Source organism: Schistocerca piceifrons, chromosome X, assembly GCF_021461385.2.
Source record: "Schistocerca piceifrons isolate TAMUIC-IGC-003096 chromosome X, iqSchPice1.1, whole genome shotgun sequence".
In the NCBI taxonomy this organism is placed as follows: Eukaryota; Metazoa; Arthropoda; class Insecta; order Orthoptera; family Acrididae; genus Schistocerca; species Schistocerca piceifrons.
Genome location: NC_060149.1, coordinates 419,720,948 through 419,964,740, shown reverse-complemented (window position 1 = coordinate 419,964,740; position 243,793 = coordinate 419,720,948). Strand labels below are relative to the sequence as shown.

The 243,793-nt window shown below is 43.6% G+C and overlaps 1 protein-coding gene across 1 annotated transcript; it reads right to left on the bottom strand.

Moving 5' to 3' along the window:
- Positions 1-1,284: 1,284 nt before the first annotated feature.
- On the bottom strand, positions 1,285-217,563 carry LOC124721360. Its single transcript, XM_047246294.1, has 5 exons — positions 217,427-217,563; positions 118,250-118,300; positions 23,216-23,446; positions 11,831-13,183; positions 1,285-3,841 (listed from the first exon to the last, which is right to left on the bottom strand). Exons 1-5 carry the CDS (start codon positions 217,493-217,495, stop codon positions 3,497-3,499), a joined length of 2,049 nt encoding a protein of 682 aa, XP_047102250.1. The 5' UTR covers positions 217,496-217,563; the 3' UTR covers positions 1,285-3,496.
- Between the last annotated feature and the right edge of the window lie 26,230 nt (positions 217,564-243,793).

Here is a 243,793-nt window from a genome sequence, read left to right as displayed (position 1 = left end):
AACTGATGATGGTCGAAGTAGAGAGGATATAAAATGTAGACTGGCAATGGCAAGGAAAGCGTTTCTGAAGAAGAGAAATTTGTTAACATCGAGTATAGATTTAAGTGCCAGGAAGTCATTTCTGAAAGTATTTGTATGGAGTGTAGCCACGTATGGAAGTGAAACATGGACGATAAGTAGTTTGTACAAGAAGAGAATAGAAGCTTTCGAAATGTGGTGCTACAGAAGAATGCTGAAGATTAGATGGGTAGATCACATAACTAATGAGGAAGTATTGAATAGGATTGGGGAGAAGAGAAGTTTCTGGCACAACTTGACTAGAAGAAGGGATCGGTTGGTAGGACATGTTCTGAGGCATCAAGGGATCACCAATTTAGTATTGGAGGGTAGCGTGGAGGGTAAAAATCGTAGAGGCAGATCAAGAGATGAATACACTAAACAAATTCAGAAGGATGTAGGTTGCAGTAGGTACTGGGAGATAGAAGAAGCTTGCACAGGATAGAGTAGCATGGAGAGCTGCATCAAACCAGTCTCAGGACTGAAGACAACAACAACAACAACAACAACAACAACAACAACATCATATGCCGTGTAGTTATTTCATTCTTATCGAAATACAGAAAATGTATCTCCACATACCTTTCTAATTTCTCAGATTTTTACTTTAATGATTTGCAACTGATGTTCGTATCAAGGTGTATAACTCAGCTGTCTGACTTCTCGGAATACGACGACTCTCTAAGAGCGTTAAATTTGCGTGTGATGAGCAACTTGTGTTCATGAAAAACTTGTGATGAACCATTCGTTTAGACTTCAATGTGCTTTGAAGGAAGAGCTATGCAGTATACTGTTCAACTTCCTTCGGCTTAAATTTCCGAAATATTTTATAATCAATCCTAATACACAATTTGCTTGAGGTTATCTTCTGAGTACAAATGATTACCGACTATATTTTACACAGATGACTGATATAATCGACGAATTTATGACAGTTATTTCCTTACCATTATTAAGAAATCTCCAAACCTCTTTACTGACTGGTCAGGAGCAGAGTACACTGAAGCTGTCAGACTTGAACATGTATCCGTGCTATTCACTGCAGAAGTGTCACGTTTGTTAGTCAAACTATGTAGATTGAAAATTTCTAATTTTTTTAATTCATAGATTGACAGTCTCTTAGACAACTAGACTTTCTTATCCATAGTTACACGTGGTACACAAATCATTCGTGTAAATTAGACGAGGCAGTAGGAATAACTTTGGGAAGGCAACTAAAATCAAATATATTTTGGACGTAGTCTTTATTTATATATTTTCATCAATGTGACAGGTCAATTACTATCTGTCGTGAAAAAACAACTGTGATGGCATATTGCCTCTGAAGGTGCGACCACTAACTCACTTCTTTGTGTAACAGTGATTCAGGTAGATATTCTCTTTGGATAACAGTTTTCACACTAAATTCTTTTTAACAGAACACACAAAAATAATTCTCTTACATACAAGGTATCAACGAACTGATTATCATACATATTTACAAAACGATATTGACTGACTAATTATTAGTTACATGTTCATACAATGTAGCATTAATAAATTCCGAAGAACGTGCATTATCTAAAACTCTACTTATAGAGCAGGCAAAATAGTAATTTTCGTTGCACATCATTTCTAAGATTATCACCTACGGGTGATCAACAGATTTACCCGACAGAACTTTCAGTCCCAAGAGTAGTTTTACTGATGCTAGAGTCAACAGAAATGTTTAGATTTAAGTTTAGAATGATGTCAATAAGCGTGTTTTTCACGCACACTATATAGTTTGTTCACATTCATTAAATAGCACACGGTAGTGGTTCGTTACATAGCAGTAGTAAATTATCTTGCCCGTAATTATGCTTTCAAAACTTTCAGCACCTATTGTGTCACTTTCCTCAGCTTGAAAATCAGGAAATATACTTCCATTCGAGTACGAGTGACCGTATTGGTCTAGCGGGTAGCGTGTTGCACTGCAGTCCTGGAGGTCCCAGCTTCTATCCCGGGTAGAAGCGGGGAGTTTCCAGTCTCTCCAGGGTGGTCCCAGATCCACTCAGACTGTTACCAAATTGATTACGGGGAAGCTTTCTCGGGTGGGTAAAACGCGTCCGGGGCGACGGGCTCGTCACCCTCCACCTTATAGTTCCGCAGCGAACGAAACGGTGCAGTAAGATCAGGAACACGTTCACGGGTTTAGCCCCACAGATTTTACCGTTACTTGACTAGACAGACAGTATGGTGACGATTAGATTAGTTTCTGAAGATAGTTACTCAAATCTGCAGCCAAGCTGAGTCGTCCAATGCATGAGATGTTTTAGAAACTGTTGCATTCCAGCCGATTTAAAACTTAGTAGCTGGTCTAATAACAGAAGATAAACAGTGTGTGTATCTGGATGCTATAATAGTCAACATAGGAGCCAGGTTTTTTTTTTCAGGTGGCGATAAATGACAGCAACCAGCCTGTCTGGAATTTCGTTTTAAATATCAAATCAAAGTCAAAAAAGTACCTTCTTTTGAAAAAACACTTTTCTACGATATATTTGCAAATATGCTTCTCACCAATTCTGTTTGGTATTAAATACCATTAATCAGGTATCTACACAAAGGAACAGTGACGTTTTTGCAAAGCATACGAGAGAAGATTACTGTAAAGTGAACCTCGTTAACTTCAGCAGTGGCAAGTGAGAAGTCTGAGCTCCCTAAGAGGGACAAGCGACCATAACCAAGGGAGAGCACTTGCTACAACCACATTTGTCATAAATAATGTTTGCTATTATAGTAGCTAATGTCTCAAACTCTTTTTCCCAGAAAACTGAAGAGGGTTCAGAGTCATTTTAATTTTATTACAAAACGTGCAATAACTGCGTAACAGATATAAGATATTGAAATATTGTTATGTAACCAACAGAGGCAAGTGCTAATATATTACGATGAGAATGTTTGTGAAAAAGCAGCGACAGTAGCAAGGACACGCTTCAGAATGATGTGAGGGGATGTCTCTAGTCAGTCTTAATAACCTCTACTGTCCGTAAGCTTCATAGCAGCAACACCGCAAGAAAATTCGCAACATTGTTTAGGATGTGGAACGACCGGCTTGTAGTGTATTCACAGACATACTTGCTCATCAGTACGTAAACATTTCTTTGAGTAGTAAAATGTTCAGAAACGGTAGGGAGGAGGGCGGAAAAAGTAGTCACTGAAACTTCAGCTTATGACTGTTTTGATTCATTCTGTGACCTAATGCATTTCCATTAAAGAACGTGCAAGTTGTAAGCTTCCATTCGTTTAGCTGAAGGAGGGTGGAGAGTGATACAGAATGGTGCTACAGAATCAGTGGCAGTGCCTACCTATCTGCAGATGGAGCTACCGGTAGCAGTTTTGGTCTAGCTGAAACAGCACAGAACTCGGGAACACCGTTGACTCAGCTGAAAGCACTTGTCCGCGGAGGCCAGGCGGGAGTTCAGAGGAAGGGCTCGACCCAGTAGCGCACGAGCGGCGCCGAGTTGCGGTCGCCGCGCAGCACGCGGCTGCGGTGCTTCACGTCCTTGGGCTTGAGCACGCTGCGGTGGTTGGAGAGCAGCCGGCTGGGAGTGAGGATGGCCTTCTGGCTGAGCCCGGTCGCCTCCAGGAAGCTCTCGTAGGAGTCGCGCTGCTGCTGCAGCTGCGCCGGCGACGGCGACGGCGGCGCGCGGGCCTCCTCGGCGCCGTCGCCGTCTGCGCGGCCCACGTCGACGTCCACCTCCTCCAGCCGGAACTCCTCGAAGTTGCTCCGCAGCAGCGAGTCGTCACCCACCATCGCCTGCTCCTGCCGGCACACACACACCAATCACATACTTGGCAGACAGTGTAAGCTTTCTCCCGAGAAAATTTGCACGTAGGCTGGATAAAAAGTAGTGACAACACGGCCGTCACGTGATGGATGGGAGTCACACGGCATGCCCGCTCGCTGTAATTGATAGCAGAAAGTCAGCTGAAGTAGTGCAGTGGGCGGCGACGGCTGTGCGAGTCAGCTGCTGCGTCTGAAAGTGCGGGAGGGCAGTTCAAGCGTCCTGACAGCATGTTTAGGAAACACGAATAACGTGCGTGATCGAGATTGAACTGGCACGTGGTCACAGCGCACAACAAGGTTTCCTTCTGGCACTGCATCCCATCACGCAGCGTGACAATGGACTTTTGCACACGACGAACCCCGTGCAGAAGCTCCTGCGTGTGTGGGGGTGAGAGATACTGAAACATCCACCCTATTTACCCGATATGAGTCTGTGCTATTACGACCTGTTCGCCAAAATGAAGAAACCGCCACAACAAAAGAGAAGACGACATCCGTGCCATGTTATGGTTTTAGGGGGCAAAACTGCTACGGTCATTAGCGCCCGGTCTGTGTCTTAGGAAAAGGTAAAAAAACCAAACTGGAAACCAGCTGCAATGGGAGCGAAACTCAAAAAATGGGGAAACTAAAAAAGGAAGGAAAGCTTAAAAAAACACTACAGAAGGGTTTGTCCCCAAAAAGAGCTTCAAATGACTGACGTCATGTCATACACTAAAACTCGAGAACGCGATCGGCTGAGCGCGTGTCATCTGCTAAAATGGAAGATATATCATGCGACAGCTGTAGACGGGCGCGTAACGGAGTAAAATAGGGGCACTCAAGTAAAAGGTGTCTCACCGTCCACAGTTGAGAGCAATGGGGACAAAGCGGGGGAGGATCGCCACTTAAAAGATGTCGATGGCTAAAAAGACAGTGCCCTATCCAGAGTCCAGTTAAAATTACCTCCTCCCGACGACGAGTTCGGGAGGAAGAGGTCCAAGCACAGGGAAGAGTTTTCATGTCCCGCAATTTATTATTGGGAAGTGTCGACCAATGTGCATGCCATAAAAGAGCAACACGACGACATAAAACACTCTGTAGATCGGCGAAGGGAACCATGGGAACAGCAGGCTGAAGAAGAGAGACTGCAGCCTTGGTCGCTATATCGGCCGCCTCGTTTCCACAGATCCCACCATGTCCTGGGATCCAGAGGAACGCCACAGAGACGCACCCCAAGTGGAGCAAGTGGAGGCAGTCCTGAATCCGGTGGACCAGAGGGTGGACAGGGTAGAGAGCTGAGAGAATCTGAACAGATAACATACTGTATCCGCTGATGGCGACGGATGTATTGGACAGCCTGGAGAACAGCGTAAAACTCCGCAGTAAAACCGAACACCGGTCGGGAAGCCGAAATCGATTAGGGGTGTCGCCAACAATATAGGCGCTCCCAACACCAAATGGTGTTTTTGAGCCATCAGTGTAAATGTGTCATCCTTCATTTGTGCGCATAGAGCAGCAAATTCCCGACGATAAACAAGAGAAGGGGGTACCATCCTTGGGAAACTGACAAAGGTCACGGAGCAGGCAGGTCCGGGGCAGGAGCCAAGGCGGTGCTGTATCCCAAGTTGTCAAGAAAGTTTTAGGAAAGTGGCAGGAAAGAGAACGTAGCAGTTGACGGAAGCGGACTCCCGGTGGTAGCAGAGAGGAAGGGCGGCCTGCATACCCTAAATCCAAGGAGGCGTCGAAAAAAAATGTCATGGGCCGGATTAGCAGGTATGGAAGACAGATGGCTAGCATAACGGCTCAGAAGGACAGCTCGCCGACTGACAGCATAAAGGCTTTCCACAGGGCTGGTGTAAAAAGCTCCAGACGCTAAACATAATCCACGGTGGTGGACAGAGTCGAGACGCCGAAGAATAGACGGCCGAGCAGAGGAGAAGAGTAAACTATGCTTCCATAGTCCAATTTCGAGGGCACTAAGGTGCGATAGAGGCGGAGAAGGACCACTCGGTCCGCTGCCCAGGAGGTACCATTCAGGACACGGAGGGTGTTGAGGGAGCGCATACAGCGAGCCGAAAGATAGGAAACGTGGGAGGACCAGCACAATTTTCTGTCAAACATAAGACCCAAGAATTTAGCGACGTCCGCGAACGAAAGTTTGACAGGGCCTAGATGTAAGGAAGGTGGAAGAAACTCCGTACGATTGTTTACTTCTGTCTTTGAAAGTGTGAACGTGGCAATGATAATATTGGGGAGTGAAAGGTTATCTATATTCTTGGAGATGAGCTCTGTCTATGCAACTAAATGAGAAGTTTTTTTATGCCATACCCATGTCACGTTTTTTTTTTATTTGTGAGACATCTTCAGTGGCCTGAGCACGTGTTTATGTATATAAAAACTACTTTATCTATTGATTACACATGTTACAGTGTCACAGTTCTTTTTCTTACTGTTATCTCAGAATCAATCTTATAGAACTTGTGCTCTAGATGTTATTTGGTTCTACTAATGATTTTTGTGTTATTTCCATATGTGTCGTTCGTTCTACAATGTACTCTGTTGGCCTATGTACACCAAGTTTAGATTATAGGCGTTTTCGTACACATTTCTTGTTTTTTCCATTCGCCTTTCGTTTATGTTTGTATGTAGTGTGATATTGGAAGAATTTTTTTGAAAATTTACGTGCCTGTGATGGTGAGGTGTTACTTATCCTCCCACCACAAACACTTAAATCTTTCATTGGTATTCCCTCCACTCAAAATTCTCCCCTTTTCGCGGAGAAGGCCTCACTCCACACTAACACACGCACATACAAATAATATCGAACTACATAAAAAACACAAAAAAGGCGAACGAAAAAACACTAACAATTTTCTACATTATATACAGCGTATTCGCATAATCATCACACGTTGAAAGTGTTGTTTTCAACTGAAATGTGTACGAAAACGGCAAAAAATCTGACATCTTGGCGTATACAGGCCAACTTAATACAACTTCAGGGCGATACACATGAAATATCACAAAACCGTAAGTAGAACGAAATATTAGCTCAGACTTACGAAACTTGAGCTCCAAAATTCCTTTCTTACCCAACAGTAAGAGTAACAAAACACTAATATATTAATATACACGGAATCATTGTATAATTCAGTTATACACCAAAAAAAGACCTATGTATTATAGGTCACTGCACACGCCTTACAAACAGAAAGAAGCGAAACACGTATAATACAAGACAGACTTATTTAATTGCATACACGGACCACATTTCCAAGAACATAGAAGAAACTAAGGATTAAGGAGCGACGGGGAACATGAAGAAAGCTGTTTATCTGCAGTTTGTACAAAAAACCTACTGCATTTGGAAGAGATGAAGGACACGAAAGGGAATCGGTAGTTTAGAAGGGATTGAGACTTGAATGTAGCCTATCTCCAGTGCTATTCGATCTGCACATTAAGCAAACGACATTTAGGAAGAAAGTAGTGTGAGAAGAAATTAAAAGTTTCAAGTTTACTGATGACATTGTCATTATGCGTGGGACAGCGAAGAACAGTTGAGCATAGTGAGTACGGTCTTCAAAGGAGGTTATAAGATAGACATTATCAAAAGTAAAACAAGGGCCATGGAATGTAATCTAATTAAACCATGCGATACTGAGGTAATTAGATTAGGATATGAGAAACGAGAAGTAGACGACTTTTGCTCATCGGAAATAAAAATAACTGAAGACGCCCGAAGTAGAGAAGATATAAAATGCAGACAGGTAATAGCAATAAAAAGTTCCTGAAAGAGAGAAATATATTAACATTGAATATATGTATTTAAATGTCCGGAAGTCTGAATGTATTTGCCTGGATTTTAGCCTTGTACGGTGATTCTGAATCGAAACGGGGAGAAAAATTTATGACAACTTTACTAAAGTAAGGAATCTGTTGACGGACACATTCTGAGGCGTTAAGGAAAAACAGCTTTGTTAATGGAAGTGAGAATAGTGGCTAAAATTTTAGCAAGAGAGCAAGGCTGTAATACAGTAAGCAGATTTAAGTGTGTGTGTGTGTGTGTATGTGTGTGTTGTAGCAAGTTATGGACAGGTGAGGTTTGCATAAGCTAGACAAGTGTGGAGGGCTGCATCGAGTTAGTCTTCCGACTGCAAAGGTGTTGATGACCGAAGTTTTTGATAAGCCTTCGGCAGTGTAGCTAATAATTTAAACCAAGTACTGCACCAATTGTCTTTTTTCATGCGTAGTACGACGTGTTTCAGGAATTTATTACCATTTATAAGTGTGCTGAGAATTTACGCTACTATTGGATGTGACATCTCCATATGTATCCTTGTGGCTGTTTGCCGAAGTTTGGATATGGTCAAGTATGTTCCATTTTAGTCAATTATATCTGTAAATAGGGTGATTCATTATATTTGTAAACAGGATGATTCATAAGGGTTAAGGGATTGGCAGACGAGTCGAAAGTCAAAAACTTCCGAATAGGAACATTTAGTCTTTGAAGTAATCCTGAGCCAATGACAGTTTTGGAACTTCCCGAACAACAAGTACAATTTACGCACACGCACCTCCATGTCAGTGGAGATCATGTACTATTTACTCAACAATGTTGTGCATTATAGGTGTTCAAAATAACCGGCACACAATTCCGGCATTGAAAATTCTGGTGCGACCTACTGATCCATCACGCATCGCACGAACGTCTTCAGACCCTGAAAATGTCCTAGCGAGAAGAGTTAGTTTCTGTTTAACTGGTGTCACGGATACCAGGGGTTAACGACTAAGTAGTTTTGGGTGCACAGAAGCTGTAAATCATGTTTTCTCAACTAAAGGGTGTATGCATTAATTGTCTTTTTTGTTCCGGACATTCCAAAGCTTTCAGTGGCTCAAAATTACTTTTAACACCAGAAGTTCCCATTACAAAGTAACAGCATTTCGACTCCATCAGCTCCAATTTGCGCACAACCTTCGGCATCGGCATTAAGCTGCCCCTTCATTTGGTTACCAGTATGGATCTCCATGGTGCAGGTGACTCGTTCGTTCCTTCTTTCCTTATTAGTTGTTTAGAGCTCACGGGAAATCTTACATAAACAAACAGTGTCTTTAAACCGATTGCGGCATCGTGCAGTGCTTTGAGCAGTAGAAGGTGCAGAGATCAACTTTAAAAATCAGACCGCATAGTTACCACTAAATCGCGCCTGCCGAAACGGAACGGAGAACGCCTTTCGTTGGTGTGTCATACGGAACAAGCTAGTTAGGTAGCTACCAGGGATACCCCCACTGGAAACCACACCAACCAAAAACCACCCACACTTCCTCCAACCCCACCCGAACACCCAACTTCTCTCATTCTCTACAGCTGCTGTGATCTCTCAGTACTGAATCATGTGACCAACAAAATGTTCAGTTTACTGTAGTATAAGCTATGTGCAGAGATGTTTTTGAGTGTGGTATCAGTTGGAAGAAACTTGTACTGTGTGCATTTGGTACAGAAATATCCCATGGCTGCAAAAAATGCAAATAAAATTAATCTAATTGTAAAAAACATCATAATGTAGCTCTAAATACAACATATTTAAATGAGCTGCCAAGAGTCACTAGTGAGCTATCAAAATATGTGGAGTGCACTTTATTGTTATCGTAGACAGCTGTAAACACCTCGGAGGAATAGGTGAAACGTGTTCGGTACACAAATAAAATAAAAACAATAACTGGGGTGAAATGAATGGAAAGGAAACGGGATGGGAAAGAGTTAGGAAGGAAATAATGATTTCCAGCCCCACAGGTCATTGCGGCAATGCAACGGCGGGAGCTCAAAATTTGTGCCGGACCGGGCCTCGAAACCGGATGCTCCGCTTCTCTAGATCGGCTGGCTGCCTTGACCGCCTCGGCCATCTGGACAAGCTTTCTGTCAGACCCAAATTCCCAATTTCTCGCTCGTCGCACTTCAACGGCCTCGGCCCATAAACCCTCTGTTCTTAGATTTCTGATTCCTGTAGGAGTACGGACGTTGCTTGTGCATCCGCACTGAAAATTTTTCATCTAACAGCGTCGCGCACATAGAATCACTATAGATATGAGTGGTGTCTTTTCTGTCTGATACGTGCGTCCGAACTCCTAGCGGCATCGAAAATCTGCGGGCAGGGCGTTAATAGGCGGGAGTCGTTGCGGTGTGGCAAGCAGGAAGTTAGGAATTTGGGTCTGACGGAAAACGTGTCCAGATGGCGGAGACGGTTAAGGCAGCCGTTCTAGAGAAGCGGAACATTCGGGTTGGAGTCCCGATCAGACAAATTTTGAACGCTCGCCGTTGCATTGCCGCAATGCCCTGTCTTTCCCATCCCGTTTCCTTTCCATTCCTTTCGTCCAAATCATTTATGTATATGTAGTAGCTGCTTCACCGCAAGTGTTGGCTGTTCTGTCGGACACGCTCGGCACCGCTCATATGTATAATTCTCTTGCAACTTTCAGTTGCAAGAGAATTTTTTTTTTTAATCCACATGATAAAGCATATCAATCAGCAACTGTGGGGGAAAATGCCTGCATGTCTTAATATGTTTATTTAAAAGTTTAAACTTTTGAAATAGGACTTATCTTTTTGGAACACTGATTTTTAATATCCACAGAACAGTACAGCAGAACTACGTCGAATGATAAAGGGAGTAAAAGAAGACGTTAATTACGATGTATTAAAAAGCTAAAAACCCGCCTCGATTGCGAAAAAAAGTACCTAGTGTTTACCCAGGTTTCGGCGTAGATAACTACACCTTCCTCAGAAGAACAATAAAACCCACAAGTGCCTAAGAAGACCTTTGTCAATGACTAAAAGAACACCATAGCTATACAGTTATAAACGAAAAAGAAAAGGAAAACACAAACAGTACATATGTACAAAGTCAAAACCACTACTTAACTTAATAGTGTACGCTCCAACTCACACCGGCCTATGTTCGATGGGCCATGATCCGCCATAAACCGCAGCTACAAATGGTCGCTCACTTACAAGCACGACCCGCTACCTATGCACATGCGCAAGACAAGTGGAGTTACTTGAATGCACATGCGCATACGAATACGAGAAAGTTTATACATGGGTCAGGGGTAAATAGCCCATATATTCCCAACCGTGGATAAACGTATATAAAAAAAATGGAATTGATAGAATAAGTGACGAGCTAAGTTGGAGGTGAAACCTAAAAATAACCGCACCCGGTTGCTTATGCTAGGAAAGAAACATATATGAAGCTACCTATGACAACAGGAAGAACTCTTAAAAACTATACCTAAAGCCAGTAGTTAGCCTGGGGGAGGGGGGGGGGGGGGGGGACTGAGGGGACGTAATCTAAAGACGTCGTGGTAATAAAGATATAGGAATAAAACTTGAGGTGTTCAACGGGCTAAAATCACTTTCATCGTAAAAGGAAAATGAGGATAAAAAGAAAGATGAACAGCTTGACCAACCGCGCCCTGACCCATGTATAATCTTTCTCGTGTTCGTATGCGCATGCGCTTTCAAGTAACTTCACTTGTCTTGCGCATGTGCATAGGTAGCGGGTCGTGCTTGTAAGTGAGCGACCATTTGTTGCTGCGGTTTATGGCGAGTCATGGCCCATCGAACATAGGCCGGTGTGAGGTGGAGCGTACACTATTAAGTTAAGTAGTGGTTTTGACTTTGTACATATGTACTGTTTGTGTTTTCTTTTCTTTTTCGTTTATAACTGTATAGCTACGGTGTTCTTGTAATCAGTGACAAAGGTCTTCTTAGGCACTTGTAGGTTTTATTGTTCTTCTGAGGAAGGTGTAGTTATCTACGCCGAAACCTGGGTAAACACTAGGTGCTTTTTTCGCAATCGAGGCGGGTTTTTAGTTTTTTAATATATTAACCAACGATTGCCGACGCGCTGCGATGTTGAAGGTTCTATAATTACGATGGGCTGAGTGATTTACGTATTGGTCATATGGCCCAAAATGAGCAGCAGTTACCTGGGCTTGTCCGCGAGTGAGCTCGGTGACGATGCTGCCGCCGGCAGAGCCTGTGATGAGCGAGGAGACAGAGCAGCCGACTCTGATGGCCGAGACGTCGTCCGGCGCCAGCTGGCGCGCAGGCCGCGCCGCGCCAGCCGCTGCCGCTGCGTCGTCGTGCGCGCGCGCCACGGCCAGGCTGCCGTTGCTCAGGATCTGGCGCTGAAGTTGCAGCTGGCGAGGCGCGTAGTAGTCCTGGCCGTATCCCTGCGACATCCCGACGCGCGCTGGCCCCAGCTTGCCCTGGCGCCGCATCAGCAAGAGACTGCCCAGCTGTGGCGGTTTCGGAGGCAGCGCCGGGGGAATAGGTCTCTTGGGCAGCGCCGAGGTCGCCTTGCTGTCCTTCAGACTGCTCGAGCCCGTTTTCTGATCGACACAGCTTAGCTTGTCAACCTCTTTCCGTCCACTGTCTGCCGCCGGGCAATCGTTTGCTACTTTTGTATTTTCTTCCTTCAGAACAGACTTACCCACTTCCTTTTTAAGCGTTTCGACGGACTTCTCATCAATGTGGCGAGCTTCGTTTTTGTCCACCTCTTCCAGTTCCACATTCCTGACCAAAGTGAGACCTTGACTCGACATCATTAAACAGGCTTTTTCTTCCAGATGCTGAGCTTTTGTAGGGGGCGACGGTGTCTTCTCCTTTATTGCCCACCTCATCTGTTCGAGCTTCAGTTCGGTAGCCTTCTTGTGCAATGCTGCTACTTTTTCCACCTCCTTCACAATATCGAATTCCTCCTCATTTTTCTTCTCTGTCAGATTTTCCAGCGTTGCAGCTCCTACAGGTGCCTGAGACTTTTCATTCGCGTTTTCCATAACGCCATCGTGTTCTTCCTGGTCCTCTTGTTCTTCTTCGATGCTGGAGCACGTGTACGTGAATTTCACCCTCCTTTCCTTTTCATTCAGCTTATCCCTGTTAGAGAATTTGTATTCGTGAGCGTCTCCTTCGTCCTGGTCACGAAGTAGTATTTGATTGACACATTCCAGGACAGGATTGTGATTGTACACTTTGTACAGATCTCTGTCCGCAAAATCCCCGTGCCGCCCGAGATAGCTGTGATCGTGCTCCTCCGTCTGGCAACTCTCGTCGCGTTCTTCTTTCAGAATGCTGTTAGTAGGCTCAGCCGGTTTAAGGGCAACAGCAGTGCCACTTTCCGACGTTTTTGAAGAAAGGGACTCCAGTGAATCGTGGTGTCCATTCCATTTCGGAGATTCTTCAGTGGCTAAGGCGGAGCCAGGCGAGTTGGAATTTTCGATGGGTAAAGATAACGTCTTTGTTCTTCTCGCTGCTCTACGTAGCCTTGCAATCTCTAGCGCCTGTAAGAAAGAAAATACAGTTATTCTCATAACTTATAGAATTACTGTATCAATAGCCATATGTAGTACTGGCAAATGACGGTGAATTACACAAAACCTCCCGCTGTTCGAACCATTACTTTTGAGTAAACAATCAACTGGACAATACTAAACTGCTTCTTACTCTGCCCAGATGTGTCATGAATCCGTACTTTTACTACTGACAAGTGTGAAGTACCATCTCAAGTAGTTCTTCCTTGCCACACTGTATGAAAGGAAGTATACATATCCTCTATGGTACGGTGCTGTCATAGCCAAACACGTGGAAGTGACCCTTTACTGAAATTGTACGTTTCATTATACTCGCAACCGAGTCTTAAAGGAAAATATTTATGTAGCACTGGAATTTCTCTGTCTCTGACTTAAAATCTTGCAATGGAGACTGTTGAAACTTATTTCTTTCTGCACATTGTTATCTATCGTCCGGATTTAACACATGAGCTGCTAAAACGTCTTAGTAATAAGTTACCAACTTACTACCGTAGAAGATAAGCTGTAAAGTACCGTGATTTAGAGTCAAGGATGCTGATCAGAAGGATGCAGTCTGATCGATCATTCAGAAAGGATGGAAAGATTGTCTTCATGTGGGATGGATGTATTCTGGACATAGAGAATGATGTTCAAATGTTCAAATGTGTGTGAAATCTTATGGGACTTAACTGCTAAAGTCATCTGTCCCTAAGCTTACACACTACTTAACCTAAATTATCCTAAGGACAAACACACACACCCATGCCCGTGGGAGGACTCGAACCTCCGCCGGGACCATCCGCACAGTCCATGACTGCAGCGCCTGAGACCGCTGGGCTAATCCCGCGTGGCATAGAGAATGATAAGGCTGTTCAGAGGTTCATGTATTTCTGCTAACACGTTCCTAGTCGAAGATAGATTACACTGTTACTTCAGTAATTCTTCCCATAGTTTCACATTTTCAATTCGTGATGCGTGCAAACAGATTAACCCGACGAGATCCTAATCTTTGACATTTTATCCGCATAGTATTTCCAATAAATTATTCATCAAATAATTACTTATTCAGATGAATTGTCTGTTTACTCTCAGATTGCAGAGAGAATGTTACAGAGTATCTATTTCTAGTAACTGCGTCTGTTCTGTTAGAAATGCTGGAAGACAAATGAACGCAAATCAAAAGTCAAGGACCTAGTCTTGTAATAAAAATATTGCAAGGGATACATTTCCCTGGATTCGAAAATTTGCGAAAATAGCTTCTGTAATTACGGACAATGGACAGGGCTGACTCGTAGCGAATCAACAAATTCTGTAGTTTTCTTTAGCGAACTATAGAATAAATCACATTACAAAATGATAAACGCAAATTGCTCGCTAATTTATCGCCATTGTCTGTCTTTACAAATGTATATGGAGAATGTATTAAAAGTTGTGATTGCAGTGCAGATAGGGTTAAAGTGCCCAAATTATGACGTCATCAGTCTCTCCTGCCCATAAGCGTCAAGCTGGGGAACGTCCCCGACAGTAAGGACACAGTCAAAGCCTGAAGAACCCAATAGTAACAGAGTATCAATAAATCCGCTAGACAGAAGCAAGAAGTAGTGAGAAAGCGGTGAGTGTGTAGGTGGGTGAGTTTCTCCGCGCAGAAAGCAGTTGGAGGCCCCTGGGACATGTCATGTGATGTGAGACGCATCCTCTGTATTCGACCAGTGTTTCCTCACTCTCCATTATCACAAGAAAAACTAGAATGCAAAAAGTTAATGTAATCTCAAGAGAGATGACAGTAACAAACTACAGCCGTAAAAAAATAAGAAGAATTAAAGAGGTGGGAAGAGCAGGATCAGGCCGGGCCACTGGGCAACGGCAACCATGGGCCCCCTGGGTTGGAGCAGGTGACGGGGAACCTCAAAAGGATGACGAGGGCAATGTGCCCTACCTCACAGAGAGGAATTTAAACATGGGAAAAACGTAAAACTCTAACAGCTGGTGTGGCATCGTCCGCTAGCACTAGAGGCAGTGTGTCAGCAAGTTGAAGGTTTCGCTGTAAGGTTATCAAATTGGGGCAGTCCAGTACCACGTGGGCCACCATCAGACAGACGCCAAACCGACAGTGAGGTGGTGCCTCATGTCGCATGACTTGACTGTAGGCGAGCTTTTTGTGGCCAATGCGAAGTCAATGAAACTGTAGATTTTCTGTGAAAAATCACGAAGGGAATACTACCAGTGGTCGTGGTCCACCTTCCTGCTAGTAGTACAGAGAAACCAGGTCACAGCTATTCGTGTTCCGAGCCTCAAACTGACGAAAGGTCTGGTACCAGAACCCCAACCTCCTAAATTGACATTCTGGTAGCTTACGTGGCTAAATGGTCAGGTCGTTCGTTCCCTACGACCCTAATGTGACCTGTGGTCCAGACAAAGACGACCGACCATCCAGCTTGATGAGAATCAGACAGGAGATACGGGATGGTGACAACCATTGGATGTCGAGTGTAGCAACAGTCGATAGCGAGAAGACTACTTTGGGTGGGACGGCCGATTAAGAACGTACCGCCAGTGCAAGAATCAAGAACAAAAGTGACAGAGGACTCACATGATGTCCAACAATTCTGCAGTGAAAGCACTGCATCCGCTCGACAGGGAAATTAGTTCACTGTACCTTGCACGTGTCGGCAAAACCAGTTCGTCTGTCGACCATAGAGCCGTCAGTGTATACCACTTTGTAACCCAGAAATGAAGGACAGCCAGGAACAAATGGCGAGAAACCATGGGGTCAAATCAGCCTTTTGGTTCAAAGAATAGGTCGAGACAGATCCGATGCCGCGGTACACATCCTGAGGGTGCACGCGATTGTTCAAATATGGTTCAAATGTCTCTGAGTACTATGGGACTTAACTGCTGAGGTCATCAGTCCCCTAGAACTTAGAACTACTTAAACCTAACTAACCTAAGGACATCACACACATCCATGCCCGAGGCAGGATTCAAACCTATGACCGTTTCGGTAGCGCGGTTCCAGACTGTCGCGCCTAGAACCGCTCGGCCACTCCGGCCGGTGCACGCGATTGTTCCCTGACAAGAGGCGACAGGTGGGACAGGATCAGAGCTATGTGAAGTCGCAAAGAGGTAGAGTGGTCTGCACCCCTGCTTATGTTATTGACGCAGCGAAGTGTACTAAGGTGTGACCAGCACGATCACTTAAGTTGGCGAAGTGACATCTGTCGGACATCGAATACCAGTCCCAAAAAGGCTGAAGATTCCACCACACTGAGCAGTTGATCATCGAGGTAGAGTTCTGGTTGTGGATGGACAGAACAATGGCGACAGAAGTTTATGATGGATGCCTTGGTGCCTGGAAGCCAGAAGCCATGGGTGAGGGCGCAGGACAGCGCCTTTCACATGGCACAGACAAAAATCAGGAGTGGACCATGTGGTGTCTTAAGCGTTTTGTAAGCTGAAGACGGTGATGTGTGTTGGCATTGGGCAAAAACTGACCTAACAGCTGATTCCAGGCAGACGAAATTGTCAGAAGTAGAACAGCCTTAATGAAAACCACCCATGGACGGAGACTAAAGACCCCAAAACTTTAGGTACCAACACAGATGTTGGCTCACCATGCATTCGACCAACTTGCAGAGAACATTAGTAAAAGACTTACTGGGCGATATCTGTCCATCTCAAGGGGATGTTCACCCAGTTTCAGTACCAGGACGACCACGCTCTTTCACCACTGACATGAAAACTCACCCTTGCTCCACATACATTTGAAAATGGCAAGGACGTGAAGTTGGCTATCCACCAATTGGTAGAATTGAGATAACTATTAAAGATCGTCTTATTAACACCATGAGCTACGCTTTAAATGTTTATTTGTCGAACTGGTAGTCGCGTAAATAACTCGTCTACTGCATGTGACAGACAAAAACGACAGAACATACATCAATTTCAACAGTATATACAATAGCAGAAGTATGAGTCTACTTACATTACGTATCTCTACAGAAATGAAACATATGTCAATGAATATGATAGGATAGAATATGATATCCTTCCTAACTGACATGCATGTCACTGCTGTAGAGTTACAAGATGTACGTGGGCTTTTATTTCCGCTATTATGTATACAGTTCTTCTGTTGTAAAACTTATTTACATATAGTTGTTTGTTCCTCTGTATCAAATGCCACTGACTGTGGTCTACACACCTAAATACAAGTTGGAAAGTAAATATTTCAAGTGCAGCCCATAGTGTTTAGAAGGTATCCTTTATTAAACACTGTCATGTTTTGCTGTGGGTGCAGTCTGACCCTTGAGCCGCGTAAGGGCGAAGGGATAAAGGGAAAAGGCTCTAAGGCATTCCACTCACTGACCGGAGTGTTATATGGCGCTAGGTGACATGTAGTGAAACTAAGTGGGTTCACTCCATCTGCAGTTTGAGGACACGAAATGTAAGCTGATAATTATCAGATGCAGAGGCTTGAGCATAATGCAGAACAAAATGTTCAGTATACAGCATCTGTGTCGGTGTAGACAATGACATTAAGGGAGACACTGGGTGCACTTGCGGGGGACTGGTGTCCACAGAATAATCGGCCTAGTAACAAACCGTTCCCAGCATTCTTGTTTCTGTCGTTTTATTCAGTGATGAACCCAGGGACAGATCTGTTTAAAGGCACTGGGGTGCTACATTGATGAATGTTTGCTTAGGCTGTAGGATAGCCCATCTGTGATCTCTAATAGGTATAGCGATTTCTGAAGTTCATCAAGGTACAAGGTACTGTTTTCCAACTGGAGGTTGGCGGTGGGAGAATCCAAAGAGAGAGGGGACTACTAACTCCGCTGCCGATGGAATGGCTGCAGTTGTGCTCTTGGCAGCCACATCAATACCTCCACTTGGTGGGGTGCAAAGAGCTACAGCTGAGGCAAAGGCATTCCATTCAGTGTTGTTGAGAGACCATCTCAGGTAGGTGATGCTGAGGAAGGGACAGGTTGATCGTAAATTATCACAGTCACACAGGTCACCGTGGACTCCAAGATGAATGGAGGGAAGAAGACCGGGGTTGAAAATGCAAAGATCAGTTTCGATAGATTTACAACCATCACAGGTTTCAGTTCCAACCCACAAAGGGTTGTGGCCGTTGAAGTTACCCAAAATGAGGGAGGGGGGGGGGGAGGAGGAGGAGGAGGAGGAGGAGGAGGAGGAGGAGACGAAAAAGCAGTGCAGATAACATTCTGTGACATTTCACTGTCTGTGAGAGAGATACACATTATTAACAGTAAAATCCAGACATTTCTTCACATGAACAGCCACATCCTCCAAAGTTGTGTGAAGTGACTTGTTGACAGTAGACCATACATGCAAACACCCGATGTTCTTTCATAGTCAGCCTTATCATTATTATAGGGTTCACACAATGCTGGGAACTAAGGGCAGTGCATAAAGCTAGGGAAATGCGTAAGAGATGTTGCAGCTCAGTTGGGTAGTGGAAGGAACTGCTATAAGTTCACTGGAGTATCATGCTGTCGGTATCTCTTGGGGGTGTGAAGGGTAACAAGCAACAACAACCTGGTTGATTAACCATCGCTTTGCGTCCCCGTGCCCTAGCCACGAAGGGCACAGACGCCTTCGTATATGCGTGGAGTTTTACAGGTTACGCACCCTTGTGTGGGCAGGAGGGGGGGGGGGCACCGCCGTGCAGATACTTTACGACTCCTCTCCTCCCCCCTCATAAATTAAGGATGTGAAGATAGAAAAACACAAAAAGAGGGATGTACACCACGTTGGGCGACCTCTCCTGCACGATCCACACTTCCTTAAGATTTGGAAGAGGAATCATATATCCAACCCAACAATGGAGACTGTATAGCGAGAAGTGAGAAGTTGTAGAAAGTGTCTGAGGACAGAACAACTTAGTGCCGATCATGTTTTGATTTTGTTAATGATTTTGGATACGAAGACCATCCAATTACAATGCAGAGGGGGAAAAAAAACAGGATAGACTTGCTAACACAGAAAGGGAAGTAGCACTGCAAGGGCCGGGACACCCTGGGTGAGCGAAGTACGCTTAAACCACGATGATAGACGTGTGATGATCTTCCGCATGTATCACCTGCGATGCCAATAATCACAGAATTTTATGCACGATCCAGTCGGCTGCAGCATTTAAATGGTTATGTTTTAAGAGAAGATGGAATCTTCTGAAAACTTTTTTCTCCTCTTCGATTGGTGGCGTATTTTACGATGTATCCGAAATCTGTCGCAACATACCAGAGGATACTGTTTTGCCTGCGACGTCCCTTCCAAATAATGATTTGATTCTCGTGAATGTACACGGAGTAATGCTGAAGCATGTATCAATTAGTTATCAAGAGCTCCTGTCCTTTCCCTTATATTTCACTCTTTCTTCGAATTCCCTTCTGCCTACAATTTTGCCATTTATCATCCATCTGTTTTCCTCTGTTTCCTGGCCTTATCCTGCGTCTTCACGGGATGGGTATGTTAATCTGGATTTGGCAATTTTAGTGGAGGAGGATGGCTAGATGCTATTCCTGTCGCCATCTCGCGATGGCGGAGGCCGGCATTATTGTCTTCAGTATTTCATATTAATTTTCTTTGTTTTTGAAGAGTTACATTACAATACGATTCTATGTTGGTTTGAATCTGAACAAACGTTTAGCATTGTGATATCGACTTCCCTTTGTGAACCCTACTTCCTACAACTTCTCCTATGATCAGGTGACTCTTAGTTAACAAATGTCTTCACGAATATATTAACGCGGTGTTTCTATGTCATGGTGTTCCCGTTGCGCGCAGTGACCAAGTTGTTAATGGAATGTTGCACAACAAGCAATGGTTTGTATTCTGGTGACGAGTGGGTAGCGCTCGCAGATTTTTATTTCTGAGCTCTAACCATTAGTAACTGCAGTTCAGTTTCATACTGTTAACTCCACGATAACGCCCGTCGCCAAAATGTGAAGTACTGCCGCAGTATTTCGGGTGAGGATATTTAGCGCATTCATCTTACTATCTCAAATCGATGGACTTTCTTATAGTTACGGAGTTTAAGTAATGTAAGAGTGGATATATGTTCCCAGACATCACTGAAATTTAAGTGCTGAAGGAAGAATGGTGGAACATTAGCACAGCGTTTGAATGAAGAATTTTGTTGCCTGTTTCACGTTAGTAGTAATTGTGTTAGAAATGGACTGCACGAAACCAAGGTAATACAATACAAACCTTCAGAAAAATTCCAATATTTTCATCTCCACTTCCTGAAACACGTTATACATGAAGCAGCGGCTTAACTAGGTAAGTGGCGCCCAGGGCAAACTTCGACTTAGCACCCCCTCCACTCCTTGCCCATCACACGATTTTACAGTTAAGTAAAAGGTATGCCGTTCTTTTCTGTGCGCTACACACCAAAACATGGCACAACACGCTGTTCAAAGTAGCGTTGCTTGGAACAAAAACGCGATTCCTTCCATTGTCTGTCAATGCAAAACTGTAACCAAAGAAAACCACACTTTATGCTTTCGTCGCTTTGGCTCACTTGGCATAACGAAAGTGGTCCATCTATTAGCTGAAAACAACAAAACAGCATATCCGTACTAGCGACACTTATGTCCTACGAAGCAGTTGCTCAACACCGTCCACTAAGACACTCTTCATTGGTTCCCGCAATCTCAGTCCCCTTTTCCATTCTAGTGCTCTTATCCTTCATTTTCGTCCACTAATTCTACTTCTGTCTTTCTTCACCCTCTTTATTCCATTTTTGCATTGCTCGTTTGTTCCGCCCGTCACAAAACCGTTGCCCCTTAGGGTAGTAGCGATGAGGGCACGCAATGGGCCGCAAGACCCTGGAATGCTTCCATTATAATTTCCATCTTCCGTATATTCTGTTTTTACGTGGCTTCGTCTCACAAGCAAACTTTACTCATATCTGTGGCACACTGATGGACTTTCGCATATTGACAGCTGCTTCTGCTGCACGAATGTATGTGGCTGAGCTCTTAGAAGCGAGAGTTGGTTCGGCCAATGTGTAGTTATGGTGTGGTCACCGCACGTGGCTTGCCAGTTTGGCAGGAGAACAAGGCGTTCCGCTTCAGCTGTTCCGTTTAGGCTGCTTTGGAGTGAAGTTGTGCTTTGATCGTTTATGATATGGTGTGCCTTTGAGGCCGTATTGCATTTCCACTGAGAAAGATGGAATGCGATAAATAGAAGCAGTTTATAGTTTGTAGTCACGAAGTGGTACTGAGACTCTACGATAATATTTTCTGTACGGCGACTCCTGAACACCAAGTAATTTGTCTGATTATTTTACGACTTTGCGAGCTGTATCTGAACTGTGCAGTAGCTTACGCAATATTAACGGATGAATAGCAGAGTGGCAGAGTGGCAGTTGCTATGATAAATATTGGACAGATTTCTGTCATTTTACTGTTGTATCTTCTATGTGACCGGTTTTAGCGAGCTGGTATTTCAGTTGCCAAATAGGTTGTGTGTTTTACATGATTTTCAAATGTATTTTGAAAAACTACTCTTTTCTGGGTGTACTGAGGACAGCATGTGTTTCACGTAACTTGTTTGCTTGAAGCACAATCATAGTCCAAATCTGATACCTTTACTTCGGTTCCATATTCTTCGTGTATTCAGTTAAAGTGCAAATTCGTGAGGTAACAGAAGTGAGCTAATTCACGGCCTTGCATGTATGCCTGTTCGTAAGTAACTGAGCGAAATACTTCCGTGACTAATTCAATTAGTGTTTTACTCTGCATCGGTTTTGCTCGTAACGACTATTCAAAAACAAGCACTCGCTGCAGTAGTAAATTATAAGTTGCGTTCAGTAACTAACGCAACACTATTTTCCTGAAAGCAGATTGGTTTTATTCAGGATTCCAATACGTCGAATTATTCCCCCTTCCTCTGGCAACAAAACCATATTTTTTCAACATAAACTCCATTCGATGCGACTGCCTTACGCCACCTTACTAGGAAGGCCTATATTGTACCATTCTACAGGTCGACGTCGAAGTCTTTATGCATCAAAAAACCTCCCCATCATCCACGTACTGCTTCCCACGGAGTGCATCTTCCATTGGGCCAAACTCTTTGCTCATTATGGTTTTCTGTTAGGCTCCGAGGAACCCGGCAGGTACGCACCTTCGAGTACACCAGTGTCAGCACTACTAACAGACGTCCATTTGAGCAGCGAGGCGTTTGTCATCCGTCTATCACCTTGAGTGTGCGTGTTCGCACGTTCCAACACTGTACGAGTCACCGCCGTGTGTGGCCGTCCAGCACGCGGGATATAGGACAGGTTTGTGCGACCTTTTTGCGATGACAGACTCCTCGCCTAAAGACTCACGGTGCTTTTGTTCACTGTCTGGTCTCCACAGGCATCCTTCTAGCGCCTATGAATATCTGCATTCTTTTGTTTTTCGCCAAAAGAAACTCAGTGACAGCTCTCTGCTTGGAACGCACCTTCTTTATAGACGCCATTTTGAAGTCATGTGTAGCGCTTCCACTTATCGAAACTTCATGAAACTGTAGGGGCTGACGCGGGAATATTCCACGATGTCCCAGAATAGATCCTACATTTTTTTATCAGACATTGATCGAGAAAAAGATGTGTTGCATTACTTATTGATAGCGCGTCGTATTTTCAGATCTCGAAAGGTAAGCTCGCCTCGAGAGCTCCAGGGCAGCAGCTGTTTCGTCATCGCAATTATGTTCTATGACGTTACATAACTTGGTCGCAATCAACAGATGATTTTAGATGTCAAGAGAATTTCCGTTGCGTTACTTATGCGTGTCTAACCATGCCGGAGGGCAGTTAGATCGCGGGATAATACTTTCTTGGGGCTTTAATCACTTTTCAGAGATATCTTAGATCAGAGCTATTTAAAGTGGAAATTTGTGTCCACTGCTACTAGCGAAGTCACATCTAATTCAGGCAGACACCATACAACCCTAGCTACGCCACCGGCATTAAGTGGCAACATTGAAGAGCTAATGAGCAGTACGTGCCTGTTGTCGGATGAGGTTGTCCCTGGCGGCGAGCTGCGCGCGGATGCTGGCCTGCTCTGAGCGCAGCCGCCGCTCCAGCCCCAGCAGGGCGGTGAGCACGGAGTTGAGCTGTCTCCGGCGCAGCCTCGCCTCGGCGCTGAGCAGCTGGCGCCAGCGGGACTCTTGCGTGCTCAGCGCCAGCCGCGCCAGCGACAGTTCGCGACGCGTCTCCGCGCAGCACGCCGCATCTCCCTGAAACACGTCGACCTTACGTCAAAACACGAAGCTTTAGTACAGTAAACAACTAACACTTTATAGTCAACACTCCACCAGCAAATACACCATCTACTCACATTAACACGACCAACGCCTATGTTCGACGTGAACGTGCAATAACCACTCACGGACGGCAGTTGGCAGCACTAGCAGTATAGGGTATCTAATGTGTGTCTGGGGGATGTGGAAAACAGTGCAGCCGTTGTAATGCTGAAACAGAGCGATTTATCTGACGTCCAAAAGGGCATGATCACAGGCTTTCGGTCAAAGGTGGAAACGGTTAAGTTTCGAAACTATTAGCGTGCAGCCGTGGTTAGAGTATACCGTGCATGGCAAAATGGCGCTTTCCTAAACCGGCACAGAGGGAACTGTAGTTCACCAAGGTCCATAGAAGACAGGGGTGAACGACGGCTGCGATGTGAACGAGCGAAAAGACGTGCAGCTTTCGAGCAACTGTGGGCGCAGATGAACCAAGGGGGGCACCGATATTGTCTCCTCAACGAGCGCAGCAAGCACCTGGTTCATACACCAATGCCGATTGTTGTCCATCGGTGACGAAGGCTGGAATTTGCATGCCAGTACTGCAACTGGAAGCCACTGAGTGACTACAGATGGTCTTTCCTGGTGAATCACGTTTAATGGACAGATGGCCGTTGCCGTGTACGGCGTGAAACGTCCTAAAGCAAATACCCGGAAACAATCGTCGAAAGGGTCAGGGCTATAGGGAATTCTCAGGCTGATGTCATTCTGGAAGATACAATAGATCAACACAAGTATGCCTCTATCCTTGGGGAGCATGTTCACCCCAACATGCAGTTTGGTTTTCCTCTTGGCACGACAGAATCTACCAGCAGGACAATGCAACGTCTCGCACAGCTCGCGGTGTACATGCGTGGCTCTAAGAGCACCAGGGTGAGTGCATCGTACTCCCTTGGCCACCAGGCTACCCGCATTTAAACTAATCGAAAATCTGTGGGACTACGTCAATCGAGATGTTCGTGCCACGGATTCTTAACCGAGAAACCTAGTGCAGGTGGCCACGAAACTGAAGCGGCATGATAACTACATCCCTGTCGCTACTCACAGACACTCCCTGAACGCCTCGCAGCAGTCCGCGCTGATAGAGGTAGTTATGCAGGCTTTTGACAGATGATCACATGTTCCTGGAGAGTGCATTATTGTATGAAAGATGCTTGCGCGCTAACAAGGTTACGTGTCGAGAGCAGCACTCGCTGCCATTACAGAGAACTTCTCAGGAAGCTAATTTGTACCGCATTAACTTACTATCTGTTGTGGAGCAGCATTTTTTTCGCAACAAATTTCGTCAGTGTGTTTTGAGATAGACGTCTCAAAAACCAGTGTTAACGGTTAGAATATTTTAAATCGAGCTGTTATAACACCTGACACAGAACAGCTGCAATCGCTTCTGATGGCGAAGCGCTGCATGGACCTAGTGCTCCACAACCGCTGCTAACTGACCCAAGTATGGTATAAACCTGAGAGTTTCTCACGATGTAAACACACACACACAACACACACACACACACACACACACACACACACACACACACACACACACACACACACACACAACACATACAATATACGAGTGAGAGAGAGAGAGAGAGAGAGAGAGAGAGAGAGAGAGAGAAATGGTTCAAATGGCTCTGAGCACTATGGGACTCAACTGCTGTGGTCATCAGTCCCCTAGAACTTAGAACTACTTAAACCTAACTAACCTAAGGACATCACACACATCCATGCCCGAGGCAGGATTCGAACCTGCGACCGTAGCAGAGAGAGAGAGAGAGAGAGAGAGAGAGAGAGAGAGGAAGGGGGGGGGGGGGGAGACCTCATGAGGTGTTCAATTCAACTAACACAGGAAGGGTATTAATTAGAATTGTTAAGTACATTATGCTGCGATTCCAACGGATGAACACAGGCAAATTGCCTAATTAATTAAGTCACTTAACTTAATCTGCAAATTTACACATTGTCATCAATTTTCATAAGCCATTTGGAGCCATCTGTGTGTTGCCTGGGTACCGAGTCATGAAGGCATTGTAATTTTTGCAACCGCCAGTAAGTTGAATTAAGAAAGCCACAAGCTGGCGTAAATCAATAAGATTCGAAACAGTTGCCTTCGAACCTGAACCGCAGACACGTAGTTGCGGAAGGAGATGGTTTTCCCGTTTCTCGGGCGGGTCATTGTTCTGCTTCCACATCAGGTTACTCAACCCAAGCGCGAGGTGTTTATCTCGACCCTCCGGAAAATTAGCCGCAGGAATCGTCACAACTGCTGCCACCGCCGCTCCTCTTGAGGTTAGCTGCAGGAACAACATTTCTCTCCGAGTAGACACACCACCGAGGTGTCCCCGCAGCCATAAAAACCACGGCCATACGCTCTCCAAGACCGTTCATTTTGTTGCTAGCCTTAGACGATGCTTGTTCGCGACAGTATTGCTTAATAAATAGTTCGGAAGTTGGTACCATCATTATTAGACATGAACTGGCTCCCATTGCTTTAGAACCAGTCTTGTATAAAATCCGAGGAGTAACAGATTGCGCCACGGGAGACTCCACGTGCCTACTGCATCAGCCATAATCGCGTTGCAAGTTGCTTGTACCGTTCACTGGTCGATGCTGATTTAATAATTTTCTTGCGTCCTGGCCTTTCTGTCCATATCACGTATTTCCCATGGCCAGCAACGCTATCCCTTACGAGTTAGTAGTTACTTTGATTCTTCAACAAGTTTCACTGGATGGGATTCCATACTTATTGTGAAATGAGATAGGAGTCTGAGGTCTCCGCGGTCAACGGACAGAAGATTATCTTTAGCTGCTAAGAGGGAAATTTTATCAGACACACAGTCAATACACATACATATCTTCGTAATACAAACGCCAGATGACATTTATGCATGCAGTTCTTAGTGCTGTAGATACTCGGAGGAGGAGGATTCAAGCAACTAACAAGATTAAAGTTTTTCTAAGCCCCGTCGAAAATAAATTTAACTTTTTAACGGCAAGTTAATATCATAATGTCTTGTCTCTTTCTTTAAATCCCAACTTCAACTAGCTAATTGCTTCATGCTCTGTAAGAGGCCTCCTACTACTACCTAGCACATGCACTCTAACAGCACTTTTCTAAAGATATGAAACACGACCTGTTTGGAATTTCACGCTCGTGTACGAGAATGCCTTTTTGTCGGATTTTCATATTGAAAAACTAACTTCCTGGCTCTCTAAGGATCGTTAACTCCTGGCTTCATAAATATTTAACACTTTTGGGAACATCCCCCACTGAGATGACCCACAACGTGCCTCCTATACCAAAGAGGTTTGCAGTCGACTTCGCGTAATTCAAGAAACTCGTGGAATTTTATTAACATTCAAGCCTTTCAGCAGGTCATCATCATGAGCAGAAGCTGAATGCACGCAGTTACATTGGTCACTTTCTGGTTGCACTAGCAGACAGAACAACCCATGTGGAAGGTGCCCTTCCCTGTCAGTGCCCTTTGGGAATGCATAAAAGCACCTGTTCTCATGGGTAAAACTCCAGCCCTTAAGCCAGTATAGCAGGCACGGCAAAGAAAGCAACCACATAACACGGCCAAGAATGATGCTGCAACAGTTTTCTTGAAGTATTTGTCAATTCAGGTTTCACATGTTAGACTCTTTTCGTGATGTGTAAGAACTTACCATCCGTGCAGCTCCTTTATACAGAATCAAAGTTCGGAACCACATTGGAAATCGTATTCTATTGAGACGAACCCTTACTCTACTACAAAAGCAGTGAGCTGTACAAACACGGACTCTTGTCAATTGTCAGTTAAAGTCTTAAAATAGCATGCAATGAAATAAGGTAATCGTATTCAAGCAGTAAACCTGTAAGTACAATGCTGCATTTCATCGTCTGTCGGAGAAATTAACGGTAAACTCTTGGCAAAAGTAACAAGGAAGATACCCATTCTACAACTGCGCTGACCCGAAAAACCACACGACCGAAATGACCAAGAAATTTGTACCTCTTGTCTCATACGAATCGTGGACGTGTAAATGAGAAGATCCATCAAACTCCCTCGCTAAATAACTGGCTGGCGAATTTGTCCGGCATTTTGTGTTGTCTAACTTGTTCTTGTTCCTGTGGAATTTTGTATGCGAGCCTACTCGGCTGCTACCGAAAGAAGTCATTCGCAACGAAATTTCCTAAGTTGAGAGAGTAACATTCGGTAAAAAAAAGAGAAAAAACTAATTCTTATGGCATTCTTGGCTGGGAGACTCCGGAGCGCAGATTCAGTAGCCTAATTGGAAATTTTTTTCTGTCCTTCGCGCACAATGGCATCTTTCCTTCGTAAAGGTCAAAGTTACTTTTTTGTGTATGGTAATTGTATGTGACTAATGTGCGTATATAGTGTGGTGTGGTTCCATGCTTTTGTTGGATTATGGTGAGGGAGGGGGGGGGGGGGAGGGAGAACGGGGGCGGTGTCTACACACAGCCTACTCTCTAATAACACCTGAGTGTAGCAGACCTCTAGTGCCACATACCTCCGGAAACCAACAAAGGATTTTTCGCTTCAATACCACGCAAGATCACTGCTGTATTGCGTTCCGCTGAAGGTGGACCAGCACAGTATTAAGCAAGAGGCCACAAGATTTTGGCTCGTCAGTATAACTAATTTCATGCCATGATTTTTTTTCTTCTATTCGTAAGTACGAGTACGTTATCGTCACCATTTTTCTCTGTAGGATTGCTATCTCCATGATTTAGAAGAACTTTCATTTGCAATCCGACCGCACGTAAACTATGATTTCTTAGCACACATTACAGCAACATATTAATTGGTAATTTTCTATGTGCACTAAACGCGGAGCCTCAGGTTTTTCTATGGTCTGTAATGTCCAGGTGGTATCAGACTGCGAATAGTCAAAAAGAGTAGGCACATAGCTTAAGTATTCTAATGAAACAGAGACCAAATATCTGTTATAAACATGTGAAGTTTTTGTTAAAGGTAAGTCACAAAGGTTCACCTGGAGTCCAGTCTGGTAACCACGTTCGCGATCTGGACCATAGTAACATATTTACATACACAGACAGTTAAAGAACGGAAATTCTCACGCCGAAACCACAGAACGTCTGCTAGCTTATGACTTGCGGCTGACAATATGAACTTGTTCAGAATGAACAGAAGCATCCATTCCGCCAACACAAGGGAGACGAGCTGTGTTTTGAGCACATCTTTAGCCACTATCTGGGGAAGTGCGCAAATTCATGGAGCGTTCATTTTCAGCTGACAATCACAGACGTTGGAGGCTTCCCTTCAATGGCAAGTTATCACATTTGCCACAGGAATATTTTAGGTCAATTTAACTTCGATGTGGAGACATAATTCGCTGCAAAGGGTAGACCGTAGTCAAACTCTACTCTTAAAAATTAGTACCATAGGTTACTTGTGGTATAGTATCTACGTCACTGAAATGCGTTGGCAAGTACGGAAGCTGTTTTTGCGTAAATCGGATACAAACGTGCTTGTTTGATTCAGTTATTCAAATTTTTATTTTTCACTACGATTTTCATACAAAATCATTGCAGACAAATTCTAGAATTATATGTATCGATAGCTTTTAGTCGATACATTCCAGTTACACTTACTATTTGAGAGTCTAAGAAGTAAGTCAAATTTTACAGGGTGTTTTCTTCTACGTAGTGTTGATTCTGGAATTTCACAGTTATATTTTATCACCGTTTTGTTTTAATGCGGCCTCCGTACGTTTTAACTTATTCTGAGACTCTATCGTCGGTACAGAAGTCCAAACGAGTAGAAAAGAAGCAGTGAGTAGCAGTAGCAGGAAGCAGATCAGAGTCCGCCTTAGTATGGTACGCGCGCAAACGCCGGTGAAGGCCGGCGCAACCGCTGCATGCAAATGTCGTAGGTTGCTCGCTCCTCAATCACGGGCCCCCGCTACAATGTTCAAAACTTTACTAATTCAGGAACCCCTGCGTAAATCAGTTCCACGCAGCGTTTTTTTACAGTTGAATTAAACTTAATACCGTTTAAAAGTATTTTCGGACTGCACCTGTCCATTCGTTCCTGTGGATCGTTTACACTACTGAAAGGAGTTTGCTCCGCCCTGGAGGTAATGGACCGGTATTTTCCTAATCCTCCTAAACGGGTAGTGGTCCGGATGCACCAGGACGGATCAAGATCGAGTGTTTCCAACACTCATTGCAGAGGAACTTGTTAAAATCCTGTCAGGAAGCAGCAAGTTACGGAAGCGCTAGCAGCGAGAACAGAAAATGGCCAATGAAAATACCTGCATTCTGCTCCCGGTTAGGTTCCGCTGGAAAGCCTAAATGTTGAAGCATTTCGTTAAGCGGTATGGAGCCAGCCGACAGCCCTCAGACGCTGGTGTGGTGTGCCCTTAGAAGCGGAGGGACTGTAGCGAAACTTCTTTCTGGACTCAATTGTTGTTGATTCTGAGTAGCCAACGAAGTTCTTTCAGCACTTCAATTCTACAACAACCTCCAATGCGTTTCCGTGAGCTGGTGTGCATTCCTGCTTAGGCACTTCGAGGTTTTCTAGGCGACTTTTGCCTCTGAGTGAACATGCATGCGTCCGATAGGCACACCCCTTGCATAAGATAGCGGAGCCACAAGCTACCTCGACGGTTGGTGGTTCACTAAACAGAACAGACTTGGTGACGTTTGATTGAAGCAAAGAGATTCGACCGTTTCCGTGGAAATTTGACAGTGGCTTTTGTGACACTTTTTCCTTTATTGACACTAACTTTTATTTCAGTTTTGTTGTGTGGGTATTATTGGCGGAAGTTGCTACGTGTCAGTTCGAGTCCGTGTAGGCACTGCAAACGGCGTACATATTACATTCCAGTGGTCGGACCTGAGAATATCTCTGAAAGTAGCTAGATCGCTAAAAGCCTCTCGTGATTGACACTGGAGTAATGGAAAGTTTAATCCTGTCTCGTGGATCAAAGCGAGACTGGCTTATTTAGAATGATTTTCTTTTGTGTAGCAGGCATCAAAATTAATACGGTTCCGACAATGAACGTCCCCAATTAAATCCCCGGAGTAATACGTCGCTTTGTCTCATGCGGTAGCATCACCGAGAGCACTTCGATTCAGGCTGCAGCTGCGAGTGTGAAGCAGCGTTACAATACAGAAGCTCTGAGGAAAGGAACGTCTAGCTGTAACACTATTTGAATGCTCTCGCCTTGAAAGAGATTAACGTACTTGGTTTCTATGAATCATCTAAAAAGATAATAAATAAAAAGCTAGGTATGGTTCCGAACGTGTGTTATTGTCTGCCAGTGTGTATAAGGGGCAGTCAAATAAAAATAAGACAGATGGAAAAGTGAACCGTTTATTATTTCGAAAGTAATAGTCATAACTTAATACATTTATCTCACTGTGAGACAAGACAGTCAGTGACATCGAAAAATGATTGCTGTTGTCTACGGAACTAAGAGTGTACCCAGGCTTGCACGTATTCGTCCGAAGGTAACCGACGACCACAAATTTATTTTTTCAAGGCTCCACAGTCATGGAGTCGGGGCTGTATCGAGACTGTGTAAGGGCTTTCCAGTGAAACTTCTACAGGGTATTCTAAACAGTCTAGAGAAGATGTGGAACCGGTGTAGAAGTTTCAATGGGAAAGTTTCATATCGTACACAGTGTCCCGATCTCTTCCCCATGCGGTTTCCACATTTATGGAGCCCTGAAGAAAGACATTCGTGGCAAATTTGCTTCCGACGAAGAGGTACATGCCTGGGTACACTCATGGTTCAGCAAGCAATCGCAAACATTTTCCCATGATTCCAGAATGAGATTTTCACTCTGCAGCGGAGTGTGCTCTGATATGAAACTTCCTGGCAGATTAAAACTGTGTGCCGGACTGAGACTCGAACTCGGGACCATTGCCTTTCGCGGGCAAGTGCTCTGCCATCTGAGCCACCCAAGCACGACTCACGACCCGTCCTCACAGCTTCAATTCTGCCAGTACCTCGTCTCCTGCAAGGTTCGCAGGAGAGCTTCTGTAAAGTTTGGAAAGTAGGAGTTGAGGTACTGTCAGAATTGAAGCTGTGAGGACGGGTCGTGAGTCGTGCTTGGGTAGCTCAGATGGTAGAGCACTTGCCCGTGAAAGGCAAAGGTCCCGAGTTCGAGTCTCGGTCCGGCACACAGTTTTAATCTGCCAGGAAGTTTCATTTTCCCATGATGTTATGGACCGTCTTCTGTCACAGTGGAGTGATTGTATTAACAGTTTTGAAATAATAAACAATTTACTTTTCCCATCTGTCTCGTTTAATTTAACTGCATCTTATATATGCTTGTGACATTGCTTTGCACATTCTTATTGGATGTATAATAAGCTACGCCTAAATTAGTTCATATTGGTTTCTATTATTTTGTTCTTGTTATACACCTTAATGCTTGTTATTTGCCTCTCAGCTTACTCGGCAGCTTCCTTTGAGTGTCAACTAAGACTGGAACGTGTCAACTGTAGAAAGGAAGGAAGGAAGGAAGGAAGGACCGTTAGGGTTTAACGAGCTATCTACGTCAAGATCATAAGAGATGTAGCACATGCTCGGATACAGGGAAAGTGAGGAAAGAAACAAAGCGTGTTCTTTTGAAAGAAATCATTGCAGCATTTGGTTTGAGGGAGTTAGGGAAACCACGGTAAGCTTGAATTTCTCTGGCCGGACGGCGATTTCAAAGGCTATCCTCCTGCGTGTTTCCGTCTCGCTCGGTCGTGTCGACTCTAAACTACAAAACTTTAGTTCTTTTTGTTCTCGAAAAGCATTTTTACTAAATGTTTTGGGAGTATATTTTAGGATTATATCGGTAGTTATGTCTTTTGGCCCTCTCACATAAATACTAATTTTAAGTAAACTGAACTGGTGAACTACAACTCACAAAGGACTTAATATGTGTGTGCCCCATTCCTGGAAAGGAATTTAGGATACCACGTGAAAATGAAAAATGCTAACAGACAAGGAGAGCACATGGTTGATGTGATTATACTATCACATCAGGTATGTTCTCTGGGTGACTGGTTTCAGTGTGTTCTTCCGTCTAACCGCCGTACTCTCGCACCGATTACAGCACCATTTACCACGAATATAAAAGAACTAAAGAACTGGTTCGGATAAACTAGATATTTTTTTGGCATACAATCCGAATCCGCAACAAAAAGTGGGTTTCCACCTGAAAATACAGACTACTTCTCCCCTGGGGTGGGGTGGGGGGGGGGGGGGGGGGGACGGGACGGTGTGGGTTAGGGGGTGACCAGTATTAGCATAGACATATCTCCTCAGTAAACATCTTTTCATCTGAAGCTTTTTTCATACGATGCGTATTTTTTGAGATATTTAGTTGTTCCAACACACACGCTTAGTGAAGACCTAGAAGATTTGGGAAATTTTCTGAGAGATGCAAATGTTTCTCATTGCTTCGAAATGGGGTCCACAGCGTGAACCAAGTGATCAAGTAAAATCGTTTTCCTTTATTTAGCTGGAATCATTTCAGAATATGCAACTGATAGCTCCATGTAAATATGTACATGTAATCTGGACTTTAAATGTTCCTATTCTGAGTTATTCGTACATACTGATCACTTGAAATTTACCACAGTTGTCGAAATATGCTGACTGTGTGACATATATTTCTTTATTTAGTAATTATAGCTAAATAGATAAGGTCACGTTAACAATTTCTTATTTACCAATTGCTACTTCTTCCCTCATAGACCTCCTGATGAATCACCATTTGCTATCCACTGTACGTCTGTACTCGCAACAGAAGAGAACACGATGCACTCCCATCAACTATTAGCGAATCCGTCGTGAAATAGAAACGATAGAGCGCCCACAACTCAAAAGTGATCATCGGCACAAAAACCCAGTTTAGAGATTCGTACTGCGCTGAAAACGGAATGAGAAAATGTCTTTACCCCACTCCAAACCAAGGAAACTCTGTATGAACGCCTATGCCTTGTACCATGTTTCGGCAGGTAGGGAGTAAACTTTTCTCGCCAGAACACCTGCACGCAAGGCATACATCATAGTGATAAATGCTGGGCGTTGTCCAACGTGGTCGAAAGAGAAACACCACGGGGCCACGGAACCGTGGAGATGCTAGTGGACTGGAAAAGTTTTTTGTATCATGTAATGTGTCCGATGAAGTGTGTCGGTTGGGAAAGTCTGATGAACGGTGTGTACTGGCGCATTTGAGTAAATAATGTGGCACAACTACTATCATCGAACAATTCTCAGACACCACGTCGGCGGCTTATCTCCACAATTTGTGTGAATACAGCTGCGGGTTTCCCACCTCAAAGAAACCAGAGATCGATGCTGGGATCCGAATCCAGGACCTCCATTCAAGAGAGAATGACTAGTTATTAGACTACCGCTCGACTAGGTCTACTGTTACAGAAGCAGATATAATTATAGACTGTTGGTTTCTCAGGGAGAGGGTTTCGCGCTTCTTGCTGCGCAACGTGGCATTGTTTAGGATGAGTGTTACAACGGAATTTTTATAATTTCTTTGATGTGTACAAGCAAACAATGTTCTGGAAGCTACGATTGTAAACTCAGAAGACTGCACAAGCACCGGCGGGGGGCTTGGGAGGAGGAGGAGGAGGAGGAGGAGGAGGAGGAGGCGGAGGCGGCGGCGGCGGCGGCGCGGTTTCTGGCCCCCAGCTTATTGGTTATAAACTGTCATAAGCAGAATTCCGATTTGTATCTAACTTAAATTTTATACAAAGAGCAGCAGCGCTTACTTTATACTCAATAAAAGATGGATACCGTTAAATATCTTAGTTCATTTTCGAAAATGAACTACCTTAGTTCGTACCTGGCGAATTAGTACACCCGCGTGGATCGTGGTTGTTAAAATTAAAGATCCGATCTTCTCCGTTGTAGCAAGGGCTGTTTGACGAACAAGAAATCACCAACCGTAGTTTAACGTTAGTGCTTTGGTGCAGTTGTTATACCAATTCTTCATAGGAAGATTTCCAAGGGAGAGTAAAAGAATTTCAGCTGTGAATGTAACTATGAATAATTTATTTTTCAGTAATTGTGAAAACAATTACCTCTCACTGCAATGAAACGCTTACTTAATTATACCATGATCGATTTACAGACTTCTAACCTTATCACATCTACCTGTTCACAGTGAGATACAATAAAATGGTGCAATAATTCCTTTACATATTATGTGTGTGCTAACAAATTTGTTAACGTCTCCCGGTCGTGAGATTAACGAGTCTTACATTAATATTAAGAATGTGTATAACCTACGAATGTTTTTAATGTCTGACAAGCGACGTGTATACCGTGATGTCTAACTTACGTACTGAAGGATAACCTGATTGTGTAGGCAGTTTGTTTATACCATAAATTAGCAGAACAAAGTGGGAACACCACAGGTTTTCTTAAATACGTAATTTAGACAACATCATTATACCGATCTGATGCTGATTTGAGGGTCGTTAATCAACCACCGGAGGTGGTAAAATTTGTTAGCACATACAGAATATGTAATGTTATGTAGTGCACTGGTTTGCTGCATACCACTTAACAGGTACATCTGATGAAACCAGTAAGCATCGAAACAGATTATGCTACAATAGCATTTAATTGCAGTTTGAGACGATCTCTCTTTTCCTAACTGATCATACCTGCAGCCCCGATCAACGACACGAAGTTTAATCACATGTATTTCACCTTCACACTTTCATCGTTCTCAGTATTTGCAGTCAATTTCTTCCGACTTGCGTCAGCATGCGTGTCATTTCAGCAACGCCTTACTCACGCGAGGAACCACGAATTTCTTAAAGCGGTTTGATTTGCCTGAAATTGGCTGCAGCACGCGATCGCGCCACACGACTTGCCGACGACCTTGTCCTGCCTTTGGGAGTGCAGCCTGCAGCGTGTATCTGATGAAGTAAGCGACTGCCAGGAAGGCCGTCCACAGCAGCTGTTAGCCGCGTGGGGGCGACCTGGGTCCTACCGGATACTGGCTGTTGCTGCTGCTGCTGCAACTTATCTGATCTCAACTGCCGCCAGCCGGAAACACAAATGGTCCGCCTGCATCACGCACACTGCCAACGCGTACTCTAACTTCCGCCGAGACAAAGCGAATTGTCTCAATAAGGCTAGCGGGGAAAATCCATTGCAGAAGATACTGAAGATAATGGCTGTTTATCTAAGAGTCATTTTGAAGGCGGTTTCCCCAAGTCCATCTAGGCAAATGATGAGCTGGTTCCATAATCACGCCTCAGAAAACTCCAATAGGCAACTGATGGACTGCCGAAGTTCTTCCTAGGTGACGCCAATGCAACAATGCAGCTTTCCTGTTCCAAGTTTTACACTTATGCAAGCCCATTGCCACTTTTTGTTAATGCACATTTCTCCGCCACAAAAAGGTAAAACGGATTGAACCATTAGCATGTGACTAGAAACCGAACGTCTGTCTATAGTGGATTGCGGATCGTAATTGTTACCAAACAAATTATTTTTCCCGATGTGCTGTGGAACTGTTTCGACGCGGAAGAAGTGTGCGCGCATGTGTGTGCGTATTCCAGTGCCTTGCAGCGCTTCCATAGGTTTCTTCTCTCATGGCTGGTATCCATGGATGATATAAATAAAGCTAGTAGGATTTTTTTTTCGTTTGAAGTTTACTGCTGAAGAACCGTTTAACAATTTTTCATCATGACTGTTTTGCTGCACAATACGATTTCTAGCATAACAGTATAGCTTAATCATTTACGAACACTACGCCGAGCATTCAAAACCAAAGTCACGTGTTTTAATGTGTTACAGAAAAAGAACACTGGGAAGTTAGAGATATTATTAGCTTTCTCACATATTAGTTTACTGAAATTCATGACCGATTACGGGGCTGCAGTCATTAGATCCAATGAGTACAGCAGCGACACGTAGACAAGTAGTAAATACATTGGCTACGATTTAATGCACCGACTATGCAGCTGTGTGTCCCTGCTGCACTTTGATCGTGAAATGGCTGCAAAGGAGAAACCAACCATTAACTTTCCGTAATCAATATGTTACCAAGGCACTGAATTCTATAGGGTAATCCGTTACAAACGTTATGTTTTCCCACCGCCCTCATTTCGCGACAATGTCAGTAAAACGTGTGTAGCTTAGTCTAAGGAAGCTAGCTAGAATTATTCCTTCAAAGAGACATTAATGTATGTATAGTTTGAACATCGCACTATTGTCTGTTCTATCAATAACATTAATGGAAACATGGGTTTATTATTTTTCCATCCTGGACTCCGCTGATTTATTGAGTGTGCATCTGTTCTACACATAAGGTGTTCTATGTAGGATTACAAACACGGAGTTATCAGTCTGATCAATATTTTTTTCGATTCCAAGGCTGAAAGTACGATTTCTCAACGTACTCTCATCGGGAACACATCAGTAGTAACCTTTTTCAAGTATGGTTGCATAATAGGATTACGATTGGAGAGCTAGCTATCAGATGCTGTAATTGTCCGTTCTGCGCCACGTGAGAAGAAAGCTGCTACACAGACTTCATTGGTGACGCCTACAATCAGATTGCTGCTTCAAATCACTTTTGTCACGTTTTAGTTCCTTGTTATTTATGTTCCACACTTATCTATTACGATTCTGTTAGTTTTGAGACATCACTAACGTTATCTATATAAATCACACACACAGTATTACCACAGGTCTAATAAGCCACGTTCGCCACTTGTGTGGTATACTATCGGCGTAACACTCTTGCCCTCTCGCCTTTAGACTTTGTTGCACCTGAAGCACTTCCGACAAACAGCATGTCAGCAGGCTCCCTGGCGGCGTGGCGATTGTAACAGTTCGGCGTGTCACGTGACGTAGTCAAACCTTGTCCCGACCAACGGCAAGCCGATTGTGCTCAAGATGAGCAAAATGTGCGTCATCAGTGCATTTGATCGCGGGTGCCCGACACAGGGGAAGCTTTCACCGAGGTCATGCACGCACTGGACCTTCCGCTAGTGAAGAGTATACCGTGATTACCTCGATTCGGAAATTAAAAAAAAAAAATTGCAGCAATTACAGTCATCTGCTGTGGGTAACTACAAGTTGGCGACAAGGGCCACTGCCGACTACCGCGGACTATAGCGGTGGAAAGATGGAACACAGTGCGATTTATCACAGTGCAACAAACAACTCGCTGGCTCCATGCTGGACGACGACGACGACGACGACGACGACGGGTCATACCATGACTCGTAATGGGGTACAGACTCCACTGGTCCAAACTTGTACCTCTACTCACCGGACGCCACGGGTCAGAGATATTAGCGTGTAGTCAGAATATCGACGAATAGCTTGAGAAACTGAGGACACAACTAACGAGTCTTAAGCGTTTGTATTCCCCCAGGTTAGGAAGTAGATTTACTTTAAAGGAGACTTTTGGAGGCGATGAAATGAGACACTTGTTGAGTCTATGATTGTCTAGCCAACGAACGGCGTAGTAACCTACTCTCTATTTGTATGCGTCCGTTGGTTCGCCTTCGACACTTCTCAAGGAACCTATAACTTCACCAGGACATTATCCCTTCGTCCCCAGTTGTTAGAAACGTTTTAGCAACACATCGGGTCACGCAAGCGAAGTGTCCCTGGTCACCAGATTACAATCCTATACTGCGCATTTGGGAGGCTGCAGGGCGAGAGGTGCACACCCCGTTCTGACCGGTCGGTGAAATATGGGCGGATGTGACAGGTCGTAGACAGGCATATCTACCACAAGCTTTCGGCGCCTCGAGGAGTGCATTCCACGGTGCGTCGATGCAGTCATGATTAACGCAAAATACAGAAAGTAGCATCCTGTGATTACAACATCAATGAGTCACAATTGGAATCAGTACACTTTTACAAACACCAGGGTCTTGCAACTCTTAGTGATATTAAATGGAATGATCACAAGGTTCAGTCGTACGTAAGGCAGGAGGCAGACTACAGTTCATTGGTGGAATGTGGGGAAAATGCAGTCAATCTACATTCACGAGTCACTTGTGCGTTCTTTCTTAGGAGATTGCTCTCATGTGTGGGACCCATATCAGATTGGTTGACTGGCGACTCCATGGAGTGCTGTGTGCACAACGACCATATATGTTAAATTAAAAGAAAGGTCAGCGTTGGCCGTAATATTGATGGTTTATTGATAGCAGAATCGATTTTCGATCACATAGTGATCATCTTCAGTGCTGTACAAATTAAACTCAGACACTGGTGTCAAGTTATCAGTAACCAAAACTGTGACCGCTTCTCAGTTTTGGTTATTGATAACTTGATACCAGTGTCTGAGTTTAATTTGTACAGCACTGAAGATGATCACTATGTGATCGAAAATCGATTCTGCTATCAATAAAACATCAATATTACGGCCAACGCTGACCTTCCTTTTAATATCAGATTGAACTAACAGGGTGTAGTAAATGTACACAAAGGGTGGCACGAATGGTCAGTTGCTTTTACTCGCAGGAGAGCGTTGATGAAATGTTGAAAAACCTGCTTTGGAAGAGACTTTGAGACATATGCGAACTATCCCACAAAAGCCTACTTACAAAATTTAAAAAACTGTATTAAGTAAATTATCTACTCTTCAGCTTCCTACGTGTGAAGACTAAGTTTGATAACAGCAAGCACAGTAGCTTTTAAGCATTCATTCTTCCCACGCTTCATGCACGATTGAAACGGGAAGATAACATGTGGCACCATTTATGTATCCTCTCTCGTGCGTTTCATAGTGGTTTGCAAAGGATGGGTTCAGACGTACTTGTAGAGTGGAAAGAGAGGCTAAACGCTATTTGGTAGGTGCCTCTTATTTCGGCTGCACGTAAGATTTTACCATACCGTGATTTGACTATACAGAAGCGCCGCAGCAGCTGTTATGGTTATGTTTAACGCTTCCTCTTACAGGCATTATGTAATGAAATCCAAATTGCTGGTACAGGTTTAGTGTTTCTACTGCGAATGAGCCATTATGTTCGATTGCCAGCTTCATATCATCTGCGAAAGTTACATAATATTTTTATTTTGTTTTATTATAATGTAATCGTATTTTTAGATACACATACAAATTTTGTACTTACGTCCACGTATCATCAGTGGTCGCTGTCACTATATTCTGTAATCGCGTGGTGTAGATTTAGGACTTATGTCATAAGAAGTTTTGTGGTTTGCTGCTGTTAATAGCCCTTTCCCGTAATTTTTATAATTTGACGTTTAACAGTCAGATTTGACAGATTAAAAGGATCAACAGTTGGTCAAAGATGCTATGCGTTATAGTTGCTATGGTAAGTTTATATCATTTTGGGCTGCATGTATGATCTTTTTAATCAGTGTGTATGTAGGTTGTCGTCTGTCTCTATCCGTTGTCTTTGGTTAGGTATTCAATAAAATTTTGTGTGAAATTTTTATGTTTTAAATCTGTTTGTTAATTTAAAATATCGTCAGGAAATTTAATTATTAGACCTTTAGATAACATATATGAAACTTTCATTGCTAACTTCATTTGTTCTGCTTTGCGGTTATTGTTCTTTAAGTAGTTTAAGAATGTAGACGGGTTATTTTCAGATACGTGGATGACACTTGCCCTTATAGACTGACATCCAACATATCCATCAAGCACTAAATAAACCACTTCCTAAAATGCACTTCACCATGGAAACAGGAAAAAGAAAATCAATTTCCAAGACCTCAAATCATTATCAATAATTCACACATTTTCGAAATTTACAGAAAGCACACAACAACTGACAGCATTATAAATGCTAATTCATGCCACCCAAAGGCACCCAAGCTCTCATACTTCCAAGCTGCCATACAGAAAGAAGTCTGTATATTACGTTGTATAGCACAACAAAATGGTTTCACCCCGGACGTAGTAATGCAGACATACAGAAGAAAAACTATACATGCACAACCAAAAATTCGTCAGGACATAAAATTATCTAGTTAAACACGAAAAAAGGCTACACCAACATACATACATGTAAAATATTTAGGCACGATATCAAACAAAGTAGAACCCAAGTATCCAGATCGCATATAGAACCAACAACAGTATCCACTATGAACTTCACTCAGGAAAACACACATTACAAATATACACAAAACCAGGCATATACAGAATCTAATGTTAGGATTGCACTGCATTTTACGTAGGGCAGACAGGGCGCAACTTCAGTTTAAGATGTCGACAGCATAGGATAACCAAAACGCAGAACGAATGGAGTTATCAATGAACATTTTGTACACGTTACCTAAAGATCTAATAATGAAAGTACTGTAAGAGCTAGAAATTTGCATACTCTTAATTCAACGCCCTGACGGTGTTTAAATTAACAAATATAAAACGTAAAAATTTCACACAAAATTTTATTCAATAACTAACCATAAATAACGCATTGACGCAAACCTACAGCCACACCGGTTATAATGATCAAACATGCAGCCTAAAATGACAACATCGACACACCATAGCAACTGTCACCTTATAGCCTCTTTGTCCAACTGTCGAAGCTGTCATTCCGTCAGAACTGACGGTAAAACGTCAGATTATAAAAATTACCAGAAAGGGCGATTAACAGCAGCAAACCACAAAACCGCTTATAACGTAAGGGTCATAAATCTACACGACGCTGCAATAGAATACAGAGTGACAGTGACCACTGATGATATATGGCCCTAAATACAAAATCTGTATATATGAAAATACCATAACCAACATTATTATATAACATAAAAATATCATGTAACCTTCGCAGATGGACTGAAGATGACAATCTAGCCGACGTAGATCCATCACAATGAAACACTAAATTCCTATAGCAGCAATTTGGATTTCTTTACATAATGTCTCTAAGAGAGATCTTCATCGCTGCAGGTCCATTGGCTCGTAAATTTAATGCATTCGTTTGCATCACTGCCGCATGTTCAACACACATTATACAAAATTTTAGAGATTCCTACTGCTACTACAATAAAATTGTCCCAGTCGAGTTGAACGTCAGCGAACGCCGGCGTGAAGATGAGCAACACTAGGTACAGCAAGCGGAGCAAAAACGCCGCTTTCGTCGTCCGCTCTCATACGGAGGGTCTATTTTCATCCTTTTGTTTGGAAGACAAAAAAAATTTTTTTCAAATGGCTCTGAGCACTATGGGACTTAACAGCTGAGGTCATCAGTCCCCTAAAACTTAGAACTACTTAAACCTAACTAACCTAAGGACATCACAAACATTCATTCCCGAGGCAGGATTCGAACCTGCGACCGTAGCGGTCGCGCGGTTCCAGACTGAAGCGCCTAGAACCGCTCGGCCACAAAGGCCGGCTTGGAAGAGCATGGAAATAGTCTTCGTAGTTATACTTCAGAATTAATCTGTTTAAAGATATGTCACAAGACAAAATTCGTAAGAAGTTTGACAATTTGTGGCAGCACTTTGTTGCCTGCTATCCTTGTTTTGCGTACAAAGTGTGGAACTTGATCGGCTCATTCGGAATTCCTTAGGATTGCTTGATCCAAACATAGGGGCCTAATCATTTTGTTTTAAATTCGAGTACGTTCGAGAATACTATTGTAGATCGAGTGGTATATGAAAGCAGCTCTGCAGCCCATTTCTGTTGTATTTTATAAACTGGTGCAGCGTGTACTCTTTTCTGCCGGCCGGAGTGGCCGAGCGGTTCTAGCGCTACAGTCTGGAACCGCGCGACGGCTACGGTCGCAGGTTTGAATCCTGCGTCGGGCATGGATGTGTGTGTTGTCCTTAGGTTAGTTAGGTTTAAGTAGTTCTAAGTTCTAGGGGACTGATGACCACAGAAGTTAAGTCCCATAGTGCTCAGAGCCATTTTTTGTACTCTTTTCTCGCTTTAGGAAAAATCCCTTATTTGAGACGTACGCGTAAAACTGCTCTAGAAGTGGTTAGCCTGTGAGGCTTAAGACCATGGAATAAAGAATTTTCGACACACACACACACACACACACACACACACACACACACACACACACACATATATATATTACACACGTCGTTCTACGTAACTGATTTCATATTACTTTTGTGCGAGCTGTATTAAATACGACACACTTCTAGAAAATCAGCAGTAGGTCTTTAGGAAAAGATTGAAGTATCATAAGTTGTGGACAACAGCGTCTTCTTGTGTATAGCACAGTTATGGATGCGCATCACATCCGACCAGATTCTTAAATGCAGAAAAGTGCCAAAAGAATCATCATACTGCCTGAACAGTAAACTCTCTCACACTTTGGTAGAACCTATCAACTAGGACCTTCATGGTAGCGATACAGTTATTTGAACGTTATGAGAGTGGAAAATAAGTTTAATGCACAGGAGAAACCGAAAGATTCGAGTTTATCATCCTGTAGACAATATCATGAAAAGGAGGAAGCTCCGATGAGACAAAGAAGATAGGAGTTTAATTTTCAAAGGAAACGTAATTCACTGTGACTGATATAGGGAGATGATGGTAGGATGCGGGTTTCTGCTGTTCCAGTTCAATTCGAATCCAATGTCTAAGCACTGCGTCACCTCGTATGCTTTGAACCCACACGTTTTGGGAGATTACAAACTCGACACTAGAGCGATGAGTCATTCCATTTAGAGTTCAGTGACTTACTGCAGGGCAGTAATCCAACGGCGGAAGGAGGCACCGACCTTTCAGCCAAAGACCTACCATTAACTGTCGCACACCTGTGTTCGTTGACCGCGTTCACTAAATGGCCTACCGACGATACTTAAAGCTTTCCCGCGTGGGTCGTTAACGACCTATGGAGGACTCGAAGAAAGAAGAGGCTTTCGAGGCTTCGAAAGTTCATTTAGTGTTAATGTGTGAACTGTAACTATTTGAAGGGACAATATTGCCAAATTCAGAACTACAATTCGAAAGTCAGTCTTAATTTTCGAAATTTTACTGTTGTAATACCTGTATGTTTCCCTATTACTGTACGGAATACCGTTACAGAGTGTGGTGGGTCCTATTCAGGTCGGCCATTCGGAAACTGATCCTATAGTGTGATCTATCATTTTCAGTGCGATTGATGCATTTCATAATTCTGTTATGTCTATATATAGAATATGAAGTGTAACATGTGTTCAGGGAACTTGTGGAAATCTCTAAGACGATACAGTTCTTGGGAAAATCTTTGGGTTGAGTTTAAAGACTACGGCTGTGACAGCGACACCAGAGTCGAAGGCACATGCCGTCGCCTCCGTATCCCTCGCTTCATATGCGAACGGTATGCTGCACAGAGTTGCTTGGATAACTTGGTTGCAAAGTATGTTGGCCACCGTTGTACAGTGCCTGGCTGTATGTTACACACAGCTGCTGAACGACATACCGACAACGTGTTATTTGGGCACGGGAGAATAAGTCAATGGCTTAAGACCACATTTACATGCAAGGTTAGGAACGATACAATATTTAAATGACAGTAGACCAGAACTGATTGTGGGCTCCTCCAGAATTAGGGCCTACCGTTCCTGTGCATCACTTTGCTTAATAGCAGATACTGCACTAAAGAAAAGACAATTTACAGGGACAAGCATCGAACCAACTGTGGAATCTTTTAGAAAATTTAAGAAGCTTCTCGACCATCAAAATTAAATAAGTTTATATTTTTTATGACTACGGTTTCCTCGGGAACACAGTTTATTCACAATCAAACACGGCTTAGTCCACTAGATCGACGAACTTTGTCTTGCTACCCATTAGCTCTGCAACGTAGTAACCCCTGGGTGTAAACATACGTCACACTTTACATAACACTAGCCTTCGCGAACAGAAATCACGTTAATATCAGGTAACCATAGAACGAAACAAATTTTTCATTAACGATACACGCTTTAAACGCAACTTCTCCAATGTTTGTCTGAAGACTTGTTACTCCAACCCGCCCGAACTCCTACGCGAATATTACGTATTTAAACGTCGACGAGGCGTACTGTACTTTCACGTTTCCATTTAGTATGACGGCTCTTCATTGATTAACCTCTGTCTAACGAGATCTTTCCGGTATTTTAATATAGACCACTGTTGGACCTTGGCGAACGCTGTCTCTCTACAGTCTGAATCACTTATCGCTGGTACATTGTTCTACACAAATTTAGATTTGGGTTCATTCGGAACTTCGACTGCATGTTATGATTTTAGCCAACTTCGGAGTACTACTTTGTAAGACAATAAAAGTTTCATATCAGATACAGACTACGTTTTCAATGCTACTGAAATCCCTGTTCTTATAACGATCATATCAGCTGCAATAGTTGCAACGGACTTTTGATGTGCCAATACAAGTTATGTACAAAGCTTCCGTGTAATTTTCATCACATTGGTTGTTACAAACATTGTAATCTCAACTTAGAAGTGATACGCCAACGATGCACTAACTGTAAATCTTCATGACGAGTTCTGCGGATCGATAGCTACGAGTCAAATATCGTAGGATGGAGAGAGTTCAACCGTGTACCTTTTTATTTGTAGTGTTGTTACCTCATGCTGTTGTGGTGGCAAGCTATTTCAAGTATCGGAAGAAGGCAACTGCATGCTCTTCCTTCTAGCAGAACAATGGCTGGTGAAGCATTGTGGTTTTCAAACAAATCTTCTGAATTGATATTTTTTCGTTCTTGGGGCCCACAGTGCAAAATATGTCTTGTATCGACATGATTACGATAATGATACACGAGTTACACGTCTTTATATGAGTTTTATTGCGTAAATGACAGTGAGCTCATTTCGGCATGTCTCCATCAACAGGTGTTCCGTAAATACGTTAATAAGTGATAGTCTTAATATTGAAAACCGTAAGTATGATCATAAAAGTATTTTACATTCCATTGGCGTTTTTACCTTACGTGCAATATCTATGTTGCCACATAGATTCCTTATTGGAATTTGTATTTAGAGGTTAGTTTGGACGTTCGTTATAGATGTTCTGTTATGTGATTTTTAGATATAGATTAGTCAGTTTTGCGTGTTTTTGTCTCTTAACAGCTTGGATGACAGTGAATGAGCGATATCAATTGTTTACATAGTCACCACTAGAAGTAATGCGTGTAAATTCGGGTATGTTTTGATTGTTTTCTTAAGTTTGGTTCTGTTTACGTTTTTTACCTGAAATTTCTTCTGATTTGTGTTGAGATTATTATGTTTTATTTTTATCTTTATGTGTTAATTTCTAGTAGTTTATAATTTGTGATTTTTTTATAGGTTAGTTTTACTGTATTTATTCAGTTAGTATGAATGTGTTACTTAGTATCTCTGGTTTGTTTATTTTACGCTTTTTCCTGCTTTGCCGAAATGAGCTCATTGCGATTTACCCAATAAAACTCAAAGAGCAATGTAACTGGTATATGATTACAGTAAACTCTGCGTTGCCGTCGTCTTTATCGTATGCATACGCTACTACTGATCTCTAGTCGTTGCGTATTCATAAACGATAGCGCGGTGTGTTGACTTATTACAGAAGAGTTAAAATGTTGCTGAAACTCATTTTTGACACATAGAAACAAACTGTCAGACATGACGAAAACATTTTACATAGTTTATTTGTTTTCTATTGATTCATTAGTCATTTTTGTCACGAGTGTCAAACCTTTATATCGATACAGGAATATCTAATGTTTTATTTATTAGTTTATTTAACCTGGCAAGACGTGTACGGATGACGATTTTAGTTCAACAATTTTGTTTTCTAATGTGACGTTTTCAAAAATGGCTCTGAGCACTATGGGACTTATCTGCTGTGGTCACCAGCCCCCTAGAACTTAGAACTACTTAAACCTAACTGACCTAAGGACATAACACACATCCATGCCCGAGGCAGAATTCGAACCTGCGACCGCAGCAGTCGCGCGGTTCCAGACTGCAGCGCCTTTAACCGCTCGGCCACTCCGGCCGGCAATGTGACGTTTTGCTTCTTGGCGAGTACAAACTTTCTGACAGTACCTAATTCCGTCAGTCCCAAGATTTTTTTCTGTTATTTAATGTGGCTGAACCGTTGCAGTACTTCAAGTTAGAGAGAAACTCCGATTCACGCTCGAAAGTAAAGTGCCAGTCCCTTCCCCCACATAAATGGTTCGATGAGCTTGTTCTCTGAACGGAGTTAAGCAAGAATATATCATTTCCAACTGGACCAAGCGCGGGAAAGCAATTTGCTGTTCAAACAGGCTGGAGCATACTTTCGATGTAGATGTTAAAGCTATTTGAAGAGATCACGGCTTATTAGCATTCGTAACCGCAACGTGTTTTTTTAAGTCCGTTGTCAGCGAGACGGCGAGGACTGACAGTGACCTCGGGCCCTTCCCGCTTTGATAATCCACAAGATGGCGGAGAGTTTCGCCGGACAATGCCTCAGCAGACCGGTTCCCAGCCGGCGCCGACGCCACCGCGGCCGTAATTTATAGATAATTCGGCCGGCTGCAGTCCCACTGTACGCCGGTTCCCATGGCGCGCTCCTCGTTACTGACTGCGCTGCCGGTCTCCGGCCGCAAATAACCTGCCGAGATGCTCCTACTGACCAATACAGTGAGACAGCGGTAATAAGCTTTTGCTGCTCCACGTTGGCCCCGTGTTCCTCCTTGTCTCTGATGTGGAAGAAATGGCATACTTTATCGTATCTTCTCCTGCCATCCCTCTATCATACACGGCAACACAAACCTTTTTCTTAATTTTAACAACGCGAGTCAGTGTGTTCACCATTTTATTGCCTAATCGTGTAGGTTTTATGTGATGTGAAGTTCGGGAATGGGTAAGCTCAACCTCTCAACGTTAATTGAAGCTGCGAAAATAAATAACCAATGACACTGGCAAGCCTGAGTAGTGGCATCAGTTTTACACCTTTGGACAGTATGATGAGACAGTTAAAGACTTTTTCATTTACACCGAAATGAGGCGTTACGAGATGAATACCAAAAGTAAAACGAACGTAATGGCATGTAATATAAACACGTCGAACTATGTTGAGGGAAATAGAGTAAGAAATATGACAGTAAGAATACTAGATGAGTTATTATTTGGGCTGCGAAGTAACTGATAAGGGCGGAAGCTGGGACTATATAAAATGCAGGCTGGCAACAACATGAAGGGCGTTTCTGAGAAAAAGAGAAATTTATTGACATTTAACACAAATTTATGAATAAAGAAGTCTTTTCTCTCGGTATTTGTCTTTAGTGTAGCCTTGTCTGGATTGTTAATCATCGGCGTTTCAAGTTCATGGAAGTAGAGAATAGAAACATTTGAAATGCTGAAGGATATCGGATAACAAACCAGGGAGTACTGAATCGAACTAAGGAGAAAATAAATGTACGACGCAGTTTACTTGAAAGAAGGGATCTGTTGGTAAAACACATTTTGAGATACCAAGGAATTAATTTGGTTATTGATTAAATTGTGGGGGTTAGGGGGGGTGGTAAACATTTTAGAGGACGAGGGGGAGCAAGGTTTAAGTACAGTGGACAGGTTTCAATGGCTGTAGGTTGCAGCAGTGATAGAGAGGTTTGGAGAGAATGTACTAGCGCAAGGAGCTACATACGGAAATTTGGCAGAAAGGATATGGTGCTGAACGGATTAAAATACTATAAAAACTAAGTAGGTAGAGCCAAAATAGCACCAAATGTACTTTTGCAGTAAGTGGACATATTACAAGGGTTTTCGAGTTTTCTTGATGCATGAAACGAATGTCAGTGTCAAATGTTTGCTTGTGCTTTTGGGTGTTGGTGAGTGTAACTGTAGCCGATTAGAAAAGAATCGCCGACTGACTTTTTTCCCTAGCAGATCACTCACCTGCAGGGCTTCTGTCCCAGGTGCCCGACTTCGTTCCTTACGGCAGGCGTTTCATCTCCTAGTAATGACTATTTACAAAAGGGGCAATAGGGAAGCTACAGACAACGAAAGTCGAGATTACGTGGGAAACATATATTCAAAAATGGGCACATAAATGAGAGGTAGCACTGTCACAATTTTCCAAAAATTTTCACTATCAGAATGTAGAGGCCGGGCGAGTAATGGACTTTATCTAGGACAAGTTGAAAGTATACCGGCTGTCACAACAAAACCGTCTTCTTTCTGAAGACCAGTCCCCAGAGAGAGGGCACAGAAATGAAATAATGGATATCACTGTAACAGAAGAAACTAACCATCGGTCTCTCTCACTGTAACAGTAACAGGGGGCCGGCCAAAACAGCCCACCACGCCACATATCGACCTGCAGCGCCAGTATCTTGCGGCGCAGACGTAGCGGTAGTACAATCGCAACCATTGTAACTGCTAACTGCAATTTTCTTAGTAACTCTAAACAACGTAAGTGGTTCGCTGATGACTATCCTAGGCTGTTCCCAACGTAACAAGAAGCAGTAGCCACTAAATGGCGGTAACTGCCGCACACCGAACCTCGCGATGTTGACATCTCTATCAAGTGGAACGGAATGGGCTGGAGAGCAGTTCCCCAGGTTATTTATAGGCTCGGTCGATGAACTACGGTAGAACTCCGCGGTACACGAAAAGGTCCTTGTATCCGAAGTAGCAGGGGGGAGGAGGGGGGGAGGTGGAATCGTTCTTGCTGTCTCGGCCGCCTGGAGTGACCGAGTTTCGGCCGTCAAGTTGGGTGACCTGAACTGGCGCGAATTCTCAGAACGTGGGAAAACTGTGTGCCTCCGCCAGCGCGTGGCTTCATCGAAGATTCGAAATAACACCCAGAAAACCAAGCTAGATTTCGCCCTCTTTGGCGTTTCTGTGTTAACTAAACGGGGAATGTTAAATTTGCCCCGCCCCTCAAACCGATGGTCTTATATGTAGACAATACCTCGATTGCTTCTGTGGAATTGGGAAAATTAATTTAGTGTATAAATCATTAAGTTTGGTGAACTGTTAATTAATCGACTGGTCTCAGTTAGGAGTCATCTTAATCGGAATTTTATTTGGAGTTCGAATGTGATCAAGATTAAAGGATTAATTTTATTGCTCTCTCTTCCTTTGTGGTGAGGTCTGGTCTGGACAGATGTGGCCTTACCAGGTGTGTTTTATCCTCTAAGTCACTGCCTTGATGCAGTCAGTTATTTCATCAACACCCTGAAAGTGGGATTTCCAGCTTTTTTCAAAACTCACTTTAATAGTTTGACCTCTTCGAAATATAGCGTTTCTCGCAACTTCATCCTGTGCCACTGTTTTAGTTTCCGAGTAACCCTGTTGTGGTCTAGTTACACGTGTCTTTTTTATTGCCATTCAAGTATTAATTTCAGATATAAGTGAGAAGAATTATTTTGCCCCACTTTTTCTGAGTGACGGGAGAAGGGCAGTAAGTGAGGAAGAATCATTTTATTAGATTTTTTCAATAAATCTGTTTCAGGTTTTGAACCAAATTTCCGAAACGTCACCGAACTTCGAGTTCCAGGGAATGTAGTACTCGAAAGAACATGTGAATACGTCGAGCGACTAGTCAGACAGCTGTTGCAATGCCGAAACAAAAAAAATCATAAAATGTCTACTTCGGTCTTCGTTTTGTATCCATTTTGGCTGACATATTTATGGTTGCGTCAAGCTAAGGCGACTTAAGTTCACCAAGCAGTTGTTTAACAGCAAAGTTTAATATTACGATGCGCAATACCTGTAATTTTTTTAGAAGACTTATTTAATTTTTTCTCAGTACTTCGCTTTCATTTACTAACTAAATGAAGTGAAAGTGAGATCATTTTCTTTTTAATTAATTGCAGAGTGTGCAGTTTCTTTATATTAGTGACTACTGCGTGAAGCTGGAAACATTCATTACTCTTAGTTTTATTAGTTACCATTCTCTGGAGTGACGCCGGAGTCTTGGAACATTGTTGCTTGAGTCAGATGGGTAGTCTACAGCCCCAGTCACCTTTATGCTGATAAATTAATATTCCCATGAGATTCTGACTAAGCTCCTAATGGCGGCTGCTTACCCGAGTCAAATTATACAAAAACTTTAATTTTCAAATTTTACCTCCTTCACATTATTGAGTCCTGAGCCACTGCAACCGTTTCCAATCTCCGTACTAGATTCTAGTTCAAAACATTTCCGTGTAGTTGGTTAGTGTGAATTGCATCGGCACCAGCACCAAACAAAGACGTTACTAAACGCACAACCTTATTTGGCATGATCACATTACACGTCAATTGGAAAGCAGGCCTTTTTCACACATGACTGATGCTGACTTGCACCGTGGAAAACCGCAACGCATCCTGCCTCCGCATCTACGGGGATGTGTGTCACTACCTTCCTCCTACCTAGTTAGTATGCTGGTCTCTCCCTGTCAGTTCGATGGACATCCAGTCTCATGAAAGACTTCGGGTACAGGTTACACTAGACTTATCTAGAATTGTAATAGGCGCAAAAACTGGGCTCACTAATAGGGAAGCGTTAACCGAACACCGCATTCGCCATACTACTTAACTCTGTTTTATTCTTCGTAGTCATTTATGCAGAAAATACTGACATGCTTCCTCAGATGGACACTGCCAATTCCTCCGCCGTATGGGTAGTACTACTGAGACCACCTTCCAATACCACGCGTCCTACATCCTCCCCGCTCCTTCGATCGACCAGCACAGCTCTTGTATGCAGTGACACTAACCGGCAATATTCGTAGGATCAATGGGCGTATCAGGAATATTGCCGTTCAGCTTCCAAATTCTCCACACATTATTAAATTAAACGTCGTATGGTATTGTTGGCCGGGATTTCCCTCGGGGTGGGCTCAGCCGCCTGGCAGGAGGGGTCCTCCCTCCCTCCCTCTCTGTCTCTCTCTCTCTCTCTCTCTCTCTCTCTCTCTCTCTCTCTCTCTCTCTCTGCGTACAATGGTCCTTACTGTTATGTGATAGTTGGGTGTGGGTGTGAGCGTGCAGTTTAGTGCCACCTCATAGGCGACCACGACTACGGAGATGAGTTGTCCACTTGACAGATTTTAGTGAACAATCATAAGAAACCAAGAACTAAACGGATGGCGCAGTGTATATCTGAAAGTCAGAGGAAATGTACGTATAAGTCATTTTTTAGGACAAAAATAGACGCATGGTGCGACTGGGGAACATCAGATCATCTGAGTATCAAGTAAATTTTGTATTACGGTAGGACAGCACCAAGCAAAGACGTTACTAAACCCACAACCGTATGTTGGCTGGCCACACCAAAGCGCACAATTAGATTGATTTTTTTACGGCCTCAGATTTTGTTTTTGCGTCAACAGAATTCCGAGGGTTACCCTAAATAAGTCTAGATTAATGCGAGTTCGGTTTCTCAGCAGGTGTTCGAGTAAATTCTTTGCTTAGAATCTCTCTCTTCAACTACAGTTTAAAAACTGTACTTAATGAGACGTAGCGCTGAACAGACTGAACTGCTCCCAGACGCTTTTGGTCTGTTTCGTGCACTCTAAACTTAAGGAAAGCAATGTTCAGATTCTGATCTCTTTCAACGGTAATATTCACAGAATTTTGCGCCTCTGAAACCCACTTATTCAACGATGCAAAGAAATTTGTGGGTAGCAGTCGTTTCGGGTCCAGTGAATAGGGTGAATAGATGACTTCTCAGAATCTGCAGTTCAGGAATTGAATGTATTCAGTGTAGAAACATTAACGAAAGAAGAACTACAGGGACTGCTTTAAGATACTTTGTTGAAGGAAGTGATTTTCCTGAGTGGCTGTTTCCTGTTTGGAACTAACGTTCTTGCCGATTAGCCGTTTTCAATCTCTTGGGCATTACTTATCAAGCAACATCAATCAAAAATTACATTGTCAGCTGTATCCATCTACATAAAATCACAGAATTTAAACTGAGTGTTCTTGCTTGACTTCAGCAAGGCGTTTGATACAATTAAGCACTGCTGCCAAATGAACAAAATACGGGCGTGCGGAGTAGCAGACCAACTGTGTGACTGGACTGACGAGTTTCTAGCAAATGGAACACACCACATAGTTTTCAACGAAGAAAAATCTTCGGACGCACCCCAGGTCCATTACTTTTAACTAATCTACACACACACACACACACACACACACACACACGTGTGTGTACGTGTGTGTGTGTGTGTGTGTGTGTGTGTGTGTGTGTGTGTGTGTGTGTGTGTGTGTGTGTGTGTATCACATAGTAGACAACATCGGAAGTTCCACGAGGCTTTTCGTGAATGATGCTATTGTAAACAGAGAAGCCGCGATGCTAGAAAATTGTAGCGAAATGCAGAAAACTTTTAAAGAATCGACGCCTGGTGCAGGAAGTGGCAATTGACCCTCAACATAAACAAATGTATAGCTTACACATAGACAAAGACCTATCATTGTATTATTACTCGATTGCAAAAGTATCATTGGAAGCATACACTTTCATAAAATATCTAGATAAATGCATACAGAACGATTCAAAGTGGATCGACCACATGAAACTAATCGCACGAAAAGCAAATGACAGACAGATTCATTGTAAAAATAGTCAGGACAAAAGAGGCAGCTTATAAAACCCTTGTTCAACAAATACTTAAATATTGCCCGTCAGTATGGGATCCATACCAGATACGGTTGGTAGAGGAAATAGGTAAGATCCAAAAAAAGTGGCGCGTTTTATTTCAGTTTCATTTATTAACCACAAAAGCATCACGGAGATGATCAACCAACTACAGTGGCAGACGCTGCGAGAGGCGTTTTGCATCACGATGTGTTGTGCTGTTAAAATTCTGAGAGTATACTTCCCTAGAAGAAACAAAAAATGTATCGCTTCCTCCTACGTGTATCTCGTGTAAAGTCCACGAAGAAAAAAATTAGAGAGAATCGAGCCCACACCGTGTCTTCCCGGCAATCTGTTTCCTTTCCAAGAACCGTTCGCAACTGGAGCAGGAAAGGGGGAAGTGACGGTGGTACACACAGTAAAATGGTTCAAATGGCTCTGAACACTATGGGACTCAACATCTTAGGTCATAAGACCCCTAGAACTTACAACTACTTAAACCTATCTAACCTAAGGACATCACACACACCCATGCCCGAGGCAGGATTCGAACCTGCGACCGTAGCAGTCCCGCGGTTCCGGACTGCAGCGCCAGAACCGCTAGACCACCGCGGCCGGCAGGTACACACAATACTTTCCGCCACACACCGCAAGGTAGCTTGCGGAGTACAGATGTATATAATGCCCAGAGGGCTGAAACTGGCTAATCCCTAACCAAACAATGAGATTTTTAAAAATAAAAACAGCTGAACACAAAAAATTAGTTATTTAAAGAAATTTAATGCAGCCTCTAACATTCTGCCCGAAAAGTTTTCCTCCTACCCTTGTATGCTGCAAAAAATAAGAGGTTGTGTTTTCTCTGGGTATTCTTGCTTCTCGGGAAAGCAACTCCAACACTAGCCCGACTGTTGAGTCGACAGCAACCTGTAAGATGTGGGCTGCTATGACCCCTTCATAGCTTTAAAGTTTGGGCGCCAAGTTCAATGGACCTTCCGTTCAGGTGAAGCAGCTGCTTATCTGACTCCAGCGTTATATCAGTGCAGTCATAGGACATGTTGTTCTAGACACCACATGCAATTACAATTATTCAGCTGCATTGTAACACGTCACCACCGAACGAGGTACCTCAGTGGTTAGCACACTGGACTCTCATTCAGGAGGACGATTCAAACCGCGTCCCGCCATCCTCATTCAGATTTTCAGTGATTTCCCTGAATCGCTTCAGGCAAGTGCTGGAATGATTCCTTTGAAAGAGCACGGCCGGCTTCCTTCCCCATCCTTCCGTGACCCGACGGGTCCGATGATTTCGCTATTTGGTCCCCTTCCCCGAATCAACCCCAACGAATCATAACACGTCATGAAATTTTGCGCTCAGAAAAGAAGCCTGAAAACTGAGGACACGACTTAAAAAAGCAGCATTTTACAGCTCCAAAAATTTGGGTGTAAGTTGCTGCAAATAACAAAGCAGAACTTGAGAATACGTCCAGACTTCTCATCAGAATTCATTATCAATGGACAGCTGCCATCCGTTACAGTTCATAACTTAAGAGTCACAGATTTACGTACCTGTTATAGAGAAATAATGAACTGTATGACATCTGTTGAAGAAATCCGCCAGAAAAATTAGAGTTTGCTAGCAAGAAGTCCGTATCTGAAGTTCAGCATATCGTGATCAAATCTTCATTAATTGTCACGAAGTGTATCAGGGTGCCAAAACAAATTATTTAAGAACAATAATCTAAAGCGTACTACTCTCATTAAATTTATGTTTTACGCACCTTTCTTAAAAAGGTGTACTGTACGTACAAGTACATCGTAACTGGTGGCGAATACGAAAGACACTGGAGAACTAAATACATCGATTTAATAATCTCATTTATCATCACACTTGTTAGGCAGCTACGTGATTGTCACCATGCTCCTGTGGAGTTTCATGTTTGTGTGATCTCCTATTTGTTTTCGAGAACTATTTTATCGTAGCTCGCGTGTCAATTGCTATGGTAAACTGCAGAGGACCTGCTTTTATTAAGGAAATGACCCTTAATAGAAACGAAAATTCACTCTTCGTGCGTAAGAGACTACCAGAAACGAATATACACTCCTGGAAATGGAAAAAAGAACACATTGACACCGGTGTGTCAGACCCACCATACTTGCTCCGGACACTGCGAGAGGGCTGTACAAGCAATGATCACACGCACGGCACAGCGGACACACCAGGAACCGCGGTGTTGGCCGTCGAATGGCGCTAGCTGCGCAGCATTTGTGCACCGCCGCCGTCAGTGTCAGCCAGTTTGCCGTGGCATACGGAGCTCCATCGCAGTCTTTAACACTGGTAGCATGCCGCGACAGCGTGGACGTGAACGGTTTGCAGTTGACGGACTTTGAGCGAGGGCGTATAGTGGGCATGCGGGAGGCCGGGTGGACGTACCGCCGAATTGCTCAACACGTGGGGCGTGAGGTCTCCACAGTACATCGATGTTGTCGCCAGTGGTCGGCGGAAGGTGCACGTGCCCGTCGACCTGGGACCGGACCGCAGCGACGCACGGATGCACGCCAAGACCGTAGGATCCTACGCAGTGCCTTAGGGGACCGCACCGCCACTTCCCAGCAAATTAGGGACACTGTTGCTCCTGGGGTATCGGCGAGGACAATTCGCAACCGTCTCCATGAAGCTGGGCTACGGTCCCGCACACCGTTAGGCCGTCTTCCGCTCACGCCCCAACATCGTGCAGCCCGCCTCCAGTGGTGTCGCGACAGGCGTGAATGGAGGGACGAATGGAGACGTGTCGCCTTCAGCGATGAGAGTCGCTTCTGCCTTGGTGCAAATGATGGTCGTATGCGTGTTTGGCGCCGTGCAGGTGAGCGCCACAGTCAGGACTGCATACGACCGAGGCACACAGGGCCAACACCCGGCATCATGGTGTGGGGAGCGATCTCCTACACTGGCCGTACACCACTGGTGATCGTCGAGGGGACACTGAATAGTGCACGGTACATCCAAACCGTCATCGAACCCATCGTTCTACCATTCCTAGACCGGCAAGGGAACTTGGTGTTCCAAAAGGACAATGCACGTCCGCATGTATCCCGTGCCACCCAACGTGCTCTAGAAGGTGTAAGTCAACTACCCTGGCCAGCAAGATCTCCGGATCTGTCCCCCATTGAGCATGTTTGGGACTGGATGAAGCGTCGTCTCACGCGGTCTGCACGTCCAGCACGAACGCTGGTCCAACTGAGGCGCCAGGTGGAAATGGCATGGCAAGCCGTTCCACAGGACTACATCCAGCATCTCTACGATCGTCTCCATGGGAGAATAGCAGCCTGCATTGCTGCGAAAGGTGGATATACACTGTACTAGTGCCGACATTGTGCATGCTCTGTTGCCTGTGTCTATGTGCCTGTGGTTCTGTCAGTGCGATCATGTGATGTATCTGACCCCAGGAATGTGTCAATAAAGTTTCCCCTTCCTGGGACAATGAATTCACGGTGTTCTTATTTCAATTTCCAGGAGTGTACTTTTCGAACTTCCTAAAAAAATCTTGGAGAAGTACTACATCTTCTATATGAATGATAATGTTTCGCGTCGCGTTTCTGTGTCTGTACGTGAAGGCTAACCTCAGGAGCTACTGAGAGGGGTTTCGTCACAGGATTCATTGAGACAGACCGATTCACAATGAAGCTTTTTATACATAATATATTACCGCTACGCCAGACAAGTCGCCAAACTAAAGATACTTAGTGTTATCCCTGCGAAGTCAGAGCAGCTCTAGTGTTAATGTGTTTGTTTTGTGTGAAACCGATCATCCACCTTCGATTAATGTTATGTTCTTTGTCGAGGAAATTAACTGTAATAAACGATGACAGTTATACAGTAAATAATCGTAAAGAATCCAGTAACAGTGAAATGATTCGAAAGTTAGTCAAGTACGATGTGGCTCTTGGAACAGGGCTAGTTGTAAATTTAAAGTAACTACCATTTTCCAGCACGGCTCTATCAGCATCTCATCCTCGAACTACACCTGATCAAAGATTTTTCGTTTTAGATTTTAATGTAACCCTGGTCTTTGAGCCAGTAGCTCAAGCTGGCCTAGTATAGCTAAGAAACGGAGTTAAATACCTGTCACCTGAAACAGATTCAATGGAGTAAGGAAAAAATCTACATGGCCACCGCCGATTCCAACTATCTTCCTCTCTCAGCTGACCAAGTACATCTAATGACTTCAGTATCGACGAGCCGGTAAATTTGAACGATCCTTTCTGCTTTTAATCACTATCCAAATTTATTTAATTTATCGAAAATTTAGAGACACAGTGACAGTGTGATTCACTTTTAATTCATACCTAAATTATTTTTGTTGGTGGAAGTGTACACCTCTTCCGTGCTGCAATCTGTTTTGTGAATGCCAACATGTAGATTTACTTCGCCCGCTCTCGACAGACTCTATGCAAAGACTTCTTTGATATTAGGATGCAGGTTTGGCTCTGCGATGCTGTGTGTCCAACGGTACGAGATAAACTTAACCTTAGTCTTTGACGACGTTTTCTGCCAGTGTCACAGCCCAATATAAGAAATAACGAACTACATCATTAACCTAGAAACCATTCGCTTTTAAGTCTAGTAGTAAGGCAGTTTTGACGATGCGGCAGTTCAAACGTGTGCTTGAATGTCGAGAATTCCACCTAGCGATGTGTTTTTGTTGAACCGATCAAGTAATTAGGAGCAAATTAGATTTTAATGTTCCCAGAGAAAGTGGTTCTATGAGTCACGTAAGAGGTCGCCGACTGCATTCTGTTGCGGTCGACAACGACTAACATCAGAGGCGTTGACACTTTAACGAATTTATTATCTGCACCAGATTTCTTTCAACCCAGGTCGCTCACCGCTACTCTTGAGAACATATAATTTCAGTGATCGTCTTTACCACTGGAAGAATGCAGTTCAGCTGGAAACGAGAGGAAAGCACATTAGGTGGAAGATACAATGTAGATAACGTCCTTGAGAAGGATATCCCGCAGCAAATTAGTTGTGGAAGTGGTAAACGTGTGTGACTTGCTCGATAACATACGAAGAAACACCACGGTTTCCAATGAAAAACTATCACAAACCTATTATTGAATCTTGTTTCTCCCTTTGTGTGTTCATTCGCAAATTAGCATCTAAATTTCGTAGTATTTATTGTCCAAAGACAGCTATGCTTCTAGATAATTACGTCAGATTATTTCGAAAAACAACCATCTCTTGAATTATTTGCGTTTAGCGCATTCTGAAGAGGGAAAGAATACAGGTTACGACCTCAAGAATGTTGCCAAGTTTCTGCAGTTGGTCACATCGCTTTGATATCTTACTATAATACCACAGCCATTTAAAACGGATGGAAAGCGTGTAATCAGCAGTAGGGGTGACGGATGGAAGACATTGATTAAGGAAACTACATACAAGGGTTGGTTGGGTTGTTTTGGGGAAGGAGACCAGACAGCGAGGTCATCGGTCTCATCGAATTAGAGACGGATGGGGAAGGAAGTCGGCCGTGACCTTTCAAAGGAACCATCCCGGAATTTGGCTGGATCGATTTAGGGAAATCACGGAAAACCTAAATCAGGATGGCCGGACGCGGGATTGAACCGTCGATCTCCCGAATGCGAGCCCAATATGCTAGCCACTGCGCCACCTCGCTCGGTAAACTACATATAAGACTATATGAAAAATGTAAGGCGCTACTCCTGTATTTAGAGTGCTTATGAAGTAGTTAAAAGAGCAAGGACCGATCGGATTCATTGATGCTCTCTTACTTGGTTGCAACAGGTAGGTACACCCAAAACGAGATGCTCGGGGAACTGAAACGGAGAATATTTTGGAGAGAAGCGACGTTCTCGCTTAACACTGTTGCGGTATATGATGAATACCGTGCAACAATTCAACTGCCTCCACATTCATTTCATGTACGAACAGTGAGATTAAGACGAGAGATTAAGGTAAATACGGTGGCATAACGAATTTTATTTTCCTTGCTTCACTGACGAAACAAGGACAGAATGACTAACAATGGTACGACATACCCTCCACGAAAAACTGTTTGTGGGCTTTGCGCGTACAGCCCTAAGCAATGGAGACTAAGTAGTATGCTGTACTGACGGCTGCAAAGGTGCATGAATTTCACAGAACGAAAACGTCTGGATGACAATTTAGAGCTACCCAGAATTCGGCTCAGCTCACGGAGATTGGCCGCAGCTGAGTACAATTTGCGCTCCGTAGTAGCTTTTCTGTTGAAATTCCAGAGCGATTAGGTGGTGCATTGTCTTTCTGAAAGTGTGGGTGATATTTAGAGCGCTCCGACAGCACATATATCGGCGATTCATTCCTCTCATGCGAATATCCCCCCACACGATAACACCAATGCCATCTGCCTGAACAGTGCCCTACTGAAGGGGAAACTTTCGAGCAGGTGTGTGTGTGTGTGTGGGGTGGGGGGGGGGGAGGATAACTTCTACATCGCATAGTGAGGTGGTGGTTCTGGATGGTACGACTGATTATTGTTTACCAAAGACGAAATGGGGAGCTACTTACTGCACTGTGGTCCTACCATTCGCTGTTCGGCCGGCCGGTATGGCCGTGCGGTTAAAGGCGCTTCAGTCTGGAACCGCGTGACCGCTACGGTCGCATGTTCGAATCCTGCCTCGGGCATGGATGTGTGTGATGTCCTTAGGTTAGTTAGGTTTAAATAGTTCTAAGTTCTAGGGGACTGATGACCACAGATGTTAAGTCCCATAGTGCTCAGAGCCATTTGAACCATTTTGAACCATTCGCCGTTACTATTTGTTATAGTCTGTTGCACATGTCAACGGCACGATAACGTCCACTGCAGTTTACTCTGGTAACTGCTGTTTTCCTCAAACTGAGGTACTCGTAGCGCACCCTTGACACGACGACACGTGCAAAGTCCTAAGGCAAATGACTGCACGGTTATGGAGATGGAGTGATCCTGCACCTGAAATGCTTGCTCTACAGTAGCGCTCTCGTTCCGACACAACAGAAATAGATCTAAGTCAGTTCCTCACCTGCGAATATCTATAGATTTAGGAAAATAGTTTCAACAATACAGTTAGTGTCAGATATTCAACAGCTATAACCACTTCAGCTTACCAAAAGAAAAAAAGGAAAAATCTGCAAGTGACGTTTGAGGTTTGGTTGTTTACACACGATAAATTTTTTTCCGACAGATTTGACAAGATGCTGAACAGCGATACAGACCGTGTTTTAAAATACTCATAATGTGGTTTGAATTAGTTGGCACCAGACGAATACGGGCCAAAGTTGCGACGTTATCGCAAACAAGGAAGCCACAACAGCGCTCCCCTCTGCGGCGATGGATAATCGCTTGAAAGTCCATACTTTACAGAAATCAAATAAAGCCGAAATTCGTGTGTCTATGCATTCCAGAAATCTGCTCTTAATTTTAATGGTGGCAGAAATTGTTTTACTTGAAACACAAAACTGTCACATTAGGAAAAGATTCCCCCACCTGAGAGCTAATATCCAAATGCTTTTCGCGGCGGAGGTGGTAATATAGTGGTAGGCGACGATGCCCGACTGTCATTGGTGTAGCAGCGAAGCCAACTCACTGTCAAATGTCAACTAATTTAAATCAGCCAGTGATCAACGAACTGTCTGCAGCGACAGCGCGGAAGCTAGAACGCACTGGATGGTAGCGTTGGACATTTTATAAAGGCTGTCTCTCCTAAGAGTCATCAGGCACCTTTCCTCTGGTCTTTCGGCAGATATATCCAATTTCGTTTTTTTCAGCGTGTAGTTTGAGTCAGACCAAACAAGTATTACTCACCACGTCTTTCTTGCAGCACCTCGTATCGTAGTGAAGCATCAGTTTGTCTCGCTTTACGAACAAAAGGATTTTTTAAAGCGGAATTTTGGGTGCTCATTCGATAGCGCGGTCCCAGATTAGTCTAACGCGATATTCTTTTTATCGATATGTATTAACAGGGGCAGTACAACACGAATAACAGCCAGTACTCCAACAGTGACATCTGTCTCTGCCACCGGCATGCAGCAGTACTGCCGGTCAGCCGCTCCTTAAGTTAGAATGTAGTAGAAAGTAAATAGCCTAATTTCTCCTTCGCTTCATTCTAGACTGAAGGTCTCCGAGTCAATTCCACCAGTTTAAAAGTGACCAGATAAGTGAATGAGTTTACTATGACTTACAATAGCCGGCCGAAGTGGCCGTGCGGTTAAAGGCGCTGCAGTCTGGAACCGCAAGACCGCTACGGTCACAGGTTCGAATCCTGCCTCGGGCATGGACGTTTGTGATGTCCTTAGGTTAGTTAGGTTTAACTAGTTCTAAGTTCTAGGGGACTAATGACCTCAGCAGTTGAGTCCCATAGTGCTCAGAGCCATTTTTGAACTTACAATATCTTAGCAGACTACATTCTCTTAATACGAATAAAATTGAACTGAGTTGGAAATGAACGGAAGTTCTCGGCACAATAAACTGATCTTAGCAATGACAAGCGTAAACAAGAATGTGTTAAGTAGGAGAGAAAGTATGTTTTCCGAGGAAAGAAAAACAGTTTATGGTTCAAATGGCTCTAAGCACTATGGGACTTAACTTCTGAGGTCGTCAGTCCCCTAGACTTAGAACTACTTAAACCTAACTAGCCTATGGACATCACACACATCCATGCCCGAGGCAGGATTCGAACCTGCGACCGTAGCGGTCGCGCGGTTCCAGACTGCAGCGCCTAGAACCGCTCGGCCACTCCGGCCGGCTCGGATATTGGGGAAATGCAGCGAGTCTACTAAGGTGCTTGCTTACAAATCGCTCATGCGACCCATCCTGAAATACTGTGCAGTTGTGTGAGACCAGTACCAAATAGACACATATTAAACTTATACTGAGTAGGTCCTTGGGCTTCGGGACGCGCACAGCTTCTGAAAAACTTGATTTAGCAGACGCTTGAAAATATACGCCAACTATATCATGAAAGCTTATTTACAAAATTTGAGGAACCAGTATTAAACTAGAAATTTTGAATACGTAGTACAAGTCCCGCCGTACCACTCCAGCAGGGACCAAAGAGACGCGACTAGAATGGATAATAACGCGCACATCCGCATTGAAGCCGTCATTATTGGCTCTGAGCACTATGGGACTCAACTGCTGAGGTCATTAGTCCCCTAGAACTTCGAACTAGTTAAACCTAACTAACCTAAGGACATCACAAACATCCATGCCCGAGGCAGGATTCGAACCTGCGACCGTAGCGGTCTCGCGGTTCCAGACTGCAGCGCCTTTAACCGCACGGCTACTTCGGCCGGCCCGTCATTATTCCTGCGCTCCTTACGGGGGTGCAATTGGAAGTACCGTTTGTCCCACACTTCACACTGGTTTGCAGAGTATGAGTATAAACAAATGCAGATAAAGTAGTGAAAAATATTTACAGCGATCAGAAAGTTTGCATTTGAGGGCCATTGTTGCAGCGTATATGCAACGTAGTGCGATTCCGAAGTGGTTCTATCAGCGCCGACATGTAGACAAGGGATTTGTGTGACATCCGTCTCTTTCGGCGAATGCGCCGTAAATGGGAAACGTCGACTACGGCGACATCATTACAATGTGGGTCCAAACAGGACCAACGTGCTGCTGTTCTTTTCTTGGCTGCTGAAGGACAAACACTGGTAAACATCCATCAGCTAATGAAGATATAAAGCTTGCATTTGGTTAAAAAAATGGTTCAAATGGCTCTGAGCGCTATGGGACTTACCATCTGAGGTCATCAGTCCCCTAGAACTCCGAACTACCTAAACTTAACTAACCTAAGGACATCACACACATCCATGCCCGAGGCAGGATTCGAACCTGCGACCGTAGAGGTCTCGCGGTTCCAGGCTGAAGCACTAGAACCGCTCGGCCACTCCGGCCGGCCATATGGTTAGCCATGCATATCATTTAAGAAGTGTGTTAATGTTGTGCTTAGTGTTGTAGCTGTCTGGGGCACTCTGGGATGCTCTCTGGATCACTCTGGCCATCTGTTTGACATACAGCAAAAAAGAACCCCCTTGGGTCGTGGCAAAGGACCCAACCCAAGCATTCCAGTTACTGGCACAGACAAAACACTAGCACTTAGTGCAACTGGGGGGGGGGGGGGGGGAGCCCGCTCCAGGAGGGAGGGGAGATGGCTGCCCCCCCACCCCCTTTTCTGCCTGCTATGTAAATGTTGACTTACATTTGAAAATTTATCAACGTATCTTGACATATGGGGCAGCATGTCTGTCGAAAACCACCACTGTATAATAGTGCGTCTGGTTCCGCGCCTGGTGCGATTCGACAGAAGACGGCGGTCCATCCATTACGCCAACTAAAGTGGGAGATACTCCAGCACACGTGCTATAGTCTTGATCTCTCCCAATGCGATCATCACGCCTTCGGTCCCTTAAAGGCCCTGAAGAGTCGATGATTCTCATCAGACAAAGATTGACAGCAGACAGTTACGGACTACTTCACGCAGCAGGACTTTGTATTTTAACAAACATATCTTCAGCCAGATGCATCGGTGGAATGATTGCCTCAATGTTCACGGCGATTTTGCCGGATTGGCATACCGATTCTGGAGCGAACGGAAACTTTTTGATCAGCCCTTATACTTCATTTATATAAAATGGTTCAAATGGCTCCGAGCACTATGGGACTTAACATCTGTGGCCATCAGTCCCCTAGAACTTAGAACTACTTAAACCTAACTAACCTAATGACATCACACACATCCATGCCCGAGGCAGGATTCGAACCTGCGACCGCAGCGGTTACGCGTTTCCAGACTGAAGCGCCTAGAACCGCACGGCCACACCGGCCGGCCATTTATATCAGTACGGTCTATCACTTTTAATGATTTCATCACAGCATTGCACGTTTCACCGTCAGTGAAGTGTATGCAAACCGGCTCGAGCTTGGGAGCAGCTGAGAGTGGCGTTGCGCGGGAGGAGCAGCTGGCCGAGGGGCGGGTATGACGCAGCCGCAGCGGCGGCGGCGTTGGCGAGGAAGCGGGCGAGGCGAGGCGTCTGGCAGGTTAGCAATGCGCCCGTGTCAGTGGGTCAGAGTGCGTGACGCGGGTACAGTTAGCCGCAACCCGCCTCTCTCCAGCCCAGTCTGGCCACCGTAACCCTCTTTCCCAATATCAGGTCGCTGCACATCACATTTCCGCTTTCGGGATGCACTAACCGGGGAACCACGTGGCAGGGACAGCGCGTGGACCGAAATCATCCACGAAAATCTTTGTTCTACCACTGAAGTAAGATCGCACACGAAAAGGCCAGATATACTACACAGACCATCTGACACACTACGTGTTAAACATTTTCTTTACCAGCGTTAAAGTCGTCGTTACAATTATTTACGCAACATACGCACAAAAAAAGAGTGCTTTATGGTATTTTCGTTACATTATCAAGTGAGACAACTTTGTCATCCTGGATAAACTGTAACCTTTTTTGCAAACTATTTTATTTCGCCGTCTATCTAGTTCCTCAACTAACCAAATAGCGGTGTCACTGAGCATCTTGACGTTTTAGCGTCCAAATAATTGGTACGTAAAATTTTTGAGAGTGCAGCCTCAGAATCTTTATTTCTCTTTGTTATACTTCGGTCGTATCCCTTACGGCCATCATCAGAGTGAGACATCGATATCGTAGTATGTGTCTACACACTGTTACAGATTCACTTTATGAGTAATCCATGCTGCTTATTGACGTCTCTGGCGCTTCCACGTGGTTGAAAACGACGAGAGAGTACTGTAGCTTCCGTCTGTTGGCTAACTCTCAAAGTGGCCAAAAGGTGTGTGCCGAAATACTAGAACAACGTAGTTTCGCCGGCCGTTGTGGCCGAGCGGTTCTAGGCGCTTCAGTCGGAAACTGCGCTGCTGCTACTGCCGCAGGTTCGAATACTGCCACGGGCATGGATGTGTGTGATGTCCTTAGGTTAGTTAGGTTTAAGTAGTTCTAAGTTCTGGGGGACTGATGATCTCAGTCGTTAAGTCCCATAGTGCTTAGAGCAATGTGAGCCAACGTAGTTTCTGTGGCTGCACTCCCAATAAACTGAGATGACTGAAGTCATGGGATATCTCCTAATATCGTTTTGCTCAGTGTAGTGCTGCAACACTCCGTGGCATGGACTCAAGTGGTTGGAAGTCTTGCAGAAATATTGGACTATGGTGCCCCTATAGCCGTCCAAAACTGCGAAAGTCTTGTTGAAACAGGATGTTGTGCACGAACTGACCTCTCGTCTTTCTCACATGAATGTTCGATTGTATTCATTTCGGGTGATCTGAGTGGCCGAATCATTCATTAGTTATGTCCATAATGTTCTTCAAATGAATTGCGAACATTTGCGGCCCGGTGAAATGGCGCACTGTCATCCATAAGAACTCCATCGTTGTTTGCGAATACCAAGTCCACGAACAGTTGAAACTGGTCTCCAAGTAGCCGATATAACCAACTGCCGGGAATTATCGGTGCGGTTGGACCAGGGGACCCACTTCATTCCATGTAAACGTAACACACAACATTATGTAGCCACCACCTGCATGCACAGTGCCTTTTTGAGAACTTGGGTACATGGCTTCTTTGAGTCTACGCCACACTAACTCTACAATCAACTCTTAATAAATGAAATCGGTACTCATCTGACCAGCCCACGGTTTGCCAGTCGTCTATGGTCCAACCAATATGGTCAACGAGTCCAGGAGAGGCGCTGCAGCCGATGTCGTGCTGTTAGTAAAAGCACTCTTGTCGGTCGTATGCTGCTATAGCCCAAGTAACGTCAAATTTAGTCGCACTGTCCTAACAGATACATTTGTCGTTCTTTTCACAATTTCTGCGGCTATTTCACGCAGTGCTGCTTGTCTGTTAGCCCTGTAACTCTGGACAAACGCCGCTGCTCTCGGTCGATAAGTGAAAGCCGTCGGCCACTGCGTTGTCCATGGTGATAGGCGATGCCTGAAATTTGGTATTCTCGGCACACTCTTAACACTATGAATCTCGGAATATTGAATTCCCTAATGATTTCCGATATGCGTCTAGCTCCAACTACTACCCCGCGTTCGAAGTTGTCAATTCCCGCTGGGCGGCCACAATCACGTCAGTAACCTCTTCACAAGAATCATATGAGACCGAACGACGGCTCCTCCAATGCACTGAAGCCGGCCGGAGTGGCCGAACTGTTCTAGGCGCTACAGTCTGGAACCGCGCGACCGCTACGGTCCCAGGTTCGAATCCTGCCTCGGGCGTGGATGTGTGTGATGTCCTTAGGTTAGTTAGGTTTAAGTAGTTCTAAGTTCTAGGGGACTGATGACCATAGATGTTAAGTCCCATAGTGCTCAGAGCCTTAAACGTAAATGCGAGTAAATGAAACATATTGCGCATACACAAGAAAAGCAATCCACTACTGTGCAACTACATTATTGATGAAAACTTGCTGGAAACAGCATGTGCTGTAAAATATGTATGAGTACCTATCCAGAGCAACCTGAAATTTAATCATCGCACAATAGAAAAAGCAGATGCCAGACAAATTCGTAGGAAGTACCTTAAGAAGATTTTACTTATCCATGAAGGAAGTGGCTTAAAAAGCGCTTGTTCGATCGATTCTAGAGTATTTATCATCAATTAGATCTCTACACACACACACACACACACACACACACACACACACACACACACACACACACACACACACACAGAGAGAGAGAGAGAGAGAGAGAGAGAGAGAGAGAGAGGACGGACGCTACAAGAATTGTATTTTGCCTCACGGAGTGGTTTACTATTTAGATTTCCAGAGGGTACTTTCCGGGAAGAGTTGGACAAAATGTTACTTCCTCCAACATACATCTCACGAAATGACCACGATGAGAAAATTCGAGACATTAGAGCTAATACAGAGGCTTACCGACAATCATTCTTCCCACGCGCCATTTGTGAGTGGAACAGTGAATGGGGGGGGGGCTTGGGGGTGGGGGACGGCATGGAGATCAGTGGTACCGGAAGTCACACACCATGAAGTGGCTTGAGGATAACTGACGTAGGTTCAAAATTAAAAGCATTTGTGCCTGCACCAGCGTTGTACTCTGTCCTGCCTTACACAACTGGCATACCTCCGACCTCCCCATTCTTTGAAAGTCTGATACCTCGTCACCCACACATGGTTTCAAAAATGGTTCAAATGGCTCTGAGCACTATGAGACCTGACTTCTGAGGTCATCAGTCCCCTAGAACTTAGAACTACTTAAAACTAACTAACCTAAGGACATCACACACATCCATGCCCGAGGCAGGATTCGAACTTGCGACCGTAGCAGTCGCGCGGTTCCGGACTGCGCGCCTAGAACCGCGAGACCACCGCGGCCGGCAATCTAGTGAGTTATCAGGATATTCTTGTTACTGTACAAGTTGTCATTTCACTGTGGCGAAAGTGCGGTATCAGTCATCCATAAACAAACTGGGTTTCATATGTGGAGAGTACTTTCCTCCATTCACTCTTGTCAATCCCCATGTTGGTGATATACAGTAAGCATGGATAGCCATAGATGTACAACAGTGAACTGACACTCACTTGTAAACTTATGAAATAATGACTAACATCCACTCCTTAGTTTACTAAGCTCTCCAAACAATTTTATTCCCGACATTGTTGGATTCTGTTGTGTGGTTAACGCCAGGTATACATCCAATGGTTGATGTTACTTTTCGTCTATGTTCTGGAGACCACGGTTGATATCCCCGTATTTCGGAACCGGTATCAAAGGTGTGAAATGTCACCGTAGCACATTCGTCATTGCCAAGATCGCGAGCTAATCAGTTGTGTCAAGATGTCCAGAGATTGTCTTGCAGAACATGATCCACAGGGTGTCTTGATGTACACTACATACTGTCGCAGTTACACCACATACACTACGAACAATTGACTTAACGTGTGCAACTTCTTACTTCCATTTTTTAAGTCGCGTTTCTATCTGAAGCCGTATTCCATAGAAACACGAAAATTCTGGTGTGTTGTTAAACCTTTACTTAGTTGCAGTGACTTATGATATTCTAACTATATTCCACTTTTTACGATTATGCTTAGATTTTTAGGGCTTAACCTGAATGAGCTGGGTTGGCGCGAGAGAGCAAACTTTATGGTGAACGAATGGTACTACGAAGTACCGAGGTGCAATCCAGTGGCAGGTAACCATGTTTTAATAGTACGTGTCGATGATGATGCACACTTTTCAGCCGGCGAACGATGTGGCTGTGCGGCTCCTTGCTTATAAAGGCAATTTTGCCTATAGTGGCGTGACCAGATGACGTAGTGGGAGCACCGCCTATCGTCAGTTGCCAGGTTCAAAAAAATGGCTCTGAGCACTATGGGACTTAACTTCTGAGGTCATCAGTCCCCTAGAACTTAGAACTACTTAAACCTAACTAACCTAAAGACATCACACACATCCATGCCTGAGGCAGGATTCGAACCTGCGACCGTAGCGGTCGCGCGGCTCAACACTGTAGCGCCGAGAACTGCTCGGCCACTCCGAGTTGCCAGGATCTCGCAACTTCTCTACCTGCATAACGTCAATATTTTCCTCAGCGGAATCGACGTCACTATCCGGTCTAAGTACAACAAACATTGTTTACTTAAAATTTTGTTGGCATACGTCTTTCTGAAGATACGTGGGAACACCGAACGTAAAGGAGCTGGCAACTAATGATACATGTTAGACAATCACTTGGTACATTCAAGCCACGATTTGGACGTATTCGTTCACCGGCTTACTACAGTTACAAGACTTGCTTGACTGTACTGTTGTCAGAAACGTTTGTGGTGAGAATTCCGAATAAGATCATCTTATGCCACAATCCGTTCAGTCCGTTTGCAGTCTCCACTTCGGGCACGCTACATCGAGCGCTTCGTGTGCCACTACAGGAAACCATTCAATGAGGATGTGAAGACCACGCTACCCGGCTCATCCGCCAGAATGGCTGCTGAATTTTTGGATGATATCGTCGAACCACATGACGTTTCCCCTAGTTATTCCTGGGTTTCCACATTGAAGCCCCAAATAAATTGGTATAGGCATACGTATTCAAATACAGATATATGTAAACAGATTGCGGCCCTGCGGTCGGCAATGTCGATATAAGACAACAAGTGTCTGGTGCAGTTGTCAGGTCGGTTACTGCTGCCACTATGGCAGGTTATCAAGATTTAAGTGAGATTGAATGTGGTGTTACAGTTGTACCGTGAATATCAGGAATCCGGTAAAACATCAAATATCTGACATCGCTGTGGCCGGAAAAAGATCCTGCAAGAACGGGACCAACGACGACTGAAGAGAATCGTTCAACGTAACAGAAGTGCAACCCTTCCGCAAATTGCTGCACATTTCAGTGCTAGGTCATTGACAAGTGTAAGCGTGCGAACCATTCAACGGAATATCATCGATATGGGTTTTAGGAGCCGAAGGCCCTCTCGTGTACCCTTGACTACTGCACGACACAAAACGTTACGCCTGTCCTGGGCCCCTCAACATCGACATTGAACTGTTGGTGACGAAACGTCTTGCCTCGTTGGACGAATCTCGTTTCAAGTTTTATCGAGCGGAGGGAAGTGTACGGGCATGGGGACAACCTCATGAATCCATAGACCCTGCATGTCAGCAGAGGACTGTTCAAGCTGGTGGATGCTCTGTAATTGTGTGCGGCGTGTGCATCTGGAGTGATATGGGACCCCTGACACGTCTAGGTACGGCTCTGACAGGTGACACGTACGTGTTAACACCTGCATCCATTCGTGTCCATTGTGCATTCCGATGGGCTTGGACAATTCCAGCAGGACAATGCGACACCCCCGATATCCAGAATTGCTACAGAGTCGCTCTAGGAACGCTCTTCCGAGTTTAAACACTTCCGCTGGCCACCAAACTCCCCAGACATGAAAATTATTGAGGATATTTGGGATGCCATGCAACGTGCTGTTCAGGAGAGATCTCCATCCCCTCGTACTCTTACTGATTTATGGACAGCCCTGTAGAATTCGTGGTGTCAGTTCACTCCAGCGCTACTTCAGACAGTAGTCGAGTCCATGCCACGTCGTGTTGCAGCACTTCTGCGTGCTGGCGGGGGCTCTACGCGATATTAGGCAGGAGTACCAGTTTCGCTGTCTCTTCAGTGTAGAAGTTTAGACTTATTATTTTTTTAGGTAGTTGAGATGAAAGTGTTGTCTAAACAATTACGGTATATCTGTAAACCTGTTGGGCGACCTTAGGTAACACACCACCAATTGCCAATGAATAAAATTCAGTCGTTTATCCTATGCCTGACGTGCGCATGTTAAATCCTATGCGACGTGTTTTTCATATGAATGAAACGTTTGTGGAGAAAGAGAATGATTTAGCTGAAGATGAATTAGTCGTGCATATGTAAATCTTCGATGATGTGCGTGCATAAAACATACGAAGGAGATTACGCCTAGTCACAAGATGAAATTTTTGGTCTAAGTTAGTTACAGCAGTAAAGATTGAGCGTAGGTTTCCATAAAAATATACTGCTTGGAAGTGAATTGATCCAGTTGCGTCAAGTGACACCATGAAGTGTATATGCCACATGTTACTTCAATAATGAGCCTGTTTCCTTTTTAACGCCACTACAGTGAGCTGTCTCAACTAAAATATAATAATGAAAACTAAGTATTTCCGAAAACTATAGCCAGAAATTTATTATTACTGGTACAGAACGTTTATCACGACATTTAATAGACTAACGTTATCAGACTTCCAAATGATTTTTCTGTTACACATCCCATGTGGTGACAGCTCATTTCTTCAAGCTTACACATTTTGTCTTTGAGACCCAGTCCTTCCTCCCTCAAACTACAATTTTATTTATTTTGTTTTTAAGTACCACTGCCTTAGCATGAAACCACTGACACTACGAAAGCCGTTGCATCGGTAGTTTCACGCTAAAGACACTGGTTCTTAATAATGAAACTAATAAAATGGTGGTTTGAGGCAGAAACCACTGGGGCTCCAAGGGATAAGAAGCCAGAGTGAAAAGGCAGCTACTACGCTGTGGTTCAGTGGAAGATTCATATATACGAGTATATGGTTCATATGGCTCTGAGCAATATGGGACTTAACTTCTAAGGTCATCAGTCCCCTAGAACTTAGAACTACTTAAACCTAACTAACCTAAGGACATCACACACATCCATGCCCAAGGCGGGATTCGAACCTGCGACCGTAGCAGTCGCGTGGTTCCGGACTGAAGCGCCTAGAACCGCTCGGCCACCCTGGCCGGAAGTGGAAGATTCCGTCTACATCTCGGTTCTACTAAAATCATTACAGCACAAAGACATACCACGCTTTAAGAGGTCTAAAGGCTAGTAACATTTTAAATCATCTCCTTAAGACACCCAGCTGCGAAAATTAAGTAGCTGGTGATGACTAGCTTCTCTTGACACGTTACTTTCGTCCTGGCCTCTGTGCTGCTGTGGCGTCGCACCGAGGTACACTCGCGCCGGTGGTCTGAAACCACCCACTCTCTACGATGCGCGAAGTGGCAGACCGATTAAGCGACGTACTGCTCTCCGGATTTAATAGGAAACATGTAATGGATTAATTCTCTACACTCAGACTATGAAATCAATGTAAATCAGACGCCAGCCTTGATTTGAGCTGCCGGACAGGGTTAAAATTCTCACTACTCCAGTGTCAATAATTGCAGCCCTGTATCAACCCACCTATGATGAAAATGTTTCTGAGATGCGACAAGTTGACTGGAAAGTACAGGGAATGAGTGGGGGTGGTGGGGGGGGGGGCAGAGAGGGGAATAATTAGGTATACGATACACTGAGGTGACAAAATTAATGGAATAACTATATGCACATATACAGATGAATGTATTATTGCGTACACAGGTATAAAGGGCAGTGCATTGGCGGAGCTAGCATATGTACACAGGCGTTCCACGTGAAAATTTTTTCGAACGTGATTGTGGGCGCACATCGGGAATTAACAGACTTTGAACGCGATATGGTAGTTGGAGCTAGACAAATGGAAGTCCTATTTCGGAAATCTTTAGAGAATTCAATATTCAGACATCCACAGTGTCAAGAGTGTGTCAGGTATTACCTATCACAAGTAACACAGTGGCCGACCGGAAGGTGCGGAGTGTGCGCAAAGTTGTCGATACTAACAGACAAGCTACACTAGGCGAGAAATAACCACAGAAATCAATGTAGGACGTACGACGAATGTATCCGTTAGGGCAGCGCGACGAAATTTGGCGTTAATGGGCTATGGCAACCAACGACCGACGCGAGTGGCTTTGCTAACACATCGCCTGCAGCGCCTCTCCTGGGCTCATGATCATATTTGTTGGAATCTAGAAGAATGGGAAACTGTAGTCTTGTCAGATGAGTCTCGATTTCAGTTGGTAAGAGCTAATGGTAGGGTTCGAGCGTGGCGTAGACCCCACAAAGCCATCGTCTCAGGCTGTCAACAAGGCAGTATGCAAGCTGGTAGTGGCTCCATAATTGCGTGGGCTGTGTTTACATGGGTCTCTGGTTGGGAATCGTTATCTACGACTACTTTGAGACCATTTTCAGCTATTCATGCATTTAATGTTCCCAAACAACCATGAATTTTTTATGGATGTCAATACGCCATGTAACTGCGCTTCAATTGATCACGATTGATTTAAGAATATTTTGGGTAATTCGAGCGAATGATTTGGCCACCCAGATCGCTCGACATGAATCCCATCGAACATTATCGTGAAAAAATCGGGAGGCCAAAATGTCTTCCTTTGCACTCTGTGTGGTTCTTTACTCGATACGGGAACGAGGTATTGATATCGTTCATGAACAGAGAATTGATATATTAATTTATTCTTCGTCTAATATCAAATAGCAAAAATAATACATGTCTTCGTTGCTTTATTTGCAGCGTCAGTTGCTAACAGGAGAATGAATGTAGAAATATCTACGGATAGAAAAGATTTATAAATCTGTCACTCTTCAATACAATGTATTCAGATGATGTGGAGCCCTGGTCACTATGAAAGTCTGTAAATATTATTCAGCTGTCAAACACAAAATGGAGCTCAGTGCATAAATGTTCGAACGTAAGTACACCGGCCGCTGGAGTCCCGGAGAAGGGACGCTTGCCGGCCGCTTTGGCCAAGCGGTTATAGGCGCTTCAGTCCGAAACCGCGCTGCTGCTGCGGTCGCAGGTTCGAATCCTGCCGCAGGCATGGATGTGTATGATGTCCTTAGGTAAGTTAGGTTTAAGTAGTTCTGAGTCTAGGGGACTGATGACCTCAGATGTTATGTCCCATAGGGTTTACAGCCATCTGAACCATTTGAAGGGATGCCTGCAGCTCATTGGCAGCGGCGCAATCATTCGTAGCAACGCCGTCGTGCCGCTGAAAGTGCAGCCGACCGGATAACGGCCGATACCGCATTAACAAGGTTACCACGCGGCAATCAAATTTTTAAATTTTTTATAATTACGATACGTAAACTTTAGTACTCAACTAATGATCCCCATAATAGTTCGTTTTAACTCAAAAGTTCTCGAGAAATTTTACTTTGAAGTTTTCCAAACGTCTTCAGGAAGCTAAATCAAGATCAATTTTTATCGACAGGTCGTGTGGATGTGTGATGAAATACACGCCTACCACGTAGGCTGATGTAAATTTCCAAACAGAGGTGCACATTCAACTAGCAGTTTCGTGAAGTTTAAAACACAATTCGGTCACTTTTGTTTTTATCCGTATATTCGAATACCTACGACATTTAAATAGAAATGTCATCATATACATGTCAGCTAATATATCTAATTACGAATTTTATGGAAAATGTATTTTATTTCTAAATAAATACCACACACAAAAATCCAGTTTTCATTGCAAATATAAGTTCTTAATTATTGGGCTTTTGTAAATGATTGTTTAAATTAAAAAAATTAAGTGTCTCTTTCATCCTTACGTCTTTCATGCCTCATGAATATGTTCATGCAACGTGAACCGTTGCTTAAAATTTTCGCAGGATTGGGAGTCTAACCTGTGGCGAGCGCTCTGTCGCACAGCCATACAACACGTCTAAATAAACTGACCATGCTTTAACATATTAAAGACGGTCGGAATACTTCAAAGTCTATTTTCTCGAGAATGTTTGACTGTTCTATCTTTTTAGGGATAATTAATATTTGAGATCGGAAATTCACGTCCTACAAATTTAAAAAACATCCCAAAGCCGATTGCCGTGTGGTTCCCTTGTCATTATATACTTACGTAACGGCTGTACAGTCAAGGCTTCAGAAGCTGATTAAGAAAAAACGTTTGTTAAACTACTTAGATTCTCAGTCTCTAATGCTCAGACACTAACACAGCACCATCAGGCGCCACACAAAGCATTCTTTCAATGTATCACATCTGGACCGTACTGTGCGTTATACTAATCTTATTTCATTCACATCTACTCATTAGTTTCGAACTGACTCCCAGTTTTAATTACATCTGTTCTGCACACTTTTGTTTTTTTTTGTTTATCAGTCTACTGACTGGTTTGATGCGGGCCGCCACAAATTCCTTTCCTGTGCTAACCTCTTCATCTCAGACTAGCACTTGCAACCTACGTCCTCAATTATTTGCTTGACGTATTCCAATCTCTGTCTTCCTCTACAGTTTTTGCCCTCTACAGCTCCCTCTAGTACCATGGAAGTCATTCCCTCATGTCTTAGCAGATGTCCTATCATCCTGTCCCTTCTCCTTATCAGTGTTTTCCACATATTCCTTTCCTCTCCGATTCTGCGTAGAACCACCTCATTCCTTACCTTATCAGTCCACCTAATTTTCAACATTCGTCTATAGCACCACATCTCAAATGCTTCGATTCTCTTCTGTTCCGGTTTTCCCACAGTCCATGTTTCACTACCATACAATGCTGTACTCCAGACGTACATTCTCAGAAATTTCTTCCTCAAATTAAGGCCGGTATTTGATATTAGTAGACTTCTCTTGACCAGAAATGCCTTTTTTGCCATAGCGAGTCTGCTTTTGATGTCCTCCTTGCTCCGTCCGTCATTGGTTATTTTACTGCCTAGGTAGCAGAATTCCTTAACTTCATTGACTTCGTGACCATCAATCCTGATGTTAAGTTTCTCGCTGTTCTCATTTCTACTACTTCTCATTACCTTCGTCTTTCTCCGATTTACTCTCAAACCATACTGTGTACTCATTAGACTGTTCATTCCGTTCAGCAGATCATTTAATTCTTCTTCACTTTCACTCAGGATAGCAATGTCATCAGCGAATCGTATCATTGATATCCTTTCACCTTGTATTTTAATTCCACTCATGAACCTTTCTTTTATTTCCATCATTGCTTCCTCGATGTACAGATTGAAGAGTAGGGGCGAAAGGCTACAGCCTTGTCTTACACCCTTCTTAATACGAGCACTTCGTTCTTGATCGTCCACTCTTATTATTCCCTCTTGGTTGTTGTACATATTGTATATGACCCGTGTCTCCCTATAGCTTACCCCTACTTTCTTCAGAATCTCGAACAGCTTGCACCATTTTATATTGTCGAACGCTTTTTCCAGGTCGACAAATCCAATGAAAGTGTCTTGATTTTTCTTTAGCCTTGCTTCCATTATTAGCCGTAACGTCGAATTGCCTCTCTCGTCCCTTTACTTTTCCTAAAGCCAAACTGATCGTCACCTAACGCATTCTCAATTTTCTTTTCCTTTCTTCTGTACATTATTCTTGTAAGCAGCTTCGATGCATGAGCTGTTAAGCTGATTGTGCGATAATTCTCGCACTTGTCAGCTCTTGCCGTCTTCGGAATTGTGTGGATGATGCTTTTCCGAAAGTCGGATGGTATATCGCCAGACTCATATATTCTACACACCAACGTGAATAGTCGTTTTGTTGCCACTTACCCCAATGATTTTAGAAATTCTAATGGAATGTTATCTATCCCTTCTGCCTTATTTGATCGTAAGTCCTCCAAAGCTCTGTTAAATTCCTATTCTAATACTGGATCCCCTATCTCTTCTAAATCGACTCCTGTTTCTTCTTCTATCACATCAGACAAATCTTCACGCTCATAGAGGCTTTCAATGTATTTTTTCCACCTATCTCTTCTCTCCTCTGCATTTAACAGTGGAATTCCCGTTGCACTCTTAATGTTACCACCGTTGCTTTTAATGTCACCAAAGGTTGTTTTGACTTTCCTGTATTCTGAGTCTGTCCTTCCGACAATCATATCTTTTTCGATGTCTTCACATTTTTCCTGCAGCCATTTCGTCTTAGCTTCCCTGCACTTCCTATTTATTTCATTCCTCAGCGACTTGTATTTCTGTATTCCTGATTTTCCCGGAACATGTTTGTACTTCCTCCATCAATCAACTGAAGTATTTCTTCTGTTACCCATGGTTTCTTCGCAGCTACCTTCTTCCTTCCCAACTTCTGTGATGGCCCTTTTTAGAGATGTCCATTCCTCTTCAACTGTACTGCCTACTGCGCTATTCCTTATTGCTGTATCTATAGCGTTAGAGAACTTCAAACGCATCTCGTCATTCCTTAGTACTTCCGTATCCCACTTCTTTGCGTATTGATTCTTCCTGACCAATGTCTTGAACTTCAGCCCACTCTTCATCACTACTGTATTGTGATCTGAGTTTATATCTGCTCCTGGGTACGCCTTACAATCCAGTATCTGATTTCGGAATCTCTGTCTGACCATGATGTAATCTAATTGAAATCTTCCCGTATCTCCCGGCTTTTTCCAAGTATACCTCCTCCTCTTGTGATTCTTGAACAGGGTATTCGCTATTACTAGTTGAAACTTGTTACAGAACTCAATTAGTCTTTCTCCTCTTTCATTCCTTGTCCCAAGCCCATATTCTCCTGTAACCTTTTCTTTTACTCCTTCCCCTACAACTGCGTTCCAGTCGCCCATGACTATTAGATTTTCGTCCCCCTTTACATACTGCATTACCCTTTCAATATCCTCATACACTTTCTCTATCTGTTCATCTTCAGCTTGCGACGTCGGCATGTACACCTGAACTATCGTTGTCGGTGTTGGTCTGCTGTCGATTCTGATTAGAACAACCCGGACACTGAACTGTTCACAGTAACACATCCTCTGCCCTACCTTCCTATTCATAACGAATCCTACACCTGTTATACCATTTTCTGCTGCTGTTGATATTACCCGATACTCATCTGACCAGAAATCCTTGTCTTCCTTCCACTTCACTTCAATGACCCCTACTATATCTAGATTGAGCCCTTGCATTTCCCTTTTCAGATTTTCTAGTTTCCCTACCACGTTCAAGCTTCTGACATTCCACGCCCCTACTCGTAGAACGTTATCCTTCCGTTGATTATTCAATCTTTTTCTCCTGGTAACCTCCCCCTTGGCAGTCCCCTCCCGGAGATCCGAATGGGGGACTATTCCGGAATCTTTTGCCAATGGAGAGATCATCATGACACTTCTTCAAATACAGGCGACATGTCCAGTGGATACACGTTACGTGTCTTTAATGCAGTGGTTTCCATTGCCTTCTGCATCCTCATGTCGTTGATCATTGCTGATTCTTCCGCCTTTAGGGGCAATTTCCCACCCCTAGGACAAGAGAGTGCCCTGAACCTCTATCCGCTCCTCCGCCCTCTTTGACAAGGCCGTTGGCAGAATGAGGCTGACTTCTTACGCCGGAAGTCTTCGGCCGCCAATGCTGATTATTTATCAAAATTTAGGCAGTGGCGTTCATAATTGGCTGATGGCGGCAATCCGTTTTAGGACTTGATGCGTCCAGATATACTGAGCCTGAACGTTATACCCAGTGCATGGAACAGATAGAGGAGATATAGAGAGACAGAAACTGTCGGCGACATGCCTTGCTCAGGGCGCCCTAGGGCTACTACTGCAGTGGACGACCGTTACCTACGGATTATGCCTCGGAGGAACCCTGACAGCAACGCCACCATGTTGAATAATTCTTTTCATGCAGCCACAGGACGTCGTGTTACGACTCAAACTGTGCGTAATAGGCTGCATGATGCGCAACTTCACTCCCGACGTCCATCCTTGCAACCACGATACCATGCAGCGCGGTAGATGGGCCCAGCAACATGTCGAATGGACCGCTCAGGATTGGCATCACGTTCTCTTCACCGATGAGTGTCCCATATGCCTTCAACCAGACAAACGTCGGAGACGTGTTTGGGGGCAACCCAGCCAGGCTGAACGCCTTAGACACACTGTCCAGCGAGTGCAGCAAGGTGGAGGTTCCCTGCTGTTTTGGGGTGACATTATGTGGGGCCGACGTACGCCGATGGTGGTCATGCAAGGCGCCGTAACGGCTGTACCACACGTGAAAGCCATCCTCCAACCGATAGCGCAACCGTATTGACAACATATTGGCGAGGCATTCCTCTTCATGGACGACAATTCGCGCTCCCATCGTGCACATATTGTGAATGACTTCTTTCAAGATAACGACATCGCTCGACTAGAGTGGCCAGCATGTTCTCCAGGCGTGAACCATATCGAACATGCCTGGGATAGATTGAAAAGGGCTGTTTATGGATATGTGACCCACCAACCACTCTGGGGGATCTACGCAGAATCGCCGTTGAGGAGTAGGACAATCTGGACCAACAATGCCTTGATGAACTTATGGATAGTATGCTACGACGAATACAGTCATGCATCAACCCAAGAGGACGTGCTACTGGGTATTAGAGGTACTGGTGTGTACAGCAATCTGGACCACCACCACTGAAGGTCTCGCTGTGTGGTGGTACAACAAGCAGTGTGTGGTTTTCATGATCAATAAAAAGGGCGGAAATGATGTTTATGTTGATCTCTATTCCAGTTTTCTGTACTGGTTCCGGAACTCTCCGAACCGAGGCGATGCAAAACTTTTTTTGATGAGTGTATACGCTCGTACGTTCTTTAACAGCCTGTAACATAGCACCGTGTCTAATACTTTCCGGAAATACAGAAATATTTAATCTGCCTGTGGACCTCCTTCCACGGTTTGCTGTGTATCATGTGGAAAAAAAGGGCCAGGTGCTCTTCTTACGAACGATGCTTTCTAAAATTATACTGATTCATGGAAATAAGCTTCTCGGTCTCAAGAAAATTGTTGGTACTCTTCAGCATTTCTTGCAAATACGTCGACTGCATGCATATTGTCGGTATGGAATGTGAGATACCCTCTCCAGAAATACTGTATACATCATCTCTCATTTTTTGGACAGGGTCATCACCATAGTCCAATCTAATACAACCCGATAGGCCAGCGCCCTCTGGTCTTTGGCGGTGTTTTCAGGGCAACAACTGTTCGACAAAAGCCGTCATGTGTTATTTAGACAGATTTGAAACCCAAGAGCGAACTATCCATGTGCCAACACCACATGAAACGCAGCGAGCGCATGCCTTTAGAAAAACAACTAAAATCGGCTGGTCGGTGGGTGACATCGACACTTGACTCGTTTCAACGTCAATCAAAAAGTTATTTTAATCGAAGTATAGCCACACGACACACGTCACTTAATTCACAGGTAGTGGTCAGGTAGTCATCTTCGAGCCCAGCCGTGTGTGGACAGGTATTCTCTATCATGTGAAGCCCAGTACAATATGCAAGGCAGAAAAGTATGTACATACCGTTACAGCACGTCATCCCTACAAATGTCAGCTGTCAGAGTAGTCCTAGGAAAATCATGCAATGGTCTACATGCTGCAAACAAGGCACTGCCCCACTATTCGTGAATTCTTTTTTTTTTTTTTGGGGGGGGGGGGGTGGGAGAGACTGTGTTTATGGAAGGGTACCACCCTCCCTGATGTTTTTGTCTCCATTTGGAGGAGTTATATGCAATTCTGAATCGTTCTCTGTATCTAATGGTGCTACGAACCATTATGCCACGTGTTCGTTCCGTATGGCTTTGGATAACATGGATGCCTTTTACGGACTACCGTGTATTACTGTAATCCATAGCGTGAGCTGGATTAACCGTAACAGACTGTTGCCAAGCTACACACTCCACCCTAGACTGAACCGTATAATGTCAGCGATATCTTGAGCAAAGTCGTAAGCGTAGCAGTTGGCTGCGCACTAAAGAAACAAACAATGGAAACACATGGCAGAGCAGCAAATGAGGTGGAAGTTTATAGTCCCCCACTACCTCGTGGTTTTTTGTCGTGTAATACTGAGAACTTGTTTTTTGTTCCTCCGCTAGGCTTAGGCCTCTTCCAGTTTTTTGGCTCGTAGCTGCCACATTTGGCGTCGACGAGGGACCGAATTAGCATATTAGGTTTGCAGCTGGCAGAGAATATACAAAGATTCTTCACAGCCTTTTACTTATCTTACTGTAGCTATTCAAATGATTTACTAACCATGGAACAGCTATTGCTGTGTATTTCGAATTTGTGTCTAAGAAAAAAAAAGTATTCTGAAACTTCTCGGTTCGAAATGTAAACGAAATATGACCTGTGTTTTGTTATAAAGGGTCCTTAGGGACTAATGAGACTAATGTGATCGACACCCCAAATTTATTCCAACCTAAAACACACGTGACATGTTAACGTGCTAGGGAAGTACGCTACGAGCTACCAGTTACGTTTTACCTATAGCACGTGCTGCGAATAAAAAATCACTTCTTGTCATGTTACTGGAAATAGCTTACAAACGAAGATTTGCTCGGAGCCTGGATCCTATTTAAAATTTAATGCAATCTTCATAAGGAATTGTGCAAACTCTTTGTAGGTCTGTTTGGAGTATCTACGACGGAATGGATCGCAAGGGACCCCAAAAATAAAGCTTAGTATGGGAAACTGACATGGGCAGTACCACATTAGATACTGGGACACTTGATTGTGGCTGAAACAGAATCCCATGATTAATTCTCTTCCACTGAGTTATTTTATTCTCTTGTGTAGAAGTATAGTTTACAGATTTGATTAGTAAGAAGCAGAATGAATAATCATCCGGCAATTAGGAAACAAAACGGATTTTTAGAATTGCTCCTGAAGAGTCTTTTCACATTCTCCATGAAATACTAAATTACGTTAGCCTATGTGAAATGCGTAATTTTCAGACACGAAAACAATTTTAAAATCTTTTCATTTATTGGACCGTATACGCTGCAGCGTGAGAAGAATACGCCACTGTAGCTCATTTATTTTCAACTTTAAATTTTGGAGGTGCTTCTGTACATAGAAAACATTCACTAGAATCTGGACTACGCTTTCTCTTAAAGTATATTCGCGTACTTACAGCAGGTGTGCGTTTGGGCACAATAGAACCGCTCACGAAAAAAGGCCCCCCCATGAACCATGGACCTTGCCGTTGGTGGGGAGGCTTGCGTGCCTCAGCGATACAGATAGCCGTACCGTAGGTGCAACCACAACGGAGGGGTATCCGTTGAGAGGCCAGACAAACGTGTGGTTCCTGAAGAGGGGCAGCAGCCTTTTCAGTAGTTGCAAGGGCAACAGTCTGGATGATTGACTGATCTGGCCTTGTAACAATAACCAAAACGGCCTTGCTGTGCTGGTACTGCGAACGGCTGAAAGCAAGGGGAAACTACAGCCGTAATTTTTCCCGAGGGCATGCAGCTTTGCTGTATGATTAAATGATGATGGCGTCCTCTTGGGTAAAATATTCCGGAGGTAAAATAGTCCCCCATTCGGATCTCCGGGCGGGGACTACTCAAGAGGATGTCGTTATCAGGAGAAAGAAAACTGGCGTTCTACGGATCGGAGCGTGGAATGTCAGATCCCTTAATCGGGCAGGTAGGTTAGAAAATTTAAAAAGGGAAATGGATAGGTTGAAGTTAGATATAGTGGGAATTAGTGAAGTTCGGTGGCAGGAGGAACAAGACTTCTGGTCAAGTGACTACAGGGTTATAAACACAAAATCAAATAGGGGTAATGCAGGAGTAGGTTTAATAATGAATAGGAAAATAGGAATGCGGGTAAGCTACTATAAACAGCATAGTGAACGCATTATTGTGGCCAAGACAGATACGAAGCCCACACCTACTACAGTAGTACAAGTTTATATGCCAACTAGCTCTGCAGATGACGAAGAAATTGAAGAAATGTATGATGAAATAAAAGAAATTATTCAGATTGTGAAGGGAGACGAAAATTTAATAGTCATGGGTGACTGGAATTGGAGTGTAGGAAAAGGGAGAGAAGGAAACATAGAAGGTGAATATGTATTGGGGGACATAAATGAAAGAGGAAGCCGCCTGGTAGAATTTTGCACAGAGCACAACATAATCATAACTAACACTTGGTTTAAGAATCATGAAAGAAGGTTGTATACATGGAAGAACCCTGGAGATACTAAAAGGTATCAGATAGATTATATAATGGTAAGACAGAGATTTAGGAACCAGGTTTTAAATTGTAAGACATTTCCAGGGGCAGATGTGGACTCTGACCACAATCTATTGGTTATGACCTGGAGATTAAAACTGAAGAAACTGCAAAAAGGTGGGAATTTAAGGAGATGGGACTTGGATAAACTAAAAGAACCAGAGGTTGTACAGAGATTCAGGGAGAGCATAAGGGAGCAATTGACAGGAATGGGGGAAATAAATACAGTAGAAGAAGAATGGGTAGCTTTGAGGAATGAAGTAGTGAAGACAGCAGAGGATCAAGTAGGTAAAAAGACGAGGGCTAGTAGAAATCCTTGGGTAACAGAAGAAATATTGAATTTAATTGATGAAAGGAGAAAATATAAAAATGCAGTAAGTGAAACAGGCAAAAAGGAAAACAAACGTCTCAAAAATGAGATCGACAGGAAGTGCAAAATGCCTAAGCAGGGATGGCTAGAGGACAAATGTAAGGATGTAGAGGCCTATCTCACTAGGGGTAAGATAGATACCGCCTACAGGAAAATTAAAGAGACCTTTGGAGATAAGAGAACGACTTGTATGAATATCAAGAGCTCAGATGGAAACCCAGTTCTAAGCAAAGAAGGGAAAGCAGAAAGGTGGAAGGAGTATATAGAGGGTCTATACAAGGGCGATGTACTTGAGGACAATATTATGGAAATGGAAGAGGATGTAGATGCAGATGAAATGGGAGATACGATACTGCGTGAAGAGTTTGACAGAGCACTGAAAGACCTGAGTCGAAACAAGGCCCCCGGAGTAGACAATATTCCATTGGAACTACTGACGGCCGTGGGAGAGCCAGTCCTGACAAAACTCTACCATCTGGTGAGCAAGATGTATGAAACAGGCGAAATACCCTCAGACTTCAAGAAGAATATAATAATTCCAATCCCAAAGAAAGCAGGTGTTGACAGATGTGAAAATTACCGAATTATCAGCTTAATAAGTCACAGCTGCAAAATACTAACACGAATTCTTTACAGACGAATGGAAAAACTAGTAGAAGCCAACCTCGAGGAAGATCAGTTTGGATTCCGTAGAAACACTGGAACACGTGAGGCAATACTGACCTTACGACTTATTTTAGAAGAAAGATTAAGGAAAGGCAAACCTACGTTTCTAGCATTTGTAGACTTAGAGAAAGCTTTTGACAATGTTGACTGGAATACTCTCTTTCAAATTCTAAAGGTGGCAGGGGTAAAATACAGGGAGCGAAAGGCTATTTACAATTTGTACAGAAAGCAGATGGCAGTTATAAGAGTCGAGGGACATGAAAGGGAAGCAGTAGTTGGGAAGGGAGTAAGACAGGGTTGTAGCCTCTCCCCGATGTTGTTCAATCTGTATATTGAGCAAGCAGTAAAGGAAACAAAAGAAAAATTCGGAGTAGGTATTAAAATTCATGGAGAAGAAATAAAAACTTTGAGGTTCGCCGATGACATTGTAATTCTGTCAGAGACAGCAAAGGACTTGGAAGAGCAGTTGAATGGAATGGACAGTGTCTTGAAAGGAGGATATAAGATGAACATCAACAAAAGCAAAACATGGATAATGGAATGTAGTCTAAGTCGGGTGATGCTGAGGGAATTAGATTAGGAAATGAGGCACTTAAAGTAGTAAAGGAGTTTTGCTATTTGGGGAGCAAAATAACTGATGATGGTCGAAGTAGAGAGGATATAAAATGTAGGCTGGCAATGGCAAGGAAAGCGTTTCTGAAGAAGAGAAATTTGTTAACATCCAGTATTGATTTAAGTGTCAGGAAGTCATTTGTCTAAGTATTCGTATGGAGTGTAGCCATGTATGGAAGTGAAACATGGACGATAAATAGTTTGGACAAGAAGAGAATAGAAGCTTTCGAAATGTGGTGCTACAGAAGAATACTGAAGATTAGATGGGTAGATCACATAACTAATGAGGAAGTATTGAATAGGATTGGGGAGAAGAGAAGTTTGTGGCACAACTTGACTAGAAGAAGGGATCGGTTGGTAGGACATGTTCTGAGGCATCAAGGGATCACCAATTTAGTATTGGAGGGCAGCGTGGAGGGTAAAAATCGTAGAGGGAGACCAAGAGATGAATACACTAAGCAGATTCAGAAGGATGTAGGTTGCAGTAGGTACTGGGAGATGAAAAAGCTTGCACAGGATAGAGTAGCATGGAGAGCTGCATCAAACCAGCCTCAGGACTGAAGACCACAACAACAACAACACGAAAAAAGGAATCATTTCCTTCTGCACAATGAGAGGCACACAAACCTGAAGACTAAGAAATTTATTGCCACACGTAGGCTCCCAATCAGACATATATTTTAACCTATGGATTTTAATTCAATTCCATAATTAGGCATTACCTTCGAATCCCTCTTAAGATGTGATCACATTTCAGGTCAACGGAACTCTAAGCTGGCAATCAATTGCAGAGATCCTAAGTATGATCAACAGAGTGAAAAATCACTAAGTCAGTGACTAAGTACAGAGAGCACAGAATGAAGCTAAGCATTTAATTACTTGTATTAAAAATTGTAATTACATGTGTCCATCTTTAACACTGTTGACGTGTCTAATGGATGACCTTTATTCACTCTAATAAGGTGTCGCACAGAACTCTACATCACATGACTGTACAATATTAAGGGGTACGAATGGAACACCAATTTACGTAGTTTACATAATAAACTAAATGATCCCCGTCCGGAATTGAACAACAGCAACTGCACCGCCTTCAGCTCATAATTGAATGACTTAGAATGATTATTCCTTGCAGATAGATGTACGATGATACATTATCTTGCTTCTCGCTTCCCACGCCCGGGTTCCCGCTTTCGATTCCCGGCGGGGTCAGGGATTTTCTCTGCCTCGTGATGACTGGGTGTTGTGTGCTGTCCTTAGGTTAGTTAGGTTTAAGTAGTTCTAAGTTCTGGGGGACTGATGACCATAGATGTTGAGTCCCATAGTGCTCAGAGCCATTATCTTGATTTAGTTGGTATTGCGTGTTCCATAATATTCGGAGCTGTGAACTTTTACCTGTTCTTGTACTGTTGACAATGTCCAAATACCTTCAAGACCATGCACTTTCATTTTATGCGCTACTCCGCGTGCCTGGTAATTTTCACATCATTGGCATTCTTTTTTAATTATCTCAAGTTTAACAGTAATGCTGCCGATTTTGGTGACTGTGGGACTCTCCTTTAACATTCCTGGGGTCCGAAGTGTTCCTTCACACCTGCCATCCATTTCCTAGGCAGCAGACCTAGTTTCCTATTTCCTTCTGGGATCCACCTTCACATCATCTTTTTCTGGATATTGTCAACCACTCTTTGTAAATGGCCATACCATAGTTACCTCTGCCTGTCCACAGCTATTATGTTCCCCTCCAATTCGATCATTTTTCTTATTTCTTCGTGTCCGATGTGGTCCAATCTTGAGACCGCAGCGCTTCGTCTTCACTGATCCGTTTCTTCGGATAGCAATCTGTCTTCCCTATTTCCTGTCTATGTCCATTGGTAATTATTTGTAATTTCTCTGCTAACACATAGTAATTCACCACGTTCATGCACAGTTCATTTAATGACATTGTAAGGATTAAATTAAAATTACAGTTTCAAAATCAGGGAGCCACATTACTTTAAAATAATTTTCAGGTAATCTAGTAAGACAGTGTCTTTTGACTGCACCGAGTTATCGGAAGAAGATTTGGTTAAACTTTATTGTACCCCAGATGTACGCGGGACGCCGACTGACCGCTGTTTAATCCTCTACCGCCCAGGGACCATTGGAGGTTTATGTGGTCTGTATCTTGCTCTCCTTGTTAACGTCAGCTTACTGTATCAGCCTCACTACTACATGACGTAAATCAGTGGTCTTTACGAGGCTGATTGAGTCCTATTCCAGTAAAAAGTAGTGAAAACCCTTTGCGCTATAGGATACCTCTGCACGGTCCCCCGCGCGGCGATAAAACGCTGAACGCTCAGCAGCTAAGGAGAGGAACATCCTTACAATAGCCCTAAATTCAAATACATTATATTTCCACCATATCAACGAACCTGTTTCTTTTCCCACTCTTCCCCCTCCCTCCCATCCCATCCCTCTCCTTCGGCGATGCACGTTACGTGCGCCCGGTGTCTAACACTTCAGATCTCTAGATGATAGTCCCTGTCTCAGCCAATCCTGTAGATGACCTGATACAACGTTCTCCTGTAATGCCCATTTCACTTCTGGCATCGTTGCTAGAAGTGGAGGAATGTGAACTTAGTTCCTTAGCGTATTTCGTGTTTTACAGAAAGAAATCTCACACGGATCCAGGTAGCGAAATTGCCTTGTGCAGAAGATGATGTCCAACGGTTCTTTCGGACTAGAACGTTTTGCGACACACACACACACACACACACACACACACACACACACACACACACAGCCTTATCGAACCGGACCCGTTTGTTTGGTTAGAACTGTGACAAAGCAGTATTTCTAACGTAAATAGCTAGACATCGTCTCTATTTTTTTGCAGGTGTCACCCCACCCCTTACCCACATTCTCACAAAATCTGCGTATTTACAGGTTTGTGCTGCAGGTACTGAGGAATCTACTGAATTTATTTCAGTACATCCCTGATGTCAGTTCATGACACCCGCTACCGGATTTATACTACTATGATTTTTGCGGCGGCTCCATAGGGAACTAACTACCTTCACTTACACTTCGTCTGCCAGTGTGTCCTCTTTTACGACAGGTGCATTCTCTGACGTAAAGTTGTTCGTATGGACTTCAAACGAGATAGAGATCACTTGGAACTTGCCTCTTAAACCCAAACACCAACTGCGTTCAGTACGTATCTCGTTACATGTTGTTATTTATTGAATTTTTATTTAGTTGTTTCTCTGTGTCACAGAGAAAGAAGTCAATGAAAACGTTATCAAATATCCATTGAATTACAGTTTGAAAAAGAGTAACTGTTGAATTACAAAAGTAATAGTGGTTAGAGTAGGCAAGCTATCGGACATGGCCTATTTTATCCAACACTGTCTAAACTTTAAAACATAAACCATCTTTTGAGATGAAACTTCCTGGCGGGTTAAAACTGTGTGCCGGACCGAGACTCGAACTCGGGACCTTTGCGCACACTCCGCTGCAGAGTGAAAATCTCGTTCTGGAAACATCCCCAAGGCTGTGGCTAAGCCATGTCTCCTCAATATCCTTTCTTTTAGGAGTGCTAGTTCTGCAAGGTTCGCAGGAGAGCTTCTCTAAAGTTTGGAAGGTAGGAGACGAGGTACTGGCAGAAGTATAGCTGTGAGGACGGGGCGTGAGTCGTGCTTGGGTAGCACAGTTGGTAGAGCACTTGCCCGCGAAAGGCAAAGGTCCCGAGTTCGAGTCTCGGTCCTGCACACAGTTTTAATCTGCCAGGAAGTTTCATATAAGCGCACACTCCACTGCAGAGTGAAAATCTCGTTCTGGAATCATTTGAGATGGTGGTAATGTGTACCTCCAGTGATGAAAACTGTTAGAGGTTTTTCCTTTGTAGTTTGTAGGAGGACTGGAACAGGGAGCACTCAGCCTCTTGATACCGTCTGAGGTGCTATTTGACAGTGTGGTAGAAGCTCCAGGTCATGAAAACTAACAACGGCGAGGAGAGCGGCGTGCTGACCCTCGCCCCTCCATACCGCATCCAATGACACCATTGGCAGAGGATGACACGGTGGTCGGTTGGTACCGACGGGCCGGCCACGGCCTTTTGGGCGCCGTTTATGTTTTACGACCCTTTTTATTACGGTCTTCGGTCTCACGTCACACACGTCAGCCTGTCTCGACTCCTTAGTAAGTCACCAGATTTTTTTTTTTTAATGCAGTGAAGTAGTCCGAGCATAAAAATCAAACTACTACTATACACCACTATACGCGCTTTAATACTCTACAATTAAACACACTGGGAGAGGTGCCTGTTCAGTTGTACTTCAACGAGTTAATAGGGGAAGTATTTCAGTGCTTACCGTTGTGAACAGAAATTTTATTTTGTAATTTAGTTTCCCAGTATTTCAGTATATTTTGTCTTTCTGTTTGGGTAGTTCTGGTGACTTGCTAAGAAAAATAAACCTCTTATGACTATATGTGAGAGATGAGGCAGGAAAATATATTTTTATAAAATTCGTTGTCAAGACGGTCACAAGGCAGTGTGTCTAGCCTGTACGTCCGACATCTTTTTTGCACGGAACCATTGGACAGTAATGCTAGTATCTTACTTGGTAGACAAATATTTAGCACACTGTTTTGCACTACACTTATTACGCGTAGCCAAAACGTTACAAGTGAAACTACCTGCCATTTGACTGACAAAATAGCTGCGTCAACACGTGAAGGAGAGTAATTTAGACTTCCCACGCTTTTCACAGTAACTCAGTACAGATGAAGCAGGTATAGACCCACAAGAAATCAGGGGAAACATCGAAGTCAAGTTGTTCTCAGTTACACTTCTCGCTGGCCACTAATTGAGGCATAGGTGGCTCGGCCGTGTTGTGTGATTAGGAGCGGTATTGTGGACGAGGTGGCGGCCGGGACAATGGCGGGCGCTGTGACTGCGGCCGTTTGTCTAGGAGGGCGCACGGCACTGTGATGCTATCGCCCCTAACAGATGAGCGGCCCAGCGCCGGCTGCGCCTCTTCACAAAGTCGCCGTAAATATTCTGTCGCAGCAGGTATCAGGTATATTTCAAAATTAACAGCGCTTTGACTCTTGAGACATTTATTGCGCATCATCTGTCACTTGAACAGGAACATTTCTCTCCAGCTCGATTTCATTGTACCCGGATCGTTATCGGGTGATAGTGGGAGATCCACTCTGTTAACGCGCGCATACGATGTTCTGTCTAAAACTTATATGGTATAGTGAGTACAAATGTGCGTGGGCGCTCCTCTGCAACGTATCGGTTTGGGACGCCACTATTATGAAACAGAGCCCACGAATTTTTCAGCGTTCAGGGCCACAAATGACACCACGTTATGGATGGCTAACGTAAATGGCACGCCTGACTAGTATGCGTGGTTAAGACTTTTGTGGAAGTTTGCTTGAGGCTAAGTTCACACAGACTGCTTGAAGCTTGATCAATTTTTATCCACGCAAGTCAGCAGAAATTAATGTTGAAACACATTCTTGAACGAGTGTGTGAACTACATTTGGACTTTTAACAACTCGTAAATATGCTAAGCATTTTTCGTAGCTTCATCGCTTAACCCTATCTGAAGCAAATCAGCTTCGCACTGTCAAAATAGATTATTCGAATGAAGTCAGTCTGATCCTGGACTTTAAATCTAATTACGCAATAAGGGACGCTACATTTAGTCTGCTTTAACAAAATATGAAGCACTTTACCTATGAGACAACTAGGAGCAAGTCGCATGATTAATATGAAAGCTGAAAACGAAAAAGTTTGTCAAGAATCGTATAGAAAAACATTTCTCACTGGAAGAATTTGATGTTCAAATGACCAGAGGATGAGTACGACGAGAATAATGCACTAGAAACATCGTAGAATGCAGCCGCTGGTGTGACTGTATGGTGGTTAATGTGTGTGTTCAGCACAGGGAAATTAGTCTCCATTATAGAGGATGAGTCACTAACTATTGCTACCTAGAGTAATTCCCGAAGTATGATAGTAGCTGAAAAGTTTGTCGGACAAATGTTGCATGGGACAACGGGGACCATAATATGACGTTGGTTTTTTGTTGCTATGTGGGGTCGCTTCAGACATATGAAGGTCAACTTTGTTTTTTTAAATGGGATGCTATAGCTTGGTACTTGTTTTCTGATAGCGGCTATCGAGACGAATCCAATTATGTGTAACAGTAAGGTCTTTGAAGGTCAACGCAGATAAAAAAAGTGGCATGAACGTCCATTTACACAATGTGTTCGAAGTACTGCAATCTTCCTATCATGGATCGAGGGATATTCCTCATCACTTCGGCAGTTATCGAAGCACATGTTCTCACAATTCTCTCTCGTATATCATGCAAATAGTAAATATTCGCCGAATACGGCGTATCCATCTAACGTGCCATTGGCATGTAAACACCATTCGACGGTATCGCAATATAACACTAATAGTAACGGTAAGACTAATATCATCGAATAAAGCGAATGTAAATGACGTATTCCTTCGAAGAACAAGTCAATATTCTTCTCATATACGGAGAATGTCAACGAAATTCAGTGAGAGCTGGAAACTTGTACGCTGAAAGATATCTCAACGTACTCACCCTACACGTTGTGCATTTAAATGTGTGTCTGATAAATAGAGAACGGATCTTTAACGCATCGGAAACATATACGGCGCAGGAATGTTAGTAATAAGGAAACTGGTACTCTTGCCACTGTGGTTCGAGATCCTTGTGTTAGTTCGCGTCAAATCGCAAGGGAATCTGGCATGAGCCAGAGTAGTGTTGTTCGGGTTCTGCATCGTCATAAATATCATCCATACCATATCAGTCTACACCAAGAATTAACTGGTACGGATTGTATGCATCGCGTTGAATTCTATCGATGGACTCAACTTCAGATTCAGAGGGATGACACGTTTATTACGTAATTTGATTTTATTTACTGACGAGGCTACATTCCCAAACCATGGAAATGTTGATTTGCCTAACATGCACTATTGGGTAGCTGAAAATCCATGCTGGCTGCGGCAAGTTTCACAGAAAAAACCGTCGTCGGTGAATGTACGGGGTGGGATTCTGGAGGACAGTATTATAGGCCCCTATTTCATCGAAGGAAATCTTAATGGTAGGAAGTACACCACATTCCTGCAAGAAACATTAGGTCTCTTATTGGAAGAAATACCTTTAGGAACAAGGAACAGAATGTGGTAACAACACCAATGGGTGTCCGGCACATTTTTCGCTGATGGCTACAAATGAGTTGCAGAGAAAATTCCAACATCGCTGGATTGGACACGGAGGAGATGTGTCGTGGCCGGCTCGTTCGCCAGACTTGACGCCTCTGGATTCTTTCTTGTGGGGATTCGTAAAAGACTGTTTATAAAGACGTTCCAACTTCACCTGAAGATATCAGAGAGAGAATTGTCAGAGCATTGTCAGAGCATGTGCTTCGGTAAGTGCCGATGTGATAAGGAATACCAGCCAATGCATGATAAGAAGCCGGCCGGAGTGGCCGAGCGGTTCTAGGCGCTACAGTCTGGAACCGAGCGACCGCTACGGTCGCAGGTTCGAATCCTGCCTCGGGCATGGATGTGTGTGATGTCCTTAGGTTGGTTAGGTTTAAGTAGTTCTTAGTTCTAAGGGACTGATGTCCACAGCAGTTAAGTCCCATAGTGCTCAGAGCCATTTGAACAATGATAAGAAGATTGCAGTACTGCATTGATACCAATGGTCATCGCTTCGAACACCTTTTGTAAATGGACGTTCATGCCATTTTTTTTACCTCCGTTGAGCTTCTAAGACCTTACTGTTACACATCATTGGATTCGTCTCGATAGCCACTATAATTTGATACTTATTAGTACCAAATTATAGCATCTCATTTAAAAAAAAAAACGAAGTTGACCTTCATATCTCTGAAGTGACCCCACCTAGCAACAAAAAACCAACGTCATATTATGGCCAAATTGTCCCATTCAACTTTTATTCCAAAAACTTTTCAGGTCAACTTTGGAAGTTATTCTTGGTGGCAACAGTTAGTGACTCACCCTGTATAAACACCGATCACATCCTTTGTTTTAAGAAACAAGGACGGAGAAACAACAAGCACAGAGTATAAGATTTCTACTTCCAGGAGGACAACCATCTCGAACGTAAGACAATCAGCATGAGGCTGCTGTTTAATGCCCTATTTTTTCATAGTCTCCAGATGCCATCTCCGTCGAAAATATATGGAATGAGCTCTATAGCCGATTTCGAAGGAAGTACTACTACGAAGGAAGTAGGAATCAGAGGCAGGCATGGAGTATTGTCCGTGACATTCACCGAGCGAGGTGGCGCAGTGGTTAGCACACTGGACTCGCATTCGGGAGGACGACGGTTCAGTCCCGCGTCCGGCCATCCTGATTTAGGTTTTCCGTAATTTCCATAAATCGCTCCAGGCAAATGCCGGGATGGTACCTTTGAAAGGACACGGCCGACTTCCTTCCCCATCCTTCCTCAATCCGATGAGACCGATGACCACTCTGTTTGGTCTCTTCCCCCAAACAACCCAACTGTGACATTCACATATAGCGGCCGGACCTAACAGATTTCGTTGTATTTCGCGAGCAGACCTTATCTTAGTCTGTAAACACTCAGTTAAGCACTGACAACGTAGATTTCTGAAAAACATGGTTGCAAATGGTTCAAATGGCTCTGAGCACTATGGGACTTAACATCTGTGGTCATCAGTCCCCTAGAACTTAGAACTACTTAAACCTAACTAACCTAAGGACATCACACACATCCATGCCCGAGGCAGGATTCGAACCTGCGACCGTAGCGGTCACGCGGTTCCGGACTGAAGCGCCTTGAACCGCACGGCCACACCGGCCGGCTCCAGGGTACCAGACTCTCTACCATTGGTCAGTTGTAAGTCAACTGATGGTTTGGTAAGCAAGCTCTATCGTGAATGTATTACATTTGGTTAGCACTCCTTCAAGTAATCTTAATCTTCCCTGCGAGTAGTTTTTGCGACTGCCCTATTTAAAATGTTTGGGGTGCACTCAGCCTCGTGATGCCAATTGAGGAGCTACTCGACCGAATATTAGCGGCTCCGGTCACAGAAAATCATCGTAACGACCGGGAGAGCGATGTGCTGACCACACGCCGCTCCTATCCGCAGCCTCAGCTGAGGATGACTCGGCGGTCGGATTGTCCCGATGGGGCACTTGTGGCCTTAAGACTGAGTGCTATTTAAAATCAACGCAGGTGTGTGCTCTGATATTTAACTGTATTGACTGAAGGTAGTGACTTATGAATGATGTGATCAGTGAGCTGCCTATTTGCGGGCTATACATTGTATTTGTTTATTTTGTCGGCCAATTGGAAATCCCTGCACGAAGTGGATGCATGTCTTCCAAAAATAAACCTCCTTTGCGACTTCCTTGTATACTACAGCATCAAGCAGTAACAACTTCACCATGTTTAAGTTTATAGTCAACATCAACGGTTCCGTAACTCTCCTCAGGGGACCACCCGAAGCTACTTATGTAGCTGACTACATGAAGAGTGGAAATATTGTGTCAGCTCTCATTTTTAAGGAAAAATCAAAGAACGCATCTTTTTTACCTAACTTATTTGTATCAAAAGCTGATGTTATCTGATAATACCGGATTATGCTGCTCACCTCATCACTGCAAAAAATAATGAAACTAATTATAAAATAAACGATTTGTTGAGAACCTTCTGAGTGCCATTCCAAGAATCTGACTAATTCTAAGTGCTAGTAAGAAAGTTTTTGTTCGAAGTGCCATTAATACTGAGGCCCCAAGTTTTATTTGTGATAAAACGAGAACAAAAATTCAGCAGTAGTGTTTTAACTAGCACAACTGCAGTCAACAAAAACCGCTTCTCTGATCTTTTAAATTTTTTGTAAGAGATTAACAAAATTAAATTGAAGATATTTCTCAGTATTAACTCCTGTTTCTTACACAATTACTTTCTTTGGGTCAGATGTTGCAAAGTTTACTCAAGAGCCCTTGTCCTACAGAGGAACTCTTGTCTCTTTTTCGTAACTTTTACAGACTTTGTCACTTCTCCAGATATTTTTGAAACCCAAATTATCTCCTGTCATTGAAGAAGCTGCTTTACTGATGCAAACAGGAGCTTAAATGCGCTCTGCTTATCCCACAAACCTTGCATAAACTAAATGGAGGAGACCTCGACGCATGGCACTTTTAAACTCCAGCGGGAAGCAGCGCTTGGCACAAAGATCGTTCGCCATCTATCAATGTTTGGAACGTTTTCTCCACGATACGATACTCTGGACAAATCATGAGACATGCAACAGAGTATCGAGAACACAATAGCTCTTAAAACGCCTTGTGTGAAAATATGGCACTTAGAACCTAATGAACGTTGTCTCCACTGCCGTCACAACCAATCTATTTAAAAATAAATGCGAAGATACAAATCTGTACTGCGGATCTATATGATTTTCTTTATGACTTAGCGGTCTGACAACTAAATGCAAAGGAGATTATTTCGCTACCATGAGTACTGTACTCAAGTACTGTACTCATTAAAATAACGAAATAGTAGTGAGACTAACGACAGAGTTTACCAATCCAGACCACTATCTCAATAACCTTTGAAATTACTGGTCGACTACAGGATGGATGGCACTGACATTTTAGTTACACGTGCCTTCATTACTTGCAAATCAATACGATAGTGAAACAGCGATACACAAAGAAAATAAATCAGATCATTAGTAGACTCTCCGATTCATTGTTTCATTGCTTTCACACAATCTCTCTTAACCATTGATAAGCATCTGCCACAATAATTAGACTGATCCTTAAGAAAGCAATATAGATGGCTGAAACTAGTAACAGCTTTTGAACTCAATGAGAGTTATCTCGACAATCTCTGAGAAATTTGTCATTAAGCGATAATGATGAGGGTGCAATTGAATAATTGTTTCTTAGAGGCCATTTTAAAGCATATATCACCTGATAACATTTTCGTCGGATGTTGGGTTGTCTCCATCGTTCACATCACAGACCTGTCTTTCGATCTTTAGCCGATTATTCCGATTTTCCTCCTTTCATTCCGTTCATACTCAACATCAGGTATTTCCGATGGTGACATCTCGGCTGTTTGGGCTTTTTCACATCTATGTATTTATAGATACGTCCTTGCGTCACGCACCTGCCAAATTATAGAATAAAGTTCTGTACCCTCATGTAAATTACCCAAGAATGCACATCGTGACAAGTCCGTACTCAGTTACATGATAAAAAATTAATAATTCAATTCAGAATCATTTTTTACGTGTTATTAAGTTAACAGTTTTCCCTAGAGGGAGCAGCACAGACTAGACGCTACTTTTCTTTCTATAAAGATTATACAGATTTCTCTGCAGGTTCAAGTAAAAGTACAAGTTTGTACGAAACAAAATTCGTATCCGCGGAAATGGGAGCCTGTATCGTTACATAATTTTCAGTCGATCCTCTATTCCGTGAACCCTTATTTTATTCACTGGGCGACAGTGCAGAGCTGCATAGGAAGCCTTCCGCAAGTAATACCAGAGTATTCCTTTCACTTGAGACGTAGCTCACCCAGCTGAAGGGGGAAGAGTGTAAAGCGTAGCAGACTGTCACTGTAACATTGAATAAAAACCGCGGTGCTAATTGGCATCCTTCATATTCACCAAGTGTGACAAAGATACGATAGCGTTCTAGGAATGGAGAGCTTCCTTTCAATTAAGAATCGAATACTATTAGTAACTATTCCTAACGACAGCTTCTAACATGGGGTCGACAGAAGCGTCCGATCCAACGCGTCGGCTTTGACCCGTGACGTAAGGGTGTTGTGTGTGACGTCATGACGGTGTGGAGTTTGGTTTGAGTGTGGCTGTCTCCAGTTCTGTTTTATCTTATTTTATTTACTTTTCTGATCTGTTCGTTCTATCTCGTGAGATTTTTTTTTTAAAGACAAAAAACACTAATCAGCTACTGAAGCATCTTTATCTTCTATGGGTTGCAGGGGTTACGACCGCTGGGGGGTGGGTGGGTATTCATGCATAGCTGTCTTCACTTACACGTTGCAGCTACGCAAGGCGTCTAAATTTGTTTATATTTAGTTTGCCCCCCACCCAAAACACCCCATTTCCCCCGCTTGTCCCGTTAGTGTCATTAGGCTTCTTGTGGAAAGTGTGTGTGTTTGTTTTTGTTTCCGCCATATTTGTGACGTCATGGGTCAAAGCAGACGGGCGGGATCGGACGCTTCCGTATTTCCCTAACATGCTAACTAGCTACACATGCAGACAAACCTACATGAAAATTTGATATGAAGTCTAGGTTATTCTTTCATTCGTTTCGCACAAATGCATCTTAAGTAATCGACAAGTACAATGTTTGCTTAAAGGCTCAAACTATTCGAAAAATATATAAAATAAATTTTAAAATACTTGTTACATATTGCTGAACTACTATTAGAACTGAATACTTTTTTAAAATCAAATCCAAATGTTAACCTATTTTCGAGGTTGCAGTGGTATCAGCGCGCAATTGATTGATTTTTTTGCAGCAACATACTAATCGCAAAGGAAGACTCCATGAGTGGACGACTGAGACACTTAACGAATTTGCTTTTGTTTTGGTTACTGACTGCAATGTTGCTCAAAGGTGAAACTATAAACTCTTAACAATTTTTTGTAAAGGCAATTTACTTTGAAACCTTGACAATACGTAACGTAATCCGATACTGTATTTTAATTTACTGATTTGACACACTAATCCCAACTGCCATGAACGTGTTATCGAACCAAATCTGAAGAGAGATTCAGTCTAACTTTTTTGTGACAGTTCGGAAGATATTTTCAAAATTGACGGCGTTTACGTAGCTTTGGCGAAAACGGACCGTTAGTGGGGAGTTTCATTTACAGCAGAGATTTTTTTGTTCTGATCATCAAAACATTTTGTATTTTTTGTTTGTTTGTCCAGTATACCATACACTGCGTGACTAGAAAAGTGTCACCCAGAAGACACGGTCGGATGTCAGTGTGAAGTGCAGGTGCACAACAGTGGCGGCTACATAAATGATGGGAGTAACCATTTTCTGTAAAAGGTAGAAACCGCCACCAGAATGCATTAGAGTTGTTCGCATTTGGTATTGGTATCAGACCTGGTAGAATATGCAAAGGATGTGTCAGATGTTAAGTGATCACAGAGAAAGGGATATAAATGTCGCATACTTTTGCGAAGCAGCGTTATCACCACCTGACAAGTCCAAAGAGGCCTTGTTTTGAGTCTCCATTTGGTCGACTAAACGAATCGTGCAATATGCAGCTTCGTGGGGCATTCCGATGTGACAATGGCCGGATGTCTGACAGTATGGGAATGGGCAAACATACTCGTCATCCAGGTTCCAGCCGACCACGTCTGACCACCACAAGCGCGGACAGCTGTATTGTGCACCAAGTACATCTTAATCCTTTCACATATGTGCTTGCCATTCGAGCACAAGTAATCAATCCCTGCAACACACTGTCACCCCGCCCTATGGTTCGGAGTCCAGCAGCAACCGTCCCATGCGAGGTCTCCTGTCAACACCACAATGCCAACAGCCGCGTCTGGAATGGTGGCATGGTTGGGAAGTATGGACTGCTGATGAACAGCGTCACAGAATGTTCAGCGATGAATCTTTGTTCAGTATTATCTCGGATGACAGTCATCGAGTGTGCAGGCGACTTTGGGGGAGATCCCATTCTTCCAATGTTAGTCTTGGCGTCACGGTATGGAGAACCATTGGTCATTGACTACGTCACGGCTGGTAGGGGTTGAAGGAATCGACGGCACAACGGTCCGTTATGAACAACTTGTGACCTCTTGTGTTACCCCACATGCGACAGTATCGTGGCGTCATTTTTCAACAGGACCATACATGGCACGTGTGTCTATGAACTGCCAGCGTGATTTTGAGGTGCACCTGTGGACAACAGAATTCCCAAATCTGTCCTCGACAGAATATGTATGAACCAGCTCGGACTTTCCAGTACTAGCATTCCAGATATTAAGGACTAGATTCATCAGTTGTTGACCATCTTGTCTCAGGATAGGATATAATGGCCTTAACTTTAAGACAGCCATGCAAACGTAGCCAGTGTAGGCATCCAGACAACGTCCATGGAGTGCAACATCATAATGGTAAGTGGACTCATACTGCCAAGTTCTTTGTAAATTTGACTCGATTTTGTAATTATTGTAGTAATTTCGCATACCCACGCAACTTCGAATTTTCATTTTGTTTCCTCTTTTCCTCCTGGGTGTTTCACTTTTTTTGTCAGGTAGTGTATGTAGTTATTGTGGTGACACCGGTATCTACATGTAGCACGTACAAAGGAACGCCTCATTAAAAATACACCTGAGACGCTACACAAACCCGCGATCTCCGCCTTGCGATGCAGCAGCGCTACCCCGAGACTACGGAGGCCGGCCATTCTAACTTGGTACACAGCCTGCTCCGGAATTTGCATTCCGCCTTGAGACACACTTCCGGCCGGCTTTCCTGTTTTGCAAGTCGATGGCGCCTCCTTCCTGCCACGGTCGACCACGTTTGTCGGCCAGCGGCCTTCCTTGACGTACCAGACGTGCCCGGCGCCGCAGCAGACTGCGTCCCGTTCACTTCGAGGTTAATTGACGCGTAGCATTGTAGCGGCGTGGCTACCGACATTGACGGCTTTGGCCGTGGCCTTTGCAAAGAAGCAATCGAGCCTCTGCAACGGTGCACCTCTTGCAAGTAGGCCCGTTTGAACCTGAAGGCCCGCAAACTGGTCCCAATCAAAATATACTTTGTGCATTCAGCTGTCTTTCTCAAGGACATCATTTTCTGAATATTCCCCATTCTATAGAAAAAATGTGGTTGACACAAAACTGATGGCATTCTCTCTGTTCAAGGCCAAGAAACAACAACTTGGCTAGATTTCGAAGTGTGGAAAAGCATCAGTCCGAAGGCAGATCTCCACGCTAGTCTATACTGCATAGGCCTATTCATCCCAGCCTAACTACCAAATCCTACATCCGTTTCAGCCGGCTTATTGTATTCAATCCATATCTTCTCCTACAATTTTTACCCCGAAACTTTCTTCCATTACCATATTGACAATTCCATGAAACCTCATGATGTCCCGCGCACGAGCCGAGCCCTTCTTTTAGTCAGGTTCTGCCATGAAATTCTTTTTTCCTCAGTCCGATTCTGTACCCCCTCAATTTTTATTCGATGTGCCCATCTAATCTTCAGCGTTCTTCTGTCGTACCTGATTTCAAATGCTTCTTTTCTCTTCCGATCTGTACTGCTAATCGTCCACATTTCACTTCCATAGAAGGCTAGACACCAGACAAACACCTTCAAGAAATACTCCCAAACACTTAAATCTATATTTGATGTTAATAAATTCATCTTTTTCAGAAATTATTTTCTTGCTACTGGCAGTTTGCGTCTTATATCCTCTCCACTTCCACCATGATCAGTTACTATACTTCTTAATTATCAAAACTCATTACTACCTTCAGTTTCTCATTAATTTATACCTCCAGCACAGCCTGATTTAATTCTTCTACAGTCCATTACCCCCGATTTCCTTTACACCATGATCAATGTAAAGACTGCATATTTTCAGGAAGTGGCAACAACCCGTCTTACTTCCTTCTCAAACACGGTTTCCCTTTCATATCCTTGACTCTCCTAACTGCAGTCTGGTTCTTGTACCTAGTTCTAAACAATCTTCTGCTCAATGTATTTTATCCCTGTATTTTTATCTACGAGTGTACTACATTCTACATTGTCAAAAACTTTATCTAAATCTACAAATACAATAAACGTAGGGTTGCCTTTCTTCAACCAGTCTTCTAAGGTAATTCGTAGGGTAAATACTGTCTCTCATGTTCCCACATTTCTCCAGAATCCAAGCTGATCTTCCCCACGTCTTCCGTAAATAATTCGTGTCAATATTTTGCAAGTATGACTTCTTAAACGGATGGTTCGGTAGTATTCACACCTGTCGGCTCCGCCTTGCTTAGAAATTTGAATTATTACACTCTCCTTTAAGTCTGAGGGTATCCCGCCCGTCTCGTATCCTGCACGGCCGATTAAATAATTTTATCATGGCTGGCTCTTCCAAGGGTCTCAATAATTCCGTGAGAACGCTGTCTACTCCAGGGGCCTCGCTTCAACTTAGGTCGTCCAATGATCTCCCGAATTATTCTCGCAGTATGGTATCTTCCAGTCAGTCATCTTCAACTACTTCCTCTTCTACATCACTCTGAAGTGCGTTTCCCTTATACATACCCTCTATGTATTTCTTCCACCTTTCTGGTTTGCCAACTACTTGCTTCCTAGCAATGTTCTTGATATTCATAGAGCTGTTTCTTTTCTCCATTTCCACCGAATTACGGCCTTTTTTATTAAATACGAAGAAGGGATCAAATTCGTGTAATGCCAATTTAACACTCAACTGCAAAGAGCCAACAAATAGTGAAACACCGAAAATCCTTTAATGGTTTCAAGACACGTGTTTACCTGTGATGTGGAAAATCTAGTTTTTATTGGAGAAATTCGGAAACTGAACAAAATCGATGCAGTATGGTGTAATTTATGGGACCCTGCGGTTAATTTATACGTCAGTAGCTTGTTAATCTTCATACATTATAATGTATCAAAACATGACGTTCATAAAACGAGTGAGTAGTCATTCTGCGCTAGCAAATTTGGGCCCTTCCTTCGCTACAACCAAGACTCAGTCTTACTGCGAATTTGCGCCATGTCTAACGCTGATGTAATCAGTAAGAAAGGAGTAAGTATAATCAGAGACGAAGTAGACTGCAGTTTAATCTTTGCCTAGGAGCTGCTGAGGACAACTGCTCTCAAAATAATGACCACTTTGTTTTATCTGCGGACAAACTTGTGCGTATGTGCTGTAGTGGACGTTTCTGCAGTGCATGTGCATGGTAGACCCGTACGAGCATGGTTGTTGCCGGTAAGACCGTTGGGTTCGAGTCCGTTAGCTATACCGTTTAAATCTGTGTGAACTTTTTGTGATGTCACCGCCAGACACCACACTTGTTAGGTGGTAGCCTTTAAATCGGCCGCGGTCCGTTAGTATACGTCGGACCCGCGTGTCGCCACTATCAGTGATTGCAGACCGAGCGCCGCCACACGGCAGGTCTAGAGAGACTTCCTAGCACTCGCTCCAGTTGTACAGCCGACTTTGCTAGCGATGGTTCACTGACAAATTACGCTCTCATTTGCCGAGACGATAGTTAGCATAGCCTTCAGCTACGTCATTTGCTACGACCTAGCAAAGCACCATTACCAGTTACTATTGATGCTGTAAAACGTGTACCGTCAGACCTATGTTCACCATTTACGGATTAAAGTTAAGTATTCCAACAGCTACGTCCTTTTTTGCTAAAGTCTAACTTCCTCGTCCTGTTCCAGACCTCACGCCAGCCTGCGTGAGCTAAAACGCGTGCCTTTCGGCTTCCTCTCATAGTGGGTTGGCTCTCTTGCCAATCCACAACACTTTTACTCCGACTTGTTTTGTTCCTTAATTTTTTTTTGTGGCTCTATTGCTAAGTTAAGTGCGAGACTAGAGCGAGAACTTGATCAGCACTTTATCACTTCTTTAACATTAGACTTTTTTATTGAGAAGAGCCAGTTTGTACCGTGACCATGTTTCGGAATACATGTAAACTTATAAGTCCCCCTTTAACCCCCTGGATAGCCCAGTTCATATATCTGAGTGAGTAAGTGTACATCATTTTTAACAGGCCCGCAACTTGCTGAACAGTGAGTTGCTGAAATAACCATCGACTGCTTTACTTTACTTTTTAATGATACTCTGATTATTGTATAATAAGGTCGATTACAGTAAACATTTGCTACAAAAAAAGCACTTTTACACTGAAGTAAAATGATTACTCATGTTGGCAAATCTAACTGGTGACGCTGCGGAAAGTTACGCCTTCGGAAGAGATGCTGCAAGAAGGAAAAAAAGGTTGCTTAGCTGCCCTGTCCTGGCCCAATTTAAGAAAAGATTTGTAGCATTCTACTTAAATATGGCATCCAGTGCACTCAGCTCCGACCACCAAAGATAATCTTTCTACTTTTTGGTGTTAAAGACTATCTTGGCCCTAGAAACCCAATTGAACACTTTATTATGTGCCAAAGCGGCATCTTGTACACGAGACAAGTCATTAGGGGAGATGCGAGAGATATCAGCGATGCACCTGACGAATCATCACGTAAATCAGCTATCGCTGAGCACTGCCCGAACTATTACCGTGAGATGAGATACCTTAAGCTTCATATAGTGGTGCAAGAACAGCGTATTTAACGAGCCAAATAAAGTTAGGGTTTCGGGACGAAGAATTCAGTATAAAGAAGGCTTGAAAACCGGTACCAAATTCCATAATACCTAGCCAGCTACCTAATGAATTAAAGCTCGAAAACATCGAATGGAACATCCATTTAATGAAATGACAGCATTATGTTAAAATACACAAAACCGCGTCAAAGCATATAGGAGGCGCCGAAACTAACTCTGTTCAACATGCGAGCGCGACACCCACAATGCCTTAACAAAATCTGGTTTAGGTCCAGCCAGCGAGTTTAGAAAAAACACCCACGCGCAACATCTGTGGATGGTAAGTAGGCCAGTCGTCTAAATATTGCGTGTAGAAACAGAACAGTTAATACTAGAAACCGGAATACAAGCCACGAGTCACAACGAGTAAAATTTTTCCGTTCTGGGTCAAGTAAATCTAGGATTCCTAAGTTAACTAACAAAGGGGGAAAATTTATGCTCTACAACTGGAAGATAGGCCAGGTTGAGCACATACAGATACAAGGCTGAATTACTCGCAAAACTAAATTTTATATAGACACTAGCCTTCTTTAAAGCCCACAGCATTTTAAATGCAGAAACTATTAATTTACTAATTAGAGCAAACACATGTTCCGTTTTTGCAGCAATTTAGTGGTCTCTCTAAAGAAGGAAGACGCGTGTGAGCGGCTAGACAAAACATTTTGTCCTCATAGATTTTCTAAACCACACCAGGCGAATGCTGACGTTAATATAATACCTATCAAATATCTGCGTTCATCTTTGTTCAACAGACTTGAGACCTCGACATCGTCGGTGTATTCAAATTTTACATGAAAACTATTACAATACTTCTTAGTTATTACAATTAAGAGAAGCCGCATCTATTTAGCTTCCTTAGAAACATTAAAATATGTGTAAATACTTGTACTTAGCTGCAGTCAGTATAAATATGTCAGATATGGGAGGGAAAACACTTGTATGGCTTAATTTCTGCCACGACAGAGCTTAATAGAGTTAAGCAGCAACGACATTTCATACGAGGGACAGCTTAAGTATTGAGGGCATTCTTTTCTCGATGCATTGGAACTCCGTGGAACGTGACAGTAAGCACAACTTATACGGTTGCCAACACGAATAGGAAGCCAGAAGAGATTTACTGAAGCCGTAATTCAAGTTGAGGATCCGGAGGAAACCGAAAGCCGTACGAGCGCCATGGCGGTGCAAGAGGACATTGGGTGCCGGTGTGTAAACTGTTGTCGAAAGAAAACCGGTCGGCTACAGCTCACTGCTTTACTGCGCCTCCACCCTCCCACTCCACAGCCAGTGACCTAGTACTGAGCCAGCAACAGTCTGTATGCAGTCCGTACCACGTTTTTGAGCCGCTTATCACAAGAATATGAGGGGGACTAACTCCATCCTACCGAGTCTTTATACAGTCTGGAAAATGTGAGAAGTACTCTGCTATTGACGAGGTCTCTTAAGGTTAAAAGGCACATTTATAGAGGTAGTTCTTTTTATGTCTATGAACTTCGTTCAGTTATTTTTAATAACGCTGGCATTAAACTTGCCGGCAGATTACAGTCTTTTTTTTTTTTTTTTTTTGTACACATGCAGCAGCTTTTAGCAACTAGTTTCATTGTCACTCCTTTCGGCTGTTATCTAGAGGAGCAAATAACGAATTGGAGCACAAAAATTAGTGCTATTTAAAAAAAATCCAAGTTATCAGTAAGAATCGTGCACCGGTAGCGAAGTGAGGGCAGGTTTGGAACTTTCTGCCGGACAAATACTCTGCCAGGCCGGGACTCTGGACCCGGAACCTTGTCTTTCTGAAACAAGCCACGACTCACGACCCACCCTGATGGCTGTACTCGCGCCACTATCTCTCTCCTACGTTCTGAACTTTGTAGATAAGTGATCAATAGTATCTAAACAGCTATTAGTGGACATTGTACGGGATGTGTCCACCCTTCACCTTCAAGACGGCTTCAGTTCTGCTGAGGACATATTCAGTGAGATGTCAATGTCTGAAGGAATAGACCATTCTTCACCAAGAGCGAAGGTAGTGATTTAGAACTCTGGGGTCTGCAGAGAATAATAATTTATATGTCATTCCAAAGCCCTTTCATTGAGTTTAGGTCGAGTCTTTGCGCAGCCCAGTCCATTTCAGGAACGTTACTATCCACAAATCGTTGCCTCACAGATGCCGTTTTATGACAGGATTCATTGTCATGCTAATACAATCAATCATCTTTTCCGAGTTGTTCCTCTTCTGTACGCCGTACACTGTGTTCATATCCGTCCACATTTATAGTTTTCTCTAGTACTGTAATCACGATGAACACACGCATGCCGTACCACCACCACCACCACACTTCACTGTTGGCACTACTCATGATAGGTAAACATTTTCCAGTCGTTCATCAGATCCAAAACCTTTCATTGCATTGTCACAGGGCATACTATGATTCATCTCTTATCATTCGTTTCCAGTCATCCTCACTCCAATTCCGTCGCTCTGGGGAGCTGTTTGACCATTGCACCCCATTCTTTTAAATCCCTACACAAATTCATCAAGCTATGTGGACCGCTAGTGGCACTTTGGAACTCACGAGTTTCAGCCCTTGAGGGATGGACTGCCATTCCACCACAGACATTCAGACACCTCATTGATCGTGTCCCCAACAGAATTCAAGCCTTTATAAAGGCGAAGGATGGACATACCCCATATGAATGTCCACTAATAGATATAGGGATATCTTTTTGTTAAACAGTATGTCACTAGCAACAGTTCACAATTACTTTTCACCGTTTGTGTATTTGTCCACTTTAATACTAGGCACAAAATCCTTTATTGATTGAATACACGATTGGCGATCAGTCACTAGAAACCGTCATATGCCTAAGAGCAAGTGTCTTGAGCGATTTAATATAGATCGTCAGCGAAAAACTAGTTTTATTAATAGCGGTTGCCGGGCACAGTGAAACTATCAATGTCGAGGAAATTATCTTTATCTAAGAATGAATTAGCTTACAGAACATCCCTACGACCACCTCATACTGCTCTTCAGTATGTTGTGCATACCCGATGGAATACGGAAGATACAGAAACGTGCAATACATTTCTTATTTTAGCAAGTGTGGGAGTGCCACGGAGATGCCCCAATAACTCTAGTGGAGGATGCTGCAAATTCTGAATATGTCACTGTAGATTCCTATTAAAACGCAAGATCATACATTCAGAGAGCAGTAGAGGAACTTACTAATTCTATTTGTTACTTCTCGAGAAATAAATTACGATTGTAAAACAAGACATCTTCGAATCGCTACTTAGGGTTGTTTACAGTCGTTCATCCCGTGCGCGATTAGCAAATGGAACAGCAGAGAAGGAGAAACTATAATGGCACGCGTAGCACCCTTCGCCACTGATCTTCAGGAGGTTGGCAGAGTGTAGGGTCGTAAACTGTAGCAAATAGATTCACAGGTGGTGCGTATTACCTGCGCTGTTGCCACTGCAGAGGGACAGCTGTAGATTATACGCGAGTAGTCACCACCCCATTTTCTACACATCGTGCGTCAGCACCTTACCGCAACGTTTCATAGGCGATGGATTGGTCGAGGAAGTCTGGTTGTACGGTCTCCTTCACCGAGCCTGAATCCGTTGTAATTTTGGCTGTGGAGAAATTTGAAGGTATCGTTTTATGCCCAGCCCATCGATGATGTGCATAAGTTACAGAACACTGCGATAAATGTATGTGACTCAATCAGAATGGAGCCAGGTGTATTTGAAGAAGTGTGATCCACTGTCGGATGCGTGATAACCACATGCAGCAGTGTCTCTAGTGTCAGGAAAGAAGTCAGTTTGGTCCATATATCAACATGTGTGTCTCCAGACACATGATTACAGGAACCTTTGTGCTACTTTTGACCAATTATACCTTCTGTAGGAACATGAGACTCTTAACATTCCGTATGGCGTTAATGTTGCAGCCTGTGGCTCCCTGTAACTTTTGGTACTTCGACATTAGAAGCTGAGTTGTCAGCGTGGCTGACTGTCATGCGGGGGACCCAGGTTCGATTCACGGTATTTCCAGCGATTTTTTCTTTGGTGGGAGAAGTGTAACGGGGTGCACTCAGCCTAATGAGGCCAACTGAGGAGCTACTTGACCAAGTAGCGGCTGTTCCAAGGTCAAGAAACCCGACAACGACCTGGAGGACGGTATGCTGACCACATACCCCTCCATAACACATCAAATGATGCCATGGGCAGAGGATGACATGACAGCTGGTCGGGACCGATTGCCCCGCATGTGGCCAGAGCGCGGAAAATCCAAAACTAATGAACTCCGTATGCTTTCTTGAATACTATTACACAAGCACTGGACAAATCAGTCTCTCAGAATTTACAGATCGTACCTAATAAACAGTCGAGGCGCATAAAAGGGAAGCAGTAGTTCAGTGGGGAGTGAGAGAGGGCTGTAGCCTATCCCCAGTGTTATTCAATCTGTATATTGAGCGAACAGTACAGGAAACAAAAGAAAAATTTCGAGTAGGAATTAAAATCCATGGAGAAGAAATAAAAACATTGAGGTTTGCCGACGACATTGTAATTCTGTCAGAGACAGCAATGGACCTGGAAGAGCAACTGAACGGAGTGGACGGTGCCTTGAAAGAAGGATATAAGATGAACATAAACAAAAGAAAAACGATAATAATGGAATGTAGTCTAATTAAATTAGGTTACGCCGAGGGAATTATATTAGGAAATGAGGTTCAAATGACTCTGAGTACTATGGGACTTAACATCTGAGGCCATCAGTCCCCTAGACTTAGAACTACTTAAACCTAACTAACCTAAGGAAATCGCACACATCCACGTGCGAGAAGGATTCGAACCTGCGACCGTAGCAGCAGCGCGGTTCCGGAATGAAGCGCCTAGAACCGCTGGGCCACAACGGCCTGCAGGAAATGAGGCACTTAAAGTAGATTTTGTTTTGCTGTTTGGAGAGCAAAATAACTGATGATGGCCGGAGTAGAGAGGATATAAAATGTAGACTTGCTACGGCAAGGAAAGCGTTTCTGAAGAGAAATTTGTTAACATCGAGTATAGATTGAAATGTTAGGAAGTCTTTTCTGAAAATATTTGTATGGAGTGTAGCCATGTATGGAGGTGGAACATGGACGATAAACAGTGTAGACAGGAAGAGAATAGAAACTTTCGAAATGTAGTGCTACAGAATAATGCTGAAAATTAGACGGGGGAGGTCACGTAACTAATGAGGAGGTACTGAATAGAATTGGGGAGAAAAGGAATTTGTGGCAGAACTTGACTAGAAGAAGGGATCGGTTGGTAGAACACGTTCTGAGGTTTCACGGGAGCACCAATTTAGTATTGGAGGGAAGCGTGGATGCTAAAGATCGTAGAGGGAGACCAAGAGATGAATACACTAAGCACATTCAGAAGGATGTAGGTTGTAGTAGTTATTCGGAGATTAAGAGGCTTGCACAGGATAGAGTAGCATGAAGAGCTGCATCAAACCAGTCTCTGGACTGAAGACCACAACAGCAACCAAATTTACAGTTCATTATAATGCTGAAACAGAATAGCTGGTCGAGATACTGAAGTGTTTAAAAAATTAACATTGAAATGCAGCGCCTCCACTAAACTACAGAAATGGCAGTTCACACCAACAACACCACATTATTTCAGTCTAGTAGTTACCAATAAGGTTTTCAGAAACTGACTGAGCATTGCGTAACTAATACTGCTTCTATTGTAAATTATATATAATCACTCTGTTGTTCTAAACTGCCGCGAAATGTAATGTACAATTGCTTATCTTTATACTGTAGGTGCGCTAGAAATACTCCTGACTGTTCGCTGTACTCTGCAACTTGTGCAGTCCTGGGGCTCTTGTCTATTTTCCTAGGACATACACAAGAATTTCAGCTCATACTGCGAAAATTTTACTTTATGTTTAACTTAACGTATTCAGTTACAGACCCGTAAGCGCGTTAACTCATTCTGAATGGTTTTTACTGACATTACGTCTAAATAAAATGCAAATGTGATTACGACACCAATTTAATATTTTGATATTTCCTTTACGTTAGTCAAAAGACGCGAAGCGTTAAAATATATGGCAAGTAACAACAAATTCAAAGAAAGAAAAAGTGACCTTAAAGATCATAGCTCATGCTCTCCTGCGCAAGCTGTTAAACGAATGAGAGGTGGAGGCAGTTGAAGTACAGTTGAAGCCCCGATTTAAATGAAGTTATTTCTCAGATAATTCAACTATTCATAATTTACTGGTACTGTTTCTGCAGCCGTTGCGATCTTTTTGACTGGGACGTACAGATTTCCTTACGATCGCTAACTGCATCATGCTTATTCAGAGAAGTTGTTTGACTCGTGTTTAATCCTGGCCACAGGCGCTGTAATAGCTAATTAGTGACTAGATTACCTGGAGTGGGTTTCTAGCACTAACGTCATACAACAGCCTGTTCGGTATACATGTAATAGTGTTTCTGCAGTTTTCTTTTGGCCGCCACACTATGTAAGTGTTTCGCCATCGCAAACTGATGTAGGACATCCTCTTCCACTGGTCACGGCTATAGTTAACAACCCATGCCATTACACTTGACAGAAAAACTATAACAGACTTGGCTCTCAGCCCGATCAAGTTAATCTTTGTTTTAATCACCCTTCCATCGTGTCCTTTTCTTCTTAGCTTTGAGGTGATATTACTGTCATTTTCAAGGCTTACTTGCTGAAATGTTTGCAACAAGAAATCCAACGAAATAATTCTAATTTTAGGTAAAAGCTATTCTACACAAAAAATTTCCTTTAAGATACCCAAATATGGCATGTTTTCTTGACTAAGTGCTCCATGAAAGTGGCTTGCTGCGAACGGTCACATCCGGTGCCAAGTATGAGTTGCTTAAGATCAGTTAAGAACCATTTCGTCTGCAATGAATGCGAAAGATTTAACAGCAGTGAAACATCTCCATACATTTCTGAATGAAGAAAATGGTCACGTTACTTTTCAGTACGTCTTCAGAGCACTTATGCAAATAAATAACCGAACAGGAAAATCGTTTTACAATAGCTATAAAACCGGTTCTATTAATTTACCCAGCTGGCTTGTCTGAATAACGTCGTCTATAGTTCAAGAATCTTCAGTTATAACACTATCATGTGTCTGAATACAGCGTCTTTCTTCATTAATCTTAGAGGTCGCAAACATTTAATAATACGAAAGGCTTCCTCAGAATTCTTTAAAGACTGAATTACAGCGTTTCTCAACGATTTGTCTGCGATTACTTACTACAATTAATTTACAATTTACTACGTCAACGCCACGATATTGGGAAAAAAAGCATATCCAAACCGAAGCTTGGAACGTCAGCGCATGTTTTCCAGTTTGACAGCTTTTACTCTACAGTAAATGAGACTACGAGGATTATTATTATTATTTTTTTTTTTACTGTTTGTCACAGAGACAATCATTTATTAGTCAGTTCACCTTTGCTCGAGTACCAGCGACACTGTTTTTCGTTGCATATAATTTTTTTAGGAAATGTTGTGAAATCTGGGAATATGAGAATGAATATTACACGTACGTAATATGATCTACCACAAACTGGTAATCATGTCTGAATATATTGAATAACTGTAGAGTCAAGTAACACCAGACCCTTATTAAAGGGAAAGGTTAATGAAGTGCAGCGTAGATTTCTTTCATACTGTCAAAAACGGACTATCCTGCTTCCCAAGGAGGTTGTGTTCACTAGCTTACTACCACTACTACTACTACTACTACTACTACTACTACTACTACAACAACAACAACACCACCACCACTACCAAGTCTTCATGCAATAGTACTTGCAGCTTACTAATTATCACCTGCTTATGTACTCTATCCAGCAAACCATAGCACGCGAATAGATGAAAAAGAGAATAAGAAGTTCTAAGCTGTGTCAGGTCTGATGACTTTACCCTAACTGAGTGCGAAACCCGTCTGTCTGGTCTACATCACTAGTACGTCGCCACGCTTTTTAACACAGAACGGATCAAAATCCTCCGTTAACTGACTAAAAAAGTAACAAAAGATGAAAAACACCAAATCATTAATAACGTTCACTCACATTGTCATGCTTTTCTATATTTTACAGCTTTATTCAACCTCTTCAGAGATGAAATTGTGTCGAGACACAAATTTTGGCCATACATACATTTTGCAAGCGCTTAATGACGTAAGCGTGTTACATAATTCCTTTAAGAATGCGGTTTAGTAAGATTCAAGACACCACAACAGTTAAGAATAGTAGTATGAAGCTGCATTAAAAAAATATTTCGCATAAAAATCGGAGTGAAACGATGGTCTTTGGAGGTTTCATGAAAGGTAAGATTCAATCCGTACACAACAGGAATTGCGCTCTAGCGCAGCGATAATAAAAGTACTCGGGACAATGGGCTTCACATGTATTTCGGCTCTCGCAACATCGCTGTCCCGTTGTAAAACTCAGGCAAAGAGAAACGCGAAGGCATCTAACGAAGTGACGCATGCAACATGCAAGAGGCAAACCGTGGTAACCTCTTGCTGAAAGTTTTTTCCAGGAAACATTTGGACTGACTAGTCTGTCGATTGGTCCATTACATATTCTGCAGACAGCGCGAACCTATTCCGGATAATCTGCAAGTCCCTATCCTGTCATCCAGAGAGGCTGATTCCTTTAATCCCAGCACTCGAGTGTTAGGAGCCTCCGAAAAACCCCCAAGTGCCTAGTTTTTCGTATTCCTATGCAAAATAGCACAGAAACTTTTTTGAATTTGCATATTTATAATCCCCGATTCGAACACCTCGCTACACGTTTCTAGAATATATATCGTCTAATATACTGTGCCCTTGTTGTGGTTATAACTCTGCTATATATACGAGTAGTTCACAAAGGACAGGAACATCTTGATTATCATCTGTTATTTCCTGTTATTTCATTTTACAGTGTGTAGGAGGAATACAGCTGAACACGTTCAAATGTATCGTCTCATCTCCGTTATAGCTTGTCGGCAGTTCATCTCCTATGAGATGATGTGTGCGTTACCTCGCCAGAATTTAGGTTTACGGAAGTAGTACGCAAGACATGTCTTTATTTCAGTTCGTATAATAAACCGTTATTTCATTTCCTAGAGATTTCTTTCCTGTCCTACGCCCGGTATCATATTTACGCTACGTCATCAGCAGGCTGACGCTATATTGTATAACCAACATTCCACAATAGTTTTTATTTATACTTTATACTCTCGTGATTAATTTTTAAGAGCAATAGTAGTTTCTGTGATGTATACGATACCGTTACTTTTCTTTACCCCCACAACTCCAAGCAGAGGCAAAGCAGTATCGTAAATGTGAATTTAACACTTACATAAAGGCAGTTCGGCATTCTCAGAATGTGATATCAAACGTATAGCTGTACAGTAGACATATTACAATGTATGTGATTCACCGACACCTAAAATACATTCTAATAACCAGATGTATCGAGTGTATAATCTGCTGCAAAACTTTACTACTAGATCTACCACAAAACAAGCTTTAAGAAATCCAATAACTGCCCCACACGTAACGCTCATAACTATTGAAGATCCATGACAGTTGATTTTATGCATTTCGTACACATCAGATACATTTTACAAACGTAAGTCCGCTGAAAGTTGTTTCATTACAGAGTGAGGACTTCAGATGGGCTACAGTAAGGAAAGAAAGGGAGATCATAGGAATCAAGGAATCACCCCAGTTCTGTTCATTCTTGCTTTGCCATTGGGGGGGGGGGTGAGGCAGAGGAGGGGGCGGGGGGGGGGAGGGGAGGAAGAGGGTGAGGGTGAGGGTGACGGGAGGGGAGGAAGCACAAAAAATCCGGATGGAGGTGGGGTTGAATGAGTCTCCGCTTTAACAAAAGAAGCATTTTAACACACTAGCCATTTTTTAGTATTCTCTCTTGAGAGTATGTCTCGGGCTGAATTGAATGTCTGGTACGTGTTAGAGTGGTCCCATAGCAGTTTAATAGCACTTGCAAGTTTGTGCAGGAATTCTGGTGGTCCGCACAGACGTTCGGTTCAGGTCAGGTCAGAAGCTGGAAATTTTGGGGCCAGGGAAGTAGTTTTGAAACGTTGAACGCGTTGTTACAGACATTCGATGACACTTGTATCCATGCGACAGGAGACAATGTCTTGCTGCAAAATTCCGTTCTCAGGAAAGACTACATGAACAGGAAAGCCTCACATTTTAATGTTATAGGAAATACCGTGAAAACATTCTGACCACAACGCTGACGCAACGCGTTTTTTTCTTCCCCTTGGGTTACGAAAGGCATTTTCTGAGATTCGTCGCTGGCACCCCAACTTCCATCCTTTATGTTAGGCAGAAAGCGTGATCCGCCGGTCAATAAAAAGCAGTTATTTCCATACAGCCCGTTATGTATAGGATTTTGAGTCCCGCACACACAAGTGTTCGCTGACTTCTTTGACAGGAGTCGCACTGCCCCGATTTATTCGAATGTTTACCTGATCCACTGTAGCATTCTGACTGACGTACACGCATCTACGTCATCAACATTACCAGAAGTAGATCATAGAGCTCAGTTGTTTGTAGTATCACCACTGGTACCACTAGCCCACTCACAGCACAATTTTACACAGAGACTCCCAGCTCTCAGATTTCATTGTTCCAAAAACACTGTCCCTTTCTCACGAAAGCCGACGTTTCTTTTTTTCACCTCTGATGAAATGATTTATTTACTAATGACAGCAATGAGGCCGGCCGCGGTGGTCTCGCGGTTCTGGGCGCTCAGTTCGGAGCCGCGCGACTGCTACGGTCGCAGGTTGGAATCCTGCCTCGGGCATGGATGTGTGTGATGTCCTTAGGTTAGTTAGGTTTAATTAGTTCTAACTTCTAGGGGACTGATGACCACTGATGTTAAGTCCCATAGTGCTCAGAGCCATTTGAACCATTTTTGAACAGCAATGAGAAAATTTCTTACCGGCTGCCTGTCCGTCCCGTTTTAAGCTAATTTTGCTACTGCACATCAAGTGCCGCAAATATAAGTATACGCTGTAACCGCGGCACATCGATGAATATGACCATAAGGGAATTCAGTTTGGTATGAAAGATTATAGAAGTAGAAATAGTCAGGACTTGCCTTTTCTTTAAAGGGAAAGTAAGGAAGTCAATTCCTCAGTGGAAATACCAAACGACGGTGAGGAAGATATAATGCACGTAGGCAAAATAATATACTTTTCACCCACGGAAAACTGAATGTTTTCTCATAAGATGGTATTTAAATTTTACTAAAAAATAGAAGACACAAATGTAATTTGTCATATATATTTATTACTTCTCCTATTTGCTCTGAACAATAACGCACTAACCGTATTTTGACATCAGCTCACGTGGTCAACCATGCGACTCCAGGACATTTCAGCCAGACTGAGGGCATTGAGGATTAATCAGTGAAGAGTTTACCATCATAATGTTCATCGTACGTGACGAATGAAAGTTTGATCAAGCAAGGTATGTATTGCTTTTTGTACGAACTTGTGCTAACTAAGATAAAATCTGGCAAACATGTCTGTGATTATATCAGTGCTACCAAAGATTGACCACTTTAGAATACTGCACGCAATCTTCAGTCATTCACTAGTGTCTGCAATAAATGTCCCAAGACCTCAAGTATTCCGTCTACAGAAACCTAATCTCACCTCGCGTTGAAGTTATGGTGCTGGGAATCGATTCGTTCATTGTCACGATTTGACTAGGTCTATGGTACAAACAGCACTACTGTGAGGTTTGGAAGGTAGGAGACTAGTTACTGGCAGAATAGAAGCTGTGAGGCTGGGTCGCGAGTCGTGCTTGGATAGCTCAGATGGTAGAGCACTTGCCCGCAAAAGATAAAGGTCCCGAGTTCGAGTCTCGGTCCGGTACACAGTTTTGATCTTCCAGGAAATGTCAGCACTAGGAAGGGTTCTACACTTGTGTGTTAATACACATGAGTGGCTGGCTGACAAGAAATCGCTCCGCGAAGTGCTAGAATTAACGTTCCTTGCTTTCAGAAAGACCTTTACGTTACTGCATTATCGTTCTGGGACTGTAGATCGACAGTCTAAAGTACAATCAACGACTGGACGTTATTTTTGAGATTTTCTTCGGGTTAATGACGGTATATCTTACGTTCTGGTTTCGAGGTGTCGGGTGACTCCGTTACTATGCCAAACATTTTCCATGAAGAACTTCGTTTCCATCAAGTGCTGCGAGCTGTGGTTTAGTGTACTTTCTCTGCTTAGTTTTAAATGTCAGATATTGTTTGTGTCACGCTCCTATTTATATAGGAGTTCGACTGTTTGCTACTCTATTTTATGTGTGTTTTTTACACGTTCACACCACTACGCCGTAAAATCCATATTCCTGTAGTGTTTACTAGATCTGCCTGATGCGATAACTAGCGAAATAATGGACTGAGCTATTCCAAGTCTAGATTAAATCGAATTTATTATCCCTGTTCATGTTCATGGATATCCTTACTTAGACTAACTTATTACACAGCTCTTGGATCACGATACAGATTGTAATATTGGTATTGTCCTAGCACATTTCACGGTAATATTCCAGGCAGTCTTACATGCTAGGGTTCACATCGGCATGGGATGTGTTGTACATACGGCTGTGTGGTCTGGATTGTCTTCAACAACAAGTATCAGACGTTTCATCTTTGATTGCGAGGGTTACAGTGCAACATTGGCTGGGGTCTTCCCGTGAGAGTGTACTAATTTTTTTACAGAGAATGTATTAGCAGAGAGGAGCTAAGTGAATTGTGGAGGAAGACATAGCTGTCTTTGAGCGGCACTGATCTGACGAAATTTTATGAATATTTGGACAAATTAATTAATACGAGGTGTGATCAAAAAGTAATAGGAATATTTTTTTTTCTTAAAGAATCTTTATCAACATCAACTTTGACGCCTCCAAAGTAATCCCCGCCATCAGATACAATACACACCTGCCAGCGTTTCTCCATTCTTGGAAGCACTTCTGGAACTCACTAATCGTAATGGCGTTCAGTTCCTTCAGTGATTGTTTCTATCTCATCAATGGTGACAAAATGACTTCCTTTCGTGATTCTCTTCAGCCTTGGAAACAGAAATCACAGAGGGCCATGTCCGGCGAATAACGTGGCTGAGTCCAATGTTCCTATCCCATTGGATTATTTGCTCTGCGTAATGAAAGGTATCCTGCTGTTATGTCCATTGGTAAACTGCGTATAGTTGAAAACTCTTCTGCATTGGCATACAGCAACTTTGTCTGTGGGTCACAATTCTGGTTGTTTTCTTCGGATTTGTTCACGCAAGCGACGCGTAACTTCTAGGTAGCACTCCTTATTGACCGTACGACCACAAGGCACGAACTCATGATGTTATGATGGACTATCCCACAGTAACCGAAAGAAACAGAAGAACATCCACATGTGCTCGAACTTATCTACTTCTTTCGGTCTTGGCTATGTCCCATCGGGCAGATTGAGCCTTTGCTTTGACGTCATACCCGTACCACATGCTTCATACCTTTTTACAGCATTCTAAAGAAGTTCTGGATCGTTGTTGACTTCATTCAGCAGTTATTGAGCGACTTGTACGCGACGTTTTTGGTCGAAATTCAACTATTTCGGAACACACTTTGCTGCTATACGTTTCATGACCAAAATATCCGAAAAAGTTCTTCGGCATGAGCCAAAGGATATGCCAGTATCATCAGCAACATCTCTGACAGCGATTCGGTAATTTTCCAGAAGCATTTTCTTCACTTCTTCCACAACGTCGTCAGTAACTTGTGTGCTAGGACGTCAAGGGCGGTCGTCGTCATCATCATTATCATCATCTTTGAAACGTTTATATCACTCGTAAATACTGTCTTAATCACAGTAGATTCGCCAAAAGCCACAATCAACATTTCGAATGCAGTGTAGCACTTTATTCGATTTTTGAAGCTAAATGTAATGCAAATTTTTTGATCCATCTTTTCCGAAAGTAAAAATTCGCCGAGCACTCGGCCGAGCATCCTTTTTGACTTAACAATAAATAAAATATTCAAAATAACTGAAAATGCAATCATACATAAGGAACACGTATATCAACAAGATAAAAAACATTTTTAAAATCTGATGTATAAAGCCCGTGAAACGAAAAAAATTCCGTTGCATTTTAATCACACGTCGTATGAATATAAAAGAAGTAACAGCTTGCACAGTGAACTGCACTCAGGAGGATCTGGCTTCAAATCTCCATCTGACCATCCAGATTCAGGTTTTTTCGTTGTTTCGCTAAATCACTGAAGGAAAATACCTGGTTGATTCTTTTGAGAAAGAGATTGCAGATTTCCTTACCCACCGGTATTCTTCCTAAGGTTATGCATTCCGTCTTCTGACCCTCGAGCCGGCCGGAGTGGCCGAGCGGTTCTAGGCGCTACAGTCTGGAACCGTGCGACCGCTACGGTCGCATGTTCGAATCCTGCCTCGGGCATGGATGTGTGTGATGTCTTTAGGTTAGTTAGGTTTAAGTAGTTCTAAGTTCTAGGGGACTGATGACCTCAGAAGTTAAGTCCCATAGTGCTCAGAGCCATTTGAACCATTTTTCTGACCCTCCGTCACGAACGACACAAACCCCTATCTGCATCCCTTACTGCTGTCCTTTAAGACGATAGTACCTCGTTATCTTACGTCAGTTGTGGGGTAATGCTTTCAGATAGCCTAGTCAAAGACGAACATTTAATGACCAAAATCCGCAACACGGGAAGTTCTTTGCAATTTATTCTCAGATTTCACTAGTCGGCAGAGAGTGCGGCAGAATTGTCGGGCATGGCGTGCGCGCAGCAAGGCCGCCGCCCAAATTACGGAGAGGGGCGAGCAGGCCGGTATTAAGCGAGGCACGCGAGTACGGCGCCGTCGTTGCGCAACCCGCCTACTGTGGCGGGTCGTCTTTCTGGCGAGGCAAACACACAGTGCGCTGACGTCAGGCGGGCGACGCCCGGCTCCTAATTGCGAAAGCTTGCCTTACACAGAAAGCGCCAGGCGAGCCAAAGGAACCGCTCATTGTCACGAGCGCCGCAGCCCTACGTAAACACCCTCAGCGGAAATAGCCACCTCGGCCGACCGTCATGGCTATTTGTCTTATTCGACGTTCTTTATCCATTTTTGTTGAAAGATGACTAACGCCTTGCGTCTTTTTGATAAACGAAACAAAAGCCTTCGAAAGTAATTCAATATCGTTTGGTCATTTCGTGAGCAAAATCTCCCGGAACCGGCCTCAAACGTTCTTGAGCAAACTATGCTCCATAGCTGATAAGTTTGTTAAAGCTGTGCTTGTGGTGAAGAAGGAATCCAAAATGCACACGGTGAACTTCAGGATCCTCTCTAAATCAGTATCAAAATTGCAGGGACGAGGGCTTAGTGAGATTAGCGGACTTTATGAAATTTACGCACACATCTGTTCCCAACGAGAGAGCCATTTATTCTGTTCTGTTGTATTGCTGTCGGTATTTTATTACTATGACACATGTATATGAAGTCTGAGAAATTCCGCAGACACAGACGTACGGAAAAGCGATGGCCCAAAAATTTTGAAGACGAAATCGAAATGAGAAATATCGTTTTCGTATTTAGCATATATTCTAAGAACTCGAAGTCTGAACTGTAACCGTTTAAATAACTAAGTTAAAAATTAGGAGTTGACACTCACCCTTTGGTTCCTTGCTTTGGTGGGCTCCGTCTCTTTCTCCGGTAGTTTGATCTGAAACAGGAAAAAAAATTCTCATTATCAGGGAACGACATGCATTACAAGACTCAACTGGACTGTGTTGAATTCATTTCCTAAAGTAAAGAAAAGCAATAACAATTATTTGCGAATACTAGTGACCATCAAACAATCTACTTCGTTATTGGACATATAACTGTTATGTTTCTTCTTCTTGAAGCATTAGGAATTTCCCTCTTACATCCTCTTGTTCATTGCGTCCGGTTGGTTCATATTCATATTCCTTCTCTCTCTCTCTCTCTCTCTCTCTCTCTCTCTCTCTCTCTCTCTCTCTCTCTCTCTCTGTACGTGTGTGTGTGTGTGTGTGTGTGTGTGTGTGTGTGTGTGTGTGTGTGTGTGTGCTGGATGTTAACAGCGCATAGCGTTCGGCAGTTGGAGGTGAGCCGCCAGCAGTGGTGGATGTGGGGAGAGAAATGGCGGAGTTTTGAAATTTGTAAGACTGGATGGCATGAACTGCTATATATATCATGACTATTAAGGTAAATACATTGTTTGTTCTCTATTAAAATCTTTCATTTGCTAACTATGCCTATCAGTAGTTAGTGCCTTCCGTAGTTTGAATCTTTTATTTAGCTGGCAGTAGTGGCGCTCGCTGTATTGCAGTAGTTCGAGTAACGAAGATTTTTGTGAGGTAAGTGATTTGTGAAACGTATAGATTAATTTAGTCAGGGCCATTCTCTTGTAGGGATTACTGAAAGTCAGACGGACGTTTCAGTCTTAAGACCACAATACCAATGAGTCACAATGAAAATTAGTCAACTCAAATAACTGTGTGCAACAGATTTTTGTGCTATTAAATATAATAATTACGTGAACTCAGTCGTAGATAAAGCTAATGGCGGACTTCGGTTCGTTGGTAAGAAACTTTGAAAATGCCATCAGTCTTCTACAAAGGAGATCACAAAATTTTGCGACCCATTCTAGTATACTAAAGTGTGTGTGACCCACACGTAAAACGACTAATACGACATATTGGATGTACGCAAAGAAGGCCAACACAAATCGTCACAAATTTGTTTCACTCATGAGATTTCTCACGGATATGCTGAAAACTCTGAATTGGTAGTTGCTTTAAGGTAGACACCAACTATACCGCGCGATTCATCTTACTAGAATTTAATGAGGAATCTAGGAACACACAACAACTCTGTTGTGTTTCCGCAGGGACCGCCAAGGAAAGATTTGTCTAACATCGCATACAGAAGCATTTAAACAGAGATGCATCCTCTGCTCCCCTTTTGACTGGAACTGGGTGAAATCTGAATCCGTGGTCTTCTGCCAGATATTTCACAGCCGTTTGCAGAATACAAATGCAGACATAAATGTAGACTTACTGAAGATCTGAAGACAGTTATGTGCTACAGTTTTAGGACTGTGCAGTCGGAGTAGCTGTGACGTAGGTGATATACAAACACTGCGCATGAAATGTATTCGCAGTTGCGAGTATGGCCGGCCGAAGTGGCCGTGCGGTTAAAAGCGCTGCAGTCTGGAACCGCAAGACCGCTACGGTCGCAGGTTCGAATCCTGCCTCGGGCATGGATGTTTGTGATGTCCTTAGGTTACTTAGGTTTAACTAGTTCTAGGTTCTAGGGGACTAATGACCTCAGCAGTTGAGTCCCATAGTGCTCAGAGCCATTTTGCGAGTATGGACGGACAACCATCAGCTGTATAATAAAGTGACAATGAAAAATTTTGCCGGAGAGGGACTCAAAACCAGATTTCCCGTTTATGGAGAGCGATCGCCTTAGCATTAGGCTATCCGAGAACGACTCAGGGCCAGAACCAAACTTTCACATGTCGTGAACCATGTGTCTACTATCTGCACTCTTACATCCATGTGTATTCCCGTACAGGGAAACATTTTAAATTAAAGTCTCTTGCCCAGTGTCGGCGGATAAATACGACATTGCATAGTGTGTTTTTCCGAAGTACGATGCAATATTCCTTCGGGAATAATGGGCTGTGCGTAACTAAGCGCAAAAGTGTAGCTTGGGAGTAGAGTTCCCTAAACACATGTACAGTGTTTCTGTGTGCATTTTCACAATAGAAGGGCATAGACACGAGAAAGGTTACTTTTAAAATAACTTTTTTATGACAAACAATAATGTGAAGCAAGCAAGAAGGTAAAGAGGGTACTACAGAACCCAACAATGTTTAAAATAACTACACACACAACCATGGTATGTGTGAAGGATATCAGGAATAATAGCTGGCAGCCACTGCTGGAGAAACTGTCGCTGGAGCTGTTTCCCCTACAGTGCGTGGGGCCGACGCGGCATTGACCCTAATACTGGCTAACTGGCTGCGAATTGCTTGCCATGTCTGATGGAGCCACGTCCTCGGAACGAAGGCAATTGGTTTCTACCCGCACAATCAATAGGAAGGCTGTGTATGCTACCCGCATACCCGGACAATTTATCGCGAAGTCCTAACGGTGTCCGCCACCGGTCGCTGCGTTCTTTGTGCTAAGCAAGCCGGAACTCGCACCTGTCAAGTTGAACGTAACTATCCATAAAGAGAAACACACGGGATGTAGGACGTAGGGCATTCTGGGAGATGTCTGCCGCAGAACAGTGCAGTCCCGATGAATTCTTCGTCTGAATTTTTGGAAGTGCCTGATTTGTCACCTTGCAACAGATCACACCCTTATATATGTAAATAATTTATATAGCTATAGACTGTCTTACCTGTACTGAAAACGATGTGATGTTAGTTTTAGTTAATTGATGCGAAAGAAAGACGATTAGAGTTCGGCGACGATCTCATGAGTGAGTGAGGTGGAGGGAGGGAGATTATATATATATATATATATATATATATATATATATATATATATAGAGAGAGAGAGAGAGAGAGAGAGAGAGAGAGAGAGAGAGGAAAATCGGCCCTATACTTTGACTTTTGAAAGCAGCCGTCCTCCAAAGTACAAGTCCGCTTTTCTACTTCTGCACCACTTCGCCAGGTAAATTTATTCAGGTCTGTTGTTCATTCTTGCTTATATTCTGCATTTTAGAGTCCTTCCAAAAATGATTTCGAATAGCTTTATTTCTTATAAATCATCTTTGCTACTAACAAAGAACCCCTTGAGTGCGAGGTCGCTGTTTTGGCATTTGACGCCTCCACATATTGTCTGCCATTGGCTGCTAATGGCAACAGGGGGCGGGACTGGAGGTATCCAGTGGGGAGCACAGCATCAGGCTAAGGAGCCTAGACGAACTGCTTAGTCGATGAGTGACTTAAAATAGTACACAGTGCTAGTGGTGTTGATAAAGCAGAACAATAGCAAACATAAACAAATCAAACACTGCATTATGTCTGCAACAGCTGCCGAAGATGAACTGTCGTTAGAAAAGATTGGTTGGTTTGTGGGATTAAAGGGACCAGACTGCGACGGTCATCGGTCCCTTTTTCCAAAAAATTAAAACCGCCCAAAGAGAATAAAAACGAGAGCAGGAAAGACGTCAGACGACACGGGACAAGAAAGACTCCGACAGAGATCAGACAAAACAGATTAAAACACACAGTGTGACGGTGGTTGGCCGACCATAGAGAAAAAAAGAGGAAAAGCCAACCTCCAAGATCACATTAAAAACTCAGTTTAAAATCAGAGGCTAAAAGCCAGAATCAACACTAAAAAACATAAACACTCAGATTAAACGATAAAAAACCCCTGCCCGAATAAAACGCAAAACTAAGTCCACCATGGCAGAGCCATCTATTAAAAGTGCAGAGAGCGTGTCAGGCAGCGCAAACGTCTGCCTGAGCACAGATAAAAGTGGACAGTCCAACAAAATGTGGACCACTGTCAATGCCGAGCCGCAGCGACAGAGAGGGGGGTCCTCACGGCGCAATAAGTGGCCGTGGGTCATCCGCGTGTGCCCAATACGCAGTCGGCAGAGGACGACAGACTCCTTGCGAGAGACTCGCAAGGAGGAGTGCCACACAGTCGTCGTCTCCTTGACGGCACGGAGTTTGTTAGGGGTGGCCAGACCGCGCCATTCAGCGTCCCAAAGCGAGATAACTTTGCGGCGTAAGACTGCCCTCAAATCAGTCTCCGGAAGGCCAATGTCTAGAGTGGGTTCACTGATGGCCTGTTTGGCCAGGCGGTCAACACGTTCCTTGCCCGGGATACCGACATGACCGCTGGTCCACACAAAGACCACAGAGCGGCCGCAGCGGGCAAGAGTATGCAGGGACTCCTAGATAGCCATCACCAGACGAGAACGAGGGAACCACTGGTCGAGAGCTCGTAAACCGCTCAGGGAATCGCTACAGATCACGAAGGACTCACCTGAGCAGGAGCGGATATACTCCAGGGTACGAAAGATGGCGACCAGCTCAGCAGTGTAAACGCTGCAGCCAGCCGGCAACGAACGTTGTTCGGAATGGTCCCCTAGAGTTAGCGCATAACCGACACGACCAGCAACCATCGAACCGTCAGGGTAAACAATGCCAGAGCCCTGATACGTTGCGAGGATGGAAAAAAAGCGGCGGCGGAAAGCCTCAGGAGGGACTGAGTCCTTCGGGCCCTGTGCCAATTCCAGCTGAAGGCGAGGGCGAGGCACACACCACGGGGGCGTATGCAGAGGTGCCCAGAAAGGAGGCGGAAGAGGTAAAGCCCCAAGCCCGGAGATAAGCTCTCGGACGCGGACCGCGATCGTACATCCAGCCCTGGGCCTGCGTTCCGGGAGATGGACGTGCGACTGTGGGAATAGTAGCCGATAGTTAGGATGCTCGGGCAAGCTGAAAACATGGGCAGCATAAGAAGCCAGCAAACTTGGGCGGCGTAATCGCAGTGGAGGGACACCCGCCTCCACAAGTATGCTGTCCACTGGGCTGGTCCGGAAAGCACCAGTGACAAGGCGTATCCCGCTATGGAGGATTGGGTCCAGCACCCGCAACGCAGACGGGGATACTGAGCCATAAGCCAGGCTCCCATAATCCAGACGGGACTGGATTAACGCCTGGCAGAGCCGTAACAGGGTAGATCGGTCGGCGCCCCAGCGGGTGTGGCTCAAGCATCTCAGAGCGTTGAGATGCCGCCAACACGCCTGTTTAAGCTGCCGAATATGAGGCAGCCAAGTCAACCGGGCATCAAAACTACCCCCAAAAACCTGTGGGTCTCCACCACAGCAAGGAGTGCGTCGGCAAGATAAAGCCGCGGCTCAGGATGGACTGTTCGGCGCCGGCAGAAATGCATAACGCGGGTCTTGGCAGCCGAAAACTGAAAACCATGCGCTACAGCCCAAGACTGCGCCTTGCGGATAGCGCCCTGTAGCTGACGTTCAACAGCTGCAATGCCAGTAGAACTGTAGCAAAGGCAGAAGTCGTCAGCGTATAGGGAAGCGGAGACAGAATTTCCCACCGCTGCAGCCAGCCCGTTTATTGCGATTAAAAACAGGCAGACACTGAGGACAGATCCCTGTGGTACCCCGTTCTCCTGGACTCGGGAGGAACTATGAGAGGCCGCGACTTGCACGCGGAAGGTACGATACGACAGAAAATTTCGGATAAAGATCAGCAGAGGGCCCCGAAGACCCCATCCATGAAGCGTAGAAAGTATGTGATGACGCCATGTCGTATCGTACGCCTTCCGCATGTCGAAAAAGACAGCGACCAGGTGCTGACGGCGGGCAAAGGCAGTACGGATGGCCGACTCCAGACTCACCAGATTGTCGGTGGCGGAGCGGCCTTTACGGAACCCACCCTGAGACGGAGCCAGAAGGCCCCGAGACTCCAGTACCCAATTCAAGCGCCGGCTCACCATCCGTTCGAGAAGCTTGCAAACAGCATTGGTGAGGCTAATGGGGCGGTAGCTGTCCACCTCCAAACGGCTCTTGCCCGGTTTCAAAACGGGGATGACAATGCTTTCCCGCCATTGCGACGGAAACTCACCCTCGACCCAGAGACGGTTGTAAAGGTCGAGGAGGCGTCGCTTGCAGTCCACTGAAAGGTGTTTCAGCATCTGACAGTGAATGCGATCTGGCCCAGGAGCGGTATCAAGGCAATCGGCAAGGGCACTGTGAAATTCCCACTCACTGAATGGAACATTGTAGGATTCAGAATGGTGGGTGCGAAAAGAAAGGCTCCGACGTTCCATCCGCTCTTTAATGGAGCGGAAGGCCAGTGGGTAATTGGAAGAAGCGGAACTAAGAGCAAAATGCTCTGCCAAGCTGTTGGCAATTTCGTCGGAGTCTGTACAAACTGCTCCATTCAGTGAGAGCGCAGGGACGCTGACAGGGGTCCAATAGCCGTAGAGGCGTCGGGTCTTAGTCCAGACCTGCGATGGAGAGACATGGAGGCCAATGGTGGACACATACCGCTCCCAGCACTCCTGCTTGCTTTGGCGGATAAGGCGGCGGGCCCGCGCACGCAGCCGTTTGAAGGTGATGAGGTGTTCAATGCAGGGATGTCGCTTGTGACGCTGTAGCGCCCGCCGGCGATCTTTAATCGCCTCAGCGATCTCAGGCGACCACCAAGGCACAGTCCGCCGCCGAGGGGACCCAGAAGAACTGGGAATGTCAGATTCTGCGGCAGTAACGATGCTGGTGGTGACTGAGTGAACCACCGCATCAATGTCGTCATTAGAGAGGCTCAATAGCGGCAATGGAGGAGAACAAGGAACAAGTCCCAGTCAGCCTTATTCATAGCCCATCTGCTGGGGCGCCCAGAAGAGTGACGTTGTGGCAGTGACAGAAGGATCGGAAAGTGGTCACTGCCACAGAAGTCGTCATGCACACTCCATTGGACAGACGGTAAGAGGCGAGGGCTACAGATCGAAAGGTCGATGGCAGAGTACGTGCCATGCGCCACGCTGAAGTGTGTGAAGGAACCATCATTTAAAAGTGAAAGATCGAGCTGTGCTAATAAATGCTCAATGGTGGCGCCTCGACCTGTCGCCACCGACCCACCCCACAGAGGGTTATGGGCGTTGAAGTCGCCCAGTAACAGGAAAGGGGGCGGCAATTGGGCTATCAGCGCAGCCAGGACATGCTGCGCAACATCATCATCCGGTGGAAGGTAAAGACTGCAGACGGTAACAGCCTGTGGCGTCTACACCCGAACAGCGACAGCCTCTAAATGTGTTTGTAGAGGGACAGACTCGCTGTGAAGAGAGTTAAGGACGTATATGCAGACGCCACCAGACACCCTTTCATAAACTGCCCGGTTCTTATAATAACCCCGATAGCCACGGAGGGCAGGGGTTCACATTGCTGGAAACAAAGTTTCCTGAAGAGCAATGCTGAAGAAAGGGTGAAGGCTGATAAGTTGTCGGAGCTCAGCTAGATGGTGGAAAAAGCCGCTGCAGTTCCACTGGAGTATGAAATTGTCCATGGCTGAGAAGGCGTGGAGGGACTAGGAAGGCAATTTACGCCGCTTGTTCACTCGCTGCCACCGATTCACAACCCGCACGAGTGACATCCATGGTGTCTGAGGGACCGGCGAGATCCAGGTCTTCAGCAGACGCCAGAATCTCGACCTCGTCCTCAGACGCTGAGCTTGTTGGGAGCGGTTCAAAATGGTTCAAATGGCTCTGAGCACTATGGGACTCAACTGCTGAGGTCATTAGTCCCCTAGAACTTAGAACTAGTTAAACCTAACTAACCTAAGGACATCACAAACATCCATGCCCGGGGCAGGATTCGAACCGGCGACCGTAGCGGTCTTGCGGTTCCAGACTGCACCGCCTTTAACCGCACGGCCACTTCGGCCGGCTTGGAAGCGGTGGGACGGGTGCCACCGCAATGTCGGGATTCTTGGGTACCTTTTTCTTTTTCAGCTTACTTCGCTCTGCCTTCGGCGGTTCAGGCTGGGAGGGCTTCACTGGGTCAGTCTCAGGGACGGACGACGACCGTGAGGCCCTACGACCACGGACCGGTGGTTGTTTGAGCCACTCACGGCTGTCTGCTTTTGTACCGGTCGGAACCTGCGAAGGGAGGTCCCCAAGGGACCCCTTCCTGGCAACAGGAGCCGAAGAAGTCTTACGCTTCTCTGGCTGGGCAGGGGGAACTGATAACCCCGATGGTTGGGGGGGGGGGGGGGGGGCATTGCTCCTGAAGTATATGGAGCAGGAGCAACAGGGAGTGTAGTGCCCCCCACCATCGAGGGGGCAGGTGTGGTTCTCTGGCTCTGAGAGCTAACGGTGTGTGGTGCAGCTATAGGAACTGTAACAGGAGCGACAGTGGCGGCATAAGTGGACGTCATTCATACTGGATGCAGTCGTTCAAACTTACGCTTAGCCTCAGTGTAGGTCAGCCTATCCAGGGTCTTGTATTCCATTCTCCTTCTGGAGAATCTTACAGTCCAGCGAGCAAGGGGGATGGTGCTCCCTGCAGTTGACACAGATGGGAGGCGGGGCACATGGAGTATCAGGATGGGACGGTCGACCACAATCGCGACAAATGAGGCTGGAAGCACAGCGAGAAGACATATGGCCGAACTTCCAACACTTGAAGCACCGCATCGGGGGAGGGATATAGGGCTTGACATCACAACGGTATACCATCACCTTGACCTTCTCAGGTAACGTGTCACCCTCGAAGGCCAAGATAAAGGTACCGGTTGCAACTTGGTGATCCCTCAGACCCTGGTGGACGCGCCGGACGAAATGGACCCCTCGTCGCTCTAAGTTGGCGCGCAGCTCGTCATCGGACTGTAAAAGGAGATCTCTGTGAAAAATAATTCCCTGGACCATATTTAAGCTTTTATGTGGGGTGATAGTAACAGAAACATCCCCCAGCTTCGTACAAGCGAGCAAGGCTCGCGACTGGGCAGAGGATGCTGTTTTTATTAAGACTGATCCTGACCGCATCTTGGACAAGCCCTCCACCTCCCCGAACTTGTCCTCTAAATGTTCGACAAAGAACTGAGGCTTCACAGACACAAACGATTCCCCGTCAGCTCTGGTACAGACGAGATACCGGGGCGAATACCTGTCGCTTTCATTCATAGCCTTTCGTTCCTCCCATGGCGTGGCGAGGGAGGGGAACGATTTGGGGTCATAAACGTTACCTTTAAAAATGGGCCCTCGAACGCTTAGAGACTGCTGGTGGCTGGCCACCAGCAAGAGAAGATGTGCCACGCTTCATTGCGTGTCATCCACCCTGATACCACCTACTCCGACCAAGGGCCCTCCCCACGGGCGCCACCCAGCCACAGCAAAGGCCACCTGGCAGGATGGCCATTGCCGGGAGTCCCGTTGCCCCAGGGAGATGGGCATCTACTCCTTGGCATACGTGGGGAGTTAACGGCGCAGGCATCAGTAGAGCTATCCCTGTGTTGTCAGGGGGCTACAACCAACAGGGTACATGGCGGCCCCACCACAACGGACTGGCTACCGTGCTGGATGTTAGGTGACATGTGGTCCGTGGTCGCTGTCAGTGCAGAAAGTGGCCCTGCACATTGCTTGGCAGAAAGTGCACGCAGGAGCGTATCCATGCCCAAGAGATGTAGAGCGGGCAGGACTGCAACGCAACGACGAATAAGCTGGCGAAAGTTCTCAACGCAAGATGGACACTATGCACCAAGTAAGGCGCCCTTCCCCAATCGGCTCGCTCTTCGGAAAAATTTTGAGATATGGAGGTCAAACCCGACAGGGGACCACCACATAAGGCCGAAACGTTTGAGACTCCTTTTAGTCGCCTCTTACGACAGGCAGGAATACCGCGAGCCTATTCTTACCCCCGAACCCGCAGGGGGTGTCAGAAAAGAACCCAAGGAATTTCGCAGAGCTATAAGCAAGTGGCAGATCAAATATTGGAATCTCTGCAAGATGATTCAGTGGAGCGTGTGGTGTCTTATACCGCTCGAGTGTACGGACAATGTACATGAAGAGTACAATGACGACGATAAGCACTTAACAATTGAAAGTGATACTGAATCAGGCGTCGAGCCATGTGGTTCATCATCCTTGTCAGACGGGAGCCACAAATCCCGTTTCCAGTGAAACGTATGAAACGACATTTGTTGTCCAAGGAGCGGGTACTAGACATAATTACGAAGTAGTGCACAAGAAAAACTGCGGATAGTAAAGGGAGGACATGACTCACTTGTTAAAAGACTGGATTTGCTCGTTTTAAGGACGCTCGATACAATTTATAAGACGTGCACGATAGCGATCTATTACGTTATGCACATCAAATTTGGTGTAACAAACTACAATGATTTCAAGGGAAGTAGTGGATGTTGCGTAACTTCAAACAGTACTAAAGAATTTTAAGACGCAAGATAACGAAATTTCGAATAAAACATCAACTAGACGATGCACAGCAAACTGCGGAATCGGCCTGAAAATTTGTAGAAGAGATAAATGAACGTACCCCATCGTTCCGTAAGGGATTTATTTTCATCTGTGACCAATTGGGATTTGAGAGGAAATGCATAAGAAAGGAACCCTGGAAATTAGACGTACGAGGAGAGTTTTATCAAGATCAACTAACATCAGTGCCTTAACGCATTCACATATAATTATGCCGACTATTAATCAGGATGGCAAATTGGCTGGAAAGTTATTTATTGTGCTGCAAGAAATTGGAGGTCCTCTGCCCCCTAGGATTCTTCCTCGTGTGCGTGATCTTACAAGGGCAGTAGGGAATATTCACGTCACAACAAGCAACAGTGGGATAATGGGCGTAAGAGAACTACAACTATGGTATGAGCGCTGATTTCGACTAATAGTTGGCCAAAATAACTTGCTTTTGCTTGATTCCTGGTCTGCGTACAAAAAGCATACTGATTTAGAGCAAACTACTCCTCCTAAAAAGAGTGTGACATTGTAATTCATACCACCTAGAAACGCAGGGCAAATGCATCCTCTGGATGTTTGCTTTTTCCGTGCCTACAAAACTTATTATAGCACTATCTGCAGCTATGCCTTACAGGATAGCCAGTTTCGCGATACGCTCTACGACAGACTTTCGCTTTCGCTTGCATGCCATCACATTCCTCCAGTTCTCATCACCCCGTTACACCAACATGATTCTACATGCATTAGAGTCGATTCCTAGCTGAACGTCTTTCACTGTTTCAACTCCAAAGGAGTTCGCCTTTGATTTTGATGGTGCGAACCTATGTGATCACTGTGGCGCGCTATTTTTCATTCGGTGTTCATGGTGCAAGTTAATGGTTTTGCTCTGAATATTTCTTGAATGTCGACGCTGTCCATTTCGTGAAGTTTAATACATACATCCCATAGAAGGTTGATCTCTGCACTTCCCAGACATTTTTTGTCGCTCTCCTGATGCACATGGTAAGTCATTAGCAGCTAGTATTTCTCATGTCATAATTGTTAACACAACGCTTTCAAATAAGCCTTAGTAAAGACCGAACTTGCGACGTCGCACTGAAGGGTTGCTGACAAATACCGTATTTATATTTGTTCTGTGAATAATTTTGTACATCATTTAGTAGTTTAAGTCTAACTAAATCCAATTCTTATACTGTATATGTGATGAAGGGAAGCATACTGTGCATTTGGCAGCAGGAGAGCAAGCTTTGGGGATTAAAATACAAGCGTTTGTGTATTACGCTCAAAATACTTCTTAAAAAGAATCCTTAGAATGACTTTCAGGTTCCACTACATTAATTTTTTAGTTAACGAAAGATTCTGTCTTGCATTTGAAATTTACACATCTACACTTTACACCAGTAACACGAAATGTGCTACCCGATCTGAAGTATCAGGACACAAGTTAGTGGAAATTAATATATGGTGTTTAGCCTTCTCCTTTTAGACGGCTTGAATTCTGCTGGGGAACATTTTCAATGAGGTGCCTATGTTTGGAGGAATAGCAGCCCACTCCCCCTCTAGAGCCGAAAGCTGAGGAGGTAGTTATGTTGGGCGCTGGGGTGTGGAGTAAAGTCTACGTTACAACTCCTCTGAAAGGTGTTCCACTGGGTTCGGATCGGGACTCTGGACAGGCTATTCCATTTCAGTGATGTTACTGTCCACATACCAGTGCATCACATGTGCTGCCTTATGACAAACTGCATGAACATGCTAATACTATCGTTGCTGAACTGTTCCACTACTGTACAGAGTGCACAGTGGTGTAAAATATGTTTCATAGCCTTCTGCATATAGGAGTTTCTTAAGCGCAATAAGGGAATCACAGTGTAGCCACGAAAACACTCCCATAGCCGAACACCACCTCTGTACTTCACTGTTCGCACTACATTTGATGGCAGATAACGTTTCTCCAGGCATTCGCCGAACCCAGGCCCTTCCATCGGGTTGACACAATGTATGCTAAGATTCACCACTTCAAATCGCTCGTTTCCAGTCATTCAGTGTCCACTGGCGTCGCTCTTTACACCATCTCAAGCGTTGTTTATCCTTTTCAGAAATGTGTGCTTAGGAGCTGCTCGACCATTGTACGCTGTTCTTTCGAATTCCGTATGTACAATAACTTTCTTAGCTGGATCGTTGGTAGGACTTTGGAACTCACGAGTGATATCTTCAGCTGATTTCACGCTATTTCTTTTTCTAACTACCGATCGTAAATGCTGGGCGATCCCTGTACTCAAGTACATGGAGTCTGCCTGGCCCCGGTTTCGTTGTTTGTTCTTTCGTGTTTCCACTTCATAATCACATCAGCAGTCGACTTCGGCAGCTTTAGAAGGGATGAATGTTCCCGATGTATTTGTTGCTCAGGTGGCACCCGATGACTTATCTACGTTCGAAGCCACTGAGCTATCCTGAAGGACCCATTCTGTTGTTACTACTTCTAGACTGACAACAACACAACCCTCTTTTTGTACTGACAGGCTGGCCTCTCGTGACAACTAGTGATAAATTATGCATTACATAGGGTGTTCGGACAATTTTGTACATGTACATCGATACTCTGCAAATTACATTTAAGTGCCGGCAGAGTGTTCATCGAACCACCTTCACAATTATCTATTATTCCAATCTCTTATAGCGCGCGGAAAGAATGAACACCTATATCTTTCCGTAGGAGCTCTGATTTCCCTTATTTTATCTTGGTGATCGTTCCTCCCTATGGAAGTCTGTGTCAACAAAATATTTTCGCATTCGGAGGAGAAAGTTGGTGATTGGAATTTCGTGAGAAGATTCCGTCGCAACGAAAAACGCCTTTCTTTCAGTGATGTCCATCCCAAATCGTGTATCATTTCTGTGACACTCTGTCCCATATTTCGCGATAATACAAAACGTGCTGCCTTTCTTTGAACTTTTCCGATGTACTCCGTCAGTACTATCTGATAAGGATCCCACACCGCGCAGCAGTATTCTAAAAGAGGACGGACAAGCGTAGTGTAGGCAGTCTCCTTAGTAGGTCTGTTACATTTTCGAAGTGTCCTGCCAATAAAACGCAGTCTTTGGTTAGCCTTCCCCCACAACATTTTCTGTGTGTTCGTTCCAATTTAAGTTGTTCGTAACTGTAATTCCTAGGTATTTAGTTGAATTTACGGCATTTAGATTAGACTGATTTATCGTGTAACCGAAGTTTAACGAGTTCCTTTTAGCACTCATGTGGATGACCTCACACTTTTCGTTATTTAAGGTCAACTGCCACTTTTCGTACCATTCCGATATTTCTTCTAAATCGTTTTGCAGTTTGTTTTGATCTTATGATGATTTTATTAGTCGATAAACGACAGCGTCATCCGCAAACAACGGAAGACAATTGATCTGATAATTTGTGTAACTTACTTCCTGAAAGCAAGTAAGCTTTAGAAATATTTTCAGAAAGAATTGAATCGTTAACGCAGCTGGAAACTAACATATCGAGCATTCAGTCCATCCCACGAAGTAGATATCAGCTTTCGTCGTATATGGAACCCCCGCTGGTAATCTTACCACTGTGTGGCGTAACGGAGATACTCGCACAGCAAGACTAAGGTGGCAGGCAATGTACGTAACAATATACGAGCTCTGATAAGATTACGTACAATGCTCTACAGCGCGCTAGGTCGTTTCGCTTTCCCAGATAAGGAATATGTCACCCATTAAAAGTTACAAGCGACCCCATTCCGCTGCGCTGCACGACAGCTTGATCTTGCCTATTCAAACTTTTAACTTTGTTTCAGACAGAACTGTTTCATTATTTGCAGGGGGAATAGCGTCTACCAGCTACTTCAAACGAGCAATTTTTCAACACAAACAGCAGCACAGCGAAAACTGCTTTATTTGAAATTTAAGTTCCTCATGAAAGATTGACGCGGGGGTGAGGGCAGAGGGAAAACGAGCCAGTGACATGGAAATTTTCAGGTGCCTCTGACACGTGTAGTTTTATAGTCCATCTGACGAGCGTGTTCTACCTACAACGGTTGTGTACCCAGATTTGTACTAAGCCACTTTTCAAAAGTTATAAAAAGTATTCAATAATGCTAGAAGGTAATAAAATGTACTAATTCTTCCATTATTAAAGCACCCAGCTGGAAGAAACGTAGGCACTGCTGGTGTGTCATCATGATCCTAAATTCTTAATACACGGTGTCCCAGGAGGAATGGGCAGTATTCAGGGGTATGACAAACGATCATTCGAAGAAAAAAAGACTGGTAAACATAGGCTTTAAAAATGCATTCCTTAAGAGCTATGAGCAGTTTTTCCATCATCGATACTGTGAAACAAATGTCTCCTGCTGAAGTGCTCATCGTTCTTAAGGTATGCAATTTAGAGCCCATATTTACTAGAATTTGTTTCGAATGATTATTTCTCTCATATCCTTGACAACTAAATGTTGTGGATTGGCAAGAGAGCCAACTCACTATGAGAGGAAGCCGAAAGGCACGCGTTTTAGCTCGCGCAGGCTGGCGTGAGGTCTGGAACAGGTCAAGGAAATGAGACTAACAAAAAACGTATGTAGCTGCTGGAATACTTAACTTTAATCCATAATTGGTGAACATCGCTCTTGACGGTACATGTTTTACAGCATCAATAGTAACTGGTAATGGCGCCTTGCTAGGTCGTAGCAAATGACGTAGCTGAAGGCTATGCTAACTATCGTCTCGGCAAATGAGAGCGTATTTTGTCAGTGAACCATCGCTAGCAAAGTCGGCTGTACAACTGGGGCGAGTGCTAGGAAGTCTCTCTAGACCTGCCGTGTGGCGGCGCTCGGTCTGCAATCACTGATAGTGGCGACACGCGGGTCCGACGTATACTAACGGACCGCGGCCGATTTAAAGGCTACCACCTAGCAAGTGTGGTGTCTGGCGGTGACACCACACTAAACATACCTCCTGAGGCACCCTGTTGGACTCTGTAATATACTGACAATGAAACCATTACATATTTAACCAATTAGTGACGAAGAGGGGGATCAAACCAATTTGTTTTTGTTTTAAAAATTAGCATCGCGTTCGTCTGCTGTTACAGAAATTCATCAAGAATATTTTTTTTTTACTTTAGTATAACGTGCATTGCAGTGTCACGATATTATTCAGCAACACTAACGGCGCTTTATCTCAAATTCAACATGAAAGTGGAGTAAACAAAAACTTATTACCAAATCGAGCTGTTGAATTTTAAACATAAACGGGAGAGGCTGTTTAGATCTGAAATACGAGTATAGTATTTTTTTAAATATCTGTATACAGTGAATCACCAATGACTCCTTTCAAAATTCTATGAAATAAAATAAGACATTCGACCAGCTTACGTTCAGAGGCATGCTGCAGAATCTAAGACTCTACGTAACCCTCCAAAGGAAGAAAGTAGATGGAGAAACCAGAGGATTGGATTACCGCAAGGGATCTTCCCCCATTCTGTACAATACATACAGGAATGACCAGACATGCCAGCCGGAAATTAACAGACTCATATACGCAGACATCGCCATCACTGCTCAAGGAAGAACATCGAAAGAGGTTGAAAGAAAACTGACAGGGGCTTTGGAAATCTTGTGGAACCACTGAGAGGAAATCATATGCGACCTGATCCAGGAGAAACTCGAGTATGCCAATTTCATCTGCGTAATAGAGAAGCCACAAGACAGTTGGAACCAGAATCGAGGGGGTTGGGTTTGAGCCAGCCCAAAATACTTTTGAGTCAATCTAGATCTGCCACTTAAAAAACATTGCACCGACATAAAACGAAAAATATACGCAAGAAACAATATTATACTTAAACTGACAGGATCAACATGGGGACCGCAGGCTGAAGTTCTCCGATCAGCAGCAGTCTACCCACTTGCGGCAATAGCACCACGAAATATCAGACGCAAAGTAGCCTGTGAAACAGAGGGGAAAAAAGAACAGCAAGCCGACACACGGCACTTTATGTATAGCAACCGAAGAACTCCAACTCGTCTGAAGTCAAGGAAGAATTTCAGCCAGCTGACAGTACTGTTACAAGGAAGACCTGCGACCCGCCACGTACCCTCACAGCTCCAGTATAGTACATGGAGAGCACTCGATAGATTAAGTACAGGAGCTGCAAAATGCGAAATAGACATGGTTAAGTGGGGCTACTCGGAAGATGACCAGTGTGAATGCAGGGAAACAGACGTTTGAACATTTTCTCACGTGCCCAAGAATGGAGTTTGTTTACACAGCGAAAGACATTTTATGCAATAAAAATGCCATTAAGGCAGCAGAGTTTTGGAAGAAAAGTGTTTAGATGTTCCCGACCGGACAGAGAAAGTAGGTATAAAAATCTAATTAAAAGGGCCAAAATGTATCAAAAACGCTACAAGGGTTTATGTGCGATAGTTTATTATTCGTTTAACTTTTACCTACTCTGACATTTTTTGAGATATGAAGCTGTGAAACTTTAATCAGGCGAAGTCTTCCGAGAGTTTAACAAACTGCTGAGGAGAGAGGTAGTAGTTCTTCGTAGTATTTTGTTCCTGTTTGCGTATTAGAAGTAATCAGCTCCAGAAGCTCGTAACTGAGATAACCGAAATGGAACGGGATCTTCTCTCAAAGTTCGTAAGGTTTATCTAGTAAGGATGTTTATTAAAAAAACCTTTGCAATCGAGCATGAAATAAAAAGTGAAGAGGGCAAGTTATTTAGCATTTAGCACAAAGGTCTCCGTTGTACAAACTTAATCGTCTGAGGTTGTGTTGGCGTCAATATGTGGAAAGGTCGCAACTTCCCCTGAAGCCTTTTTAGCGCTTCCTACATCGCGCGGTCGCTTCCATTCAGATGTACTGTTTATGAATCAGAGCAACAGCACTTACAAAGAAGACTTTGTGACGCATTATCTCGTACGCAGCAGGAAACGGCGATACGCTGCTTCTACGAAACCTCTTGCGGACAGTGTCGGATGAATGAAGCGTTTATTTTAATCGGAAAAAAGAATTTAGTGATGAAGTGCTGCTGGGACACTGAAGTGGCGAATATGCTTGACAGACAGATGAGAGGCACCGTATACGAGCCAGAACAGATTCCTCCGACAAAACATTATTTCCAACAACATTGAAGAATCAGATAATAAACTAAAACCACAAAAAGCTACCGACTTGTTACCTTCCGTTTCTTCGATGCGGCTTAACACTAAACTTAACATGTTTTAATTAAGTGTAGGAAGTGTTACATTTGTGTTCGAATTAGTGAATTCAGTGGACTTAACCGAACTCTAAAAGGGGTTTCAGAAGTTATTTGAATTTTGAAGTATGTTCCTATATCAAATCAAGGGGTAAATGAGACGAAAACATGTCCACAAACGCTTTATTTTTTAGTTGCTGAAATGGCATTCTACAAAGGAACATCTGCCATTTGTAGTCATCAGTTCGCAGTAACTATTACAAGTGTCATCACCTCAAATAAATTAAGAACTATCTCAAAATGGCATCGCTTTATTCTGCATACGCCGTAACTCTTCATGGGCGGTAGTGCAATTTTAAAAGACACCCAAACGGGATTGAAAGCTCTCTCAGCTTTCCGTGATGTGTTGATCAAGTGTGTTTGGAATTCCCGTTCCATGAACTAATTCTTCTGCCCACAATATTTAGCTAATACACAAGCCGGCGAGAACTGGTTCAGCTAGTACTTATTATCTACCTGGTGAGGTAGGCGTCAAATACTGGCTACAGAAAAATCTGAATAAAATGTTCTGCAGCCCCATAATGTGGAAGCCTTATGCTTCTTCATGTCCCGGAAGATTTTGTGGAACGTGTTAACAATCGACAGCATGTCTACCTTTATTTGTAAATTCACATAACGTGAAATTTTCGTGATTACTTAAAAGTCCTGACTGTCCGGATAACTGTTTACATGTCATCCCTTGTTTTGATATCTGGAACTTGCTCGAAAAATTTAAGTTTTCGTTTACAGCCTGTAAAAGAATTGATCGTACGGACAAACTACAGAAAGCCAGATTAAAGCAGGTTACACAGTTTACGTCTTCACTTACGAATATTTTGAATCCTGCTCAGTGTCAATTTTTATTTAGTGTGCATCCTTCGGTTCAGTGCTGCAATTTGTAAGAACATAGGTTGTTCTTGATTAATTACGGAATTTAGTGTTCTACAGAACCCTTGTTAATAGACGTAAAAAAATTATCAACAAGCATGTAGGCACTGCGAAATTCAGAACATCGGATTATTGATCAGAGGGTCCGAATCATCGTCGTCTGCGACTGAACAAATCATCATCAGTGTCTAAAAATTGAATTGTGATTGCTAAAGTTGCAATTGTTTAAACTAGGGGTGCTCCACCTTCTTAGGCTTAAGATCTACTGTATGCAATTTAGTCCACTTAGACATGATCTGACTAAAAAAATTCATACAGGTTTAAGCACAAATCATAGGCAAAAATCGAACATTTTAAGTACATAATGTAGATAAGATTCTTTCTCCATCAAAATTTGTGGTCTACTAAATTTTCAACATATACACACGAAAAAAACACACGATCATAAATGTTGATTGAAAGGTTAGTGAGATACCTGACTTTGCACATCATTGGCAAGTTGTTATAACTGATTAATAATTTGTCAGGCCCAACTGTCAGTTTGGATTTCACTATGTTCATCGTTTAAAACGCTGCCTCACAGGTAAGTGGATCCAAAAAACGATGAAACATTCGCTGTTACTTTTACAATGTTATGGTAGGTCTTACTAATTTCCAAAATTTATCTTCATTGTATTCTGACTTTAAGGAGACGCTACTTTGAAATCTAATTACTTCTTCTTTAAGTTCACTCTCACTGCAAGAGAAAATATTACTCATTTTACTTTAAATATTTTCCACATCCACGTTTTGGAAAGGCTGAGCTATGAAAGCTCTAACAGGTTCAGTTGCCTTGAAATCTGGAAATCTCTTTACAAATTCTGTCTTCAGTGCTGCCGGGTTGACCGTGTACTTCTTTGCCGCTTCTTGATCAAATTATATTTGTTGAATAGATAGTTGTGACTATTGAAGGAAAGTATTTCTCAATTTCTGTAACGGTGCTAGCCGAAGGTGAAGGCTTTGCATGAAACAACTTACAGAAGACTTTAGAAAATTTTGTTTTTCCTTGAAATTCATTGTTTATCTTATTTGGTTTAACTGTCATATCAGTTACAGATGTCAACCACCTCAAATCATACAGTTGTGAGTAACCTACCTTACTTTCACATAAAAGACTTAATAGATGGCAGAAGTTCTCTAGATCTGTTCACAACCATACCTCTACTCAGCCATTTAACTTTTGTGTGCAACAGCATGTCTGCATACTGACTATGCAATTCTCCTAATGGCACTCTAAACTTTCTTCTCCGTGGTGATTGTGAGCAAATTGAATTCACAGTTTTTGTGAAAAGAAAACTTGTATCTTTTTCAAAATATGCCAACAAGTACTTGCTGGTGCACGATACAAAGATACTTTAAGAAATGCGGCAGAGATTCGTCATTCGCACACTCGGTATCAACGCCTTTGTGTCTGCCTGGCAAGAAAAGCGCTTAGTCAGTAGTAATGAACGCAAGCTTCTGAACTGGCGAATCATATTCGGAACAGAAGGATTCGATTACGCTGTAAAAATAATTTCATGTGACGTCTTTACGAAAATCATAACTTTAGGTGAATCGTCTCCATTTTCTGACTTGTTCAACTGCAGTGAGGAACAAGTAGGACTACAGATCTATCAGTCGACTTTTCTATTTTCCGCCATTAATTCCATATTTCTTATAGTAGATCTTGACAGAAGCGTGTGTCTGATAGGTGATGCTACAACTTTTTTTTTTTACAATGGGGAAAACAAGGACTCAATAGCTGCGAGAACGCACTTCAACAATCGTACCATCGTCAAATGGTTTTGCATGTTTCATTAGTACTTTTGATACACGAAACGACGGCATGTTCGATGAAAGACTTTTGTACATGCTTTTAAAAAAACGACTGCTGTGACTAATTTACTTTCAAAATCAGACAGTTTTTTCCTCTTCAACTCACTACCAACAGCTGCTTCCGAGTCAAGGTCTTTGTGAACCGTTGTAAAACGGCGTTCAGTATTTCCCTTTTTAGGTATAACTGAAGTAGCATCGCATATCAAACATACGACCCTATCCTTATGCATTTTAACAAAAGAACTGTTTTTTCCTCTCACCATGAAAGTTTTCTCTCTTCCTGTGTTTAGTTGCATTCATTTTTTACGAACACATTGCTAAATGACAACTTGGCGTATGGGCTCCCTAGTTCTGATCGATACTCACGGCAGCGGTCGGGAGATTTCGTCTCTCAGTGGTTTGGAGATGTTCGTTACCAAGGCTGTGTTTCGATAACACAAAGTATTTGACTGATCATTACTTCCGTCATGCACATTTTTGTTCCGTGGAAACATGGGTTTTGTTGCCTACTGGAGGCGGAGCTTATGAGTAAACTCTCTACAAAGCGTGCAGTTTAAGATGATTTTATCCGTTAATCCAGTTTGCTAAGGGTCCCATAAAAACACTCAAGGAAACTTCCGCTACAGTTTTTGTCATACTTTAACTCCATCGTGGATCAACAACACTTCTTTAGGTTTCTTGTCTAACCGTCTCAGCCAGGCACACACCTTCCCACAGCCAAGTTTATATCGTCGTCCACTTTAAATCGCTTGGGTCATATGTCCTGTGATAACTGATATTTTTGACGATTCCAGGGACTGACCGACATTCGTGAATTCCGACCGCACTGCCTGACAAACAACATGAAGCACCCAGAACACATGATGGGGCGTGTTGCTCGTGTTTAGTGTTAGTACCAGACCTGTTACGGTATATAAAGGCGTGAGCAACGTAATATGTTGAGTTATCCCTGAAGGAGACGGCGATTCTGAGTACTATTTTGAGACGGCGTTATCAGCACCTGACGGAATTTGAAAGGAGCCTCCTTGTGGGTTTCAAGTTGCCCAGCTGGCCGAAACGTTCATTATCCAGATTCGTGGACGTTTGGATATGGCAATGGCCAGTTGTTTGATTGCATGGGAACGAGGATACAGGCAAACCCACCTTCATTATTTCGGTTGACCACAGCAAGGAACGATCGCCTTATTGTGCACCAGGCATATCGTACCCTAGTCATAGCTGCACCTGTCATCCAAGAACATGTACGGTTTCCTTGGAATATTCCATGTCATCCCGCACCATTGGTCGAAGGCTATCAGCAGACAGAATATGGAATTACCGCCCCTATGCGTAGACTGCCGTTAACACTGCCGTGACGAGATCGAGAAGCATGGACTGCTGAAGAATGGCATAGTGTTGTGTTCAGAGTTATATCACGATTCTGCACTCCCTCAGATGACCTCCGCCAAGTATGGTAGTGACCTGGGGACAGGTCCCATTCTTCCAATAATCCGGAGAGGCATCATGGCGAGGGGTGCCATCAGGTATGACTTCAGATCACGGCTGGTTGGATTGACAGATCTCTGATGGTACAACGGTACGTTAGGGACATTCCGAGTCATGTTACCTCTCATGCGACCGTATCTTAGTATAATTTTTCAACAGGACAATGCTCGTCCACATATGGCAAGTGTGTGTGATGTTGAGTTACTCCCATGGCCAGCAATATCCCTACGTATGTCACCGATGGAACGAGTGTGGTACCAGCTCTGACGTCAACTACGTCCCAGTGTCAGTGTCCAGGATATCAAGAGCAAGTTCCAATATATGTGGGCCAGCTTGCCCCAGGGAAGACTGCAACGGCTTTATGACACTTTCAAATCCAACCAGGCCAGAGAGCGTGCTACGTCAACTGGTAAGTGGTCTCATACTACGAAGTTTTTCGCAAATTTCACTCCGTCTCGTAACCACTGAAATATCGCCACTCACACTCACAGCCCATGAAGTTTCGATTTGTTTCCTCTTCCCCCTCCGGGAGCTTCATTTTTTTGTGAGGCAGTTTACTATTTAAGACCTTCCTTTCGTTTATGCGCAGTACACTGATTTATGTCGAGAGTAGCTCCCAGTCTTTAGAGTGACCCTGTGGCTGTAGGCGGAAATTCTGACTGTCTAACGTTTTTGAATGAGACCTGCTGTGGGACCGGCCGTCCGCACATGGTGCCAATTTCCATTCAACATTGGTCTCTCTGTTTGGGAAACAGACACTGCTAGTTCCGAATGAGCGCTCCGTCCAGGCCCAAGAGGAAATACAGAGGCCTTACAGTCTGCTCGAAGGTAGCTCTTCCGGAGAAACAAATTAGATCTCAGATTATGTTGCAGAAGCCCATTCAGAGAGACTTCTAAGAGCCACGAGGTTTTGCGCAGCAGCCGGTACAGCTTAAGGCGGCCATGCGAAAGGCTCAGCTGACACGCGCCTAACCACAAGTAGGTCGTTTGTGAAGCGTCACGAATGCCAGTGCTGTAATTTCTTCACTCGTTAGAAGTAACTTTATACAACCAAATACATTGTCGGACTACTTGCAGTACTGCACCACACGCTAATTTTTACAGACCGACATCGGTGAACTCAAGTTTTCTGATGCAGGATACAAATAAATAATTATCAGCCACAACAACAAATTTTGTTTTATTTCATGCAAATGTCTAAAGCAATACAAACATTCTTGATAGTGTTTTCGGGTCTATTGTTGCTGCTACTATATCCTTTGAATTTTCTTTAGGCCCTGAAGTGTAAAAGACCTATACTGACACGATTTTTTTTGCAGCTTCTCATATTGTCGTCTGTAAGATTACATTAACACAAAACCACCACGTGGCATGAGTAAACGCCACTATGAATTAGTATGGACAGTAAATTAAAATTAACAGTGATTGGAAGCATTTTTTAATGTACTGAGCAATGATATTTAACTGTAAACTACTCCAGTCTTAATTTCATTCAGAAAATTAAACAACAAAATGTCAATTAAAGCATTTTGCTACAACTTCGAGAAAAACTTAGTACAGTTGAAATAAATCATATAAAATAGGCCGGTCTTATTGTAGCAGCTTTAAATAACACATGCATATTCTGCAAACAATTCAGTAAACACTAAATGCTGGCACAGATTGTGTAGGCTCCGTACTTAAAGAAGAGACATTCACTTCATTTTAGTTAAAACTGAATCACAGAATTAGCCACGGATGACTAAAATCATTTGACTTTACGTAATTCGTGAACCTATCATGTAACGGAGATGTAAAAAAACTCCAATACAGTACGATAACAGAAGAACGTAAACAGGATGAGCATGCATCAGCAACCACTGACGAAGTGCGATAGCTAATGAAGGCAACTGAAGCAATCTTACCTATGACGTCATTGCGCATTACCCACAATTTTACAACGTTACACAGCCTCTTTATGAATGTCTTTCTAGTGTTTCGTATCACGGGAACAAATGAGAACATTGATTGTATAAATTACATGGAATGAAATATACGTGCGCTTAATGACCTTGTAAAACGCCTTGGTGAGCCATGCGAAGATTGCCCATCTTTTTTCTGCTAAACGTTTCCTCAACAGCCCCGGTAATAATCTATTTACAAATTTAGTTATTTTCGACCGTGTCAAATATTAGAAATAAAGTAACTGTTACAGACTTCAATTCAAAATTTATCTTCAACGAAGCTGAACTGATGCTGTAATGCTTCGTGGAATAAACATTTTGTACTCTATGGCACCCGTTTTCTATGAGGTCCTTTTCATCAAGTTAATGTTCCTCAGTCTAATACAGGTTCTAGTACCCAAGTGTGCTATAAAATGTATCTCTGGAGGAATGCGGACCGTAGTGACGCGGCCATCGAGATTGCCGACTTGAAATCAACGTGAACTTACTTCATGTACGAACGAGTACCGCGTTGCTCTCTGTTTCAAAAACTCGTTGTTGTGCATCATGTTAAAGAAATTCTCATTTATTTCTCCGGGCAAGATACGTGCCTCTAGGCCCTCTTACATCTAAACAGACGCCCATAGTTAACATTGCAATATGCATATTAAGTGAACAAGTACTAATAATAATGAAAATTCTGAAATAATTATTCATTACTATATTACTATTGTCATTATTATTATTATTATTGTTAACAATATAGTAATGAATAATTATTATTTCAGAATTTTCAGCCTTTCTAACTTTGTGTTAAGCAATTTCCTCACTACATTCATATATGCAACACCAAATGTATGGCAGCAAAACATACGTAATCAAGTCTGGAGACGAAATAATATGAGGGAGAATTAAATAGTAATGCCTCCGATTTTTTTGTGATAATTCGGAAAGCTTTTTAAACAAAACAAACATTAATATTCTAAATCTTCACTCTCCGTGTCTAAATATTGATCTTTAAACATAGTCAACCTGACGACGAAAATATTCCTCCCAACGAGAAACCAGTTAGTTTAGATACCGCCACTGTAGAATGTTCGACTTTGATGACGGAGCCACAGCCTCATCTCTGCTTACACCGCTTCATCACTATCGAAGTGAAGTCCTCAAAGGCGTTCTTTAATTTTTGGAAACAGATGAAAACCTGACACGGCAAAGTTCGGACTGTGTGGAGGATGATCGATGACAATGAACCCAAGGCGTCTGATTGTTGCCTATGTCGCAGCGCTCGTGTGTTGTCCGGCGTTTCCATGATGTAGAGGTGTTCCGTTTTTGGACGATCTCTTCGGATTCTGAACTCCATTACAGTACGCTTTTTCTCAAGCACCGACATAGTTACGTTACACGGCGCCATGTTACATGCTACAATTCTGAGCCGTCTAGCGGCAGAGGGCTTCAAACACGTAGACATTAGGAATGAAGATTTAGACTATTAACAACATTTCTTTTTGTAAAACTTTAGAGTTTTCACACAAAAATTCGGAGGCATTTCTTTTCAGTGAGCCCCCGTAGGTTAAGGCTAGTAAATGAGGTGAAGTAAGAAAACAAGTAGTGAATAATGCAAGGTGTCGACAGTGTAAGGGCTTTTCCACATTCTTTTTTTAAATCAAATCTGTTGCCAATTTTATGGCTGGAGTATTGGTTCTAACGTAACATGGGAAACTTCAGCCGTGGACTGGTCGGCCTCTCGTAAGCGAGCGAAACTATTTTAATCGCACCGCACTTCGAAACTGCCAGAAATCTAACCAACGGATGTATCCTCTGGTTGGTGTTAGCAGTTAACACTGTAAACTAAAAGAAGGTATTACGCTACTTGCGCCTTCGCACCGAATACATGCAGCGCTCATACAGACTGCGTAGTTGCACAAAGTTTGACTTGATCAATACCTCTAGATAGTAATACCTATTATCCTTTAATTTCAGTTTCAAGTCGCTAGATTTCTTTTAAATCTATATAGAAGTGTGGGTGAATATCATGCTACAAATTCTAAGTTGCCACGCTCCTCTCCCATGACTCTTCTATTCACTATCGCTTTTATAGACTTATTAATGTGAAAATGCGAAGTTGCACAGTGATTCCCGTAGTACGTCAAACTTTAGAACACCCCTCCTTTTCACACTTTTTACTGGTTGGATAAGTCCTTTACAAAAACAAGGAAGGCAAGGGCGTACCACCATTTGAGCTATACGTAGTAAAGTATTGTGGTGTTCAAACCAAACTTCAAGTTGAGGATAGCCTTCCCTTTAGAGTCAATTTTGAAACCTGCAATGATACAACCGTTACAAAACTCTCGTACGCGTTTTAAGAAAATGTAAGTTTCATATATAAAAACGGGATGCTCGCAAAGAGGGCAGTGTGTAATACTCCTACTGCGAATTGTAAGCCGATTGCGACAAGACTCTTCAGACACTGGAATAGAAGTAGGGGGACAATGGAAGTAGGGCCTTTACGAAGCAGTGTAAAGAAATAACACGTCAATAAAAGCAGACGGAATATGCTTATGTTAGGAAGGCTATTGTCTGACGTGCTTCTCACTAGCATGACTTCACCTTTTACTGCATCCTGTGGACAACGTTGGTATTAAAAGGAAAGTGATATGGCAATGCTTGTCACTTTCCTGGAACAGCAGCGTGTAGGAGAGTGCGAAAAAGCAATGTCCCTCCATTCCACCCGCATGGAGGCGACGAATACAGAGCCGGATATGCGTAGCGCATGGTGGGCAAGTGTGCCACATTTTTAGGACAGCGTCACATTCCAGCCGAACTATACAGGCGTGATTCAGACATGGCGCGACCGATCCGGTCAGCCGTGACCCCGGCCAAGGAAGTCTGCCCACACTTTGCTTTCCGCTCACGTCGCGTCGGCAGGCCCAGCAAAGCGCGTTAAGTGGTCGTCCCTTCCTTCTGGAGAGGGGTACGCAGCGTGCGATTAGGTTCAATGACTTGAACGCAGGCACATTCTAGTCTTGCCTGCAAAGCGCACTGCGGTTATCGGTTGGTTCCCCAAGCTATTAACAGCGCGGATACGGAGCTCGTGAATAGCTCACCACACCTATAATTTATTTGAAATGGTATTAGAGTCCTTACTAATAGTGTTGAGTCCCAACTCTGCAACTCTCGTGGATACACGTATCTTATGACCGTTTGCTTTCCGGTGTTGCAGGTCCACGGCTACATACTGAATGAAGTTTCTGAAATTTGTAATTAACAAAGAAAAACTTTAAATGATGTTTATTTTGCTTCCAAAATAAAAGTGACACTAGTGATCTGCACTTAACTACCTCGTTGCAACAATGTCTTCCCCTCTACGCTACGCAATAACAATACAGTGCCGTCTAAAAAAAAGCACATCTGCAACTGTCAACACGTCTGCTCGGTACTTTTGACAGCTTGCCAAAACACTCCACATAATTGCTACCACTGCCTAAATGCCCAATCTGAGCGCGGCCTGTGGCCTGTGACGTCATTTCAAGTAAGGGTCACCAGCGTTGATTTGAAGCGCTAATAATTAAACGACTATCAGACTACTCTCTGGGAGATTCCAAAATCCGACCCCTGTCCTGTAATATGTACACCGCTTACAATTCATACACCGCCTCCCCGCTCTTACCTACGCCGATAAACAACAACGAAACAAGAATATAGTTCTGCTAATAGGGAGAAATCTCACAAAAACGCAACTCCGGTTTCTGCGCATCTGGCGAATTCCGCTTTGTTTAATAAACACAAACCCCAGCTAGCTACTGGATTTAAGACCTGTGCAGATTCAGGAAGTATGCGCTTACCCAAACTCTATACTAACATACAAAAGACTGAAGGAAACTAAACAGTACCATGCCTGCGCATGGGCTCGCACTTCCAGTTCTTTTAATCTTTCTGTGTTTAAAAACTAGCTTGATTGGTGATTGTGGTTAAGAGATTATCAGTGAGATCATCAGTCCATCGGTCATGACAGTTCAGCTGGAGTTAGTGACGTCCGCCAGGAATGGGATTGGAAGCTGAAAGGTTCCCGGGTTCGATTCCCGGCGGGGTCAGGGATTTTCTCTGCCTCGTGATGACTGGGTGTTGTGTGATGTCCTTAGGTTAGTTAGGTTTAAGTAGTTCTAAGTTCTAGGGGACTGATGACCATAGATGTTAAGTCCCATAGTGCTCAGAGCCATTTGAACCATTTTTGGAAGATGAAAGTACGCAGGAGTGGTAAAATCTAGGCACTAAGAGCAGTACTGATACCAGAACTAAGAAATAATTTACGGAGGAGTAAAATTACATCGATCGGGTTTATATGTAGGTCAGGGCAGTCTAGAGCTCCTTCAGGACTGAGGGAATCTGATCTGTATCCGAACCCTGTCGAACCGATCAGTAGCGAAGACCGTTACTCATTAAAGAACTCCTTGTCGGTAGATTCACAACAGTGTAAGTGAGAAGTTTAAAAACCGAATGGACATCAATTGGTCCTTCAAGAATAAACCGAAGTGAGATAAATAAGGTAGCTGGCGCGTGGGGCCAGGGCGAACGTCCCCCGTGACTCTGCATGCAACTGGAGTGATCGCTCCCACAACCAAACCGGTTGATGACCGGAAACCAGTCACTGGCCAAAAGGTACACTATAATCGTCAGCAGGGCTGCCGGCCGCCTCCGATTTCGCGATTTCGAAATAGCCCCTTTACATTCCACTGACGGAGAAAAATCGCAACATCAAAAAATAATATACATTCAAGAAATTTCTTATTCATGAACAGCATTCCAAGGGTATTTCCCAAAAGGATAACGCTCGCTCATATACTGCTTTTGTAACCCAACATGATCTGCTGGCCTGCTCGATAACCAGATCTGTCTCCAACTGAGCCCATATGGGACATTTCTAGGTAACACATTTAAGTGATTAACACTACAAGATCACAGGTTAATGTAAGCGCAAGATAAGCCATTGCAAATGTGGAATGCTCCTACATTAGTAACTTGTGTAACCGCCAGAATGTTGAATGCAAGGATGCAAACGTGTATACACTGCCCTGTACGCGTGACAGATGTCAGTTTGTGGAATGGAGTTCCATGCCTGCTGACCCTGATCTGTCAACGCAGGGACCGTTAATGCTATTTGTGTACGACGCTGGAGTTTACGTCCGATCATGTCCCATATGGGCTCAGTTGGAGACAGATCTGGTTATCGAGCAGGCCAGCAGATCATGTTGGGTTACAACAGCAGTATATGAGCGAGCGTTATCCTTTTGGGAAATACCCTTGGAATGCTGTTCATGAATGACTGCACAACAGGTCGAACTACAGACTAACGTACAAATTTGCAGACTGTTTGTGTGCGATAACCTCGAAATTACTCTTGATGTCCCATGAAGTCGCGACCCAGACCGTAACTCCAGGTGGAAGTGCAGTGTGTCTAGCACGCAGAAAGGTTGATTGCAGGCCCTTAACTGGCCGCCTCCTAACCAACACACGGCCATCACCCGTACCGAGAAGAATCAACTTCAATCACAAAACACAACAGACTTCCACCCTGCCCTCCAATGAGCTCTCGCTTGACACCACTGAATTCGCAGATGGCAGTGGTTTGAGGTTCGTGGAATGCACGCTACAGGGCGTCTGGCTCGGAGCTGCCTTTGAAGTAACCGATTTTTAACTGGTCTTTGAAGCACTGTGTTGCCAACCGCTGCTCAAATTGCTACTGCAGATGCAGTACGATGCGCCAGACCCATACGCCGAACATGTCGGTCTTCCGTCTAGGTAGTTCCACGTGGCCGTCCAGAAACCAGTCTTCTCGCGATCTTACATTCTCGTGATCACCGCTGCCAGTAATCATGTACTGTGGCTACATTCCTGCCAAGCCATTCTGCAGTATCGCAGAATGAACATCCAGCTTCTCGTAGCCCTGTTACACGACCTCATTCAAACTCCTTGAGTTGTTGATAATAGCGTCTTTGGAACTTCCTGGCAGATTAAAACTGTGTGCCGGACCGAGACTCGAACTCGGGACCTTCGCCTTTTGCGGGCAAGTGTCCTACCAACTGAGCTACCCAAGCACGACTCTCGCCCCGTCCTCACAGCTTCAATTCCGCCAGTACCTCGCCTCCTACCTTCCAAACTTTACAGAAGCTCCCCTGCGAACCTTGCAGAACTAGCACCCCTGAAAGAAAGGATATCGCGGAGACATGGCTTAGCCACAGCCTGGGGGATGTTTCCAGAATGACATTTTCACTCTGCAGTGGAGTGTGCGCTGATATGAAACTTCCTGGCACATTAAAACTGCGTGCCGGATCGAGCCATGTCTCCGCAATATCCTTTCTTTCAGGAGTGCAAGGTTCGCAGGAGAACTTCTGTAAAGTTTGGAAGCTAGGAGGCGAGGTACTGGCGGAATTAAAGCTGTGAGGACGGGGCGAGAGTCGTGCTTGGGTAGCTCAGTTGGTAGAGCACTTGCCCGCGAAAGGCAAAGGTCCCGAGTTCGAGTCTCGGTCCGGCACACAGTTTTAATCTGCTAGGAAGTTTCATATCAGCGCACACTTCGCTGCAGAGTGAAAATCTCATTCTGAATAGCGTCTTTGTCACCTTACTGGCATTCTTGACTAGCATCAACTCATCACGAGAAATCTCACAGGCAACTGAACTAACGCTTACGACTGTTAAGGGGGACTGATGACCTTCGCTGTTTAGTCCCCCTTAAACATTCCAACAACCACCACCACCACCACGACTGTTAAAGTGCGATTTTAAAGCGCATATGATTTGCATGCTCTTAGTGGAGCTACAAGCGCAACTCTTATACGACTGGCGTGAAATATGAATAATCATCAACTTTCAGTTGGAGGGACACGTCTACCAACTTTTGTTTACGTCTCAGCAGCAGAGTTCAGGCGTTCTCATTGCCCGTTACCTGCTTCCGCTAATAGAGCTTTTTCTAGAAGTCGTTGCTTCCTGTCACGACCTTCAGAAGTTGTTGGAAAATATCTGCCATTGTGAACAAAGCTCCCTCTCCCCCGGCAACTGGAAAATGAAATCTGAAATTTGTGTCCGCAGCAGGACGAATACACGGCCGCCGCCAGTGAATGATGTTACAACACACGTGAAATTAGGACCAGACCCTAGGATTCCGTCGTAAGAAGTCAATGCTCCTGTTCACTCTAAGTCACAGCAACGACCTCCGAAAGAGGGTTGTGAAATGGAGAAGGAACCTGAATTGGGTTATGTGACAGCGAGTCCAGGCACGAGCGTGCGGCCGCGGAGGAATGCGAAGACGCGCGACCATCGGTATGCAGCGCCAACGCAGAGGCACAAGGCCGCGCTGCGCCGCCGACAAATATGATTGTCCGGGGCTTGCGGACCTGCCCTGCCCTGCCGCCATGAATTATTCAGCGCTCTCTGCGCACCACTAAGACCCTCATTACAACACCTCTAACCTAGTAGTATCGAAGTGTTACTCCAGACAGGGTATTTTCAGGTATGGCGAAAGAAAAACTAACGTTGCCTCTTGAACGGCCACCTTTAACTTTTCATTATATAATGATGAACTTTCAGTAACGTGTGAACGTGTCTTGGATAATACTTTTTGAAGCTGTTTCTGTAGCCAATATCGATATATGAAGGACAAATTGAGTTGTCAGATGTTCGGAAGCCTTCAGTCACCAGTTTCTGGGCAGTGGGCCTATCAGCGTACAGGCGATTGGTTTGCTATTAAATCATTCGTGTGGTTTTCGTATCCCACGGCTACTTTTCACTAATTTCGTATGCTGAACTTGCTATGAATTGCGGAATTTAACTGGTTGCCATGGGCGTGCTGTTCCAAAGGTCTCTAGTATTTGTGAATTCCGTAGGCTGATTACAGGCTCCTGCTCTTCTCGTTTAATCCGAAGTATTATGCATTCAGTTCAGTCACACTCCTGTTCAATTTATTTTGTTTCATGGTTTTCTGAAAGTCTTTCACTCTGTTACTCCGTAACACTTTTGGAGAAAATCTAATCATTGGCCGAATGTTTCAAACGGCGAGGCCAACAATATCACCAGGTTTGAAGCCTCTCATGTGGAAATGTAATTGTGTTTCTTTCAGTGGCATTTGTTATTTCTATTTCTCATGTCACTACAAATGTGTCCATTGTCCTATAATCTCACTTTTCCAAGGGGACCCTCAAGTAGCCAAACTTTCATTTTAACTACCTCGTATATTCGACTTTCGTTGCACGTGTCTTCAAATGGCTCTGAGCACTAGGCGACTTAACTTCTGAGGTCATCAGTCGCCTAGAACTTAGAACTAATTAAACCTAACTAACCTAAGGACATCACACACATCCATGCCCGAGGCAGGATTCGAACCTGCGACCGTAGCGGTCGCTCGGTTCCAGACTGTAGCGCCTAGATCTGCACGGCCAGTCCGGCCGGCTGCACGTGTCTTTCGAATGTTGAATGACATATTACTGATTATTCGATTAAGGGGGAAACCACATTAGGAAGTTCAAAAAATCCGATATTTTTTATTACATAAATCGTTAGCTTAACTATCCAAGAATACACTGTCAAAATTTCAAGGCAAAATTCGCATTCGTTTAGATTTTATGAGCATAGTATCTTTATGGCGATGATCATCAAGTTTTAAAAAGCGAATGTATAGGTCACGTCCAGAAGAGAATGGGGACTCGACTCCTAAACATTCTAAAAACTAAAGAGCTTGATGGAAAAGGTAAACTCACATAATCGTTAGTGAAAAGGCTCAGTACTTATGAGCTAGCGATTCGAAGGCATATAGATAGTGTACAAGACATGAAAAAAGCAATTATGGTGACATACTGTCATATGATTTCCACGGAGTATTGCCCGGAGGGAGAAGACAGCTGGTGCGAGTGGCAGAAACGAAAAGCCCTTGGAAGGGAACATGAACCGCAACCTACTCCATTGCACCCCCACGTACAGAGGGTACTTCTTCCAATATATGAAGATTCCTCAAGGGATGAATTACTGGAGAGATTTTTAGGTGGCCACACACAAAATGAGAATCAAAGTTTTAATTCCACTATTTGGCGATTAGCTCCTAAACACTTGCACTCCGGACTAAAAGGCGTTGAATTGGCATTGTATTTAGCAGCTGGCTTATTCAATGAAGGAAATTCATCCCTTCTGATGGTCATGAACAAGGCAGCAAATTTAGTAGGCACGCAAAGCTTCAATTATGTCGAACAAATGGATAACCAGCACACGAGCCGGCAGAATCGACGTAGTTCATTGGAATCGGAGGAAGGTTGCAAAATTTGGAAAGCAGTGCTACAAGCGCAAAACGAAGCATATGAGGAAGAAGGGATTACTATATGGAGCTGGAATCGCAGATTAATCGGTAAGCATTTTACATTATTGTTAACTTCCTTTAATTTCTAGTTTCCGGGAATTTATTTTTCAAACGCGTTTAGCTCGAAATGGGTTTCACATTTGCGAGCAGTCTAACTCAAAAAGTATAGAACCGATCATAATGAAAATTGATAGTACGATTCTTTATAAAATTAAGAATTATATGAACCAACTTGTGAGATATTTTTCTTTGCATAATTAGACAAAAAATCGTGAAAATCGAAGTAAATTGTTCCAACGCCTGCAAAATTTTTAATTTTCATTATTTTCACCTGCATTGAGGTTCATATTCTTAGAAAATAAGTTTCTAATGTAAAATCAAAACTTCTTGATTTCAAATGAAAATCGTAATGGCTACGCAGCACGCAGTGGGATAACTATACTCTCAACCTTCAGCGGACATCACAGCGTAACTTTGTTATTTCTGGCTGAAATTATTCAAAAAAATTCACAAAAACTGTTCGAAGTACGAATGAAATGATGCAAAATTTGATTAAATTCCAGGAAATCGGTGTCAAACAGCCCCCTAATGTGGTTTCCCCCCTTAAGCAGTGGCATATCCCTTGTCTATCGCTATTTCGTGATCATGTCTTACAAGGCGCTACCTCTGTATCAACGAACCATTGCAGACGTTACAATTTGCAATATTTAATATGTCAGAATTTCCCTTATTTTTAACTGTATGTACCACGTTCTTATGCATTATTATTTCAGTAGAAAAGGTCAGTCTTAACGTCGGTCGCTGAGCTGAGAGATGATGTATCTGATTCTGTGAAGCGTTTTTGTTCATGTTGCACTAATTAAAATTCATAGTGTTACTTCGATGCGGCTAATATTACCTCGCAACAGAAGCGTATTCGAATCCTTCGCACGGCAACCTCATTCAACCGACTAAGTTATCTTAATATGTATGTTAGTTACATTACGGGCGTCGCTCTCCATTGCACACTGTTCGCCTGTAAGTTGTTGGCATCACACTTTGGTGTTTTTATGCTCATTGATGTTCTATTTTCATACAATACTTGCTATTTATTAAGTAACACGAATTAGGTAAGTTTCTCCTTCAACTGTTTTCCGTATCGTAGAAAGCGTTCTGTAACTGATTTTTGGGTCACTAGTTTGTTTATAAGAAGATACAGTTTCACTAATTCAGGAACTGATGGTTCTACGTACACTAGTAGTTCAATAAAAAGAGCAGCCACCTTAAAAACTAGGTGAGAAGTCCAATAAACAATTTAACTGTAGTATGTCCTAGCATATAGCAAACCTATTTAAATCCGAAGTGTTTCCCATCAAGAATACGCTGACGGAAATGAGAAGTGACATGAAAACGTCATCCGAACGTTATCAAAGAACTGTGAGGATGCAAAAGTCATGGGATAACTCCAAACATCGTGTAGCAACACGACGTGGCATGATCTCAGGTCTTTGGAAGTCGCCTCCAGAAATTCTAAGTCATGCTGCCTCTATAGCTGTCCATAATTGCGAAAGCATTGCCGGTGCAGGATTATGTGCACGAAATACATCTCGATTCCGTCCCATGAATGTTCGAAGGGATTAATGGAGGGCAATCTGGGCGGCCAAATCAATCGTTCGAATTGTCCAGAACCTTCTTCAAGCCAGTCGCGAACAATTCTGGCCCAATGACATTGTGCAATGTCAGCCACAAAAATTCCATCGTTGTTCGGTAATATGAAGTCCATGAATGGCTGTAAATGGTCTGAAAGTAACCGAACACAGCCTATCCAAATCAATGACTGTTCAGTTTGACCAAAGGACCCAGACCCTTTCACGTAAACACAGTTCACACCATTATGGAGCCCTCACCAGCTTGCACAGTCCCTTGTTGACAATCTGGGTCCATGGCTTCGTGAGTTCTGCGCCACACTAACCCTACTATCGGCTCTTACCAAATTGAATCGGAGCTCATCTGACCAGGTCACTGTTTTTAAGTCTTCTAGGGTCCAACCGATATGGTCACGAGCCCAGGAGAGGCGCTGCAGGCGATGTCGCGCTGTTAGGAAAAGCACTTGCGTCGGCTGTCTGCTGCCATAGCCCATTCACACTACATTTCGCCGCACTGTCCTAACGGATACATTCATCATAAGTACCACATTGATATTTGAGGTTATTCCACGCAGTGTTGCTTGTCTGTCAGCACTGACAACTCTACGCAGTCGCCGCTGCTGTAGGTCGTTAAGTGAAGGCCGTCGGTGACTGCGTTGTCTGTGGTGAGAGGTAATGCCTGAAATTTGGTATTATTGACACATACTTTACACTGTGGGTTTCGGAAAATTGAATTTCTTTACGATTTCCGAAATTTAATGTCCCTTGCGTCTAGCTGCAACTATCATTCCGCTTTCGGAGTCTTAATTTCCGTCGTGCAGCCATAGTCACGTCGGAAACCTTTTCACATTAATCACCTGAGTACAAATGATGGCTCGGCCAATGCACTGCCCTTTTATAACCCGTGTACCCAATACTACTGTCATGTACGCATATCGCAATCCCACGACTTTCGTGACCCCAGTACACTATAATACTTTCATGCCTGAGATATGTTGCTTGAATTTTAATCCTTATGCTAACTTTCAGTACAGGGAAATGCCGTTCCTATAAATGAAGAATGTTGCGGCTACATAATGGTTATTGGGTGCATTTAACGTTATTGGACCTTTTGAGGACAATATCGCAACACAGAATTTCCAGAGGGTACGGACGTGCAGCTTATCGCCACCTTTCTGACTTTGAAAACTTTGTCACAAGGGTGCATCATCCTGGCAGACAGCTGGCTGTTATGCAGTGACTACAGACCGACTGTTAACGAGATATACACAGGACAACAGTGTGGCAAGGAGAATCGGTATGGACTCTTCCAGAAGGACTACACCAGAAATCCTTTCGATTATTCAACTGGCTTCGACAAATAGTCGGACGAAACAGCTGCAGTTAGGGCATGTCACCATGAACTATCGTCCGATTGCGTAGTTGGAGCGATCTACGGGGCTGACTGCCGTACGGCTGACCCAGGTTAGATTCGAGTTACTGAAAGCGATTTTTTGGTAGGAGGACTAGCACGGAGCTTCCTCAGCCGCGTGAGACCACCTGAGGAGCTACTCGACCGAGTAGTAGTGGTTCCAAAGTCAAGATCGCCGATAACAACCCGAGATCAGTGTATTAAACATGTGCCCCTCCATACCACAGCGAATGATGCCACTGTCAGAGGACGACACGGCGGTCGGTTGGGCCTGATTGACAAGTCTATGACCAGAACGCGGAACGTTACCTTACTTTACATTACCACGAACTGTTTGGAACATTACTGTGTACTGGGTTGTGATCATCGAGTTGCCGTGTCTTGTTTACCACTGACGTATCACAGACAACAGACTTGCATGATATAGAGCCCGAATCTTGGGCTTTGCGTGCCATTCTGTGATGTTTAGAGATGAGTCTCTTCCGTTTGTGGAGGTAAGATCGAAGCCAATCTGTTCGTAGGCCATCTGCTGAATGGTCACAACGAGCAACGATTCTTTAGAACAATCTCTCTCCAATTTCTTTTATCATTGTGGGGGAGCTGTTGGGCGTGGGGATATCTTAACAGGACTGATTTGATAATTCCCGAAGAGGCTGAATGCTCACCAGTATGTGGCAAAATGATAAACTCTACACTTTTCACATCAGGAACGTCTTGAGGAAGATACGGAATCTTCCATGGCCTGCCCGGCCCCTTCATGAGCCGTGGGGCACGTCTGGAGTGTGATGAGAACACATACAGTAATTTCATAACTTGTCTCCAGCCAACTATCTTCAGGAACTAACGCAGCGCGTGCATTCCTCAAGATAACATGCGCGGGCTATTTTGATGATTGCCTCAACAAATACGGGAGTATATGCGTGCTCGTGGAGGCACTGACTCATACTCATGAAAATGGACTTGAGTCATCATTCAATATCCGTTATGGATAATTTTGATAAATATCAGACTGGAGCTTGCTTGTGTAACTTTCCTTTTCCGTCCGTGTATTTTTATCTCGTTTTTGTAAGTTAAAACTGCGCCTTACGTGAAATGCTCCAAACGGCAATTTCACCTAATTTGCATTCTACCTCAAGACTGTAGCGCAACCATTTTTATTACACGTTTGTAACTGTGAATAATTGTTTATCTTAGGCCAACTCACCAGTCAAGCAATGAATCAAGTATTTTGATGAAAACATGAAAGCCGTCTAATGACGAATTGTAGAGATTCTGAAATGGTAACTGTGCCTTTGGATGAAGTAACCTAAAACCAATTAGTTGTTAGTTGATGTACACAAACATCCTACTGCTCTGGACACGATATTTCAGTGAACTAGGTCCCCGCATCAGTTATAGAGAGCTAAGGTACTCTTGTAAAGAAGGGAAGGCGTTTTCCCGGAGGAAAGCCTGTATCTGATTATGTCCAACAGAAAGAATAATCTTTAGGGCTCGTTATACACCGAGCTGATTACAATGCCACCACGAGTCTTTCTGGGGAGTAGGGGCTACAGACGCAAGTAGAAAACGCCTGTGGCGGGTCTAACGAACAATTGCGGAATTAATATGAATTGAATCGTGAAATTCGTTATTTACGTATTTAAACAAGTTACGATTTATATATAATTTTGCTCGTTTATTTTCCAGCAGAATATTTGTAAAATCTTTCTTGCAGGTGAAATCAGTCACATAAATAGTAGAAAGTTGGTTACAAAATTATTCAGGTAAGAGTGTACATATGTCGGCGGTTTTTTAACATCCAATAGTTCCCAAATCATTAAAGACCGAGTGAAAGCGAAAAGTATTAATAAGTGGATACTGTACAACTGAGTCAAATTTATTAAAAGAGTTGTTGGTAGCTAGACTGCGTGATGGTGAGAGAAGCTTTTTCACAGAGTCCAAGGATCTAGGGTCTGAGGTTCAATCGATTGAAGCAATGCATCTTCGCGAGTGCCTTTGCCAGCAGCACATCGCCTTAATTTCGACTCACTGTCGTAACGGATTCGTTCATTGTACGTTCCACAATGATTTCTGCAGTTATTCCGCGCAATGTTGCTCGTTTATTAGCACTGACAACTTTATGACCGAGAGCAGCTGCGTTTGCATAAAGTGAAGGCCGTCGGCAGCCGAGTTATACGTGGTGAGAGGTAATGCCTGAAATTTGGTATTCTCGGCATGCTATTGACACTGTGAATCTCTGAATTCCCTAACGATTTCCGAAACGATATGTGACATGTTTCTAGCTCCATCTATCATTCTGCGTTCAAAGTCTTAATTCCCGTCGTGCGGATGAAAGCCCCGCCAATGCAATGCCCTTTCACAGCTTGTGCAAGCGATACTACCGCCATCTGTATGTGCATATCGCTATAGCATGACTTGTCCACTCAGTGTACTTCATAGGAAAGCTACAACCCATCACTCCGATGCCTGGGGAGGAACAACGCTGGAAGGAATTCACTAGAGCGAGGTGGAGAACTAGTTAGAGCGCACAGTCGCGGCAGGAAGCGGCTAGCAACGGACCCCGTAAAGAGCTGGCAAGGGAAACAAAAAGAAAGCTGGCCAGGGAGCAAACAATGCGCCACGGCTGAGCTCCGCCCAGGTTTCACTTTCCGTACCAATTACGGCGCTGGCTCGCCGCCCAGCCACAGGCTACCTGCTACCACCGCCTACGCCGCAACTGGCATGCGCGGAATGCCCCTGCCCTAGCCAGTTCCTGGATCACCATTTCCGTGATACACTGGTGGAAGCTCGTTTAACGCACCGTAACATGTTATGTAACTGCTATACACTATATTCCATATAATGAGGATAAGTGGCAATGATTAGGATGGTTGTTTGGTGGTTGTGGGACTAAACAGTGAGGTCACCATTACCTCGGTCAGGAGTCAGTGACATTCGCCAGAAATTTAACATAATTATGATAGTACGTATAAATGGTAAGTTAACGGCACTGAAGAAAAATGTTGTCAGAGTTGAGAAATAAGTCAGGATAAATAAGGGTATATTGGCCGGGTCGGTACGTAGGTCGGAGCAGACTAAGCATCTCTCAGTGCTCATCTGCGTCGAGATAAATCCTACCTGCAGCAGTGATTACGAAACAACTCGTTCAATATCTAAGGTATTAGAGAATTGAACAATAAGAAGTCTTTACTCTTATTTCAATAGCGTATTTACTTAATAAATGCACCTTTTGAAGCATAGCATTATCAGAGCTTCGGCTGGTTATCTAAAGACCATTAGCAAAGTAAAAACGCTGAAATACAGCAGATAGACTTAATGAAGTTTTACATCACTTCACCGTGTTTCGCCATGAACAGTCACTACGGCTACCATGAAACAATATTTATTACTGAGTGGCACGTTTGTACAGTACGAGTTCAGAACTTAACGATGACTGACCACTTTGACCGGGCTCACTACTAGCGAGGCGGACCCACCAGTTTGAAAGGAAGGGAAGGGTGTTCTGTTAGCAGAGCAGTAACAGCATAATGGGTAGGTCAGAAGAGCGTAGTTACTTCGAACGTGGTCTATTGATTGGATGTCACCTAGGTAACAAATGCATCAGGGAGATTTAAACCCTTCTAAAGTTACCCAGGTCGTCTGCTGATTGAAGTGGAACATGAAGGAGCATCCACAGATAACTGATACTAGGGAAACTTTACATAATGACGGATAGGGATAGTAGAGCATTGCAGAGGGTGGTTGTAGAAAATCTCATGGAATCACTGGAAGCAACCACTCGGTAATTCTAAAGTGCTACCAACAGTCCAAACAAGCACAATTACTATATTTAGTGAGTTAAAAAGAATGAGGTATAGTGGTTGAGCAGCTTCCCATAAACCACGTATCTATAGTCAGTGGTAAGCGATCCTTGAGGTGGATGACGAAACAGGTGATTCGCAGTGATTACTCACGCTGTACCCTGTGCAGTCCGATGGAAACGTTCGGTATGGTGAATGTCTGCAGAACGTTACCTACCATGACGTGTAGTGCCAACAGAAGTGCAGAGTCCCACCAGATACAGTATGGGGCTGATATGCTTCGTTAGCATGTGGTTCTTTTATTGTGGTTAAGTAAATGCTAAATGCGGAAGGGTATGAATATATTTTACAGTACTGTACCTTGTGCAGTAGAGGCACAGTTCGGAGACTGGCTGCATCAGCATGAAAAGGCACCCTGTCAAAGCAGCATCTTTTAGGTAATGGTTTGTGAACAATTATAGTCCTGAAATAGTCTGGCCTGCCAGGAGTCCTGAACTGAATCCAATGCACCAGCTTTGGGACGAGTTAGAACACGTTCTTCGCTCTAGCTCCCAGTGTCCAACATCGGTACACACACACACACACACACACACACACACACACACACACACACTAAGAGTCACAGATTTTGCTACTGTTCCTTACCGAAGGAACAATTCGTTGCAGTGAGATGAAGATTCAGTGCGACTTGAACGCAGTACGTGCGGAGTTGTGGTGGGCCGGTTGGGCTGACGTCGGTGTCAGACGGGTGGCGCTGCGGTATAGTACTGAACGGATTCCAAAGATTTCAGACCTCTCTTTATCGTTCCAAGCAAATTTTGGGAATGCCGCGTTCCGACGTGCATTTAATCTTTAATAATCATATCAGAAAACCCCTTGTTAACACCTAAAAACAAAGTCATGTCAGATTTAATTTTTGACTATAAACGTAAGTATTTCAGCTTGAAGTGTGAATACCGGTGCCATCAATTCGTGCAGTACCAGGAAAAGAATTTTAATGTAGTCTTCACGATCCGGTATGTCTATACGGCCCGCGATACCTTTAAAAGTATTATGTAAGCTGTTTAGGCACTATTTAACGTGGCTACAGAAATATACATTGTAAGGCAGACAACTGTGTCACGTCAAAATATCCACGGGTGTACTGTCGGTCTACAGTCTCCAACGGGCACAATATTTCGCCGATCATACATGTCGCCATCATCAGGTGAACTGACGGACTGAGCTCCGGTGAACGTGCCGGCACGGAGATCCGTACGCTATGGCTGCTCAGAGGGAACTGGGTTCATCACCTGGTGATGGCGACATGTATGATCGCCGAAATATTGTGCCCGTTGGACACTGTAGACCGGCAGTACACCCGTGGATATTTTGATTATCAAATACGCCGGGAGAAACTCAAGAATCACAACTGTGTCACGATTCCTTATGTCTCCTATACCTCGCCATGAATGTACAACAAAGATCGTTATTACTGTTCCTTTCTGAAGACGCATGATTCGTTGTTGCGAAGTAAGTGCTCGGGGGAAAACTAGAATTTAAAAAATTGCACGCTGCATTAGCTGGTTGTGCTAAAGCCCCATTTTCGGCCACGTTTTCTCAAAATCGCCTCAGAAGCACTTATTACTAGAGCAGGATTCGTTATATTACGTATGTAATTACGTATGTATTACAGTCTTATCATAGATAATTATAATCTGTGACCTATTGGATGTATACTTCTCTTAATAGTTAGACGATATTTGTTCCCGGTGAGGGACTGGAAAACAGGTGCCGACCAACTAGGTCCACAGTCTTGAGTCTGAGAAATTGAAGGACCGTAAGGCGTGCACACATACGCGACTAGATATGGTGGGAGGACATGAGTGGTAGCTAAGGATTTACGACCACGCGTCATTGTTTCCTTATTTGATGATGGAAGCGATCGTGACATGTATTTGATTGTTCCCCTACCATAGCGCCTGATGTCAGTCCTGAACGGTGGGAGCGCACTACTTACTAGACCATCTAGAGACACGAAAACGACTATCTCTCTGTACAGGATAGAACCCGCTGACGCCTAAATACTTACATCTCAGTTCTCGATTGCTCACCCTGTTGACTACACCTGCGCTGTAGCCAATGAACCGCTGTCAATGACAAATACACTATGGGAACGCTGGGACGGAAACGTGGAGCCAACTATTGTTTATGCTTCGTGCAGAGACACGGGAGGCCACTGTGGCGGTCTCCGCACCTCGGCCAGGGCCGCCTTGAAGAGCCCGTCCTCAGTCGCTCAGCCAACACCGCCGGAGAGCGCCTGCGCATGTTACCACGGTCTCCACATTACAAGTTACGTGTGCTTCAGTTCTGCTGAACCACGAACAGACCTCTCGCAACTGCATTATTCGTCAACTCAAAGCTTGCAGTAGTTCTTTTAGTTTCCGTGATCCATACACAACGGTTCAAAAATGGTTCAAATGGCTCTGAGCACTATGGGACTTAACATCTGAGGTCATCAGTCGCCTAGAACTTAGAACTAATTAAACCTAACTAACCTAAGGACATCACACACATCCATGCCCGGGGCAGGATTCTAACCTGCGACCGTAGCGGTCGCGCGGTCCCAGACTGAAGCGCCTAGAACCGCATGGCCACTGCGGCCGGCCATACACAACGGAAGCTCGCTTTTAAATACTATTCACGCAGCTAGGTAACATTACTGTCACATGTTACCATGCCAGTCTCGTGGACTATACTCAGTATTTTTTTATGGGGAGCGCAACAATTCTTGCTGTGAACCTCAACCTAATTTGGCCAATTTCATTGCTACTTTTGTACACCATTATGAATTCAAAAAGCGCTTTCTGCCAACTGTTTCGGCAACAGAGTATTTCGTACCAAAAACCCAAATGTTTGAAAGAAGTTCGAAGAGAGAAGTACACAGCCGCTTAAAACTAGTATTTCGGGATTGTCATAACCGCGTAAAATGTTGCTTATTTCTCTGGAACCTTACTGAAATGGTTTGAGTCGTTAATACATCACTGTACAGAGCTGTGATAATGGTGGTCGAGGTATTTAACATCAGTTTTATGGAACAAGTTGTATACTTCAACACAACAAGTACGAGATTTTCTTGGGGTTCTTAATCATGCACTTTTTGAGACTTTGTGCTTCGCTGCACAGTACTCAGATCCCACCTGAATTCAGAAAACCTCTTCGAGGAAGACTGATAACTGTGCTGCCTCCGCCTTTTGGATAGCGTTGAGTGGATGAGAAGGTGAGGGATTGGAATGTGTACTGAGACAGACTTTCACGCTGTCCCTCGCTCAATACACGATTTGAATGGGACAAAAGTTGTATTGGTACGAAGTACCGTCCGTCACGCATTGTATATTAACATGTTCACCTTATGTGTAGAAGCAGTTTATTTATTTACTGTGAACAACATCCCTATCCATCAGTTTCGGAGACGTTTGCTGACCACTAGATTCCACGACTTCCTTGCATCAAACCACTCATGAGACATGCATAGTGTACATACAGGATTGTTGTAATTGACGTTCCAATTTCAAAACGCTGTAAAACAAGAATCACTGCTTAGACTGACGTCAAATTTGAACATAATATCATCGAAGAAAGGGAAAACGTTATGATAATAAAAAAATTAACAAAAGTTTTAAAACTACATGGGGCTATGAGTGGCAGAATATGCAAAATGAAATACGCGGGGTACACACGCATGTTCCCGAGTTTGTGTCTCAGACACTTGGCATGGCTGTCTCAAGGAAGGATCACGCACTGCTGATAAAGCTCTTTTACAAGAACGGTGACTTTGCGCCAGTAGCTGTGGATAAGTTCCGGATATGGAAAAAAAGGTCTGGAGAAAATGATTACTAAGCTGGAAAAGACATTCGTTAGAAGTGCAGTGTTACAGGAGGAGTAAAACGATCAGACATCAGTATAAATGTGGCCACAGCATTGCAGGAGGAGTCTAGCGGTGGTGTTGACACGTGCAGTGCACAGGGAATTGCGCGAACTTGGGACATTCCTGTGAGCACGGTGTCTGAAGTTCTACGGCACATCCTGCAATGCCATAGACACAAAATCACATATTCAGGCATTGGTTCATGCTCTGCTAGTAAGACAAACGTTTGCCCTAGAATGTCATACTCGCGTGGAAGCGGACAGTGAATTGCCATGGAACATTCTGTGGACAGACGAAGCCCATTTCCATCCCCAACGACTTGCCAATACACAGAACTGTAGCCAAACCCATTTGTTTTGATGCTTCCAGAGCCATCTGCAAATTTTTGTTTCCTTGACGTCATTCTGAGCAATAGTTCTTGTTTTACAGCGTTTTGAAATTGGAACATTAATTGTAATGACCCTGTACATTTAGAATTTTTCACTCATTGCGTCACGCTTTCTTTTTCCATTGATTTCTAAAACTTCGTACTTCTTATACAATGGTGGTCGGTTTTAATTTCACGAATCAGTATGCATCTATCACCGTTCGCTATTTTAAGAAAGACTAAACGTAGCACACTGTTACTAGCTTAATTTGATGCAGAATCAGTTACGACCCTGTCTTCACGGTCATTGAAAAAAGCAGCTGAAATAACGAAATATTTTCGAACCATTAAATGTTATAACCCCAGCACAAAAATTGAAAAATTTCGTATCGGAATAGGAGAGACCAAAACTAAGTACCACCAAGGGACGAACCTTCCGTTCCTTAGTTCAATCTTTTTGGTTCCTGCAAATTGCAGAAAATATTTTTAGTTTGTACTCAGTGTCAGCTACGTTCTTTCCAGTCACAGTCTGGCTGCACATACAGCCACAGGTCCCCACTGTTTAAGACTGATCGGATTTGTGTATTTACCATCCTCTAAGTACATTGTCGTGTTACGTAATAACTGATGACACTTGCTCACGGGTTCACTGGAGCATCACATCGCTGGAATCATTTTTCGGTCTTTAGACACAGCTACCTGTTTTACGCGTGTTCTGTCGCTCAAGCTACTTTTCCTACATTTCAGTGAAATCTGTACTCTTAGTAACAATGGAGTCGTGGAATTTTCGTTGTATGTTTATCATCATTTATGAGCCCTTGACTGTTTCCTCGCCTGCTACATTCACATAACAGGCACTGTCAGTGTATCATATACAAATGTATCCACTGCTTAGAGACGTTTGGAAATATCTGAAGCACAATTTCTCTACATTCATTTAATTTTGAAAGAAGCTCAGAGGTGGCTTGTTATGTTTTTCGTTGGAAGCACAAGGTCATAAAGGACACTTCACTCTTCACAGATACTGAATCGTGGAACAAATCTTTAATATTTGCGATACGAAACACACTAAATGTAATTTGACAGTCGCCCCCTCCTCTTCATCCCATCTTCACCAGAAAAGGAGATATAGCTCACTACCCAAGAGCGACATTACTTTTTATACTCGTGCGTTGAAATCTAAGATTGTGTGTTACTTTACCAACTGGTTTTCTGGCATTACTTCTGTTGTAAGAATCTATATCACTGGTGCTAACCGTTTAGAGAGTAGTTCGAGATACAAGCTATTGGAAATTTTATAGGACGATAAAAAATATAGTACGATAGTGCTTGTAAAACATGCGACGATGTTTAGTCATTCCCGTTTATAAGGTTTCTGTTCGCTTTACACAGTAATCAGAAAGGAACCCGTACTAAAATTAATAACGGAGGTAATATCATGGTTCAAAGTCCCGTTGTTAGACGGACTGTCAGTATAATCATCAATTAACACTGTAAACGGATTGTTAAATTTTTTTCGATGTATCGCTAATGCATTATATACAGCGTTGCTAACTGACCATTTTTCACACTAACGCTGATTTGTCGGAGGCGGAAAATTTAAATAAATTCATATAATTATTCTTCCAACTCGAGGTCGCAGCTGGAAAGATAGAATGCTATCCACTGATTCAGATGTGCAGACGAAAAAATTTTAATGAAAGGGGAAGGAATTCCATTAGGCTGGTAAGGACGCAGGTAGTGAGACCGGCGGTCCGGGTCCAGAGCCTGAACCTACCTGCGCGGTCCATAGCAGTGCGTAGAAACCGTCTCCGCGCGTTGGCTATTCCTAGGAACCGCATTCACTGTTAACAGTCTCAGCGTATCAGCTTAAAACAAACATAAAAAAATAACATGACTATTTCTCGTTGATAGCGTGTTCTACCGAGTAAAGAGACCTAATATTAGTTCCTTAGGAAACGAATGAAGGAAACAGTGTGTCTTCGTCACTTCAGAGGAGCGATCCCAGTATTCACCGGACTATTTTTGGAATCTACGAGAAAGTGTCAATCAGAATATACTGGGTCAGCACGCTGTTCCTCCCGAATAAGATGAGACATGTAATGGATTTGAATTCTGTTACTGTAAGATTATTATGATCTCAACCGTACTTCGTCCTCAGCCTCCCTGAGCGAGGAGAGAGAAAACAAACACTGGACTTTTATTCTCGAGGAGCAGTCATCCAGACTTAAGTGTACCGAAGTTCCCTTTAATCGCTTAAGGCTAACGTCTGGTTGGTATCTTCTGAAAGAAGAGCGCCAATTCCTTTCCTCATTTCGAACTTTGGCTCGATCTCTAATGGCATCGTTGTTGAAACGTATAACCCTATTATTCCGTCACTTAAAATCTCTCATGAGATGTGGATAACATTTAAAACTGAAGAAACAAACATTTGATTTCTTGTGGTATTTTGAAATAAGTCTTATGTAAAATTTGTTAAACACTGACGATGACTGCAGCTGCTTTTATTTAAATATGAAAGGCCAAGAACTTAATTATATCCAAAGACAATTCTCGAGAAACTGTTTCTATACTGCTGAAGAGCACCATCGATGTAATCTCTGAACTGTGGTGAATCATGGGAGTAAATATTCTATTTGCGACTAAATTCTGGAAAATCGAATTCATGGTAACGAATGATAACTTTCTATTCTCGTTATTTGGAATAATTTGCACCGCACTTCACCGGAGGTCGAAGTATTTATGCTGCACCAATAGCCATGGAGATCTGGAGAAAGAGAGAACTTCCGTTTTCCATTACGTCGACGATTAGGTTCTTGCAGGCATAACTCGTGCTCTGGCTTCGCAAGGATAGGGAAGACGATCGGGCGTGCCTTCTTCAAATGAATAAGACATCTGAATTACGCGACCCTCGAAAACCATGAGGAAACTTCCATTTGGATGACGGGACTGGCATTTAAAACCCACACCTCCCGAATGCGAGGCCAACGCTTTAACGTCTCTCGGCGATACTCAGATCACATTTTCCATATAAATTACTGATCTGGTTACTTTAAATTTTTTTAGCATGTATTAAGTTGTCTTCAGTGATACTCGCAGACGACGGGACATTTCGGAAAGTGCAGTAACACGACGTTATCGGTACTAAACCACAGGAGCGGGTTTTTAGATTGCTCTCAGGGAAGTTACATGTGATAGCGCAAGCGAGCCTTGCGGAAGACGGACGAGGCTGTTGGGTACAGTCACCGAGTTCAGACGACAAAAAATTTCGAGGAAACGGTTAGTCACAGTTTCTGCGTGTCACATCCCGTTGACTTAACTTCATTTCTTTCCGACAAGAGCAGTAGGAAATATCAAACAAGGGAAGGAGATGCCGGGAGTAAGTAACACTGTCGATCATAAGGTCGTTAAGAAGAGAACAAGCTTGGATGAGACAAAGTGGTGGGGACTCATGTAGAATACCACAGTGATCATTTCGTGGTAGATAGTTCATTACGTTTCAGATGAGATTTATATCACAGTTGGAGGCCAGTACTTCTTTCAGTCACAATCATTAACGGTGTATTTAACAAACAGTAAAATAAACCTAAGAAAAATTTGGAAAGGGAACTAAAGTTCAAGGAGGTGGTCTAAAAATATCTAATTTGGCCAATGAAGTTGTGTAAGGGGGCGATCAAAAAGTTTCTGTTCGAGGTCGTACGTTTCAGAATCGGTATACCAGCCAGGCAAAATTGCTGTGAGCATTGAGGCAATGATTCCACCGATACAACAGGTTGAAGATAAACATTTCATAAAATGCTGTGTCCTGCTGTGTGAAGAAGTCCGTAACTGCCTGCAACACATTCTCGTCAGACAGTCATCGCCGACCTTTCAACGCCTTTATTAAATGACCTAAGGCCCAGTAATCTCGTGGGGAGAGACCAGGAACATAGGGCAGGTGCTCGAGTGTCTTCCACTTGAGTGGGCTTAACTTCCGCGTTACGTCGTTTTCGATAGTTTAGTTTTAGGTTTAGTGTAGTTTAGTTAGTCGTCACATTAAGCAGCAGCATCCCTTTCACAGCTTTCCCCAACGTTTCGCCTTAAAAATGGTTCAAATGGCTCTGAGCACTATGCGACTTAACTTCTGAGGTCATCAGTCGCCTAGAACTTAGAACTAATTAAACCTAACTGACCTAAGGACATTACACACATCCATGCCCGAAGCAGGATTCTAACCTGCGACCGTAGCGGTCACGCGGTTCCAGGCTGAAGCGCCTATAACCGCACGGCCACACCGGCCGGCGTTTCGCCTTAATTGCACGCCGTAGATGTTAGTGGTATATACTCAATTCATTTCCCAGGGGGTTGTCTACCGGTGTTTGTCCTTCGGCGGTCAAGGAAAGAACAAAACGTTGGTCCTGTTTGGACGCATTTGACAATAATGTCACTACAGTTCACGTTTCCGCATTTACCGCATGCACGTCGGAAAGGCACGAATGTCAAACTAATCCCTCCCCTTCATGTGGGTGCTTATACGTTGTATATACGCTGCAGCAACGCCCTCAAACGGAAATTTACGTCGCCCCTTGTAATTCTGTCAGAGACAGAAAAGGACTTTAAAGGTCAGTTGAGTGGAATGGATGTTTTTGAAAGTGGTTGTAAGACGAGTATCAACGATAGTATAACAAGGATAATGGAGTGTTGTTGGATTTAAATTAGGCGATACAGAGAGAATTAGATTAGGAAATGAGACACTAAAAGTTGAGTTGTTACTTGGGCAGTAAAATAACTGATGGCTACTTAAGTAAAGATATAAAATGCAGCTTGGCAATAGCAAGGAAAGCATTTCTCGGCAATGTATTTTTTTTTAACATTTAAATGTGCATGTGAGTGCGTCATTTCTGAAAGTATTTGGTGTGGAGTCTTGCACGGCAGTAAAAGATGGATGATAAACGGTAGTAAGAAGAACATACAAGATAATGAAAGGATGACTTTTTAAAGGAACTATCCTGTCATTTTCAAAAATGGTTCAAATGGCTCTGAGCACTATGGGACTTAACTGCTGTGGTTATCAGTCCCCTAGACCTTAAAACTACTTAAACCTAACTAACCTAAGGACATCACACACATCCATGCCCGAGGCAGGATTCGAACCTGCGACGTAGCGGTCACGCGGTTCCAGACTGTAGCGCCTAGAACCGCACGGCCACTCCGGCCGGCTGTCATTTTCATGGAGCGATTGAAGGAAATCACAGAAAACTGAACCATGATGGCTGCACAGGGATTTGAACTGCCTTCCTCCCGAATGCGAGTTCAGTGCACCAAACACTGCGTCACCTCGTTCGATGACTTGCCAGTTTGATAATGCATGGAAGAGAGGCAGGGAGGGGGGGAGGGGGGGGGGAATCACGAGGAAGGATTCTGTTCAGTACGCAGGTTCAAATCTAAGTTTTATGCAGAGATGATGTGACTTTCACAGGATATACTCGTGTACAGAGCTGCACCAAACCAGTCCTCGGACTAAAGCTGACATGAATTAATAGTGTGTGCCCGTGGATACCAGCTTTATTTGCTTAAAGCCAAGCAAAATGTTCCTATCAACAAATTTCATGGCCTTTATTCTACCACCTCAAAAATTACATAAGAAAAGCAGCACAGATGAAACACCACCGGCAGTTCGACAGCCAGCCAGAACAGGAACAAACCGTTACTTGCAATTAATCGTGTAACGTAATGAGAGTTTTTAACACACAAAATTCGTTTCTTGTGTTCTACTAGGTAGAACAGTTGGTGACATGAACTTTTTCCGTTTTCCTTGTGTTTAAGAAAAACCACGACAGCCACCCAGTACTGGCGATTCCATACATTTCTGAATTTCAACGAGTGTAATGACGCAGAAATTGTCAGCGAACCACAAATACACGAGGAAACAAGGAAATCGGTAATTTCCTATATCCCTTTTCCTTCTTAATCTGCTTTCAGGCTGTCGGTTAAGCACCATTTCAAGAGGAAGCATTCCTTAGTTTAGTCTGTTGTTGAAGATGGAGAGACGTTTATTAAGCTTAGGTACTATCGTCGTGCCGTAGGATCTTACAGCTGTTGCAGGAATTCTGAGGGCGATGTCTCATTTTGAACGCGCTCGTAGCGAGGCACGCCCATTGGTAATGTCGGAGGTGAAAAGTGAAACCATGAGCAACGCACAACAGCAACTAAGCAGACTACGTGGAGTCCGATCTCTTTCAGAACGTATCGCTGAAATTTTGCCCAGGGCTATCCGTACGAGGGAAGTAGTGGACTGTCTGCATCATACTACTGCGACGAAGAAGTAAGATGTCAGTGGGAGTTAAGTTCTATCTGCGATAAGTACCAATTGCTGTCGGCAGGCGCACTTCAAATCTGCATGCAGCTGTTACCCATCGCCCTGAATCCTGGACTGAAGGCCAATTACTATTATACGAATACTGAAATGTGTCCTTTATTCCATGTGTGCCTCACACCTAAAATGTATCTTGGAAGGAAGCTTTGTATTGCCCGGTGGAAAACTACGGCTCTGCCGATTGTAGTGAAGGGCTTATTTGGGAGTAAGAAGGGCGAGCGTTCTTGCGTGTATTGCTTTTTGTAGCCAATAATCCCAAAAGATCTCTCCTCTTAGTACCATACAATATGAAAACTCATCGTAAAATAGCCCGCTTTCTTGCGAATTACGTGGCAATTTGGATGAAACACTATGTAACTACGAGTGTTTTAATGTTCTAGTTTGAACTGTCTGTTCTGCCAGATTCGCAGTCTTGATAGCTTTCGTAAATGAAATCCGCTATATACTCAAAGGGAATGCTAGGAACTCTTCAGTAATGTGAGTAAATTGACTGTGCTATTCTTTGTGAAACAGCACGAAGTGTAGTTGTGTCTCAGTTTTGTCTGATCTAGACATAACAGTGCTGAGTTTGAAGACTTCGTCTGTTATGAAACGCTGCCATGTTTTACGGTGCATGTTGGAGAATTGAAAACGTGAGACGCTGTTCAATGTTTAGTGTTGCTGAACGGCTGTACTGGAATTATCTAAGGCGGCACAGTCAAGCGACTATCGAATTTAGGACATCGTCCAAACCCGATAAGTGCAGTCAGAGCACACACCTTGTAACTGAAGCTGTAATTCTTATAAACTTCGTTAGAGCTTCACTCTTCTAGTTTATCAGTTGTTATAGTTCCGCCGACAACGATACGAAATTGCAGATAAATGTTTTAACATTGCGTACTTAATGCTTTCGAAAAGAAATGGAAAATTATTTACTAAATCACATGCTTTTATTGAAACTGTAGTCGTTGGAAACCAATTAGAGTACGCCTGACCATAAAGAAGTACTGTATGGTCACTCGGTATTCAGAAGTACCTCCTTAAAGGAAAGAACTTCAAACCTAGGTAGTCAAGCTACTATCCAAATACTCAAACTTACCACAGTCATGTGCTCTGGGAGAAGTTACAAATTTAAGCTTAAAGCAAAACTTTTTTTTTAATGAAAATGTTTCGTCGCCTTGACATGGAAAATATAATAATGAACAAATTCGCGGTTGTCAAGTTTCCGTAACAACTTATCCAACCAACCAATCTATATAGAGAGAAAATGTTTGCTTACTCTCCATTTTTAAGTACTCTGTTCTGTCCGCTGGTTTGATGCCCTCGCACACTCTTCTTGTGTTGTGCTAGACTGTTCATCTCTACATAGTAAGTACACTCAAAGCATCTTTTGGTCATGTGTGTTTGTTATGAAGAAAACGAAATGGGAAATGCTAGTTTATGTACCAGAGCTTTTTTGCGATTTATTTAGCCAGGAGCGGTAATCCAAGAAATCCGTTTACCGAACGTCTAACGTAAACTGATATGCAACGGGGAAAAACATTTTCCGAATGTGCAGGGTGATTATAACTCAAGTTCCAGTTTCACAACGCTGTAAGAACACTAACAGCTGCTCATAATGACGTCCAAACTGAACGTAATTTTATCTAAAGGGGGGGAAACGTTATGGAAACAGCATAAGTTGTCATTGTTGATCTTTATGAAATTTTTGTCTTAGGGCAACTAAAAACCCGTTTTCCCCATCCAATGTGGTACGACGTTGCCGTGGATTGTCTTAACTAACAGTGCCACAACTTTTGAATTCTAAACTCGGGCGGTCATGAACGTTGCACAGTACGGTTGATTTGATGTACAACTCAGCCCACAGCTGTCGGCTTCGATAGTATTCCGTTTAAATTTTAAGTCACTTTGAGCAGCGGTTGTTTTGTATAACTTTTTGAAACTGTAACTTTAATTATAATCACTCTGTATTTTTTTCGTTGATTTAACTGAACTGTAGTTTTATAGCTAATGCTCCACTAGTGAAGGCTGTCGTGAGTGCGCTAACATTTTTTGGCAGCAGACCTCGGGTCGTCACGTTGCTTTTCGCTGTGCGGCAAACGCAGCTAGGGAAAAAAACGAAGTTAAATTGGCGCTTGCGTAGGAAGGTCAAATTCATTCCCCTCGTGATGGTGGTTCTTCGAAACGTTGTGCATTACGTGTTGGCAAAGTTATCTCCTGGTGAATCTTTTACAATTCAGAGTAACTCCCTCGCACGAGCGCCCTCCCAACTAAGCGTTTCCGGTGTGCTGTCGGGATGGTGTCATCACTATCTTGACACGGTCCTATTAAACATCTACTTTACATTTGCCCGACAATAGTCCATGGTAAGTTCAACGGACAAAACGTTAGGAATCTCCTTAAAAGAGCGAAATGGTCGATTAGACCTGCACATGACCATAGCGTGAATGAAGTACACGGCTTTTTGGTGTATGAACGCAATATGTCCAACGTGCTTGCAGTAAGTACTAGTCGCAAACATGTAATAAGGTATTTTCCGAGGAAACATTGTTAAGGGAACTGGATGCAGTGGACGTTTGTAGACTAGTACCTCGCAAAAAGACATTGCTTGCAACGACACGTCTTCAATGGCCCTAACATGTGATCCTACGCGTCGCTATTTTCTTTCTTTATGATACAAGATACCGAATGCACCGACGGCTCAGTTAAGTGTTTAAGCCTCAATGTATAGAGAGAGAGTAGGTGAAGCAGGATGTAGTTCTGTGACATTCTGGCGATGCTTCTCTTAGCACTTGGGCCCACTGACTCAAGTAATCGCGAATAAAAGTTCTTTCAGATTTCTTGGTTACCAAATATTGCCTTTTCCCTGAATCCTCTTGAGTATGCTGTGGACACACCCGTCTTCCAAGGTAACGACAGCCATTTTCACAGGGCTGCACGCGTATCGAATACCCTATCGCACCTCAATTCGAAACCATCCGATCTTGTTCTCTCACAAAATCTAACCATTTGGAACAGCGGATGAAAAGGAGGAATCAATAGCCCAAAACTGTGGTAGCCCTACAGTATGTTGTCGATCAGTGGCTGCAGCTGGCTATAGCATATGAATAAACTGACTCGTTCCTCACCGAAACGTGTTCATTATCAAAGCTAGAGGTGGTATTTCGGGATATTAGCGTAGAAGGAACCTGTAACAGCAAATGGAAAGGTCATACAAAGGTATTGGTTTTTGAACAATTTCGGTTACTAGTATTTGCGTGCTTTTGTTGTGCCCACGTTAGAGTATTTCACTCTTAACGTTTCCATATTTCATTTTTAAAACGATTCCTAAAAATAAAAGGGACTGCAGGTCTACGGCCCCGTCTACGATGAGGTCATCAGATACGAAGTGCATTGTAGTTTAATGGGAGCACAAATATAATCATTTTCTTTTTGGACGAGCCACCCTGGTAAGAGCCCGAAGTGATTCAAAGAAACCGTGGGAGACGCAAATCCGTATGGTTAAACTGCGATCTGAAACTCGTTCCTCCCGATGTAGCGTAACTACTGTGCCTATGACTCACTGAACAATTGGTGTCTAACTATATACCGGAAGACTTATTTTTTATAATTACACTTCCGCTTTATACCAGATCTACACATATATGCGAAACACAAATGTTGAAGGTAGAAATTTAGATGGCTGACAGGCGCTTTTTCCACGTTAAGATTTTCACCATCACCAGGTGAATGATCGTGTATCACCGTGTCAACATATAACTAATGGAGGGAGACTTTACAGGTATTAACCCTAGAAAGAGCCCAGAGGACCACGCGATTCCGACTGGCCGCCGTGTCGTCTCAGCCACATGGAGTCATTTGCATGCGGTTCGGAGGGACATGGATTCAGCACACTGCTCTCCCGGTCTTTCAGCTAACCAGACTTTGGAATAGCTGCTTCTCATTCAAGTGGCTACTGAAATAGTCTATGTGGCTGAGTGCATCTCTTTCCAGTCGTATCAAGGAAATGTCTCTGCAGTACTGGGAACTGAACCCAGGTCCTCCACAAGTCAGTCATACGTATGGACAGTTCAGCTATGAAGGAAGAAGAAAAATGTCTCATGCTGACAGTTTTAACGTTAGTGGTTGCAGAGAGGAAATATAGCACCGCGCACAATGATAAATTTGGAAAGTAGACATTACAGTCCACGCTTCTCAGTAATGGAAGTTATGTCTAATAGTGGTAATTTCTGATCGCTTTAAACTCATTGATGAAGAATTGCGTCGCCTATACCTATCACTGTGTGACCAGCATCACCGACAGCGACCATTGGCTAGGTAAAGCCTACCTTTTCATTTGCGAATTTGGTAACCGACGCTCTTATTTCCTCCCTTACGTTTCGCTCTCTTCGTTAGTTTTCCGTAGATACCGTGGAACATCATATTTCAACAGGAGCCTAAGTTAACATGAGAGTGTGGCAAAAGGCGTCCGCTAGCTATATAGATTTCTACCTTTTTTAACATGTCTGCGTTTTCATGTTTGTAGAGTTTGGATTTCATGTGTAAGTAGTCTATTAGCCAACTGTTCGCAGAATTATTTGAAAAAGGAAGCTCAATAAAATTATCACCACCTTCACATGGAATGACCGATGCCAATGAGGTACCATATTTTTATTGTCGTCGGTCCACTGATAGCCCTGTACAATGAGTTCAGGTGAGGCTAGAATTTTCCTTTGTACGAACAAACTAAGCAGCCAGTAAGGAAGAGATGTTAACAACCTGAAAGGCGAAATTAAAACGGGAATGAGGCACTCTCAATGGAGATAACGAATTCCAATAAAGCCCTTGCTGTTTGGTTTAAGTTGTACGTAGTTCCGTCAAATCTCTAAATCCATGTTACAGATTTTAGAAAACTAAGGTCCATTTCTCATCTGGTTCAAGTCCAAATGTTTTTTTGATATGAAATACTGAACACTATAGACGAAGAGATTGCGTATAAATAATGTTGCAGCACACGAATATTGATGCGCTATCGGTGTTTCATCGCCAAATTCCGTGGGAGTGTGCTTACACAGAGTCGCCAAACAGAGACAGTTTTATACTTCAGCACGATCCGCAGGAATCAAGTTGCTTTGTAACTACTTATTTGCAATGAAGTATAGGAACAACTCCGTTTATTTTGCCCTATGGCTACTTGAGTCAAGTTTGGCACGCAATTAAATAGTGATATCATTGGCAGTATTGTTGTGACTTGGCAAGACAGCCAAGCCACTAGGAGGATGCGTTATTGCTCTTTTTGTCCTCGTATCGCTCTCAGTACCGAGATGGTCGCTCGCCGGCTGAGTTGCTCCACGGTCGTCGTCATCGAATCTTGATGTCTTTGCTACATCCGCCGCATCAGGTTCCTGTGCAGCGGCAGACACCTGCTTTTGCCCCAGGCGACGTTGTATACTATCGCCACTATCGAGGTTCACGGCGTTGGCTCGCAGGACGCATTCTTCGCTGCCTCGGCCGCGCTATGTATCTGGTTTTGGGGGCCTCTGGTGAGGTGCGTCGGCATCTCAATCAGCTGCGCCTCTGTCGTCGCCCGGGTTCTGCCGCTCCCCGTCTGCTTTCAGCGACGGTGCCGTCCGGTCAGCGCCCTGGGGACCCATCTGCTGGCTCGCCTCATCCCCAGGTGTTACCGACGATGCCTTCCATTTTGCCCCATGGCAACGCGCCGCCGCCGCCGCCGCCTTTTCTCCAGCCGGCGACGCCCGCAGTGGACGCGTCGCTGCAACCGCCGGGCGCCTCCCTGGGTCACGCGCCGCCGATCGCTTCCCGTGACCCGTTGTCCTCCGCCATGGACTTCTTGCCCGCACCGGACCACAAGGCGTCTTCGCCCGTCGGGTGCCCCGCCCCGATGGAGGTCGACCCTTCGGCCCCTCCTGTCTCTTTACGGGCGCATACACCGCATGTTGGCGTGCACCCTGGACTAGGTTTTCAGGCGTTTCCTAGCTCCCCTCGGACCGAATGGCAGGGTGCGGGTGGCACAGCCTCGCCTGTTGTTAGGCTCCCCACCTCGTCGCATACGTCAACATGGGGTCCTTCCCACGGCGTGCGGAAGCCTTATAACACAACCGTACGCCGATTTGCGGGGGAGGAATGTGGTGTCACCGCCAGACATCACACTTGCTAGGTGGTAGCCTTTAAATCGGCCGCGGTCCGTTAGTATACGTCGGACCCGCGTGTCGCCACTATCAGTGATTACAGACCGAGCGCCTCCACACGGCAGGTCTAGAGAGACTTCCTAGCACTCGCCCCAGTTGTACAGCCGACTTTGCTAGCGATGGTTCACTGACAAATTACGCTCTCATTTGCCGAGACGATAGTTAGCATAGCCTTCAGCTACGTCATTTGCTACGACCTAGCAAGGCGCCATTATCAATTGCTATTTATCTTGTGATGCATGTACCGTCAGACCGATGTTCACCAATTATGGATTAAAGTTAAGTATTCCAGAAGCTACGTACTTTTTTTACTAGACTCAACCCCTTTAACAGTTCCAGACCTCACGCCAGCCTGCGTGAGCTTAAACGCGTGCCTTTCGGCTACCCCATAGTGGCTTGGGTGTCTTGCCAAGTCACAACAAGTATAATAAACTACTTCGTGTTAAATTTGTTTCACATGTAACGTGATAAATGTCCGTGACTAATATGTTCACTTGTAATAATTTTAAGCTATTCATATAGCCATGGTTTCGTGAATTACTCTTAAGTTAAACCACTTCCTAGTTTATCGAAACTATGTGGAACGAATCAGTTTATTGGTTGTATATACGTGATTTTTACCTTTATGGTTCACTGTAGCCAGATTACTATTCCGCTGTATCTTTGTTCTTCATATGTATAGGGCCATCACTGGTGCAGTTATACGGGATTTAACAATATGCATTCTAATTGAATACATGTTTTGCAAAAAATCATCTTTTGTGCTGTATATTCACACTGCACGTTTATAGGAATTAGCTGAGAAGCAAGGAAATATTTAAAGTCATGACAGACTGTTTTGGACATCATGAGAACGCTTTTATCTGTACGATATACTAAATGGTCTGAGAATGCTCTTCCCTTTACTCAAGAGGAACTCGCTGAAATATTTCTACAAAGAACTTTGCAGCGAATACGAGTCAGCTTAGAATATGTGCTTTAGTTTCATTCTGCGCTTGTCGACAATTTTTCTTGCAAAAGACAAAGTTCGAGTTGTAAAACTGGCAGTACGAAACAGCTTTTAACATCAATAACGATGCGATCTCCCATTAAATCAACTCTTTGTCAAAAAATTATCCAGCGTGGAGATTCCATCCCTCAGCTGCAGATTTTGGAATGTGTGCCGAATACACACCTACTGTTGCCATTAGATCTTCATTATATTCAAAGTGTTTAAAACTATATGCTTCTTTAGATGTGGGAGCAGGCGGAAGCGAGGAGAAAATGTTTGATGTTCCAGGAACTCAGACTTCAGTTCGAAACAAGTAGAATAGCGGTTAGTATACTTAAGTACACAGGACGATCGGAGGTCCAGATCCCCATCCGGCCTTTATGACTCAGGTTTTTCGTGGTTTCCTCAAATCTATTAAGATGAACATCATTAGAGAGCTTTTTCATATCATTTAATGTTCTCGACTGCACGATCAACCACGATCTTGATTTCTGGAGTCTACACGAACGAGAGATGTTGGGTGATCGAACTCTTAAGAAGGGTGTCTTCCTTCGTTTCACATTGCCAAAGAACTTTTCTTTGTCCTGATGACATTCTTTAGCAGTTCGGATCTCTTCAGATATATTCAGTGCAGTTGGTCTAGAAGACTTTCATAGTTTACGCCAATTATCGTTTCCTCCTTCTCAAGGTAAACCATGAAAAGACGTCCTTTTTCTTCCGAATAAACACTAACCATCTTCTCCTTGAGGTGAAGTTGACTTCGTCTCTTGATACAGGGCCACCGATTGCCACAGCTTTAATAGCTGTGGCGTTTCTGGTGTCTGTTGGTCGACCCACATCTTTTCCATAGTAACAAATCTGTTCATTAGCTCCGTTTTATTAGTCTTCAAAACTATTGCTGATAAATTCTTTCCGGCATTTCCTTTTTGCCAGCACTGAACAAATGCTGCTCCCACCTTGAACAAGTCTTTCTTGTTGTTCACTCTTTGGGTAAAATGTAATGTATTCTTCCTTCTTATATGCTATTGGCGTCAAATATCTCAAACCTTTGATCATCGATCGTCCAATATCAGACTATGCACTTCGTGTTTCCATTTGTAGCTGCTGTTTCTGGGCGCACATCGTGAGAATCCTTCGAGAGATTAACTGCCACGTAAAAATTCAATCACAGATTTCTTAAGCCAAAACAAACGACGACTACTTTAAATAGTCGCATGAGCTGAACTATCCAACAGAGTTTCATCGATATACGCACCGTGTGTGTATGTGTGTGTGTGTGTGTGTGTGTTCCCTTAATTACAATAGGATTTTATATTTGCCTCTCCAGCAAAGAAATAGCAACATTCTGAAAGTCGCGTTGTAGCTGAGCATCCAGTATAACGAGAATTGGTTTTTACTGCACGGGAGTTGGATGAAAATGTGGAAACACAGCGAGAAATCTATGCTTGAACATAAATACAGACGCTAGCCAAGCCTGCAAGTTGCGTGTTTTATTTGACCACGAACGGCACTTGTGCAATAGGCTCAAGACGTTGCAAGTGTCAGCAGTGGTCAGAACAGTGTTCTGTGTAGCTGCGAGTTCATTATGCTGGAGCTAAGTGAATTCGAGCATGGGCAAATTGTTGGTGCCCGTAATGTGGTTGTTTCCGTAATGAAGGTGAGTCCGTAGAAGAGGTGTGTGTGTGTGTGTGTGTGTGTGTGTGTGTGTGTGTGTGTGTGTGTGTGTAGGGTTTTAATAGAAACCATATCGAAGGCTTATATCGAATACAGGGACAGCGCAAAAACATATCCAGTAAGTCAGAATGCGGACGAAAACGTGTTGGGTGACCGTGAAATACTGTCATTGCAGAGGATTGCGACAAAAAATCGGGTCGACATAAGAAAAAGCGAATCCAGAAGTGAACGTCGCTCTCATGAACGATGTCGGCATCAGAACACGAAGGGAGCTCCATAGACATAACTGTATCGCGACCTGGAATTCCTAAACAGCTCATCAGTGGTGCAAATGCCCGTAACAGGAAAATGTGGAGCCGAAAACATCAAACCTGGACAATGGAAGAAAGAAGTTCGGTCATATCTCTGTTTCGCGCTGTTTCCAACTTCTGGCCGAGTTTACGTCCCAAGAGGGAAGCACGGCGAGGGTTCGTTGATGATTTGAGCAGTCATATCGTGGTATTCCACGGGCCCCAGGGTTACTCTGCAAAGTCGCATTACTGCCAAGAATTATGTGACCATTTTGGTTTACCAGCTCCATCCCATGACACAATGTTTGTTTCTCAATGGTGATGCTGTGTTCCAAGACGACAGGAGCCCTGTTTACTCAGCTCGCATTGCTCAAGACCGGTTGTGTGGCCACGAGGATGAATTTTCGCACCTCACCTAGCCACCGCAGCCACGAGAGCTTATTACTGAGTCTTTGTGGTCTACTTTAGAGAGAAGGGTATGTGGTCGCTATCCACCTCCATCACCGTTACCTGAACTGCAACTATTTTGCAGGACGAATTGCGTAAGATTCCTTCTCAAACCGTTCAGGGCCTGTATTTATCAGTTCCGCGACGGCTGTAAGCTGTTATGAATGCCAAAGGGTTTCCTAGTCTGTAAACTGATGTGTTTTCGGTGTTTCCTTACTTTTGTCTACCTCCTGTAGATCTGTACAGTAGTAATTGTTGGAGTAGCGTTCTGCCAACAGCGACGGCTCCCACTGGGCTCAGTGTGACGCGAAAGGTGCAGAAAGTAATGCCATTGTGGTCCGGGTTACGGCAGCTGGTTTCCCCGCCACGGCTCGCTTCCCCGTCTGCCCCACAGCCGCAGCAGGCTGTTGCACAAGCTGCCTCACCTATCGCTGCTGCGCTCACTCCAGCTCTCAACCTTTGCGGCTGACTCAGACACAAATTTCGGCGAAAATAGGTCTTCTAGGCGGACATCGAACACTTCCAACACATGCACCGACAGAAATGTTCAACGCAACCAGAATCTTTAAAAAGAGTAGAATTGAAGCATTTCTGTGATCTGGAACATCACTTGGGTACTTTTACTCACAGTAACCTCAGAAAAAACTGAACTAGAAAATGTAAAACTATAGCATTAACGGGTGGGTTGCAGTTACTAAACAAATTACGTGTTGCTAATCAGACCAACCAGTACGCCTGTTTCAGGGTGAATCAGCTAGTACTCGTCACGTTGTACGTTAATGCCGCCTCCTTTCTTCTTTCTCCTGGCCTGATTCCGTTTCTTCACGGGGTCAGGATGTTGATCTGGACTTGGGAATGGCAACGGTAGTGGTAGAGGATATCCGGATGCCCTTTCTGTTGTGAGGTGGTCACATTTGTCCGAGAACATCACTGGGCATGTAATTAAATATGAATAAGGAAGGAAGGTACTGTTTAAATCCCTTTCGACGGCAGCGTCTGTTGGGACCTAACACAATCGCCGATTCAGGAATGAAATCGGCAGTACCCTTTAATGGTATAATCGCGAAATTCACTTCAAGAATTTTGGGGAGATCACAGAAAACTTTTATTTCTACTACAGGACGAATATAAATACCGTTTCTTACTGCCACTTCACCACGCTTCATAATTCGCTTTCAGTAAGAATGATTCAGATTCTGTCTTACCATTCAGATTGAAGTTTTTCGTTTTTCTCTAAAACGTTTACGGCGAATACCAGGATGGTCACTGTGTGAAGCGTAAGAACGGCTCCCAGGCCGACCTTTTCCTAAATTGGGCCTGTGTCTCGGCTCTAGGAACATCACCGTCGACGGGACGTTGGACACATCTCTGAAGCTTTCGGTAGTTAATTATGGTCATCTCACGTTGCTGAGTGCACGCATTTCTTTTGGAGGGCACCATTTGTTATGTGTGTGAAGTTAGAATTTCGATTTCGTTGACCGATGTCTATACTTAAAATATGGCTTTCGCGGTTTGAGTAGTAGCGATCTAGAATATGTGTCGTGCCTAGGCTCAAATCTACATCTTTGTCAAATCCGCCTCACAGATGCAGACCACCACGACTGTTGAACGAACAAAGAATTTTGTTAAGAAAATGTTGAACTTCATTTTATCGTTCCTTCCGGCCGTGCCAGTCCCTGCGTGAAAGCTGCTCGTAATTCAGGCTTGAAACTCTAGATTATCGGCTGACACATACGCGGACTGAATATAACCGCACTGATTACAGTACGGTAAACTTCTGCAGTTTGACGCACCAGTAGTTGCACATTCGTACACAATTCGCGCATTTTGAGACGGCATTACCATCAAACTTCCTGGCAGACCTAGAGGGCCAGTGTTCGAACCTGAACTTTTGTTCTAACGTCTTAGCCACATGATTACACCGCCATATGTGAAGAATTTGATGAAATGTATGATGAGATAAAAGAAATTATTCAGGTAATGAAGGGAGACGAAAATTTAATAGTCATGGGTGACTGGAATTCGACAGTAGGAAGAGGAAGAGAAGGAAACGTAGTAGGTGAATATGGATTGGGGCTAAGAAATGAAAGAGGAAGCCGCCTGGTAGAATTTTGCACAGAGCATAACTTAATCATAGCTAACACTTGGTTCAAGAATAAGGAAAGAAGGTTGTATACATGGAAGAACCCTGGGGATATTAGAAGGTTTCAGATAGATTATATAATGGTAAGACAGAGATTTAGGAACCAGGTTTTAAATTGTAAGACATTTCCAGGGGCAGATGTGGACTCTGACCACAATCTATTGGTTATGACCTGTAGATTAAAACTGCAAAAAGGTGGGAATTTAAGGAGATGGGACCTGGATAAACTGAAAGAACCAGAGGTTGTACAGGGTTTCAGGGAGAGCATAAGGGAACAATTGACAGGAATGGGGGAAAGAAATACAGTAGAAGAAGAATAGGTAGCTTTGAGGGATGAAATAGTGAAGGCAGCAGAAGATCAAATAGGTAAAAAGACGAGGGCTAGTAGAAACCCTCGGGTAACAGAAGAGATACTGAATTTAATTGATGAAAGGAGAAAATACAAAAATGCTGTAAGTGAAGCAGGCAAAAAGGAATACAAACGTCTAAAAAATGAGATCGACAGGAAGTGCAAAATGGCTAAGCAGGGAAGGCTAGAGGACAAATGTAAGGATGTAGAGGCTTATCTCACGAGGGGTAAGATAGATACTGCCTACAGGAAACTTGAAGAGACCTCTGTAGAAAAGAGAACCACTTGCATGAATATCAAGAACTCAGATGGAAACCCAGTTCTAAGCAAAAAAGGGAAAGCAGAAAGGTGGAAGGAGTATATAGAGGGTCTATACAGGGGCGATGTTCATGCAGACAATATTATGGAAATGGAAGAGGATGTAGATGAAGATGAAATGGGAGATATGATACTGCGTGAAGAGTTTAACAGAGCACCGGAAGACCTAAGTCGAAACAAGGCCCCGGGAGTCGACAACATTCCATTAGAACTACTGACAGCCATGGGAGAGCCAGTCCTGACAAAACTCTACCATCTGGTGAGCAAGATGTATGAGACAGCCGAAATTCCCTCAGACTTCAGGACGAATACAATAATTTCAATCCCAAAGAAAGCAGGTGTTGACAGATGTGAAAGTTACCGACCTATCAGTTTAATAAGTCACAGCTGCAAAATACTAACGCGAATTCTTTACAGACAAATGGAAAAACTGGTAGAAGCCGACCTCGGGGAAGATCAGTTTGGATTCCGTAGAAATGTTGGAACACGTGAGGCAATACTGACCCTACGACGTACCTTAGAAGATAGATTAAGGAAAGACAAACCTACGTTTCTAGCATTTTTAGACTTAGAGAAAGCTTTAGACAATCTTGACTGGAATACTCTCTTTCAAATTCTGAAGGTGGCAGGGGTAAGATACAGGGAGCGAAAGGCTATTTACAATTTGTACAGAAACCAGATGGCAGTTATAAGAGTCGAGGGACATGAAAGGGAAGCAGTGGTTGGGAAGGAAGTGAGACAGGGTTGTAGCCTCTCCCTGATGCTATTCATTTTGTATATTGAGCAAGCAGTAAAGAAAACAAAAGAATAATTCGGAGTAGGTATTAAAATCCATGGAGAGGAAATAAAAACTTTGAGGTTCGCCGATGACATTGTAATTCTGTCAGAGACAGCAAAGGACTTGGAAGAGCAGTTGAACGGAATGGACAGTGTCTTGAAAGGAGGATATAAGATGAACGTCAACAAAAACAAAACGAGGATAATGGAATGTAGTCGAATTAAGTCTGATGATGCTGAGGGAACTAGATTAGGAAATGAGACAAAGTAGTAAAGGAGTTTTGCTTTTTTGGGGAGCAAAATAACTGATGACGGTCGAAGTAGAGAGGATATAAAATATAGACTGGCAATGGCAAGAAAAAAGCATTTCTGAAAAAAGAGATTTGTTAACATCGAGTACAGATTTAAGTGTCAGGAAGTCGTTTCTAAAAGTATTTGTATGGAGTGTAGCCATTTATGGAAGTGAAACGTGGACGATAAATAGTTTAGACAAGAAGTGAATAGAAGCTTTCGAAATGTGGTGCTACAGAAGAATGCTGAAGATTAGATGGGTAGATCACATAACTAATGAGGAGGTACTGAATAGAATTGAGGAGAAGAGGAGTTTGTGGCACAACTTGACTAGAAGAAGGGATCGGTTGGTAGGACATGTTCTGAGGCATCAAGGGATCACCAATTTAGTACTGGAGGGCAGCGTGAAGGGTAAAAATCGTAGAGGCAGACCAACAGATGAATACACTAAGCAGATTCAGAAGGATGTAGGCTGCAGAAGATACTGGGAGATGAAGAAGCTTGCACAGGATAGAGTAGCATGGAGAGCTGCATTAAACCAGTCTCAGGACTGAAGACCACAGCAACAACAACAACAACAACAACAACAAGATGTAAACACATTCAGCCCATCAGTAGTTTGTGCTTATAATTTTCCAGCTCTGCAGTGGCTTTTCTGCTACCTTGTTGGACTGTTACTGCTAGGAAAATACACGGAAGAGACAAAGAAACTGGTATACCTGCCTAATAACGTGTAGTGCCGCAACACAACGTGCCATGGACGCGACTATTGTCTGAAGTAGTGCTGGATGGAATTGACACCATGAATTTTGCAGCACTGTCCATAAATCCGTAAGAGTACGAGGATGTGGAGATATCTTCTGAACAGCACGTTGCAAGGCATCCCAAATATGCTCAATAATGTTCATGTCTGGGGAGTTTGGTGGCCAGCGGAAGTGTTTAAACTGAGAAGAGTGTTCTTGGAGCCACTCTGTAGCAATTCTGACCGTGTGGGGTGTCGCGTTGTCCTGCTGGAATTGCAAAAGTCCATCGGAATGCACAATGGACATGAATGGATGCAGGTGATCGTTCAGGATGCTTACGTACGTGTCACGTGGCAAAGTCTTATAGAGATAAGTGCACATGCCCCACACCATTACAGAGCCTTCACCAGTTTTAACTGTCCCCTGCTAACATGCAGTGTCCTTGGATTCAGGAGGTTGTCTCCATATCCGTACACGTCCATACTCGTCCGACCACGCATGTTTCCAATCGCCAACAGTCCAGTGTCGGTGTTGACGGGCCCAGGCGAAGCGTAAAGCTTTGTGTCGTGCAGACATCAGGGGTGCACGAGTGGGTCTTCGGCTCCGAAAGCCCATACCGATGATTCGTTTAATGGTTCGCATGCTGGCACTTTATGATGGCCCATCATTGAAATCTGCAGCAATTTGCGGAAGGGTTGTACTTCTGTCACGTTGAACGATTCTCTTCAGTCGTCATTGGTCCTGTTCTTGCAGGACCTCTTTCGGCCGCAGCGATGTCTGAGATTTGATGTTTTACCGGATTCCTGATATCCACGGTACACTCGTGGAATCGTCGTACGGGAAAATCCCCACTTCACCGCTACCTCGGAGATTCTATGTCCCATCGCTCGTGCGCCGACTGTAACACCACGTTCAAAATCTCTTAAAACTTGATAATCTGCCATTGTAACAGCAGTAACCGATCTAAAAACTATGCCAGACCATTGCTGTCATATAGGCGTTGCCGACCGCAGGGCCGTATTCTGCCTGTTTACACATACCAGTTAGTTTGGCGCTTCAGTGTAGTTATGGCAGAAAGTTACGTAACCTTAACCGACTGTATTTTCCAAAGGGAAAAATCTGAGTTTTCCGTACTCATGAAGTACCAGCCCAAACTCCGTCCCCAATTGGAAGCTCCAGTGTAGTAGTAGTAGCAGCCTATACTGTAGCTGGCAGGCGGCACTATACTGTTTATTCTCCTCTATGTCAGTAGAAGTATTAGCAAACTGGTAAAGGGTCAAAAGTGAACTATGCCTTACCACAACGTGTGTTTAGAAGGGATTGGTCCTGTACTGCGTGATGATCGTTTTAAATCACTTCGGTAAATATGATGGTGGGAGTTTACCTCCAGACAGAGAACGTCTCCAATTTCCTGCAGCCACACTTCCTACGATTTTGCGAGTGCCTTCGGGTTATTTCTTTTGTGTCCTTAATGAGATAACTGCTAAATAAATGCAGTGCTGCAATTCAAGGTTATGCGATATACACTCTTGAAAATTAGTAAAAGCCTTCCTTACAGTTTAGGATCAATCATCAAAACCTAGTCAACGAATGCTCAGACTTAAATTCAAATGGCTCTAAGCACTATAGGACTTAACATCTGAAGTCATCAAAATGGCTCTGAGCACTATGCGACTGAACTTCTGAGGTCATCAGTCGCCCAGGAACTAATTAAACCTAACTAACCTAAGGACATCACACACATCCGTGCCCGAGGCAGGATTCGAACCTGCGACCGTAAGCTCAGACTCAAGTTTCTTTCAAACTGAACTTTGTAGACATGTTCGTAAACAATCTGAAGACGTCAGTTTGACCAGTGCAACAAGTTCTGAACACAGCAGTCACAGCAAGACCGTAACCAATACTGCTGCCAGCCAACACGTACCCACTCTCCCAAGAACACCAGTCTTCGTTCAAGGACAAGCACGTGGTTTCAACAACGAAAACACTCCTACATATCTCTCTGAAGCCTGCACCTATAAACTGAGAAGAAATAATGTAATTCCGGGGCGAAGCAGAATTTAATCCCAAGACATCTGGTGTACGATGTCGGCAACAAGTCAGTAGGAAGTCAAACGCAAAACAATTTTTGAAACGTGTAAAACGCAAGATCTGGCACAACCGACGGTATAATAGGGTATACGACTATCCTAAGTCGCTGTCAATCATGTGTGACAGCGAAGGATAACCTGGGTAACCATAACGTGTCCTTGTGGGAGAGCAACGAATTGTTATCCATTTTTAAATAATAATGGCTTCTACTACCCATTTATTCTAAATTACGAATTTTTAATTATTCTATACACTATCACTTTCGATTAAGTTTCACTCTTCCTTAACCCAACACACGCCTTCAGGGGATATCCTCCTGTTTTTGTTATGCTACACCTTTGGACACTGGCGTATACTAACACGGTGGTACATACAAATGACCACTTCTTTTAGTAACTGAAAACTGACGAGCTACAGCTCCGGTGCTAATTACTGGTACATCTGTGGGAAGTGTGTTCAACACATCCCTCACTAATTTATACACATCAGACGCCTTTTAATCATACTAATGAAAAATTCACAGACGCGCGGGGTAGCTGTGCGGTCTGGGGCGCCTTGCAAACGGTTCGCGCGGCTCCCCCTGTCGGAGCTTCGAGTCCTCCTTCGGGCATGGTGTTTGTTTGTTTGTGTGTGTGTGTGTGTGTGTGTGTGTGTGTGTGTGTGTGTGTGTGTGAGAGAGAGAGAGAGAGAGAGAGAGAGAGAGAGAGAGAGAGAGAGAGAGAGAGAGGAACTTACCACAAATTTCCAAAAATTCACTTGTTTTGTTAACCCCCCTCCTCCCCCACCAACTCTATTATGTCCACCGAGTTCAAAAAATTTTCCCCTAACGTAATTGAGTATTTTAAGCCAAATGCTGCTACGCTAACTTCGACCAGCAATGTGGCGCGAATGCAAGTTTAACAGCATAGATGTAGTGAAGCAAATATGGCATACTAATTTTCAGTAATAGTGATAGCTTTTATCTACAACGTACTGAACTTTTACTTTCCTTATCAATTTTCAGTACATCATGACCTAGCTACAGTTCTGCATGAACGTTAAAATTTCGTGCAATCATTTCACATAAAAAAATCTATGCTACAATTTTCTGCATTTACTACATTACCACACAGTGGCAACATCTTTCAATATATATTTTTTGTCGAGTTACTGCAACAGTTGTGTCTCATACCACTGTGTGTCTCTTCATTTTATCACTTGCTATGCATTCGCAGCCCAGTTTAGAAAGCATAGCCAAATAGCAATGAAAGAGCTGTATTAGGAAAGTATCATGTCTAAGGTAATGTCTGCCATGTACCTCACTGTGTTATTAGTGGCTACATTTAAAGTTACGTGTTCTCGTAAAATGTCCTAAAGTTTGCGAGTCGTGTAATTTCATCGCTAATAAAACAAAAGGTGATTACACTGCCGAGTCAAAGCAAAATTATCAGCTGCGTAGTAGCGTGTTGGTCCACTTTTGGAACGCAATGCAGCAGCGATTATGCGCGACGTGGATTCGGTAGGTCCTTGTAAGGTTCCTGGATGTACGTGGCAGCAGACGTCCTTAACTCCCGGGTGTTTCTGGGCGCAGAGTTGATAAGCGTCCCACATGTGCTCCACTGGCTTCAAATCGCGTGAATTTGGTGGCCAAGACATCAACGTGAGTTCACTATCAAGCTACTGCAGCACGATTCTGACTTCTAGATACCAAGAGTTATCCTGCTGGAAGATGCAATCGCCACCGGAGGAGACAATCAGTATGAAAGGCTGCACGTGGTTCGCAGTAATGTTCACGTATTCATTAGCTATCATGATGCCTTCGATTAGTATCACAGATCCATTTAAGCGTAGGAGAATGTTTGTCACAGTATAATACTGCCCCCCCCCCCCCTCCCCCCCAGGGTGCATCCGTAGTGCGGTTCATGTTCCGAGCAGCCGTTCGACTTGAAGTGTCCAGCGGACACAACCATCGACCAGATGTAACGAGAAACAATCACCCGACCAGCCGACAAATTTTCGTTGATCCACGGTCCAGTCTCTAAGATACCGTACCCATTGTGATCTTAACTGACATAGTCTTTGGTCAACTTGGAAACAAGTTGGAATCGTCGGCTGCGGAACGCAATGCCGAACAATGTGCGATGAACGGCGTGCTCCGAAACAACTGTACTTGCATCACATTTCCGTTCTCTCATCTGATCTGCCACAGATCGTCCCCCCCCCCCCCCCCCCACGCCTCATCCTACTTTACAGAGCAGACCAACCTCTGTTCTCCACCTGTGATGAGGTATGGACGTCTAAGCCTTGTCGCTTTCTCGTGGTTCCACCGTCTAGCAACTTTCGGATGTTCACGCCAACAGCCGACCAGCTCCACCTTTCCCGAGATATTTGTACCCAGTCACCGGGCAATAACAATCTGTCATTTGTCAAATTCGCTTACTTAATTTTATGTCCGCCCCTGGTAGCTGAATGGTCAGCGCGACTGAATGTCATGCCTAAAGGCCCGGGTTCGATCTCCTGCTGGGTCGGAGACTTCCTCCGCTCAGGGACTGGGCTTTTTGTTGCCCTTATCATCATTTCATCCCCATCGACACGCAGGTCGCCGAAATGACGTCAACTCTAAAGTCTTGCAACAGGCGAACGGTCTACACGACGGGAGGCCTTAGCCACAAGCATTTCCATATAATTATATTTATTTGTTAACCCAGGAATCGTCTCTCGATGACATAGAATTTGTTCTACCCAAATAGCAATGTAAGAGCTGTATGAGGAAGCTATCACGCCTTAAGTAATGCTGGTTAATTACGTAGGTTCATTTTCGCCCATTTGCGATCAGTATCGTCACTACAGCGATTCTCCATCGTCTATGTTCCGCTTGTGTACTTATCTTACCGTGCCACGTGCCCGCGACGTCACAGACAACATTCAGTCCCGCGACGGACAGTGGTTATAACGTTTTGGTTTGGCAGTGTTTATCAGAGCCGAAGTACGAACCTAGAAAAGTTTGTATACAGACATGTGAACACTGTCTAGAAGAGGGCTATTTGTCAGTTACACCGAGGAAGGAAGTGTGTGTTTAGAAGCTCAAATCTCACGCCCTTCAGTTGCTCCGCTCATGGCTATTGTGAATACGCCAGTCGAGGGAGAGTACAGGTATGTGTTCCCACAGGTTAACAATACACAGGGTCAGCAACCGGTTTCGTTTGCCCTTTCAGGACGAAAAAACTGTTCTGTATTTTCTGTGGAAGTCCTTGTTGCAATCAATTTTTCACATCAATCATTTTCGTTTAATTCAACTCTTAAAATGCAATAACCATATGTAGAACCCTGGTATGAACTTTACCATACTGTCCACCAGCCTCCATGAGAACATTTTCGGGACGAGCAGGTCTCAAATCCTCGTCCGTTGTTCATGTCATTGTCTGATGATCTCTTTCACCAGACTATCTCTGCAGTTATTCTTCCGAAGTCAGATTTTTTTTATCCTCTGTTAGCCATAACTGAGATGGTCCTTCATACTGAATAACCCGTCTGTCAATGGAAAGACGACATTTTAACAACCTTCCAGCTAAATCTAACAATAAATTATAATATCATTTGTAGACTTTAGCTCATTGACGGCTGTTGCAGATTGTTTCTTGGTGTGTAACAATTTTCTGTAGATATCGGTGTGTTTCCGTGTTTCGCCATGAATCTAATTTGCAGCCTGGTTTCCCCAGTAGCTTTCATCCTTTCGTAGGCCAGTGGGCCTTTCCGTTTTCTGGAGTACGGCGTGTCCTGTTGATTTCTTGGAAGACAATAGACATACTTTCTTGTTATTAGATAAGACGAGACCGTGAGGAAGGAAAGGCTTTACCGTCCAGTTGATCTTCGAGCTCAGGCTCGGATTTGACAAGTATCGATACGGGTATCGAACGTGTCCTTTTCGAAGAAACAGGCGTTTCTCTTAAGCAACTTAGAATAATCGCGTACAAAGTCAACTATGGAGGCTAGAAGTGGATTCTGATTGCCCCATCTTCCACATAATAGTACTAGTACCTAGTTCGGTTTAACAGAAAACATGCAAAGGACTTCACTTTGTGCTTCTGAGTGAAAGCAAAATTCTCGAACCAACAGGGATCGAACCTCTGTGGATTTCCCATCTGACACCTAAAAACATAGCCAATGAACTGACCGATCTAATGTCCAATGAAGTATAGTGCTGGATATCGTACGAACTCAGTATTAAATTAATCATGATGTAATAGCGTTTCTCTTTGGCAGCGACTTGAAATAAGTTGTGTCCCTCACTTGGCATTATTATAACTTGACACCTTGATCGTTAGTGAGACAGTGCTGACGCAGCAGCAGGCAACACGCAGTCACACAGTCGTCACACGGTAAAGTCAGCGTCCCTCCAACGGGTCCTTGAACAATGAATAAAGTCAGATGAGACTGTACTGAAGCGCAGTATTGACCATACAGTCCACACACAGAAGTACGCTTCTTACCATGAATTCAGTCACAAATTTCGCTTTATTTCCGATCATTTCATTCCATCTGCCTGTATACGCTGTATTCTGTCATGTTCCATGTTACAGTATTCAGCAGTTTCACATGTTGTTGTTGTGGTCTTCAGTCCTGAGACTGGTTTGATGCAGCTCTCCATGCTACTCTATCCTGTGCAAGTTTTTCATCTCCCAGTACCTACTGCAACCTACATCCTTCTGAATCTGCTTAGTGTATTCATCTCTTGGTCTCCCTCTACGATTTTTACCCTCCACGCTGCCCTCCAATACTAAATTGGTGATCCCTTGATGCCTCAGAACATGTCCTACCAACCGATCCCTTCTTCTGGTCAAGTTGTGCCACAAACTTCTCTTCTCCCCAATCCTATTCAATACTTCCTCATTAGTTATGTGATCTACCCATCTAATCTTCAGTATTCTTCTGTAGCACCACATTTCGAAAGCTTCTATTCTCTTCTTGTCCAAACTATTTATCGTTCATGTTTCACTTCCATACATGGCTACACTCCATACGAATACTTTCAGAAATGAATTCCTGACACTTAAATCAATACTGGATGTTAACAAATTTCTCTTCTTCAGAAACGCTTTCCTTGCCATTGCCAGCTTACATTTTATATCCTCTCTACTTCGACCATCATCAGTTATTTTGCTCCCCAAATAGCAAAACTCCTTTACTACTTTAAGTGCCTCATTTCATAATCTAATTCCCTCAGCATCACCCGACTTAATTAGACTACATTCCATTATCCTTGTTTTGCTTTTGTTGATGTTCATCTCATATCCTCCTTTCAAGACACTGTCCATTCCATTCACCTGCTCTTCCAAGTCCTTTGCTGTCTCTGACAGAATTACAATGTCATCGGCGAACCTCAAAGTTTTTATTTCTTCTCCATGAATTTTAATACCTACTCCGAATTTTTCTTTTGTTTCCTTTACTGCTTGCTCAATATACAGATTGAACAACATCGGGGAGAGGCTACAACCCTGTCTAACTCCATTCCCAACCACTGCTTCCCTTTCATGTCCCTCGACTCTTATAACTGCCATCTGGTTTCTGTACAAATTGTAAATAGCCTTTCGCTCCCTGTATTTTACCCCTGCCACCTTTAGAATTTGAAAGAGAGTATTCCAGTCAACATTGTCAAAAGCTTTCTCTAAGTCTACAAATTCTTGAAACGTAGGTTTGCCTTTCCTTAATCGTTCTTCTAAGATAAGTCGTAAGGTCAGTATTGCCTCACGTGTTCCAGTGTTTCTACGGAATCCAAACTGATCTTCCCCGAGGTTGGCTTCTACTAGTTTTTCCATTCGTCTGTAAAGAATTCGTGTTAGTATTTTGCAGCTGTGACTTATTAAGCTGATAGTTCGGTAATTTTCACATCTGTCAACACCTGCTTTCTTTGGGATTGGAATTATTATATTCCTCTTGAAGTCTGAGGGTATTTCGCCTGTTTCATACATCTTGCTCACCAGATGGTAGAGTTTTGTCAGGACTGGCTCTCCCACGGCCGTCAGTAGTTCCAATGGAATATTGTCTACTCCGGGGGCCTTGTTTCGACTCAGGTCTTTCAGTGCTCTGTCAAACTCTTCACGCAGTATCATATCTCCCATTTCCTCTTCATCTACATCCTCTTCCATTTCCATTATATTGTCCTCAAGTATATCGCCATTGTATAGACCCTCTATATACTCCTTCCACCTTTCTGCTTTCCCTTCTTTGCTTAGAACTGGGTTTCCATCTGAGCTATTGATATTCATACAAGTCGTTCTCTTATCTCCAAAGGTCTCTTTAATTTTCCTGTAGGCGGTATCTATCTTACCCCTAGTGAGATAGGCCTCTACATCCTTACATTTGTCCTCTAGCCATCCCTGCTTAGCCATTTTGCACTTCCTGTCGATCTCATTTTTGAGACGTTTGTTTTCCTTTTTGCCTGTTTCACTTACTGCATTTTTATATTTTCTCCTTTCATCAATTGGCTCTGAGCACTATGGGACTCAACTGCTGAGGTCATTAGTCCCCTAGAACTTAGAACTAGTTAAACCTAACTAACCTAAGGACATCACAAACATCCATGCCCGAGGCAGGATTCGAACCTGCGACCGTAGCTTTCATCAATTAAATTCAATATTTCTTCTGTTACCCAAGGATTTCTACTAGCCCTTGTCTTTTTACCTACTTGATCCTCTGCTGCCTTCACTACTTCATCCCTCAAAGCTACCCATTCTTCTTCTACTGTATTTATTTCCCCCATTCCTGTCAATTGCTCCCTTATGCTCTCCCTGAATCTCTGTACAACCTCTGGTTCTTTTAGTTTATCCAGGTCCCATCTCCTTAAATTCCCACCTTTTTGCAGTTTCTTCAGTTTTAATCTACAGGTCACAACCAATAGATTGTGGTCAGAGTCCACATCTGCCCCTGGAAATGTCTTACAATCTAAAACCTGGTTCCTAAATCTCTGTCTTACCATTATATAATCTATCTGATACCTTTTAGTATCTCCAGGGTTCTTCCATGTATACAACCTTCTTTCATGATTCTTAAACCAAGTGTTAGTTATGATTATGTTGTGCTCTGTGCAAAATTCTACCAGGCGGCTTCCTCTTTCATTTCTGTCCCCCAATCCATATTCACCTACTATGTTTCCTTCTCTCCCTTTTCCTACACTCGAATTCCAGTCACCCATGACTATTAAATTTTCGTCTCCCTTCACAATCTGAATAATTTCTTTTATTTCATCATACATTTCTTCAATTTCTTCGTCATCTGCAGAGCTAGTTGGCATATAAACTTGTGCTACTGTAGTAGGCGTGGGCTTCGTATCTATCTTGGCCACAGTAATTTCACATATAAAGTCAAATATTGAGGTATTCCCATAGTATTCACGTAACTGATGCCATGTGTCTCTAACTCACGGAGGCTGTTCATGTTGCCCGACGGTTTCTAGTGAATTCAGCAAACAAATATTGTCCAGCGTTGCGTACTCGCACGTTTGGGAAGTTAATATTGAACGTAACTTGTCACCTAAACAAACATTAGAGTAAACATACTACGTTAAAATACATTATGTGTGTACAATGCCAGATCCACAATTTTTGCTTTATTTTGCTCATTAGTGAACGGATTTAAGTCATTAAGGAAACATTGCACTTATCACAGTAGTAACATTCGATGCTGCTGGCAATAGCTATAAAAAAACTTACAGCGATGGAAAGGTAAAACGCAACGACACTCTTTTCGAAGGAAGAAGCGCTGTATCCTGCGGGAAGACGTTCTATGGCATGACCGTGTGCCATTGATGAGAAAAGCTACTTCTTATACACAATCTGCATCGGTTTTATTTCGATATTTATGCTGTCTCTATCACTAAGCGTGATATGACAAATGAAAAATTTAGTTCGCACCGTACGACGATTGACAAGTATCTACAGCAGACGCAGAATCCGCTCTCACATAGTCGTCTTCTGTATCAAACTGCTTCACTATACGCAGCTGTTGGGACCAGTTCAGCGGTCGTTGTTAAGCGCAACAGTCCTGCATACGAGCGTAAAAAACGAATGCAGCTGCAGAGCATATGACAGGCAACATCAAAGAGTGGAAGTGGTGTTCGTCAGGCGATTATGAACGGTAGTTTCAACTATAGCACTCCGCCCTCTTCATATATGAGTCATCGATATTCTGCTATCTTCTACAATCTTACACTAGATACATTTACATGATGTATCAGTGAATATTTTGGATAGATTATATTCGATCCGTTTCCTTCAAGATACAAAGGAGCATTGCAACGCTACGATGATCAGTAGGAAAGATGTTCACTCTGAGGTACACGAGGGAAGGCGCTTTACTTACGAGCTAGGCTATACAGTTGTGAAGGCCGTGGGTTCATAGGAGGAGAGCAGTTTAACTGCTGTTTGTCCACCGTAAAGATCTTAACAGGCCATTGCGGAAAATGATGGCACGAGACCTCACTAAGGTTAGGAAAGAGATAAGTCTTAGTTCACCTTTCGCCTAAGTCAACAGAAACAGTATAAGCTCGCGTTGGAGAAAGATGGAATAGTAAATCGACTGTGGTATCTTTACAGACTGCATCGCGCCATTAGTCTAAAATATTTTAGGGAAACCGTGGAGAACAAACCGTGACACCCGCCCGCTAGGGAATTTTAAATCCGTTACTCCTGAAAATTTTCTTTTCCAGCTCAGATTCTCTTTAATGATCTCTGTATAGACTGGATATCAAATTTACATCTACATTTGTACCCCTCAAGCCACCCATCGGTGTGTGGCGGAGGGCACTTTACGTGCCACATTACGTTTCCAATATGTCTCATCTACATTATAAAATGTTTAGCGCAATATATATATATATCGATTCGTTTGCACATTTCCTAAGTTGAAAGCGAATCCTATTTAAGGTACTCGTACTTTTTAATTTTAATTGTATATTCCACATCGTTTAACCCTCTGAGATCCAACGATGTAAGAAAATTAAAATTTTTCACAAAATTGACTTATCATAGTAGGAAACGAATAAGAGAATAAATTGTCGAAAACTAAATAATTAGTTGTTTTAAGATTGTGGTCTCACTTTGGAGACACGGGGACAGTTTTCAACGACCCATGATTTCATGAGATACACCTAAATGCAATTTCGCATTTTTTTAGACACAACCACACATTTCGAAACTTCCATAAACTCTTAATGCCTAAAATTATAGTCCTAAGCAACAAGCAAAAACGGGCCTAGAATTTAATACATTTACATTAAAAGTACTTACTACTCCAGTGGTTTCATTTCGAAACCAGTCGTACCAGTACTAGTACAAAATCAATTTTACGTTACAATAGCGTCTGATATACTTATTTCCACTGTCAGCGTCTCAATATGATGACTAAAAAGCCACATGTCACAGTCTCTTACAATCACGTAGCAATCACCGCGCCGACGACAAGGTTTGACACATAGTTTTGTTTTGTTTTGTTTCGCTTTAGGGGCAAAAACTAACTGTGGTCATACGTGACCAAGTCGCAACTATAGAACACGAACACAGAGTAGTTAAACGACTGTACGTCATTCCCAACTGACAGAAGAGAAGATAGCTTAAAACAGGCATGTGGAAAAAGGGCTAAAAAGACACCATACAGAAACGGAGGTCCAAAACTAAAAATTAAATAGCATTCGCCATAATGCTTCGGTGGATAAAAAGTAAAACGCGGTAGACAGCCCGCTTATTATTCGCTAAAACGGCTGATAAATCAGACAGTAAAGCCAAGCTGGAACGTCAATGGTTAAAAAAAAGGGCAGTCCATCCGGAAGCGGCGGACAGTTAAAATTTGGGCGCACTATGTACAAAGTGGTGGGGTAGCGCCACTTAACAAATGACGATGGCTAGAAAGGCAGTACCCAATACGCAGCCTAGTTAAAGTAAACTCCTCCCGGCGGGAGGGCAGAGACGAGGTCGGCCAAGGCGCTGGGAAAGGCCCACAGAAACATGACACTGGCTCCACCAAGAGTGAACAACTGACAGTTTCCCTGGACCCACTGTACTAAGGGATGGGTGGTGTACAGCGCACATAGACTTTGTAGGGCACTGAGTGAGTCTGAGCAGAGGACACGATTCAAAAGGCTGTGTCACCGGATGTACTCTGTGGCCTGAAACAGGGCGAAGAACTCGGCTGTAAATACTGAGCAGTGTGCCGGTAGCCGATATCGAAAGACACGCCTGCCAATGACGAAGGCACACCCGACCCTACGGTCAATCCGAGAGCCATCAGCGCATACAAATGTGCTATCACGAAGTTCGATGCGAAGGTCGTGAAACTGAAGGAGACAGACCGAGGCTGGAGTAGTGTTCTTAGGAAGCGATTGAAGGCCAATGTTAACATGGGCCGCTTACGAAGCCAAGGTAGTGAAGGGTTCAAAAAATGGTTCAAATGACTAAGCTCTATGGGACTTATCTGAGGTCATCAGTGCCCTAGAACTTAGAACTACTTAAACCTAACTAACCTAAGGACATCACTCACCCATGCCCAAGGCAGGATTCGAACCTGTGACCGTAGCGGTCGCGCGGTTCAAGACAAGCGCCTAGAATCCGCCCTGATGCCAGACTGAAGCGCCTAGAACCGCTCGGTCACAACGGCCAGCAAACTGCAAAAGAAGGCCCCCTGTGGAATATAATACCCTGGACCATATTTAAGCTCTTATGAGGTGTGATGGTAACAGAAACATCCCGCAACTTGCCAAAAGCGTGTAGTGCCCGTGACTGGGCAGAGGATGCTGTTTTTATTAAGACCGACCTAGAGCTCATTTTGGACAAGCCATCCACCTCCCCAAACTTGTCCTCCAAATGCTCCACAAAAAACTGAGGCTTCATGGACATGAAAGATTCTCATCGACCCTTGTACATACGATATACTGGAGCGAATAAGCTTCACTGCTGTTCTTAGCCTGGCGTTCCTCCCATGGTGTGGCCAGGTAGGGGAACGACTTGGGCTCAAATTTCGTAGTATTGAAGTTAGGCTTTGCCCTCTTAGAGACTACTGGCGGCGGACCACCAGCAAGAGATGACGTACTACGCTTCATGGCGTGTCATCCGCCCTGATGCCACCCACTCCGACTAGGGGCCCTCCCCACGGGCGCCACCCAGCCTCAGCAAAGGCCAGCTGGCAGTATGGCCATTGCCTGGAGTTCCGATGCCCCAGGGTGACGGACATCTACTCCTTGGCATACGTGGGGAGTTAACGGGCAGGCATCAGCAGAGCGATCCCTGTGATGTCAGGGGGCTACTACCAACAGGGTACATGGCGGCCCCACTACAACGGACTGGATATGAGGTACAAAGAAGTCCATGGCCATCGTCGGCACAAAGGGATACTGCATAGTGCATGGTGGAAAACGTACCCAGGATGGTGTCCTCACCCAAGAGATGGAGAATGGCCGGAACTGCAATGCGACGACGAGAAACTGGACTAAAGATCTCAACGCACGATGGACACGATGCACCATGTAAGGCGCCCTTTCCCAATTGGCTCGCTCTTCTGGAAAATTTTGAAAAATGGAGGTCAAACCCTACAGGGGACCATCACATAAAGGCCAAAACGTGTGAGACTCCTTTTAGTCGCCTCTTACGACAGTCAGGAATACCTCAGGCCTGTTCTAAACCCCGGACCCGCAGGGGTGCTACCTGGAGGAGATGCTTTACCAGGGAAACATTCACACATGGGCTGATCTGCAGCGCAGCATGTAAAGAGATTTCGGCAGAATAACTACAGACATACTTCGTTCTGCTATGCACAATGCAATCCTGGTCTTTCAGAGTCTTCTGGACACTGATGGGCGCCAAATTGAGCCCCTTTGGAGCAGTAATGGTACCGGTATGTAATGGTATGATGTACTGTAGCAGCACATTAAAAGTGTTTCTACTGAACTTATTCTACAATATTTCTCTTCCCCATGTCCTTGACATTAATGCTACCAAGTTTGGTAGAATTCATTAGTTTCCGTGCTATAACGTGTTAAATAGGCAAAGTTTCGTTATAACCACCCGGTATATAGTTCGGACCGGTACGTAGCTCAGATCGTAAACGAGGTTCCCCAGGGCTCATCTCTGGCGAGAAAAAGCCCACCTATATCTGACACCACGCCAACTCTATCTCAATCGAGTTGGCGCAGTTAAAGTAAAGACTGCATCCAAGCCGGAAAATTCGTACAGTAGAAGTGAGGGGGGCTAAAAACAATGATTAACAATTGGACCGACCAAAATAAAATAAAGTGAGAGAACTAATCAGGTCAGCAAATGGGAGGGGCCAGGTGAGTCTTCCAGGACTCTGCATGCGACGGGGCTGTCCCTCCCACTGTCGTCCCGCAGCCGATCCGTTAAGTGCTAATGAAGAGAACAGCACCCAATATTCAGCGGAGTGCCAGCCATAAAACAGAAAATGGAGTGCAGCAGAAAAGAGGACTCGCTTCTTCTAGAAGCAATTAAAGCAGAGTAAAAGGCAGTTGGCGAACAAGGCAGGGTTCGAGGGCCCCCATACCCAGCGTGTGGTGAGGGACACGCTAACCCCGACCACTCTGCCGCCCACCCGGAAGTAGTTAAAACGTACCTGAGAATAAAAACTTTCTCTGAGAAAATGAAGCAGCTCAATCCGTGTGTCGTTCGCAGATATGAGGCAAAGAATCCAGAACATAATACCTAGCATGTAGAATCAGTATGTAGGTTACTGTCTCTAAGGCTCAGCAGCCACAACGTGCAGGTGGCTCATTACATAAAATAAAGCTGTGGGTTAATCTGCTACGATCAACGGAAGGAGGAGCGCCACGCAGTAATAGTCTCCTTGACTGTGCGCCATAGCCCCCAGATGCTTCATCTCAGAGTGAGGAAAGGTCATATATGCACCCGCAAATCCGCATCTGGGTTCGTCAAAGCGAATGGGGGGGGGGGGGGGGAGGGAGGAGGGTCGAATAATCGCTTCTCTAGCGATACCTACCTGACTTGCCACCCAGAGAAAGACAGCTGAACAGGCAGTGTGACGAAGATCAGAGAGAAGATCACGAATAGGCGATAAAGGGTGACATGGGTAACATCTATCAGTAAGCCTGGAGACGGCTCACAATCACTAAGAACTAAAATACTGTCGAGGGAAGTTTGTTTTATTTATCGTAGGGACCTCTTAATGGCGATCAGTTCTGCCATGAACATGGTACACATTCCTGAAAACGAGTGTTCGTAACCTTCGGGACATCTAAAGGCAAATCCCGTCCTATCCACGGTTTTAGAGCCATCACTGTACATAACGGTAGCACCCTGGCACTCCTGAAGAAGAGAGAAAAAGGCTCCGAAAGGTCATGCAGGTGACAAACTTTAAATCCATGAAACAGATCGGTTCTAATTAGTTGATTGATTTGAGATTATGGTATTAAACGGCGATGTCACCAGTCCCTAAGTTAAGAGAGAGATCTTAAGTTAGTTGCTGTCTGCCAGTAATTTGAGTTATGAATGTACGTAGGAGTAGTTAAATACCTAACGAATATCAGTTAAACCGACAGCAAAAAGTATTAAATTAAGGCGAGGCAAATAACGAAGACAGTAAGAAGGTGGGGCAAGGCGGGTGTCGGCAGGGGTTTGTATGCGACGGAGGCAGACCCTCACACAGCCACCCCACCCCCCATCCGTTACAGTCAAAGCGTGTGAGGCCCCTTGGGAGACGGGCCGCTACGGAAGATAAAGGATCGACTGCTGCCGTAAAATTGAAGGGAGCGCTTGTTTGCAGTTAAAAAACCTGCGTGAATGAATACGATACAACTTACCTAAACTACCATTTCAAAATTTCGGAAGATTCCACGAAATTAGAGTCAGCATAAAGACACTAGTTGAGAAAGAAGTGATGAAATAACATTACTGCACTCGCTGTCTCCCCTGCGAAGTTTAAAATGAAAGTTAAAACCGCAATTTTTTCCTCGTCTAAGAAATAAACTCTGCGTACAGTAGCGTCAGATGCTACTGTGTCTAAACTGAGTCCTTATGTCAGATGCCCTCCTCGTTAGACAGTGAGAAGCTTTTCACCGCGAAATCCGCCAAAAGGTATAAGCAGGCACCTGTTCGTGTCGAGCAACCCGAATCCCTACTAATAAGGATGCTATGTGTGGAAAACTTGCACTCCGCTGGCTTCACAGCTGCTGCTGCTAAATGTAGTTCACTAAGACAGTCTGTTCAAAACTTTCCTTTCCGACACAAATCACTACTGCTTTACGATAATTATGCAAATGCGCATCACCGTACTGGCTAAATGTGTAATGGAAGCAGGTTGTCACATGTACCCTCTCGGTAACGCTACTGAGTCTAAAAACCACGGAAGGAGGCATTTTTTATGGTCTTTAAGGTTTCAGTATTGTTTACTTACGCGAACGAATGCTTTCTACCACCTTAGCAACTAAATTTTCTAGGAACATTAAGAAAACAGTATTTTCATCTACAAGCATACACGTCGTAACTAGTTAAAGTACGATTTATTTTTTATCTACCTGTAAAGCACTAATTAACTTACAAAGGTAGCTGCTCCGGTGCAGTTTTTAGTATCTCAGACTAATGTAAAAACAGTGATACTTCCTTTACTTGTCAGCAGAATAGCAGACTAATTGTTTTACGTTCTACTACTTTTTATTGGCGTTACAAGCTAAACTACTCAATTTCAGTTTAAGTAAGGTTCTGTATTTTAGTTTTCATACGCAGATCATGATAAATAATTACTACTTTCATTCAGTGATGCGTATCTTATGATCATTGTACTGACGATGGCTTTTACCGATAGGAACAGGTCATTTATTTGAACACGGAGTTTAATACTGGTGTAAATAAACTTTTCAACAAGTCTTTGATCACTCCCGTCATCCACGGTGACAATGTATTTTATCAGTGTCACACGTACTGGCCATGACAAGCATGACTGTCTGGCAATCATACGAAATGAGGTTGACTTTTGAAGTGTTAATCTTATTACGTAATTTTCTCTAACTTTCGCGTGTGGTCATGTCTTTGATGATAACCGCGAATGATATCATTACAATGGCTGTGTCATCGAATGTGAATAAATCTTTGCACATCTACAGTTCAGTTTTGAAGATTAAAAGTATCACCGATGAATTTTAGTATGGTCTTGCACCTTTGTGTTCATTAGCTTACGTATGTCTTGCGTCGACGAATGAAAGGAAAATTTATACTGCTATTGTAAGACCTATGCAAGTTGTTGAGGTTTGACACAGAAGTACGAGGTACAACGCTTACTTCATCCAAGTGATCTGACTTTGGGACCACGAGGTACTGGTTTTGAATGAAGTCAGAGTCCTGAAATGATAGAGGGCGAGCTGAAAAGAAATGCCTCAGAATTTACGTGGAAACTCTGAAAATATTTTTAATAAATCAAACGTTATTAACATTTTAAATCTTTATTCTTTATATCAACATATTTATTTAGCAACATAGGCACCCTAGCGACGAACGTGTTCCTCCCAACGAGAGAAAAGTTTGTTGATACCGTCACTGCAGTAGTTTGACTTGTTGACGGAGCCACAACCTCACCTCTGCTTGTACCATTTCATCACTATCAAAATGAAGTTCTCTATGGTGTTGTTTAAGTTTTAGAAACATGGAAGTCGGTTAGGGCCAATTCGGGACTGTATGGAGGATGATGAATGACAATGAACCCAAGGCGTCTGATTATTGCACGTGTCGCAGCCTTCATGTGTGGTCTGCCGTTGTCTAGCTGAGGGACAAGGAGCTCCATGAGTAGACGAACTCTTACTTTGAAACTATTACAGCACGCTGTTTCTCACGCACCGATGTAGTTACGTTACACACCGCCATTTTACATGCTGCAGTTCGGAGTCCTCTAGTTGCAATTGTGTAGACATGAAGAATAAACATGTAGAATGTTAATAACGTTTGTTTTATTTAAAAAGCTTTATGAATTTTATCATAAAAATTCAGACATTTCTTTTCAGCACGCCCACTTATTCAGTCGCTCAGTGACCAGGCTGCTACCGAAACGAAGAATAACCGACGACTGAAATACTGGACACGGTCTTCCGAAACTGTTTCACGGCGTAAGATCGTAATATTGTCCCTACGTTCAATCACTGCACGAATGTCGAAATGGTAGATATTTATGTAAATAATAGAGCAACGGAAAAGCAGCTAAAGCCGCTTAATAGTGGAAAGGCACTGAGTGGTACGAGGGACCTGTGAGATTCTACAGAACGTATGCTGAAGAACTTACCGCCTTCTGGGGGCAGTACTTTTAGGTCGCTGGAGCAAAATATAACCATGCGATTGGAGAAATGTACAAGCCATTACTGTTTTCAACAAAGGTCGTAGGACATGTTTATAATTACAGACCTATATCGCTGACTCAGTGCTTTAGAATTACGAAACATGTTTTATACTCTATTTAGACGTTTCTGGAGAGAGAAAATCTCATCTATAAATGTCAACATGGGTCGCACAGACAGACATCTTGCGAAAGTTGGCTTGTTCTGTTCGTCCGTGATACCGAGAGCGCTTACGTGCGGCCTGTCAGGTTCATGCCGTGTTGTTGGACTTCAGGAATGCATTTGATACAGTTCCGTACCGTCGTTTAGTAAAGATAATAGCTTAGTGGTTCACTTTGTCATGTTCAGCGTAGTTATTTCCGCGTAATATTTCGACGACCGAATCAATCGTCTTCAGGTGATACGCGTTTCGACTGCTCTGTTATGTTTACACACTGCCTAGAATCCAACCACGCTGTAAGTACGCAGAACAGCATAGTTCGCAGCACCTGAAGAAAATCTTTTTTGGTGGTCGAAACACTACGTATAAACGTTGGTTGGTGTTTAAGTTACTGAAAAGCAAGGTAATTAGTCCCCAATCCAGTGGTAGTTCGTCCGGAATTAGTAACATCCGCGAAGAATATGTTCTGGTGATGGAAGTATGTAAGCGCCGTGAGACTGACGTACTGAAGGCAATACTGTTTCCAGAGCTGAGAAAGAATTGACGGGGAAGTGTATGGATTGGGCCGCTACGTAAGTAAGAACAGACGAGGGGTCTCCCAGGGCTCATCCACTGGTGAGATAAATCACACACTACATCCTAGCCCCATCAACCTGATGAAGGGCAAAACAGTTACAGAACGAAGAATGTCTTCTATTCGGCACATTCAGAACAGTAAAAGTGTGAAGACTAAAAATGTTGTACACATCAGTTGGACCAATGATAAAAACAGGAGGGGTGGAACAGTTAGGGCAACAGATGGGCATCCCTGAGGCTCTGCGCTCTGCATGCGATGGGAGTCCTCCACCTCCTCCTCCCCCCCCCCCCTCTACCCAGCCGTCCCACCCCTGCTCCAGTGTACTCAAGACGTTGAAGGGCACTCAGTATGAAACAGAGTGCTACCTCTAAAACAGAAAATCTGGTACGGCAGAAAAGGAGACGAACCGCATCTAAAATCAATTAAAAGAGAATTAGAGAGGGGTGAAAGAGTGAGCTGGTTAAGGAAGGAGGATCTGGGGAAAGCCCCAGCCCAAACCCCAACCACCCCACCCTGAATGCAGTTTAAAGCCTTACATCTGAAAATAGAAAGCACTTTCACGGAAAAGCAGTTCAACCCTCCTCGAATCTGCTGTCAGTACCAGAAGCAAAGAATTCGGAACGCCATGCTTAGCATGGAGGGCTAGAAGAGGGCCTACCACCAGGATCTGAGCTACAGTCTCTAAGGCTCCACAACCACACTGAGGGAGTGGCTCGTTACCTAAAATGAAACTATGGGCTAGCTTGGTATGGCCAATTCAGAGGCAACGTAGTACGGTGAATTCATTCTGGGAGGAACGGAAAGAGGAACGCCATGCAGCAGTATTCTCCATGATAGTGCGGAATTTATTAGAGGGGATAGCACACAACCAGATGTAATTCAATCTTCGAGTGAGCAGAGATCGTATTTGCACTCGCAAATCTGCACCTGTGACAGCCAAAGAGAATGGGGGTGAATAATCACACCTCTAGCCAAACGGTCAGCCAGTTCATTCCCTGCGATATCCACATAACTTGGGACCCAGAGAAAGACAACTGAGCAGTCAGTATGACTAAGTTCAGCGACAAGATCATGGATAGCAGAGACGACAGTGTTAGAAGAGTAACATCAGACAATTTCCAGGAAACTGGTCCTTGTATCACTACATATTAAAACGTGGCCCAGGGAGGCCAGTTCAATGAAGTTTAGAGCTCGTAGCAGTTATCAGCTTTGCTGTAAAAACTCTGCTAGTCCCTGGCAAGGAATGGTGTTGCTGACCGCCAGTGAATGTAAAAGCATATGCCCGGAAGTACAAGATCCAGAAGGGTTGTTGATCATTGGTACCCCAGAAGACTACGAGGCTTGGTCCACACCTGGGATGAAGAGGCATACGTCCCCTGGGAAGAGACGCTCTGTACTCCTTTTTACTGCCTTTCATTAGATAGCAAGCGTTAGCACGAAGTCGCTTAAAGCTTGGTCTGTAAAGGATGTTGCTTGAAGTGTTGTAGGGTTCTTTGGCGACGCTGGCCAGCTACTGCAATGTCTTTGGTCTATCATCGCACCGGCCGTTGGTGGAAGTCACCTTATGGAAAGGGAATAGCTGGTGTGACTTCCGCACAGTTGGTGTTCATATGAACAGCATACAGGCGTTCATGTGTTCCACATGAAACTGTATGACAGGCAGTCAATAGATTTTTATGCCTGTATTTTATTTTCTTCCTTGAAGACTGGGCAAACTGGTGAAGGTGCAAGCTAGTATTCCATGCGATTTACACACGAAGTTGGTGTTCGTAGGGACTCCTTCGCGGTGTAATCGTCCACAGTTACCACATTTTGGATTTGCCGTGCACCGGGAAGACGTATTGTCAAAGTACAAGCTCTTGGAGCACCTTATGTGCAGTGGGACGCAACGTTTCCCTTTCTGGGAATACATTCCCTTCAGAGGCTAGGATAAAGGCGACTGTATCGATCCTATTATCCTTGGAACCTTCTTGAACACAATGCACGATATGTACGCCTCGCCGCTTTTAATCCATAGCTCTTCGTCTGGGGCGTAAGGTCTCTGTGCAAGATGATTCCTTAGACCATATTCAGCGTCTTGTGTTGGACAATGTTCACTGGATATCACAGTGACGTTCATACGCCAGTAGAGGTGTAGATGGTCAAGCGGAAGAGGATATAATCAATAGCGATCAATCATTTTTCTGACAACTTCTCCAAATTTACCTTCCCTATACTCCAAAAAAAAAAAATAACAGTTTAGTCGCAGTGAAAGTTCGAGGACATTAAGTACTGAATAAATTGTTTCCCACGTGGTAGCCAGGGTTGGTAAATCAGTAGGATTTTAACTGTTAGCATTGAAGTTTCGATTCCTGTCTGAAGAGACTGCCAGATGAGAACGTCTGTTGTTCTGCTGCAATTTAATACATTTCTTGTGCGGAACGTCCATCCTGATGCTACCTACTCCAATCAAGGGCTCTCTCCACAGGCGCCACCCAGCCGCAGCAAGTCATCCAGTACGACGGCCATTGCTGCGAGTCCTGATGCCCCAGGAAGACAGTCCTCTACTCCTTGGCCTGTGTGGGGAGGTTGCAGCTCAGGCTGCATCAGTGTGATCCCTGTCTTGTCCGGGGGATCGGCCGAAAGATCACATAACGACCCCACAGCGATGAACAGGCCACCGTGTTGGCTTTGAAGCGCAAGTAAGAGCCTACACCGGTACTGTGCGTAGATGATCTTTAACACCGCATATAGTAGGCGCTCTCTAAAGTGTTCTGCCTAAGTGAGTCCACACTACAGGAAATATTAGGAAATGAAGGTGAAACCCATAAGGGGACCACAAATTACTTCAACCGAAAGATGGTGAACGAAATAACATTCCAAGAAATTAAGGCAGAACGTAGGGAATAGCCAGATCGACATCAAAGGCTGGCTGGCACCATGAGAAAGAGCAAGAAAGTGAAGGATTGTCTGAGAAGATGCTGCAGTAGAAGAAAGCAAGTAGGTGCTGCAATAGCCTGCTCACCACGATCGTATTCATGAATCAGGAGTGAGACAACCACTAGAGTTAGTTCAATGAGGATGTTTGCAGATGATTATGTTTATAATATGGTAGCAACGCCGGAAGACTAGCTAGTTGCAGGAAGGAGGCTAGATGATTAGAGTGAAAAAATGGTTCAAATGGCTCTGAGCACGATGAGACTTAACAGCTGAGGTCATCAGTCCCCTAAACTTAGAACTACTTAAACCTAACTAACCTAAGGACATCACACACAGCCATGCCCGAGGCAGGATTCGAACATGCGACCGTAGCAGCCGCATGGTTCCGGACTGAAGCGCCTAGAACGGCTCGGCCACCGCGGCCGGCCTGATAGGTGACTCTGGACGTTAACGTAATACATTCCAAATGAATAAACGATAAATCCGCCACTGTACGATCACACTAATGGTGACAAATCAATGTAAACAGTAACTGTGTCAGTGACCTAGGAATAGCCATGGAAGTGACAGTGGAATAACCCTACAACAAACTGAAGGAAAAACAGATGGCAGGGCGATATAAGAATCTTAAGGAAATGTTCAGCCACGAAAGAAGAGATTTACAAAATATTGTTAGACCAATTCCTGAGTACTTCTCATCTGTCTGGCTCACTTACCACGTTAGGTTGACGGATGAAAGACAAGATTCAACGATAAAGTGGCGCTTTCCGAGCGGAATAGTTTAGTCGCAGCGAGAGTGTTGAAGAGATTCTCAACAAATTCCCGTGGCAGACGCTACAAGCTAGGCGTCGTGCTTCGTGGAGAGGTTTAATGTCGAATTTTCAAGGTGATACATTCCGAGAAAAAGTCTGGCAACATTTTACTTCTTACTGTATACGCCTCAAGAAATTATCACAGCGGATCAGTCAGAGAAATGAGTGTCAATACAGATGCTTACCGACAATCTTCCCCTTACCACGCAACGTAACTGGAAAGGGATAAGAATAGTGGTACGAGAAGAATACTCAGCCACCTGCCGTATGGTAGCTTGCGGAACGCTGATGTGTATTTAGATTTGGCGAGATTTGAATCGCAGACAATGATCCAGCAGAAACACATCGTTCTTACCCTGATTGTGAGCCGCTATCGTGGCTGGTATTAGAGTGACGGCACAGAGACGCTCTGCCCTAAGTTAAACCGTTTGAATCAAAGAGGAGTATGTCTTCACCAGAAATTGTCCGCTAAGTGCTACTGTGTGCATCTATAAACCGAGTTTAGCCCTAAGCCTTTCCGCAGTGTTATCCTGAACAGAGAAGCTGCTGAGAACCGCGAATCGGATGGTGGCGTAAGACGAACAATCCCTCCTTGCCCCCCCCCTCCCCCCCCTCCCCCACCGAGTCAATAGTGCAGTGTGCTGACACACTTCACAGTTCAAGTAGGCATCAGACACCGATATGCAGCGATACATAAATACATTAGTCATTTAAGTGTTGCTATGTTAAAAAAAACATACGTAAAGCTGTGTGCTATAAGAAAAGTAAGCCAGCCCGCTTACAAACTGTGCGAAATTCCATTCCAATAGCACGCTTCGGTATCCTGATGTTCCCGAAAGTCCTGTAGCCTCGAAACTACCACTGCAAAGTTAGTCGTTTCCAACTCCTAGTTTCAAACGGACATGACATGGTTACTTAAGTAGAAGGCGTTTGTCGTTCTGTGTTTAGGACAGTAAAACCAAACAAGACCTAGGAAACAAGAGCCTCGTTAACCCTCAGTGTTGTTTGAGCAACGAGAGACACTGTCACTGAAATGGAAACTACACGGTTAACAGGCGCCCTTACCGCTCGTAACTTCCTGGAATTAAAACACGCGACGAAACAACATGTCCATAAACATATAAGTAAACTCTTGCGTCCTGGCGCGTAAACTTTATGGACTGACTGCGCAAGTAGCTGAGACAGTTTATACTCTATTTCAACGTCTCCATTTGTACTCTGCAGGCTTCTGCCAAGAGTACAGTAAAATGCACGAGGTACCAGTATTTTTTCCCTGGCTTCCACTTTATGGTGGAGCAGGGAACAACCTTCTTGTAGGACTCCCAACTTTCCTACTGAAACCTTTGCTAGAAATTTCTCTGCACACATTTAGATTAAAACTAACTATAGCTGAAAAGGAAACTCTAATATAAAGCTCCATTCTAAGCCGTTTTCGTAAAACAAGAACAGAATCGTGTGTAAGCAAACTTTGCTTCCCCTCTGTGTTGCCGATTAAGTCCAACGATTCACTTAGGTCAGCTCTGTCGGCCTCTGATCGTAACCATCATGCGTTGGACTTCCTGTAGCCTACATTTTATGGAAGGACTGAAGGGAAAACACAATTCGTTCTTGCAAACATTTAAAACATTTTATCAAAAATTGTGCTTTAAGACTTCTCGATTTTCGACATAGGATTTAATGTATCCACAGCAGCTACATCATTAAAGACGGCTGCCTTTTTCCGACAAGAATGTGAGAACGCTGCCACGGCCTTGTTCAAAAAAACAACCTCGACAATCACACGCTATGATTTACCTGACACATAGTCGTGTGAATGTTTTTGGTGAACCTCCAAACAGACACGATGCCTAACATATTACGTCCACATCTAAACTCAAAAGTAAATTTCCTAATAAACGGGATACAACCACATGCGAGCGCTTTAAAAGGCTTATATCTGCGTTACCCCTTGAAGTATGACAGGATAAATATTTGGAAAGTATTTGAAAATAAAGTTGAGGGACTAGGTTTTATTCATGTTAGACAATTTTTGCACTAGGTTCGGAGTAACACGAAAGACACTATGTAAGTAGGCTGTTTAGGTTTTTATATAGGTAACGCCACGTAGCGCTCTGTATGTAAATCACTGGCTGTGCTGTGTGCAGTCTGTGGCTAGTTTGCATTGTTGTCTGCCATTGTAGTGTTGGGCAGCTGGATGTGAACAGCGCGTAGCGTTGCGCAGTTGGAGGTGAGCCGCCAGCAGTGGTGGATGTAGGGAGAGAAATGGCGGAGTTTTGAAATTTGTAAGACTGGATGTCATGAACTGCTATATATATATATATATATATATATATATATATATATATATATATATATATATATATATATATATAATGACTTTTGAACAATATTAAGGTAAATACATTGTTTTTTCTCTATTAAAATCTTTCATTTGCTAACTATGCCTATCAGTAGTTAGTGCTTTCAGTAGTTTGAATCTTTTATTTAGCTGACAGTAGTGGCGCTCGCTGTATTGCAATAGCTTGAGTAACGAAGATTTTTGTGAGGTAAGTGATTTGTGAAAGGTATAGTTTAATGTTAATCAGGGCCATTCTTTTGTAGGGATTACTGGAAGTCAGATTGCGTTGCGCTAAAATAATATTGTGTGTCAGTTTAAGCACAGTCATGTATAATTTTTCAAAAGGGGACGTTTCAACTAACTCTCTGCTGGTTTTGGTTATAATCAGCCTAGAGCTGTTTTTTTTTTTTTTTTTACTTTTTTTCAATGTTGTCGACTCTACACATTGCCTCAAAAAGGTAGCATGGTTTCTCTAGACGATATTTGTATCTAAGTAATGTATCAGTTTACTATAACAAACCTTCCTGTCCTAGAGGTGGTCTCAAATTATGCAGCTATTATTCTTTACTCCGTGATTAAAATGTGTCCACATCGTAGCAGCAGCAGCATCAAAATCAAGACTAAGAACCTTGGTGTAGTTCCATCTTAATGCGAACAGGGATATGAAATATCGCGTGACAAGGATGAAGTATAAAGGTGAGTGCACTTACATAGTGTCTAAACTAGGGATATACTACTCAGAATAGCTACGGAATCGGACAAAACACTTCATACAGTAAAATATCCTGTATTAAGTGCTCCACATTTCCAGTTGGGCATTTCTATTACACTAAGCAAATTGGTGACGAACCATGCAATGCAACTGTTCCTTGTTTTTTTTTCTCTCTTCGTTTATCTAGCTTCAGGCTACCGGACCGATGAACAGTGTTGAAGAAATGGCTAATGAGCGTTTTGTAAGTAACATATTTCGTACGTAAATTACATTTTCTTCAGATTTTTCCAATAAACCTGTCTGGTATCTGCCTTCTCCACTGCTAAGTTTATGTGAATGTTCCACCTTAAATTATTCCCGCAGAAACTCAGATACTTCAAGGTTGAGACTGATTGCAGTGAGTGACAGTGGATCACCTAGTAACTATATACATATATACACACACATTATATATATATATATATATATATATATATATATATATATATATATAAAAGATCTCCTCGTCTGTTTAAGAGCACTGAATTACATTTATGTCTAGATTCAGCTGGCAACCTTCGAATCAGGCGTTGATCCCGTGAAAAATTGTACATTTCGTAACAATTTTCTAACGATTTCATCTATCCGTGCCGAACTTCCGCGACCAAGTTCATGGGGTAACACAGCAAAATAACTGATGAAGCATTTACTGTTGGCTTTTGTCTCTGGGTCTTCGGTCGACGTTTGGCTGACGATTTTTCGGGCGTTTCGTCTGCACGAGTGGCTGACAACTTTCACCACCGATCGCTGCTTGCTCCATGGCACACACTCGTGTTGGCAAAGCGTCAGATAAATCGTTAAACACTAGCCGAAGATCCCGAGACGAAAGCCAGTAGGTGGTGTCAAGTGGCCAACGGAAGCCGAAGTAATTTTTAATTGTTGAAGCATTCGTTCAAGCTAGGCCTACTTCCAAGAATAGTTTTAATGCACCGAGCTTATAACAATGTACCTCACTGAGAGGTACTACTTTATTTAATTTTATACTTCTTTAGATCACTTTAGAAGTTTCGGTGCCCTTAATTTCATTTAATTCTCAACAACTGGTAATTTCGGGAAAATAATTTGATGGACGTCTTCAAAATCCATAACCACTGACAATAACAACGAGACCATGAAACAGTTCCGTGACAATTTACTACTGTGAAACGTACTAGTGGTGCGCCACCAACTGCTCATTAGCGCTGCTCCTTGCTCATTTAACAATCTGAGTTGTGCTGCCTGGGGATGAGGGCGAAAGGGCTGGGGAGAATGATGGCTCCCTGCTGCCTCCAGACTACGAATGCATTTGTAGCGCAGTATGAATGTAAATGTACGGTTGGAGACTCCGAAATACGAGACAGCCGGCAGATAGCGCGCTCTAAAAGTGGACCATTTCACGGCAGAGCCATCTGTGACTGCTACAATCATCTGTGCGTTGGAAACAACGCTGGGGTCCCACGGTGCTATCCTGAAGCAAATAAAATGTCGAATTCAAAATCCGGCGTGGTTTATCCATAAAATACCAACGAAAGAGTAATCCGAAAACTCAGATGGCTGATATTCATACACCATTTAGCCACGTAGATGAAACAAGTTTTGGTTTTGTTGTGTTTTAATACACATAAATTTAGCCATGTTGCTTGTAACTGATTGAGATCGGTGACTGTATTATAAATATGTGGAATATTATTTACCGTTTGTCACTTTTTACTAATGTTTATTAGCACGGCGCGTTATGGTAGCAGGCTGTTAGATGCATTACAGTGAGACGTACGTTTATCTGAAGCGTGAAGTTGATTATTTCCTCGATGTGCCAGTGAAGTTACATATCGAAATTTAACAACTGTTGGTAGAATTTAGTCTGGCACACTGAGCACAGTAATGAACAAAACGTCACTTAACACTTTTACACTACAGGCCATTAAAATTGCTACACCACGAAGATGAAGTGCTACAGACGCGAAATTTAACCGACAGGAAGAAGATGCTGTGATATGCAAATTATTAGCTTTTCAGAGCATTCACACAAGGTTGGCGCCGGTGGCGACACCTACAACGTGCTGACATGAGGAAAGTTTCGAACCGATTTCTCATACACAAACAGCAGTTGACCGGCGTTGCCTGGTGAAACGTTGTGATGCCTCGTGTAAGGAGAAATGCCTACCATCACGTATCCGACTTTGATAAAGGTCGGATTGTAGCCTATCGCGATTGCGGTTTATCGCATCGCGACATTGCTGCTCGCGTTGGTCGAGATCCAATGACTCTTAGCAGAATATGGAATCGGTGGGTTCGGGAGGGTAATACGGAACGCCGTGCTGGATCCCAACGGCCTCGTATCACTAGCAGTCGAGATGACAGGCATCTTATCCGCATGACTGTAACGGATTGTGCAGCCACGTCTCGATCCCTGAGTCAACAGATGGGGACGTCTGCAAGACAACAAGTATCTGCACGAACAGTTCGATGACGTTTGCAGCAGCACGGGCGATCATCTCTCAGACCATGGCTGCGGTTATCCTTGACGCTGCATCACAGACAGGAGCGCCTGCGATGGTGTACTCAACGACGAACCTGGGTGCGCGAATGGCAAAACTTCATTTTTTCGGATGAATCCAGGTTGTGTTTACAGCATCATGATGGTTGCATCCGTGTTTGGCGACATCGTGGTGGATGCACATTGGAAGCGTGTATTCGTCATCGCCATACTGGCATATCACCCAGCGTGATGATATGGGGTGCCATTGGTTACACGTCTCTGTCATCTTTTGTTCGCATTGACGGCACTTTGAACAGTGGACGTTACATTTCAGATGTGTTACGACCCTGGCTCTACCCTTAATTCGATCCCTGCGAAACCCTACGTTTCAGCAGGATAATGCACGACCGCATGTTGCAGGTCCTGTACGGGCCTTTCTGGATACAGAAAATGTTCGACTGCTGCCCTGGTCAGCACATTCTCCAGATCTCTCGCCAACTGAAAACGTCTGGTGAATGGTGGCCGTGCAACTGGCTCGTTACAATACACGTCACTGTTCTTTATGAACTGTGGTATCGTGTTGAAGCTGCATGGGCAGCTGTACCTGTACACGCCATCCAAGCTCTGTTTGACTCAATGCCCAGGCGTATCAAGGCCGTTATTACGGCCAAAGGTGGTAGTTCTGGGTACTGATTTCTCAGGATCTATGCACCCAAATTGCGTGAAAATGTAATCACATGTCAGTTCTAGTATAATATAGTTGTCCAATGAATACCCGTCTATCATCTGCATTTATTCTTGGTGTAGCAATTTTAATGGCCAGTAGTGTACATTCAGATGTTCACATTCCACTGGTCTCTGTGACGTAAACGTCTGAGTGTTTACGTGTTAAGTGGTGAAGGTGTGTATATTACTGTGCTCAGCGTGCCAGATAAATTTCCAGAAAAGATGGTTAAATTTCAGTACGTAACCTCACTGACATACCCAGGAAACAATCATCACACTTCTGATTAATGTAATGTGTAAGCAACTGTACTACATCTGATGACAGCTTGCTACTAAAACGCACCGTGCTAATAAACATTAGTAAAAAGAGACAAATGGCATAAATTATTTCAAAAATTTTAGTAAGGACGCCTAATGAAACGTCTTACTTTTTCGATGAGATACACTCAGGGTTTACGAAATGTCAACGTGCTGTCACTACAAGCCTTAGCGCACACAAGAGAAGAATATGGATGTTTCTGAAAGTGTTAGAAAGTATTTTAACATCCTTCAGAAACATACATACTTTTACAATTACGGGCACAGAACGCAGCATAGAAAGAAACAGTCATCCCCGTTATCGCTCATAAACCGAGTACAGTAGCTGGAACCCATTTTGACTATTTGAAGTAGTCTGAACAGTGATAATTGAGACATTTTCTTCTGGCAACTAAAGGAGATTTATTAATGTGTATCCACGCATTTTCACGTCGACTGTCGTGCGAGCTATTTCTTCTTTTGCCCGGCTACGGAATGTCAGTACGATTGCATACCCTCTTCATAAAAACCGTTACTAACCACTGCTTGACGTTAAACAAAGAGTGCTTCGCGTAGTAGTCCACGAGGTACGCACATTAAAATCACATTTTACTGCTCTGTCGTCTGTTTTCACAGAAAAGCTTTATGAATGGAAACAAAGGACTATTCCAAGCAGAGTAAGAGCTCTTTCATGTCAAAATAACGACACAGCCTGAGAAATTCTGCGCAGTAGGAATTGGCGTTTCACCTGCGTCGGCTAACTCTGATATTTGCGTGGAAACATTGCTGCAAACGTTGATGTGGTCATTCTTACCTGCCGCTCGAGCGATTCCTCTTGCCTGTTTCGTTGCTAGCATGTTGGATCGCCTTCTAAAGCAGCTAAGTTTTGATACTGGCACACGAGGTACCAGTCTCGATTATTTGCTTTCTGTAAATTCAAACAGTAATCAGCGCTGCCTTTATCTTCATCATACTGCATTTTCTCCGGACAGTGTTCAGTTAAGCTACTGCCACTGCACGTGAGTTTGCAGCATCCCGTTACGTTAGGGGCAGGAAACTCCCTTGGGAAAACATCTGTTCGTGGATAATGAGAAATTCAAACTTAATCCTTATCGACTACGAGATTTACGTCTCCGCAATCAGTAATAAACTGCTGTGAGTAAAATTTTAACGCAGCCGAAGTATCCTCTGAAACAGCAGGCGATTAATTAAATGAATAAAGTACGCAGAAATAAAATAATTAAACTCGATCAATTACAATTTCATTCAATAACCACAACGTATTACGAAGACCGTGCTCGTACGGGTAGCGGAATAGTATATTTTGGATGACTTCACAATACTTTGGCTACGTTAGAGTAGTTATTTAAGACTGATCGTTCTTTTTTTAACATAATGCCAGAGAATGGTACATGCAAACTCTATACTCCCACACTCCTAACAGACAGCTGTGTGACTTAAGTATTAAGCTGCCTAATCCGTATCAATGGAACACCAACGCAGTCCACATAAAGTATCTATAGTTCACGCAGTACCTCTGTTCCTTATAAACAATGAAAATTGATGACTCCTAAATGAGTTAAAATACAAAGCCAGCCTTTAAAATATTTCTTTGAGACAATATTTGCGGGCTATGCACTGAGTTGATCATTTATGACAAGATAAATCTTGTTTGCCGCTCTACATTCTTATTAGGAGCACACACATCTGTCTCTATCAGCGAATGCACCCCGTGGTGATATAAAATAAGGAATCCATGCGTCAGGTGTGTTCGGTTTCGAGCCTCCTGGCCTGACAGCTTGAACTTTCATAAAATATGTTCAATCTGAGACGATCATCTGTACATAGATCTCAATTACTCTACTGTGCTGCCATATCAGCGAGCAAAGAAATGACGATGTACGTCATGAGACAAGAGCACACCAATTTAGGTACGCGGTTCACCAGCTGTTAAACTTTTTACCTTGCGTTAACAGCACAGGGGTTCCTGCAGTAAAACTTTCAACTGAAAGATTTACAAACATAAGAAAAACTCTCATATGAGGCAGATGAGCTGTGTTCCTTACAAAGGAGCAGTGAATTCAAACCGTAACAAGTCTGTAAACTAATCGACGCGTGATCGTTGAGGAGATGCTCAACATATTAGTGGCAGACGCTACAACAGGTATTTGCTGTTGCAGTTTCAGGAGCGTGTGCTCCAAGAAGAGCAGATCAGCGTATTACTTCCTCCCATATACTTCTCGAGAAACAGCCAAGAAAAAAATCAGATAAATTAGAGCTCATACCGAAGTTCAAATAGTCGTTCGTTCCAAGAACTATCTCCGAGTGAAAGAGCACAAACTGTAAAACAACTCTCATTTGTCTCACAAGCCGTGAATCAAGGCTGTCGGGCAGATGCAGTATTTCTCGATTTCAGGGAAAGTATTTGACTCGGTACTACACCTACGCTTATTATCGCAAATACTATCGTATGGGGGTATCAACTGGATTGTGATTGGATTGAGGATTTTTTGGTAGGTAGGACGCAGCAAGATCTCAAGAGTCATCGACAGATTAAATAACTGAAGGCATGCCCCAGGTGTGTTGTGTCTTTTTCCGTTTATGTTTTATATGCATAACCTTGCGGGAAATAATTGTAACCGGAGATTTTCCACACCATGCAGTTACCTATAACTAAAACAGTCAGAGAAGCTGCGCAAATATTCAGTCAGTTCTTGATAAGATTTCAAAGTGATGCAAAGATTGGCAACTTGCTTTAAATGTTAATAAATGTAAAACTGAGCAATTCACAAAACAAAAATGACTAATATCACCGAGTTGCAGTTGGATTCTGTTCATGCATACAAATGCCTGGGTGTAACACTGCAGGGACGTGAAGTGGAACGATCACATAGGCCTAGTCGATGGTAAAGAGGGTAGAAGACTTAGGTTTATTCGTAGAATATCAGGGAAACGTATTCAGTCTAGCTAAGAACACAGCTGAAGTGTGTGTGAGCTGTACCACATAGGACTCGCAGGGGACATTGGAAGTATACAGAGAAGGGCATCACGAATGGCTGCAGGTTTGTCTGACGCTTGGGAGAGTGTCAGAGATGTTGATGTAATTTAAATAACAGACACTCGAAACAGACGCTAACCATCACGAGAAAGCCTACTTACATTGTTTTAATAATAGGCTTAAATGAAAACTCTAGGAATATATTACAATCCTCTACGTATCGCAACCCGTAGGTACCGTGAAGATGAGATTAGAGTAATTACAGCACGCACAGAGGCATTTAAACATTCATTCTTCTCGAGCTCCATTCGTGAATTTAACGGGAAAAAGCTCTAAAAACTGGGACGTACCCTCTACCACGCACTTAACGGCTCTTTGCAGAGCATTGTAGTAGACGTATATGAAAGGAGGGAAATAGCAATGGTACCAAACCTACTCTCCGCCGCCCACCATATGGTGGTTGGCGGAGTCTCTAGGTAAAGACAGAATTTGACTAATATACCTAACCTTTTCTCTTTCATTCGATATTGCAATAACATTTGTTGACATATGTAACTGCCCATACTAAACTTTATATCAGTCTGTAATATTTCAAATGTTTAACACTCAACTGGTTCAAATGGCTCTGAGCACTATGGGACTTAACATCTATGGTCATCAGTCCCCTAAAACTTGAAACTGCTTAAACCTAACTAACCTAAGGACATCACACAACACCCAGTCATCACGAGGCAGAGAAAATCCCTGACCCCGCCGGGAATCGAACCCGGGAACCCGGGCGTGGGAAGCGAGAACGCTACCGCACGACCACGAGCTGCGGATGTTTAACACTCACTGAACTAAATACATCAATAATAATTCAGAGCCGATTCCACTTCAGATCTTAAATCTATGAAGCGAATGAAAGCCAGTTAATAATTTACGAGATGTGGAGCACGATTAATCGCTGTTCAAGCTCTACAGATTTGGGGGTCTATTATTGTGAAACATTACGTTGGTGCTACCTGAGTAGTCTCATCCACGTTTGTGGAAAACCACCTGAACGTCGCACTCGAGATAGTACCCTCTCAGAAGTACGCCGAAATGCGTTGCACTGACGATGATAAAGCCATAAAATTAGAGAGTAAGTTCAGTAGTCGCAAAATCCTCCACAGGAGACTTCAGCGTTAATACAGAATAAATTTCGGTTTTCTTACTGCTGTCATAAATTGGAGCGCGCACGTATAAGTTGACTTAAGTGTATGACAAGGCGGAGGAAAGAAGCTGAGAGGAGTCAGCGAGCGGGCGCCACCAGAGGTGTGGGCCAGGGAGGCGGAACAGGCGCGGCGCGTCCAAAAAGCGAGAGCACAAACCTGTGGCTGCTGGAAGCAGCTTTTTCAAAGCCGTGGCGGGAATGAGGGGGGGAAGCGAAGGCAGCTGGCCCGGGGAAGGCGAGCCGACCCAAGGCGTCTAACGAATGCAAAAGCCAGCCGCTCAACCAGTTCTCCTCACTTTTGTGGCATTCGACGGCTCCGCCTCGATGCCAAGTCAATCCTGCAGTAGCGCTGCTCACTTGGCTAGTGTTCGATGACGAACTGCATTTCAGCTACGTTTAATTCCGGTGCTTACAGAAAACTAAGATACTTACCTACTTCTGTCAAACGTTACGCCAAAACCTATGAAACTGTGGAGCTTTCATTTGTCTGCACGAATGTCCGATTTGCATAGCCTTCCGGGAAAAGTTCTCCTCGCCCTAATTGTTGTGAATAAAATAAATGTATTCCCCAATTTCTGTTATTAGGAGCATTGTAGCCACCGAACCACGTAGCCAGATAAATTCGTAAATTACTTTTAATTCGAAGGGAACAAAAACAATGAAGAGCTGTGTACATGAAAAACTTCGGTATGGTAGACAAATAAAACCAATAAATACATACATTAAATATCTTAGAAAAAATAATTGTTTCTGTAGCTGTAAATTTTCAAAATTTGAAGAAAATCCCCGCAGAGAATTTCAGTTACAATTAATTATTCTAGTGGAGCGTTACCTTGTTTTCGGAGAACTCCCCTTCCGTGAATATGTTGAGGGTGGAGGTATTTTCAGTACTGAATTTCATTTCACACGAGTTACACGAGTCAGGGCAGCAGCTCACACAACACAAACAGGGGCAACTGCGGTCACATCGCGGCCGCGCGCCGAACTGACGGAATGCCAAACGACGCCCTGCGCCAGTGGCAGCCGGCAGCCGGCAGCGCCAGCGCGCTCTCGCGCCGCGCGAACAAACTAGGCGCGCGCTCGAGGACCCTGCCTCCCCACTCGCAGGCACAAAAACATTCCACAGCCACACTGGTAGGCGCCCTTCCCAGTTACTGAACTCCAACTCTTAGTCATCCTCCCTGTTTTCGTGCTGCCGAGCCTCGGCCGCTTATTGTGTCCTCAATTCCGGCGCCCCCATTACGCGAAACTGGAGTAGCTTCCGTTTTGGTAGGAGTCTTTCACATGTCTTATATCTCCAGCATTCTTCACACTCATCATTAAGCTCCAAACCTCCCCACATCCTTCCGCTGCACGGAACACCTAAATCCTCTTAATTTCTTGTGATCATCGTTGCCGATGGATGCAAACTATGTCACCAAAGACTCCTTACAAATTTTCAAGATCCCTTATTACGTGAGGACTCTAGGAATACACTACAAACTAGGGACCGCGAAGACAACGCGCGCAGATAGATTTAATAATTCTTTCCGCACTCCATACGCGAAACGGAAAGAAACTTCAGTATATAGCACAATAGGAGGTACTCTCTGTCATACACTTCAGAGAGGTTTGCAAAACGTAGATTTAGATGTAGACGTAGATGCAGATCGTCGGTTTCCAGTCGCAAGTACGCGTATCTCCAGGATTACGAACTAGACAGCCGTAAAGTTTTCAAATACCAATTGGCAATTACGGTAAAAAATAGGAAAAACCTTAATATAAGCTCTGGAATCACCACTGGTGGATCATGGACTGTGCGGCTGATACCGATGGAGTTCGAGTCCTCCCTCGGGCATGGGTGTGTGTGTTTGTCCTTAGGATAATTTAGGTTTAGCAGTGTGTAAGCTTAGGGCCTGATGATCTTAGCAGTTAAGTCCCATAAGATTTCACAAACATTTGAATTTTTGAACCACTGGTGGGGATACATTAATCCTTAACGTCCATGTGCGCTCTCACAGACCGCTATCGTTTATTGTCACTCCGTTGCTAGCGTGGGGTAGGAGTTTACGGCGTTGTCTAGTTGTTCTGTCTCGACGCTGCCGTGTTTTCCTTTGTCAGTAGTCACTTCAGCGTGATGTGGACCGATACTATTACTGCTTCTTTCGTGCTAGCGGCCTCTGAGACCGCACCTGAGACTTTTTCGTTACGGATTTAGTGGCCAGGACTTCGACTACTGTTCGTGTTACAGGCCCTGACTTTGAGGATGCTTTTTTAAAGTGGTTTGAAGATAGTTTATGAAGTGGTTTTCTATCAGATGGAGACAGCGAATTTGAAAGTGATCATAATACAGAATCGAAACAGTGTGAAAGTGAATACGAATTTGTTTTGCCACCTTTGAATTCCTCAAACGTAACAAGGGGTCAAAGTGATGAAAACAAAAGTTAAAGGTTTTGCTAGAAATGTATTTGGTGAAACAAATATCGCTGGTCGTCGAAGCCTCCTCTCAACCAATTTCATGTTTGGCGGCATAATATCATTAATTTGCCAACAGTGCGACCATCAGCTTAAGTCGGTAATAATCCACATCCTCTTAGTATTTGTAATTTGTTTATTACTGACAATGTTAGAATATCATACTGAAAGGGGTAATTTAAAAATAACAAAGCAACATCTGAGAATGATCGATATGTTCAGTATGAAGCTGATTTATGTGAACTAAAAATATTTTTCGTGCATCCATTTGCCGTGGTTTGCGTATAGCGGAACCAAGATGATGATGTTTGGTTTGTGGGCCGCTCAACTGCGGGGTCATCAGCGCCCGACGGAACCTAGAACAGAAGTCGTTGCAGACCGAATCGAAAAACGCAAAACATGCGCCACCTATGACGCAAAAAAAGAAGAGGAAGACGTCTTATGTTTTCCATCGTTGCAAGAAGCCAATCTGTCTTGACTACTCGACAAAAATTTGCAGCGAGTGCAAAGAAAAACTTCTGAGAAGGAAACTAAAAATCTAAAAAGTAGTAGCGTAGTTTTTAGTTTTTTGAATTTGTTTTGGGAGTTTATTATGCTTTTACTATTACATGTAATAATAATCAATAAACATACAGCAAAAAGTAAAATTTAGATTTCAGGGTGTTTAAGTTTTTATAGCACTAGCATTATCATGTAATGTTATGCTCATTTTGTGCATTTTTCTCTTTAACTGCGTCTCACTCGTAAAAATAAACTATAAAATTTATTGGAATATTTTTTAACCTTTTACGTAAAAAACTAAATTGTTTCAGTGAAGCCGCTGAATGTAATTATTATGGCTATTTAAATATAACGGTCTGCCAGATCGTATCTAGGAGAAAGTGTGACAAAAAAATGACTTGCGAAGCTAAGCTTTAATATCAGGTCATTGAAGTCTTGGCTACAAACGTCACCCCAGACCTGTTCCTTTGTCAATCACTCACGTAATGTGGTTGACACCCATCTGCCTTCGCGATAGTAAACGCTGGTTTCAATATCTGTACAGTGACGTGCGCTGCTTTTATTGTATTACTTTGGTGCCATTATTCAGATGAGACATGAAACCTACTAAACGAGATATCAATTGTAATAATGACTGTAGTATTAGAGGGCGTGCTGAAAAGTAGTACCTCCGTATGTAAAAACTGTTAAACATTTTTAAATAAAAAACCTTATTAACATTCTACATCTTTATTCTTCGCGTCTGCGTATTTATTGCTCAACATAGAAAGCCTGATAACGAATACTTCTTCCAACGAGAGACCAGTTTGTTGATGCCGTCACTGTAGAATGTTCGACTTTGCTGACGGAGCGAGCCACAACCTCACCTCTGCTTGCACTGCTTCGTCACTATCAAAGTGAAGTCCTCGAAGTGTTCTTTAAGGTTCGGAAACAGCTGAAAATCGGATGGGACCAAGTGGGGACGACATGGAGGACGATTGATGACAGTAAACCAAAGGCGTCGGATTGTTGCAGATGTCGCCGCTGTCGTGTGTGGTCTGGCATTGTCATACCAAGGAGAGGGAGCTCCATGTGTGGACGAACTCTTCGTATTCAAAACTCGGTAACAGCACTTTGTTTCTTTCGTACCGGCATAGTTACGTCACATACCGCCATACTACACTCCACCATTCGGAGCCCCTTAGCGGCAGAGGGTTGCAAATGTGTGGACATGAAGAATAAAAATGCAGAATGTTAATAACGTTAGTTTTATTCAAAAAGTTCTAAGAGTTTTCACATAAAAAATTTGCAGGCATTGCTTTTCAGCACACCCTCGTAATTTGGTTTACGTTATTTGTCGTTTATAGCCTTAAAATTTGTCACTACCTTCAAAATCTCGTGGCTTCTCACAGTTAAACATCATGACGCGCTGTCCAGGCTAACATGCACCCGCTGGCGTTTCCTTGGTTGTTATCACGGAAAAATATACGCCCCTTTGATTTTGATAGGTAGGATCTGTACGAAATATTCACATCATTTTGTAAGCCCTGCGGCAAGTCGGATCCACTTATCCACAAATGCAAAGCAACAACTCCACTCGCTAGACCTAAACTGACTGTTCTGATCAAAATTCTCCGGTCTCCGTTTCGTCAAAGCAGTTAACTACACCTTCCCCTGATTTCAGAAGACGGGAAGGAAAATTAGGCTTTAACGTCCCGTTGACGAGTAGATCTTAGTAGACCGAACACAAGTTCGGACTGGACAAGGACGGGGAGGAAAGCCACCAGAATGTTTTCCGAAGTACCTATCTCACAATTCGAATTAATAGTTTTAGAGAATCCACGGAAAAAAAGTGGCTCTGAGCACTATGCGACTTAACTTCTGAGGTCATCAGTCGCCTTGAACTTAGAACTAATTAAACCTAACTAACCTAAGGACATCACACACATCCATGCCCGAGGTAGGATTCGAAACTGCGACCGTAGCGGTCGCGCGATTCCAGACTGTAGCGCCTAGAACCGCACGGCCACTCCGGCCGGCAATCCACGGAAAATCCAAACCTAGATGGCCAGAGGGTCATATGAACAACACACATTCCCACAATAAGGCAAATGCAGTAACCACGTAATTAGTAACTGAAAAGTCGTGATTGTGCGACGTATTACTCAGTCCTGCCACGAAAGAACCAGCTATGGCGAAAGAGCATCTCGCTCGAATTTTAATCTAATTAGAAATAACCGTACTCCTGCAATTAAAGTTTAGCCACCTCCTCGATCTCATGTGCGTAAGGTGCAGGTAACTGAAACCAAGAATATTTAACTTGTCCTAGGATTAATTGAATACTACACTCATACAGTTTAAGGTGACTAATAATCCCTACAGCATACGCAGGCTAAGCTTAGAAAAAACTAACATGGCGAGTACTGATAATAAACTCAAAACTTCCCCTTACCAGATTACTTCCCAATGGGACACTTTTGTTATTTGTGATTGGCTGCTGCCTGCTACTTTAATGGCAGACCCTACACACCGCGCGTAATTTTCTAACATACGACGATAATCAATGAAAATTGTCTCAATATACAAGGCAACATGCAAATGCAGAAAATAATACTAGCAAACAACTCAAAATTCATACATGCAATGAAAGAGAACAAAAAAATAGTGGTGGCTTTAGTATCAATAATAATAATACTCATGTGCAATGCTGATGCTGGTATCGGAAAGGACTTGCAAAAAATGTAACAATGCACTAGCAATCTCTTTAATGAATGAAACTGATTTTAATGTTTAATTCTGAAAGTAACTGGAAAATGCTATTGAACGGTTAAGTGGAATTTCAATTATTTGGAATACAGTGACAATAAAAAACTAATACAACTTTAACATAATTGATGACTTAAATGAGAAACTTTCCAGTAATAGTGCGAGTGCGCTGAATTTTTATGAGTCTGCACAAAGTCATTCTCCACTTAAGTGGTGCTGTCGGTGTGTCGTCCGTCGTCCTGTTCCGTGCTGACGGTCCATATTCAAAGAGTGTGCAGTCCAGTAATTATCGTCGTGGTGCTACTCCTTTTAATTGTAGCTGCCCGTTCGTGGATGCAACAGGAACGTTCGATGTTTATAGAATACCTTCAGTTAGCGTATTTGCAATCGGCGACGCAGTTATGACACACTTCATTCAATTTACATTTGCCGAATCACGATATAATAACGTTTATTACCCGCTGATAGTCACAGTTTTGAATTTGCCATTTCCCTTTCGATCGCGACTCGGAAGCTCAGTCCACAATAACAAAGTACATTAGTATAATTGTATTTTGATTTAACAGTGGGCAGTATGCGCCAAACAGTCCTTACTGTTCACAATAGTCACCATATGCTCACAGCAATCATGCGCCGATCGGAATATCGTACACACAATATTAACGAATTTCTAGCTTAATTTGTCAGTCAATGTTACAATACACAGCCCGTGCTTTTCGCACTAGATACCTTACGTATATTCGAGTTTAACATGAAAGTTCACGGTACACTATATAGTCCATGCTTTCACACTGCGTACCGTACACACACAGTATTCACGCGGGTTGGCGCATTGTACTTTTAAGATTAATGTCTTGAATGTCAGTTCACAATGAAAATCAAGGCAATACGTCCCGGTGTTAGTTCTTTGTACTTGGTACATAAATAAAAACATGTACCACGGATAAAGCAATTTTAACATCGGCCAAGGACACAGCACACTCGCACTCACACGACATGACACTCAGCCGCTCTCGATCTCCAGACTCCATGTTGTGCTTGTCCTTTAGACGTATCGACATGTTTCTACAGCTCAACACAGCTCACTTACCATTACATTGATTACAACGATTTACAATTTCATACTTAACTAGAACTCGACATTATCATGTTCATGAAAAATAATTTTAAATAACATTTTAATAAACGTGCAAATACAGCCAGCAAAAATACGTGGAAAGTAACGCCTTCGAATTTTTTATGTGAGAACTCTTCAAGCTTCTGAAGTAAAACAACCTTTATTAACATTCTACATCTTTGTTCTTCGTGTCTACATACTTAATTCTCAACACAGTCACCCTGGCGACGACCACATTTCTCCCAACAAGAGATCAGTTTGTTGATACTGTCACTGTAGAATGTTTGAGTTTATTGACGGAGCCACAAACTCACCTCTGCTTGCAGCGCTTAATCAGTATCAAAGTGCAGTCCTCGAAGGCGTTCTTTAAATTTTGGAAACAGATGGAAGTTGGATGGATCCACGTCGGGACTATATGGAGGATAATCGATTACCAGTGAACCCAAGACGCCGGATTGTAGCAGATGTCGCAGCGCTCGTGAGTGGTCTGGCGTTGTCATGCTGAAGGAGAGATTGCTCCATGCGTCGACGAACTCTGCCAGTTCGAAATTCGATTACAGCACTCTGTTTCTAACGCACCGACACAGATATGTTACACACCGTCATGTTACTCGGTATAATTCGGAGCCCTCTAGCGGCAGACGGCTGCAAATAGGTAGATATGAAGAATAAGGACTTAGAATGTTAATAACATTTGTCTTATTTAAAAGGCTTTAAGAGTTTTCACATAAAAAATTCGCAAGGTATTGCTTTTCAGCTCACCCTCGTAGCAAATCCATATATAGCAATTCCGTGACGCAGACAGAAACAAAGTTTCACAATGAAATGAAGTTGCCCAAAGAACCAAGTTTACAATCACAAAATGGTTCAAATGGCTCTGAGCACTATGGGACTTAACTGCTGTGGTCATCAGTCCCCTAGAACTTAGAACGACTGAAACCTAACTAACCTAAGGACATCACACACATCCATGCCCGAGGCAGGATTCGAACCTGGGGCCGTAGCGGTCGCGCGGTTCCAGACTGTAGCTCCTAGAACCGCTCGGCCACTCCGGCCGGAAAGTTTACAATGCATCCTATAATAAATCTTCCAACGTACTGAGAAAAGAAAGTAGAAAACAACGAAAGAAGGAAGGATAGGAAAAAAGGAAAAAAGTTAACTTACTGTAATGTTATCTTGGTAACTCAAATTCTGATTTTCATTTCCTGTGTTTTCTTAGATCACTTCGCGCCAATCCGAGATAGTTTCCTCTCCTGGCACTCAACTGAGCTGTATCTTCCACCCCCTCATCCTTACCCTCCTCCATCCCGCTAGCCCCAGATTTTTTTTACATCCGATGTAACTTAAGTTATAGAACCCAGTATGTTGTCCTCGACGGCGAGGTTCATTAGAAACAAGTGTGTCGTCAGGAGCGCCCCAGAGAAGTGTGATAGAACTGCTACTATTTTCAATACACAATAATGTTTTGGCAGACAGGGTGGGCAGGAATCTGCGGTTCTTTGCTGATGATGCTGTTGTGTACGGTAAGGTGTCAAAGTTGAATGACTTTAGGAGGACACAAGATGACTTAGACAAAATTACTGGTTGGTGGTATGAATGGCAGCTAGCTCTAAATGTAGAAAAATGTAAAGTAATTTGGATGAGTAGGAAAAACAAACCTCTACTGTCCCGATACAGCATTGGCAGTGTCCTGCCTGACACACTTATGTCGTTCAAATATCTGGTCGTAATGTTGCAAAGCGGTATGAAGTGGAACGAGCATGTGAGAACTGTGGTAGAGAAGCAGAATCCTGGGTTTCGGTTTATTGGAAGAAATCTAGGAAAGTGTGGTTGTTTCTGTAAAGGAGATCGCATATAAGACGCTAGTGTCGGATTAAAGAAGGACATCGAAGCAATTCAGAGGCGGGCTGCTAGATTTGTTACTAATAGGCTCGAATAACACGCAAGTGACACGAAGCAGCTTCCGGAACTCAAATGGGAACCCCCGGAGGGAAAGCGAAGTTCTTTTGGAGGAACACTATTGAGAAAATTCAGAGAACCGGCAGTTGGACCTGACTGCAGCACGATTCTACTGCCTGCAACATACATTGCGCGTAAGGACCACGAAGATAAGATACCAGAAATTAGGGCTCATACAGAGGCACATAGATAGTCGTTTTACCCTCATTGTATTTACGAGTGGATCACGAAAGAGAATGACTAGTAGTGGTACAAGGTACCCTCCCCCATGCGCTGTACGGCGGATTGCGGAGTGTCGAAGCAGTCCATTTTTCTACAGATTTCGGTGTAAACGGGGCGTTAAACTTTAACCCCCCTGTCTTATTACATCATCACATCCCTATTAATTTTTATTGTTCGTAATACTTACGAACTGTGTAGTGTTCGACAAGAACTGACATAAAAGTGTTAACATCGTTTTCCACATAGACCTGTATAGGCGTTTCATAGGAATCGGTCATTCGCACTTCTCGTTCGATAATGTGTAGGGAATTGTCTATTGCAGTCCGTATCGCGGCCGATTCGCGTGGGCAATTGAAATGATTGTCAGTACAACGATAAACCCATCCAAAGTTGCAAATTTTACTTTTTTTATTCACTCGATCACTAGTTTCGGGCCGAGACCCATTTTCAAATCATCGTAACATGGTCAAAAATGGTATTTTCGAAGATGTGAACCATGTCAAAAACGTGCAACGAACAGTTACAGCGCAAACAGATAAAAATAACATCTGTATGCGCTGTAATTGTTCGTTGCACATTTTTGACATGGTTTTCACGTCTTCAGAAATACCGTTTTTGACCATGTTACGATGATTTGAAAATGGGTCTTGGCCCGAAACTAGTCATCGAGTGAATAAAAAAAGTAAAATTTGCAACTCTGGACTGGTTTTTCGTTGTACTGATTAACAGAACTTGCTGACCCACAGCTATTCCAGCGTGTTGGAAGTTCGTGAAATGATTGCGATAATGAAAGATTTCGAACGGAGCCGTGTGTGAAATGCTAGAAGTGAATAATTTTTTTCCAGACAGACATTTGTAAATCCAGAGAAATTCATCAGAAGCTTCTCGAAACTTATGGCCAGGATTTTAGGTGTGACCAGTCTCAGGAAGTAGTGTCTAATGTTTAAGAATAACCGAATAGATTATTGCTCTGAGAGAACGGGACGAACCTTGGAGACATTTGATCATCTTCCCCACTCTCCGAACCTTTTTTTTATTTTCATACGTTAGCTGGTTAACGCACTGAAGATGATGAGGACCTCCTGTAGGCATACCAAGTGGTGACACTGTCAGGATGGTGATACAGACCTGTATAGCATTTTTCGGCGTTATTAAAACATGATTAGTGTTTAATATTTATTGGTTCAGATTTACAGCTCAGGGGCTTGTTGTCAGCCTTGGCTGACACCTCGTGCCAGCGGCATAGCGGAATTCTGCTACTCCTGTTGTCGGCTTGGTTCAACTGGTCACCAAGGCCACTTCTCAAGCAATTTGACTGAAGTCTTGTGGGCTGCCATCTAGCAGTCTGCAGGGAAGGCCATGGCGTGAGATTGGGCCCACCCTCTCCCACACACACACACACACACACACACACACACACACACACACACACACACATACACATACACACACACACACGCCGTTTAGAGCGTCTTGGATCCTGCTCTGGAAGATGACGAAGTCGTTTAGTTGGATGATCCTGGCCCCACCATAGAGGTAGGCTCTGGCACCCAAAAGTGCTTGCAGCGATGATTTGGAACAGAGGCAGTGGACAGCCCATTCACCCACTCACCCAGCAGTGATGATGCTCAATGCTGTTAGTGTGACAATCACCGTGAGATGTGCTGGTGTTGAAAGACCTTTAGTCTTCCCATAAGCAACAAGGAAGGTGGCGACCAACACAAAATTCCTCGAATGGCAGGTCCTAGGTTTTTGGATGGTGTAATCTCGGGAATGGCAAACAGCATGTTCACAAGAAGTGCTGGAACATCTAACACATGGATGTCACTACATGACAATAATCATTGAATTGAGTGCTGTTAGTATGAACACCATCGATTCTAATGACCAACTGACTTCAGAGCTGGAGAACTGGGGTATCTATGGAGCCTGGCATGGAGTAAAAACATGAGGCTCAGCTCATTGTGACCATATGTGGCCTACTTCTTTGCTAGTTGTTAACAGTCCTCGTTCTGCTGTGTTTGCTTAACAGTTTGTTACAGTCTCTTAACTGCACTTTCATGTCTCTGAAATGTGTTATTGCGTCTGAAGTAATACTTGTTGCATCACATCACAAGAGCTAACGAATACATCTCCGTCCATATCTCCTAGTTTGCTGTAAGTATAATTCGTGCTTGGCGATTGATGTTGATGTAGCTGTGTGTGTTCATGCACATAACTGACTTACAGTGTTGGCTGTTCCTTTCTGCTGCATGGCTGTGTCACCATTTCTTCTTCTTGGTGTCACCTGTGGCTATGCTTGTGTGAGCTTAAAAAATTTAACTTCTTACCCACTTTTACTATGCGGCATAACGATCCGGTATTTCTATGCCTTTGGGATACATTGATTAAAAATTTATCCCTCACTGATAGTATTTTCAGTACAGAAAAAAACCATTCCTAGAGATGAAGAACGCATGTGAATACATGTTTGCAATTGGGTGTGTCTAATGTTACATTTTTCAGGGGGTGATCACAACAAAGCATGCCAGGAGGATGTGCATGTACCGTTCATCACCATCTTTTTGACTTTGAGGAAGTTCGAATCATTAGCATGAGGAACATGGGACCATCAAACTGACAGATTGCACAGACAGCTGGTTATAGTAAAATGACTGCATAATGAATGGTGATGAGATGGACTCAGGGCAATACGAATGAAGTGGCACAATGACTAGCACACTGGACTTGCATTTAGGATGACAACAGTTCTGATCTGAGTCTATCCATCAAGATTTAGGTTCTCTACTATTTCCCTAAATTGCTCCAGGCAAATGTAGGCGTGGTTCCTTTCAAAGGGCATAGCCGATTTTCTTCCCCATCCTTGAAACATTTCAAACTTATGTTTCATCTCTAATGACATCGTTAAATGTTTATCTTCCTTCTGTTTCTCATGACAACAATTTGGCAAGGTTAGTCACGGATACTTCCTAAAGAACTACACCACAACATGCCAGGATTGTTCAATTGGCTATGACGGACAGACAAATGGCAACAGCTGAAATACGGGTGAAGGTTACTACCAGAGTGTCGGCATCAACTGTCGGCAATGGATTACTGGAAGCTAAGTGAGGATCTTGAGTTTCTGTTCAACGTTCATCACGAATAATATTCCTCAATATGACACTGACTTGCAAGATGCAGAACCAGACTCAACTGGAGCACTGAGAGGCACTCTATGGTGTTCAGTGATGAGTTTCGCTATGTTTGCGGTAGCAGATCAATTCTGACATACCCATAGACCACTTGGTGAAATGTTTCAGCAAGCAATGATTCTCCAGAACCATAAACGTCTAGCTCTGGGAATCACAGCGTGGATTTGGTAAATATTGAATGAAAACTAAATGCTTGTCCGTACGTGGTAAGAGTAGCAAGCCCTGTTGTCATACCTTTTATGACCAGAATGCCAAATGGCATATTCCAGCAGGATAATGCAAGTCCAGACGACGCAGTTCACAGCACAAACGCCTTGAGGAATGTATCGATCCTTGACATGCCTGACTGGTCTCCTGATTTCTTACCCTAGAGCAGGTGTGAGGGGCAATGGGAAGATGCCTTAAACCAGCATGTGTCTCAAGTTTGGCAAGAAATACCTCAGGATGACATTCGGAGGCTGTTTGCCCAACGAATACATGAGTGTATTTTTACCCGTGGTGGTCATTTCATACTGATGTTAATGACGGACATCACTTTCGAATTGAATGGAAGCTCCATAATTTAAAACTCGTTATGTGATGAACAGATCCATAAAGTTTGATAAATTTTGGCCTGGTGATTCTTACTGTCACACTTCCCGTTTCTGTCAGTGTGATTTTGTCTTCATATTAGAAAATACTGTTGTACCACCGCCACATTTATATTTTACTGTCGCTACAGTTTTTTCTTGTGCTAGAGGGAGTGGATTGCAATTTACGTAGAAGCAGAAGGTGCTTCAGTGCGATAAAATTCGATATGGTTGAAAAAAAAAGCAATGTCGAACCATTGATATCTTGTCGTTATTGTGGGGTAAGAGCAACTAGATCGTTGCGTGCGTGAGTTTACCACAGCGACACTGAATTACAGCTTCCATACTTTCCTTCTGTAATCGACAACTCTGTTTGACTGTTTGAATTTTGTGACAATTAGAACGAAAATGAAAACGAGGGTATAAAATCTACCAGACAGGCTATTCACAACAGACATTCAATTAAGTTCGTACACAGTAGGAAGCAAGAATTAAGGTTGATAGAAGTTCTCCACACTGCGGCACGGTGCTTGGTTGGAAACGTTGCTGAATCTTCTCATGGAGAGGGAACTCCCATTTTGCATGAATGTAGATCCGTAGTCGGTCGATGTATAACGTTTATCGCGCTCAAGGGACAAGTCTATCAGCAAACAACCCCAGCAGAAGATCAGAAAAAGGACATGGACGCTACGCAATGTTGGGATTCCAGCTGTCCACCGTTGATCACTTGGCCAGTTAGCGCCATATAGCTGAGAATCAGCTACCTGGAGTATGAGACTAGGATGATGGTACAAAATAACGCTGCTTCTTTCATTGCAATATTCTCAGTACACCACTGAGGGATGTGATGGCTCAAGGCGTAATACTGCTTAGTGTTCATAAAGGTGTTCTACTGATGGACATCCTGCAACTTGCTAAAGTATACATCTGCTGTCCTATAACAGTAACAGAGACACTGTACGTGACAGCCATGCAACTAAGATGTTTTTTTCTTCCATGCAGCCTTGAGTAACGGTTCTGTGCGATATTTTCGATGGGGCGCATCCTGACTGAACAGGGACGTATGCTGCGGCCGCATAACATGCACTCAATGGGATGAACTAAATGTAAATGTCGTGTGATTAGGGCCTCCCATCGGGTAGACCGTTCGTGGGTAGAAGTCTTTGGATTTGACGCCACTTCGGCGACTTGTACGTCGATGGGGATGAAATGATGATGGTTAGGACAACACAACACCCAGTCCCTGAGCGGAGAAAATCTCCGACCAGCCGGGAATCGAACCCGGGCCCTTAGGATTGACATTCTGTCGCGCTGACCACTCAACTACTGAGGGCAGACAGTGAGACGAACTGAATAGACATGTCTTGAGTTCGTAACAGGGCGCGATGGTGCAGTGGTTGAGAAGCTGGACTTGCAGTCGGTAGGAACGATTTCAAATCCCAGCCCAACTAAGGCGACAGGTTTCCCATGGTTTTCTAAATTAGACGTCGGTGTGAGAAACGATCATTTTCTTCCTTCCACTGTTGGTAATACATTCTGCGTCTGCTTCTCCTACAGTCGGAGAGTTTATGTTTGGCTATATTCCCATTCCGAGGTCTTAATTAAATGACTACTGAAGTCATCACCCCGAACATTGGAACTATCACATTTGAAGTTATGCCCTTTCCAACTGTCAGAGTTATTCAAGAAAAGCAATTTATGATCAACCCATACCGCTTCCTTTATAGAAAATTAAATCAGTACTTGAGAGATCCTTATATGAACTGTCACCATTAGAAAGGGAAATTGTAAGTGTTGTCGGGACTGCTAGGCGTACATAATCTGATCAAAAGTATTTTTCCGGACATTACTACGTAATGCATAATTGACCACAAGATGTCACGAGATACGGATCAGAAAATAGAAAAGGAGGCGGTGAGCACTGTATGTTCAGTGGAGAAGCAGTGACAGTGGAATGGGCCAGACGAGAAAGCTCAATGACTTCGAACGTGAACTATTCATCTATCCTGAGTAACAAATCCGTCAGGGACATTTCAACCCTTCTAAACCTGCCCAACTCGACTGTTTGTGACATGATAGCTAAACCTAGATCAGACAGACCTCATGTGCTGACGGACAGGGACCGTCGAGTATTGCAAAGGGTCGTTATAAAAAAAAATGGCATGAAATCAGTGAAAGAATCACTGCTCAACTCAAAGTGCAGTCCAGTTAGCACAATGACTGCCTACGGAGTTAAGAAGCATGTGGTACAGTTTTCCGCAGCTCCTCATAAGCCTCACATTCCTCTACCTTTGCTAAGCGACGCTCGAAGTAGTGTAAAGGGCGACTCCACTAGACGGTGAATGATTGGAAAAGAGCGATTCGGAGTGACGAATCACGCTATAAAAGTGTCAGTCCCATGGAAGGGCTCGATTTGGCGAACACCTGTACAACGTCACCTGCCATCACGTGTAATGCCCACAGTGAAGTACGGAGGAAACGATGTTACGGTATGGGGATGTTATTCGTCGTTAGGGTGTGGTTCCCGTATTGCGCTTAAGAAAACTCTCAAAGCGGAAGGATGTAAAAACATTTTACAGCATTGTGTGCGGCGTATAGTAGAAGAACAATCCGGAGACAACGACTGTTCGTTACAGCATGAAAATGCACTCTGTCATAAAGCAGCATCTGCGAGGCAATGGTTTTCCGTCAATGACATCCCTGAAATGGACTGGCTGCCCAGTGTCCCGCCCTGAACGGAATAACTTTGGGATGGGTCAGAACGTCTCCTTCGCTCCAGACTCCAGTGTCCGACATCACTATCTTGCTTCGTTTCGGCTCTTTAGTAAGAACGGACTCTCATTCCTCCACAGCTGTTCAGCCTCCTCACTGAAAGTGCCCCCAGCACAGTTCAAGTCGTTATAATGACGTTGGATGGACGCACACTTCGTATTAGAATCCTCTAATAGGTGTCTGGACAGTTTTGATCATATAGTATATAGCTGTCACAAAAATTCGAATTCGATGATACGTTAAACCGCAGCCTTCGTTCACTTTTTCGTAGCTACATCTCTCTCTGAATTTGTACTCCGAAAGTAGCATTTCGAGGTCATCGGTCCCTAGGCTTACACACTACTTAATCTAACTTAAACTAACTTACGCTAAGGACAACACACACACACCCCTCCTCCGACGGGAGGGGGGGGGGGGGGAAGGGGGGGGGGAGCGACGCGAACCGTGGCAAGGCACATCAGACCACGCGCGACAGCATTTCGATGTGTATCCTAAAGGACACTATAATTTCCCTTCCTTCTTATTCCTATTCCCGGCTGATACGACAAATGAACAATTGTCACTACACTCGAATTATTCCAATGTTATTGCCGTACTCATACACAAATTACATTTTAAAAAGTAACGTAGATCTGAAACATGAGCTTCCGGTATTATTGTATTTAGGCACTACATTACAATGTCTTTAGTGTTGTATCCTCCGTCGGAGTTTGTTGACTAGTTACATGTCTGTCTTGTATCGATAAAACAAACTAGTCACAAATTACCAACTATTCTCTGAATGATATCTTTCTCTTACTTCGGGACTAATTTTGGGAGCGTCCCAGAGCGCCTATCTATATTCCAAACGTGGCAAAACTATGATTTTTCACATATCGTTTCAGCTTCAATCGTTCTCCACATATTAACGGTTCTTGAAAGGGGGCTGTCTAAGTCTACTTTCATTTTGTTTCTCATATGCCTTTGCTTGGTAACCTTGCTTATATGTTGCTGATGGTTTTCTCTGTATTGTAGTCCCATGGAAAAAGAATACGTTTGATGCATCAATATTTGGTGTAATAACTAACAACCTCTCTTAATCTACTCCATATCGAAGATTATCTCTAATAGTGTCAATATGTGGGTGTATGTATTTAACTCTGCTGTTGGCGGTAACAGAGACTTTCTTGAGCTTCCTGTTAGTGTAGTGCAACCTTTACAATTTTCTCCAGAGAAGTCTGGCAAAGTTGCTTATTTTCGAGTCGGAGCATTTCCCACTTTTTCTCTCCAAACTATTAGATATGAGGTCCTCGCCTACAGCCTTCCAGAAAACAGGTCTTTGTGGCAACCGCCTCTGGCTGGTATTCTTGGTGGCACTCTGTGTTCCGTCACCGAGCTGGTAAGCACGAATGTTTCTTGGAACACGCTTTGGTACGATTCCTATCTCGGATAGCGAGGGTAGATACTTGTCTGTTGATAGGAAATCGCTTCATCAGTTTCATTACATGAATGAGAGTGTTCCTTATTTCCAGTTGTGGAGTTTTTTCATTAATTTTCACGAGTGATATCTGAACCTCAGTTCTCCCTCTGTTCATAGCAGTAACAGCTCAGGTGTTTCGTTATTTGAGAGTCTTTCTGCGTTTATTGAAAAGTAGTGTTTTCTTCAGTTTGTGAGCATAATGATGTTGATGTAAATTAATTTCTTGCAACATAAAGAGATTGATGATTTCGTGTAATGTGTCTCATATAGAAATAAGACAAAGTTTACAACTGCTTAATCAAAGTTATCACTTTCAGGAACTTCAGCTCACAGTCTTGATGTGTATTTGCTTGAAACTGATTGCGGAATTTGGAGTTGTTTCCCTGTTACTGACTTAAGAACCTGTACATGGCTCGTCCGCCACATGTGAACAAAGTAAAGGTACTGCAAAAAAAACTCCTATTGAGTAGAGGAACGATTCTACACAGAATGTGTTGTGACCAGGCGAAACCACTTTCGTCCGGCCACACTTACTGTGTGTTCTATGTCTGCTCAGCGAGAAGGCTCATCAATCTAGAACGCATGAAATATTAGTTCACTTTATTACATAAATGAATAACAGATTTACGTAACTTTGACACACTTCTCTGTCATATGAGTACTGGGTAATTTACAACTGCCATCGACTATCAGTTGACCATTAATTAACAAGCTGTTCTCCTGAGGTACAATGCTCAACATTAACAACACAACAAGTTTACCTGAAATTTTAATACTCGTTGGTTCCAGACGATGGTGTTGACTGCTGTACTATTTGTCTCGAATTAGGGACGAGCTCTTGTATGCTCAACACTATATTGACCTCGGCCTGAGGGCGCTGCTATTGCTGAGAGGGAGGGATGGACATCTGGAGCGCCTCACATACGTCTCTGCGGATTGCAACGAGCCCTCGCTAAAGTCTATGGTAACAATTCGCGTTGTCAACTTTGATTTAGCACTGCGATCTCTGGATGACATCACAGAATGGATCCTAATTTCATAAAGTTTTTCAGATGTAATGTTAGTTATGGTATTTATTACTTTTCGTTGGAAGGCTCTGACTTGGATTTCAGTCAGTTTGTAGCTCAGTTTCTTGTATCTGTATGGTTCAATGGTTATGGACGAGCTGTCTCTTTCGGCCACTGCTTGTGTCTGATCATTCTAACGTCAGAACAGGATTCTTCTTCTCTTTGGGTGGTCTCTCAGTTTTCATGTCCTTGCTTACGAAGTCATTCGTGCTGGTTTTCCCCTGCAATTTTAATTAAGCATGGTTATCATACGAGTTAGGAACTGGATAATTTTATTATTGGTTTGATGTTAGTTCACATGTTTCTTGTGGATTATTAATCATTATGATAACTCACCAGTTACAATCAGAGTTGCTTTCCAAATATTCGTCCTCATGGAAAACTCCCATATCCTATAGTTGTTAACCTAATCAGAGAAAAATCAAATCCTTTCACATTCAAAATAACATTTAATCAGGCTTCATGTGTAATGGGTGTTTATGTGACGTGCACTATGTCTCTGTGTAGTTGGATCAGATCACAGAGACTTAACTGTTTCCCTATAAAATATCAGGGTTCTGATGAAGTCTGTAAATCGCCCTGGACTATCGACATTGCACGTACGGTGGGCAAGAGAGAGACCAAAGTTACGTAAATTACTTACTTTATCTATTCATTACTCTAGGGCAAGTATCAAAGTCCATGACGATATGGTAGGTAGCTTAACTACTCAAGTATAATGATAGGCAGTCTTCAAGGATTAACTACGCGCAAATTTCGTGATACGAGGGTTGTCCAGAAAGTAAGTTCCGATCGGTCGCGAAATGGAAACCTCTGGGAAAATCTGGTAAAGCTTCGCGCAGATGTGTTGGGCAGTGTCTCTAGTATGCCCGTCGACCGTGTCGGGTCGCTCTTTTTAGTTTTGAGTGAAAAGCGAGCACGTAAGGATGCGTAGGGAATAGCGTCTTCCGCAAAGTATGAGGGCATGTTTAGAGATTTCGCCTGTGTCATGCAGCCCACATAACACAACTGTCGAGCAGTTCCTTCTTCGTGCCAATTCCCGGCCGCACACTGCAGGGGCAATGAAGACGCTCCTGCAGCGTTTCCGATGAGAAGTGTTTGATCACCCACAATACAGTCCGTAATTAGCTCCCCCTGTGTCTCATCTCTGCTCACAAGAACCCCTGGCTATGAAGACAAATCTTTTCCACAGACAACGAGCTGCAGGCCAGCGCTGATAACTGGCTCAAAGCACAGGCGGCTGCTTTCTATGACGAGGATATTGGAAAGTTGATACAACATTACGACAAAACTCGGAGTTGGAGCGGCGACTACGTACAGAAGTAGGTGGAAGGTGTACCTAACTGTTGCAAATAAACGTTTCTGGTTTTCACTGTGGTTTCCATTTCGCGACCGATCGGAACTTACTTTCTGGACAACCCTCATAGAATCCAAACAAAAGTATTACTAGTATGCTTGCATTCGGTCTAAATCGACGTATTCGTGCACAGAATTTGACGTGTAACCCCGAGTACTGCAACTCATCAGTCCAAGTACGACGGAAGATTGGGGTCTAACGGACTGTTTATCACGAAGTCATTACAGGTGGACGTACACTCGGATTAGGGAAGGATTGGGAAGGAAATTGAGTGTACCACTTTCAGTGGAACCATTCCAGCATTTGGCTTAAGTCATGGAGAGAAACTGTGCAAAACCTAAATTTGGATGGGCAGGCGGGAATTTGAATCGCCATCCGCGAGAGCATGAGTCTAATCTTCCTCTTCATCTTCTTCTGCATCAAGATCTATATTTACGTCTACACCTAGATCTATACTCCACAAACCACCATACACAGTATGGCGGAGGGTACCTCCGCCGCTGCTATAATCTTCAGCGTTTCCTGTTCCATTCGCAGATAATCCAACAATACGTTTTTGTCCACGGCAGTCGGCCCTAGTGGCGACTGTTTCCCCCGCATCAATATACTCTCCGTACACCCTCTAACTGTGTCATGTGAAAACGGCAGATATTGCATTGTATCAGAAACGGAGAGTTCGATCCGACCTGGTGGTGTTATTGGTGCACCTTCCCCACCCTGCAAACGACAACTGCCAGTATTGTACAAGACCTGACAGCATGCCAATCAAGTGACACTCACATATGTTCCAGGGATACTCTCTCTCTAATACAGTACTTGCCTCTAATTTATTTTCTCACAACTGTATATGTCGTAAACAGACATCGTCACGTTTCCTTACGAGACCCCGAAGGTGATGATCACTTCTGACATTACAATGGGAATCATACAGCCAACCAATTGCACGTCAAAAGTTCATTCAAACCTTTACTTATGTTTCGACGGATATAATAAGGCTTCCTTAGAAGGAGTAATAACACGTGTCACATATTACGAGCAAAGTGAAACGAAGTAATCTGACTTCGTTAACAATAAAATGAACACTATAAATGCTATGGCACAGCCATATGCCTCGGTCAACAGTAAAAATGAGCCACGTAAAATCTACGATAGACGTGCATCATACACACAAACAGACAACTTGTGTGTATGATATACGTCTACCTTCAACTTTACGTAGATCATTTTTACTGTTGACTGAGCCATATCACTGTACCATAACATTTACACGTATCATTTTATTGATGACTAAGCCCAGTGACCTAGTTTCACTTTTCACGCAATATATGACACGTGTTATTACTTCTTCTGAGGAAGAAAAGTGTATATTTGTCGAAACCTAGGTAATGGTTTCAATAAACTTTTGAGGTGCAACAGGTTGGCTACATGATTCCCAGTGTGTCCATAATTCTACAGTTGCTGACTGCGCCATGTTAAAATTTTGAACTTCCGGCGATGCCTCACCATTAAGACGTGTATTATAGTTCTGACTGCTAGGAAGTCTTTGGTTCAATAGCATACATTTCCTCATAACATATATTAAATAACTTTATTCCTAGACGACGGTACAAAACTGTATCGTAGGCACTCTGGAAGTCAAGAAACACCAAGAAGCTTGATCTACTGCCACTAAATGATAACTTAAAGTTTCAGTTGTTAAAACTATCTGAAGCTATGTGATCAATAATAATCTGTTGTCCTTGTAGTTTTGTTACTATGAAAGTCATGGAGATGAAGGCAGCTGAAATATTTCGCCCAAGGGTAGTAGTGAGTGGAAGTATGCCAAGGAGAGAGATAGTTCCTTTCCAATTCTTTATATTTACAAGTTATTCACCTCATGACTTGACAGAAGCGGCAGTGATATTGCTTGCGGATGACACTAACCATGTTACTGACAGATGCAGAGAAGATGATTTACAATGACAATCTGCTGTGGGCGTTAGCTACCGCTGACGCCACAGCCACCAACAATACAGTCGTGTACCGTGGGTTGCCGCAGTTCCTGCCCGCCTACAACTAATTCCGCCAGAGACTGAACACAATCCTTATCTGCAGACACAAGCAGAGTAGTTTACAACCGGACCTCCAGCAGCCACAGAGGTACCCAGTGGCGCCAACCTCACCACCAGAGCATAATCACTGCCACAAACGCCGCTGCCATCTCGGCACTACCTCGCATCTGTGACTCGTGTTCCTCCACCCATATCCTCGGTCAGGCGAGTTTTCAGGACGCCAACCGGCAAATCCGCAGCCAGTCTTCTTATGTCGGGTCTTACGCTGACCGGGCCTAGCGGTTCCTCGTTCGGAGTTCCCGTCGCTGAGCCGATGAAGAGACTCTCACCACAGCATCTACGGACTAAGTCCCTCTTCGAGCACCCTATCACTCAATACGGACTATAACTTCCACGGTCTACATCCCTCCTTGAGCACCTGACCGCTTATAGCCGATCAAAGCGCCACAGACTGTATACATTCTTGAGCAACCTAGCCTCGTCACCGCTACGGCCTTTGCAGATTACGTCCATTATCAAGCGCCCTACACCCGTCGCCAACCTAAGTGTCACTCACAGATTGTCAGCCTGAACGAAGTACTGAACCTATGTTCATCCTCGAGCTCTCTGCACTCACCACCGTCTACGATCCTCAAATGGACTGGCCTGCCCTGAGTCCCTACCTGAGTCCAATGGGACAGCTTTGGGCTGAGTTGGAAAGTCGGCTTCGCCCCAGACTCCAGCAGCCTACATCAGCACCCATTCTGGTTTTGATTCATGAGAAAGAAGGACTGTCATTACTCCATACGTCATTGAATGTGTTGCCAGAAGAGTTCAAGCCGTCATAAAGGGGATGAGCGGATACGCCCCGTATTAATGTCCACTAATATATGTCTCGATATTTTTAATCACATAGTATATGCAGTAGTTGGTCTTGAGGACACTGGAGGAGACGTGACAGATTTTTTATGTGAAGTACCTTATTCACCTTTAAACTATGCGTTGCATGTACCCATCAATAAACAAGTCCAGACTACTCAGAACCTCTCTCCCTACCCACAGTGTCTGAACGAGCAGAGGTCATTCAGGGCATTCAGGACATGTGAGCATTTGGGGAAACGAGTTGACGGAAATGGTAGTCGAGAAAACATGAGCAGATAATCACAAGGCTCAACTAACAGTTACCCACTACGCAATAAACCTGTTGTTGAATTAGATTCGTGGCTCAGTAGAAAAAGTTTAACTGTAATTGACTAATGACGTACTGAGCCATATCGTATCTCCTTCCCACCACTGTGGAGGAGATGAAGCCCCGCCTTTCTCGTCTACAGATAGGTCGCAGTATGACGACAGATGGCTTCTTCTTCCACCTAGGAGATCGTCTATCGACACCTGACGTCTCACCACTGACCATGGCCTTGAACACCTAACTACCAAGGCCTCATACGTCCATACTCGGGCGGCTTACACATACCACCACTTACGATCTCCATTGATCATGCCCATAATCAAGCATCTTACATTCGTCGCCCATCAAAGCCTCACTCACGGACTGTCAGGCTGAACCAAAAAGTAGTGCAACTCATGTTCTAAATATCGCTATTGTATTTTGTTACATGGACTTAATACACATACAATAGTTTTTTGCTGTCTGGGGACTTCAGTTGTAGAATGCTGTTCCCCTTCGGTCAAAAACACTAAAGAAACAATACAACAAGAGGAAAAGCAGAGGAATTATAAGTTTGGGGCTGATGGATGTGTTGTAGATTGGTTCACTTATATCAGATTTGTGTGGACTTTGTTTATAATCTGGGATAAATGGGGTGTCAATGCTTGTTGATTTGTAGGAATGTTTTTGGAGTTAAATTTTTGAAGCAATTGATTGTTCGGTGGAATAGGATTTGTGATGGCTAGATGTCATGACTGATTTGATTTAGTTAGGGACACAAAACAACATTGGACTTAGCTCTCTATTGCCCATATCAAAATTAAGTTCATTATGTGATATTTCTCCCTGCTGTTCTAGTAAGGCCAACAAGAACCCTTGAAGTGTAGTAGGAGCGCCTTTATTAGATCTTTGTTAGACACGGTCTCTTTAGGAATTAATGACCCAAATATTATGTACCTTTTGCCTTCCAATGCTTTGCATTGGAAGATAAATGTGGAGTGGTTTCACGCCCCTTACCATACAGTCTGCGCTTAGGGGCTTTTCTACTCCATCGCGTATAGATGTGTCTAGAAGTTCTCATGGCCAGTCATTATGCTTATCATGAGTCACCTGTTCAAGTCCATTATTACAGAACTTCTTTTAAACATGGTTTCGGTATCACTATCACGCATTGTTTCTGCTTTTGGGTAATGTTCAGAGTTCTGCATACTGCTTTCTAGCCCAACTATTTAGTTTGTTCTTTCCATCACTTTAATTATAGTTAGGACAGGTTCAGGTCCAACAAATGGGGTCGTTGCTCCTGTATTGACAAGAATATCAGCTTCTTAGTTAGCAGTAATACCTGGATAACCAGAGACCCGCAACAGGTTTACCATGTTACTTTGCTTTAGCCTCACAGGGGATTCCTGGCATTCGGCGACGATTTTTGATCTCATTGCAGAGGCTTTCAGCGATTTCAGAGCTGTTCAGCTGTCTAGACGAATGTAGATATTATGAGTCCTCTAACACACACGTAGAATCTCCTCCGCGTACCCCTGCGGCCTGATGTGTTACTTGGAGTGTGATCTGATTGATGTGGTGAGGCTGATATGGCTGCGGCGGGCTCAGTTGAGGTTGGTAAGGTGATGTCTTCTGAAGGTAAAACTTGTATGACTGCGGATTATGCTATTATTAAGTAATGCAGTCGTATTAGTGTTGACAGTAACAATGTTTATTTATACTGAATGGTTTATAGGCATCGGCAATGTAAAATGCAGATAAATTTGTGGTTTGGGAACAAGATGGTGGATGTATGTAAGGTGGGGGAAAGACTGGTGAGATCACACTCGCGGTAGGGTAAGCGGAGAAAGTGAAAAAAGTGAGAGGAGGTGAAGGATGGGAATGAATGCATATCTGTTGTTAGGAGTGGACTAGAATTGGGTGTAAATGACTGTGTGTGATGTGATCGCGGAAGATCAGTGGCTCATAATTTTCCAGCCAGTGATGATAAGGTCACGAGAGATACATAAGGGGGGACAGCGATCGCAAGCGCAAGATGTACCAGCATGAGAAACGAAACTGGCAGCGTTCTTTTCAACGAGACCATCTTGTTATTAGCATCAGCCTATTTGGGGAAACCTAAATCTGGACGTCAGGGTGGAGAACTGGGCCCCACTCACCTCGAATACGAGTCCAGAGCCTAAACCTCTGTGTCATCTCAGTCAGTAGAAATATGTCTGTACTAGAGCTGTGGGGGAATTTTTCACTGCATAAGGTGAAAACGTAGAGTCAAATTACTCATTATAGCAGAATTAAAATGAAATCTTTTATGAAATTTTATGCGAGGGCCGCAACTACATCGCCGTTTCCACACAAGGGCCCAAGCAAGAAAATTCTCTGAGCTACTCTATAAATTTCTCTGCACGTGTCCTTGGGATCATTTTATCAAACAAACAGATTACTTGATCGTAAGTATTCGCACACCCCTACGTAATGCGGAACTGGCCACTAAAGTCACGAGACGTCGATCCGCCAATATAAAAGGACATGGTGAGTATTGTGTTTCCAGTAGAGAGGCAGTAATAGCAAAATGGGTCAGCCCGGAAAGCTCAGTGGCTTCCAACGTGAGCTATTCATTTGATGTCATCCGAGCAGCACCTCCGTCAGGGATATTTTAACCCTTCTAAAGCTGCCCAAGTCGACTGTTTCTGATGCGACTGTAAAGCGGAAACGCGATGGAACGACCATAGCTAAACCAGGACCACGTCGACCTCATGTGCTGACGGACACAGACCGTCGGGCATTGCGAACGGTGGTTGTAAACAATCATGAAATCAGTGGAAGGAACCACTCGTGAGTTCCAGAGTGTTACCACCAATACATCTATCGCAATAATGTTCTTAGCGACATACAAAGATTGGGCTAAAATAGTTGAGCAGCTCCTCATAAGCCACACATTTCTGTAGTTAGTATTAAGCAACGCTTGAGGTGGTATAAAGAGCAATGTCACTCGACAGTGGATTTGTGGAAACGGGTGATTTAGAGTGGTGAATCACTCTGTGCCTTGTGGCAAACCGATGAAAGGAATTGGATACTGCGAATGCTGGGAGAAGGTAACCTGCTGTCATGTGTAGTGTTAACAGTGAAGTACAGAGGAGATGACGTTACGGTCCATGGGTGCATTTCGTGATTGAGGTGTGATCCCCGTATTGCGCTTAAGAAAACGCTAAATGTGGAAGGATATGACCTCATTTTACAGCATTCTGTACTACGTACAGTAGAGAAATAGTTCGGAGACGACGATTGTTTATACCAGTATGACAGTGCTATCGTCAAAAAGCAGCATTTGTGAGGCAATATTTTGTGGACAGTAACAATCCTCAAATGGACTGGCCTGCCCTGAGTCCCTACCTGAGTCCAATGGGACAGCTTTGGGCTGAGTTGGAAAGTCGGCTTCGCCCCAGACTCCAGCAGCCTACATCAGCACCCATTCTGGTTTTGATTCATGAGAAAGAAGGACTGTCATTACTCCATACGTCATTGAATGTGTTGCCAGAAGAGTTCAAGCCGTCATAAAGGGGATGAGCGGATACGCCCCGTATTAATGTCCACTAATATATGTCTCGATATTTTTAATCACATAGTATATGCAGTAGTTGGTCTTGAGGACACTGGAGGAGACGTGACAGATTTTTTATGTGAAGTACCTTATTCACCTTTAAACTATGCGTTGCATGTACCCATCAATAAACAAGTCCAGACTACTCAGAACCTCTCTCCCTACCCACAGTGTCTGAACGAGCAGAGGTCATTCAGGGCATTCAGGACATGTGAGCATTTGGGGAAACGAGTTGACGGAAATGGTAGTCGAGAAAACATGAGCAGATAATCACAAGGCTCAACTAACAGTTACCCACTACGCAATAAACCTGTTGTTGAATTAGATTCGTGGCTCAGTAGAAAAAGTTTAACTGTAATTGACTAATGACGTACTGAGCCATATCGTATCTCCTTCCCACCACTGTGGAGGAGATGAAGCCCCGCCTTTCTCGTCTACAGATAGGTCGCAGTATGACGACAGATGGCTTCTTCTTCCACCTAGGAGATCGTCTATCGAATATTTCAACAGTGTGCATGTTTTGTTCAGATTAGAGTTCAGAGTCCATTTTAGTAGGCGATCTTCACCGTTTTGGTACAAAGAATAGGCGGAAGTGGTATGAAATTTATTATTTTGAGAGCTGTCCTCTCAGCTTCCTAAATTATATCAGAGTAAATTTTAATGTTTTATCAGACAGTTGGTTATTTTTGGCTCTTCTTTGTTACTCTAGCCACGTTTATGGCAGGTTTAAAAACAGTGACAATGTTTACAGTTACACAGGTTGTATAAAACCAGGACAATGATTACTATTTTCACTGGGTTAATGTGTTTTCTGTATTAAATTGTACCCTCCTCCGTAGGCGAGGTCGCTAGCGCACCCCGGGGCGGTAGAGCTCGACTCGGAGGTAAGATCGTTCGACTCCTGGTGATGGAGCATTTCCTGAGTGTGGGTCCACCTTGACTTTCTAATATTAAATTGTACTCGTTTTACGCTGAGTACCATAAAGA

What these genes read in the sequence shown, in the direction of transcription:
- LOC124721360 (XM_047246294.1), bottom strand. Translation starts at nt 217,495, where the DNA reads ATGAAATTCAGTACTGAAAATACCTCCACCCTCAACATATTCACGGAA. An exon ending in GGGAGTTCTCCGAAAACAAG is followed by an intron (nt 118,301 to 217,426) that starts GTAACGCTCCAC and finishes TTCCTGTTTCAG; the next exon opens with ATCAAACTACCGGAGAAAGA. An exon ending in ACAACCTCATCCGACAACAG is followed by an intron (nt 13,184 to 23,215) that starts GCACGTACTGCT and finishes TCTTTCTTACAG; the next exon opens with GCGCTAGAGATTGCAAGGCT.